We start from the raw sequence: 259700 nt of genomic DNA, 5'->3' as shown, positions 1-259700 counted from the left end.
AGATATTCTACTTTTGTTACCCAAAAAAGGTGGCAAAGCCAGATTAGTAGTAAATTATAGAAAAATAATTACAATTTTGGATCTTGAATCAACTCTAATGCCAACCACTGAGTCTGTGTTTAATACTTGTGTTGTTCAAAGTTTTTCACATTCTTAGACTTGAACTCTGCTTACAGTCAAATTCCCTTGGATGAACAGTAAAAAGAAAAAAATAGTACACAGCACTTATTGTTCCTTGGGCTACTTATAATTTTCATTTCAACCGTTTGGCCTTGCATCATGAAGTATAGTATTTAGCAATCTTATCGACAAAATATTTAAGATATTAAATATAAGTTCCTTTTAGCATTTTTTGATGATTGATGTATTGTATTTAGAAACATTTGAAGAACACATGGTTCTTCATATAGTTTTGGATAGACTCAGTGAGTCAGGTCACTAATAATCCTGAAAAAATGGTAGTGGCCACAAACAAAATTCATTTTTTGGGGCATGTTTTTCAAAACGAGATGACTCGGTACTAATTATGCCTGACTTTAATCATTCCTTTGTCTTCCATACAGAATAAGAATAAGAATCATTTATTCCATTGATCTGTTTACAGAAATAGGACAAGTCATTTTAAAATTACATACATTGTTAGAGCTAAAAATTACATTAACACAAAAGTGTTGTAAAAAGTTCACATGAAATTTAAGTAATGTAGCAATAAATACAGATTCAAGTGGCACAGCTCTTGGGTGTGTGTTATCCCAGGACCATAATAGATATCTCATGCCAGTTAGGTTTTCATCTCAGCCCTTGAATCCACAGGAAAAGAATTATAGTCTGTTTGAATTAAAAGCATTGGCTATAGTTTTTGCCTTTGAGAAGTATTCAATTCAATTCAATTCAATAATATCTTTATTAACACATTCATCAAGAATGGTTACAGAGTCAACAAGTGCAGTAAAAATTGATGTCATCAAGAAGTAGGTAAACTAGTTTAAAACTATTATAAATGCAAAGAGAAAATATCTTTAAAATTTGATATTAACTAACATTTCTGTAAAATAAAATATATATGAGGAGAAAATATATGAATGCATATACATACACATACATGTCTTAAATAATAGCATTAATAGAATTAAAAAACTCATTCAAACTATAAATTGTAGAGTTTATCAACAGGCTGTGCAGTCTTTTCTTCAGAGTTTTAGAGTCACATGTTTTGAAGTTTTTTGGAAGCATGTTAAAGAGTCTTGCACCGCTATAGGAAGGCTTCTTGGTGTAAAGGGTTGTTCTATGCGCTGGAAGGGATATATCATTTGCCCGTCTTGTTGTGTAGCTGTTGACGTCACCAACCCTTGGTAATCTTTCTCTTGAGGCGTGGGTGATTACCTCGATGATGTATATGGACACTACTGTGAGTATCTCAAAAGATTTAAAAGCCTCTCTACAAGATTCTTGTGGCTGTAGTCCTGCCATGATCCGCATAACCCGCTTCTGTAATACCAGGACACGATGAAGGTTGCCGGCAGATGAACTTCCCCACAGAGTTATTCCATATCGAACATGTGATTCGAACAGAGCGTGATATGCGGCTTTCAAAGCGATAGAGGTACCAATGGATTTAATCCTCTTCATTGCAAAGATTGCAGAGCTAAGCCTTGAACACAGTTGGTCGGTGTGATTGCTCCAGGAGAGGCCTTGATCCAGAGTTAGGCCTAAGTGTTTTGTGTTGTCAACTCTCTGAAGATCTGGGGGCTCAGTCAAGCATTCTTTTAATCGTCCAGAAGCGAGATATTTTGTCTTTGCAGCGTTAAAAACTAGGTCGTTATTTGAGCAATATTGTTGTGCCATACTGACTGATATGAAGGTACGAATGTCCAGGTCTTCAATGGCATTGCCTGCCACTCGTTACAAGAACGGTGTCATCAGCAAACATGACTGGGTAGCTTATACTACCCAAATACTTAGGTAGGAATGCAGTAAAAAGAACAAACAGAACCGGGCCCAACACTGAACCCTGGGGAACACCTCTAGTAACAGCCAAGGGCCCATATCTTGCAGTCCTCTCTGTTCCATCCAGGTTTTGTTTTATTTCAACGACCTGTTCTCTTCCCGTTAAGTAACTCTCAAACCACTTGACTGTAGTCCCTCCAAAACCAAGAGATTTAATTTTGTTGATAATTAAACTATGGCCCAAACAGTCAAACGCCTTACTTAAATCAAGGAAAACACTTGTAACTGTGTTCCCTTCCTCCAAGTTGTCAATGATGTGTTCTATTAAATCGGTAAAAGCACTTGTGGTTGATCTTCCAGGGATAAACCCATGTTGTCTATCAGGCAGGAGATTGTTGAGTTTAAGGTGGTTTTGAATTCTGGTTAAAATTATTTTTTCTATGATTTTTGAAATAGTTGGGATTAGGGTTATCGGCCTGAAATTTTGTAGCTCCTTTTTGCTTCCCTGCTTATGAAGGGGATAAACTTTAGATATTTTGAGTTTGCTAGGAAAAATCCCCTGAGACAAAGACTTGTTGATTATATCTGTAATGGGTAAAAATACTTCACCAATGCAAAACTTTAGCAGCTTAGAGCTCACGTCATCGATACCTGAAGAAGATGTTGACTTCAGTGACATTATAGTGTTAAAAACTTCACTGAAGGAAGTGAGTCTCCATTCCATAAGTGAAGTTCCAAGAAAAGAAGTATCACTCATAACAATGGCTCTTGATTGATTGTTTTGCAGTAGAGTTTGCTCGGCTATATTGGAAAAAAAGATATTAAAGTGTTCACACAATTTGTCTGGGTCTTCTTCTACCCTTCCTCCAACATCAATCTGCCATCTTGCCCCTGCACTGTCTTTTCTTGAAATTCTCTCACTATTGATGACATTCCAGATGGCTTTAGATTTATTACTTGACTCAGCAATAAGGCTTTCATTTTCTTCCCGTCTTAGAGTTTTTAGTTTTAGATCATACATTTTTTTCTTGTTAAACGCATCCACTTTGTCTTGCTCACTTCCAGTTTTTTTATATTTGTCAAGCGCCAGGATGAACTCTTTTCTAAGGCTGTTAGTTTCTAGGTTGTGTAGGGCTAGAATTTTTCCTCTATTTTTTTCGGTATGCAAATTTTACGTGGACATGTGATGTCAAGGGCTATTGTCAGGGTATCAATAAAGTTCATGTAAGCCTCGTCTGCTGTGGCTGCCTGATAGACTCTGTCCCATGATTGAAGTGACAGGATGTCCTTGAAGTGCTGGAGGTTGTCAGGATTAAATTGTCTGTGAGTAGTTCTACAAACTTCATTTTTCTTTATTGGGGCGTCAACGTAGCAAAGCTGTCCCATATGATCTGAAAGGCCCGTATTTTCCACTATGACTTTGACTCTGTCAGTGTTAAGATTGGTGCAGACAATGTCAATGGAAGTAGCAGAGGTATTAGTGACTCTTGTAGGAGGCAACAGTATTCTGGTTACATCGAAGGTGGCGAGTGCTTCGCATAATGCTACATTTTCTCTTGATGGAAGCAAGCAATTTACATTGATATCACCAACAATACAAATTCCACTGTTGTCACAAGGAAGTAAGCTGAGGGTATCAGTTAACAGGGCCAAGGCATTGTCAAGAGGAGCACTGGGTGGTCGATATATCCCAAGAATGTATAAACATGATTTCCTGTCGAATGTTATCCTGATTGAAGACATTTCACATACGAGTTCTTCTGAATGGTCAGCAATATTAACACTCTCCACCTCATTAGCCATGTCAGTGTGCTTGTAGATGGCAACACCACCTTTCCTGTGACTCTCTCTGCAAAATGCAGTTACCAGACAGTAGTCCACCAAGCATACATTTTTCAAAGTTAATTCACTTAGTCCATGTTCTGTGAGGACAACTAAATCGGGCTTGTGGATGTGTAAAAAGTGATTTAATCTATCGATTTTATTGCACAGCCAATCTATGTTCTGATGGAAGATTTGAATCTTGTCTTTAAATTTGAATTCAGGAAGATTCTGCATCGAGTTTTGCTTCTTTGAGTTGGGTCTAAAAAAGTCTGGGTTTCTGAAGAGTTTGAATTTTGGAGTGGTGATTTAATTGTTAGTACAGGTTGACGGCATAATTTTGGATCCACCGTGACATTCAGTTTTTTTGACAGGGTTTGGCTGGCTCCCTCAGTAGCAGTTTGATTCAGTTTTTTGGACAGGGTTTGGCTGGCTCCCTCAGTGGCGGTTTGATTCAGTTTTTTGGACAGGGTTTGGCTGGCTCCCTCAGTGGCAGTTTGATTCAGTTTTTTGGACAGGGTTTGGCTGGCTCCCTCAGTGTCGGTTTGATTCAGTTTTTTGGACAGGGTTTGGCTGGCTCCCTCAGTGGCGGTTTGGTTAAGATTATCATATGTAGTCTGGTTGGATAAAACATGAAGCTTGTCGATATTATCATTAAAAAACTCCTCGTAAGTTTCTCCCTCTCTAAGCACCTGTGCAGTAAATGGAGGTGACTTCATTTCCTTGCCATGCGCTTCTGACAGATGAGTTTTTTGTTTGTTCTCTGTAGGTTTGTCTAACTCTATTAAATCATAAAGTGTGTTCACAGGATGCTTTATTTTCTCACTACCTGAGTGGGAATTTTGGGATTTTTTTATTTCAAAGTTTTTTCCACATGACTTTTTTCTTATTTGAATCGGAAAGGTTCCATCTTCATAAGTGTGTATAATGGGAGCTACTAAGTGAGTTGTTGGTTTATCACCATCATCATCAGTTGACTCAATTGCATCATGAGATATCTTGTTGATGTCAAGCGTCTGACACTTAAGTCTGGCTTCCCGATTTTTTGCTGCCTGAAGGGATATACTAAACAGATTCTTTCTTTTGGTTTTATTTTTTGAATCTGTGCTAGATTTTTTCACATGGAAGTGGGTCTTGCCAGAAGAACTGTTCCTGTGACCACTTCGGGGAATGCAAGGTGAAGAGTGTTTTGTAGGCATAATGTTTTCAAAGTTGTTACAACATTGATGGTGAATACCGTCTGACAGTTTCTGAATTGTATCGTGTTTATCTGGAACATAGGTCATTTACATTATAGTAGGGGAGCCCAAGCGGGGATTTTTCGCATTACTAGAGCGCATCAGAAAATTATATGGGGAGAAATGTCGTACCCTGTAATGTACCCCTAGCACATATGAACCTTTAATATAGGGGTCTGCGTTGAGGGCAGACCGTCAGACTAATAAAAAAAATCGATCCTCAGAAAAACTCATGCGCGTCAGATAAATACAAGGTAAGTTAAGTACATGTAGAACAGTGTAGATTTCAATAATCTGACGATTTAAGCGTGGTATAAGGAAATAGGCAAGTCACAAAGGTGTAAAAAAATACGTTACTTCGAAATACTCAAGCGCGATTGAACTTTTTTTTATTTTGAAGGAAATCTTTTAAGGATTACAGAAAAAATATAGTCTGTCGATTTTTATGTGGTGAGGTAGCTAAAACCATAAATAAAGGGTGAAGCGTATAGCCGCTGAGAACTGTATATTTCCCACTCCGCACCTCTCTTTCCTTCTCACTCTTTCTCACAAATCTGTCATGACTTTCGATCACGTCCAAATCGTCAGTCATTTAATTAGGATACTTTTTTGAGTTTACTTAACATTCCCTCTGAATATCTGACATGCTCGAATAACTTTTTTTCTTTTTTTTATCCCTTTTTATGGCCACCATCCACTAATTACTTATCAGATTAATATCGCACGGTTATCAGAAAGACAGCGCGTATACATTATGAATGTCTGACACGCTCAAGTATTTCCATGTGAATGTTTATTTTTACATTTTTGAAAATTTGTCCACGCTTTCCTGTACACTGAAATAAAAAACTTAACTTAAACTTTTTTCGTTTTAAGACTTAATCTTCACAATCTTATAGGCCCCCATGACGCTTTAGTAACCGCAAATTTAGCATCCCGGGCTCCCCTACTATTACATTGTGACAATAGTGCCTTAATATTTCTGTTGAATTATCCAAGGCAGGTTGGAAAAATATCTAAACTGGATGACTTTGATAAACTTATTTTAGTTTACAGTCCGTCATGTCAAAACAAAAAAATGTAGTAGCAGATTGTTTGTCACGACTATTTTAGGAGCACAAGATGTTGTTAAGCTTAGTCCAGAGAGAAATAGCTCAGAATCTCTTTCAGCATTGGTTTTATAAGATACCAGAAGCCTTCAGGAGTAGAGCTCAACACGATGATCCAAAACTAGGGAAGGTCATTAGCCAAAGAAAAAAAACCCCCAAATTACATATTGCAAGATAATATTCTATAGTACCAATTTCCCAACTAACTTCGTCCTAGAGTAGTTTTACCAGAATCTGTTATTCAAGTTTTATCATGAGGCCCCGACAACCACACACTCTGGAATAAATAAAACATTAGATTGAATTTCTAAATTCTTTTGGATCCCTGATCTTAAAGCTTGAATAACAATCATGATGAGACATGTTGTAAATGTCAGCACTTAAAGTAAGCAAACAATACTAAATTAAGTCACCTCTCAGAAATAGCCACCAAACACAGGGAGATGACAAGGACGGGTACGATCGGACTGGGCTGCCTTTTTGTTCCCATGTGAATGTTGGACCCTTGCTGTGACGTAACAGATGGAGAACACGAGGCGGGGTAAATTTTAACATCTCCCACGAGGTTACTAGTTCCTGCTAGTGAGAACTACCCAAAAATTCCTCTGCATCTATATGGAAGTTGTAAATCGGCCTGGACATGATAAGGCAGAAATGATAAGTGGGAGGAGTTGTTCAGGTGCAGTGGATAGGAACGGGTCGGGAAGAGTGCAGGGCGGTGTCCGGTGGCTGTGCCAGCTTGCTGTGGGTGTTCGACCTTGATAAGTTGAATATTAGTTATATGTTAAGTGTTTTGTTAACTTTGGTAATATTTTTTGTGATCATGTGTTGGTTTAATAATAATGTGTGTGTTTTTGGGTAGGTCAGGGGAGGGTGTATAATAGGATGCTATGGGGTTAACTTGAAATAAAATCAAATAAATGAATAAATTTTATTAAATAAATTAGGTGGTGTTGTGTGTATATACCGTGGGTAGCTCCATCTCATCTACATGAAGAACAGCAGTTAGTATATAGAGTGCAATGACTGTTAGGATCCTTAGAGATTTAAATGACCCTCTGCAGATGACCAAGATCTGCCAGCACCCTTATGGCTCACTTTTGAAGGACAAGAATTCGCTGTAAGTTACCTTGAGTCGTTCCTCCCCAGACTACTAGGTCATACATATCTAAGATGGGACTCTACAAGTGAGTAATAGACTGTCTTCACTGCATTTAGATCACCAATGCATTTAATTCTTCTCATAACGCGAATCCTAGTACTTATTTAATTGGCTATATTGCTTATGTGGTCATTCCAGCTAAGATCGGTGTCTATGGTAACATTAAGCAATTTTGATTATATTTCTTCTAATGTTTCTTGTAATGTCAAACTTTTTCTTTTTTCCTACCAACGTTTAAATGAATTGTTTTGATGTTTATAACTAGGTTATTTAGCAAGCAGTATTGAACAGTTTAGTTTTTGTCGTCCTTGGGGTGACTCATCATTAAAGAGAAGTGTAGTGTCATCCGCATAATAGATTTAGTTTTGCAATTTTTAATGAAACCAGAGATGACGTTTGTGTAGAGAATGAATAAAATGGGCCCAAGAACTGACCCTTGTGGCACACCTATCGTTACTGGAAGTAGATTTAATCTATGGGTTAGGTAAGTTTTTGTTTGCTTTTTTCCATTTCTACAATTTGTAAGTGGTTACCAGGGAGCTTTTAACCATTCAGTTACTTTTCCTCTTAATCCAAGAGATTAAGACTATTGGTTTATGGCTAAGGCAGTCAAAGGCCTTCATGTAGTCCAGCAGTAATGCTGATACATATTTTTGGTCTTCCAAATGGTCAATTATATATTCTACAAGATGGATCAATGCACTACTAAATAGACCTACCCTTGATGAATCCATGATGGTTTCTTACAGGAAGCTCATTATTTTTTTAAGTCGGTGATGAGTCTTGTAAGAGCTATCTTTTCAAATACTTAAGAGAAGGTTGATAGCAATGATATTGGGCGATAGTTCTCAATTTTGACTGTGCTGGCTTTTTTGTGCTTATAGTAAATTTTCATAAGTTTTAAAGCTGCAGGGAAGACGCCAGAATCGAAGGATTTGTTGAAAATGTTGACCAGTGGTGAGGCTAACTATGATGCACAATGTTTTACAGCTCTTGCTGGAGCTTCATCAAGGACAGTTGATAATTTTAGTTTAGGAGATTGTATAGTTGTTACCACTTCCTTAAATGTAGTGGGGCTAAAAATTAATAATTTAGACACCTCATCTGAATTTTAATTACAGTAAGTGGGAAGGATTTGATTTTGGTTAGATTTTTGTTTTTCAGCAATGTTGTATCAGTAATTTCTATAAAAAGTTATTGAAATGGTTAGCTATCTTCTTAGGGCCTTATAAAATTCTCCTTGAATTTCAATTTGAAGTGGGCATTTGCTATCATCTTTCTGTTTTTTTTTCTGCATTAATTATAAATTCTCCAGGGCATTCTACCTTTTTTCCGCAGAGGCTATAAACTGGGATGTTCTGCTTCCGTTTTAGGTCTCTTAATTTTAGGTCATATATTTTGTCTTGTTATCCATCATGCTCTGATCCTGTCAATTGATATTTAATGAGTGCATTAAGGAATGAATCTTTTATTTTATATGACTCTTGATCATAAATAACTCTTGGTTTTTGTGAACATAGTTTTAATTTCTTAAGAAAAAAAGCAGGTTTGATCTAGAGTTCTTCTTACAATCAAATTATAAGCTTCTTCAGCATTTTGGTAATGTACACATTAATCAAATTTTCATCAGCAAGTATAGATTTTAAGTAGTGAAGGTTTTGGAGGTTTAAACATCTTTGTTTAGTTGATTCTTTTTTTGGGCTATTTTGTGGATCAATGTTTATCTTACATATACGTCCTGTATGGTCTGACAGCCCCTCTTCAATAATGCTGAACTCTTATATTTTCAGGAATATATGTACATATACAGTCTATTGATGTTTCTGATATGTTAGTAATGCGAGCTGCTGTCTCTATTTGGAAAGAGTCTGTCTAAGTTTATATCTCCAATTATGAGTTGTTTATTCTGTATATTTGTATAATCTAAGATGTTTGAGATTGAGTCTTGTGCCATTTTGATTTGACTTCCAGGGAGGCAGTAGATGCCCAGTAGGTGTAGGAAACTATTTCCTACCTTAATTTTAACTAATGCTGCTTCACAGGTGAGCTCAGAACAAAAACCTAAAATATCAAGTCTCTACATTCATATTTGTATTGTCTCTTGCATAAATGGCAACACCTCCCAGTTTGTGGTTTACTCTACTAAAGTATTAAAGAAATTCTCTACAGTGGTAAAAAAATTACTGCTCTATCTTTTATGGATTTTGTTTCAGAAAGATTTAACCAAAGTCTTACATTTTTACCCATTTTAATTGCTGCTACTGGTCCCGAAGAGGCCTCAATACATACTTGCTCAATTGGTTAACACGCAACAAATCACAGGAATGAAGCTTACACGCTGGTCTCAAGAGTTGCACTAGCACTCTTCCCATATGGAAAAACCCGTAAAACGTGCCAGCATACAGTCCAAAATGGCGGTTGGTGGCTACAAAAACAGTTTCAGATATAATAACATGAAACTCAGAACAATAAATGAAGCGCAACTGTTGCCTGACTTACAGTCAACATTCTATCACAGGTTTTATAACTAGTGATAGTTGTAAAACAATTTGCGACAAAAAACGAAAAGTTAATAACAAGTGTTCAGAAAATTTAACCCTCCGAGTGCCACATACCCACTCCCTTAGTGCCACAGCTTTTTTGGCGCTTTAACAGTTGTCTTTTTAAAAAAAACCATATAAAATACAATTTTGTAATTAAATTGTTCATATTATATATCAGTGTATTCACAAGACAAAAAGGAATAAAAGAAGTATAACAGTATTTTACTTGCCCTCTTGTCTGTTCAGGTATGTAAAAAAGTTTCAAAAATGTCCCTCCAAAGTAAAAAAGTTTCAAATTTTGGAATGTCCTAACATCCACTATTTAAGATTTCACTATGTACACAAAAACACAGTTTCAAAATAGCCATATTATTCCAAATTTAATAAGTTTTACAAATATATATACTTTGTTTATGTTTAAACTAAAAACCAAACTATAACATTTAAAAAATCACAAGTATATACACAATTTTTTCCCCGTTTTTACTCTGAGTCACTGCTTTGTGATGCCTTTATTTTTCTTTCAGTTCTAAGGGGTTTCCAATAATGTTCTAATAAGTGGAAACATTTCCTGTGCACACCTGTATTACAGCCTGTGCACCAAACTCTGCTTCGGTCTTTTTTTTTGCTTTAGCAAACTGTGCACTAGCGTAATTTGACCCTAGCTTGAAAGTTCATTAGGGTCCGGTTCGTACTCTTCACCACTGCCACTTAAAAAATCAAGAAGTGAAATATCTGAAGGTATATCAGGAGCTTCAATGCCACTTGCATCGTTTTCACTAGATATATATTCATGTAAAACATCCCGAATTTCACTAGAATGTTCCAAAGTATCGCGATCCATGTTTGTAAAATCACGCAACACCGCAGTCAGCTGTCAGCAGTACGCAGTTGTAACGTATCGTCAAAATAAAGTATGACGTAGTGCACTGCCTCCACAATTGTGCATTGTCTCGATTATATGTACTATAACAAATCTTCATCTTTCAAATGATACCGAATTTGACTGTTTTGCTGTCATTTTAATATGAATATAATACAAAGCGCTGTTATATAGCCGCGGGCGCGACTTTGGCCATCATAATAGGCATTTATTAGTCGCGGCCACGACGAAAAGCGCTCGGAGGGTTAACAGTGCGAGATTTTCCGTAATATGCATGGAAAGGGTTAAATGTCCAGTTTTCAATGGTGCTGTTATAGGTTAATACCGGATGTATTTGCCACGCACAGAGCTGCTCTACAATTAGCATAAATGTAGCGTGCTTTTTCCCACCATTATCAATTTCAGCAATATCTTCATTTACTAAACTGCAGTCAGAATCTCCTGATTTGTCACATCAGGATGTGGTTGAAAAATTGAATCTGCATCCTTATTGCCATCATTCTCAGAAAAGTTGCACACTGCTAAATGCTTAACTCACAACAACGTGCATCCAAACAAATATAAAATGTCCTTAGCATTATTAAAACTAATTCCTGCCATACCAAGTCAGCCACAATCAAAATAGAAAATAATACAAACTTGCAGTACCAACTTCAATAACGCAATTGTAAAAAACTAGAAGACAGTAATGTTCTGTTTCTAATGTCATCTAATGTAGGATTGCTCTTGTTAAAACGGGCATGCCAATCAGGGGGTTAGCAAAGAGTATTACTTGTTTCATAAAAGCCACATATTTAAGCCATAATTAAGGCGGAATACTCCAACTATTATGAAGAGTCAATAAATAGAGAATGTACCTGGAAAATGTTTCTTTACTAAATATGCCTTCATTTACTATAAATAAAATCGTGTTGTAAACTACATTTTAATATAGGCTAATTATTACCAAGGATATAATGTATGAAAGATGATAGAAAAATAATTATCTGCGTGTGGTTTTTGAAGTAATACTAGAAAGCTAATTTACTCCTTAGGTTGTAATCTGATCAATTCCTAAATGGGTCAAAATATGCTATGTGCCCACAATTCTTGAGCTATTTTCAAAGGAGCTTTTAATGCTAAAACGATTTCATACTTTATTTTACATTAATGATATCTACTCAGAATTAGTCCCACAATAACTATGCTATGTTTAGATTAAAAATATTATGTTTACTTGAAGTGTAGCTACACAGATATTTAAAAGTGCAGGTTATAACAATGCTGAAGGCGTTGCACTGATTGCTAAAGGCACTCAGACCTGGAATGTTGATATTGTTACCTGATAAATAATATTTCGAGGAATGTCTAATGTGTGTGTGTGTGTGTGTGCGTGCGCGCATTCATCAACCCAAACATGATGGAATGGTTAATACAATGAAGACTCTAATTTAAAATGTATAATCATTGGCAAAACCATTCTAGACAATAACTCTTCACATACACAAACAATAAAAAAAAAAAAAAAATAGCAGTCGTGGGACTGCCGATAGAAGTGAAAACGGAACTATTAAGTTGAGAGTAATTAAAACTATATGCAAAAATTATATGAAATGTTTTATGTTTTATTTATTAGTTACATATGATGGGTTAAACAAATCATGAACAAAATATAAATACAAAGTGGTTGAAAAAATAATTAATATACAATTATCTTAATTATACATAGTATTTATATTTACACGAATTTCAATGAATTCAAGTTTGAACATTATTTTCATTATTTACATCATTGTCATCATTAATTTCGACAATACTTAGATTATCTGTTCGTTCAATCATTTCATTGTATTCTAAAAAAGATACAATAGGTTTATGGTAACTGAAATAAGAAATAAAAATGTTTGATTGAAATTTATCTAAATATCGTATAAAAACAGCATCGATAGTCGTTTTATACTTTGTTGTACTGACTTTTCGATCATTAGACATAGTCAAACCTAATGTTTCATTCAAAAATTCAATTAATGATAAATTTTTGTCATCTGCGAAGTTAATATTAAAGTATCCGCTTAATATCAATGTTTAAAAATATATTCGTTGTTTTCATTATTCATTTATCTGTATAAAAATATTAATATGTTTCATACTCACTTTTATACTGAAGTCAATGAATTTAAATTCAATAAATAAACAGTAATCCTTCAATTAAATAATTACAATAATAGTCAAATTAAAAATTTACTTAAATAAACAAAATTCAGTACACACAAGTTGAACTTCCCACGTGGTCAATTTACCTTTACTTATGTATTCTACACTCTAATACTTAATGTACAACGTGTCACATTTACAATTACAGATGTACTGCTACTATAACGTATTGTTGACGTGACTCACAAAATTATACTTATCCAAAAAGCGTCCAACGCGCACATAATAGTCAGAAATAGTCGATGTATTAGTGTATACGTGTACACAGGCTACTGCGCGTGCGCTAGTCTGGCTCTCCATAGCTATAGATATACTATTATCATTAGCATATTACATTGCGTAGATTTAGTATTAGGCGTTTAATATATCATAAATAGCACAAAGTGACTAAAATAGAATAAACAAATTTTCCAAAGATTATTAACGTTTCCATGGAAACCACTTTAGCATGTCAGTGACGCGAACCGAGGATTTTACCCTCTACCAAAACGCTCAACGCGCCTAAAGAAGTTTTCACTTCAAAAATTGTGAAATACATTTGGGCTAAAAGTAAAACAACACACCTTTTATAATTATTCATAGAATCTATTTAAAAACAATGTTTAAAAATCAGAGTAGTAGGTAAAGTTACTGTTTACCATTTGCATATAGGTTTAAATAATTAATAACTGCATACATTTTATGATTAAAATATAGTTGTTTATATTGTTAGGGGTTTTAAGATATGATATAAAAAGCTTAACTATAAAACTGTAACTAAAGAAATTGTCTATAAATCTGTACTAAATTTTAGTGTGGCATTCAAGATCTCAGATTTGCATGACCTTTATCATAACTGTGATGTAACCTTCCCAATTCACACCATATGGAAAGATAGCTAACACAATTTAAATACCTCAAGATTTGAATTGAGTGTTTTTTTGTGAATGCACCGCTGTGTAAACCGGAAAGCTTAAGATAGTAGTTGTTACAAATACAAATATTTCTTTATTTTCAAATACATTAAGTATTGAAATGGCGTCAAATAAAAATCATCACAAACAGTTGTTACAATTTCAAAAATAAGCTTTTCAAATGGCAATGTTCATTGTCTTCTTTCAATAAACTCGTTAAGTGAGTAAAAAGGATTGTTAATTAGCCAGTCAGTAAGAGTAGTCTTCAGTCTTCTCCCGGTGAGGCATCTCAATTCTTCAGGTAGAAGGTTGTGCAGCTTCATGCCCATGTAGGAGGGTTTCTTTTCATATAGGGAGAGATGGTGAACTGGTAGTTGGTAACGAGTACCGTGTCTAGTATTGTAGTCATGTAGGTGTCTATTCTGCGTCAGGGGGTTGTCCAACAGCATACAAGATGACTTCTTTTATGTAGAGGTTTACTATTGGCATAATCTTCAGGGGTTTTGAAGGCTTCTCTACAACTTTCTCTGTAGCCTAGCTCAGCTAAGGTTCTTACGGCCCTCTTTTGTAGAATCAAAACTTTCTGAAGATTACTTGCAGAAGTTCCTCCCCATATCATTAGGCCATACCTGATGTGAGTTTCAAACAAGGAATGGTAGGCAATTTTCGCAGTAGATATGTCGCTTATAGATTTTGTACGTTTGATCATATAAAGGGAGGAATTTAATTTGGAGAGAAGATTGGTCTACATGCTGTGACCAGGTAAATCCCTCATCAACAATGACTCCTAAATATTTAGCTTGGGTGTTTCTTTCCACGTCGGGTATTGTTGGTACTTCATCACATCTTCTCCCAAATGCGACTTGACTAGTTTTGTCTGGATTTTACCACCAAGTCATTTGAGTGGCAGTACTGATAAGCCATGTTCAAGGCTGTGAATGATCTGATATCTAGATTGTCTTTTTGTCCACTCAAGAGCAAGGTGGTATCATCAGCGTACATTGAAACTGTACAAAATTTGTCCAGGTGTTCGGGTATGTCATTTGTAAACAGTATAAATAATACTGGTCCCAAAAACAGACCCCTGGGGCACTCCTCGATTTATAGGTAAAGGTCTTGATCTAGTTATTGCTGTGAATTCCACTTGTTGCTTGTTTTATTTCTACTATTTGTTTTCGGTCTTTAAGATAGCTTTTAAACCACATCTTGGCTGTGCTCCTTAATTCCTAATTTGTCTAATTTGTGTAATATGAGATCATGGCTCAAGCAGTCAAATGCTTTACTCAGGTCTAGGAAGAAACTAAGTAACATGTTTTCCTTCCTCAAGGTTGTCAATTATGTAGTCAGCAAAATCGGTCAGGGCGGTCATGGTTGATTTTCCCTTGATGAAACCATGTTGTCTCTCAGTTAATAAATTAAAACTTCTCACAGTGGTCCAAAAGCCTTCTCAGGACAACTTTTTCTAAGATTTTAGAGAAAGTTGGCAATATTGATATTGGCCTGTAATTGCCAACTTCGGTTTTACTCCCCCTTTTTATGTTTTGGGTAAACTTTTGCAAGTTTTTAGGGCTGATGGAAATTGACCTTGACTCAATGATTTGTTAATAATACTTGTGAGGGGGATTGTTAGTGATTCCTTACAATGTTTAAGTATTTTTGTGGAGATATTGTCGGTGGCTGCAGAAGTTTTTTGTTTGAGATTTTTTTATAATATTTTGTATTTCTATTTGGCTTGCGTGTTGGCAGTTTATGTAAGTCATGGCCGGTGTCCGAGGTTGTGTGTGGGTCTATGGATGGTTTAGGATTGTTTTTCAGCGTTCTCTCAGCGATGCTGGTAAAGAAGTGATTCATATGCTTTGCAATTTTATATAGGGGTTATCTTCTACATGTCCATCAATTTCAAGCTTGAGTGTTTGTTGTATTACATTTTTTTGTCTGTCTTTCATCGTTTATTATCTTCCACAAGGCTTTAGATTTATTTTCTGCTCTATTTATGAAACTGGCTGATGCCTCTTGTCTTAATTTTTTCAGCCTCAAGTCATATTCTTTCTTAGCCTTTGCTAGATTGCGTTTATCTTCTTCATTATTTGTTTTCTCATATACTAAGAAGTTTCTGAAGGAAGGAAGTTTTCTTTTAGCAAGTTTACCTGATGGTCTACAAAATGTTTATTTGTCACCTTCTTTTTCCTTCTAATTTTCTTTAATGGACATGCTTGATTGAGAGCCATGGTAACTATTGACATAAATTTAGTATATGCTTCTTCTGCAGTGTAAGCATTGTGCACTTCATCCCAATTTTCTTGTAGCAGTAAAGCATTTAACATACTAAGGTTATTCTGGGAATAGTTTCGGCTCATTCCACTGTAATAGGTGTTTTCCTGATAAGTCCTTATTTGTGACGTACAAAGTTGTGCAGTATGGTCAGATAGGCCGCTGTGAAATACCTTACTTTCTACGTCTTCAAGTGGTAGATTTGTACAAACACAGTCAATTGAAGACCTTGTATTCGATGTAATCCTAGTAGGAGGTAGATTCAATCTATAAATGTATGTGTGACTGGCCAAAACATTATTAAGTTGTTTGTTTTCGTTGTCAGTCTTTAAGCAGTCAACATTGATGTCACCTAATAACAGAATGGGGTGATTTTCTGCTTTTGTTTTTTCCAACATTTCTGATATTAGACTCAGTGCTTGATGAAGGTTACCAGAAGGAGGTCTATAAATTCCAGTAATGTATAATGGTTTCTTGTTCAATGTTAGCTTAATCATTGCTGTTTCGCAGATTAATTCTTGACAGTATGCTGAAACAGGGGATTGTCTCTGTCAGGTGGAATATGTTTTCGTCAACATATATTGCTGCTCCTCCTTTAGTATGGTTACTTCTACTTAAAGTAGGTGGCAAGTGTGTAGCCAGAAATTTTGATATTTTTTAAAATGTCTTCTTTAAGTCCATGTTCTGTGAGTATTAAGATCCTTGGCTGTACTTCTTCAAGAAGGTGGACTAATCTGTTAGTTTTATTCTTCAGTCCTTGGATATTCTGATGTAGAACAGTGATTTTTTAGGTTAACTTGTTTGCAGGGTGATGGGGATTTACAAAGATCCTGGTTTTGTATTTTTGTTTGAATTTGTGAATTGCCTTTGGATGTTTGCCTAAAAAAATGTTTTTCTGGATGAACTCTATAAAAAGTACTTAGTCTAGGTGGTGAATAGTCATTTGGAAAATGTACCTGCGCTTCAACAACTATCTTATTGCTATTTAGTACTGGGAGAGTCTGGTGTTTTCAGTTTTTGTGACGGGGTTTGTCTGGCTCCCCCAATGTTCATGATGGTCAGGTATCGGGCCGGAACCCTGTGTCACAAGAGTCCTGGTCAGTTTTTGTGACGGGGTTTGTCTGGCTCCCCCACTCTTCTGTTCATGATGGTCAGGTATCGGGCTGGAACCCTGTGTCGCAAGAGAGCTGATCAGTTTTTTGTGACGGGGTTTGTCTGGCTCCCCCACTCATCTGTTCATGATGGTCAGGTATCGGGCACGGAAACCCTGTGTCGCAAGAGAGCTGATCAGTTTTTGTGACGGGGTTTGTCTAGCTCCCCCACTCTTCTGTATAGTCTGGTCAGGCGTAATTAGATCAAATTCCGGTGTTTTGTGGTCTCTCTACACTTTTTTACTTGTAATGAAACACTAAAGTAATTTGATTTTCTAGTTTGTCTTATTGGGTAGTTTTTATACTTTTTAGTTCTGAAACTGGCTTTAATTTAGTAAGACGAGCCTTCTGTGTCTTCCTTATATTTCATTTCTTTGTTCTGGTCTTCTTGTCCCGTTATTGTAATCAGGACATCAGCCTTAAGGGCTGGCAGAGGGGCATAATTATTCATGACATAACTCGCAAGATCTGCCATGGACTGCTCCATATGGTCAAATTTTTCCAGGACAAGAGCTAGATCCAACAAAGAAGCAGGATTAGGATTTGTCGATTGTGAGCTAACAAAGGTTGTTTGGGTTTCCATGTCTTTAAAAGTTTTAAAATTGTAACTATCAGTTTGCTCAGTCATTGTTTTCAATTTTGAGATGATTTTTTCTTGCTCGTCTATTTTATATAGGTAACCAGTGAGCATTTCTGATTGTTTTATGTCGTGTTCCTCAAAAATATTTTGTAAGTCAGATTTATCTTGTTTACATTTAATAAGCTCCTGCTCTACATCCTCCAACTTGTTTAGCAGGATTTCAATTTTCTGTATATGTTTAATTTCTATGGCTGAGAGTTCTTCAACTTTTGCTTCCATTTACTAAGTGAGTTGGCTTCAAGTAGAGAAATTTGACTATTTAGATAGTGGATGTTATTTTTCAGTTCATTATTCTCCTGTAGTAAGATTGTTCCGGCCTCTGCAGCTAGGGTCAGAGATTTTTCTAAGTCCTGATCTTCTAGCTTTTCATGGTCAATCAGTTTAGATTTTACTTCGTCTAGTTTTAAGTCAGTCAGAGAGGGAGGGATAGAGGGAGTTGTGCTTCCAAAACTAACACATTGAGTAAAAACTATTTTCAAGGCCTTGAAAAGAACGGTCTGGAGTGATTGGAGTTGTATTTAAACTTTAAATTTGGATCACTATGTTCTTGATCAAGCTGTTTGGTCTCTTCTACAGGTAATACATTGCCATTTTGCAATTTCAGAATCGGTCCATTTTTTTAAGCTTTTTTCTGGAATGTTTTTGGCATCCTGAGTGGTACCATTTTTTTACATTTTCCTGTACATTTTATTCCTGAAAATCTGACACCTATATCACAATTGCCACAAGGATATTTTGTGGGCATTTTGTACAGCTAAGGTACAGAGTAGAGCAGGAGTACAGCTTAAGCTAGGTCAGTAAGTACACAGCTGCTAGCAGTTGTCAGCAGGTTGCGTAACAAGTGCTGAGCTGGTTGTAATGAGGTCAGCGGCGGTAGTAGGTCAGGTGTGGAATGTGAGATGTCAGAACAGTCAGCACTGCTTCCAGTGGTTACCATATGGTACCAGATTATTCCTACAAATGTTATTTTTAAATTAAACAGAGCTTCTCCTTTGTCAGAAAATAGTGGTGTTTAATATGTAAAATATACATATATTTTTGTATTGTTAAGCTTGGTAATGGTTACTTAAGTGTTCTTTGTTGATGTCATATGCTTAGGATTCTTGCAGTAAGTAAAGTTGTTGTTATTGAACTTGTTTTCTTGATTTTTTAAAATGGAAAATACTCACAGTACTTGACAGTCGTTAGTGTGCACAAGTTAGGTGTTGTTTTGTACTTATACCACTAAAACTATAACTTATTACTGGAGCACTTTTCACTGAGACTGTTGGCTGGCAGCCATGTTGGATGTGTTAGAGTAACATATTTCATTCAATTTGTAATCGTCAAGTTTATTATTATCGAGCAAGATGAAAATTGAAACACAATGATAACAATGTGCAGTCCAAACACGTTTTGAGCTTAGTGATGTGAGCACTGAGTATACTGTGTCCAAATAAATTGTTTTCTACAGTAGTCACGAGCTGTTTGATGTGGCAACCATGTGCAACTCTGGAATGGGCTATTACTCTATGATGGTCAAACAAACAATATTCACAGACAGGGAGGAAATAAAGCAACACATATAAATAAATCTCCATCTCTGTTTATTTATGCCCAATACAAAGTTGTAAGTATCACGTCTTTCTAATAATTAACCATTACCTGCATAGCCTACGCTGTTAAGTCCTCTGCAATATAATATATGTACACCAGACACACACACGCACTCACACAAGCACTCACTATACACACACGCGCACTCAAGAGGACTGAAAAGCTATAAAAATGCTCATCTGGGTTAGTTTAGGTATACAATACAGGGCTTGAGTAGAAAATCATGAAGGCATCCACAGTATATAATAATAATAATAATAAACATTAATGTAAATAAACTTAATTAAATTAAATATTATGACACGATTCATTATTAAAATACGATTGATTACAACTTGCGATAAAAAGGTAATAATTTTCAACTGTACACATATCTTTATATCTAACAAACCTTGTAACCGGTGACAACGCCCACGGTTAAGGCATTTCTCGGTTACTTTTTATAAATAATAAAATTGAAAGATGTAGTTTATAAAATGAAGAGCGAAGGCAGGAAGAGGACTGGGGAATGTACACGAGTGAGCATGAGTTGACGAGTTGAAACACGTCCTTAAGTCCCCTGCCGAAAAACCTACAACAAATTCACCAAAAGATAAGTAAACCAATCAAATATGATATGTATGTACTACCAGAATAGAAAAGAATCCAGACTCAGGTAATAAACCTTGGTGGAAACTGAATATTGAAGACAACATATTTATCTACTTACTAATTACCCCTACTGGCATTAAATTACAATGATGCTACAACATATTTCGCCTTTAGTAAAGGTTTCCTCTGAGCAGATTAGATAAGAGAGTACAAGTTAACAACACAAGATATACCAACTTTTGCACACAAATCACTGGTACACAAACAAAAGGAATACAAATATTCTTACTTTCAAATACATAAAGCATTGAAATGGCGTTAAAGAGTGATAGATATTGTTATAGCTTTTAAGTCTCCTGGGTGTCACAAACAATAGTCAAAATTTTGGTAGTGGAGAAAGCTTTAGAAGGAAACATTCAGTAATAATTATTTGTACCTTGATATTATATCTATAATATTCATGCATTTATGCACAGATTAGTCTTTCATATAGAAAAATAAAAGGGAAGTGTTTGCATTGGTAAAATATTGAATACATTGATATGTAAAAAAAATCATATGATTTGGTAAATCATATGATTGCCAGGTATCCTATATTCAATCATAGTTGAAAGTATACTGTAACTAGGTTAATAGATGGAGCAAATTTTGCAGGTTTTTTGTGGCAAGGATGGAACCCAGGAGATGCTCTAGTTTGGGTGGAAATTTGGAATGTACTTGATGAAGACTTCTGGGCTGTTTGAAGATAGTAATAACAGTTTTTTTTCTTGTGTATAAGGAGAAGCTTTAAGGATATTGAAAACCTTGTCTTAGTATCTTGGGGTTAAAGTGGTCAGGGTGGTTGGTAGTAATGAAAAATTTCTTCTTAGTATTTTTATTTTGCATTGGATTGTACTAGTTGGATTTGGATTCCGTTAAGAGCAAAAGGAACAAAAGTGGTACATTAGGCTGGGGTGGCTGATCTGTAGTATTTGATGTTTTTAGGATCATGTGTGGAGGAGGTGGAGTTATTGCTGCTCATTTTTAATTTTTATATGGATATCATCGGTTTGAATTTCACTTTCCTCAAACTTCATCTAAAAGATCAGATTAGGTCCAACTTTCTGAAGAGGCTTCAAAGGTAAAATCAAGGCATGAAAGTTTAATAAATCGTTAAGGAATATTTTAAAGTTGGGTATATTATAAGTTTAAATCACGAAAATTTTGACAAAGAAGCTTAGCCAGAAAAGTGACCATAGAGATTGTTATGAAAGGAATTCTTTATATAATTTTATCCATACAGGGATCTGAATTTTAGTGATTATGTAGTGTGTGAATGGTATGGGATATTTAAAAAGGATAAGTTAAAGTTCTTAATGAAGGGAGCAGAGGGTGGTGTGAACGAGTTTGAAACAGTTGGAGGTATACCAAAAGTGAATTTTCTGATATTTCCTGAATTTCAAGATCATTCTTCTAAACTATTATATTGGAACAATTAATAAAGAAAAATGTGCACTGTATGAATTCCTAAAAAGTCTGCTAACTGTTCATTTCTTGATCGCAATGATTTTATAAAGTAGATAATGAATAATTTTTGATAAAAACTAACAGAAAACAAGACATGGGTTCTAGCACCTCAGAAACTAAACAACAGTTCAAATGGATGCATTTAAATTAAAACACACACACAAAAAAAAAAAAAAAACATCTTTAATAACTGAAAATCATAGCCACCACATTACATGACCAAAAAGATTTATACTGCTTTTGGAATTGTTACACCCATGGATCACAATTAATGCAGTAGGTTACTGTAAAACTTTGTGAAAGTTGCAAAATTTCACTAAAAACAAGGGGAATGCTCACTTCTGAAGACATGTGCTCAATAATGACATCAGACTTCGCAGTGCTGAGTGACAAAATGGTTTCTTAACATGTTTTATACTTTTATCACTGAGTTATATTTCAATCCACTGGGATGAATATGGTAGCACGTTTTTCATTTTAAAGTTAAAATTCAATATTAAATCCAAGAATCGCATTAATACGTAGTATTATGTACATTTATAATTATGAATACAAGGACCTGCACTTGGTACGTCATTTCATCTGTGCCTCCTACAGACCTCTATTAATCTCCATATATTTCCACTGTTCATTGTCTTTCCAATAAATAAATCTTTTAAATAAGAGAATAACCCATAATTTTCTTTTTTATTACCACAGAAAGTAAGTTAGCATCCTCTTTTGTTGACTTAGCTGATTTATACAGTGAAGACACAAACAGAATAGATCTCACTGAAACCTAGTACTTTATCTGGCATTGTGATGCTGATCAAGAAAAATATATCGTATAGATAAATTTTAAAAATTTCCTCACAGAAAGAAAGAATTAATAATATATAGTTAATGTTATAAACTTTTGTTGCAAAATTGGAATTTGTTGGTTCTATAGTTTGTACCAAACATTGTTCATGTATAAATCAAAAACTAAAATAGCCAAATAATGAAAAATAATATATCTATAATAAATTGTAAAACATGTAATTATTCTTCAGAAAAAAAAAACATATTAACAGTAAAAATAATAGCATATTTATAGCTTAGTCTCTTTTTATAGATATACAACACCCAATGTATCAACTTGGTGATCGGCACCAACTATGCATTAACTTTTATCCTATGATAAAACAAAACATTTTTTGATCCAAAGTACCTGTTTTTATAGTTTGATTCGGAACACACAGATAACAAATTTATTGAAATCGTTATCTGAATTAATGGTTTAATATGTAGTTAACACAAATACAACACATTGACTACATTCTTATAAAAAAAAACAGACTTTGGGTTAAACAAAAATGTGTGTATTTACAAAAGCATACTCTTTTTAGAGTTAAGTGCTACAGCAATATATTTCTCAAATCAGCATATCTTGAACGAAATTTAGATTTTGGGTTAGTTGCTATGGACACACTTATCGAACAAAATTTGAATATACATTTTTTGGTTTACAAAATTTTTGAAAAAATATAAGTTTGCAAATAAAACATAAAACATTGATAGACTCTCACTTTTTGGATTAGTTGGTAGTATGGATAATTTTTTTTAGTTATTTGCAAAGTTTTTGCAAAAATATAAATTTGTAAATAACATTTAAAAAATTGCATGACCCTCAACTTTTTCCTAAACTTATTCTGATAAAAATATGTATAACGTCTTACATTTAAAGCATTTGTTAAGATTAAAATAATGAATCACTAAAAAAGATACGGTGAGCGGAACTACAATACTATGCCACGACAGATACTTAAACATGTCAATTCTAGGGTTAAATTTAGATTAAAAACAATCCCCCTCACTGTTTGAAGTAAACCCCTGATTGAAAGAAAGTTTTACTGAATATACAATTTTCTTGACTGTAAGAATAAATAATAAAAGACCAGCTGATTGTATTGTAAAGATATCTTGATGTTTTCATTTCACATTATAACAAACAAATTTAGGATCAAAATACAAACCGTTGGTGGTAGCAGTTTACGACGCAGGCACCTCGTCCTCGTCTATTGAGTCATCAGCTGTGTTGTTGACACTGGAACTATCTTCAGTGGGGATTGAACCTCGCTTGGACGACGTGAGCCGAGAGCTCAGCCCCATGCCACTCACGCCTCTGCACATGTGATAACAAAACTGTTACATTCTAGCACACACTGCAATCCATACCGATATCATTCTCTTGAAAAATATACAACCCACGTACTAATGGTTCAAAACAGTCAAACATCTGAGAAGTCTCAACTGGACTTGAATTAATATATCAAAACAAAAAGTCAAAACGCTGTGACTCACAAAATTAAAATAAAAACATCCTACTATAAATTCATACTAGGCAACTTTATATATCCCTTATTATTTTTTACCTCAATCACTTTAAGGTTAATCTATGGTATTTTGAATTCAATTTCTTATTGTAATTTTTATTCTTATCAACTAATATTTAAACATAACAAATATTTCGAGCCATTGTAACTGTTCTGGGTCGGTTTTCAAATTCATTATACATGTTGAAATGTTTGGAGTCATTAGAATATAAAACATAAAACTTCAAAACTTCATTCATTAATAATAATTATTGAAATCAAACAATGTACATGTTTAACAAACAAATCATTCTGTATTATGAAGAGATTTTGGAATAAACAAAACAAGCAATTAACATAGTCAACACATCCGCAGAGCTGCAAGCTTAACCCTATTCCTTATTTCTATTATAAAAGAATTAAATCTTTATGTCACAAAATAAACAACATATTGTTAATTTCAAGTTATGATAATACCAATTATTACCTTATTAATTTCATCAGGGTCACAGCTTCAAGCTTCACATTACTCAGTTGATAGTATATTAAAATCTTAAATGATTTTAATTTGCTTAAAATGTACTTCAAACCAACAAATGTACTTCCTTTTTAAATAAGATCATGAAATGAAAGAAAAATAAACATTTGGCAATACAAAGTAAAGTTTTTTTGACGCTTTTTGAAATCTTAAATATATTCCTTTATTATACAATCTTTAGTGAAAATTTGCTGAAGCTATTACCTGTCCTTAATTGAAACCATCTTCTAAATAGTAATTTAAAAAGAAATGTATGTATCAATTTTGTATCAATTGTAGAAGTCAATTTATGATGAAACACACTTTGTTATTAACTTGAAAAGTTTAAATACAAAATTCTATTAAATGCAATTGTATTAAATAAAATTTGAGGATTTTTCAATGATTTCTGGAAATGTTGTATTTCATTATATAACATTATTTGGATTTAGTGATTATCTTGCAGCTCTGTTTAAAAGGGCTTACAAACGCAATCAATGCAGGAATAACTTGCATTTAGTGGCGGATACTGCACTCCATGCTGCGTTCAAAAGCTATACTAACTCCATGCAATGGACTGGCTGTGAGATTCTATAAGTGAACGGGCCTGTTTCTATTTATTATTAGAATTAATCACAAAAAAATAAAACAAATAGAAAATTTCATTAGTAAGTTTACAGAAAACTAACTGGCAAGATGGCTATATTGTCCCGACAACATGAATTATGAATTCGTTAAGAATGGTTACAATAACAGCATTCAACATAGAAACCAACCTCTTCAAGGCAAGTTTTATTTTGACTGGTGAAAAAGCGGATTTTTCGTAATATCTGGAACCAATTAAAATTGTTTCAACCCAGGCCACAGAATCAACACAACCAAATTTCCAGGATGGTGTTAGCACAGCTTTAAAATATTTAGTATTAATAAATAATATGTCAATTATTTAGTCAAGAAAAAATGCTAAAAAATGTCTACCTTAAGAGTGTAATTTATTTTAAACTTGTACAACATTGTAAGACAGATTAGATATGAAAAATGATTTTGTTCAACCCTTTAACCGAGTCCAGGTACGCAGCACCATCCAAGCACTGAGAGTAGTTGTGGGTGATACTACCCAGTGCCGACTATTTTTCCCATAAAACAATAGGCAGAAGCAACTCGCTCTGAACTCCCACACAATTTGAAGCACGTGTGCTGTTCAAATAGTTTTACTAAAATCCGCAAGATAGCAGCACTAACTAGACAGCACTATTTTACACGTTTCCACTTAAATATAGCACTAATTAACAAAATATAACAGCTGTTACCACGTAAACAGCACAGCTAATAACTTAAAAACAAGTAATCTCAAGCACGGCGGTGTTCTCAAACCTAGTACTCCACAACATCTCTCATGTGTGGCGGTTAAAGGGTTAAACTACAAGCCTGAAAAAAGTCTGAAATAAGTTAAAAAATATTTTATTTCACTTTTAATTTGTTCTCAAAAACTAATAGCAGACAACTTTTCATTTTTCTGAAGATTTATTCTGCGACAGATTTAATAATAAATTATTTACTTATATTAGATTACTTATACTTATTTATATTTGTTCACGGGCTTCAAAAAATAATCATTCTTAAATTGTTACAATTGATTTTTTTACTAAAAAATAAGATAATAGTAGGCCACTGTGACTGAGGTGTTAGTCTCACACGCGACAAGCAGGGGGGAGCACTGGGCTTATACCTAATGGCGGGACAACTGATGCGCCGTAGTTTGTTGGCTGTCTGCCTCACCAGCTCCTTGGAGACGACAGGCGGACTTTCTGTCATGTTACTGTTGATAACAGATATCAGCATACAAACACTCACATACCACATCTAACACATCACAAAACCATAATGACTTTCTGTCAGAAGCGAGAAAGGTTCAAAAGTGTGACGCCTTATTAGACACATCCGGATTTAAATTTCAACTATTTACCAATCTCACTATTCCAACTGTGCCAATAACACATTTGGTTTGCATAGTTTACTATTTAGTTGTGAAAAGTTTTAAGACTAATAAAACAAAGATTTAATTACAGAAAACTTTGATGGAATTCTTTTCTGTAAAATATAATCTAACTCGTGTTAACACAATAAGAAGAGTACTCAGACTGCCACTTAACTATTTTTATATTAAAAGTAAAAACAACTATTAGGGAATATTCATTTGACTGTTAAAATTTCTAACAAAAATTTGTTTAATAGGATTCATTTCCTCAAAATGTCAGAGGAAGAGATTATACCTAAAAATTTCTAATTGGAATTCCAATCTTTTAACGCATAAGGTATGAGAAAAGAAAATAACAAATGTTTTATTATTCCAACAGGAAATGACAATTCATCAAAAATTAGTTCGTAGGTAAAATATATTTATTTATTCTTTATAATAATTGTTAGCTTGAGTATCCTAAAATGGAAGGCTTCGAAATTTGTCAATTCTTTTTACTACTGGAAAAATCGGTTGCTATTCTTAAAAAATTCAGCGGATTCTAAGTATTTATACTTACAATAATTATGCTCAAATTTAAATACTGACAACTTTGTAAAACCACTAATCTAAAATAATAATATTTCAACCCTAATTCTATATGTTTTTTTTTTTTTAATATTAAGCTTTTGTAATTTCAATACAAAGATTTTTCACAAAAATTAAATGCAATACAACCTAGTTTGCAGTACTAAAGAGATTCAACTACAATACTAGCAGTTACTTATATTATTTCCAATATAATTCTTTAAGATAGTAGCACACCATCTAAGTCGAAATATGAGAAAAAGGTTAACCTCTGGACCATTTATGAGGAACTAGCAAGACTAATTTAAATTGAATTCTATAAAAGTTTGCTTCAAATAGCTTTATTTGTTAAATATTTGAACTTATACAATAGAACTAACTGAACAAAATGTAACTATATTTACATTTTCCTATCTGTTGTAGTAAATATGAATCACAAATGATAACTTTCATCATTGTTATTAGATTAGCTCATAGTTAATCCCAAGCCTAAATAGTTGGTTAACTCCACTAACCGTAAGTACCAATTTTCACAGAACTTTGATGCCCACATAAACTGACCATTATATTTATTTCAAGAAAACAATTAAACAAGAACTTACAACAGATTAAATATTATTAACATTGATTAGCATGTTTATATGTAGCTTTAACTGCCCACCTGACTTTCTTCTTAAGGTTGTTGTTTTCTCGCTGCAATACATCATTGGATTCAAGAAGGTCCTCCAGATCTCTCTGGATCTTTCTCTTCTGGATTTTCTCTCTTGAGTTTTCCTCCTCGGCCTCATCTAGTTGTCTTTTCAGCACCTTCACTCGGACATTGATCTGTGACACATGCGGTAGGCTTGGTTTATAAACTAAATTTTCACTAATCATAGCTTTGGTTGCTTTAAATATTTTTACCTCAACTCAGACTATGCCTTTGAGATGTTAAATATTGCCCAATTTATCAAAGCAAAAACTAAATCACAAAGAACATGTTAAATAAGGAATTTTCATTGAAAAGTTAGGTAGTTATAGTTTTGTTTATTTACTTATTTTTTACTGTACAAGACCTAATTAATAAATGATGTTCATTAATAAGACAAATTATATTTTGTTTGTTTTGATGAATAAATTTTATTTTATTCTAATAAATATAATTTATTCATTATAACCACGATAGCCCAATCACTAATTGTTTAAATTACTTTACTTTACAAAAATGTATGAATAGTTATTAATTCCATACTTAACACTCTGTAATTCTGTAGCACAATATAACATTATTTTAATGAGCGATTGGTTAATTCTAAAACCAATACCTGGGAATATCTCGATATATAGTGAAATATCTTTCACTCTTCAACTTAAATACAGTGTCACACCTTCACAACTTGATACATGTACTCATCGGCATGTCTCCTTTCACACTTCAAATGTAACTTAACAATGACTCACTTTCTCGACCTGGTCCTTGTACTTGTAGATGATATGCATTCTTTGACCCTCCAAATTTAATAATGTAACTTAACGATGACTCAAATTCTCGACCTGGTCCCTGTACTTGTCGTTGATATGCATTCTTTGACCCTCCAAATGTAACAATGTAACTTAAGGATGACTCACCTTCTCGACCTGGTCCTTGTACTGGTCAGCATGTCTCCTTTCATCCTCCAACTGCATCATCAACTCCTTCAACTTCTTGTCCAGCTTTCGGTTAGACTTCTGTTGGATTAGCCTCTCCCTGGAATCGGATAAATATAATGTTATAAAGTCAGTATTGGCAATGGAAGATTTTATTTAATCTTCATTAAAATATCTTAACATTTAATGAAAATTTTAAATTTTAAAACTCAAATGCTCTTTATTCAAATGTTTTTATTTTATACACACGAATTGTATTGTGATTTTAATACAAATTTACATAATTGTAAGCTCTATTTAACGAAATATTGTGTACAATTACTGAACTGACTGACTAGCTGAGTGCTGTCTACACACATTGTAAACAATTCATCAACATCATCACTCACACAACCAATTATCTTCTTCATTCACAGTTTCCCTAATCATAAAATACAATTAACTGCATAATTTACCTCCCTATTCAAAATATTGTTCAAATCAATTCTTTCATAAATTCCTTTAGAGAAAATTTGTCTTTTCAGATTTCTCAGTTCTACAACAACATTCCCAGATTATTCTTAATTTGGTGGTCACACTGTATAATATAAATTTAGTCACCTTCATTGGTAAAGTTACTTTTTACTCCAAAGTTTTGAAAACCACCCTAGTTAAAATAAATTTAGTCTTTTTGCACTTATACCTTGTGTATTTAGAATTCTGAACTATTATTACATTTGTTCTTATACATGACATTTAAAATATTTTGGCTATTATAGATTTCTTCAATACTTGTAGGACGCATCCCTATTACTTACAACAATTTTCAAACACATGCGGTCGATGGTACAAGTCTGATTCATGTATATATGCCAAACACCAAAAGATGATTATTTAAGAAACTTTCAACTGCCACTTAGACAATTCTCAAACAACATTCAAAATTTGCAATGGACATTGTCCACTACAGCCAATTCTGTACGTATTTCAGAGATTCTATGGGTACTCACTTGGCCTCGGACTCCAGTTGCTCCTCCAGGTTGTTGATCTTGCTCTCCAGTGACAGAATGGTGGCCTTAGTCTTGCTACGTTGGCTTGTCTCCAGCTCATTCAACTTGGCCTTCAGCTCCTTGTTCTGTCTCTCCAACAACATCCGGTTACTTTCCAGCTTCTGTGTCTGCGATCTCTCAGCAGCCAACTCTGTAACATAACACCAGCTGGTCTTCAACAACCTATCAAAAATTGTCAGCTTGGTGAGTTAGTACATTTGCAATCCAAACAGTAGATTATAACTAATGACTGTGAAGTCTATCTCATTAAGGAATTCATAATGTAAAATGGAAGGATTTTGTTGTTGAATCTTTAGACAGCTAGTGCACCACAATAAATGATAAATTTCCCTGTATGTGTTAGAATTTATAACATCGTGTTTTTTAATGTTTTTATGTAACTAAGTATTGTGTGCCATGACAAAACTGACTATACATTTTCTGACTATCTCACTGAAGAATCTTTTGCCATATTTGCTTTATATTAACATTTCAAAATTTATTGGTTCTTATAATATGTTATTTTATGCATTTTCTTTAGTTTTTTTAATACTATTGAATACCTCTATAAAATGTATTTTCTAGTAGTAAGAAAGTTCTTTAACTTTCACAATCAAATGAATGAAAAGGTCTTTAACTTCTACTTATACTGTAATAAAATCATAAAAATGACCTTATCTTACTGATTAATTCTGTGCATTTAATCTAAACAGAATACTGATTTTTTTTTTATCTGCCTGTTTATAAGGCCAAGTTTAGTTAGATTTTACAGAACAGAAGTTAGACCAGCACAACAGTGTACCTACCTGTGGTAAGTTGCTCCAGGGACAGTTGGGTCTTACGCATGCGGTCCATGAGTGCTTCTGTATTGCTCTGCTCAGTGTCCAGATCCTCTTCCAGTGTAGAGATACGAGCCTCCAGTCGTCGTTTCTCGTCAGCCAGCAGTGTCCTGTAAGCAGTCCACATTGTCAAAAAATGTACATCTGTACAAGTGCTACATTATTTTTGGGGTTAACATACAAGAGAAACTAAAAAAAAAAAAAATACCATAAGATTTATTATCAAAACAAATACTGTTTTACCTGGGAAACAAAAACAAAGATTGAACTGAAGGAACTGTTTTTAAAAGCAGACATGTAATGCTTCTATGTTGTAGAGAAGTATAAGGTAATCCAAAATCATATAAAATATGTAGTATTTGGTAAATGTTAAGAAAAAATATATTCATGCAATTCTGTATGTGGCAGAGAACTTTTAGTGACATTTCACAGTTTTACTAGATAATATCTGGTAATTTTGTTTTAAAAAATAAATAAATAATTAGTGCAGATGAAATTATATAAAAAAGTACAAAGAAAATCTTGGTTTATAATAAACATCCATTGAATATAATTAATTATGTGGAAAACAAAACAAAACTGAAGATTCAACTAATATAGCTATATAAAACTGTAAACGAACCCTACTTTCTCATTGTAGATTAGAATATTACAACAAAAGTTGTACTGAACATAGTATTTACAGGTTGAAAAGGTAAAACTAATTTTTAGAATAAAACGTTAGTACACCTACCTATCAATGTAGACTATGTAACACAATTATACTAAAGAATAAAGTTTACTACCCTTAAATCCTGCAAGACTTAAAACAGTACATAACAGAAGCAATACAATTCAAGACAAGAAATGTTCCCGAGAGTGAGGGTGGAGTTAGAATACTGCCTGGATATCTGCAGAGTACCTAATGACGCTCATACTGAGCATTTGTAGTGTATATTTAAGTTTTAGTAATGTACATTAAAACTCTTGTTAATACAATAAGTTAATTAATGAAACGTAAAAAAACTAACTTGGATTATATGCAGAGTGGAAAGCATATTATTTTATATTGTTGTGATATTCCTGCTGGTCAGCTCATTTCTTTTAACTGCTGCAATGCAATTTTGCTTCTGCCAGTATTGTAGCATGAAAACAATAACAAATGGTTTTATACGGTTTTCATCATTACACCACTCTTGGTCTGCAAATAAACTAACCTTATTTTTGCACCATTCTTTTATAATAACCCTATATCATAATGGCAAATATCCAAAATCCTGTTACCATTTCAAACTATCCATAATCAATAGTTAACCACACACTATTGACAGTAAAAAGAGATATTAAATAACAAATATTTTAAAATAGGTATTTTTATATTCTCAAAACAGCAATTAACTGAGCTTAATATTCTTGTGGATTAGTCATAAATTTAAGAGTGAAATATAAACCTGAGACCTTGTACTTTAATTTCCCTGTCTTAAGTGTTTATGACACTCCAACATAAGCTGTCCTTCAAGTATTAATGTAACAAATTAAATGGTGAATATGGAGAATCAAAAAAGCAAAGTGGACTGATGTTGGCCCACAAAGTGAATTTGAGTTAGAATAATTCATTAATTGGATAAGCAATGGCAGAATTTAATAAGATATGATAAGTACCCCTTGTTGGCATTGGAGTTGATTTCCTCTTGTAGCTCGTCACGTTCGGTCTCTGCAGCACGACGACTGCGTTCAGATGATGCCAGCTCCTCTTGTAGCTGCAGCAGCTCGGCTTCCAGTGACTTGAGTCGTCTGTCCGTCTCCTTCATAGTAGCCGCAACCTCGTCACGGGCTGCCCGTGCCTCATCTGCATCCCTCGTCGTGTCTTTCAGCTGGGTCTGTTGGAACACAAGTTAGGTACTTTAATCAGTTTCAAAAACACACACCTAAAATTTTTTCAAATTTAACAATGCAACATACTGGTGATCCTCATAACACACAAAAGAAGATCACAAAATTAGTCAAAGTTACGAAGCTACATAATAAATATTATGTGAAATGCAGTAAATAAAATAAAAACCAATTGTTTTCATCACATATTTTTATGATTTTGTAGATTATAGTATTTTATTAAAGAGAACACTTTTAACAAATCAAGTTTGTATTTATTAGTGCAAATATTTTTTAAAGTAGAAGAGAAAAGATGGACAACCAACAAAAAGACAAAATATGTTTTTCAATTAGAGAAATTAAGGATATTTTTTTGAGGAAGGTTTTGAAGGAAGATCAAGATGCACTGAGAAAACACTACCAAGAATATGCACCTACATAACGCCAATTGGCGTCATTAGCACATTTCATAATTGAAATTACAATATGTGGGTGATGCCAATTAGCCTTCAATGAGCATAACTACATTTTCCATGTGCCTTACTCCTGACAAAGCGTCCAAAGCATCAGCATAAATTCAAAATGTTAAGCTAAAGCCATTTGGTTCTGTAAGGATGTACAGCCCTTTCCCATACTTGTGTTTTTCTGTTTGATGTATTGTTGAAATATAAGACAAACTCGATATAGAAGCGACACACACAGGCTACTACTATAAGACTGATTAAGGTCAGTTATGTGTCCAGGCCAAGTGATAATGGTTTTCAGCAGCAAACGTGTTAATCAGTTTACAACAACACACCTGCAATTTTTTCAGCTGTTTCAGGGCATCATCCTTGAGCTTGTTGTGCATCTCCAGTTGCTGTTCCATGTCCTTGAAGTCGGCCTCCAATTTCTTTCGTGCAGCCAATGCGGTTGCTCGTTGCTTCCGTTCATCTTCCAGTTCCGCCTCAACATCACGCAGTTGTTTCTGCAGTCCACGACGCTTTTCCTCGCATGACTCCTCCTTAGCCTAAAATCATTTAAACACATCTTTCAGAGATCTAATTATCCATTGTTGATTTTAATACATAAATATACAAATTTAAATCTTACATATGATATTACACTCATTAAACATTGTAAACTTAAAGTTGGTAGTTTCAGAAAATTTGTAAAAACCCAAGGGAAAAAACTATCTTAAAAAATTGTTCTCTGAAGCTAACCCTGGAACTGAAAGTTACAATTCCAGTATTTACCACCTAATTTATGGCAAAATGATTCAGATTCAATGGAAATATTTTTAAAAAATGGAAGGCGAGATAATGCTGATTAACTGTCGTTTGGGAAGATACGAGGCAGACTCATGGCGATCTACAAACATATATTTAATACTGACTGCAAGCAAAGAACAAAAATTTTTTAAACTCAAGACTATTCATTAATAATTTTCTACTTCTTATAATTTTTAAATCACAAAATAGAAGACAAAATATGTATTTTGAAATGGGTAATTTGTAAGCTAACGATCAGCCAATAATTAATGACGCTGCAAGTCTCCCCAGATTTTAATGTCGAATCCCATGGATGAAGATTCAGTAGATTCGAGATTTGGCTTCAACACATCACTAGTTATCAAAATGTGAAAAAAAACATATTTTAAACAGAAAATTCCTGTCACAAAATTATAATCCGTGATTTTTGACTATTTCCGTGAAATACTCATTAAAATTTGTAACTTTTCCAAACTTCTGTGACTGGTAGACACCCTGCAAGAATAACTGGACAATTTTTCTGGTCTATAGTGAAATTCTCTGACTTTTCCATGACATTCTCCATTTTGTTAAAATTCCCTGACTATTCCTGGTCTAAACTGATCAGTTGGTGTGCCGGTGTGTCACCATACACTTTCACTGATGGCAAGTGGCCTTGAACTGTCAACTTACCTCACAACCCTCTACCCTCTCTTTCACAAAGGGCTGTTGTCCAATATCCTTGAACTTGATTACAAAAAAATCAGCGTTAAGTGCTTAATTTATTTTTAACTTTTATACTTAGCACCATTTTGCTCAAAATTCCGACATATCCTGCATCTTTCCCGTACATTTAATTTGGAATTGTACGAATTTAAATACAATTCCCGCATGTTGGACATCTTATTTTACTGTCTGCAAAAGAAGCCAAAGTAATTTTAAATTTAAACTGCTGATTAAACTAATAGGTAAATATGAACATTTTTTCCAGAAACAGATTTGGTACATTAGTTTTTATATCTATGACAGTGAAAATGTAATCAAATATATTTTTACATACACTTTATATTAAATAAATACTCATAAGTATCATACAGTAAACTGAACATATTGAATGATTAAACACCATTAACATTGTATACTGTAAATAATAAGTACTAAAAAAGGTTTTTATTGACAAAATTGTGATTTCTTTTAGCTGTCTATATTCCATAATAGCAGATGAAGTACTGAATGTCACTGTTTATTACCTGTACGTCACGTTCAAACTGTGTGCGCAGAGCCTGCATGTTGACCTCCAGTCTCAACTTGGCATCTTCGGTCATCTGCAGCTCATCCTCTAACTCCTCATTCTGAGCCTTCTGTTCTGCTAACTGAGTCTCCAGTATACGCTTGGCCTTCTCCAAATCGTGGACCTACGCATACAACACGTCTCAAAATGTATGACAATACACTATCCAATTATGGTCACATTCAGCTTAATACTTAACACAAATGGAAACTAAAAAATTTTAAAAGTTAAAAAGTTTTAAGATAAACACTTTTAAAACATTGCCAATTTTTAATTATTTTAAAAAATTACCATGAAGCTTGCTTATAAACCAAAAAAGGTGGAACATCAAGCTTGAGATGTAATATTTACAAAGAAATTTAGTTCTTCCAGAAATGTTCACCATCTTCAGTGTAAAAAAACCAGCTCCAAAATCTTCTCTGGTCAATAATGACAACTTATTAGTTCATTCATTGGAAATATTTGGAATAGAAAATTGCAAATAAATAAAATAAACTATACACATTTTTAAATTTTATTTTCATATTAACCCTTCGCCACCCCCCAAAGTACAGGCCATGCTTTGAGGCTACAAAACTGCAATTAGTAAACAAAATTCGAGAAATTTAAAGAAAGGAGTAACAAGATTGTTTATGGATAATATATGACACGTTTTGGTTAATCATTCTTCTTATAAACTGTGATTTTCCACCAGACTTATGCAGATTGATGACAGATTTTGAGTAGTCACATGCAGGTAGTCAAAATCTGTCTTCTCCACTGCAAATCTTAAGCCTTTAGAATCGCTAACCAGACTGTTGTTTTGGAGTAGTTCTTCGCTGCAAATTTCAAGCTCATATAATGGCCATCCAGGCTCTTGACAGAGATTTAGATTAATAACGAGCAGGAAAATTATTCTTCTTTACTGTAAATTCGAGCGCTTCTAATGCCATCCAAGCTTTGAGTAGTAATGATTAAGAAAATCTACATTCATTGCAAATTTAATGTCATTGAAATTTTACTCGAGCTGATTTGGAGTAGGTTTAAGAAGGAGGGATATACTCTTTGCTATGAATTTGAAGCCCATTACTATGTAAATGGAATAATCATCCAGGGCAATGACACGGATTTGGAGTGGTCACGGACTGGAAAATCTTCTTCAAATTTAAAGCTCTTGTAATCATCATCCTACTAGCTAATTTATCATGTTTTTCTTATGTAATGTTTAACACTTAGAGTGCTAATCCCGTAATTTTACGGAACGGCGAAACTTCCGAAGAATGCTAATCCCGTAGTTTTACGTGGTTGTCATTTCAATTGGTATTATATTACATTGTCCGTATTTAAACGGGTTTTGCCTACTCTACAATGTTATTTGGGTTTTTAGTAACACAATTCACCGCTAGAAAGCGTCAGATGTATTGTATGAGCTTAATGACAAAGCAACTTCGGTCGCGTTGTTTACGTGCCGCTAACGTGACGTTCGTTGCAGCCGGCAGTCGATGTCGCAATCATGGCTTCTCGCAGCTTGAACGACGTTGCGATCAGTGATGTATTAGATAAAGATAATTTTATTGGAGTAGATAGTATTTTTGACGATTCTGACATTGATCCTGATTTAATGGAAGAAGATTAGACACATACTTCAGGTAAGAATAAGTAAGTCTATTTATCATATAAACATCAGTCTAAAAGTTTGGTTATGTTATTGTTTTCGTGAATCAAACTATAATTTGTATTATAATAAATTAACTTTATACAACTAATATTTTATTCTTATGAATAAAATAAAAATATATTCATATTTTACATAGTATATTATTATGTTACAGATGCTGAAAACAGTGCTGACAGCGAAAGTGATGCCGACGCATCAATATGACGGCCTAATTTTTTGTCAAAAAACTACAAAACATAAAAACATGATTTGTATTATTCAAAGGACAGTTTATATTTGTAAATGGGTCATTGTAAATAATTGTATGTATGCTTAGTTTAGTAAGTTATATAAAAAAACTGTCTCAAAAAATAATTTTTTTTTCCAAAAATATATGTTTTTAAAAAACATTTTTTATGTGTAGTTTTTAAAAAAACCACAAAAAATCTCACGTTAAAAGAAAGAAGAAAGTAAGCTGAATTAAGGTATGTAAGTATTTTTCTCATACCTTAAATACTTTTTTTTTAATAAATTTTTGAAAACCACCAAAAACGCCCAGCATTCTACAGAGTTACATGTCATTTAGGGCCAGCACTCAAAGTGTTAATAAGATTCTGTTAAAATTTGAATTACTATACAGTAACTACTTTGATCAACAATTAACAATATAAAGTTTTTTGATACCTGTTATAACATCAGCATAGCCGAGAGAGGTTTAAAAGAGAGAAGAAAAAACATTAAATAATTCTTTTAAAATTCACCAGTCTTAAAAATAGCAACAGAGCAGTAAAAAACCATAATTAATGTTCTACACATTAACTCCACAGTATTAGAACAGTTTCTCACAATAAATATTTTTTGAAACAAAACAAGATTAATATCAGGTCAAAAAACAACATAATAAATAGTAAATAAGCGTACACAATATTAAAATGAAGCAAAAACATATCAAGTACTAAAACATCAACTGGACTGATGTACAGCAATTACACCAAAAAAATAAAGATTTTGTAGAAGCTCAATAAAGTGCAACAGAGATAATGTAAGAGAAGAAGCTGTGGAAACAGAGTTAGTGGAGTTGTGCAGGGGCTTACCTGGGCCTAGGGTGCATTACGCATGCAACAGAAAAGACAATTTACCAACTGTCATGTCTACAACAACACTAATAGTGACTGATGGATCAATGCGCAGAGGAATCCCATAAAAAATTTATCACACATTTTCTTATTTCTCACTGTCTGGTCCCTAATAAATTTCAGTTTTTTATTGAAAATCTCCTTATTTTGACCTGATAATCAAAATCTACTTCAAACAAGGTTTATGCTTTCTGGATGTCTGAAAAAGTGTTGACTTAGTGCACACTTTTTAAAACTACATAATATTTGAGTTATTTACATGAATTTTTGTTTAAAATGCACAGTTTGAGAGATACATTTAATTAATTAAACTCTTGAAGATGAAATAGTTGATTTGTGTATAGCGAAGGAATATGCTGAAAAGATAAACCATTCATGGTGATTTCTGGACATCCATCGTTTATGTAAAATGAGCTTGTAGAAGATAAAAATATTGAACTTTTCAAGATTTGTTTACTAATAATAGTTAAACAACAATGCAGTTGGTAAGCCAATGGTTAACTGCAGTCAGCAAAACTGTTTTGTTACTGCAGTTGTCCAATTTTCTAGCAAGTATTGTTTATAACAAAAAAACAGTTGCTGTTTCTTTTCACAAAATTAGTTGCAGGCTATTAATTTATTTAACAACCAATTATTTTATTTTTTTGTACTCTTACTAATATGGAAAATAAAATAATTATTGTGCTACTAAAAATACATATTTTTCATTTACGTTACAATTTACATATGTATACAAAATTTCATTCACAAAATTTGTTTCTCTATTTTACACACAAAAAACTATACACCTCACCTTAAACAATTAATGAGTGAGTAGACAAGGCAGTCACCAAGAGCAGCCTCACAATTTGGTTTGAGGATCATCATTGGCTCAACATTAACAGCAAATAATTTCTTGCATATTTGAATTTAATAGTTTTGTCATTTGAACGGTATTTTCAGCAAAATGATAAATTTCACTATTAAATATTGTATAAAATCTGCCAATACAAAGTGACATTTAAAATTTTCAAATATACACCTCAACTAAACATGTTATTGTCCTGAAAATTGTAATACATAATTTAAATCATCCTCAAAGAAATTGAGTGTCCACAAAGCCAAAACTTCGGAACTACTACATATATACTACTAACTTTAAAAATACATGTTATATCTGATTTTAACCATTAAGATAACAAAATTACAGAGATCTTGCCATTCTGTCCTGAATGAGGAAGGATGACAATTGTCATAGGCTAATACTGACAACTAATGCTTTTACTGGCATGAAAACTAGCGGTTTTCTTATAATATCAAGAAATGTTGTTGCAGTAATGCATAGAGCTATCTGATGTGTCACAGTTTGGCTGCCATAATTCACAGCATATGTAGTAAACACACACTTATCAAAAAGTTACATCATATGAAAAATGCCTTTATTATAGAGGCGAAGTTACGCCTTAAAAGTTCTCTCTGCCACTTAAACTCTAAATTTTTAATAATAAATTCTAAAGTTGAATTAAAACAGTTCACGTTTAACTCTTAATAAGCCTAATTTTTAACTTCTCTTAATTTTTAATACACTTTTATTACTTGACTTAATAAAAACAATATTTCATATTACAGGTGTAAACTGTAAATAAGAATTTCTCAAGTACAAAAGCCATCTCAAAAAGAAGAATATACAGAAGAAAACAGTAACTACAGGTAGAACAACTACTGACTGTACAGGTATAATGTTTTAAAAAACAAAGTTTTGATGTCATAGTCTTCTAACATTTATTGTCATAATATCTCAATGACACATGTTTTAACTGCTCTTAGTGAGATTTGTAATACTGAAGTTTAGTTATATTTTTACTGCAGTACAAATTATTAATTATTATATTACACACTATCAATCAATCAAGATCTTTAATCAATCAAGATCAATCAATCAAGATCAATCAGTACTGTTCCCCTCCCCATATATATAATATTTCTGGTGTTACTTGAATATAAACATAATTCAGTAAAAAGAAAACTAAAAAATATAAATATATAATAATAAACCTCTTAACACTTTTTATAGAATTTATTTGTACAATGTACATTTCGAACTCAACGAATTCATCATCAGGTACTTGTAGGTTAAGGTAATAGTTTTGAAGGAGACAGAAACATCAAAGTGTTCCTTTCATCAATATTAGGTATCACCCACTTTACACTTTAACTACTTGATTAAGTACTATGGAGTACAGTAGTTCCGATTGTGTTAAATAGCTTTGTACAGCAGCTGTACAAGTCCAGTTTTATTGCACTGACATGCATCCAGTTAAAAACAGAGAAGTTCCACCTCATCAAGCACCATACAATTATTTTTGTTAGTCTTACTCTTTCCAACAATATGTCGGTAGTAACAATATTATGACACAATAAATTACTATGTCATTAACAACTTCAATTTTTTTTAATATGCAGGTAAGAGCATCAGAAAAAACTTATTTATCTTATCAAATCATTAAAATATGCCAGATTACACTAAGGGGTGTATGAATGGAGTTAAAATAATGTGTGATAGCATGGAATAAACTTAGTGTGTAGTGTTCAATTACTATCTTTAAATTAATATTAAATTTGTAAGAAACCTAAAAAATTATGATGAGTGTTTAACTTTAATTACAATCTTTAGATTAATAATAAAATTGCAAGAAACCTACAAAATTACAAGGAATCCTGTAACAAAACAAAATTCCAAAATGAATAAATTTAAATATATATGTCGGTCTTTTAAAGGTTGTCTCTAATTAAATAATAATGTAGCAACTATAGAATTTAACTGAGAGTAACAAGATTTTCATTAGATACTTTAGAAGAACCAGTAAACTAACAAAAAAGTCTGTAACTATTTACAAGAATGGTTCTGATCAAAAGTAAGGATTTTTCGTACAATAACAATTCTACATTCTACCACACTACTAGGTGCAAGGAAGCAATCAAAGAAAGCTATCAATTGGAGAAAGTAAATGGAAGTGCTACATTATGGCAGGGAGAAAACATTTCGCTCTTGCTGCTCTCATCACAACCAATTAAATACTTGAGGAATATCAATTAACTACTAAAGAAAATACAGCCAACAGTTATAATCAGGTCATTTGTTCTGTATTCATTCTTAAAATTTGTAAAACCAACAATAAAATTGAACAACTTCCAAAGAAAGGTTTGAAAAAATTGGTTTAGATTCATGTCAAGAGCACTATGTTATATCTTTACCAGCCAGTAAGTGTTTCATCTAGATCAGATTATGTTAGTAATGTTATTACATTTAAAACATAGTTTAAAATTGAAAAGAAATGTGTTATCTGACAGCAAAGATAACATTAACACACAATGAAAACAAACAAAAATTATTTTTACAATATTTGATCTTTTATTGTTTATTAAAATTACAGGGAACTTTATATAAGCCCTTTAGGACCAACTAAAAATATAATGTATTGGTAGTCTGGGGGCTTTAGGTTATAAAAAGCGAACCGTTCACTTTTATTTAGGCAAATTTCAAACCATACCCGATTTATAGTTTTTATTGTATTGTTAAATGTCCTTGAATTTAGTAATGATTCAATCTGAAACATTGTAAGGAAGCAGAACTGCCAATTGGCACCACTCACTTTCACGAAATCTGATAACACTTGTTTCCTGTAGCGATTGTTCATGATCAGATTGCCAGCTGCCTGACGTCATATAATAAATTTCTTTTCCTCACAGTTTAGTGAATTATCATATTATAACTAAATTAAATACACTAGGAATTGCAAAACATTTTCAATATTTATTTTATTACAAAAATAAATAAATAAATATTGTAATTGTTACAACTTACTAGTGGTATTAATTGAAAATATTTCCAATGCACAAGAATCTTCATATTATAACTAAGTTCGACAATGTGAGATACAAGAAAATACGCAGTTGGCAGTGCTTGATTGCCGCAATTGATATCCGACAGTCTTCGTTTATTTTTGCAACCAACTCCCAAATCCAACATAACATTAGATTTAGTTTGTTTACATTATTGTTTAATGTGTTTATATTGAATTATTATGTTTTAGTTATTAAAAGTTATTTAAACAATGATAAACTTGTCTGTCAATTCCTATGTTAACATTCCTTATATTTTCCAAATTTGAATAAAACTAAAATAACAAAAAAATTGTTTGTGGCTAAGGAAAAACATTTCCAAGTAAAGACCACAGTATTTATTTTAACAATTTTATTGTTCCATAATTTATGCAAATAAAAATGTTTTCAATTATTTGAATATCTATATACATGTTGAAGGTAACATTTTACTCATGAATCATTATGATTTTTTTTAAGGCTAATTGGACTTATGCCATCGTAAATATGAAAACCCATGGTCCTAAAAGGGAGAAATGAAATGTTATAAAATAAACCCAAATGGAATGGATGATTCATGAGTACATGAAGGATGATTAGACAGGTTCTGTATCTTAGTTTAATAAAACTATCAGTGTTGCATTAGGAAATAAAAAAGTTTTGAAAAGAAACCATAAACATTTTTATTTTTATGCTCTAACAAATTGTTTATTTCCTAATCATACAAATATTGATCTAAATTAATCACAAGATGGAAGAAACCATAGTAATATAGAAGAAATATAGAATATTTGAATATTCTTATCAATTCTCAGGTGAAAACATTTATAACTGCAAAATAAAGTGATATTGATGAATTACTCCTGAATAACTTGACATTATATTCATTAACAATTGGAGGCACTAATTTAAAAAGTATTATTAGTAATAAAATAATTTAAGAGAAAATACTAAGCAACTGTGTGTAGGTCTACCGCTTGTTTAACTAACATTAACCCACTACAAATCTCTCAATAATTCTGCTGTATCATGAATGTTTCATAACCAATTATACTTACATTCTTGTCTGCAGTTCCCTGGTTGTTTGCCAACTCATCCAGCTCTGCCTGCAATTGCCGCTTGGCTCTCTCAAACTCTTCCACCTTGTCCATCATCTCATCCAGTTCTCGTGTTAGCGACAGTAAACGTGTCTCCTTCTCTCGAGCCTCTCGCTCAGCAGCATCTCGCTCCTGAGCTATCTGCTCTGACACTGCCTGTATACAAATACAATACAGCCACTTTAGTCACAACATCATGATGATGTTTAGCACAGAGATCAGAACCAGTTTCATGTACATAAAATAAAACTGTATTACAAGAAACTGGTTATAATACGTATAAACAATTTGTACAAAAAAGATTACCCCAATCACGAGATTTGGCTTGTTGCTGGATACTAAACACCTCCAGCATTTTAGTCCAAGCCAAACATACCAAGTGAAGCCTCATATAACTCACTTTGAAACCACAAATTACACCGACGTAACAACAAACTTTTGGTTTGCAAATTTGATACAATAATATTTTTTTACACTCTGGTGAAACAATTTAAAATGTTTATATTATGAATATTCAAACTCCTATATAACAAAAATGTAACCTCAAAATAACCTATATCGCACGCTTTCAAAAATAAATAAGAAATTTTTAGAAAATTTGACAATATTCCCTCATTTGCCTCATTTCTAACAAAAGACTGTCTAAAAGATTCTGCTTTTCATATATAAAAGACTTTCTAAAAACATTGTCATAAAACCAAGATGTCTTGTGTTGCTTCTCCATTTTCCTCAGACCACTTGATGCTTGTTCGAATGGATGATATTGCACATTTATAGAGTGAACTGGTTCTTGAATGTTTCCAACTTTTTCCTCTAAGTTGATTTGAAGGTTTTCTTTGGGACTGCCAACAAGTCAAGAATGAACATCACTTATTGCTACATTTTCTTCATCAGCACCACAAAGGGGAGCAAAGCTTTCTTAAGTTCATTCAACTCTCAACTCAGTTTCATTTTGATTTTCATCTAGAACCCTTAAATCCTTTTCAGTAGATTGAACATTTTCTCATATACTTGATGTTTACTTCCTTATATTCTTTTAACAGTGGAAAATCGGACCATATGTTTGTGCATTAGCACAATTGTTTTCGTAGTTACTTTCTCGCAAGCATTCTCCAGATTGAAAACAATATTTTTAAGATGGACCTGCTTAAGATACTGAACAATAATAACTTGTCCTTATATAGAGCAGAATTTGTTAGTAATTTATTTTAATATTCTAAATTTCATTTTGGACTAATGGTGGTAGGATTGCAGTAATGGTGGTAAAACACAATGTTTGAATAGAGCCATAACTTGTTTTTATTTGGTTTCATCAGGGTGTCCAGGTCAATTGACTAATATTAGTAGGTAGGTACTGGGGCCTTCTGAGGCAATTTTTGTTCCTTTATAAGTTTTTGCACTGCTGGTACAAAGTTTTAATAAAACCACTGCAAAGAAAGTTTTTATAATCCGACCACGGCTGATTTGTATATATATATATATATATATATATATATACAAATCAGCCGTGGTCGGATTTTTATACAGGGAGATTTAATTCTTTGAAAACTCTTTTGAAAACACATTATACACCTGGTCTGGACTAAGTTTCAAATCACTGACAACTTTTAGAAATTTTGTTTATAAGGCTTAACTGCTGATTCACCACAAGATAGTTTTTCACCATTAGAAGTAAGCAGACAAATTCTATAACGTTTTTTAAATTTTTCTAACCAAGCTATGCTAGCTTGAAAATCATTTTTCTTTTTTATTTCTTTATAAGCATATCTAGCTTTTACTTGTATCGTCTCTCCCGACAATGGTACATGTTTGTTTCTTTCCTGCACATACCAGGCAAAAAGACACTATTCTACATGTGGATTTTCACGAGTAGAAGTTTCCAGTTTAGTCGAAAGATCGATATTTTCTTTCATAAAGGTTTTAAGTTTTCTTGATATCATGTATTGTTGCCTGTCCCACACTCTCTCGCTATTTCAGTGAATGTTGCACCATTTTCATGTTTATTTATAATCTCATTCTTTTCAATTTCAGTTTGAGATTTGTGTTTTCATTTTTCATTTAACTGCATTTTTATACTGAACTAATAAAAAAGTAATAAAACTGTTTATTCCATTATCAAATAATATTTCAAACCACAAATAAGAAACAGTACAGTATAACCTCACTGTGTCATTATCATTAACTAAAACAGTAAAAAATGTATCAACTTAACACACTACAAATCCATAAATAACGAACAATACAATAAGCAAAAAAATAAAATTATCTCTCAAACTTCCTCTAATATATGTACACTATCCAAAAATGGAAAGTAAAGAATGTAAAGTAAAATTTGTTATACTAGGTTGTATTGTAACTTTCCTGGATTAAAGCCCTCCTTAATCTGAATATTATATATTTATTTATCCAATTCAACAAGGATCACTAATGGGGTCAGTGATATTTTTAATGTTGTTGATGCGACACGATTACATCTTTCTTCTTACCTTTTCTTCGGCTAGCACTTTGTCAAAGTTTCGCTGTTTCTTTTCCAACTCCAGTACTTTAGCCCGCTGAGTCTCCAGGTCGATATTGGAATCTTCTAGCTCTGCCTGCAGCTTTTTCTTGCTCTTGTCCAGTTTGTCATTGGCAGCCTGCAGCTCTTCCACTTGGCGTTGCAGTGTTTCCACATCCTGTAAAGATATCTCATTGTTATTGAATAAATTTCTAACCAAAATTCTTCTTGCATATCTGAAAAATGTGTCATGAGGTGAAATTTACTGTTATAAATTATTTTTAAAAAACAATAAATGTCAAAACTCTCACCTTGAGCAACTTTTTCCTGCTTTCCTCCAGCTGAGCCACATTTTCTGCTTCCTCCTCCGCCTTCTTCTTGGCCTCGGTAACTTGTAGGCTGAGGGCGACAACCTCCACAAGAAATCATTCAATAAGTTACATTTATTACTATACTGATTCTTTCTTAAGCAAATGAATTCACTAATAAGAAATGGTTTCAAAACGAATTGTGAAATAACCTGTTTTAAATCAGTTCAAAAATCTACAGCTACTTTCGCCTTTCAACAAGTTGTGACAAAGCTGAACAATCAAAATTTATTTTTTAGATACAATTTACCACTCACTTGCTTCTCCAAATTCTTTTTAGCCTCTTCTTCCTCCTCAAGTTGCTCTTTGAGCGCTTCTTTTTCACTCTCTACTTGTCGTAGTCGACTACTCAATGCCAGCTTCTGTCTGGTCTCCTCTTCTAACTGGGCTTGTGCCTCACTCAGCTGTGTTTCCATCGTTGCCGCTGATTTGATCGCAGCCGATGCTCGCAGCTCAGCTTCCTCAAGTTGTGCAGTAATTGACTCGGACTCCGCTGACAGTTTGGTAACTCGGTCGGCCAACTCACTGCGTGCTCTTTCCACCTGCATTCAATTACCACAGTTACTTTGAATCAAATCTAGAAATTTTCAAGGCTCAATACAGCAGGATTTTTTAATTTACTAAGAGTATGAACATTTCTTTTAACTTTCAAGAATTAACATATATCTCATTATTAAGGTCAGTTTTATTTTCAATTGATTTTATCATCTCTCAATTCCTCTCACAAGCTTCTTCAATAAAGATTTTTGATCGTGTGATAAACAATGATTGTGTATATAGTTATGACATTATTGTTTGCAAGGCAAGAATTGAATATTTAAAATGGGATTATTTTACTGTAACTACAAATTAATAATTTTAACAGACATATTATTGATCTCAAATGATGAGAAGTGAGCATATGTTCTCATCTTACCTATCTAGGATGACATTGGTATATCATTTGAGACAGCTATAAAAATTAAATAGAAATAAATTCATATTTTAAATACTATTTTTGGTTTCATTTCCTGTGTATTACATCCAACATTTACAAAACTGTACAAATGTCCTCTCTGTATAGCACTAAAACACATATCTTTACAATGATCTAGCTCACCTCGGTAAGTCGGGCTAGCGCCTCACTCTGTGCTGCTTCTGCCTGTTTCCGCCGCCTCTCCAGTTCTGCACGTGCTGCGCCTGCACTGCGCACCTCTGTTGCCAGGTCAGCTGCCTCCGCTTCTAGCGTAGACTTGCTCTTCTCCAATGCTGCCTTGGCCTGTAATATACACAACTTAATAAACAACTGAAAAAAAAAATTATTAAACAATTTGATCTTGTTAAATTTTTAATAGTAAATTATATTATTTTAGATCAATTTCTTTATTTAATGTGTCATTAAAATAAATACTATGATTAAGTTTAATATGCTAAAAATTTAGTGTAATATGCTATGTATAAATTATAAAAATACACTATACAGTACTATAAAGTATAAAGCTCTTCTTTTAGGCACATTTCAAATTTACTTCATATGAAACAATCAAACTATCATATAAAGCTGATAAACTAAAAATCTTTATAAAATTAAAATATGCATATTTTTTTAAGATTAAATCCAAGGCTTAATGAAGAATTTACTATTTTGGTCACAACCATTGCAAAAGCTTTCTATTGAAGCACAGCTACTGAATCATAAAAAGCTCCATAAGTTAACACTGCTAGTTTATTTGTGTTTGTTTTCAAAGCAAAAGTAACTACTTACTTGAATTAAATCATAAGCTGATTTTACCTCGGTCTTCATGGAGCAAGTATGAAGAGAAAGTAAGTTAGTGTAACAAATTCATAGAAATTTGTAATAGGCAAATTTATATTTCATATTTCTTAACATAAAACTGTACTTTGAAAACCAACATAATTATAAAATCAGTGCAATAAGATTTTAGATAAATTTTAGATTTTACAGTGCAATTTTAGATATGCAGTTATTGACTTAATCTGGCAATATATATTTTATTCTGTCTGAGAAGATCTTTTTAGGAAATCACTCATTTTCCTTTTTTTCGTTGTGGTTTTGAATTAAACAACTGTGAAATTTCACTACTGCTTGAGAAAAATGTTCTTAAACCGGCTGTGACATTGAGAATGTAAGAGGTTAGTGCTATGATAAATATAAAAAATATGTACCTTCTATTTACAAAGAAAATTAGAAGTTGCTTAATAACAAAAGTTTATAATAACAATTTTGATATTTGCCAAACTTCGATATTTCAGTTAAAATTATCAGCTATGATCATCAGTTCAACATTGACAATCATCTGAATCAAGTTTTAGACTGCAATGTTTCCTAAGAAATATAAACTTTCTGAAATAAAGCCTATATACAAAAAAAGGTTCAAGTAAAAAAGTTCATTAATTATCATCCAATTGCTCTTTTAAGTAATGTGTCACAGGTGTTTAAGACAGCCATAGGTTTCAGATTAACATATTGTTTTAGAAAATAGCCAACTTTGCAAGGAGCAATTCGGTTTAGAAAAAATTAAAGGTACAGAACTGGCATTGATTTCATTTTTTAAAGAGGTTATGGCTGCCTTGGATGGATTGCAGTCTACAGCGGGTATTTTCTGTGATCGGTCAGAGGTGTTTAACTGTGTCGATCATAACTTGTTATTAAATAAATTGAGCTTTCCAGGAATAAAGGGCAAGACAGTAAAACTTATTAAATCATACTTAAGTGATAGATTTCAAAGAACAATTGTTACAGAAGATTCAGACAATGTAAATCGAAATGGCGAAAGATTTAATTTGGTGTCCTACAAGGCTCCATTCTTAGATCTATCTTTTTATTATAAGTATATATCAATAATTTGTCAGATGACATTAAAAGAAGCTTTACACATTTTGTTGATGATACCAATGTTTTAATTAACAAAAATTCTCTTATAAATTTTGGTTTGTTGATAAAAAACACTTGAGAATTGGTTTCAATAAAATGGCCTTGTCCTGAATCATGGAAAAATAAACACAATTCATTTTAAGGCTAGGAACACCCCCGAAAATGAACTAAGTCTGACTGACTATAATATAGTTGAGACTCATAAGTTCTTGAGAATAAATATTGATAAAAACTTAAACTGGAAGTAGCATATTGATTATTTAACAAAAAAATAAGTATATTTGCAGATTTGCTTTGAATATTTTATCCTATATTTTAAGATCTGTGCATAAAAATCCAGCTTACTACCCTTTAGTGGTTTGGTGTTGAATCTTTATTCAATGTTGAACACATATACTCGTCATAAAAATTTATTCAATCTTCCCCATCATAACCTCACCTTTTATTAAAATAGTCCTATTTATATGAGTATCCAAATTTATAATAAAACTCTAAAGATTAAAAAACAATCTCTCTGAATCAAAATATGAAGAAGTTCTTATTACTGAATAGGCCTACTATAGTATAAGTGGAATGTTGAGTGAAGATATTGGTCAGATCTATCACAATACAATATTTGTATTTTAGTTACGAACATTATTCTTGTGTTTAATGTATAGCTATTTATTAATATGTATTTTTATTTATTTGACATTGCACAAATTTGTAATGAATTTTGCAGCTTATGCATTTTAAATGTAATTATTATTAATATACATTTAGTTATGGCGATTCGCCAATTCTTTTGTAACAATCTTACAAATGTAATGTGAAAATAAATAGTTAAATTAAAGTTCCGAATTAATGGAGAATGCAAACCAATTTGTGTTCTTGTGCTTGAAGATCAACGATGTGTCAAATACTAGCTATTAGTAAGTCATCTGAAATAACTTGACACTTACTCAAATGTATTAAATTTTTTTTAATGTGAAGATGAAAAATAATGCAGAAAAACTTTTGCTTACTGTTTTATTATACATTTGCTATAAAAAAAACCTGTTTTCGTACATCTTACCTAGCTGTACTCTATTCTTGCTTCAACCCCTTTTTTGTACCATAAAAATAAAGGTGAGACATTAAAAGACAGTACTTTTATGAACAAAAAGAGGTAATCTTGTAAATCCATTATGAGCATGTAAAGCACTCGCACAAACAGATTTATTGTGACCACACACAGTCTTCATGGCATTGGAGAAAGACTTGTCGAGTTGTGTGTTTTGCTTCATATTTCAGAGAGTTATTAAATTGTCTTTTGATACTTTCTGTAATTGCATGAAGCTAGCAAGAAGTTGTGTGTTGTTTTTTAAGATTGTGAAAAACTTGCAAGTAGTGTGTTGCTACCTGTGATCACAAGCAGCTATCAATGTGTTTTGTGTTGCTTTCTGTGATTGCATGGAACGAGTTGTGTGATTCTTCCTGTCAGAGGAAATTCATATCTATTTTCCGTTCAACTAAATTCCCTAAACTGGACTATATTCAACTGAATTATATCATAAATTATATTAAGTATTGTTTTACTTTAGTCTAAACCACTGTTAAGGATACGATTTATGTACGGATTTAGTGTTGAATATTGGTGGGAGATGCAGTAATGGTGGAAACATCAAGGTCTTTTCTCTAAGTTTTATTTCTTTACTTATGTGTAATATTTCATTTTAAAGATAACAGAAACAGTAGAACCAGAGAAGCAGGGCCTACATGGTCAGAAGTATTTAAAGCAGTAGAAACACTGATGTCATGGCTTGACAACAATCAAAGTGAGAGCACATCAACCCAGCTAGTTCTTCTTAAACAAATAAGGGATTTAGCTAAAAACAAATAACCCCTTAAACTCTCCATGAATGAACTTCATGACAATCCCCAATTGGCTCTACCAAAGAATAAGGAGGGGGAATGTACAGTCATTTACCCACCTTCTTGAGCTGTTCAAGCTGTTCGTTGACTGTGGTCAATTCTTGCGTGTGCTTGTGTCTCATTTCTGTCAGTTGAACCTCGTGCAGCTGTGTCTCTTCTTCAAGGGTCTTCTTCAGTGTTGCTAACTCCTGCAAACATAAACCAATAACTGTAGATATATGAGGGTTTCTATTAAAATTTACCATAATTTGATGGTTAAAATTATACTCATATTTTATCCACTATGCATTTCATAACTGAATACCAGTATCAGTCATATTAAGCAAGAATCGGTTTTATGAAACTTGCTTTCAAAATATTTAAGTTCATAGTACAATTAAATATTTATTAAAATTTTTAAGTTAAATCCGGAAAAGACATTTCAGCTTAAATATTATCTACAATCCAATTCTCCAAGAACAATATAGAACATTACATAGAGGAGATAGTTTTACTGAAGACATGAGCAATATGACTTTACAAAGATCATTTAAAAATCTCAAATGTCCACTTTATCAGTACACTTGCCGTTTTCTATCCCACACCTATCACTAATATTGATAAATAACCTCAGATGCAAATTACTTAATGTTGGTTAGTAGGTTTCCTAAAGGTAACCCCTACCTGTTCTCTCTTGGTCCGCAGTTCCTGCTGGGCAGCTGTGGTGTCAAGGGAGTCTAGCAGTTCGTTTTTCAGTGCCTCCAACTCTTCATTCAGATCCCGCTTCTGCTTCTCCGCCTTTGCTCTTGCCACCTTTTCTGCCTCTAGGTCCTCCTGTAATTCTGCCAACTGTGATTCCAGCTCTCGCAGAGCCTTCTGCGTGGCTGCCTTCCCTGTAACATTATCAGTTATCAAACTATCACTAACTACATGACAACGTCTCTCAATATACACTAAATAGACTCAATGAATTTTAACTTTTTAATCATAAAAGAACAGAAAATTCCAAACCATTTGAAAAACGTAATTTCCAGATCAACTGGATTTAGTTTATTGCTGCGATCATCATGTGGATTATAGTCTGATACAGATCAGTTGTTTGTGTTTATTTCGTTCAACACTTCTGTAACTGTGATGTATTCTCATTGTTTCGTTACAAACAGGGATTCCTTTGTTTCATTTCAGTGATATACTATTGTGTAAGTGATTGTTTTTTACCATGGAACTGTATTATTTAGATCAGTACGAAATAAGTGCAGTCTTAGATAATATTTAGATGACAAAGTAATGTGTTTATATATGTGTGTAATGTATAAGCTATATATTTTGTACTCAAAACTGTAATGTATTACAAAATTATAAGGTCACAATGTGTCTAGAACTGTGTAATATACTGAAAATGATGTAATACAATTTCTTACCATCAGTATATCTTACTGTCTTAAAATCTTGTTTTTAGACTTTGAACCTTCTACATTTATTTGAAATTATTTATTGTAAAAGTTTGTAATTTTTTACAGGAATTAAAATGGTATTTACATCCACACAATCAATATACAAGGTATCCTGAAAGAAACATCGAGGGCTATGGGTTTAATGTTATTTTCTATGCAAAGAATTCGTTGAAAAATATATTATAGCCTGCACATTGTTGAAAAATCAAAACTTCAAAAATTAACTTTTACAGTCTCATCATAATGTAAATGTAAAATATTTACTTTTTATTACTTTAAGGTTTTTATCTTTATTTTTTAAGCTTTAATATTTGGTAAATACTTGATTTGTTGTTGCAATATATTATGTACATTGACAATATACAAGGCAAGACACAATATAATGATAAATATTTTTAGAGATGAGATTTGGCATAGACTTAATCTTAGTACATGGTGGCCTGAGTTTAAACAAACTAAAATGTTTTTTACATACTCATCTCAAATGCTTAAATCTATTGACTTAAAGCCTAAGAAACTAGTATAATATATTTTTATTAATAAAAACATTTTTCCAATTGAGTTTTATATTGATCAGCAGCAATGTTTATACTATGTTTTCTTATTATTTAATAAAAACATTGTTAGTGCAAAACACAGTTATAAAATTAGATAATTCATTACAGATATAGTTCCAATTTCACTCTGGGATGAAGCAGATATTCTCAAGTTCGATCTTCAACATATAAAGCATATGATGTGATGGCTATTTTATAATAAATCAAGTTGAGAATAATGATGTAATTCATTATTCCAGACAATACCGAATAACAAAGAAATATTTATCAGAATTCACTTCAATACAGTTGTTCATGAACAGTTGGAGAATTGAGATGGCTATTTTACATAATAAAGCTAAAAATATTTTCAATAAAAATTATGAGAAATTTTCAAAACTGTTCAGATTTTTATAAAAAAAGTGAATAGTAATACTTTATCCAAACACAAGGATTTTTTTGCAGATGCATGACAATACTAATGAACTGAAAGAGAATGTTTGTGAGTGGTTCAAAAATTCTAGTGGCAACTGAGTATGCAGAAGGCATAAGAAAGCTGGTCAAGTTCAATTTAAAAGTGAAGTTTAAACGTTTCAATTTAAAGAGTGAATAAATAAAAAAGTAAGCAAGATATTTAAACATGTTATAAAATAAGTTTTCTTCCATAAAATTTCATAAATCTGTTTAAAGAAAGAATTTTTTTTTATTTATAGATTAATACATATACTGAATAACAAAATACCTGGTAAAACAGATGAAAGTCACGGCAAGTGCTGTCAGGAAATGTTCAACAGAATCCAATGCTCAACCTTGGATGTCTGACAACAATTTTTATTGCAGTCTATTTCAGATTTATATATATTGTTTTGAATGGGATCTCAGATTGAAAGAGAATACCGTACGTACTACAATAAAACTTAATTTGATGATTACTACAGTTCACATTTCAGAGGTAACCTGTGTTATGTCTGCCTACCTGCTCCCTCTTCATCAATGCGCATCAGCGACTGTGCCAGCTCCTCTTCTCTCTTACCCAGCTGCAGTTGTAACTCCTCCACCTGCAGTTTCCGCTCGTTCAATTGTTCCTTCAGATCATTCACCTGAAAATACATAATTTGTTTAGGATATTTAGTGCAGTTTACCATCAGACACATACACACACACATATCCTGCATGACCATAATGTAAGTAAAAACAATAAAAGTTAAGAGAAAATCTTTGATAAAAAATTTTTTACAAATATTATGCATGAAAGAACACTGAAATAAATAAACATTAGTTAAGGAAAGAACTCAACTAAAAAAAATCATACACCTTTGTTATTTTGTATTATTCTTTAATAAAATATCAATCATTCTACTATTTTATATGATTTTTATTGCTAAAACAGTTATTAAAATCTTTGATATGACATACATTTTACTTTAATCTTTAATTCACAAAATAATATCAACTAATTATATTAGTATTTGTCAAATATTAACCTAAATGTTTCTTCTCTCTTTCTATAATGTAACAGAATTTGTAATATTGTCTTGATAAAATTTCACACTGATAACATTACAATTTTTTAATTATTATTATGCCTATACAATGTAATTTTGAGTCAATCAAAAATCAATTGATAAGGCTGATTTGTATGACTTAAATCTTTTTTTTCACATTCTGGAACCAACTTGTTATTTAAAAGCCATAATCTTACATATCAGTGTCAATGTTGCTGTTATTATGAATCTGGCCCCAGGCTTACCTCCGTTTCTACTTTCCTCTTATTCCGGTCCATCTCCTGTCGCTGTTGATGGTCCTTCAGTAGCCTCTCCTCAAGCTCTGCTATAGTACTCTCATGTTTGGCCTTGAGCTTGGCCAGGTGCTTAGCCTTCTCCTCCTCCTCGGCCAGTGTCTGTGCCAGGTCCGCTGCCCTTTCCTCCAGCACCTGTCCAGCACAAGTGTGATTATGCACTACTCTCAGTTGCAACTTAAAAGCTGAAAAAGTCTACCCCAAGAATCCATCTTATGTTTATGAACATTAAAGGTGAACCCAATATATGTGTCAAATATGTGCTGTCAGGAAGTTGGATGATTACGTACATAATTTAGATGAGAGGCTAATGACAAGAGTATTAGCAGTGAAGCTAGACAGTGTTTGGTCCTTTGAGGACCAACATTTTTGGCAGAAGTTTGATTATTACTTACTGCAGTACCAAAAATGTATGTTGAGCCATGAAAAGGGATATGCAAAAACCATACCAAAATAGCTGCTTTGAAGGCTTTCTGTCATAACATTAAGGTTTTTGCATCAAAATGTTTACAAATAAATAAAGGTGGATAGAAAAATATTGGTAGCCTTAAAATGTATCGTTAGTTTTATTTATTTATGGTTTTTATAAAACTAAATCTCCAAGTTTTAATATATATTTTATAAAAACCCCCAATAATTTTCTGGGAACAGTTTTATATCTTTACAACCTTATAATAAAAATATATCAAGTTAAGATATGTTGGCCCATAAGTACATGTCAAAAGATGTTGCTTGGCTATCACATCAAATATGTTTCTGATGTTTGCTGTTGATCAGACACATGCAATTGAAACATTATATTTGGTAATAAATGGAGTTCATACTCTAATCTCGGAAGTAGTAAATAGTATTATAACACCATTCTGAAATCCCAACAAAATGTACATTTTTAGCCATGGAATTTTTTTATTAAATTTAGCTTTACAGCATGAATTTTTGAATCAAAATAATTATGGAAAATATCTGAAAATTAAACATTTTCCACTTTAATGAGAACTGTTTTTTATTTGCACCAGATTTCCTATCATTGTGATTATGACTCAAAGAAAATTATAACAAAAAGTTTTATAGTGGCAGTACATTAAATATTAATCTAGAGCAGAAGTTTCTGTTGTTTTCAGAAACTAAAATAAAACCAATGTTCTATAAATAATAACTATATATTTTATTTTATTTCTATTAAACGTATATAAGATATCTCGGAAACAAGCAATTTTTACCCATGTCATATTTTGTTATTTGGACTAGTCATTGGCAGACCTACTACCTCTTGAAATATTATTGACTTACGGGACACTCTGTATCTTAGACAGCATAATCAACTTCCACAAACCTTCTTCTCCTTGATCAGTTTAGAGTTGGTGTCTTCCATCAGAGCACAATCCTCTTCCAGTTTCTTCAGCTTAGCATCGCACTGCACCTTATCCAGCTGTAGTTTCTGCCGGGCAGCCTCTTCTTCCTCCAGCTGCTCTTCCAGGTCCTGGAACAATATTCTCCAATCATTGAATAAGAATGAACAAAGAGCTAAGAATAAAACCATTAGTCTACCAATCATTTTGGTTTTTAAACAATTAAATTTTCAACATAATTTTTGTTGGTGTGTATGCTTTTAAGAGACAGCAATTATATTAACTGTGCAACTGTGCTACCATTTGTTTGTCCATTTCATGAGTAATTTTATTTAATATTTATTGAATGAAAATTATCAAACTTAATTTTAAAAATAATTAAGGATATAACATTGCATTGTAATATTAATATAGGTAACACAAGGTTTCATTCAAATAAGACAAGAAACTGAGGAAAAACCTTTATTTGCACCTAATCCTTAAAGGACATATGCGTTTGTTTCAAAGTGTGACAGGTTATTCAGAAACGGTAGGATTGTATATAAGAGGCCGTGACAAAAGAGGTATACACATTTTTTTATCATCACTATTTAATTTTAAACATTAGAATAGCTAAAACTTTATAGTTTTGTTAATGATCTAAGCCAATGTGAAAGAAACAATGTTTTGAGACTCACATGGTTCACATATACACATCAGTAAGGACATTAGAACGTACCTGGATATTAAGCTGAAGTTTTTTCTTCTCACTGGCCAGGTTGTTAGACCTCTCTTCCTCCTCTTCAATCCTGGCCTCCAGGTCATGCAAGATCTCTTCCAGTTCTTGCTTCCTTGCCGCCAACCTGCCACAGGCATACACCAAGCAATGTTATCAATTCACAAAACATTTGTACTGAGGGATTAACACTAAGTGATCAAATCCGAACTAGCCATCTTGATTCCCACATTTAAGTACAGAAATTTAAAAAATCAGTACAAAATTCCAGCAAGTTAACATGCAATTTCAAAATGTAACATGTGAATGAGTTTGCACCAGGTTCTCAACTTATAATAAATCTAATACTTTATTCATTTTTTATAATGAAATTAATCTGGTAAGGCTGTTTATTTTAATATGAATCCTTATATAGAGCGATTTAATTGGTGGCAATCATATTTTCGCTACATCATTGATTGTATTATTTATATTTTATTAAATAATTTTACTAACAGTATGGGTATCAATTGTTTATAATATTTAGTGTATTCCATAAATAATAAAAATGCAAAACAATCCTGAATATTGATTAAAATTAAATAAGAAAATGATCTTAGATCAGTTTTGTAAAAGAAGGAAAATTAGACTGAAAGTCTTGATAATCTTTACAAAAGTTGGAGGATTTTGAATACATACTTTTTTAAATGGCTGAAATAAAAATGTTTTAATTAACTTGAAATAACCTTTGTTTTAAAAACTTAATAAAGGTTTTTGCTGAAATTTGTAAATTAATGTACACACATTGTTTTTAAAGATGGTGGAGTTTAAATAACTCATTACGATCATATACCAGTTTCAAAAGCACTAATAATAATCATAGGTTTATTTTGTGAGGACGTCTATTCTACAGCAGGACCACAGATGCTAAAATAAAAGATTCTCTTATCAGCTGTTATACAACACATTGGTCATTGATCCAGTCTGAGAAAGTGGAGTAGCTGTGGGTCTTTGTCTTCTCCAGCTTTGAGTAAGATTCATTACCTGGAATTAAATTCTAGAAAAGTTTAAATTTGGTCGAACAGAAAATAAAACTGGAAGGACCAGGCTGGAGATTGTTATTGTCTCCCAATCATGTTACAGAGTGCCCTTTTCCTCCAAAATATTCTTAATTAGATGTTTGAATTTGTCCGTAACATTTAATATTTTGATGAAAAAGGTCAGCAGATTTATTCCTTTTATTATCTCTTTCTATCTCTCATATTTGGGCTTGTCTAATGGCCTGGACAATGTAAAGAATAAAGACCATTAATGTGTTTGAAACAAACAGGATTCATCAACAGACCAAAGCTCACGATGAATAATGCTACTATTTACAACTGAATACATTCAGAACATAGAACTCATAAGAATAAGTGTTGAATCGCAGGGATCTCACCTGGCTCTCATCTCCTCAGCCTCCGCACACAGCTCTACCTCGGCCTGCAACTGTTCCTGCAGCATGTTCTTCTCGTCCACTGCCACCTGCAGGCGCCGCTCATACTCCTCACTGCTCCTCAGTTGCGAGTCCAATTTCTCCCTGACCTGTTTCAGCTCGTCCTCCTTCTGCGTCAGCTTCTCCTCCTGTTTGGTGACTTCCAGCAGTGGTTTCACCTATTGTCACAGATGGATTTACTGACAGATAATATACAAAGGAGCACTTGAATTATTGTTAGCGCTATGTTATGGTGTTTTTAAAGGACCAACCCTACATTCTCTTATTACTCTCTTCCATATCAGATATGATACAAAAATCTATTTCTTTGGTTTACACAGACTGTGTTTAACTAAACTAACATCGTAAGTTTAGCTCCATTTCACCTTCCACTCAGTGCAGCGTCTGAAATCTAACACTGGTACATATTGACTCCTAGAAGCTGGTGTTCACATTTGTCTTAAGTCAGTGACAAATGCGTTTAACACTAACTCAGATTTCAGTGTCAAGATTTCAGGTGCTGCACTAAGTGGAAGATAAAATGGAGAAAAACTCAATATTTGTATTAAATCAACCCTTCCCACCATAGCTATATCATGTGTAACATCTAAGGTTTCTGTTTCAAACTATGTTAAACATTGTTAACACAATTAAATTATTAACTTGAAAAATTGAATTTTATCAGAAATGTTCAACATGACATTAACTGAAAATCTTTGATGATGTAATATTCTATGTAAAAGTATGAATTTTAATATTTTATATAAAAAAGTATATAATATTTTATAGGTTATGGTTAACTAAATAAGATTTTAAATAAGCCAACACATTATGCAAGAGTATGTATGGGTTAAACATATTTAAGTGATATAATGCTTATCAATATTTAACTGTTAATTTACTAAGTACTACAGTGTGTTTCATACATTGACAACTGTAACAACAGTATATGGCCAAGTACACAATTAGATTTTCTTTAAATACTTGAATTGAAATTAAATTTAAATCTTTTAATCTATTTATCTTACTCATATTTTACACTTAATGTTCAAAGTGTATGATTAATTTTTTTTTAATTCATGAGATAAATCGCAATTAATGAAGAAATAAAATACTTACTCAAACAGTTAAGTTTTATAAAATGACAGTAAATATGAATATTTCAAAAAGGAAATGTTTACGAATTGCATATTAATAAAATGTAATGCGTTCAGATAGCAAAACTGACGAGGTAACTTCTGAAACATAAGACCAAACCTTGATATATATTAGGGATTTTTTTAATTAATAAAAATACATTTAAGGGTAAACAATAATAAAAGAGTAATTTTAGCAAATCCTTAAAAGATTTTTTATTATAACAACTATTATCTATCATACAAAATAGGAAAAATACTTTTCATTACTAAAGAAAGAAGTATACTAAACCTGGGGTTTTTGCCGAAAGACATTTGAATGTCTATTTATATTACAGTTCACTAAATACTGTGACATGTTAGATCTTATACAGTTCACAGACATAACGACCGGCCACACAAGTGTCAACTGTGAGTCTACCACTGAGCTAACTACTACTGCAGATGAGAGAAGTGAGACATATCATCTGTGCAAACACTAGAGTAATGAATAAGCCATTAGTGAATGTGTCATGATCCGTCAATTGGCAAACCGTTAATGGCTCAATAACTACCCTCACTGAGGTGGTGCTGAGTGTTGTAAACAAAGATTCCTTCCTTTACAACTTTACAGAGGCCAAGATAAATAATTAAAGATTTATTAATTCCTTTAGTTACAATTAGTAATAAATCATATTGTCAGCTCTTGTACAAAATTGAGTAAAGTACTGATAACATTGTATTAAAAATGGTTTTTATTGCTTACAAACTAATGTTATACATATTCAAACTTATTAATTTATTTGTAAAAGAAATAAAAACTAAACCGTCAAATTAAAGTGAAAAGTATATATATTCAATAATAAAATTTAATAAATTATATTGTACTTCTTTGCTGTTACAAAGAGTTCAAAAGCAACAAACCAAAATGGCTCAACTCTAAAATTAATAAATATATATCTTTCAAATCTCAGTTAAATATTAAAAATAGATTGATACAAATGGAATAGTTTGTTTTATCATAGAAGTATTCTTTGAAATAATGAAATATGAGTTAAACTTGTGTCACATATGCAGGGTATTAGTCTGTTGTATAAATTTGAATATGCGGCATTGCTTACTTTGATACTAAGTACCTTTTGAACAAACAAATATTATCTCTTTTGATTAACATATTTTAAGTGAGAGATGGTCCATAGTAAAACCTTTACTATTCGGTTATTGTTTGTAGTAGTAACGAAATTGAACTTAGTATCAAAATTTTGATCTAAAATTAATTCATATTTTTTCATAATGTGCTCTCACATTTTCTTAGTTATTGGAAAACTTTGTATACCCTCCATTTTGAAAAAAGACATGAAATTTTTATAAAACTTGTTTTAGAAGCAAGTCTTAACCCTTCTCACGCTGTAGAAATATATGTTAGAATGGTGGACTTCTACCAAAACGCCAAATACAGTTATATCCATTGTTATAGATTATGTCTCTTGGAGAGTTTTTTAATTCACAAAAGGCCTTCAAAATGCCCGGTGCATGCTCCGGGCATAAACGACCTTCACTCTGGGGTAGGGGGAGGGGATCACCCTCTGTTTAACTCCAACCACCTGCTTATCAGTTCTACGTCTCCAATAGCCATCTCTTATCTCATGTGTGCTATGCCACTTAGAAAAGATATGTCTATAACATCCCTGTTATTTACTAAGAAATTAAGTGCAAAGCCTCAAGCCTGTTAGTAAACTATATTTCTGAAATCAGCATATCATTCTGGAAAGAAATTCATATATGATTTTTTTCTTTATACTATACATTAACAATTAGGTACAAAACGTAATTCAGGAATGAAAATATTTCAAACATTTCTTAAACCATATAGACTATATTAATGGTGTCACCATAACACATGACTAAATGAATATATTAAATTTTTTCATAATATATTACTAGTTAGGTATAAACAGGAATTTCATAATAATAAAGCTGTACTTATTTTAGTTTTACATACATTTTAAGTAATTGCAAAAATGAAAAAAGAAATACTTTTCTGTGTTATTGAATGAGTGAAATAATGTACATTATACATTTGGAATATTATTTGGGGTTGAAATAAAACTTTTGACATATGTTTAAACAATTTACCTAAATGCTGTACCACTACAGTTGGTTTGCGTACCAGTTCTATGATAATTTGAAAGATTTCCAAAAATGATTAACACATTGAATACGGAGCCCGAGTATAGGTCGGGCTCCGGTACTTAATTCAATACGTTTAGGTTTTCTGTAAAAAATCAGGTTTAGTTGTTTTAGACTATTTCCTATGTTATATTGTTTATATTTATACGTCTTTTTTATGACAAGTAACAGTTGTGCAGCTGTAAAAGTAGTATTTTCAACTATTGCACAACTGCTTAGTTACGTAAACGACTGACGATGCAGTGATGCGATAATTGTTATTTAGAAACAAAGTTCCACTGTTACTGAATAATGTTGGTTTAGTGATGGTTTAGTTTATTTTGATTGGTTTCTTAGTGATAAAAGTTTTATTTTTCTTGACCATTTTGTAAAATGAGTAATCATTTAGACAAAATAATGGTGCACATGATACATGATATGATGTCAGATTCTGAGCATGATTTGGAGGAGGATTATCATATTTTAATGAAAATAAAAGATCATCTGCGATTCAGTTTGAAAGAATCTTGGATCAAATTTATGATCCTGGACCGTAGGGTGAGTTTCTTAACGACAATGATCCTGATCCAGATTTTGAGGTTAGGCCTAATGATCAAGACGTGAATCATGCTGAGTATGATTATGATAGGCCTTCCATTAGTACTAACATGAATACTTTCTTTCTTTTATGTTATTTTATATCAAAAACACATTTATAGAACATTAGGTGGTTTAAAAAACGTTTATACAACATTAGGTGGTTGAAAAATAAAACGTTTATACAAGTTACAATTTTTCAAAATTTGATTTTTTTCCATAATTTTGTTTAATTTATAATTTTGTTTAAATAAATATTTTATCATAAAAAGGCATATTTTCTAAATCTGTGTGTTTTCCTCTTTAATTTGATATATAATGTGTTACGTTAAAACAATGTCTTAATAATTTAACAAAATTTTAAAAATCACAAAAAACGGCCAGTATACTGAGTAAATTCATTGTTATAGGCTTAGGGTTCAATGTGTTAATAAAAGAACATTTCTGTTGGAATAACACAGCTATAACCATAAATTGGAAAAATTTATTTCATAGTAAAACTGGGTTGGTGAATTCAAAAATATGTTATTCTTCAACTACGCTCACCTTAGTGTACAGCCTCCACCACTGCCAGTTGCGCAGCTTAAGATACGCAGAACAGTTTCTCTGGATGATCCGGATGGCGTTGAGTTGCTGCAGACGCTTTTGGTAGTTGCGTCTCGCCAGATACCCACGACAGAAGGCCTATCAGCACACCAATCAATATGTACATTTTGTAAAATTTAAATATCCTTATATTTAGTGTAAATTCTCTAGCATTATTAATTTAACATAGGAATAAAAATGCTTCACTTTTAATACAGGTATATTATTCCTAATATTTGCAACATTCACCTAGGATGAAAATATTTAATATTTATAATTAATCCTAATAAAGACAACAAAAGGGTTTATGCAGGAATTCCAACCCATACAAACAGTTTTTTCTGTCCAGTGTAAAGAAAAAATTACCTCTTTTAAGTTTGAATTGAGTTAGTACTAAATTAACGGCAATAAAACAATTTTACATTCTAATTCACTCCCTATATAAATAAATATCACTCTTTGAAATAAACCGTATGTAGTATCAATAAAAAGTTATAGTCAACATTTATAACAATGATCAATTCTTTTGCTTGTATCAGATTTTTAATATTCCAACATGGTCTCCTTTTATTTTTCATGTTACTTGTAAATTTCTAATTAATAGACTATAAACTACAAAGGAAAATTAAAACATTGTTCAATAATTTCTCACAGTATTCATTGATTTTTATTTAATAAACTCTTATTGCATTGCAACACATTCTTGATTTAGTCATTCCAGGCAACAATCTTAGGTGATTTTATTAAATATTCAAACAACGCCACTTAAAAAACTCTATGTAAATGAACTATGTACAAAATAGTGAAAATGACGCAATATATTGAACAGAATTTATAAGCTTTATTTAGACTTAACATATTATGTTCAGTCACACTACTAATGATGAACCAAGCTTGTCAATACAGTTCACATTTTATTCTAGTTTCCTGTAATATAACATTTACTAAATTGAACATATTTTATCTTCCATACTTAAAGCCATACTCAGTTAAAATTTATTATCTTTACCACAAATTGGTTATGAATGAAAATACACAATACTTAGATTTTAGCTGAAGTAGAAGGGCTGTTCTTAGAACTAAGATGAATTTGTTGCAAATGTGAATAACAAAGGCAACATCAGAAAACGTTGGTTCATAGATAATCAATCAAACTTCTTTCTCAGATGTATAGGACAGTTTTAAACAAAACTGACAATTACCAGCTATTATATCATAGTGTGTGACCTGACGTCTACAATACAAAGAGATTAGAATGAGCATTAACATTTCTTTCATGATATGAATCAGGATATAGACTCCTCAATAACGATACTGTTGTAATAGAAGAAAGCTCACAAGATGAAACATGAGCTGTCAACTGATGATTTCAGTAAACACGAAATCAGTTAACACAGTAAAACTTACATTCAAAGAAAGTCTTTAAAAAATACATCAAATGAGGCCTTTAAATCTGCCTTTGTATGTATATGTATGAACAGTTCCAAATTAATGATAGTTTTTAACACTATCCCTACATCCACTTGATGATTTTCATTTTATTTCTGAAAGCAACTCATCATTCACTCTGCTTTTGCTGCTTTTTATTATGCACCTTTCGATTTTGGTCATTGAAGATTACGAACTTCCTTTACTTCTCAATATTGCCCAGTCATTTTCATTTTGAAATCCTCCACATGCTCAATTTTTTATCACTTGACACAATACAAATTGTAATTACTTAATATGCTCTCTGAACACACCTGAAAGTTGACAATGAGGTCTGTAATCTTGTAATCCCGTTCCTCCTCCAGGTGAGCCAACACTCCTGCACGGAAGAATATCTTTGACTGTCCCACTCGGTAGAGGTTCGGGTCAAGCTCCAGTGCCGCTATCATCTTCTCACAGGCCTTCTTGCCGTCCATGAAACCCTTGGGAATGACGTTTGGTGTCAGCAGCTCATAGCGCTGTCGGAATTCCTACAAGCCAACATTCAACATTAACCCACAAACCACTATAATATATATATATAAAATATAGTTCAATTAACCCTTTGAACCCCAGACCAAAATATTGATAGTGGAAAAAACGTACCAAAATCATTTGACCTAAGAACTACCGAGAATCCCCAGAGCAGAAACAGCTGTTTTGCATACTGTTTGTAAAAAATTAATACTTTTGCTATTTTTTATGCTATTGTCTTGTATTACACACCAAAATGTCCAGAATGAAATTGTATACACAGAAAAAGATTAGTCTGAAGTATAAAAAAATGTTTAACAGCATTAAAATAATTTTTAAAATATATGTATATAGATTTTTAGGCAAAAAAATTGATTTTAAGATTTTTTAATTAAAAAATAAGAAATATTTTTACCATGGGCACCCACATTTTATTTTTCTAAATTTAGTTTTGTGTATGTACAAAAAAAATTATATTGATATCTCTAAAAATAAACTTTTTTTGAATTTTTATATAAAAGTATGCGACTTGTAAAAACCTCTAGGCGTACAACACAAAAATCACTGATATTACCTAAATAAAATAAATTAGTAAATAAATAAATTAAAAAAATTAGTATTTTAATAAAATACATATAAATATGTATTAATACTCATAAAATAAGTATTTTACGATCTCAAATAAATATGTATTAAACGCATATACCATGGCGACGATATTACGTCGCCCGGGGATTCTCGCAACTTCATTGGCGACGATACATCGTCGCCGCGGGGATCTTCGCATATCTTCTCGGCGACGATATTTCGTCGCCTGGGGTTCAAAGGGTTAAGAAATTTCTAATATACCTGCCAAAACTATGTATAGACTGTGTATTAATAACCTGCCATACAATGTAACTTCATCAAGAGCTTGTAGTCTGATCAATTTACCGTTTGTCGGTTTAGGAGTGGTTTGGTGTTTGAAATGTTTCTTGATATATTTTGTCCTTTCATAGGAATTTGATATCTTCATTCTTGAAAATTATTTAGTAACATATAAAAATCCTGATCTCAACAATTTTAGAGAATTAAAAATATAAAAAGTAAGCTTTTCAGTTTTCATTTTTAAAGATGTTAAAATTGATTTTTCACATGTTTTTTTTTCTGAATAGCTGATATCTTGATTGTATAGATGCATATAAATATCATTTCAATTTTTTACATAACAGAAAACACATGTTGGACGTTTTACACCTTGGTATAATTGAATATACTATTCTCGCATTCAAGGCCAAAAATTGGATTGGTCCCACCTTGCAAGCACTAATGGTAAATATTGTAACTGTTCAAAAACATTGGACAACTATATAAGAAGGAATCTGCCAGTATACCAAGAATAATATTTGGTCATAAATTACATACTTCGGACAGTAACTAATTGTAAAATATGACAAATGTCAATTAATAATTTAAAACACATTAAAATATTAACATTTTTTGTCTTAAACATGTTAAATTCCATTACTATTATAAAATAACAATACCAGCATTAGCATTACATAAGCAAATGAACAGATGAATATATTACATTTAATTTTATTTAGTAAATTCCACTACTATGCCTGTCAATTTTGTTGTAAATAAGTAATTATATTATTTGATTTGAATAATCTTTTTGGGAAGAGGAAATCTCTGCCAGATACATAAGGAGTTACTACTACATGTCCTTTGTGGTTTGAGGCATGCTCTGTGGTCAGTATAAGTATGTTTACTATTTATATTTTATAGTGTGTTTTCTTTCAAAGTAAGTTTTCTTAATGCAAATAATATTTAAATATAAATTATACTTGAAACATTTTCATTGTAGTTAATAAAAAAAGTACCCTGAGATGTTCACTGTATTATTTTTGCGAATGATTTCTACAAACAACACAAGATTTTTTTCTTCACCTCAAAATTTGTGTCAAGAGTTATAGCTACAAATACTGTACCTGGAAGGGTATCCTGTTGGGGAAGCCCTGCCTGCAGATCCTGATGCCCTCAAGGACACCGTTACACCGCAGCTGATCCAGCACCAAGGGAGCATCTATCTTGCCTGCTCGCTTCTCGTGGTTGGGGATGATACACCGAACAAAGTTGGGGTTGGTGTTGCGCAACGTCACCATCAGCTTGGCCAACTGCTCCTTGTACAGTTGCGACACGGTGCGGAACATTCCCTTTCTGTCCATAAACATTTATGTTACATAAGCTATCTCTCTTTACAATTAATCTCCAACTTCAAAGCAAACTAAAAATTGGCTTGACTACAGCAAAAGGAGTGAAGTGGCCGTGATCCTATTTATTTTGTAACAAATTCATTCTATCCAGTATTAATATCGTGTGAAAATGCTTTGACCCTTTCTCGCACAGAAGGTTTGAATCAACTGAACGGCTCAATGCACTGTAGAATGCGACTCAGATTGACTTACACAGCTTTATCATCTTCTCTCGGCAAGGGTTGGGTTCTAGCAGTAATATTCTATACTATTATAATTATTTCACTATAAAGACACCACTGTTCTACTACTCTTCTCTGTAATAACGTTTTAATTATTTTTATTTTAGTAAGTTCAATGGAAATCATGGCTATGCTGATTTTTATGCTTTTGATTGATTTTGAAATGAATGCTAATTTTGTTTCACTAATTCTGACAACTCAAAGCTACTTAACCTGAAAACAGTGCCCAACTATGTTCTGCAAACAACCGTGTATTTTGACCTATCATCAACAAAAATTAGTGGATAACAAAATGTGTTCCACAATAACAAGTAACTTCATTTTATTATTTATTGAAAAGTATTTATATTATTAAAGTTGATTAGTAAATAATAAAATGAAGGCAAAAGGTTCATAAATCTAATTTAATGATGAAAACAAAATGAAACATAAATATCCATCCTTTTGACCACTAACAATATTGTTTATTTACAAATTTGATTTACTAGGGTTAAGAAATAAAAAAAAAAATAATTTGGACAGTTAAAAGGTTCTGTTATGCTCTTTTACAGATAAAGTTATTAGGAGCAGAGAGATCACTGACCTTGTTCTGGCGCCAAACTGTGTGTCGCTCATGGCCTGCTGCGCCATGCCCACTATCTCAGCATCTTTCCAGATGTGGCAGACGAATGGGTCCTGACTGGACTGTAGTAAGGACACCACGTTCTCGTTGAGTGGGTCCATGTTCTTCATCAGCCACTTGTTGGCAGAGTAGTCCACCTACAATCATTCACGAGTAAAGGGTTTTTTAAAAATATTTTAATTAGTATCCTTTTTTTGTGTGTTTTTTTTAGATAACAAATTATACACTGCACAATTCTGCATATTTGAAGTAAATTTATCTCATTTATCTCTCTCAAATTGTATTAGTTGAGATTCCAATAAACAACGGAACTCGGATAGTTGGTATTCAGATAATCACTAATAATTAAAGAAGCCTGCAGGATATTTTATTGGGAAGAAATGGTCAGTTAAAGTTGAGATTTTACTTGTGAGAAACACATTAAATGAAAGGGGAGCCACTTAGTCTATTATGGACAGTGATGAACAGAGATAACAAGCTTATTTATGACAGTAAAATTCATTTGGAGAATACCCAATATGGCATTCATAAAATGTTTTAAACATTTTTGTGATCATTAACTGCATGTTCAATCAAGGAGAAAGAAAAGTAACAAGTTAAGAGAAAATCATAAGTATTGAATGAAAAACAACAAAAAACAAATTGTACATAATATTGATTGATTGAAATAACCAATTGTTTATTTTAAATAAAAATCAGTTAATAGGTGAAAAAATACTTAAATTGTCCACTACAAATTTAATAAACTAAATTTATACATACACAATTTTATTATGAGTGCATCAGAACAGAAAACATGAGAATGAGAAAAACTTAACTACGAAAAAGTGGAATATCTTGTGTGTATTTCAACTAAAGTTCACACAAACTGTGCTAAAGATATATATTTCCCCCAAAATATCAATTATGCATACTCTCAGTGCTGTACCCACCTTCCCAGCATAGTGGATGATGGCAAAGTCTGCAACGCCCCGAAAGTCTGTCTTGATGAACTTGGGATGTTCAATATGGGCACTGACCAACTTCTCAACAAACGACTTGTCTGTAGCCTTTGGGAACCAACACTCTTCATCCAGTAGAGCCATCACACCCATCGGCTGGAAACAAAATTTTAATATATACAACCAGATCATCAACAGGAGTAAGTCATCGACTATTTACCAGCCCATCGACATTAACTTAAGCTTTGCATCTAAAACCTTATATCAAATCAAACTAAAATATGGGTCCAGAACAATTCAAGCAGTTTTTAGAAATGCGACATGCAATGATAAGCTTTCAACATCATCAACAAACGAAAATCTAGCCCAAAATAACGAATCAGAAACCAAACAGACTGTAGCTAATGTCCCAAATTTTGACAATTTAGATCCTATAAGAAAATGTTTTTTTCAAACTACAAACATTTAAAAAATTACACCCATATGAAAGAATGTAAGTTCAAATAAAGAATAATGTGCTTAGCCATTACTAAATTCAATTGGGCCTATTAATTTCAACATAGTTTAATCACTTTCTGTACACAAGTTAGGTAATGAACTACCCTATGATTACCTAATCAAACTTCTAACACAACATCAAGAGTCTAAGAAAAATATTCTTGTCTCTCAACACCAGTTTTCCTCCGGACTCAATTCATACTTAGAATCATAGAAAGGTCTGTGTGAGTAACTCTTACAATCTGAAATTTCTGGATTCAAAGATACTATATTGAAAGGTATAGCCTTAACTTTATTAACTTATTCCATGATTATGTCAAGTTTTTTGTTGTTTCCTAATTATCTATTTAAATTCAATATTAAACACAAGTGCACCACACATCGCCTTGACTTGAGAAAGGATCTTAATAAGGAGAAAAGAGTCAGAGCAATACAACACTAACAATGTTGATAAAGTGTGATTAAAAAATAATTTTCCCGAAAACTAAGCATAATTTCTTCCTAACCTTCCTAAAATGATGTGACTTTTAAGTTACTTTAAAGTTCCTTATGTGGAAGTAAGTTAATGACAATCATTGACAAAAATAATCAATAGTTATAAATAACGGTAACCCCTTATCTTTTGTTTTGTGATTGTCATTTCAGCTCAACTACCCCTGCAATTTTCCTATTAAGCTTAACTCAATGGCCTACCGAGGCGTAAGGGTTACATTATTATTCAGACCCCATATTATGTTTAGCATTGACATATTCTGAATATAACCAAGAAGATTGAGAATAAATAAATATAACAGCCGAACTAATCTTCTGCATAAACACTACTTACGTTTCTCTGTATCTATTTAGAGAGTTCAAATTAAGAGCAAACCACAAGAATTAACCATTATAACTTAAGATCCAGCAGTACTACCTTATCGATGAGATCAATGGTGGGCTGCAAGTCCAGTCCAAAGTCGATGAACTTCCACTCGATGCCCTCCCTCTGGTACTCCTCCTGCTCCAGTATGAACATGGTGTGGTTGAACAACTGCTGCAGCTTCTCGTTGGTATAGTTGATGCAGAGCTGTTCAAAGGAGTTCAGCTGCAAACAATCAAGAGGTATTTTAGCTTTGATTCTGCCAATTTCACCCTATTATTTCAAACTGCTATGGGTGTGAATCTAGAATTGGTTAGGGTTAAGCCCTTCATGTACAGATGCAGATATATTGCCTAAAAACTGTTTGTAGCGGATGGTTTGCGGATATATCAACAGAACAAAACTATACCAATCTATTTTTTATGTAAAATTGTATAAAACCTATCAGAAGCAACTAATGAAAATAACAGTTACCATTCCCAAAATGATAGAGAGTGATAATTTTTGTGACTTATGAGTAATTTTCATATATTTCTATAATTTTTCATATATTTCTATCACATTTCATCCAAAAGTAAGTAAAAATATATTTTTAAAATTTCAGCACGGAGGGAACTCTATATAGGGATTTTTAGCAGCGAAGGTGTTAACAAGCAAGTTCTTAATTTTTTTAATAGTTGAAATGTGATGGGATGTACCTAAATTTGTTACTATAGGTGCAATCATTTTCAAAAATTAAAATTAAAACAGTAAATTTTGATATATAAATATTTCACTGATTATATTAATTTTACAATAAATAAATACTAATTTTATACTTCTTAACCCTTTGCACGCCAATGTACCTATATTACGGCCGTCGGCTACTCAACTGAAAATCGCCAACGGCCGTAATATAGGTACGTTACGTTTCTCGCCTGTAATTTTCTTATAGTTCATCTGATTGCCGCGAAATTTTGACTAATCGATAGTCGAGTAGTTGCTTTGAAACCACAAAGTAGTTTATTCCTTTATGGACTGTTTGTTTGGTCGTATTTGAGCTTCGCAGCTGTTGGATTGTTTGGTCGATAGTGTGGTTACGTTCGTGTTGCTGTGCGTTGTTTATGTTTGTAATTCTCTCATTACTTTTGTTGTTAGGGCATTTGTATTATGCACCTTTTATTAGATTCATTGGTACTTTGGGATTGTACCGACCACACCCAGACATGAATCGTTATTTGGCATTAATTTAGCTTCTACTAATCTTAGCGTAGAACAATATTTCATCAATATAAAACAGGAATTGTCTTATCGCAAATCCCTCCCCATCCTCAGACAGCTGACATTTAGCTTCTACTGATTACTAGATTAGCGTAGAACAATATTTCGTCAGTATAAAACAGGAATTGTCTTATCGCAAACCCCTCCCCATCCTCAGACAGAGGTCAAAGTCGAGCGGTCTAGTAGATAACGTGATTGCAGAGTCTCGCCGCCCGTTCGCTTTGTTGTACTTTTGTATTTTACCCCTACATTTCTCCAAACACAAAAATTCAACAAAAACAAACATTACCAAACAAAAACTAAACTCTTTATTGAAAAAAAGACACAAAACTTGTTTTTATTCTTGATCACACTCCGCTACCTAAAATGCGAGTGCCTCCGGCCGAAGGTGCTGCCGAAGCCCGCGCTGATGTCAACGAAAGAAAAACATCCCTCGAGATAGTACCTATCAGTAAAATATAATTCTAGAGGGGCTGATCAGAAATATAAATTGAATTGTAATGGAAAGGCAATTATGTACCGTGCAAAAAAACTTAAATAATCATGTGATGCCGCACGGCCTGCCATAATCGGGATTCTTGAGATAGATAAGATAACAGCGACAACAATACCGATCACAATACCTGGAAATGCTTGTTGATTGATGGAATGTTAGTTCTGTTACTCAAATACGTCGTTTTATAACGTTCTAAGTTAATTGAAAAAGTTTAACCGAATCTGACCTCATTAACAATTGATAATCTTTGTAAGTTTGTAATTAAAGAGTTGTTTTTTCGTTCTATCATGTTTGTTTCTATAAATTTATATTTTTGTGTTCTTCATACTGGTGTGGTTGGTATAATCTCAAAGTACCGATTTATTTTATTATAGTGTCAAATATTGATTTGTGAATGTAGTGTAACATTACATACAACGTCCATACAACTTACAAAAACTGTGCCCGTGTCACATTTAGTGAACAAAATCACAACTGGACTTCTATATAAGGTAGGCTTTTGAAATTTTGTAATTAGGTTAAGGGGTAGATATAGTTTACTGGGATATAACAGGAAATCAGCATAAATGTTTTTTGAAACCATTTATTTGTGCTAAAAAACATTTTTTTGAAAATTTTAATTTTTGTATTTCTAAATGTTTATTTTTTTATAAGTTTAAATTACATTTATGCAACTACAATTTAACAACTGAACAAGGGCATTTTATAAGCAAAAAAGTGGTAAAGAAATCATCAATATCTGTTAAAGAATAAAAAAGTTATGATAGATTTTGTGAAAGCTTGCAAAACTGCTGAAAATGCCCTTGGCGTTTCTGGGTAGTACTTTTGGAAAATAGGCTGGCGTGCAAAGTGTTAAATATAAATCACTATGACATCACCGTTATTACAACAGAAAAACAAATTTCACCATGTATTGTATGAACTGTCAAAACAGGTGCGTGTCAGATTGACAATATAATGTCGATTACCAGTTCCAGGGTTAACCCACTAGAAGTTCTCTCAAAGTTACTTGATCTATTTCAGTTTTTCACTAATTTTACTACAAATTATTTTGTTATAGGAAAATAAGTTTTATAAACTGTTATTTAACTAACGATTAATAACTAGCTGAAGTAAATTCCAAACTATGCACTTGGAACAATACAAGAAAGTAAACAAATGTTGTGCAATAACTGACTTAGTCACAACTGCACGGTGAACCAGATTTCGGCTGTATAACTGTTACGTTATTTCCAATGAGGAATCTAAAAATATTATATAACCTAGTAAAACACATTATTAATGTGGAGTATGATCCTTCCTCTGTGCAAGTATATGAATTTTATCACAATCAGATAATATTTGCGTCTTTAAAAATAATGTACCAGATTTCTGGCACTGCCACTTAGATAAAGGCCAACCCCACACCCTACATCCGGAGCCACTTCTAGAGTTAATGGCCTACCTTCCTTGGAAAAATCATAAATAGTACTAAATAGTTCAAGCAAACATTAACAGAGTCTTTTCTAAACATACTTGGTTATTGAATTCAATGCAACCAATTAAGATTTTTTGGTGGAATAAAAAGAAAAGAATCTGCAAAATTTTTTAGCAATAAAATACTAATGCATTGTGAGAATTACCTCAAATATCTCGAATCCGGCCATGTCAAGGATTCCGATAAAGGAAGCTCCCTGACGTTTAGTGCGATCCAAAGAGCGGTTGATCCGGTTGACCAACCACCGGAACATCCGTTCGTAGCAAGCCTTCGAGATTGCCTCTACAGCAAACTCCACCTGCTCCTTTGTCTGCGCCTTGGTGACAAAGTCCCGCCCGACCTTGATACGAGGCTTGAGGAAGGCCTTGGTCATCTCTGTTATGCTCAGTCCGAGCAGGTGCGCCACCTTCTGTGCGACAGTGTTGTCTGGCAACGTTGCCTGGTCGTTGTTACGTTCCTGCTTGAATTGCATGCTGCCAAACAGCATCACGGCCGACACAATACGGAATATTGCTTGAATAGAGGAATCCAAAATTAATGTTAGATTAATCTCTTTTTATAGAACGAACTAATATTTGATTATTTCTTTTATAGATACTGAGAACATCTCTTAAATATAACAAAAAACTTAAATATTGCTGGTTGTATGTATTGTAAAATCCTTTAAAAAAATAAACCTAACAATTTGATTGTTCGGACATAGAATGTTATTTGATGATTATATTGAAATAGGAGGCTCTACAATTAATAAAATAAAACACATCAATTAGAAACTTGACAAATTTTTAATTACAAATGAGGAAGGCAGTAACTTTTGAAAAATTCTTAGAATGGTAAAGAGCCATTAAATTTAATCAGAACAATCTGTTATGCCAACTGACTTATACGCAGTTAACTTTGATCCAACCTAAGGTTTCAATGTACATGCACTTCTTGGTGCTGTATGTTACAAAGGAGGAGTGAACACTTGAACTACCTGAATAGTCCTCGTTGGTCATCCCCATGATGCTCATGGCCTTGACCGTAGCCTGGAACTCTGCTGAGTCATCTACACCAGGTATTGGCATGCTCTTGTTGCTGAGGAATGGGTAGCTCTTCGCGTCTTCTAGGATAAAGTCCTCTGCAAAGACGTTATATATGAATATTTAATTTAAATTAATAATATGCCTGAGTTTCATGTCTTAAAACAGAATTTTTACCAAACATGTTTTAAACACATCTCTATCAAAACATTTAAAAACAAAGAAGTAATTTAATGGATATTATCTATTACAATAAAATTCGGCCAAAACCTTTTCAAATACAGATTTTTTTCAAATTTGTAAGAACTGTTTTTAAATCTTCAATGTGTCACGAGTAACCAGGTACTCGTTCAATATTTAATTAAGGGGGTTCACGGGTTGAAAAATTTAAAATTTTGATTTTTTTGGATTATTAGTGTAAAAAATTATTTGTTTCTTCCTTAATAAATAAAAAAAACACTCATGTATATACCTAATATACTTTTTTTTCTATTGCATTTTTTAAAACAAGTTGCTACACAACAACTTTGTTCCGATTTGTGCACCAAAAATATCAGTTACAGTACATCATTGTTTAGTGTTGTGTTTTTAACCTTACTCTATGTAGGCTATAAGGCAAAAATGTGCAGCCATATGTTCAGCAGACAGCTGTAGTTTGTTTATGTTGTGCTTTTTATTATATTAGTCAGTTCTGCTACAATATTGTGCACATATTGAATGTTAGTGACATATTTTTCTTTTAGTTCATTAGAATATTACTGTGCTGGTTTTGTGATAGAATAATGACTAAATCCAAAGGTGTATTTAAAAAGGTTAAGTTTAGGGGTAATCAATATACTAAGAAAACTGTTCAAAATATTGATTTGACTAGTGTACGCCTACAACCAACTACATCAACGCTTAGGACTAATACTCCTAATTCCAGCAAGTCTATCCCTACTACAAGTACTAGTGCTTCAACAAAGAAACTTTCACCTGGGTTAGGAAACTATGACAACTATATAAATACTGGCAATGATGGAAATATAATTGTAAGTGTAAATATTTTATCTGTAGCAATTAGTTCTTTTGTAAAATGTAAAAACTGTGATTCCACCGAAAGCATTGTTTATCGAAGAAGATGTTACAAAGAGAAATGGTCTAGCTTGCAAACTACTTGTGAAATGTAAAACATGTTTGTTCACTACTTCTTTTATGACTTTCTAATAGGCCTAGCCCATTAAAACCATATGAGATCAACACCAGAATGGCTTATGGATTGCGTGTAGTAGGAAAAGGGGTAACCGCAGGTCGAATGTTATGCGGTGTTTTGAATTTACCTGAACCTGTTACAGAATTTATTCCAATATATAAATATATATTACCAGCAATAATTCAGGTTAGTCAAGACAGTATGAAGTTAGCAGCTTCAGAAAGCCGTTCAAGAAAACAATGGATGCACAGATTTGGCCATAGCTTGTGATGGGAGTTGGCAAAGAAGAGGACATACGTCATTGAATGGAGTCATAAGTGCTAGTAGCATAGATACTGGAAAAAATTATTGATGTAGAAATACTAACAAAGTTTCTGCTTTTGCCTGCAAGAAAAATAAGAATAAGGCCATGACTGTAAAAAAAAACTTTGTAGGATCCAGTGGCAGCATGGAAGTTGCAGGAGTAAAAAAAATATTTGAACGATCGGTGGAAGATCGAGGAGTGCGTTACCTCACTTACTTGGGTGATGGCGATAGTAAAGGCTTCATGAGTGTTCTTGAATCTAAACCATATGGTGAAGATGTGATCATATCTAAGTGGGAATGTGTTGCTCATGTTCAGAAGCGCTTAGGTACACACGATTGCGAGGTCTGACAAAAACTATGAAAGGCGTTCGACTTGAGGACAATAAATTGCTATATGGTAAGGGTAGACTTTCCAAAATAGAAATAGACACCCTTCAAAATTACTATGGGGAGGCTAATAAGAAGAAACAAAGGAAATCTTGAAAACATGAGGCAGGACATATGGGCCATTTTCTTTCACAAGCTCTCAACAGATGAGGATCCACATCACGGTCTTTGCCCCAAAGGTATAAAGTCCTGGTGCAAATACAACCGTTCTCCAGGTCACCAAGGAAAAGTATTTGCATAAACACGCACTTCCAAAGCCAGTTCTTGATGCTGAAAACCAATCTTTAGGGATCTGTCATCTCCAGATTTATTGAAGAAATGTTTACATGGACTTACTCAGAATCCTAACGAGTCTTTTAATAGTGTCGTTTGGAATAGGATTCCTAAGACAGTTTTTGTAGGATTAGATACTCTCACTTTAGGATGTTCAGGATGCTGTGATCTCGTTCAATGAGGGAAACATTGGAAAATGTAAAGTGTTGGCTAAATTAGGTATAAGTCCAGGCTCCAATATGATATCAACAATGAAAAAACTTGATGCTTTGAGAATTAAGAGGGCAGAAAAAGCGGTGACCGAAGTTACCAAAAAAAAGCTCGACAGGCTCGAAGAGGTGCCAAGTTAAGAGAAGAGGATAGGCTAGAGGATCCTGACAACCCAGAGTATGGAGCAGGGAATGTTCTAAGGGAGTAATATTGTGAAATTTATTAAATTATATACATATATTAATAGTTTTGTGTTTATTCGCGAATTTCCGAAAACCCAATTTTCAAGTACATGTGACCCATTATCTCAGGAACCCTTAAAATCAATTTACTTGAAATTTTAAGCCTATATTATGTACCTATACTGCTTTGTATACTAGCAATTTGAAGCGTTTATAAAAAAATAATTAAGCCTAGTACAATTTTTTTTTGTTACAAATTTTTAGAAAAAAAATTACGAAAAATCTAGAAAATGTAATAAAAAAAAACTATAAAGGCCATATTATTAAAAGTGCTTGGAAAGGTTAGACATGATGTAGTCTCCATACAGTAAAAAAATCAAGCTTGTAACCTACTACTGTTTCTGAGATAACGGGTCATGTTTTTACCTAATTTTAACATTGTTAGTATAGGCACCCGTGAACCCCCTTAATATGTGAAGTAAAAAAGTTGTCATTCTTAACCTTTGAGTTTTGTATATTTCTTGAATTTATTGTTTAATTTAAATCAAAGTTGTGCTTAAAGAAAGCTAATTAGCAAAATTTATATCTGTCACGGCTAACTGCTAATACTGTCATTTTGACTGTTCTATGTAAATTCAGAGTCAACAATCAAACCCATTTTAAATGTGAGCCAACAGATAATTTTGCTAATAAATGTAGTGCTATATCTAGTAAAATACAAACACCAGGACACTGACTCTTCTGCTCAGCCGAGGCACCTGCCAGCAACTGATAGAAGATGTGGAACGTCCTCTCATCCTTGGCTTGTCTGATTGCCCTGGATTTCTCCAGTAGATACGTCTCGATATTAGCTCCAGCAATATATCCACTTGCATCAAAGTTGATTCTGATGAACTTGCCCTGAAAATGGCAACATAGAATTTGAAAACATTTAATCTTGTACAACTTGGATGTTCCATTTCAGAATAATAGTTTGTCCGACCACCTGTGGCACCTGGAGACTCAAACGATGCACTTGCGTGTGCACTCACAATTGTAATGGTCAGACTGCCCTTTCAATTATAGACTGTGTTACTGATGAGTAAATGGACAGTTTATCAATTTTGTATTGTTATTTAATTTTATTTGATAACACGTTATTTTCATACCAAAATAACGGAAATGAAATCAAGTATGACGTATTTATGAAATAGGAAAGCTGAGATTTAAATGTATACAATGATAATTAAACCATCTTACTACTATTTCATAGCTAATGTCAACTAAAATCTATTATTAACAACATACATGATGAGTTTAGACATATTTTCTTAATTTATCATGGGGATAGGATATTTAAAAAATTATAGACATATTATCTAAATACGTTAAAAAAACTGATAAAAAAATTGTCTCTATAAATCACAGTACCAGCAATTTTACAGCAAGTACATAGTAAGGAGTTGGGGCGACCAGCTGTATGTTAGTGGTAACTGTAATCCGATTCATTGGGTCATTGGGCAGAATGTAGTAGTTGTGACTTATGAACAAACAATACTATAATTCTTTGTTAAAGAGGGAAAAGTAGATAAGATAGCTGGCTAACTAACAAAGTTTCACCATAACAAATAATTAATGACATGAAGAAATTATACAATTATATCTGATTTATTCAGGACTAACATCCAAAACAATATTAACAAAAACACCTCAGGACCAAAATTTTTGATTAGTTCCAAATTATTTGAGGCTAAATATTATATAATTATATTAAAATTTTCTATTTTAAACCATTACAAAAACAAAAATGTTACTTACAAATCTTGATGAGTTGTCATTTTTGACAGTCTTTGCATTTCCAAACGCCTCTAAAATCGGATTCGCTTGGAGCAACTGTTGTTCAAGCTCACCCTAAAATTAAACCAATTCACAAACTTAACCAATAATAGCAATAGTTTTCACAATTGGTACAAAAACTGCAGTAAAATTGGTGCAGAAAAACTGCTTAAGAATTATCATCAATATAATATAGTCACAGCCCCATCACCAATGTGGGATAGAAACATGCTTTTTGATCATGCATATTGAGAAACCATTTATTCTTTATTTTTCATCATTTTAATAATAAATGATTTTATATACATCATTTTTTTTGTGAAAAAAATATTTTTTAACGTTAAAATTCCTTTTAAAATAGAACAGAAAACTATATAAAATTGTATTTTTATATTAAGTTTTAAATTATAAGAAAATCACTTATAGCTTTACAATTATCCCCTAACAAATATTTTTTTATTTTATATAAAAAGTTACAATGTGATGATAAATGAAACCTTTAAACAGCCAACAGTTGATCTTTTACTTTTGTTGGTTTCATACGTAAAGAATACGAAGATGAGTGCAACCAAGCGTACTACGGTGAACTACGAGTGCAATCTAAAATGTGACCATACCCAGAGTGACGAGTTAGCGCACACACACTGTACCTACCGCAAAGGTTGGAGGCTGGTGTTAACAAGCATGAAACACAGACATGAGTGTGGTTAGGCGAACAATACAGACAGTTTAGTAACCAACTTACTCTACAAATGCAAATAATTAAACTTAAAATATTCGCTAATCTACCCACTTAAAAATTCATCTTGCCAATCAATAAAGTGTTTTGCAATCATAAACAATATAAACTGACAAAAAAGTTGGTCAAACTTATGATTTCTTTGTTATTTAGCTGTAAGACATCATAAGTAACTATATTCCTAACAGGTATTGTAATGTAAACAATCATTTTAGAAAGTTCATCATAATCACAGTGGCACAATAATGATCATGAATAAATTAGTGTCATGAACTATTCAAACACTTTTCTTGACAAATAAAAAGAAACGATTAGAGCAACTCTTTCAAAAGAAACACAAGTAACTTCACGCCAAGTAAGGTATCTACTGGTATGTGAACATTTGTTGTTTTAATTTCTAACTGTAGCCAATCAACATATAATTATCCTCTTAAAGCCTGTTTTTGCAAAATATTCCTTAAATGGTGAGTAAATGTTTCTTGCATTACTGACAAGAGAGAAGGATGGCAGTGATGTTTTTGCAATGACACTGCAACTCGCCACCAGATAATTAACACAATGGACAATCGATGGGGACTGTGTGACCCAGTTCCACTTGACACAACGAACAGGAGACTTGTACGGTAAGTGAGACAGGGTCACCATCTCACCTTCACAATGACCAAAATGGATCCGATCTAACCAGATTTATTGAAATCATTGACTGCACAATATCCAAAGAAGGACTGCTCATGGCTTCACGATGACAACTTTCATTAATTCACTGTCAACAATAGTTTCATTCCAACTTATGGTATACCTTTAATCCTGAGCAATAACAGGCAAGCCCTCATAGCTGTTAACTCATGTTTCGTAACCAGAATGAGGATTTTTAATTTTATAATCGTAGTACTACTTGGGAGTCATACAAAAAAGAACTTTAGTCAAGACACTGTTTTTCATTGGCTGAAGTTTTATTCAATTAATTCTAAAACATCAGCTACTAATAGTTACAGTTTCAAATACTCAAAGATATAGTTTACACTTTTATTGCTATTTAAATTTGTTCATTCTGTAAGGGATTTTTTTTAGTTTAAATAGTAAAAAAAAACGTTCCTTTAATCTGTTTTAAAAATTTATATTTCTTGTGTACAAATAAGACAGGTTCTGTTTTTGAAAGAGAGGCTCATCTACCTACAGCCTTATTTTTTCGTCCCCATGGAGCCCTGTCCATTCATGGTAACTAGAACCATACTAGTGACATATTATGCTGATTAAAGGGGACATTCAATTGTACCGATTAAAAATACTATGGGCACAAAAAGGATTTGAGCCTGAACTGCCATTATTGCAGACCCTAGTCCGACTCATTAAATCCTGACACAAACTTCCCCAATGCACCTGGCGGTTTACAAATTTAAAGCATTTTCGTTACATGCAAATGCATTGTGCCTATACCATATTTCATTTTAATTTCTAGAATAAATTATATATATATATATATATATATATATATATATATATATATATATATTTAAATAGCATTAAGAAAACCAAACCTTTATTAAAAAAAAAAAAAAACAAGTGAAATGAATACTTTAATTTTAATATTAAAATTTAAAAAGTCTTTATAAGCAATATTTTGTTAGCATTGATGTATTTATGTATATAGCCTATGTTCTAAATGCATTATTGTAAATTTACTACATAATTCTAGCTTTTAAAGTGTGAAATGAATAACCTATGTCACAAAACATTAGTAAATTATTAACCTGAATTTAAATGGAAATGGGGTGACACATAGTTGTAATGAAAGTTAAAGTGTTGACTATTCCCACAGAGATAAAACTAAAACAATATTGTTAGTGGAAGTGATGTTTGGCTGACCTCAAAACTGTGTGGTATATTGTGTGGGTTGGTACCTTTGGACTCAATCCAACCTAAACTATACTGACCTGTCTTGTACATGTGATGTTTGGTCATTCAAATTGTTTTTAAGTCACTAGGAACTGATGATAAAAATTAGAGTACCACAGCAATACGATTACGGATTTATTTATTATATTTATGGACATTACTAATTATTGAATTTAATTCATCCAACCACATTCTAATTGAACAATGAAAAAGACTAGAGCTTAAATATGTGAAAAAATGTTAAAATTAGCAATATGGAATTATAAAAATAACATTATATATATACTAAACAGAATAATTTATTTTATCTAGTAAAATTTGATAACATAAAAACCATTTAAACATAATTAGATAACTACTTAATTATTATGATGTTTTTGTGTAAATCTACCTCACTTTAAAAGAAACTACATGAACTTACTTTACAACTAAGAACAATAATTTATTATTATTATTGCACCTGAATTAAATATCAATTAAAAATATAATTTTATTTACAATGTTCTTTCTAATTAAAACTTGAAAAACAAACATCAAAGCAAATAAAAACCCCGTTTTACTAATAGTATTACGTAGTAGTACTAACAAATGTGCTTTTGAAATGCAAAACATGCATGATAGCAAACAAAGCTATCTTGTATTTGCATGATAAAAACATAAATATTAATAATTGATAATTTGTATATCCATTGTGGTCAGCTGTTTGGAAAATATTGTAAAGAGATAAGAGATAACCAAAGTGATACCTTAAAACTACCATTATGTAATTTCTGAAATTACTCTGAAGTGACTAAGTTGAAATTGTTAAATTAGTAACATACTCTTTAAATTTATGACAATTCTAGAAGTAATATAAGACAAATCTGGAAAACCAGTAGCCTTCTCTCCACATACTAAACAATGAGTTAAATTCTGTTGGTGGTAAAAAGAATTTTATTTTTAGCTCTTACATGACCACCACAATGTCTTTTGTTAAAAAGCAGTTATAGCTAAATTCTATTCGTTACAAAAAATCTTCAGAGATTTATGAAAAAACCTTAACACCACCCACAAGATTAATACGTTGAAACTGAAACAGAATAACAAAGAAAAAGTTGCTGTATTAGCTTCTTTTTTGAGGAGATAAAGTTCCTAATTATGGGTTATTTCATATAAAAACTAAAAATAGGTAAATAATCTAAAATAAACCATAACAGAATTAGTTTCACTATATATTGCATTAATTTACGAAAAGGTTTAAAACTCAAATTAAAAAATTACAGGATTAGCTTGTTTAGTTGAGTTAGCTTAAGGTAACTGAGTAGAATAATACTTACGATAATAAGAGCCGGACTCGGGCCCTGAGTCGGTGCATGCAGCGGACAGAGGAGAGAGAGAGCACAGAACAAACAAAATGCGTCAGACATTTTACACATGAGCCTACCTACCCACTCACCTCCACTGCTTGTTTGTACGAGTATAGGTACTTTTGATTTTATTCGGATAATGCCTACATTTGAGTACAGGCCTAATAGGATTTCATAGGAAATATGTGAATAATACAATATTTGTATAGCAAATCGAGATAAGAAATTAAGAAATTAAAAAATTTTAGACAAACGTTTCCAAATCAACATACGCCTCTTTAGATCTGATAGTTAAGTAGGCATAATGATGTTTTTGTGTAAGCTAAGATATTAAATATTTAAGAACTCAAAATATAAAATATTTTCGTAACTTCCTATTTCTGTTAATTCATAAATGCATTACTGTTTTGGTAAAGTATAATCTAACACGGCACAGGCTTAAGCAACTAATGAAAGCGAACTACCTGAGGCAAGATGCAGTGATATAGCGAGTGGGCAGACGGCCAACTAACACTAGGCTACACTATTGTAGGAGCTTTGTGACCACCACCGGTGCAATATACAAGTACGGTACATACACACGCATAGGCTAACTAACGTCTCACATTTTATTTCCCATCTTTCTTTGGAAAAAAAATATATATATATTTGCTAGAGTGATTCACGACTAGCATACTTTGAACAGTGTTAAGGGATCCGACATTTACTAAACACAAAATGTTACTTTAAAAAATATATTTATCTAATAATTATAATTTTTTACTTAAATATTTGTATACAGTAGCTATTTGTCTTTTTAGAATGCAATCGAGCAATGTTAAAATTTTACAAAAAACTGACAAAATACGAGAATTTGATGAACCGTTAAAACAGCATACAAAGTGAACAATACAGAACACATTTCAGGAAAACAACTGAGAAGATAAATTTGGTTACATGAAAGCAGTGAAAATTTAAAGTATTACAGTAAAAGAAATACACAACTGTTCAATAATTTAAATGTATTGCACAAGGACTTTTAATGTCAAAGATGCCATCCAGATTTCAAACAATTTTTAACAGTATAAAATATTCTTACAATTTAAAAATAACTATCAACTGAGTAAAACTTAATAAAATATATGTATCAATAAAAGTATAATAAATATAAATATAAGTTTTGCTTGAAAAGAATTTAGTTATATTGTTTAAAGAAAAGGTGAATCTTTTTAATTGGTCCAACATTTTTCTGCATTTTATTATTCATGTGTTTTAATAGATAATATTTCATAAGCATAGTGTTCTAGTTTTAATAGTTTGAAGTTTTTAAAGAAGTGATTAAATGTTTGGCAATGGCTAATTTTTTAGTTTGTCCGTATTTATAATATCTTTCGTGTTAAAAACATTTTAATAGTTCTTTTTATGTGACCAATATCAATTTTTGGTCAGGGATTGTAAAATACTTTTTTTTCTTTTTCGGTAATTTTTAAAGTGGTTCTGAGTTTTTTGAAAAAAATATTCTTTAATTTTTTAAAATTAACTGTTAATTAATTTAGTTGAGTATCCACTGAAAACTGCTGCTATACTTTCTAAATAGTTTAATTCTTTCTGATTTCTATCTTTAACTGTAAAATTTGGAGGTTGTGGTAATTTTTAAATTGTTGAACTAACCATTTATATAATAAGTGGAAGAGTTTATAATAAACTATACTATTTGTATATTTCTTTTACTGCAATCGTTGTTTTAATAAGAACCCCTCCTTTAGGCAAGTTTAAGTAATTTATATAGAATTCATGTTTATTTAATCACTAAGAAGACACATTTCTAGCAGTTTGCCTGATCCTAGTAAATAAATATCTAAAATTTGTGTCTCTGTAACACTATTTTAATTTTCATTGCTATATTGGTTCTAAGGAAAGTTTGTACTACAATATTTCAAAGTCTGTCATGTTTTTCCAATTTTAACACTTAGTTAGATTCAAATAATATGTGAATAGGCTTGCAACATTACAATGCTGTATTATAAATCATTTAGAGTTTAAATCTTCCTAAAATGGTACAACTAAATATAATTATTTTTGGGGGGGAGGAGTTCCTATAACTTCTCTCCACAATGACAGTTTCTTATGAATCACATTCAATTCAAAATATTAAAATAAGTTAATACCAAAATTATATTCGTATCTGTAAATTTAAGTGTATCTTAATCAACAACCAAACACATTAACTAAACTAACAAATCTGAAATTTGAATAAAGAAGAAAATTTTTATCAGCCTTTCTTATAAAATTCTGGAAAATAGATTTTTGTCTCTTACTGCCATAAGTACGAGGGCTATCCAGAAAGTAACAGATGTTTTTGAATGGTGCTGTAGTGGGCAGCGCAACAGTCATCATCTTGGTGTCAAAATACTTTGGCGTTCAGTATGCATCTAGCTGTAGTCACACGCAGTCAATACCTCTTTTACTTTCTTCACTGTGATTAATTAAAATATGTGCTGCAATTGAAAATCCTGCCCTTGTGAAATGCGTTCATTGATAAGGTTTTTGTTGGCAATTGAAATCTATCGCCAACTGTGTGAAGTTTATGGAAATGGAATGGAGTGAAAGCACAGTAAGGCACTGGTGTATTGACTTTAAAAATGGCCACAACAATGTTCATGACGATAGTCGTAGCCGTCGGTCTAGCCTAGTGACTGAAGGTTTGATGTTGAAAATCAATGACATAGCTTTCATGAAATTGTTGTAGGGAAAAGCTTGGATACCACAAATTTTGTGCCAGGTGGGTTCCAAAAATGTTTACTGAAGATCACAAAAAACAAGGACTTGCTTCATAGTTAACTTTCCTTGATGAAAACAGCAAACATGGTAATGAACTTCTCGATGGTATCGTTACTGGTGATGAAACATGGGTGAAGCATGTCAATTGTGAAACAAAAATACAGTCTATGGAATGGAGACACACACATTCTAAAAAAAAAACCTGCAAAATGTCTCCAAACTCTTTTTAGCGAGAAATATTACGGCAACTGTTTTTTGGGATGCTAAGATTGTGATTCTGGTTGATTTCCTGGAATGAGGATCAACAGTCAACACAGAAGTACTGTGAAACATTGCAGAAGCAAGCGAAACAAAACAAGTGTAGGGGAAAATTGAGCTCAAAAATTTTGTTTTTTCACGACAACGCACGTCCCCATACAACCAATCATAAACAACAAGTTTTGGATGATTTTGATTGGGAATCCACCTTATAGTCCAGATCTGACACCGAGCGACTACCACCTCCTTCCAGCAATGAAGACCTGGCTTGCAATGCAGTGCTTCGATATTTATGCTGAATTTCACACTGGCATTAATCACTGGTTAAGATCTTAGGTGGCAGATTTCTACAAAGCTGGAATCGAAAAACTTCTGTAATGTTATGATAAATGACTCATTTAAATGGGTGTTACGTTGAAAAATAGCCTAAGAGTGTAGCTTTTAAATGTATATATAAGAAAATATTCCTATTTCAGTTGGTTAATTTTTTATTTCAAAACATCAGTTACTTCCTGAATAGCCCTCCTAAATAATCAAGACTTGAGAAGATATCTCAAAGATGGTCTAAATAAGGTTTTTAATTTATCACATAATGCTGATAGTGGATCACTTTCATTATTAGAGAATAGAATACAAATTTGAAATTTCACAATAAACTATCATTTCATACACAGTAAAAACTGTATTGTAATTGTTTATAATATAAGTATTGCTATAAATATAAAATAAAAGTATAAAACTAATCATCATAAAATGTATTATTTATAAATTCAGTATGGTTTTTTAATTCAAACTACACTTAACCCATTTATTTAGTAATATGCATCTTATTTTAGTGTCTAGGGGCTAACCAACAACCATGCTCTTTAGACAGAAACTCAGAAATTACTGTTTCAGTTTAAGGATTTCACACACACAAAAACACTTCTCAGTTTCATATCATTGTTCAGTACTGTTAAAAAACTAATCAAACAAAACTTAACCAGATCCTAAAGGGAAAACAAACTCAGCAATCATGCAATCTTACAGACATTAATATTTCAAACAAAACTGATTAGAGTTACCAAATATTTTAGTTTAAATTTTATAAATTATTATTAATTTTTAGAACGCAGGCAAAGAAAGTACAAATCTTTTAAATTGAAAAAAAAAACTGTTTGTAAAAGTTACATAACACTTTACAACATATTAAAATATAAACAACATTATTCCTGTATAGTAAAAAAAGTAGCAAACAAGGACAGACATTTTAACGAAAATAAATGACAAAAACGATTACAGACATCAGCTGGCGATCTCCAGGGGAACTCTGTTACTTACATTTTCCCAAGCACTCTCCGTCATCTAATTCAGAAAAATAAAATTAAATGTAATAAATTTTTTCAAAATTATTTAATTAAGTTAAATTTTAAAACGATAGGCTATAAGGACTCATTGTGATATTTCTATAATTTTACATATTCTTATCATTATCTTCATATAGATCACTAAATCATACATCATAAATCATCATTAAATAAGCATAATTTTAATTATTGTCTAAAAAATGTCTAGCTCTAAAATTATATTAAAGAAACCAGTGCAAAAATATACCACATTTTAGTCACTTTAATATTTAAAGCCTTCTTAATTGCGAACCCACTTGGATTTTCATTTCTTGCTTAAATTAGTAGTAGCAACAATCCAACCTTGAGGCAAAGTAAAAAAAGTTTTTAATTATTTAAGAGGTTTTGTTATTTTTATACAGAATATTTGAGGACACAAAATAAAATCCCTTAAAAATTAGTTTGAACAAATGTTTGAGTACAAAACACACACAAACAATAACAAACCAGATTCATAACATAGGCCCCTTCTAGGAATCAGACAGCTAAGCAATTTGTACATATCTTTTACCAGATAACCCACAACAGTTATCAAATTAGCAGCTGCACAGTTCACTAGCTAAAATCATAGGAGCCGCTACATCGTTCGCTGAAATCGGTTCCAGTATTGCCTAGATGACAGAACAATTTTATACCCCTGCCGACTGTGTGATTTTGGTAACCTTGACAACTTGTTATCGCTACACAATGTTCTAGAACAAATGATATATGTGGTTCTCTGAGAATACATGAGTCACCATTCAGTTCACACGTGAGAAATTTAACATTCCAACAAACTTATTGCAGTACTGTTAATAGTATACCTATAAGGGAATTAAAACTAAATTTTCCTGACAGGCAATGCATGACTTTGTCCACAAACAAGAGACGATGAGCAACCAATATATCAACAAATATTCCTGTGGACAAAAACGAAGCTTCAAACCAATAATACAGATCAGTTATATGTAATTGAAATAATGTTCCAAAAGACACTGGAACATTGGTTCATTTATCGCTGATCCATTTAACTGACAGTACCTCTGGATGAAAACAGGCAGTGGACTCATGTATCATATAGTTATTCCACAAACATTTTAACAAGATAGTAAGGAAGGTGCTAATTTTAAACCTTACATTTTTTAAATGATGTATTGATTTGAGCATTAAGAATAATATTGAATCGCAAAAAATAGTAAGAGTAAACAGTAAGATATGAATGTTGATCCACTTCATTTCATAACAGAAAACTAAGCCAACACACTGAAGGATCGTACGTTAAAGTTGGAATCTGCAGTTTTTGCTGCATTTGAAAATATTTAACATGACTAAAACCTAAAATTTCATTCATTCATTCATTAAGCTTGAAATCTTTCTTCCAGCTTATGAACACTTTTACACTGTATAAAAAAAAAAAAAAAAAAAAAAAAAAAAAAAAAAAAAAAAAAAAAAAAAAAAAAAAAAAATTAAAGAATGTCTTATTTTACCAGGCGAAGTTAGGGCTAAGAAGCCCTCTCTAACACTTAACCTGGGGACCAACGGCTTAAAGGTGACTTCCGAACCACCACCAATGGCCGGGCAGGCGGGCCGCTTGCAAGGACAGGATCGCTCAGCGGTCACTTGTCCAAGCAGCCATAGCACTTGTATAGATAACTAAGTAAGCCATTTTGGGAAAAGGAACTGAAAATATAATCCTTGAGCCACATTTACGTTTCATGTAGTTTCTTGCAGTGATCATTCAGCCCTATAAGATATTTTTGTAGTTATGTTGGCCCTAATTGATATTGGAGAGGAGAGTTTAACCATTAATTGTACCTTGGCAATTTAGTCTCCAAAGACCAATCAAAGACATAAAGAAATGTTGAAAAGAACAAACAAACAATGTTACTGATAACAGCTTTCTACAGTTTAGATTTCTTCAGATGACACTCAGTTGTCCTGCAACAAACTCAGTTTTTGATATCTCTGAGAGGAAGGTAATTGCAGACTTGCCTAGCCTCTATAGTTTACAGATAGCTCTTCATTTCCAATGGAAATGAGGTTTCATGATGTCAGAGGTATTCAACATAATGAGTAGGGAAGTAGGAACTACTTGTGTTTACAACACAGGACCCAATTCTTAAATTTTGTATCTTAGGATGATGTCAGTCAAAACCAAATTTTTTGTACATTCATTAAAAATTACAAGATTGTCCATTTATAAATTTTCAGTTTCGTACAGTTTGTTGAAGTTCTCTGTCTCCGAAGAATTTGTTTACGATGTAGTACATATATGAGGTGTGGCTATTAAATAATGAGACTGACGCTGCTGTAGATTAAGGAGGCATGTGTCAACCGCCATTAATCATCAGCCGTTTATTGTGAACCTTTCACTTTAGTACACACCTGCACTTGCTTCTGTAAAAAACACTGTTTAGTAATAGCCTACGTTCACGTTATTGTTGTTTTTTTTGTTTTGCCAGATAAAATTGTTAGTGTAATAGTAGAGCACCAAATTATTGTAAAATTTCACTTTAAACTTGGAAACACTGCTACTGAAACTTTTAATTTATTGGAAGAAGTGTATGGCAGTGAATGAATATCACAAGCATGTGTTTTTTAATGGTTTAAGCACTTTAAAGATGGCAGAGAAGACGTTGAAGATGATTCGTGATTCAACGTCAAAGGATGAAAACGTAGAATAAGTCAGTAATATTATTCGGTCTGACCGTCGATTTAGTATCTGTGTAAGTCCTGTGACCCATTTTATTCTTCGGTTGCTGTGTATATATAAATAAAACAGTTATAAAGCAGTTATAAAACAAAACCAATATAAGTATACTCATAGTAACAGAAAATAAGAAAATATTCATCCACATCTCTGAAACCACTTCGTCATCACCAAATCACTAAATACCTACATTTTAGAGCCAGTAGATTGAAGCCCTGAAGTCAGGGAATGAAACAGTATCTTATTGTGTACCTCTGAGGTAACATGAGTGTCTGTGTAAAATTCAATGTAATTTTATTTATTGGTTCTCAAGATTTCAGTAATTCATACTGAAACATATAAGACCAATATAAAAAAACCTTGAAGTTAGAGAACATAACCTGATTTTAGTGCACATGAATGTTTGTGCAAAATGTCATAGTAATTTTTAAATTTGAAAACATAACCAATACTAAAAGTCAATATAATTAATAAAAGGGAACATGAATTGCTAACATAAATGTCACAGCTCTGTAGTTGCTAAAATGTCAATAGACAATGTACATACTCATAGCTCACAAACCAGTAAGTTTTGGAAAAAAAAACACTAAAGCATTAGTAACAAGGATTGATTGAACCTCTTAGGCTTAAATGTAGCTATGATGATGACGGAAATATATTTTTTCTCACATGAATGTTTATTAAGAAACTAAATTTATTTATGATAAGCACAAACAATTAATACTTCCTGTGTTTAATTGACATGATGGATGGACTGGACTGTTAACAATCCCCAAGTCTTTTGTAACTGACTATCAACCAATGTTCCCTTATCAATAGAGCCCAGCAGAAGAATTGACCTCAATCAGCACATTCTTCCACTCTGGCAGGAAGCAATCCAGATGTGCAATTTAAAGACAAGTCTGGGTCTTTACTGACCAGTTAAGGTTGTATTACGCAAGTGATATGACACTAACTGCATTAATACTATTACCTACGGACACTGTGCGAATGCAAGTTGCACTCATAATACTGTACGACTCAAATCTGGCCTTGCATAACAGTAGTATAATATGAGGAATATGTTTTCACTTTCCACTTAATTTATTACGTTTTTTAGTATTATATGTATTGTAGAACTAATTTATATTCTTTTATACCATATATGAAGTGTTTTGGCAAGATTTTTTAGTATATGTATCCATAGTAAAGTTACCCTTTTATTTCCACAATAATTGCAAACTAGTTTGGACAATGGGTTTTTTACATAAATATCAGAAATACTGGAGTTTAGTTTATACGGTTTACACAGGGTGGCCACTCAAAACCTCTCTTGAAATTCCCGGTTTTCCTGGTCGAACATTTCTGATTATCTAGTCTATTTTCAAACCAAATAGACAACTATAGTACTGTATTTAACCTTTACGCCAAGTGCAACGATGACGTTTTATCGTCACTAGCAATATTTGCAAGAAATGCCACAGGGCTGCGATGCTCTAGCATTTCGTCAATAGCGATATGCGACAAATTCGGTGATGATTTATCGCTATCACCTATTTTAAGCTCCTTAGTTTTTATCTCTGTGTCTTTCGATGTGTTGACATAACATTGTGTATACCTAATAACTTCTTGATTCAAGAAGCTGTCAAATTATGTCTTGATTTTATAAGTTCTTGGAGACGTAAAAATTATTTTTGAAATTTTCCTGGTTCTCAGAAAAATTTCTGGCTTATTCCCAGTTTCCCGTTCGGGTGGTCACCATGTTTACAACTAACCAGCACAGCAGGCTCTTCAGGCCTCAAGACACTTTTCATTTCCAATTCTCAATTTCAACATTCAGATTTAAGATCATTTGTGGTGTTTCAAGCGTTGCTATACCGTTAATCTTGTAATTAGTTTAGTAAAGCCGTAATGTAACTGGAAAATTCCCTGAATTTTTATAAGTATCAAGAGTAATACCAATTTTTAAGAAAGGAGAAAAATCTGAAATTAGTAATTATTGCCCTATATCAGTTGTATGTATCTATATCAAAAATGTATGAGCAGGTTATGTAAAATGGTTTAGTAGATAATTTAAAAATCAATAATTTAATTGATGAGCAGCAGCACGGATTTCTTAAAGGTATCCATCAACACCACCACTTCAGCCCTACTAGAATTTACAGAAATTATACAATTTACATTATGGTACAAGAAGTAATTTGATGTTATATACTGATGCCTCTAACGTAATTGTGACTGCTGAAACTGATCAAAATATGGAAATAGCCTGTAAAGAACAATTAAAAACCATTTAAACCTATTTTTTAAGAAATAGCTTATTTTTAAATGGCTGCAAGACTAATAAAATATTTTCCACAATACAAAGTAAAGATTTTTCAGAAATAATTATTTCAGTTAAACAAACTAAAATTGAAAAAATTAATAGTATAAAACTCTTAGGACTTAACCTTAGTATAGTACTTAACAATAATCTTAGTTGGGATCGTCACATAAGATACTTAGCGAGCAAAATTTCATCAGACATTATACGTCTTGAGGTGAATGTATTTACTGTAAAGCATTGCATTACAGTCAATCTATTACATGCACATACATTATCATTTATCTTATGGATTGGCCATTAATGGTGGAACATCTAAAAAATAATTTAGATAATCTTAATACTTCAAAAAACAGGAATAACATCCATTTTAAATTTAGAAAAGCGAGTATATGTAAAAACAAAAATTTTCTATTTTAGAAATCCCAACAATATATGATTAATAAATACAAAAATTATGTACTTTTAAATGTGTTGACACATTTATATGACACTGTTCTTGTATTTATATATAAACTGATTAAAAAATTTTATTCTTATTTATGTGTAAAATAACTATCAAGTAATAAGAACCAAGTCTATAATTACAAATAAAAGGTTATGATGAGTCTTACTTCAATATGATTACAAATGAAGGAAGTATCATGTATCTTTATGACAAGTTCTTCACTTATTATTTTTTTTACACCAACACGGTTATAGTAAACTTATATTGTTTATTTTATTAGATATACATAAACGATTTTTATTCGCAAGAAACAAATCATAATAACTGCTCTAAGTAGTTTTCATTACTGTTTTTTTAAGTGTTTCAATCATTTATTACTTACTATATGTACAAATAGCAGTGTCAAATATAATAAAATTCGAAGATTAACTGTACAACAAGAGTCCAATTAAATTACCTAATCAATTCAAAACAGTGGTTACTGTTACTGTTGTGAGTTTATCTCGGTGTAAAATATAATTAAAATATACCTCACAGTCCAGATCAATATTTTAATAATATAATGATTTGTGTGTTACAAGATTTTTTATGAAAACGAAATTGTTGTCTTTTATTCAGACTTACAAGTTCTTGTATGAAGGACTTGTGTTCAAATGTTACCTTTTAACATAGGCCAAGTTCAATGCAGAGAAGGGTAATAAAGAAAATCCATTCTAAAAATTCAAGCTGTTGGCACTTGTAACCAAGTAGCATAAAACATTTCACTATAAGAAAGAGTGAGATCACTTTTGAATTTTGAAAGTTTTATTGCATGAAACAACTTCCTTATTAAATTTAGTGATGAATGTGACAATAAATCAAATATTGGTAATTTTGTACTATGACAATAGAAGGAGAAGTTAAGTAAAACACGTTTTTTTCTGAGGAATGATACATGAAATAACAAACATTAAATATTTTAACATTGATTAACCACATTGATGTAGAGTATAAAGAAACGATAAACACATTAAACCGTTATTAATGAATATGTTATTTTTTCTTACTGAATTAAATGTTCTTAAAACTAAATTAAATATTCATAAAATTTTGCAATGTGTATGATATTTATTCTAATAAAGATGTAATTATAAATAAATCATTAAGAAAAAAAATTAAATACGAACATAAATTGATATTTAAAATGGGTTTGTTTTCATTATCCCTGACAAACCAAGAAGGGTTAAGGTGGAAGTGGTCAGAAGTCATACATGACGCCACCAGATCCCATTATTAAAGCACTAGATCAATGTGGTCTGCATTCTTTCACATGTCATCTCTTCCCTTACTGCCCGCTAAACACAGAACACAATATTCTAATTGCTTTCATTAAATTCAAACATTTTATTTTATGTAAAAAAATAAATTATAAAATGAAAACTTTTAAAACTTTATAATATTTGTGAAGTAATAAAAAAACTTTAAATTTAATAAATAAAACAATAATAAAAATCAGAGGAGTTTCCTCTCAACAAATTGTATAACAACATAAAACTTGATGAGTATTAAACAATTAACTTACTGATAATAGACATCTGGCTTTGAACTTTGTTTGTCATAAATCATACACTAATAGCTTCCTGAATCAATGGTCATGGTTATACTATAAAAACAGAACAGAACAAGGTACAACCTAAAATTGTATTAGTGTTATTGTACTAACAAAACAAATTGACTCCACTAATAATGGGGTTGTTTTAAAAAACAATAAATAACTAAATGGTACCAAATTTGGCACAAACTTGTTCCATTTATATAATATAACTGTTTCAACACTAAAGAATTCTGTAATATTTAGTATCCATTAATGTATTACTATAAAATACTGGAATTAATAACTCTTTATAAGTAAAACTTTACTGAGAACATGATTGATTTATAATGTGTTAAACCACTTACTAGTGAAAATTCAATCAAAATTATAAGAATCCTATAGATCTATTGTTTGTTTGTATGGTTAAATATTCTAGCAATAATAGTGAATATTTAATAAAAATAATGAAAACTATTATTAAATTTTTTTACTAACAAAATTTTAAAAAATTTAATTTTTTAAAACTAAACCAGTTAAGCATTTCACAAAGATTCTAAAACAATACTGCATTTTTTATAAAAAATTTCAAGAGAATAAAGGAGTAAATTTAAAAACTTTCTGTATAATTCAACTGTAAAATAAATCAAACATAGTTGAAAAACATACAATATCCACACCACAGGATACCAATACCATTAATAAGAAGTTGCAGATAGAAAATACGCAATACTCATAATAAGGTTTTAAAGATTACAATTGTTCATATTTAATTTAATTAATTTATTACTATCAACACTAAAAAAGATTTGATTTTGAGTAATATTTAATAATCAAAGATATGATGAAGAAATTTAAAGACAATTTACTTTTGACGAATTGTGGCGTATTGATCAGCAATAGTCTGTCAATACAACATTTAACAGGGAAATTGTCCATATGGTCTGTCACTTGATAAATTGCTCTAGTGGTAGATAATAGATACAGCAATACTACAATTTAGGCATTCCAAATCAAAAAATAAGTCAAAAAAGACTACGGAATAGAATTAAAATAAAAAAGCGTAGAACCCATCTGTCTGACCATCCTTGACATTTACGGGTACGTATACCCGGTGAGGCTGCAGGGCACAGGACAGGTGGTGACTGTCGCAACTTTAACCTCAAGCCAATACTCGCTGCCCCACTTGTGCCGTATAAGGCAGGCACTGTAGACCTGACCATGTAGGGATACTGAATGTCCCCGATCCCATCTAGAAAACAGCATCAGCATCGGTTGCTCACTTTATCTATTACCACAGCAGATACCATCATCTGCTAGATCTTCTGTGTTATATGGCCACAATACAACATTCAGCAATTCTATTACCACATTATCAACAGTATCTTAATGTTGTAAAATTGTTCCCCTCAAGTTAACATTAATTTTAAAAATATTTTATATTTTTATCGACCTCATTAATTAGTCATGGATAGCTGATTGTAATGATACTTAGTGAGATAGTAGGACCTTACAGATGTTCAACTAATTTTCATTGAAACCAAGAGATCTGTGAGATATAAACTGTGCTCAATTGACGATGCAACAGAATAATAGAGGGTCACATGTAATCTAGAATTTGTCCCTCTTTTATTGTTGTAAACTTGAAGAAATTAGAAATAATTTAAAAGTAGTAGTCAGCAATAACAACTCCAATATAATTTTTTTTAAGGAAGCCTTTCAAATCTCAAGGTTTTCAACAGGTCAGGTAACTCCACAAAACATTGATTTCCTCTTTTATTTTTATTAATATTAGATTATAAGCAAAGACATTTTAAGTGATTTAAGTATTTTAAAGGAACAAAAAAATAACTTCAAAATTTTTCATTAATCATCCTTTATAATTGTGATTGCCTTATACACAAAAACAACATCTTTATGGTCAAGACTCTGGGGATACTTTTAAAATCATGAACTCTTATGTACTTGTCTACAAATTCCCATTCTATTAAAATACATTATTGATGGTTTAATTCCTTCCACATCATTATATGAATTCCTATTTAAAAAATGGCCTTATTTCATTTTACAAATTAAAAATTGTGTTAGCTTAGTTAAACACTATTTACACATTACTTATTTTTTATCTCCTTTAAATACTGTAGTTCATATTTATTAAAAGCACTTTAACTCTTTTTTATAAATTTTAACCAACCTAACTTATTTCTCATATTGTTTTACTTTGGCAGTAAAACCCCAGATCTTATTTAACCCTATTTCATCAGCAAATTACAAATGAACTCACATGAATGAATTACCACCATATAAGACTTTACCATGGAAGTCATGCAGCAAAAGCACATCAAAACTGATGAAAAAATACATCAGATTGAATCTCCTGCTCACTCACTCATTGGGAACAGAAGGGCAAGTGTCAAGAATGAGTTCCAGAGCTCATAGTCATTCACCACACTGCACCAGCTGTCTTGTTAATTTCACAGCTGACTGCTGCTCCAAACAGCTCAACAGATCAGGTTTTAAATATCTTCTGATAAGTAGTCATGGACACAAACTCTGACCTCATGAATATTGAAGGATTCTGACATTTCTATGCATGACTGGTACTACAGATAACATTGGTTGTTTGTTATTACCAAACATTCATTATCCAATTGATAAAATGAGGTATTTGAGGTAAATTAACACAGTACTCATTAATAAAACCTTTTGGAGATTAATATATAGACCGACTGGAAAAATCAAAACTTTACTTGTCTTTTGTGTAATATTATCAATTAATTGTATTACCAAATGTGTAATGTATCAATATAAAATTATCCTAATGTACAAGGAAAATAGAAACCAACAATATTATTCATCTTCCTATTTACAAATTACAAAATGATGTCTTCAGAGTAAATTTACATTGTTATTTGTAAATCAAACTTTTTATGGGTTATGGGACATTTTCTCAAATTAATTTAAATTGATTTATATTTTGGGCATTATAAAATCTTTGTTTTTAGGCTTATGGAGATAATATTATAAGTAAAATTTGACTTTTGATTTAACCAATCAATGTTTTGACACGTCATAAACTAGAAATCTTAGACGCCAGATATAAAACAACTAATTTATATGAAAATGGGAACACATTACAAAACAACATTTATACATGTGGACCTTGTTCTCTAACTTACGCTTGAGTACATGCCTTGATTTTTTTTTGTTAAACTACAATAACTCAAGACAGATTTATAGATACAATTTTTAAATGGTTATAATGAAATCCTACAGTACAGAATTCAGGTTTAATTACAATCTGTACAGCAAGTGTCACAACATTAACAGAAGTGGGTCCAGATCAGATCAGTTACACTTATCAGAGCTATGGTATTGGAACATACCGGAACCTGCAATTTAAGACTACTCTGTATGACGTCACTGTGATAGACTTTGCACAGGACCTCTTACTGTGGAAAAATCAAGAGAAGTAGAATGTTTTCAGTTTTGTTTCTTAAAAGAATTTTTAATAATATTTTAAAATATACATTTAACAACAAAGTCTTTAGCTATTTCAGTCACCACTTCATTAAGACTGCCTGAACGAACGTGCCAGACAGCAGCTCTGAACAAATTAATTAATGGTGGAAGAACTGAAAATATTTATGAGGAGTTCAGTTCCCAGCTACAGCACACCTTCCATCTCTCCATGACTATTTATGCGATGATTACATCCAACAGCTAATGTATGCTGCCATGTTCTGTGATAAGCACACACAAACATTTATTACCATGGTTGATCACCTACTGTCTCGAGACCTTTTTATATTTCTTTAATCTGGAGGAAAATTTGTTCTGATAAATTGTTGTCAGCTGAACATGCATAAAATGTTTTGTAATGTAACGCGGTTTCAACCATTTTTAAATAGTTAAAAATTAGTTGTTAATATTATTTAAAAATCAAATAGCTTTATTTGTAAAAACAGTATTTTTGAAAAAAAAAAAAAAAATTTTGGGTAAAAATCATATTTTAATAGTTTTCAAATCAATAAATTAAAACCAAATCATAGACAAATTTCTCTAAACATTGAATTTCTATCTAAAATCTGTTAACACTTTTGAAGACATTCAAGGAACAAGTAAATGTGAGCTTTTTTAAAGACAAAAGTTTAACAATATAATAAAAATTATTAAAGCCATATTTTACAAAACCTTAAAAAAATATTATTTAGGATATTATCAAACACCAATCAATTACATACTAAATTATAGCAATCTTGATCCATAATAATAGACCTCGTATGATTTCCTGTTGTAACAGTTTGTGTGCACAGATAAATACAGTAAAAACACAATAGTTGCAGATAATAATGAATTAACTAGTTACAAATGTAAAAGAAAAAGAGAAACAATATTATTTTGTTTTGCAGACATGGAGAAAACAAATACAGCAACAAATAAAAAGAAATTTTGTTTACTGTTTTGTAAAAGACTTTGTTAGTCTCTTTGGTTAAACTTTGATATACTGCTTCCTGGTAGTACAATCATGAATATGTTTCCTTGCTATCATTTCCACAAAGTGTCACACTGTTGCCAAAATAAAACAACTGTCTGTGTAGCTGAGCTATGGCATCAGAATGAGTCATGTCATCTTCCGTTCTTCATTATCAGAATCGATTTCACTGTCCTCTGTACTCTAAATAACAAGTTGCTGATGCAATTTATAGTAGTAGGTTATCTCAACATTGATGACTTGTTATTATATTGTAGCATTATTCTGAATGTCAAGCAAATGATAAAGAAATAACAAATTACACCAGAAATTCAACGAATATTGTTGTTTCTTCAGAAGATTGAACTCTCTTCAGTTAAAGAACTTATCCAGATAAATGAGGTCTGCATAAATAAGGTACATGAATTGTTATTATGACATTATCTCAGCACTATATTAGCAAAATAACATACTTAACAAGGCTCTTAGTGACATTCTCCATCTAAACATTATCTTTTGTGTTAAGGTGGATACAAAAACTCATTAAGCCATCTCTGAATTGGGTGAATATGAGCTTGAACCTTGAACTGGATATTATTTCCTGAAGTGTAATTGATTTATATAAAATTAGGACCATTTCTAATCCCATACTTTTATGATAGTACTGAATAAAGACATTTTACATTAATTATTATAGACAACATTCAAGCAAAAAGCTGAAAGATGTTATTTTCATGGGAAACTGGAGACACCAGTGTTCACTGCTGGTGTTTCGGGAAGTCATGAAGTAATCAGACATAATTTCAAGGTCCATTAACAGGGATAAGATAGTAACTGCATCACTATTTCGATGATAACATATCTGACATTGCTATATATCAAAATACTGTTTCATTATTATGAATTAACCCATAAACGTTTTTTATATTCTTGACTACAAACAATGTTCATATAACAAATAAACATATTAATATTCGTTATTCTTGATACTATCTACTGTGAATATTTTAACGGTCATATACAGAATATTTTAATGATTTTCAAGGGATAAAAATATTCAAATGTTTGTCAAAAAATGTGGAGTAACCATTACCAACAACCTAGGAAAATAATGCTGAAAAGTCTTAAATTAAAATCTCATTCATAATAGGATGAAACAAGATCATTTAAATTAAAATTTTCAATTTGGTAATTTGGAGAATAAAAATGTGTCTTTTTATGTACTAAACAAAATTGTGGTAATAAAATGGTGTATATATTGGTATTGCAAAACCATGCATTATAAATTCTGGAAAATCGCCAATTCAAGGAAATGTATAGCTAAAATTATAGAAATAATAAACCTACAGACTGTTAAACATACTCATATCAGAGCACAAAAAATTGAGAGTTATGCCTAAATGCGTCAACAAAATACAACAAACTTCTGCAGTAAATAACTGACAGTAGTAGATAAAATTACTACTTCCGAGGCACAGAAGAGGTTGGACCAAAAACCACTTTAGATACGGCCTCAACAGTCCAAACACTCTAGACATTAAAAGAATTTAACAGATTGAGGATGCATGTATGACAACCAAACCAAGATCTAAATTTAACAAATTGAGGATGCATGTATGACAACCAAACCAAGATCTAAATTTAAAGTGGTTTGTACTGCAATTACTGACATCTTTACTAAACTTCAAGTTCAACACATTTTATGATGAATTATTTTGTAATACTTTCCAATAATTTTCTATTAATAATTCATTTGTTTACAACTTCTTTAGAAGGACGTTTCATCTTTACTGATGCATAAATATTCATTGTTGAACTATCAACCGTTTCACTAACCAAATAAAGAATACAGAACCTAGTTTACCTTATCAGTGCAAAGTCTCAAGTCACATTAATATTGTAGACTTGTTCACCTACTTCGACTGAGGTAGAAAGCTACTCCATATTTGTTGAAAACAGCGCAAATAAGTGGGAAACCTCCGATGGAGATGTCTGCACTCAGTATGTACAGAGCAGCCTACCTATCATGAAGCTCTACCACGCATAAGGTAACCCCAACCCGTGTGGGCGACCGACGTCTAGTTTAGGAAACCCGATCTTGCCCATACTCGTCACTTGTCTTGTCCAATTTGCCCGTTTGTTTATTGAGATGAAAGTTATCCATAATAAGCCCCCACTCTTAACTGGAACACTGATGTGAATTAATCTACTTCCAGTCAAATCCTTTAATTCCCAAATTTATTCAAAAACTGATTTAGTGATAGAAGTAATAAGTGTTTCAAGCTTCCTCTTAGAGTTTACTTCGGTTAAGTATTTCATTTGTCATAGTCCTGACTCTAAATTTTAAATGTAGGCAGACTAAACCAAAACTTGTTTCCTTTATAAATAATGCACATTTAAATGATAAAATAAAACATAGACCTGTTGACATAATGTAATACTTTTATGAATATAGACTCTACTAAATAGAATATTATGACAGCCATAACTCACTGAGTTTCTTAAATTTCCATAAAACTCAGCCAAGTCTTTATTTTCACTTTTTTCCTAGACTCTATGGCCCAATTGAATTTGTGGGCCAATAATACTGAATTACATTCCTGTATTATGTATTCTGTATTCCTCGATATGAATCTATTCTCAGAGCTGACCCAGTAATTCAGTGTTAGTAATTTATATAACTCAAGAAACAAATCACAAGGGAAACGAGCTATAAAGTGATTTATCCTTTTTAGTAATTTATCACTCTTCATTTTAAATACTTTCTCATTACTTTAGTCACCAAATTATATTTCTACACCTAGAATACTTTGAATAATTAATTGATACAGTAATTATTAACTTAATTAAAAAATGCAACTGTTATCACTTTCTTTTTAATTTGAAAACACTGATTGTCTTATTATTTTGTAAGTCTAAAGGTTTTACAATTTCACAACAGTACCATAAAATTTGGATAGTTTTTAGGCCTAATTACGAAAACATTAGGGCTAAGTTTATACTTTGACAATTGGACAATAAAACTGTTTATTTTACTCTATACATAAGCTTTTAATAAAAGTAAAAAGTATTCAAAAATTAGTTTACTACAAAAAGAGATCAAACGGATAATGAATAAGAAGTTCAAAAAGAAAATCTAGGTGGATAGTACTATACTTCATATTTCCCCTTTCTGCATCCCTTTCATAAAAACAACAAACCCTAACAATTCCCACAGAAACTCTAAAGTAGTCTAGAACCCATCAGCAATTTAAAACTCTATCCGCAGCCAACACTAACAACTAACCATTTGTATTGGCAAGGACTGTGACTAACCGACATGTTCACAATCATACTTCCTTCAGTACTTCATTCATTTTTATAAATATAATTGTTCAAAGTTTATTATGATAATTTAAAAACACTCGCTCAATCAGTGTTTGGGAATTTTCTGTGATCTGTACAAAATTGCATCACATTATTTACTGGTTAATGTTATAAATATATTATAACTTTACTGGTGAACTTAATGCTGCTTCTTAATGTCATTTAAAGTCTCAGAGTAACTAAATAACTTTTTTAATAGTTAGGTGAAACTGTACATGTACATCTACACAGGCCCTACAAACCCACTTTTAAAAACCTACCCGTGATTCTTCTCAAATTCTCAAATTTAAAAATCACGTCATATTGTGCCTTTATACAATAAGGGTTATGATAACTAATAAATGAGACTTTTACAAATTTAAAAAGAAAATAGTAGCCACTAAAAGTTATTCCATGCTGGATGATATTCCAAAGCTAAGTCAGTATGTAGATACACTCTGCCGTAAAATTAAATAAAAATGTACATTTTTATAGTGACGAGGTCATTTATGGTTTTTAATAAAATCATTACAGAAAATAATTTCGACGAAAACAATTTTAATGCTTATCACATGATAAATTCCACACGTTATTGTTCCCTTTCGACACACTTAAGGTTGTTGTAATTATTACTCGCTTTAAAAGAAATCAAAGATTAAGAGTCCAGAGCAGTGAGCTGCCTGCGAAGGGCTGTGTGGTTCCAGAACCAAGAGGTAGGCCACAGCCTTGACATTGGATTGGCCGCGGTCCAACTCACCTAGCTAGCTGTCTATAGCCATTGTTACAACGGCTACAGCTCTATCATTCACCTTTTTACAAATATTGACAAACAAACATAACATAACATAACATACATGACATTACTCAACCTTAGTATTACATTTTTCTACAGAATTAAAATACACTTTGTCCATAGGTAAATAATAGTACATGGTGTAGTGACAAAATACTTTTTTTTAATTACAATTGTTAACTTTTTATTACTATATTACTTGTTTTTAATATTTAAATTTACAATTTTCGAACAATTTTTGCTTGACATACAATAGAAGTTGAATCTGTTGTTATTACGGCTTCAATTCTTTTCTAACCTATTCTGTGGCTTCAAGAGGTTTTTCAGCAAAGTCCACAAACTTTTCCTTAAAGAGTTAGGATTGGTACAGAAAGAATATAAACTAATGTCTAAGGCTTGTTTAAGGCTCTTTAAGGCTTCATTGAAGGCATCTTTCATATGTGGGGCAGAAAATCTAGGCTTTGTGGTAAGAGTGGCGAGGAGAGTGTTATGGACACAAAAAACTAGTCATATACCACTGGTAGGCTTTCTATCGTCAAGAGTCATTCAACAGTCTCAGAGCTTAGTAAACCTTCATGTTACACTTAATTTTTGCCTTGGCTATGGTTCAGAGAGGTTTCAAATAGATAGTGGTCCACCGCAATTCAATGGATCTATGGATCGTCTAAGATGTCTTTGGTGAGAAGTATGTTCAATGACAACAGAACCCAACTTCATAATGTTCATGGTGTTTGTACAACATTGTGTGTGTAAAATTTACGAGATTATATATTTGTGTGTGTAAGATTCAATACACTTAAAACAAAAACTTAAAGAATGAGTTGTAAGCACAATTATACTCAGAGCCTTTCTAATATATGTTTTAAATGGAAAGGCTTTAATAGGTAGCTATAATTAAAAACCAACTTTCTTTCATTTGCTTCTCATTATAAATCAAAATGTTTCTATTTCTTAAAGAATGCTCTGAACTGAAGCCGTTTTTAAGTCCAATCAATCACTTCAACATCAACAATAAAATTATACAATACAAACAACTGCTTTTTCAAAAAATAACTATAATCTAAAAAATCAAAATTTAAATTAATTTCAAAACAAAACAAACGAATTTTAAAATTTTATTCACGACTAAATATTTAAGTGTCCTAGATTTTGTCCTGCAAATATTGTACACTGTTCACTTAAATGAAAATTTACTTCAAATACAACAATTTTGTTAGGAGTAGAAATTAATTATTAAATACTCTACACATTTTTTTTATTTTATGAGGGAGAATCCAAATCCATGGACAGTTCCAGTTACAAGACAAAATTATTCTGCTGGTTCAATTTTAAGAGTCAGTTAGTCACAAGAAGCAGTTAACCGACTTCCATCTGTTTGTATTCTCTGGCTGAAAGCCACAACACTTCTTTAGTAGAGTATATAGTCCGTCGCAAACATTACTTTCAAACCTTTCTTACTTGTTTGTTTTCTTGATCACTTTGTACTCTGATAGGAGTGATATATAATACTTATTTTCACATCTTTATGAATGTTTAAGCTGATTCATCTTTAGCTACATCACTTTTTTGGAAGTGGTCATATCTTATTCCATTAATCTCTTGGAAGTGGTCACATCTTCTTCCATTAATTTCTTGGAAGTGGTCATATCTTCTTCCATTAATCTCTTGGACATGTAATGTACAATGCTTTTGTAAACTATTCATATTGTTTGCTGCACATACTAACTATATTTAGTTTAGTTTCATTTCACCAATATTGTATAATGAAAAATAATAATTATGATCTTTGGATACTGAGATATTTTTAATACACTCTAAGACCACTTGAGATGCCAAATTAGTTGATTAATAAATCCCCTACGGATGCATAATGATGTCTACAAGTTATCATGATTTGATTTTCTTCTAATAGTTTTCTGATACCTAAAACTGCTGGTTCAAATAGTTTGATCTTTAGTATAAATGTTTGATTTGGACCGCCCACTCACTGATTAAATGATATAAAAATTTGTGCCCATACATATCAATTTATGTACAAAACTCTGTGCGCTGACCATGAACCAAAGGAGCAGTCCAATTTTTAACAAATTTGACATGTCAGTAACCTGCTTGCAAATGTTTTAAATGCTTTAAAATGAAATTAAACCACATCTGCATGACAATTATTTTTTAAATTCTTTTCTTAAATAAAAATGCAATTGAAAACGCAGTGATGTCCATAGGATATCCCAACTGGCATTATCTAGAAGTCTTCAGAAGTTAGGACAAGTGTGAAATACTATTTATTGCATACATGAACTGAATCTACTGTTGGTGACTCACCAGTAAGGTCTTATTACTTCTCACAAGACGGAAATAATAGTGTAAGGTGTGTTCAGTGTCTGAGCTGCCCCATGTTTACACAGTAATACCTCCCCCTCCTCCCTCATCATCACTGACATACTCCATATGGTACCAAATACTTCCCACTCCACCTAATAATCTTACTTTACATCCTTTACTATCTGAGCTAACAAGTGATTAACACTTTATATTCTTGTAGCTGCATCTGAAATAATGTCATAAAAATAAAATAATATACTGTTTGAGAAACTAAGGTACATTTGAAGTAGAAGTGAAATTGGTTATGAAACCAAGAAGAATGGACGTGATAATAAGAGGCAGAAAAATATTTAAATGCCAAAAGAGAGAGTAATTGGAAAATGTATAATTAACATGAAACCTAAAATAAGATAATAATCTGATGAACCTTGTAGGACTCTCAACATAACACAAAACAAGAGCTAGAATAAAAAATTGGACACTATTATAAGGCAGGAAATGAAGCACTACCTACAGTACAAGATATTAACCCTGTAACGCTCATAGAGCAATCCTACAGTACACGATATTATCCCTGTAATGCTCATAGAGGAATTCTACAGTACACGATATTAACCCTGTAATGCTCATAAAGCAATCCTACAGTACACGATATTAACCCTGTAAGCTCATAGAGCAATCCTACAGTACACGATATTAACCCTGTAACGCTCATAGCGGAATTCTAGAGTACACGATATTAACCCTGTAATGCTCATAGAGCAATCCTACAGTACATGATATTATCCCTGTAATGCTCATAGAGCAATCCTACAGTACACGATATTAACCCTGTAATGCTCATAGAGGAATCCGATTGCAAAGAATCCGATAGAGGAAAGTTCTTAAAGCAAGACTTTTTACAAACTAACAATTTAGTGTATTTACTGCAGAAATGTATGTACCAAAGTACAAGAAAAACAAAAGACAATTTATTAAGAAATATTACTTTGACGGCAAATACAGGCATACAATACAAAAACAAAGAAATTTACTTGGTACAGTCGACTCTCGATAACTCGAACCTCAATAAGTCAAATTCTTTGATAACTCGAATTTTTTTTCTGTTCCCTTGAAGAAAACCTGCCTAAGTCGAAAAAAAACCATGCGTAACTCGAATTAATTTTGCACCTGAATTTTACCTCAATAACCCAAAGTGATAGAAAAATTACCTCTTTAACTCGAAGTTCAGTAGATATGTCGAAGTCTTTAAATAATTATTACCTCTACAACTCAAACTTTTCAGATCAACCCTCACTAACTAGAAGCTGTGCTGTTTTTACAGCGAACCTGTGTTAGGTCATAGACCTAGCCGAACAGGTCTGGACATGTCGCTGAATTGTCCGACTGTCTGCCAAACGTCAGTGCCGTGTGCAGTCAGTTCCCACGCATTTAGTTAATAGAGTGGCACGTTCTCGTTCCCGGTCTAACCCTGTTTTGCGTTTAGTGAATGTGAGTGACTACAGTACAGCATGAGTGACAACGTGAGCACTAGAAAAGTGAAAACGTTGAATATAGGGGACAAGTTGAAGATAATAAAGTTCTTGGGTGAAGGGAAGAGGAAAAAGATAGACATTGCCGCAGACAATGTACATTACAGTACATACATTAGTTTTGTAAAGGATGTAGGGAATAAAAAACATAGTTTATTTGTACCTCTATAATTCGAATTTTATTTTGTTTACCTCTGTAAGTCGAATTACCTCTGTAATTTTAGTGAAATATTACCTCTATAACTTGAACTATTCTTAAGTCGAACTATACGTAACTCGAAGAAAACAGCCGTTCCCTTGAAATTCGAGTTATCGAGAGTCGACTGTATTTCATGTGTAATGGTTATAATAAATCTCTGACTTATGTATGTTTTACAAATAAAACAAAAACATCTTACTATTTTTAGAATCTAGTACAATAATTTCTCTGTATTTCTTTTTATCCCCGTTTCCTTGAACAAACATAAGACTTAATTACAATTGTGTGAATATCTAGATTAAAGAAAAAACAGGTTTTTAAGTGTTATTTTAGGCTTCAAAATCCTATAATTAGCAAACTATTTTACTGCCTCAAAGGTCAGAAATAAATATAAAAGATTGATAGCATTACACTTATCTTACATCTCTCCAATCACAAATATCTTACTTTAGGTATATCTGATTTCTTTAGTTCAGTTACTTGTTCAACATTAATTCCTCATAAATAACTGCACCTTTGTTGAATACTTTGTATACATCCTTCCCAAAATCAAAGGCTATTATCTTCATCTGTAATCTAATGATTCCTGAACTATAAAGTGGCTTATTTCTGCACTAGAATCCAGACTGACAAACCACTACATGGTGTTAATATTAGATGTTTACCGTGTGAGGTGTGGAGGATCCTTTAGGCTTGCTGGCAGCAACATAGGCAAGGTATTGGATCACCTTCTTGGTATTTTCTGTCTTGCCGGCTCCAGACTCTCCAGTACACAGGATTGATTGGTCTTCACGATCTGCAAACAAAATGTTTACATCAAACACAATAACTTAATTTAAAAAGAAAACATGTTTGTCAATAATCAACATATAAATTGTATTTAATATTACAATATAAAAATAATTCCTGAGTGACATTTTATTGAACTTCCACTTTCATATTTAGTTTACTGAACCCTCCCATAAACTATAAGACATGTAAAATTATATGCATTACAATCGCTGCCATAGTGCAAAAAGATAAAATATTTATTACCTAACGGTAAGCCTTCTGTTTCTGTGCTAATTCTGTAATTAAAGTAGAATTAGACATTTCATATTTTAAACACATATTATCCTGTGCTGGAAACTAAAACTGCCACAATTAATAGGTAAACTGTTGTGTACTTACAACTATATATAAAAAATAGAATGGTTTATATATATATATACATATATATATATATATATATATATATATAAGAATTACAATTGAAGTTTTTTAATTCAGTTACTTTTGTGAATAGAGTCACAAGTATTCGGAAAAATAGATCTACAATCACAATAGCAAACATTTAGTATAGTGTTTATTTGTCTTTTCAGTTGTTAGTTTTTTTGTAAAAAAATTCAATCTCTATTTACAATTTTATCGAGAAAATATACATATACATCAGGAAAGCCCAAAAAGGAAGAGATAATTTTTGTCTATAAATGTTTACCTTTTCTTGATAGTTTCACTTTTAATTTGATTGGTTCGAGTTGATGTAAATACCTAATATCAAACAAGCAATAAGTCTAGTCAGTCAAACAGGAGTGGGATCTTCAGAAATTGCAATACAGTCAGAAACACAAATGATGTGTTAGCAACCAATAAGTCACACTTGGCTCGCAGTAAAACAATATAGCCTCCATAAATCTTAAATCTTATAGCCACCGCAAACAGAACTGTACTTGTGGTATCTTCCCTATTTAAAGTATGAGAGATTGCACAATCCGCTGCTCACATTGAATAGTCCATGACCATGATTATTATGGCCAATAAACTGAACATGTGGTTGCTCGCTGAGTGAATCACTGCCACAGCACTTTGAGGTTGTAGCTGAACAGAACTGGAAAAGTTCCTGCCTTTTGTTTGCTCAAAGAACTGAACTACCAAGTTAGTGTTAAAGATTAATTGTCTTAGCCATTACATGATGTAACTGACTGCTACTGGACAAGTTCAGCATAGTTTGACAATGAGTACAAAATCTCAACTAGAGGAGATACAAGGTCAAGTTCCACATCTACAGAGTTCTGCTATTTGTAACAGCCATTATTTATACATATTCATATAATAAGTCATCTCATACATTGACAATGAGTACAAAATCTCAACTTGAGGAGATACAAGGTCAAGTTCCACAGAGTTCTGCTATTTGTAACATGCCATTTATTTCATACATTTATAAAGTCATCTCATACATTGACAATGAGTACAAAATCTCAACTTGAGGAGATACAAGGTCAAGTTCCACAGAGTTCTGCTATTTGTAACATGCCATTTATTTCATACATTTATAAAGTCATCTCATACATTGACAATGAGTACAAAATCTCAACTTGAGGAGATACAAGGTCAAGTTCCACAGAGTTCTGCTATTTGTAACATGCCATTTATTTCATACATTTATAAAGTCATGTCATACATTGACAATGAGTACAAAATCTCAACTTGAGGAGATACAAGGTCAAGTTCCACAGAGTTCTGCTATTTGTAACATGCCATTTATTTCATACATTTATAAAGTCATCTCATACATTGACAATGAGTACAAAATCTCAACTTGAGGAGATACAAGGTCAAGTTCCACAGAGTTCTGCTATTTGTAACATGCCATTTATTTCATACATTTATAAAGTCATCTCATACATTGACAATGAGTACAAAATCTCAACTTGAGGAGATACAAGGTCAAGTTCCACAGAGTTCTGCTATTTGTAACATGCCATTTATTTCATACATTTATAAAGTCGTCACATAATTTATAACTCACTTAATAGTTTATACAGCAAAAATTACACTCACATAAAAAATCTTCTTAAAAGATTTAATATTGATTTTATGCACAAGCACAATTATTGACATTTTGGGAACTGAAATTGTGCTCTAATATAAACTTTGTAGAACTCTCTAGTAGTATGGAATGCGAAATAAAATGTCTAAGTATGTAAAATATTTAAGCAGTTAAAAGATTTTATTCCTATCGTACTCCGCATACTTTTCATTAATAGCCTTCAGTCTGAATTATAATTAACACAGCAGGTCTGTTCACTGCTGAGACTACTGACAACTATGGACCACCAAGAATCGGAGAGAGCAATGTTCTCCCAGGATAATAGAGTCAGCAGGAGGTTATCTAATTATGCTCAGATTGAGCCACTCCAGACCCAAAGGCTGGCTCTCTCTCTCTCTCCCCTATATGGCTAAGGCTGCATGCTTAAGAGTGTCGTAACGCAACAAATATCTTCATATGGCATTCTGTGCAGAACCGAGTCAAACTCAATTTCCAATTTATATTAATTATACAGTGTTCTGCTTAACCATATTTGTATACTAAACAGAGTTCTTTAGGAATTTAATTACTTCCTTTTTGTGTGATTTATGTCATATTAGTAAAAAATAAAATTTACAACCACAAAATATAGTTTATAACTCATATTTAACTAATTTATTTTCAAGTTATTAATTATAAATTTTAAAAATAGAGTATTTCTTGTTATTCAAAAATTTTACTCCTAATAAAAACATAATTTTAAGTAATAAAAATAAGTTACTTAACAGAAACACATTTCAAAATTTTAAACATTGAGAAGGTTTTTGAGACTGAATTTTTATTTCAGTTCTTTTTTAATTTTCTGATTGATTTTTACATGCTTTACTTTAATAATCACGGTCAGTAAAGTCTCTTCACTGATGTTTACTTTTCTTTCTGTAGTTAAACCACAACAAGCTTAGTTAAACAATCTTAGAACTCTGCATATTTTGAAAATCAGTTCACTAATCACTAATCATTTGTCAGGGAAAACAGGTAGATTATGTAACTGTGAGACACCATGCAGAGAAAGGAATGTATCAATTAGTGATGTAATGTTCTAAAGCTGACCATCTCCTGCAAGGCCTAAGGGATAAAAGACAAATCCCACAGATTTAGAATACATCCTTGTTCCTTTCTATCTTGTAGATTTTACTAACTAGAATAATCAGTGATAACGTTTTGTGTTATAGTATAATATAATTATTCAACTCAAGTACAAGTACTAATTATTAATTAGTAAAAAGGTGTATTCCTTTACTATCATTTTTCATGTTGCTTGTAATATAATCTGAGTTGGTATCAGTGGCAGTTGCAGGGCTCAAGATTTAAAAAATCACTCTCGTATTGAAACTACAAAAAAATCAGTCAAACTTGATTTGGTTTAATGAACTAAACTTAAAAATATGAATAAATTTCTTTCTAAACATTTTATTTTTTGTTGAGATCCAAAATCACTTCTTACAATACAGATAATGGGTAAACATAAACCAAGTTGCTTCTCTGATATTATTATTGGATCCACCAGTTTTGCATTTAAAACTGAAATTTCCTCTTTTTATTGCATATAGTTGCTTAAAGACAGCAAAAATATGCATATTTTTACCTATAAAATTCAGTTTTCTATAAATTATTTTATTCTTAAATCACCATAAAAATGTTCTTAAAACATCATGGTCCGATGATGTTATCCTTGAAAACAAAAGACCTCAAAGAAATAAAATTGAATTATTGGAGTGTTTTAAAATTTAAAAATGCATATCAAAGTGTGTAATAGTTCAACATTAGCACTTAATCATTAACACATTCTAACTTGATCATACATTTATTTTGAGTTTAAATAGATTTTAATAATACTAAACCAAATCATAAAAGTTTTACAAACAATCAATGGAGAAAAGCAGGTAGACTGTTCTGGTTGATAAAGGGGAAGAAAGGAGTGCTATACTCAATTATTCTCCTCTGAGAATTTTTATTATTCATTCTCTGTACAAACACTGACAGACTACTGCTGAATACAATAGGGCCAAAGTGGAGTCAGCAGCATTAGGCAATTGTGCTGAGTCTGTGCTGATCACTGAGCTCTGAAATATGAGGCAACTGTTTTGTCATTCAGACTATGTCAGCAGTTCAGTTAAAAACAATTCTGTCAATGCCTTCATTAGAAAATTTTACTTTATAGTCTTCAACTCATCAACCAATGTCAAGAAAATTTATTCTATTACTATTCAACATCAAGTTCAATAGATCATTGTAGTTGTTATATAACTAATAATTATAAGATGTAAGATTCAAATTGGAAGGATTTGGTTTGAGAATTACTTTGTTTGCTGAAAATAAAGGAGAGATGGAGACAACCCAAGATGATTTATTGACACAGGCACACCCCTCCCTCTTCACTTCACCCAGTTACACTTCATTTATGGGCTTGTTTGCATAGAGGCCACAATACAAACTAAATTATATAACTTTTTCTTTCTGTTACATTGATACATTATATTCTTTCCCAATATATTAAATTACATTTTTTTGACTTGTACCATGAAGTTTGTGTAATTGGTACATTAAGAAAGGGGTGTCTCAGTATGAATTCCTCACATATATCTATTTTTGAAATTTTTAAAGTATATCCAATCCAGTTGGAAATGCCAGTGTTTAAAAAAACTGCTATTCAAATATGATACATCAATGTTTTACGAATTATAAAAATAATATATATATAAAGGCAAATTACTTACTCAGTCACTCCAACCTAACTGATAGCTCAGAAAGTTTAAATTTGGTACACATACGGATCATGACTTAAAAGAAAAACTACAGTATTTTCAAGAAGGTCAAACTTTCGAAGAGGTATTAAAATAGGGTTGTAACAACTAAAACAAGTAACTATATTTCGTTTCACAACTTCTCAATGTCCTAGGGAGATAAAATTTGACACACACGTCTTATGCTCTCAAAAAAAAAGACAAAAAAGATTTTTATGAAGATTAAGCACCTGTAGGGGTTGGGTTGCAACCCTTAGAAGACCTATATTTTGTTTTTCAACTCTCCAATGTGACATGACGAAGTTTGAAACACAAGTGTCTCATGACTTAAATAGAAAATCAAAATAAACGTCATTAAAATCAAACATCTACAGAGGTTGAAATGGGGTTGCAACCCGTACAAGAACTGTATTTTGTTTTTTAATACGCAGATGGCCTCCAATGAAACAAGCAAGCATTTTATGCTCTTGCCATACAAATAAAAGATTTTTCATGAAGAAAACACTGCCCATAGGGGTTGAAATCGGGTTGCAACCCCCTACAAGAACTATATTTTCTGTATTACACAATGAAAATTATGAAATTTGACCTGTTTTATGATCTCAAGAGACAAATAAAAGATTTGTCATGAAGATCAATCACCCATGAAAATTGAAATGGAGTTAAACATCCAGCTGTCAAAAAAGGTGAAATTTGACACATACTTATTATGCTCTCCACAGAATACTGTTACCCGAAATACTTTTAGCCCCAAGTAGATTATAATGGCCAGAAGTAGTAGCTTTGTGACTGAAGCAGATTAGACCTACTTAATATATTATTTGCTTAATCAGGGCAAAATGCAAACATTACTACTATACTGGTAGTCACTTTTTCAACAACATATATTTTATTGATGCGACGACAATGCAAACTTTACTAGAGCACCAGGGATAACTTAGACAGGAAGAAGATACATTTTTACTACAGTAGGCTTCTCAGAACGAGAATGTATACATATTTTAGAAAATTATTTGAAGAAAATTATTATATTAAAAGGAAAACTCCACTATGGAGTGTGTTTAATATAACTGATTCAAACTATAAATTCTTCTTCACACGCTAAACCTGAAATTAAGAGCAGTGGTCATTTTGTTTACCTTTTGAACCTATTAGCAACATATCTGAACACTGAAATAATATGTATCATAAACATGCCTACTTCCGATTCAAAATTAGGACTCCATCATACATCATATATGCTTCCAGTATGATCATACAGATATTATCGAATGTTACAGAAAATTTTGTATTTTCAATGGTAATCATAAAAATTGTTTCACTATCCATCTATATTGCTATGTAAACTAAAATTTTAGTTATTTTAAATTGATCAGAGATCAGAATGTCTTCCAGTGACAATAAATAATTTTCAAGAGTATGTATTATACCATTATAAAGGATATATATGCCTTTGACATACCTGTTAGTCAATATGAAATTATGTGAAAACGACTGATAATTTACTAGCCTTTTCAATTAAATTGCATTACAAATCTTATGAATTCTAATTTAAACAGAACAAAAATATTTAAAATACCAGAAATCGTGTGACTTTCCACACACATAACACGTTTTAAAGTTTTTTTGTTAAAGATATACTAAAAAAGGTGCAAGAAAATATTTGTTTCTAACTTTTGAAGTAAAAAAATGAAATATGGTTTATGTTTGTACATCAAAATTCTTGAAACATTTGGTCTACCACCACATACTTACAGACATGTTTTTATGAAAAATCTACATTTTTTATTAGGATACTGAATTATGTATCTTTTTGTTAGAAATAAGTATCCCGTTTTTACAAGTATTCCGAAATTTGCACATATTTATAAAGAAAAACAAAAATATTTTCTTTTTACATTTCTTTTGTTCATATAACTTTAGCATATTACTGATAAGACAAGGTAATATATTTTGAAAAGATCTAGTGGTAAGACCTTCAGTTGTTAATTTAACATAAAAAGCACAAAGTTAATTTAACTTCCCAGACCACTAATCTAACTTAAGTTCCCAATAGCTCAATTCTATTTGTAACTATAAAGGATTCAATAGAAGAAGCCTGACAGCTCATAATATCTTGAGTCATAAACAGCTGAACCCTGCCACATTAATAACACTTTCACCACCTACAATGTTAGGCAACTACCAGGATAACTCTATAAGGACAGGTCTCCAGCTACATGAACCTGTGTACCCACATATTCCACACTTTTGATTACATCCACAGTTAGAGACCGTACTCACTCACATACAAATTGTCAGGTATATATTATGGCCAGGTAAAATGTAGTTTTAGTGTCTACAACATTACCTGATAAGACAAAAACTTTCAATTCGACTTCTAGTACATTAATATTATTTTAAACAATCTATGGCTAGGTATTGTAAATAAGGAATTACAATGAATGCTTTACATTCAAGCAATATAAAACAATGGTTGTGAGATGTCAGGACTATTTTTATTCTAAAATAACATAGTTAGGATCCAATAACAATGTTAGATATGAAGATTAATGGAATTAAAAGCTCAACAGAGCTGTTGAGAAAGTTTTTCTTGTGGGATATTATACTAAACCAGCTGATGAAAACTTGGGCAAATGAGAAAATGTACGATACAAAAGGTAGGGTTGGATTAGTTCAGCAAGCCAGTGAGGCAGGAGTTTCATCTGCTCCTTTTTTAGGTTCCAACATTATGATGAGCTTTGTCAGAGTACTATACATTGAAACAGTAAAGATGATCAATATTTTTTAATTCGTATATCACTTTAAGTCACCAGGAAAAAAGTTCAATGGTTTCTACGCCATTTAAAAAGAGTCCCATCTGGCTGGTTCCGATTAAACAGAATGAAAGTCAATGCCAAGTTGATAAAGGAAGTTTTAAACTCTGGACCATTATCAAGCTGCCAAGCACTATCTCTCAGAGTTGTGGTCAAGAAAAACCTATTTCATTTCTTATATCACTCCAAGCCACAGACGATATCCACAGAGCAGGCAGGAGAAGCCTGATTAACTCTATTGATTTTCTTTCTTGAAACTATAAAGAATAAAATATAAAACTCTGTTGAGTAATGTCCATTATTATTATACAAACCAGTAATTACTGTGACCAAAATCTAAAATTAATGATCTTAAATTAATATGCTCAACAGACTGTCATCCAGCCCAGAGAAAAATAACATTATTTTTACGTTAATTTTCTGTTGTACTCTCACTACTGATGATGATGATGGTGAGAAGAAAAAGGGGGACACTTGCCTTCCACCTTCCAACTCCAAGTGTGAGTGTTAACAATAAAGATAACAGGAGTGTTTACAGTTACAGGCATTAGACTGGCTGACTCAGTATGATGATACCATATCAATGACTCACTCTCTCTCTTTCCAACTGCTTGTTTCAGTCACACCCTACCACAGTGGAGCCACGTTATAGAAATGTGATGAGCTGCATTATTGTTCACGTTGTACAACTTGTTGCTGTTCCAGGTGTTGAAATGAAACTAGACCAATTTTAAAATCATATCAAAGAAGATGATGGTTACATTAAAAACTAAGTTAATTAATGTGGATGGAGAATGCTATGATTTCATCTTTTGTTACATATGTACTTTGCCAGCTTAACAGGCGAGCACAGAAGCGCTTTATTTCCACAATGGCATGCACTACAGCAATTTGCTGTAGGACTGTATCTCACCCTCATAATATTGTTATATTATAAAGATATTAATATAACAATATTTTTAGTATTATATGGTACCTTAAGTACCATATAATTCATTAAGTACCGTATTCTTCAGTAATATTCATTAGGTATTATTTCATAAATTTTACCCCATCGTCATGCAAAATCGTGCTATCATTTAACTATGCCATGGACACGTTATTAGCAGAGCAGAGCAGATCGCCACGTTAGATAAAGCAAATAAGATTTGAATGTACAGTTATAAATCAAATATTTAAAAGAGATACACTGATACAGCCAGTCCGAGAAACAAATAGCCAGTAACAACATGATAATGGTGAGGTTGGACTGTGTATTGTTGTCTTTATTTGATAAACTAAATCCAAGGTCACAGGTGGTCCAGGCTATTAATGTCAAACGTTGTTCTAGGTCCCCCCTGATGGATTAATACCTCACAACTGGATGACGTGAGGTTGGACTGTGTATTGTTGTCTTTATTTGATAAACTAAATCCAAGGTCACAGGTGGTCCAGGCTATTACTTAGTGTCAAAGGTTGTTCTAGATCCCCCCTGATGGATTAATACCTGACAACTGGATGACGTGAGGTTGGACTGTGTATTGTTGTCTTTATTTGATAAACTAAATCCAAGGTCACAGGTGGTCCAGGCTATTAATTAGTGTCAAAAGTTGTTCTAGGTCCCACCTGATGGATTAATTCCTCAAAACTGGATGACGTGAGGTTGGACTGTGTATTGTTGTCTTTATTTGATAAACTAGCCTATGCTATTTTTACAGCTGTGTAATGCCACTGTGCGCCCATGGGAAGGTCACGCGAAGGAATAGTTGACTGATAACTTCGCCACCTACCCACCCTTCTTTCACGAGAAACAAAATGTCTGTTTATAATATTGTAAAAATTCGGCAATTTACCACAAGTGTATGTGCCCTCGTGCCAATAACTATGATACACCTAGCCAGTACCGCATTTCCCTATAGGCCCACTAGGCCCAGGCCTAGGGCGCAAAATTTTAGGGGGCGCATACATTTTAAAGTACACAAAAGAAAAAAGTCGCCGCGGCGGGTGGCCAAGGTCAACTAGGTCCGGGGTGCGACGTTGACTCATTCATTGGTTCATTGCTTTTATTTATTCAAAACACTCACTCCTATATATATATATATATATATATATATATATATATATATATATATTATTGTAATTATTATCTTTCATCTCTGTAGGCCTAGGGGCGCCGAATTTGTAAATGCGGCCCTGCACCTAGCTAAACTAAGGCTATCACAGATTTGACAAGTGTTAATATTGTTATCAGAAAATGTGTCGTACAAAGTTGACAAACAATACTATAACAATGTTACAAAATTGTTCTCTCTACAAGTAACCTCCAAAAATAATACTAATATATTAATAAAAAGGTTTCAATAAACAGAACAACAAAGCAATTGTCACAAAACATTTCAAATTTGTTAAGCTAATGCCACTTCAAATTCCATTGGACCCTTCGCCCTTGTAAAAGCCTCAAAACAATAAAGAAACAACAAAAAGAGTAAAGAAAACAAATTAAACCTGCCCACTGTCCTGACGATTCATTGATAAACTATTTCACATATTGCAGTGAAAACAAAAGTCAAGGATAATATAGATGCAACACTAATTAATGCAGGATAAAATATAATTAATCGTTCATATTTTTATTGATTTTAAGGACATCTTAAACTGAATCGTTTTATATAACAAATTATTCGTTTTTATTTGTATAATTATACCTATAATTATACTTATATAATTGTTCTTTTATTATGCATACAATAAGTGTAAATTCACTATATCGTGTTTCTTATAGTATAATTGATAACAGCTAAGTAGGAACAAACTTTAAAAAATTCTATAACAATATGAACAACAACATTTAACACCATTATAGTTTTAACCTCAATAATTCTCAGTAAGGAATTGACTTTAATTTATAGTGGTGATATAAAGTTCTGAGCTTCTGATGAAACTGTTTAAAAACTATAGCTTGATCATTTTAAAATCAAACAAACACAACAAACATACAATGACAACAGCAGTGTTACAGACAAAAACTTGTACTGATTATTGGTCTATAGTCTCTAACTAGTTGGTAAATACATGTTTATGTTAATTGTCGCTAACTAGAGGCCATTAGAACTTTTAGAGACACACTTTAACGCCTGGGGAAATTTAAGTTGAGAGTCTAGTCATTGTCTTAACTTTCTGTTCATGTCCTAACATTGGGGGTGTGATCCAATTATAGTATATAATGTATGACTGGCGAAGACATTATTTTTGTCAAATTTCTCCTGCTGTGTAAATTTCCATGGGATTAAGATTACCGAGGTTCAATATAAAATCCAACTTAATGGAAAAAGTTTTGCATTTGATTCTTAAAAACCGAATAGGGGTAGCAGTATACCAATTTGAAACAAGCAAGAAAATGTTTGTCATTATTATTTTTTTGACACACAAACCCCACTTCCAGGCCACTGTTCCCCCCTTGCCATTGATTGTGGTGGACACACTACTACTACTACTACTCGGTTATCCTCTACGGTTGCGAGATATGGGCGGATGCCTTGCGGCAGGAGCGTTACAGGAAGAAGGTCGTGGCGGTGCAGAGGAGAGGAGCTCTCCGGATTTCAACTGCCTATCGTACCGTTTCGGAGCCAGCCGTCCTTGTGATTGCGGGGGTAATTCCCATCGATCTTCTTGCTCTTGAGCGGGGTTCGCACACAATGGATGAGTGGCAAACTCGATGGGAGACGGAGAGTCGAGGACGTTGGTCTTTTAGGCTCATAGGTGATCTGAGGGGATGGACCGAAAGAGAGCATGGGGAGGTAGACTTCTACCTTACCCAGCTTCTCACTGGGCACGGTTGTTTCGGCTTCTACCTTAACAGAATGGGGAAGATCCCGAGTCCGGAATGCCAGTACGGGGATTCGGATGCGGACGATGCCCTGCACACCTTCTTCAAATGTAGAAGGTGGGAAACGGAGAGAAGGGAGCTGGAGGCAGCTATCGGGCATGTTTCGCCGGAGACTCTTATAGAAGAGATGTTGTCCAGTCCCGAATCGTGGAACGCTGTCGCTGCGTTCTGCAAGAGGGTGCTAAGGCAAAAAAGAAGAGAGCAGCTATAAAGCACCAGAATAGCTCATGCTGGTGGATTTTAGAATGAAGTAATGCCCATTGGGCGAACGATGGCACCCTCTTGAAGTAGTTGCAGAGATGCGTTCCCGAGAGGGTTTCCAATGCCTGGACCGGTAGGTTTTTAGTGGGTGAGAGTCCCACACACCAGGGCGAACACCTGTCCCTGACGGTGCATAATGCATTTTCCTATCGTAAAAAAAAAAAAAACTACTACTACTACTACTACTACTACTACTACTACTACTACTACTACTACTACTACCACTGCAGTAAATATAATTGTTGCAAGGAGGTGTTACAACATATACATTATCTACGTCATACCAGTAACATCAAATTATAACAAAACTTTACCTTGTTCTTACCCAAGGGGCTAAGATTTGCTGTTTTAAACTTCAAGAACTCATTGTACATGCCAGAAGTATAAAATGAAGCCCTTTAAGATTTCAGTTAAACAAAATCTTAAGAAAAATTGAATAAATCTTTCTGTAGAAACTTGCTATCTTTATACAAAGTGCCAAAGAGGGTAAAACAAAATTTGGCCAAAAGAGAACCATAAAAAGCAGGTCTTCTGCAGTTTTACATTGCTCATTGCATGGCCATTAAAACAGATTTTATCTAGAGATAACCACTCTATAAATATGTTTCTCAGAAATCCAGGGCATTTAATTAAACCCAATATTTGAGAAGATAAACATCATGGAGAGATCATATTCCACACTGTAGGACAGTTAATGAAGAGCAAGTGTAGGATCCCTGCAGCCTGACAAACATGTTCCATCTTCTAGTGTGTTCAATGTGCACCAAGCTCGCAATAGCTCTAAATGTTGCGGATATCAGAGAGTTGAGACCCTGCCATGTGTGATGCTGTGCTGCCATGTTTAATTTGTCACAACCTGGTAACTACCAGGACCAATCTCTGTCCTATAAACCCAAGTTAATTGTGGTACTGAGTGTAAACTAATCTACTGTACCTTGCAGCATGGAACGGTAAGCTGTGTCTGTGATGGCAAATACGTGTGGAGGGACCTCGTGCCGCTTGATCCCCTTATAGCGCTCCATGATCTTTTCCGTGTAGATGGGTAGCCTCTTGTAGGGGTTGACCACCACACAGAAAAGGCCAGAGTATGTCTGCAACAGTTACACTCGTGTCACAAGCCACATAACAACAATGCATCATCAAAACTTGTGAATGAAAGTCTAACTATTATTCTACTAATACCTTCAAAACCGATAAAAGGACAAATTTCCTTAGAATTCAAATATGGTATCACCCTTCTATAATATTTATTTACAAGCACAAATCAACTTTGATTAAACATCAAGCTCGGTTATTTTAACAAATTTCAATAATAGCAACTAATTTATAATTTGTAGAAGTGAAAGTATTAAACCAATCCCACATTGTACAAACATACAACCCTACTTTTTACTGTAACATAATAAGAAAGTCCTCTAAAAGAAGAAATTGATCATCAACCATACTAGTTTATGTGGAGGTCAACGGAAGAGTATAGTTTTGGGTTCAAAATACTAGAATTGTGTTAGATGAAATTTGTATATACATTTCACAAAAAACTTGCTTTTACAGGGTTGCTACAGGAGTAAAATAATGAAATTCCCTGACTTTTCCCTGATTTCCAGACCAAATTTTTCATTTTTCCCTGACTTTTTTTCGACGCAATCCCCAGAGTTTTTGGCGTTTTTGGGGAGCCGCCTCGGCTGCCTGCTTCATGCGCCGCGTCGTCTGCAGGCTTGGACTCGGCACGGCGGCAGTAAGTTTGTTTGTGTAAAGGGATTTTATATTTTTCCCTGACCAACGTCGAAATTCCCTGACTTTTCCCTGACGAGACCGGATTCCCTGATTTTCCCTGATTTCCAGTCCTGTTTTTTTTCCCTGACTTCCCTGATTTCCCTGACCTGTAGCATCCCTGTTTTACAAGGCTAATTGACTCCCACTTCCCAGACTGTACTACAGTTTAAACTTGCGAAGTTTCTGCATAGTGTATGCATACAATCAATTATCTGATTAAACTGGATATAAAGAAAGTGTATACAACAAATTAATCATCTGTTACTATAACAAGAAATTTACTACTTAGAAGTGGATAAAACAAGTAATGTACTGTATACCAACCAATGGCTATGAACAAATATATTACTGTAATATGGTTGGTGAGAATCATTATTCATTGCGAGTTATGTATTTCTGTGTTCATTATATTTAGAGTAGAGCAGAAATCTAAGTGTTGATTTAAGACATGACTATGACGTCACCACTTAACTGAGCATAACTGTATTGACTGCAATGGCTGGATTTCACTTTTATGACTCCGCTGAAGCCAGCCTGGTCAAACCTGGGCGTGTTAGGGCAAGAATGTGTCTGGTCGAGCAAGGTCAGGAATACCTTCCCTCACTGCCGTCACTCACATTCCTGACCTTTGTGCGGTACATATCGTGATGTTGATACAACATTAACAGACTGTATTATACCCACAAAGAAATGACTAACCGCTGAGGCCAGAGGCCAGTCTGGTCGAGAGGCCAGTCTGGTCGGACGGGGGTGTGTACGGCAAGAATGTGTCTGGTCGAGCAAGGTCAGGGATACCTTCCCTCACTGCCGTCACTCACATTCCTGACCTTTGTGCGGTACATATCGTGATGTTGATACAACATTAACAGACAGTATTATACCCACAAAGAAATGACTAACCGCTGAGGCCAAGGCCAGTCGAGAGGCCAGTCTGGTCGGACGGGGGTGTGTACGGCAAGAATGTGTCTGGTCGAGCAAGGTCAGGGATACCTTCACTCACTGCCGTCACTCACATTCCTGACCTTTGTGCGGTACATGTCGTGATATTGATATAACATTAACAGACAGTATTATACCCACACAGAAATGACTATACCGCTGAGGCCAGTCTGGTCAGACGTGAGTGTGTAGGGCAAGAATGTGTCTGGCCGAGCAAGGTCAGGGATACCTTCACTCACTGCCGTCACTCACATTCCTGGCGTTTGTGCGGTACATGTCGTGATATTGATACAACATAAACACACAGTAAGTATACATGCTGGCTTGTCACATAATAGATCAAAAGTAATTTGTTCACATAATATGATTATAGGTATCGGTTAATGATGCTACGTAGTTTCAGTTTTTATTACCAACTATACAAAGCGACCAATCGTCCTGATTTGTAACCGAACTAGTAACCAAACGATATCCAATGTTGTTACTCGGAATCAAGAGCTAAAAAGAGCGATGATACGCCCAACACACAATATATTTTTAACTACTACCATTTTTGAACCTGTCATTTTAAGAAATAGTTTAACTGATCAGGCTATGATATCGATATTTAATAATTGTTTGGTCACATTAGTCTGACATAAAACAAACCAAAACTTATTTTTTACATTTCTGTGACAAGATGTATCGTGTTACCTCTCAGTACAGAGGCGATAAACAAATACAGGAAGTCGGTTACACTCGAAACGATAACCAGATAACCAGATTGCGTGCCAAGTGATCGTTCTCAACTACAGAACGATAATAACTACCAACGGATGAGGATACACCGCATTGCATAGGTCAAGTTGATCCTATAAATATGTTACATGTGCATAAAATTGTCTCATAACTACGTTTAATATCCAACAGCATTCAATCTTTAATTTGGAACTTATATCGCCAATAAAATTATAACGTATACCTCTATAATATAAAATTGTCTCATAACTACGTTTAATATCCAACAGCATTCAATCTTTAATTTGGAACTTATATCGCCAATAAAATTATAACGTATACCTCTATAATATAAAATTGTCTCATAACTACGTTTAATATCCAACAGCATTCAATCTTTAATTTGGAACTTATATCGCCAATAAAATTATAACGTATAGCCTACCTCTATAATATAAAATTGTCTCATAACTACGTTTAATATCCAACAGCATTCAATCTTTAATTTGGAACTTATATCGCCAATAAAATTATAACGTATAGCCTACCTCTATAATATAAAATTGTCTCATAACTACGTTTAATATCCAACAGCATTCAATCTTTAATTTGGAACTTATATCGCCAATAAAATTATAACGTATACGTCTCATAACTACGTTTAATATCCAACAGCATTCAATCTTTAATAACTAATATCGCCAATAAAATTATAACGTATACCTCTATAATATAAAATTGTCTCATAACTACGTTTAATATCCAACAGCATTCAATCTTTAATTTGGAACTTATATCGCCAATAAAATTATAACGTATACCTCTATAATATAAAATTGTCTCATAACTACGTTTAATATCCAACAGCATTCAATCTTTAATTTGGAACTTATATCGCCAATAAAATTATAACGTATACCTCTATAATATAAAATTGTCTCATAACTACGTTTAATATCCAACAGCATTCAATCTTTAATTTGGAACTTATATCGCCAATAAAATTATAACGTATACCTCTATAATATAAAATTGTCTCATAACTACGTTTAATATCCAACAGCATTCAATCTTTAATTTGGAATTTATATCGCCATTAAAATTATAACGTATAGCCTACCTCTATAATATAAAATTGTCTCATAACTACGTTTAATATCCAACAGCATTCAATCTTTAATTTGGAACTTATATCGCCAATAAAATTATAACGTATAGCCTACCTCTATAATATAAAATTGTCTCATAACTACGTTTAATATCCAACAGCATTCAATCTTTAATTTGGAACTTATATCGCCAATAAAATTATAACGTATACCTCTATAATATAAAATTGTCTCATAACTACGTTTAATATCCAACAGCATTCAATCTTTAATTTGGAAACTTATATCGCCAATAAAATTATAACGTATAGCCTACCTCTATAATATAAAATTGTCTCATAACTACGTTTAATATCCAACAGCATTCAATCTTTAATTTGGAACTTATATCGCCAATAAAATTATAACGTATACCTCTATAATATAAAATTGTCTCATAACTACGTTTAATATCCAACAGCATTCAATCTTTAATTTGGAATTTATATCGCCATTAAAATTATAACGTATAGCCTACCTCTATAATATAAAATTGTCTCATAACTACGTTTAATATCCAACAGCATTCAATCTTTAATTTGGAACTTATATCGCCAATAAAATTATAACGTATACCTCTATAGTATAAAATTGTCTCATAACTACGTTTAATATCCAACAGCATTTAATCTGTAATTGGTAACTTATATCGCCAATAAAATAATAACGTATAGCCTACCTCTATAATATAAAATTGTCTCATAACTACGTTTAATATCGAACAGCATTCAATCTTTAATTTGGAACTTATATCGCCAATAAAATAATAACGTATAGCCTACCTCTATAATATAAAATTGTCTCATAACTACGTTTAATATCCAACAGCATTCAATCTTTAATTTGGAACTTATATTGCCAATAAAATAATAATGTATAGCCTACCTCTATAATACAAAATTGTCTCATAATTTGTACTACCCAATAATACTCTTTTTATTTGGTACTTTGGTTACCAATAAAAGTATGATGTAACCAATGATATTATTTTCATAGCAAATTATTTTAAATTGAAATTAATTTAATTAAAATATCTTTACATGTTGTGCATTTGACAAACGAAGCAATGGAAGCGAAACCAACCATCTAGGCAGCCGGAAGTCCAATGCCGACTTCCGGTTCTGTGATAACTGCCGTCGTCACTCGGAAACTCTAGACCCGACATCCTGAGCGGCCTCGCAGTGACAAGACTTTGTCGGCGACCTGCTTCTGGGAGTCTTGGTCCACGGCGGTAGAGGATTATGTTGACTTGCAACCTGATTATGAACTGTGTACCACCAACCACGAGAACAGTCATCAACAGTTTAAACGTCGGACCATTATATACCAGTAAGGCTGTAAGTCAACTACACATATCTCAGCAGAGTCCAAAATTCGAGGTTATGTAAAATCAACATTGCCTTTACATAAAAAAGGCCCTACATTTAAATCTATATTTATTTCCCCCGTTAGTCATATACATACTTTTATTTCTGTGGTACAACATGCTACATTGTTTGTAATGTGTTGATGCCCGTCGGCGCACAAGTAGGATACCCAGTGTTAGGCGAACATTATATTCGCATGAATATAATGTGCGAATGAGATATGACCTTTTACTACAAGGATCGACTGTTTATTAGCCAATAACGAATGGCAAAGAAGGGTGTCCTACAGATGTATCAGAAATCCGACCACGAAACTCCAATCTTGGTTCTATAGTTAGGCTGTTAGGCAAGCCATCGAAGGAATTATTGCGGACGTGAGTACCACAGAAATCTGACCACGAAACTCCAATCTTGGTTCTATAGTTAGGCTGTTAGGCAAGCCATCGAAGGAATTATTGCGGACGTGAGTACCACAGAAATCTGACCACGAAACTCCAATCTTGGTTCTATAGTTAGGCTGTTAGGCAAGCCATCGAAGGAATTATTGCGGACGTGAGTACCACAGAAATCTGACCACGAAACTCCAATCTTGGTTCTATAGTTAGGCTGTTAGGCAAGCCCTCGAAAGAATTATTGCGGACATGAGTACCACAGAAAACCCGACTTCACAACAATCTTTCTCAAACACTCTCCCTCAAAATCCGACCACTCCTCAACCTTTGTAACAAAGTCATGTGTGCTGCTGGTCAAGGTCCCTCCCTTGATTACATACAAATTGCGTAGACTGATACTTTACCGCGACAGTCACACAGTCACTTTCCTACCAAACCTTTTATTAACCCCTAATCTTGTTTTCTCTAGAGACTCAATTCTATACTATCTCAACAGTTTAGGCTGTGCTCTGTCTCTTCACAGCATTAGTATATTAACCTAAATAGTCAATTACGCTTTATTTAAATGATAACACTTTTAAATAAGGAGTGTTAATGAATACATTCGAAATATTTATGAAACAAATTGATTAAAACATAGTTATTATACAGTTGGGTGTAAATTTCAATAACTAATAACATGTACTGTTACTTTCACATTTTGGCTTTGTATAAATATTGTTATTTACATAGTATAACGCCCATTGAGTAATCCACTAACGATCCACCTAATTAATGGCGTATTGTAACAGAAGTGGATTACGTATATTACCACTAAGAATATACCGAGAAAATAACATACGTGTTCCCTTTTAAAGCGGTAAAACTTTTAACAAATTTGTATTTCTTTTTTACTAATTTTTGTTGTATTGTATTATTAACAATAGCGCCATGAGACTAATTAATGTATCCCAATTATCTATATTGTTAATACAAGATTTTCTATTTTCTATTAATTATCAAACCAATCAGTTTCAAGCTGACAGGCGCAGTATTATAGTAGTACCTTTAGTGACAATTATGAAGTAAAATTATGTAATACGTTTTTTAATCAAAACACCATCATAATGTTTGGCGCTTAATATTATAAATGTGAAAAGTGTCATGCAGTTTTCAGGACCTGAAACTGTACTGATCTGACTTGATTCTCCACTTTAACTTATTCCAAAATTCCTCTATCGGCAAACAAATGAGACGGAAAACCGAATCTGATATCTCAAGAACTACGTAATAACGAAAATCTAACTTCGTATATAATTATGTAGTAAAGCAGTCTTATATTTACTTACTTACTTACTTACTTACTCCCAGGGCCATTTATATCGGAGGTGATATTTAGCCGCACCAACAAAGCTCCTCCATCTTGAACGTCTTATATTTAATAGAGCAAAATTATTTATTTGTTAAAATAAATGTGGACTAAATTTTATTTTCCTCATTTTAAGAATATAGTTTCACAGTTATAGTAGAAATCCTGCCCGCGTTTACTACAAACGGGACACACTTTTAGTTTATTATACTTGACTAGGTTTGTCGCTTGTATCTAACAACATTGATACAGCTTCGACAATCAAAGTAGCTGAATGCTGTATGATCAACCCTGGCGCGCTGCACCGCCAGTGTCAAGAGAGGTGGATGGGTATAAACTGACCATCGGCGCATTTTGTTACGAACAGCACCAATTACAGGACAACGTCACCAGTAGTGATGGGAGAATCGAATACTTTAAAGAATCGAATACAGTGAATTCGAATTCACCCCTATATTCGAATATGTATTCGAATCCTTGTATTCGAATACTTTTGCTCAGCTGAGCGTTTCTAACAGACAGGTCTAGGATTAAGTTTAAATTTTGTTTATAATCTTATTTCCTATTTTCTTTTATTGTTTTATTAAAGTTTGATTCTTTCTTTTTTATTAGACCTGTCTTACTTCTTTCCCGCAATATATTGTTACTGGGTTATTTCATTTGTTTGTCACGAATTCACCACTGTATTCGAATATGTATTCGAATACTTTGGCTTTTGGTGCCTCGTATAAACAAGTCATACCCATGATATACGAACTCCAGAAGAAATATCTTTGTTTACCTGGTACTTCAATTCCATCTGAAAGACTATTTTCCACAGCAGGTCTTGTCACTAATTACAGTATAAATAGACTGAAGCTAGAAAACCTAAATAATATTTTGTTTTTACACAACAATATAAAATAAATATCCATATTTGTCTTTATTGCTTAGAACTGTAACTCTTAAATAATATGTATTTTTATATTTAATAATTATACAATTAATTATACATTTTTTCAAGTATTAAAATTTGTAATTATTTATTCAAATTATGAATCTCCCCTAAATTATTCTTTTCAAAGTCTCCATATATGTATTCATTTTAAACCTCATATGAATACGAATACAGCTCTTGGATATTTTATTTGAATACTATTTGTCAGAATAAACGAATACTCCAGGTTTGAATTCAATTCTTCCAGAGAAATTATATTCATTTCAAAAGTATTCGAATTCATTTTGATGTATTCGAATATGTGAATACTCTGGCTGTATTCGAATACTATTCGATTCTGTATTCGATTCTCCCATCACTAGTCACCCGTCCCCACCGACACCAGACCAGCCTAGGCGTACAGGTCAGAGACTCTGTTATAAAGCAATACTCAAACGTCTAATATTTATATTTTAAATGGTAGACTTGCCGATTCCATTACAGATATCCTTTTATAGCGATTCTCAAGGCATCCATCTGAGATTACCGAGAAAGGAATCAGTTGGAACCGGACTGTCAAGGCCGTAGTTTTCTTTACACTTACTTCTTCCAGCAGGACTCCCAATCTTACAGTACGCAGGACCTCTTTGTTGAGTAATCGTTCCTTCGTCGAAGGAGCCTACATCTACCTCAGATTGCCATACAGGTAGAATCAAGAGTTTATTAGTTACCTGTGGGGGAAGACACGAAGCAAGAGACAAAATCTTTCATTTTCGAGACAACAAAATTACTCCCACAAAAATTAAAACGACAATAACTATTAGAAGGACGTTCTAAACGTAGTACCATAGGTCACCATAGTACCGTATGAATTCAGATCCCACTAAAATAAACAAAAACAATATAAACTTGGAGGACAGACATGTCGCGATTTCTGAAGAAAAGAAAGGAAGAATTTCACAGTTCCTTTGTGCACATAATCTACCTCGGTCTTTAGAAAGGAACTACTTCACTTTCAATGTGAATTAATTATAGTTTTCAGCTAAAGCCAAAATTATTGTTATTATACAGGAAGAATATTTTCATTTTACAATAGAAATTTATTTTTAAATGAGTTTTGTACAACATGTCTGAGTTAACAATTTTAGAGAATAGCATTTCTAAAGCCACGTTTGGGTTATTTAAAACTTCACTAATATTGGTAAATACAGTAGTAAAGTGTAAAGTTCACCGTTGATATAATTTGTATTACCATGCTGCAGTTATTTGTATTTAAATTGACGTCTCCAACATCATGTGGTGTTCAATTTTCAGTGTCGATTCTACAGCATCAAAAATACCATTTAAAAATTAAAATTGAAAACTGTACAATTTTTAGTGGTAGTTTTCAGAAAACTCGACTCAAAATTAAATAAGGGACCATGGTTTATACTGAGGCATTTAAATTTTTTACTACCTCTTGTGGTTTTGTAATTAAGGAATCCTTGAGCGGGATCAGGGTGATAACCCATGAAACGAGGAATTAAATGTCGTACTCTAAAACCAGTGTTGTCCTTCAGGGGGTTTTATTGCATCTGGATTCTATTATACCATTGTGGGCAAACAATAAGCATTGTAATAATCACTGTAATGCCTTATCCAACCTAAGTCAAGTAAATATTAATCTTGATTCAGATGGCAGGAAATTTTAGGCGCAATTAAATACAAATTAAAATTAGTCATACAAGTTTTAAATCTTATTTTCACTTTAAGTGTTAAATAAGAAATTATAGTTTCACAGTTCCCCCTCGTTACTCGACAAACACCACGTCTATCCACAAGTTGTTATCGTTTATGGATAAGTTGTAACTCTACTGCGGATATGCATTATTAATCAGGCCGATTTGGCTTAACATGTATTAACATTGTTCGACACTTTGTAAATCAGAAAACTTTGCTAGCAACAAAACCTTTATTTTAATTTTAAGCAGTTGTGTATGCAATAAGCCTATGACAATTAATACAAAAATTACTATCTATGCAAATCAGTTTTTTTTTATTCACTGTACTATTTTTTTATTTTATTAACACTTATTTCCCTCTTCTATTACGAATTGTCTGTCCCACAAATAGATATTCTAGGTAAGGTGCTGGAACTGAACCTCAGAGGTAGACGGACGCAGACCGGCGACCTTGAGATGGCAAGGTCGAAGGCCTATTTTCAATGGTGGGTTACTGTCAAAATCACACCGCAGCGAGAACGACATTGACAATGTATTGTAGTATAAAATACTGAAGATGACATACCATTCAACATTTTAATTTCTTTACAACAATTAATTTATAAATGAAGCTTATTATTGATATATATGAACTATAAAGTTACTTTACAATACAGACTTTAGTAGTAGATATTTACTACAATATTGATGCAAAGTACGACCATCAATTTTAGGTCAATTCGTTTAGTTCTTTATATATATATACACATTTAAATAATTGTTTGCACAAGTATATTTGTGGTATTTTAATAAAATACCCTATACTTGTATACTTGAGAGTTAATTTGCTTTGCAACAGGTGTTTCCAATTCCACACAATATTTGCACGGTATCCCAACACAAAACGTCCAACAAGGCATTTCTTAGAACACAAATTCAATATTCAAATCTTTTAGAGGTTTTATGTAGAACAACAATACTATGTGAAATCCTTCGTGTTTATTCTATGCCAGTAAACCGTCTACGTGTACAAGAATATATCAAAATCGTGGTGAAATCGGAAAGGGTTTCTCGCGCTTCTGTATTCCGGATTGCTGTTTGTTGCAAATCTTGCCCAGACGCGCCAGAGTACTGCAGCAAGGAGGCGACGCGATTACATCGTGTACGTATACCGGTTCTCTATCAACAGCAGGGGAAGGGGAACACAATGGATCTTAGTGCCCCATTGTTCCTGTATTTTTATCGGCGTTAGCCACGTCGGTGCATTTCACCGTCCCACAGTGCACTTCAGAGAAGTGCGCCAGCTCTACAACAGGGGGTCACATCATTTGGCAACCCCTAGATAATCAAAAATAGCTTACCGCAGTTCATTTAGACCCCGAGCTTACCTGTCAAGGGTTCCTCTACGGGCAGCGTCGTTTCATGATTTTTACATGTATTATAGAATGGGCTCCTACGGTTTCTACATATCTTCGTGAATCGCCCTGTACATTACGAGGATTTAATTCATAACGTGTTCTAAAACATGTGCATTGAAAGTCGTTGAGAGGTAAGTTCACTCAAGGGGTCATTTCCAATAGGTAGTAGTTAGTAGTGTAATCTCTTGGATGATTAACAGCCCGTTTGGTTGTACTGTACTACTCTGCGTGAAGCGTTCAATTGAACCCTGAAAATTAAATCATTTCGAATAAATCTTGACATTTCTTCTGAGGATGGTTTCCCATCTGATCTAGTGGAATTCAGTGGAACTTCAATCGTTTTATGGCTGCTTTAACAGGCGCACAACGAAACAATATGGGTTACCAGAGGAGAGTGTGCATAAAATCAAAGTTATGTAGACTGTTCCTGGAGTTTAGAGAAACAGGCTATTTGGAAACAGGTTTAAAGATTGCAAATGTATGGTAGGTACGCATCTCTATTACAAGTTGCGAGAAAATTATTAACATCTGGCTCACAAAAATCCTGTTTCACTCCTAAAACACACCATATTTCTGTAGCCTGATAACTGAGGATCTCAAAAGTACTACCAAAACCCTTATTCTATATTTGTCCAAACAAAGATTTGTTTGCAGAAAAAAATACAAATAAATTGATTGAGAATCTTTTCGCAACATAAGCGAAACAAAAGGTAATAAGCCAATATCACATAACATTTGAATCTGTTCCCTCTACAAATGCTCCTCCGTATGGACCAGTACTTACCGGGTATATTAACCCACGCATTTCAGCATTATCAAATGATTAGTACTAACTACGGTATTAGCGATAAGCACTTCCAGTAAAATCGTTGTGTATAGAGCCGTGACGTCACCTCCCAGAAGCCGAGTGACATTACGATAACTCTTATCAGTGCTATGATGGGGTAATCGAGGAAGTGGGCACGGCCGCCTCGTCCCGCTACGCGTGCATACTGCGGACATCTACGTGCATTGTATTCTATTAACATTGAAATATATTCTGCCTCAGTAACAATAATAATATCTTTATGGGGATTAATTTATGAAAATTTAGCAACAACAAATACTTTGCTTCACCTTTTCTTAAGAAGTCTTGAGCATAGTTAATTAGCATTTTAAGTTACAGGTCATAAAAAGACATGTAAAAGGGTTCATAAAATTTCGAGAAAATCTTGAATTTGAAGTGGAATCTGTCTGATATTTATGTGCTAAATTGGTCTATCACTATCATCGGAGGTTTTTTTTCAAATCATGGGTAGCAAACTGTTGTTTTAGACAGTAATTTTTACCCTCCCCGCCCCCCTTCATCCTATAAAATATATGAAGAGAGCGATTCCTTCATCACACAGCAGACGCCCCTGGGAGCTATAGACCGATGTCTGCAGAAGGCGGGCTGCCAACAATATGTCTGCTAGAAAAATCGTACTGCAGCTAAGCCAATCTGAGGCGTGAACAGCTGAAGCCATAAGCGCCAAAATTGTCTCGAAGTGAATTGTGTCGTCTGCTCCAAGCGGGAGCATTGTATTCTTCGTTATTCATTGTCGGATCCTTACTTCCCTTTGAGATGAACACCAACAGCTGATCACTGTACTCTCCCTCTGTGTCTTCACGGAGAATCATAAAACTAGACATTTTATCAAGAATTTTGTTTCTTGAATTGATTACCCACTTCTAACGTTGGTTGCCACAATATAAGCTTTCACATCAATTGTGAAAAATCGGCGCTCTCTGTCTTTTCATAGAACATAATTTTTTTTAATCAACCAAAACATTTGGGAAGCTTGTTATTTGTGTGGAAAGGAAAAAGTAATACAGTATTATGTTTCGTCTTTTTGATACTTTTCTAATGATTCCCTTACGAAGAAAGTGGCATATTTTACCCAAGGGGAATAGGTTAGGAATACCAAATTTACGTATTTCCAAGGACTTTAGTGATATTGCGCAGTAGGCTACTTTTCTGTTGACAAGTAAAGATTCAAACTGTTCAAATTGAAATAGCAAATGAGGTGGACGACACTGTGGATCATTAAACTACCTCTTTGTAAAGAGATCCTGCAATAGAGTTAATCGGATTTTTGAGCTTTGAATTGTATTATGAATCCTTCCTGATTGATTAAAATTCCACATAAACCTTAGACAACCTTAGTAATCTCAAAAAATGTAAAACAATGGTCCGACTCCGAATGGTTCGTACCGTACAGCAATCTCAAAAATCTCTCACTTGAATGCAATTCACATTGTCATCCTACGGCCAGAAATAAACTACCCTTTATTGCACATAGCTCTACACTAGCGAATTGTGTTTACTGTTCCAAATAATGAACTTAGTAAGCAGTCCGCCAAATCTAGAAACTACCCTTTACTGCACAGAGCTTTACACTAGCAAATTATATTTACAGGCCCTAGCAATGAACTAGTTAGTAGTCCGCCTAACCAAGAAACTACCCTTTACTGCACAGAGCTTTACACTAGCGAATTATATTTACAGACCCTAGCAATGAACTCAGTGAGCAGTCTATATAGGTTTGGATTGTCGTACGTAATAATCTAAACCTGCCTCGCCTCATACCCATACTTCTCGTGCTTATTCTTCGTAATCTGGTTTAAAATTTGCTCGCCTTCCTTGGCAGTAAAATCTTGTAAAACTTCAGTTATATTACTATTAAAAACACGTACTATTAATTCATGGGATTACCGGATCATTATTTCCGTTATTTAATGTTAAATGGTAATACTTCTTCCGACCGGGTACCGATAAACATTGTACCATCAAATACCGTACGATACTATTTTCGATAGTAATAAGGTATCGTATAACCCTTATATAACCACTAACGCGTTGTGTGAGGCCACCACACCACATCGACCGCTCTACCGGTTCTGATTCTGGTTCCGAACGACAGCGACACTTGGCGGCGGCCCAAGCCCTATAAAAGGCCACATGATTCACCCACCACGCTGGTGAGATGAGGACTACCTCAGGGAGCCATTCTGGGCTCGCGCTTTTTCTTCCTGTGGGACATTGTCTAGTGGACCTTGATCTCAGTCCTGAAATGGACATCAGTCGCAGAGCACTCCGCACTCCTGATAGCGCCGCAGTCGTCACACTGAGGTGCACGTGCCTATACTAATCATAGATCATCCAACTCTTCCATCGTTATATATCAATGGTGGATATTTCTAGATGAAACATAAATAGAAGTGATTATTCAATAGTACAACATCTTGTCAATAACTAGAAAATATGAATAGGCATATTTTTTTAGTATGTCCGTCTACGTCTTGGAATGAACTAATTCATGTCTGTTGCAAGAATGAGATTCCAAAGGCTGAGTTATTACTCCCACGCATCACAGTATCAACCGAAAACCGGACGATCGCGGGTTCGTGACCCGATTATTGAGATCAACTTATCGCGGCATTCCTTCCCGCCAGCGATGCGACTGATGCGAGGCAACAGCAAGTGCCGCCCCCGCCCCCAACACGGGCCTCACAGTTCAACAGCTTCGGCCCAGAACAAATGTATACATAACTTGTGTTTTGGAATAGTGGACACTTATTTATTTTCATGTCAGTCACCAGTTCATTGCGCAAACTGACTTTACTGGCAAAAAGAAAGGAAGAAACACAAACTAACGTGAAGTGAATAAATTTCACACAACGGTAACAACTAGTCTACAATCACTCGATTTTACTACTTCCTTAAGTCTGTGTATGACAGCAATTTTGATCACTTTATTCTATACAGAGAGTTGTATTAATTATTGAATCTTTTAGGCCTCTTCCGCATTGCCATCAGGTACATATTTGCTAACAAAGAATATACAAAATGTAGCAAATGTAATTTTCCCTCAGAACCTGGAAGTTTGATACTGTTAAAGAACTGGTTAAGTCCAATGAATTAGAGTTGTTCATTTTTTAAATATTAAAATTCAAGTTAACAGAATACAGCAAACATAGCACTCCATAATTATTTTCATATAGAAGTGTACCATGCAATTTTTATTTATGTATCTCCTTTATAAATTGTAATAAAAGATACATACTAAATATATAATCAAAGTTTCATACGTTTTTAAAAAAGAACAAAAACTATTACCAGTTTGAACGGAAAAACATGTAATAACATGTGTTGCTGCTGACATTTTAATTTTGCTTTATAATATAATTTCCCTTGTCAGTGATTCGCTGTTGGGAACCACAGAGGCATCGACGCTTATCCGTCACAGAGCGATAAATTGTGATATTAAAATATATGACCCGTCAACAATATTATTTACATACTATTTTCCAATGTCTATAGCCGTTAGGGACGTTTCGTTTTTATTTTACGTTAATATATCTTATATTTACAGTTATTGGACAGAGGCAAGTACAAGACAAAATGTGGAATTCAGTGACTTTCAGCTTTTACTCTTGCATGCAAGCATCCTCGGTCTTTCAAACAGTACTGATACAGACCATGTTCGAATTTTCGGAAGTAGGAATGAGAAAGTAACCAGAAAGTTGCTGGGGGCAACGACTTGAAGCCTCCACTGTTCCACAATACCGTTTCAAGAAAATGTTCTCAGGACATGCAAATGCAGCCTACACGGCGCGGGAGGCCGATATATGTGTGTCTATGTATGACTCACGGCTGGGTCAGTACCCTTGACTCACTCACCTCCCTCCAACAGTTGATGATGTCATCGTTCTCTCAGTCTGTCTTGGCGGGAAATGTTTTAGCATACGCAAAATCAACGTGACACGTAAGGTGAACTGGATTCATATATTTGAAGACGTTGGAAAATTCGCAGAACTTATTATTAATCTGTTATATATGTATTTATTTGCATGCCATCAGGGAAAGGAGAAGAAGTCAACCCCGGGAGCCTCAGCAGCTCAGGACACTGGGGCAACACAGAACGTCGCCATCTGAAGGCAGGCAGACCTTGATGGATGTCAACCCGGGAACAAAGAACAGAGGATGGCATGACAGGACATCACTGAAATCGGTCCCTTCCGCTCTACAGGTCAGTAGGAAATCCAGAGCGTATCCAGATGGGGGCAAGCCCAGGATAAATTAACCCTACCATCCAACATATCGTATTTGAATTCTAAGTCAATGTAATTTTTATGCATTACATGTAGTGCATAATGTGAACATAACTTGACTATAGGGCGCTCCCCCTGTGTCGTAGGATTTCAGGCAATACAAAGAAATCTTGAAGTGTACATGTCTAGGTCAATTGAATATAAAACCCTTCGATGTTTTAAAAATGTTAAAAGATGTACAACACTTCACAAGAGAATAACTTCCGCAAATAGAGATTTTATCGTTTAACATTCATGTTTCCGCTACCTGGGGGTCAAAATTTAAATTCGGAACAAACCTAATTTGTGAGTACGGTAGGGTTGATGCGGAGTTACTTGTAATACCGTCATGTTTTACGCACAAGTAACAATGGTGATTAGTATTCGGGTCGGACTGTCCTAGATGTTCAGGAACTTCGTATTCTAAAAAAACTCTTCTTCACACCTACTACGACATACTACGATAAACAAGTGTCAGAAGTATGTCCGTTGTGCCAGTGAGAACCTTGAAAAATTAATGCCCGTTGACAAATCTTGACTTGAAGATTATTTGAAATAATTATTCTCTTTAGTTACATTTGAATCTGGGAAAAAACGTAAGTAACATTACGCCACAATGTTGCTAGCACCTTCAAATAATACGTGATATGAATTTGTGTAAAGTTCTGTTATGTTATCATTTAAAACACTTTTTTAAATTAATAATTAACAATTGGTGATATTTTTGTTTTGTCTTCTTTTTGCTTATTTCCAGTGATGTATAAAGAATAATATAATCTAATCACATTTTGAAGTTTACTATAGGACTAATGTTTAATTAGAACGCTTAATTATAATTACTCATTAATTACCACACAATCCATTTTCCTCGCCCGCCAAAGACAGTTTTAAAATCTAAAACTCACCAACTACCAAAAAAACTGAGACTCACCTGAAACAAAATGCAAGAAATCAGAATTTTATAATCTCTTTGAAAAACAAAAAACCAACCTAAATGTATAAATGTATTATAAACAACACGTACCGCAAGTAACAGGTCTCATTATTCTACATACACGTTAATAATTCCAACAAACCTAATAATACAACGGCTATTAAGCTAGTATGACGCGTGAACTTGCAGATCAAACATCTTGCTGCAGTTTCAATTTGGTTATTATCTTTAGCTTCGTACCCACTAATGCGGTACAGAGTAAGCTTTTCGAGTTTCCTATTGTTTAGACAGACTACAAGAGATATTCTACTAGTGTTTGCTCGCGTCTCTGAAAACATCTGCAGATATAAAACATAACATAAATTATCACCAGTAACTTTCAAACTAACTACGTCCACTTCCGGTGCAGTGCATGGACACCACAATAAGAGGGTGACGAACGTAGGATTAACGGTAACGAGAGAACACAACAGTTGACGTCAAGTTAAGGTGTACACAAATGTTATCAGTTGACACATCCTCTGTGCGGTTGGAACTGCGGTTGATAGTGGGTCATACACGACCTCATCCTTCCTCCGTCACCCCTCTGTTTTAACTTCAATGATTTTATTTCTGTTCCGCTAATTGCCCGAAACCTTTTTCCAACTAAACTGTGTAATACTCTGTACTGTAATTATTAGCACTATAATAAAATGCACGTATACATTTTCAACTGCATTTAAATCTTGAGTATTGTATTATTTGTCGAAGTAAATTATGTTTTACATTACCTTGGCTTTTGCTTTTTATTTGCCTACACAACAACTCAACAGTTAAAACTTCAAATATAAGGAATTATGATACAATTACAAATAATCCAGGTAATTAAACAACAAGTAAAATTTAAAATTAGTGGAAAAACAACACAAGACAAAATATATATGTATCTGATTATTATAAAAGGCATAGTAGGCCTATAGATACAAAAAATAATGATGTACATAAAACGCAAGATCAATATATATGTATACATTTCAGTAAAAAATAACAAAATATAATAATTGCTACAAACTATCAAACATATAGCTCCCAATAAATGCTCATTTTAAGTTTGCTTTTCTATAAAATTATTCCATTTTTTGTCGTGTCACTTTTCTTGAAAAGGTGCTGTAGGCTATATCTTGTTTATCCACCGGGATCAAGACATTTTAACACACTTTCGTAATTATTTTTGTGCAGTAACATTTGAAATAAAATGAACCAATTATCAACGATAGTAATCCTTATTTGTTGGAATAAAAATCTAAAACAGGAACTGGATATACGTAGAGTACATTATTACGTGGTTACAGTAGTTTATCGACTGAATAGGAGCCGAGATGTCGGATACCAGGCGACCAAGGTTCACACATCACGTCGCGGCGTATCTTATTACAAGACGAGAGAAGCCCGAAAACTCATCTGAAGTGGGCAACCGGCCAGCGGTCTCCCCTAAACTGTAAAAAACACCGGTTACCGCAGATCCGCACTCAGGTAAGTTTCACAGCGCGGTGAGTCATCCGTCACGCCGCCGGTCTACAGCGCCGGGCAGCTGCATTCCTTCTGACCCACCACCGCGCTCTTTAGGGAAACATATTCATAAAAAAACAATTGATCCAAGTCTCAAGATTCAGATTTGAATCAACATACATTATGAACGAAAAATTGGTTAGTCCTTTAAATTACAAATACAGTAAACACACAATTAAACTCTTAAAGAATCATTAATATATACATCGTAAAGCCACATATGCGTCAGCATGGCGACCAATGACGACAACAGACACATAAACCACCACAGTTGACACTGAGGTATGGCGGCGGAGCGAGACGTTATTATTTGTTGTACGTGCCGGGCGTCTGGTATATTGGCGGGAACCATCCGCGGCCTCAGGCCAATTAGTGAGGAATTAGGCCAACAATTGCCGGCCAACGGCCATCTGCATGAGGCGGACTCGTGACAACATCCTACTGACCAACTGTTACAGAAGAATAACAGGTTTAAGGATTATAGTTTACCGCGGGAACGGCATTGATCTACACATGTTTTCTCTTACGCATTCTACAGATTAATTATTGTTAAAAATTATTATCGATTATATTAAGCAGCATCTGACCTGTGTATAGAACTATCCTACCAACGATTTTGTTTCCTATGACAGATGAAACCCGTGGCCACTACGTAAACATAGACGAGAGTAGGTCTCGCTTAAGTAAGCTTTTAGTAATTCTTGTTCAAAAGCTTCATTGGGTATAAAAAAAAATCGCCTATACCAACTGAAGTGACGAAATTTGACAGAACAGTGGCGATTTTGGGCAATCATTGCATTCGTAAAGTATCATTGCATTCTCATCTAGAGCTATTTATTGTCCAGCAAGATAAAAATACTACTACAACTCATTTTAACGATGGTTCCGAAGCACAGATACTGTCGTGATTGGATTGGCTCCTCATGACCCGAGCCCGTACCAACCTGAACATCTATGGCCTTGATGAGTCAGAATTGATCTGGAACAACGAACGCGTGGGTGTACAGTAAACGCGAGAAAATCTTCTCCCAGCCTTATCCCTATATTACTCCAGTCTTTAAAATATTGGGCGTCTAAATCATAGATTACAATAAGACCAATAGATAGGACATCGGGTGCTAGCAGGTGAAGCCACTGCGGAGCGGCTAATACTCAACAATATGGCGGCGCGGGCGTGATTCACCCTACTGAGGAGCGTCGCCTTGCACCCCCGCTCTTCACTTCGCCCTTGTCGAGCTTACTGTTAGTAGTGACCTGCTTGCTATACACTCCGCTCACTAACCATTTTGTACTTCTTTTAAAGGCAATAGCTAAGAAATATTTTAAGTTGAGACTACACAATTTTTCAAAGAAATTCAATGAATCAATACACAAAACCAAACTTAGAAATTACCTCTTGAAAACAGTAACGTTCATGGGGCAATAGTTGGTTCATTAAATTTTAAACTGTTCAAGTTTTTTAATTGTATTGTAGTTTTTGTCTTTTGTTTCGTTTGTCATCATGGTTGGAAATGGTCACCTAAAAACAAATCTATTTCTATATTTTCTTTCTTTTTAGCGCAATTTTAATTGAAAAAGGTCAATAAACTAACATTTATAATATATGACTTAAAACTTCCTCCTCTTCTCAACTGAGTATTACAGATTAGTTACAATTACTTGTAAACGTACAACATTTAAGTAATTTTCCATACTTTATTATAATTAATCTATAAATCTTACTTATTGCCTTACTAATTGTATAATAAATGTTTACAGTCTTAACAAAATATTTTCTTAAACCTTTATACACTTTGTTATAATATGTAAACATAAACTTTAGATATTGTGTTTTGGGGTATTTTGAGCTGAAGGATTATAAGGTTTAAAGTCATGTTTCCCTCATCTAATAATTTACCCGCATATACAAACTTTGCTCATATTATAGTATATATGCAAACAATAAATAGCAAATAAACTCTTAGTTGTAGGCCTACTTGTTTAGAGTATTGACTCAGATTGAATTCCTTCATTAATTACATAACGTATGTGATTTTATTTGAAGTAATTACTGTAAACAATAATAAAGCGTGTTCTACCGCACGGAGCGTTGAGCTCCAAGCGGTCGCGTCACTCGTAAACTAACGTCTCACAAACAATAACTTTCTGGCCAAACCATAAGAGCTAATTAAAAAAGAAAATATGTTCTGAAAACTTCAACTATTCAACAACATTTTCCACAGTTTTTAAACTTGCCTGACCAAAAAAACGGCAAAAGTAGCAGCCGACTAACTTTTTTATGTCAAGTTTTAAAATGTAAACATAATTCTCGACTTTATTTAATTATTTAAATTGCAAAACTAAATTTTTTAAACATTTGAATGATACCAAAGGCATCCATAGCTTATTGACTTCACTCATACACAGTTTCAAAGTATTTTCTTTATTCTAAGTAGGGTAGATCACGAGTTGATTGAAACGGGAGAACTGAATTTTTACACTAATCGGAGCGTAGTTTTGAGTTTCTATCCCACGAAAACATGGCGGACCTGGCTTCACCTGCCCCAATGTTGGCAAGATAGGCATAGCCCATCTATTTGGTCTTATTGTAATCTATGGTCTAAATATTTGGATTATAATCCTATACGTTATCCCCCACAGAAGACGGTTGGCAAATTGTGAGATATTTAGTACACGGACGTGCGCGGGCTGGTCGAGTATTATGAATTGGTGCTTTACCTGTAGCTTTGTTACAAACATTGAGCCAACAACATGACCCAGTAATATTTGGTAAAGCTTCTTTATTTCTAGTTATCAATTCTGTTTTCATCGTATTTTAATTAATACAATATACAATTATGTATTTGTTTATATGATTAATACTATCTAAAAGATACTTCAGTCCCACTAGAACACCTCACAGTGTGATCCTTGGATCAGACTTACTACCAGTTAGTTGTAACTGACGAACCTTATTGAGCGGTCTATGTTCGGATTGCTGTACATTTCCTGTAAGTACTTGTTATCGAGTTGCTTCGAATACTATTACAAGAAGTAAATGACAAAAACTAAGAGTAACAGTCTGTATATGTTTTACTACCAAAGGGGTTGAACGGATGCCGGTTCATCGTGAAGTAAACGAACTAAGCCCCAACCCCCTTCCCTACTGGACAATGTATATTTATCCACGACACATCACTCAGTGAGCACGTCCATTGTAATGTGATCATGAAATGTCCCACACAGTAAAGATGTAACAGCGTGTTTTAGCCCAAGAACACGAAAGTTACCCATAAAACGAAACAATAGTGTCAGATCGTGCCAGATCATTCAAAATTATTAACAGCGAGAGAGGCGTGAATATCTCCCAATATCGTCACCGCTCTGACAAATTCTGGCAGATCGTATCGGTATCGGTGGCATTTTATACCCAATACGTGACTTTTGAATACCTCGTGTGGAGAATCGTAAACCGCTGTAAATTCGTCTCTCCTACACTTCTCGCATATTGATGATACAAGTCATAAGAATCCAGGCCTTGACTAACACTGGGGAGTTGCCAAAGTCTAAACGGGAAGCCAGCAGCTTACACTCAGGTATTGAATTGACATAAAGTTGAATGATCAGTCTTCACGTTATATCAACAGTCAATCATTAATAATTCAATAATTTCGACTATTTCCAAAATAACATTAAAGGGATTGTTGCGTTTAGGAACAAACTGTTTTATTTAATCGTTTAACGTTAAAAATCGAAATACAAAAAAAGAAAAATATATTAAAAAAATATTGCAACAGCTATTTAATCAATAGAATGTAAACGTGGAAAGAATATTACTTCTCTTATAATAATATTTTGTGTATACATTGTAACATTCTAAGTAATGCATTCTCACCATTGCAAATTATCTATCTAATGCCTGACTTCCCAAAAATCGCAATTTAGCGACTCCCAACGAGCCTCGCTGCACGCTGCCGCAGACACCGTCGGACTAGGCGGCCGCCTGTCTCGTCTGGCAATGCGCCAAATTGACTTCCCGCCAAAACTGCCAGGAATCCCGCGTCGCCGCGCACCGCCGCTCATTCTTTTGCAGGCTCGCTTGTACTTGTCAACGTTACCTCTCTATTGAGGGATTTCTATGGGTTTCCTCTCCCGTTTCCTTGGTGTAAATGAAAGAACTTGTGGGATACTGGGAATCGCAAATGAAGCGCATCCAACTCTAGCATGGATATGCTTTCCCTTCTTCAGTACAAGCCTACGATACCATATCTGATATAAACGGACACATTACTAAACCAAGCAATGATACGATTCCAAATATTAGTTAATGCCTAACTTGAAAATGTGAAAAAGTATGTCGATAATTAACTTTTAAGAGTAAACCCCAGCTGAATAATTATCAGCGTGCACCACTTTAATCTTCTGTCAGGAAAATTAGAGTCGAAGACCATAGTTGTTAACAGAATTGACGGCAAATGACTAACAAAAGGAAACGCAAACTTATAAGAAGTCGAATGTTTTATTAATCGTAGAACAAAACGTGATTGTTCGTTGACTTGTTCAGATGTGATTGTTAGTTAATGGTAACATTGGCGAGAGAATACACTGCCGAGACTAGAGCGCCGTTCCGGCCAAGTGATCGCTCAATAACGGGACTGTGTGAGCAGGGAGAAAGCATGATTAGTGAACAACGACAACAGGTGGAAGGAAGGTTGTGGGCGCAAACTGCAACAAAAGTCACGAGTGGATAGACTACCGCAGGGTTCGTTGCTGGGACCCGAGACTCCTGAGTCGACTGTGTGCGTGTTGACGCGGTACTCAGGAATTTCGGTTGTACGGTTGTACTTCGTCCTGCCCTATGGGCTCGCATTCATTAGAGCCCAATTAATTGACATTCCCACACAATACAACACTACTAAAATCTTATATGAAGTAACATGAAAATATTAGTGCTAGAAATAGCTACTGTAAACCTCAAGAAGGCGGCTATTAATAAAAATGTCTTGGAATTCGGTAACAAATTATACAAACAAATCCGCTAGTAACGCAACACGATTTAATTTTACAGTTTTTTTTTCCTTTATGTTCGCCTCCCAACATTGTTTGGCCAACAGATCTAACATGTTAACCAACGTAGTTTTTTGTCGATTTTCGAAATGCGACGCCAGCATTTTAGAGGAGTGTAACGCGGAAGCCAGGCTAGGTGTTGGGTTTTGCGGTCGTCTCCACGGACCCGTCCGGGGACATTCCTCACCAGTCCACAAACTGGGCTCAAGTGAGTGCAATTAGATTTACTAAAAAGGAAACGATAAAATTAGCTTTATAATGAAGAAACCCAGTTTACAAAGATCCATCTTTTCCTTTTACGCTGTACCGTGAAAGCCGGCGATACGCAGTTAACAATCAATAGCTTATGTATACCAAACCGTGTGTCATACTGTATTCGTATACTATTGTTTTTCTTAATTTCCTTCAAATTACACTTTTAACCACCAACGTGAGTTCAACAAATTATGACTCTAAAAATCCTATGGGGACATGAAATGCGGTTGCTTTAGTCTTATAATTATTTGAACAACTGACCAATATCTGAAATTATGTTGACACGTTTTACGATGATTCACCCTTGCTTGCATCACCTGTGTTTGTATTTATGAACCTAGATCTGTCTCTATCCCTGATATTAAAATACGTTTTACTTAGGTAATTGTAGCTGAGAGATTCCAAAAGGTCGAAAATGGCAGTTTGTCATCTTATCTCTACAGTTCGGCTTCACTAGAGGTTGTTCTCTGCCACAAACAGGTAGTCTTTTTTAGTAGTGGTACTGCGGTCTTACGGCGAGATCAGGTTTATATGATCTACACTGATTGATAAATGTTAGAAACAATTTCACCATCGTCTCTTTTTGAGAAAGTTTCCTGCTTTTGTATTTCATTAAGGCCTTATTTGCTGGATACATTTTAGAAAAGGCTTAAGAGTAAGATTTGCTGAGTTATATTCTAATAGTTTCGTTGCAACGTAGTGCAGGTAGTGCTTAAAGTTCCCAATTTTAACCCTCTGCTTTCTTTTTTTAATATAAAAAACAAAAGACCATCTAACCTGAAATGACGTCCAGATTTATGTTGATGTTTATATTAATGATGTGTCTACCAATAGAACGCACCAACCATCCATCAACCGATGAGCTGAAATGCTTCTGAATCACATGCAAGATTATGGTTGACTTATAAAATCTAGGATGGGTTTCTCTGAATGCGTACGCATTGGTGTATATAAAGCAAGGAGGCTCTTATTATGTAAACAGCTATGATTTTCAGCAGCAAAGATTTTTGTGGGATGTTTTAAAGATCTCTAATTCGAAGTCAGCGTAAGTAAGCCACTGTTGTTCGGAATGGGAATAAGATTATACAGATATAGCAATGAAAACTATGCGTGGACCTTCTTTCGTTAAGGGCCTGGGTATGTTTTGAGTCGGTTGAAAAAAACGTGCCAAATTTACTTACACAATAGTTTCTTTGTTTGAAGATCCTACACAATTATTTACTCTTGTATAGAAGTTGAATACTTAAGCAATGCAAACTACTGGATTACAATGAAACAGTTCAATGATTGTTAACAAGCTGAAAACAAATTTTTTAATAGAAAACCCATACATCAAACTACCATGAGTTTACAATTTTCTTTTATTTACAAAAAGCATAAATGAATTTTAACAAAGAAAATATAAACCCTATTAAATAATTAGACTTTTTCCGATAGTGTCAGTAAATACTGACAAAATCAATTTTAAGGAAAGGGCCATTAAAATGATTAGTTACGAAGGGTCAACTATAGCTTTATATATGTAACACGTATTAAATGATAAGTGATTTTGATTATGAACACTCACTACGAATTGACACAAGGTTAACTTTGAGTCCCACAATGTTCCGAAAACTGTGAGACAGCGAACTTGGACATAGGACTGTAACGACCGGCGTACAGACGCGACGGGTGTTTGAGACTATTTTTAAACGAGAGGGAGGAAATGTATGACAATCCTAGCTTGTACTTAGCCGACTCAATGAGCGGACACAAGCACACCATTGAATTACCCACTAAGCCCGATAGGCTGGAGAGCGACTCTGGCTCCAGGACCGTGCCAAATATGCGGCGCGGATCAGCCGATAGTGCAATCCGAGGATCTGCCAACCACAGAAATGCTATTTTAGCGCACTTGTGTCGTTTTTGTGCGACGTTGGCACGGGCACAGTCCACAGTTCACTTTTAAAATGACAGCCCTCCTTTGAGCTCACATTTACCGCAACAGTTGCAATAACATTCTTGATTGCTGATCGTGCGAGTATCACGAACTACATGTCTACAGAGCGTTCACAAATTTTACCGAAAAGTTTCATACCCGTGTTACTTTACACCCAATAAAAACCAGTTGTAAACAGGTATGTACTATTTAGCTTTGTTTAATTTTAAGTTAGTTTCAGTTGTCTTAAGTAGTAAAAACATAACTTGTTAACTGTTTACACTACGTTTTACTTTGCGTGTTAATAACAGAAGCGACAAAACAAAATAGAGATATCAGTTCATTTAGCACCAATTTTAAAAACATTAATATAAAATTGCATGTATAGAAAAATATTGGGTTAGACAAAAAATTATTTCGGGAAAAATGTATGTTATGTCCCGATGAAAAGGATTAGTAACGTCCAACCAAATTATCTTATTTTTATAAATATATATATATATATATATATATATATATATATATATATAAACATAGTCTAGTTTTGCATGATCCTATGAATTGACTAGTTAAATAAGAGCGGTAGAAGCGACTTCTATATTTTTATTTTAAATTATTTTAGTAATTTAAAATAAATGTACCTTAACAACTGAGGCACCAAAGAGTTTGTATTGTTGGAGTGTATTTTGTTTCTTGGCTTTTTTATATAGAGCTCCATGAAATGTGATATCGAAATGTATGTGTTGTTTTACATCCCCGGTTTGATCTTGAGAAATTTAAATTCCAATATTTTTATTTAAAGCATGATTAAAGAAAACGTCTTAAAAGGAAAAAATATGTACCATACGATACACTTTGGAAGAGAAATATTGTTATGTAAAGAACACGGTAGCAAATATTTTCTGTATAAATAAGATATATATTCATAACTACATGTGTCAAGACACCTACACTGCGTGTGTGAGGTAAAAGTCCCAACCAAGTCAGAACTCAGGTATTGTACTAAATGTTCAGCAATGGTTGTGACGCTGAATGAATTCCTTACTCATTGGAATTTCCCTTCAAACTGATTCACTGAGCGACTACCAAGTTCTAGGACATTCCCAGGCAGTGGCGTATTATCTTTAGTGAGTCACACAAATCCCTGAATTCTACTCAATTAAATATACTTTGTACAAAATAACTAACTTGGCTGGGGGCGGTTTTCTAAATGCAGAGTAAACCGAACACAACCACTAAAATCTCCTTTTCATTGACGATACGACGCTGCCAACTCAGAGTGACTTCTCTGTTCATGTGATTCATCCAACTGAATGTCACGGCCCAGAGCCAAGAGAAAACATCAAAGTAGTCTTGCCGTGCGGGAACACACACACACCGTCACCCACTTCCACAACTAATGCAGTAATCATGGCCTGTCTCATTCACCCCATCCATGGCTTTTGTAACGCGAGTTTAACTTAAAATTCAAAATTTCTTACAAGAACTATACATACCTATCATACTTGGAAATAGTTCTTGAAAATATTTTCATTAAGTTGACCTAAATTAGCATTGATTACATAGAATCATCCAACTCCTCGTACACCAGCATACACTACACCAACAGATAAAAAGAATCAAATGTTCATTAGAGAAAGGAAAAAAACTTAATTAATAAAATTAAAATGTTATGAGATATTACAATGGCGTGTTATACCAACTACCATGACTAAACTTAAAAAACTACATTAATTATCATGATTGAGAAAGCTATACGCTGTTATAATTATTAGATCCAGGGACCGAGCTCAGTTGTCGCTCGAAAGAAAGAGTTTATTTTTAATTTTTCTTCTTAAAATGTGCTGAAAATGAAGGTAATATTCTCGTTTTAGGTTTATTATTAAGACATGATAATTCATTAGGTTGTGGTCATAAAACATGTACTAAACCCAACGCCAAAAGATTGGAAATTACGTTTTATGGATTAAATGAATATAACCATAAGTGTCAGGAGGCTCAGTACTTAAGACATTGTGCTACTGAGTCATTTTGGTGTTGCCTAATGTAATTAATTAGTACTTATGTAATCACATGTGTACTGTTTAACTTTCTTGTCTACACATAATAGCTACAACGTACTATAACTATGGGAGAAGGGTTGAATGTTGAGCTTAACTCCACTATTAACATTGAATCAACCCTTCCTCACCATAGCTGCGGTACGTGTACAAAACTCGGCTGTTCCAAAATGATTAGAGATCGTGTCTAAAACATCGTAGTGGACTCAGTTGTGAAACTAGATTACACTAGGCTATATTGTGTAGTCTAGGCATCTCTTATGTCGAGGGTTCTTTACAAAACGATGTAGAGAGTTCGTTTTTAGCTTCTTCGTCACCGACTTCTTTTTCATATCTTATGACGAACATGACACCAGGTTCCAGGATTTAAGTATGTGACAGCGTCAGATTCCAGACGCTGCACTAAGAGAAAAGTAAACTACAGCTTAAGTCAACATTTCGTGTCTTACAGATTTTTAAAACATGACTTTAAATCGTACAAACTACTAATCCCGGTGAGGTCTTACAACAAACAAAACGCGTAACGTTCTGATCTGTAATTACTCTGAAGACAAAAAACTTCTCTCGATCTTGGATCCACTTTCTTCTCCACCGCCCTATACTACACGAGGACATGTTGACGACACGGTTTAGATTCGCTTTTACGCAATCCATTGTATAGAGATTCGTTCTTTTTTGCGTTTAATGTATTATTGCTATAACATTTATATTTCTGTATAATATGTAAATGTATCTTACGAGTACGTTTCAATATGACGAACTCCTCTTACAGAAAATACATTTTTTAAATAAGCTTTACTGGAATTCCGGCAGCGACAGATTCTCTAAAAAGATGTAACAAAATTAGCGAAGTTAGCGCCGTGTCAGTTGGCGAACAGCCCAGTCGTATGGCAGGTGTTTTGTCAAACAGCTGCACAGCGCTTGACACCTGCTGTATGTGCAACTTGTCTTGTGGGATACATGGGTGCGTTAAGTCTTACTGTGCACGTGTGAGTAATTGTTTTGTATATTACACAGCCGATAGTTAAAAATAGATTTTTAGATACACAAACAACGTTCAATATATGTGCTTATTTCAAATTATCAATGTCTGGCAGGTATATTTTCATGTTACGTTGCAGTGGAAACCACTATCTGTTGTAAAGAATAGAAATACATATTTTTTACTTTTAAATAAATGAACATATTTATTAAATAACAGTTAATTATTATCTATATGTGGATTTGAAGCAACATTTAACATCGATGAAGATCATCATCTATGCACTTATTCTTCTTCAACTTAAAAATTGACAAATTGTTTTCTACAAACTGCTACGAAAAATTGATCCGATCGGATAAAAATACTAGTCTAAAACAAAAAATGTATGAAAATGCATATATTGGACTAAATTTAACGAAATGAGTTCTCCGTCATCAGACTCGACAGAAGGCGTATTGTGTCTTGGCAAGGCAACTCAAAATGTGTGACAAGTGCAATACTCCTAAAATGACACAACGAGAAACGTACAGTTTCCGAACTGGAAACACTGTTCGGTGAGAAAAGCTAGCACGGGTGTCCCCAACAGGTTTAATAATAACTCAACGTCGGTTGAAAGTCAACATCATTACAAAATGTCAGAAGATGTCAGGGCGTTGGCAAATCAATTCCGCCGCTAGCGGTTGGAACCCAACCAACTTGCATTGAACGTTTTCAACTGCATATTTCATTTCAACACAAAATGACCTCTAAAAGAATGAGTTTTAAATATTAAAAAGCTTACTAAGACCTAACAGTGTTACAAAAGGTGATCAAGAAAACCTCCTGCTACTGAGTAAAGGGAAATTAGGAAATATATCCTAGGTCAACGGAAGATACGTTTTTTGTAGGTTTTGAAAACACTCTTACTAAGAGAATGTTTTTATTTACTCTTCAACTAAATTCATTTTAACAGCAATAAATACTCTAGTATATTTGCGATGGATTATAAAAAGGAACATTTTTGCACAAATCTAAAGTTATCACCCTAAATAGTTATCGACGTCAAAATTTCAACTAAGCACATTAACAAAGCACCACTCTTATCAATGCATTTAGGAAAAGATAAAGTATGGCTGAACATATTAATGTTCCAAGCACGTTTAAGGTAACATACAAAAGAAATAATGAGTATTTTATAATCCCTCACACTTATATGAAAATTAAGTTTGAGTTTCTATAATGTATTAGGGTATTAGAGAGGCTTATTCCCAATCTTAAAATGCTTACAATGCTGGACATTTTAGCTATAGTTCAGATTTTTAAACGGAAAATTGGAAACACTATTCAGAAAGTATCTCTAAAATATTTAAATACGGAACGCTAAAAACTAAGCTTTCTATTAACTACGAAACATTTTCAAAAAGCCTTTCTATCTGCAACCGTCCAACAATTAGCAGAGGCCGCCTTATTTAGAATAATAAATCTTGTTTTCACTGCGACCCTAGAAACCCTCTATTTAAGACATCATATGAACTGACTTACTCTATAGGCATTTTAAATAGACTATCCTTATTCCATTTCTGTGTTCAAAATGTAATAAAATTCATAGATTCACTTTTAGAGCGCGTTGAGATGCAAGATAGATCTCTTCTAGACATCTGAAACCAATCTATTACCGGTACCCGTATTGTATAGTGTATTATAAAGGAGTACATCTAATAAAATATAGATGAATACTACAGCAGAAAGTTCAACAGAAACATAACTTTCTTCAACAATAAATGTTTCCAACAGAGTCGGCACAATGGTATAACTACACTCCACAGTTACCTGACTCGCGGACTGAACGAACGGCCTTGCAAACCCGACAATCATCTCACCACTTCCAATTCCATTCCACTTTCTTCAGTCCGCCTCACCAGCACTTTCCTCATATCGTTCTACAGTTTCTGTCTCGAACAGTCATATAGCCCATCAGTTCAAGAGCTCTTTGAAATGTGATTACAAAATTTAGAAAGCGACAATAAAAAGAAATGGTGTCATGAAATAAATTATTGCAGTCGAGAGGAAGCAGCGTTTTAATGCCGATTATACTTGGATATAAAATAGAAAATGTTTATGTTTGAAAACCTAAGATACGTTTTATAAAACTTAGGACTGTTGTTATATGAATTTCTAGAACATTTAATTGACTCGAAAACACTTAACAGGTGGATGAGATATTAGTTCTGCTTCTAGCCTGTAACTCATTATAAGCTTGAAACCTAATTTCAAGTAACATTTTAGCTAACAATTTTGTTCGTTCAGATTTGCCAAGTTCAAAGACAAAACTATCCCAGTTTGCAGTTTTGACGATTTTTGAAAATGAAGTATTTAAATGCGTTTCAGAATTCTAAAATTGCTAGACTACATCCAAACAATTACCGCTAAACTTAATAATCAAGACTGGTGCATTATTACGGAAAAAAGCTTTGTTCCTGAAATTCAATATAGTTTTAAATAAATACTCTGGTCTGTTATAAATTTAAACTCATGGTGATCTTAAGATGCAGCCTTATTCGGCGATTGTTGGACACTACCGTATAAGGCTACATGTTGAGATCGCGCCAAGTATTAGATCGCACTGCCGAAAAAGGCCCGTCACGACGAAAACGTCTGATTAATTTCGATACAAACAACCTCGGTGACCTGTTCGGGCGCCAAGTGGCTGGCGGCGCAGCACGGTGAGCGCAAGGTTGGGCATGTTGGGTCAAGTCGCGGCTAATGCAATCTGCCTTTCACCAAACGACCGCCTTATACGGCAGTGTCTAGCACCATATGGCTCATTCATTCCATATGGCCGAGACCGAGATCGCGATGGCAGCGGTTAGCATTCACTGTCTCGAGGAGACGGCTGCGCTATTAGTCATCCATTGGGCGCCGAGAACTCTTTGTATGGTATCTCATTCATGCGGTTTGTGGTATTTGTAGACCAAAGAACTTTCGAGTATCTTCTAAATTAGGTCATGACAAATTGTGATTACGAACATAAATAGCCTGTTCAAAAATTTTTAATAAGCTCAAATTCATATTACGTATATTTACAAATCCAAAAATAAAACCTAAATGCATCTTCTCAAAGATTTAAGTAGCAATAAATTATACTTCACTTTACTGCTGTACTTAATAAAAGGGAACATTACAATTTTGCTGTGATAAATTTTAATATATTATCTGATACGACACGCATAGAATGACATTAATTGGAACTGTACTGTCGTTAAACACCAAAGAAGTGTATTTTATGATTCATTAGACTTTCAAAATAAGTCCTTATGGAATCGGGTCGCGTTTGAATCAAAGGCCACAGTTTATGGGAGGTTTTAAGTAACCATATATTCACGTATTAAAATTATATGAAATACCTACAATATTACAAAGATTTGCTTAACAACCATGAAACCTATAACATCCCTCATCCACCTACCAACCTAATACCTAACTTTAATTTATTTTATTTTCAACCTAGAAAATATAGGTAATAATGTAAATATAATGGAAAATAAAAATGTAAATAGTGAATATGAAAATTTAGTAATTATAGGAGAAATAAATGATTCTCTTTATTTCCTTTATTCAATTAATTACGACTGGAGAAGGAGATAAATGTATTTGTCCACGTAAATATCTCCATTACTGATATTTTTATATCATAAATCTTCACTGCGGCAAATTCATTTTTATTTCTTTATCTCGTATCTCGAGTTATTATCGTATTACAATGTATTACATATTTCTAACACTTAATAGTTTTCATGGACACAGTTGATAAAGGAAAACACTAAATTCGTGGCTTAGTAAGAAAGCAAGTAAATAACTTAATTACACGAGATCTCAAAGAAAATGAATACATATAACGGATCATCTCATACATGTAAGAACAATACAAGAACAATTGAAGACAAGCTTCTCACGCTCAAGTTCCTTATAAGCTAAAAGTGTTTATTGCTTACGAATATTTTGAAGTTTACATTTTAAAACGAATGTTTTTCCCGAGCTAAAAGTATCGATCAGCTTTTAATTTGTTGTATACTTTGACAAAGTATGTAAACGCTTCCAAGACTATTCCCTTTAGCAAAGCAACTGCAACCTTGTCTAAAAGAGCTTATACTTTTAAATTTGAAACATAATTCTTGATAGGTATTTTCTTTTCAATGTAAAAAAGTCGGTGTATTAAAAAACAACTTAACCCAGACAAAGTTATAACACATCTAATTTATAGTTATGTGTGTACCATTTACAAGGAAAACGAAATGTTAAATTAACAAACAAACCAAAAGTTCTCCTTAAAACATTTAGAGCAGGTATTCAAAGAGATGTTCCACTGTATTTATACACTTCCAAAATGCGAAATTAGAAGCTGAATGGGTCAGTACCAACAAAATCTCCTCAAGGTGGAGATGGATACACGTTCACTATCATTTCAAACAGTAGTGGATAATTTCCGCTAGCGTAGAGATTAGTGATTTCAAGTTAGGTTGATAGTTTAGAATTAAAGCAATAAGGCTATTATATTTTTGTTCCTTTGGACCACTACTGACTCACATGCCATATTATGCAAGTATTTATTGTAAAACGATTTGAATATGAACAGTTGATGGTGAACGGGGCAAGGAAATAGGTAGTGCGGACCTGTGTAGTTGTAGTTATAGCTTATCAGCGGGAATACTTGGGTGACAGCTGTGATAACATTCCACTGTGTGAACGTGGCCTCGCATACCAACCTAGACTGTCACCCGCATAACTGAGAAAGAATACAGAAACTAAAGCTTCGTTAATACTACGTAGGTATACAGTTATACCTAGCTACGGATAACATTCCTAGCAGACTTTTTTTTAATATTGTCAGTTACATACAAGGAAACAAAAGGGACAAAGAATAATTTTAGGAGGGGAAAAGAAGGTTAGATTCCTTTCTGATAAAAACAAACTGTTTTTACCAAGTTAGTGTAGTTTATTATTCGTGATCGGACACTCTAAAAGTTTGATCTGTTACGTGATATCTCTTAGGGATGTTTTTCGTTCGTCGCCACCAGTGTGGGGCAGCATCAGATGCGGTCTGCGCATTGGCTTCAGCCCCGTTATAAACCATGACTCCATAAGATAACAGGTCGGGCATTACAATAATCTTAGTACGAGTACTTTCTAATCTTTGAATTTTAATAATACAAAATAGCATTGAAATCTTCATTCCTAACGACAACGGAATTCAAAAGAAAAGGAATATTATGAAGACGGTTGGTACACAAAATACTAAAATCTTCATTCGTGGATTGAGCGCATATAACGTAAAAAGCGTAATTCATTTTTTAGGATCGAATATTTCTCCTATGTCACAGTCATACTACCATGCTCAGATAAAAACCAGTCACCATGTCGAAGATGTATAGCAACCACCATGTATGTACAAATGAGCAGCAATGTTCCACATCGCGTCGCTATCCGTTCGGAACTGGACATCCAAATGTCATCTTCCACTTGTCGTGCCTTTTCTTACACTTCATTCGTACCTGAGCATTCTCAATCCAAAGGGTTTAGGGCCTAGACGCCTCAAACCTTTGTTCGCTATAAACATCATTAATGTTGGTTTCTCCTGTCCGTGTTGTTATTTTTGAAATTCTTGTAACATCGAACCAGTTTTCTTTTTTTTCTATCTGCTGAAGCAATTTGATCATCGCGTACACACGACGTTTCGTGAGGAATTCCAATATTTTGCTGGCACAAGTGTGACTAATTTAACAGCCGGATTGGAATTTATGACTCACGCATATCCGTTTGACATAACGTCCTGCATAGAGTAGAAGAATGACACACTCTGGATTCATTCAATGAAAACTACCTTCGAAAGAGATTAGGGTAGCCGTCCGGTATCTTGCCGGCAAGCCAGGGGTGGTAGGACAGGAGTTAATAATATATAATTTCAGGTCGCGTAGAAATTTCTTCTTACAATAATAATTAGATTAAAATTTAATCCTATGATTAGCCTATATGATAATTACAGAATAGAATTAAGGATATCATATGCGATATGATACAGTAATTCAGATATAGTTATTAATAAATTATTAATAGTTATTAAGAAATATGAGTTGATACCTCATTACTACGCTAGTTGATTAATTGATTTTGTTTTTTACCAATAGTAAAAAAATTATGAAAGAGATTATTATTAATTTTGTTAACGGCCTTTTACTTCCCTCATTCTCAACATAAATGATTCGTTTTGCACATGCATTTTGGCTAGTTGCACAATCAATACACACCACAAAGTAACATTAAGGTACTTTATACAACGTTAAATTTAATTATAATATACTATTACTCTTGTAATCAGGTCTTATTTCATTGTACTACGTGTAAAAGTCCTACAAGAATACCATTCACTTGGAGGGAGTGCTTGAAAGAGGTGTAATGCGGAGTTTATTATTAACGATAATTGTCCCTAACACGGCTAGACCAACAATACACAGAGAAGTGACTCACGACTATCTCAGTCTACCGGACACAACACAACTTTCCACTCACACCACCAGCCTTTCCTAGAACGCCGCATCCGGTTCCGGTTGAGCGAACATTAGTGCTATACCTCGCCTTGTCTCGTCCTGATCGATCACGACAAACCAAAAATACCTGTTGAAGAAGTCAACAGAGTTCTATACCGCACTTCTATTGCGCGTACATGTTGGGACGACACGTGCCGGTATGTTGGTGATTGACTGACAGCAGGCCCATGAACTGCGGGCGGGCGCCAAGGCTAGCTAGCCGCATGTAAGCAGCTGGTAGAATTCGTCATCCCTTGACACGTTCCGTGGAGTTAACGAGACAATGGCATAGTCTAGCCTAGTGGGTACAGACGTTATCGCAATGAGATAACGAGTCGAGCAAGCAGTCGTGGCTGTCCCTTGAATGGGTATCTTGTGTTCGAAAGCAGCAGTCTGCGCCAGCACAGTTGTTCGGTATTCACCTGAGTCTTAGATACCCATTAAAAAAACTTCGTCGCTAAAACTTAATTTATTATACAAGGCTGACAAAACTGAATATCTCGAAATCTGAAAATTCAATTAAAATAATACATCAAAATCGAAAAGACAAACAGATCACAAGATAAGCGGATCAAGCAACGTCGAGCGTGGCTGCTGCTTGGATGGGTGACCGCTGAGCGATCCTGTCCTTGTAAGCAGCGCGCCTGCCCGGCCATTGGTGGTGGTTAGGAAGTCACCTTTAAGCCGTTGGTCCCCCCCAGGTTAAGTGTCAGAGAGGGCTTCTTAGCCCAACTTCGCCTGGTAAAATAAGACATCTTTACTTTACTTTACTTTTACAAACTGATGATGGAGTGTTTAGTGAAAGTTCTCACTATGTTCAAGATTTTGTACCATGCCCGTTCAGAGTTATTCTTTCCTAAACTGAAAATTCACGAAATTCTCATTTAGAATGAGAAAGCGCGCCGAAACATGTTATAAGACTTATGTATTCATATAGAGTAATTTAATTGTTGTGTACTTGACAATTAATTATTCTTTGACAACATTTCAGAACGATTACTGTCCATCAGGTGATTTAATACAGCCGTACAAACTTGTAGAATTAACGAGTTTTTGTTAGTTGGCGTAGCTCGCAGGTCTTCGTCGCGCGATCCCAGAAGATAACAACCAAGGTGAGATTCTAAGATCTCAATTACTGATTAGGAACACGATCATGGTCACTAATAGGGCAACGTGTTATGCAATACAGAACAGAACTGTATCTGATTGCGTCCCGCTGCACCAACGGTGTAACAGTATACTTGGTAAATGAACCATCGCCAGAAGAGATGCAATGGCCGCGGCGCGGCGGTGCAGCCGAGATGAGACAAAGCTTGACCTTCACGGCCTATGACTGTTTCCACAGCGCTCCACTATTCAGAGCGGGGTCAGTGGTGGAGATGCAACGGTTCTCTCCTAAATCTCTCTTTGTGAAAAAAAAAACAACAACAATAAAAGCAAGATTTCTGCGTTGAGCATCTATACATAATGCAAAACTGTTTTAAATGCAAAACTATTTGACAAGCATTTTCGTCCAATGTAAGGAAAGGGAATTTACCATAAGATTAGCGCTTCCTCTTTAGTACTTCGCCGACGTTTTAATTCTCTTTTTCTGCAAGTTTCCAACAGTAAGTTGTCTTTTATCTACAAGGTCTCATCCATAGTCCATACTAGGGGTTCACGAAGAGTTCAATAATTTTCTTTTAATGACCCTCCATCCAATATATACAGTACATTCAAATTACAAACCCCTCCCCCATTCTAGATGTACGGCAATTCATATTACACATAATATATAATTTATTATTGTACTACATCAATTCTATACTGTATTAATTATTTACTAATAAGTTTTTTAACATTGCACCTTCCAAATGCTACACCAAAGAAATATAAAGAACGCCAATTTAAGTCTATACATTTCTGTTACCAATTTCATAACGAGTTAATTCTTGTTAGAATTAAAATACTTTATTTACTCAAAAAAAGCTTATATTTCACATAACTAGCTGTATTGTAATTTTTTAACATAATACAAATGAAACTTAACAACAAGTGACGTTCTCGTAGTTCTGCATTAACGTGGGCTTGTATTTTCGACAATGAAGCTACTCGCCACTATTCATTATGACACTGTATATTAAATCATAATCTTCATTTTCTGTCGTCCAAACATGATTCTCCTTCTGTTTTACTTAGGGTATTCTTTATACATGAACAAGAGAACAAATAGCAATACTTAAAATGCAGTTTCTCATCTTCTTGCAACACTGAATGGTGGGATATATTCATGAAAACTTCTTATTTCTCAAAATAACCACCGTCAATAATGAGTGTTAAACCAGAATAGGCGGATTAACCCAATTTCAAGGACTTGCTGGTATACTGATACGCTTGATTTGTTGGCTGAGTGTCACTGAAGTGTATCACTAAAATATCTCTTCTGCCTGTCTGTCCGTAGGGAATATAGAGAAAAAATGGGGTATAAACTTGAAATTTTGTAAAAAACGTCGTCTACATAGTCAATATCGAGTTTGATGAAGGTGATATCCGTTCATGGTGTGTTCCTATTTCTACTCTTAGCAAAGCATATTACGCGACACGTGGTCAACTGTCATACATTAAACTGAATTTGAGAAAAGATACTGAAATGCCGATAATGCAGTCCAAGAAGTTGTAATACAACGATCAATAGAACATTCTTCAATACCAGTTAACTACGAGAATTTCGATATCAACTCTAAACGATATATTGAGTGCGGGCATGGTTGCTACATACAGCTGCACGCTCGTCTAAGCTCTAGGGCATAATATTAAAATCCTGCTTTTAAATAAACTTTCAATGCTGACAAATTACTATAAAAGAACAGATTTCATAGGTACAACCACGACTATTGAAGAAATTGTTTAAAGGTCTAACGATTATCTTTTTTGTTGTAAGCTTGGCATGTTTAGTGCATTTCACCGTCAAGCTCATTATAAACATATATTAATTTTCTAAGTTCTATTAGCTGTCTTTACAATATTGGTAACAGTACACGACTAACGCGTAGTACCACGAAAAAAAATACTTTGCCATCAGTTCTGGAGATCAGAAAATAAAACCTACCTAAATAAATAAATACTAACGATTTTAATTAAACAGACTGATAAAATTCATTTTTATTGGAAAACACTGGTGGTAAAGAAAAATTGTATTTTATTGACTTACTCCACACTACAGGAGGTCAAGGACGTTGGCTAATTAATGCCATCTATTTAATGGTCATTTCCCCTTATTACATAAAATTTGCCCATTATATCAAAATTAATTCATAAACGTACATAAACACAAAACTAGTTTAAATAAAATCCCGTATTGTTTCAATCGGTATATGAAATGAATTTATTCATTTAGTTCACTTGAAAAGCAATTCTGCGGCACTCGGAATACACCTTACAATAGCAAAGGGTTGTAATACGTAGATTCAACGCTTTACATAACCAACAACAATACCATATCCAGTACCAGTTATACGTGGTGTATGTATTCAGTAGGTTATATTAATTTTAACCGGTCTTTGAAATGCCAAAATCAAGATAAATAGTGTCAATTTGTATTTTATTATGGTGTAGAACGTTACGTTAAGAGATAAGTAGATAGAAATAATCCATTGTGAGAGTTAGCTGTTGACGCAACGAACGGATTATTTCCTTTTTATAAAATTTATTACGATTCGGAATTTATATATGAGCTTAAAATACAAATTGTACGTCTAGTTTCTTTTTAGTGGAGTGCAAAATATGAACGACTTTCACCATAGGCGTATCCAGGGGAGGGGGTTGGGGACCCCCTTAAATTGATATAAATATTCAAGGTATATTCTTGTTAACGTTAAACTGAAAGTATACTCGTAGCCGAATAATGTATCATAGTTCAGTTTTGTTTTAACAATTTAACTATAACAGCTGACATTTTACTATGAACTACACAAGACTCGTGCTTCATAATTTTTCGGAACTACGAGTGCGTCTGCGTCCCGTGGGGGTTAACAAAAATACAATACATACCTCACTTCCCGTGCTTCGTGCTAGAGACAGCGGGCAATGGCCATGAACGCGTACCAGTCAGTCATCTCTTAGAACGGCTAATTTGTAATATTCCTAACGTGGTTCTCGTTGCTTTCGTTTTGGCGCTTGTCTTGTATAAGTGATAAATCTGAGTTTACGAACTAACCCAGTTAATTTATTTTATAATAGGCAAGTCCAGAATAAAAAAGAAAAGAAATATCGTGGTTATTTAAATAATATTTGACTTGAAGTTCGTAGTTTTGTAATGTTTTTATTTTACACACTAGAACATTGTTTGTTTACATAAATTTCAGGAATAATATATATATATATATATATATATATATATATATATAAATAATAATAACAAGATAGAATTAGTGACAGTTTTCTAGGTTGCCCTCGAAGGGTTGCCATCAACAACAATCAAGCCCCTGGCATTGTTATATTTTACTCTAGCAATAAGTTTTACCTTCAAACTTCTTTAATGTATAATAACCATTGCCTCGTTGGTCATTGATATGTAAAATATAATCATTTTGAAGTTTTCGTCATTTTATTTCTTCTTTTTATTAAACAACTTTGAGTATAAAAAATTAATGTTCTCCGAGTCTTTCAATATCTCTTTCATTGAACACTTTATTCCAATCTTCATGTTGCAATCTTTTTCGATGCTTTTCTTAATAAAAGCTATCAGTTTTATTTGTTCAGGTTCAGCGTACCTGAACAAATGTACTTGTTCCTAATATACTGATAAATAAAATGCTAATTTTGCATAAAACATTAACATTAACTAAATGTTGTCTATATCGTGTCTCTTCGTCATATTTCAGGTTGATGCCTGTAATAGTTTGTCTAAAACTGTAACAAAATAATGTCTAATATGTCAATAGAGTCTTGTTATGACATTAAAGTCAGAAAAACACAATTATTTTTTTCGTCGATTTTATATTCGTGCACGTTTATTAACTATGCAATAGTTATTTATTGATCGCCATAACCGGTTTCGTCACACCTTGTGTACGAAAACTCAAAATTATACATGGTAGTTATACTAGGTGAACTAAATAATTTTGCAAATAATTAACATATTTGCAAAAATGCAGGATTTTTTTAAAATATTACATTGCACAAAACCCCACCACGGAACAGGATATTAATCAAATAATTGTTAGTAAATAGTCTTTATAGTATCTCCTGCAGTTTCTTAAGAAAACTTTACACATCTGTGTTATTTACAATACGAACAAAATACAGTTGTTGAACATATCCCTTACATTGAATGTTATATTTATAACTCACGAACCAATACAGCAATCCCTTGTTGTAAAATATTATACACAAACAACTAATTTTAACGAATACATGATCTGATCGAGAGTAGAAGTCTCACAAAGATAAACTCTAGATTTATAAAGTTCGGTTTATTTTTTAAAAAGATATCAAGCCGCGCCACAATAGCCTGGCCACCCAATCTACCCAGCCATTGTAAACCCTACAGATTGCGAGTATTTCTATCGGTCCGGCTCAGATGATTACTCTCATGCAACCCGACATCCACTATATCCGTTTGTAACAACCACGGAAGGAGTACAATAACAGTTACCTGGCGAATATAATTAATAAACCAGATAAATAACCTCCTCTCAATGCACAACAATATATCCATTTCCAAAACTCGGCGTTTTATAGAGTCAAATCAATTGTAAACTATATCTACTTGCACACTTGCATTATTGATTGCTCTATCTCTTGCGTGTTTTTTGGTGTAAAACTACCTGAGCCCCAACCGCAGCCACTATTTGCTACACCATAGAAACCAACAACACTCCATAATGCATGGGATGCAAGAATGTTTTGAATGCAAATGTCAACGAATTAAGCTAAAATATTTGTTATGGTCTGAATTTGAAAACTGGACTGATAACAACTTACAACAAAATATGGTCAATGCGTCCATATGTCTATTCTGTAGGCAATAGTTATAGGTGGTTAACAACCAACCAGCCAATAGCGAGCTATCTGTCACGCTTGGCTGAAAGGTCTAATAAAACATTCACACATCCGGCTCACAACTCATTTTACCCTTGCTGTACTTCAAGTATAGTTCTCTTAAAGAAATTATCTGTAGTAAACACTTAGTGGATCTTATTTTATTGTCACTTATAATTTAAATATTGATTTTACCAGTATAACAATAAAATATTATATTATATTATAGGCCTATATAATATACATATTATATTATTAATATATATATAAAACCTACACGTTATAATGAGTTTCTCTCAAAGGAAACCACTTCATACTCGTTTTTACAATTTTTACATTTAATGATTTGTATTTTATTTGTTATGGTAACTGAATATCACTAATTCAAAAAATGTTTGACTCATAAAATAAATAATGTATTACTTATCTTAAATCCCTTTATGCACTGATGCGATCCAAAACAAACTTACCTGAAAAATAAACAAACGGTCAGAACTTAATTATAATACAAGCATAATTTATGTTATACAATTTCTGTAGTCAATACTCATTAAAAAATCCATCACATATAAAACATACGATTCACTATTTTGTGACAAAAATTTAAACATCTCAAGACGTGGTTGTGCTACACATGTGTTGCGATATTATAGAAACCCTAAACAGAAGTCCATAGTTTTTTTAGAGAATCTTGAAATTAGTGAGCGGAGACGTGGTTGAACAACACGTCATGTGCTGCGATATTATAACAACCCTAAACTAGAAGTCCATAGTTTTTTTAGAGAATCTTGAAATTAGTGAGTGGAGACGTGGTTGAACAACACGTCATGTGCTGCGATATTATAACAACCCTAAACTAGAAGTTCTTAGAGAATCTTGAAATTAGTGAGCGGAGACGTGGTTGAACAACACATGTGCTGCGATATTATAACAACCCTAAACTAGAAGTCTATAGTTTTCAGGAGAATTCTGAAATTAGTAAAAGCGTACACAGCGGAGACGTTACGTGACGCACGTGTGTCAAGTAAATAAAAGACATAGAGGTAAAAGATTGGGTTGGCAAGATTTGGAGTTTGGTTAAGTTGGCAACGTGGGAATATCAAAATACGCAATGCATGGATAATTATAGTACAATGGAATGAAGTAGTCCACACGGTAGCAGCTGCCGTGTTCACGTTTAAACTGACAAGCGCAGGGCAGTTGCAAAGCCTGATGGCTTACAAACGCCAGGGAATATTTAATTATTGTACAGAACTAGATATATCCTCATTATTGGCTAAGAACCATTGGGATGTCTTTGTTTATGTTGAGTCATAAAATAAACATTCAATAATTATTAAAAAGTAGCAACCAAGTGTTCCCACAGTTTTACATTGAATCCAAATTTTGGGGCTTTGGAATTCCCGTCTTGGTTGTTTTCGTAGCCATCTGAAATCCAATGGCAACACCCATCCTGATATCGCCGTGTAGTACACGACCTTATTCATCCAAACTATAGAAGGCTGACCTCAGATGACAATGAAGACGATTCCAACAGGATACGCCATCTTCTCAAACCATCTTTAAGGTCCGTTTTCCTACAGTAGTAGTAGGTAGGTACTTTTAAAGGATTATAGTGGAAAGGATTGAACAGGCGTGAACTATTATGTCAAACTCTTGACCGGTATAAAGCTTTCAATTGTGTACATCATAAAACATTGTTGCAAGTGCACGGTATACGTGGCCTGACTCACTGATATTTCGTCTTATCTGAAAGACAGATTTAGAATTATTACAAGATTAGATTTCAGAGAATCATGTAGAGTACCTTCAGTAAGCTCGTGTTGCTGGCTTTACCCAGCCTCTACATTCTCGAGGTGATTCTGCACTCCTCCGACGCGACGTACGAAGGCCAACAATTTCGAAATAAGAGGTAGAGAAAATAGAATAAAAAACATAAAGTATGTATGTATGTAATGTTGTAATTAATAGTTACACTGTTTATTTTTAATTTGTTGGAACAAATATTAACATATCTGTATCTACATAAATTTTGTGCAGATCCGTGCAACAACACGCAAGCTCCGTGGCGCCGTCGTCTCGCCTATTGTGGCAGCTAATTTAGTGAGCGCGTTATGCGCTGATACAAACACGCAGACGGACACACGGCCACAAATAGAGGAGCTCCTCTATAAATACGGACGCAGAGGCGCGAATAGCCCAGGTCAAAATACTGCTGCGCCCTGCGCCCGCGATCGCGACCGGACTGCACGCCATTCTTCTCTGGTACCGCGACATTCTAGATCTTCACCATTCTCATGTACAGTACGAAAAGTTATATTATGTCTCAAACAGAAAAATACCACTATGAATCTGGTTTTCAACTCCATTATATTGTTACATTTGATATAATTTATTATCGAGTATTTTCTATGCATTACATATGTCTGTTCAAATATAAAATTACCCAACAAGCCCTTTACAGAGCAAAATTTGTAAAACTAACACACTTACAAATTAATACTTCTATATCGTACAAAAGTATTACGAAAACACTAACGCAATAGTCCCTGAACAACTAACGTTTTGCACTTCCTGTATCAACAGATATAACATTAATAGTATATGGATGTAAAAGAAAGACAGATGCCTTATGCGAAACAGCTTACTTCTAAATATGATGTTTAGACAATTGTTGCAAGTGTATGAAACTGAAGATACGATCTAAGTTGTATTTGTACAACTGTATTAGTAAATTGTACCACTGTGAAATATTTCTAATTTATAATTACACGCTACAGTGCCATTGCCATTCGTACTCGCATTCACGCCAACTCTATTAAGGCAAACCCGAAAACCTTCACCTATATATGAACTGATTGAGATATGGAACATATTATTATCCAACCATAAAACATCCGGATACATTTATGTGACATGAGGTTCTCTTATACACGATACTCTCAGTTCGTCCAGTCTGTAGTATTGTTGTTTTGCTACAGAAACATCGAGGATCTGCAGTAAACCAAACCCGTGTCCTTGGTCGGTTAACGAGGAAGTTTGATGCTAATTCGGCCCGTACTTGAGCCGAAAATAGTTTGGCGGTATGGCGAGTGGAATGACTCACACACTCGGACAATCGTTGGCCATTCAGAGGCCCTACACGTACTCAAGGCCCCACGTGGACAACCGCAGAGCGCATCCGTCCGCGCGACACGACACGCAACACACAACACGAACACGTTCATTCTACAACACGTCGTCATGTAACCAATAGCAGTTCCACATACTAATTATTTATTTAGTTAGCATTTTAATTATTATTGGATAAAAATAATTTGTTCTGGCGAAAAATGCCTAAAGAAATTTTGATTGCGTTCTTTGCGCTAGCTAGACACATGTTCACTTATTCAAGCCCACGCCGAGATGCCAATCAATTGATTGGTAGAGAAAATTTATGTTTACTTTTTTATAAATATTCAAAACTTCTTTTGTCAACAAACAGATCCCATTTACGCCTTTTTTTAATATAAACTTCTAGTTGTATAAAGTTGATACATATTCAACTCAGAAATGTGAACTCGCCAACCATACTGGTCACTCAGTAATTCAAAACTTTGAGTGAAACTGACAAAATAGGAGACAATGTTACATCGCAAGAACCACTTGCCTTGTATACACTAACAAAAATGCCGCTTGGGAAAATTAACCGTCATTATTTCTCCGTACATCCAAAGAAACAGAACTACTTAAAATAGAAAATACAGAAAATAGATTTCCTTAAAAAAGCTTTACAGATTAATTTTGATAAATTTATACAATAAATTAGTAAGACAAATTGGAGCGATTACACCGCATAACGTCCTCGCAACGCACCAAGTAACCATGGCCGCGGCAGCATGGCAAGAGCGACACCCGGATCAACGGCCTTGTGTTATTGGCGCGCGGACTAACTTGGGCCTGACGTCATTGTTGACTCACGCGGACCCGGTCTCTGGACTCCCGCAGGACACGGCAGGCCAATGTCGGTCTGGACCAGACCCTTCTCTATCTCAATATCACCATAACGGATAATGTTTTAAGCTCATTCCAAAAACATAGACAATTTCACACAACTTTTTGGATTGCATATATTTTCCACTTTAATTCGACGAATTCGAATATCAAGATTATGAAGAACCTACTTATTACGCATCCAGGCATTTTATATGTATTTAACTGTAATGTCCTCGACAGCTGCTTCCGGCAATGAAGACTATTTTGTAACAAAAACGACGGCCGTATAGGTATAAAAAGTTTTGATCAATTTACCAAAGGTACAATAAAACACAGCTTTCTAACTGCCCCTCATCCTTCAATTTCTCGCCATCCTTCAACAGTTTAAAATTCTTCATGGAATTGGAAAAGCTGTTGCGAAATCAAGAAACATGAAAAAATATATAAAAGTAATATTACTTTACTCCTTTCTAATTTGTAAATATAAACAATTGTCAATGCCCCGTACGATTATGAGGAATGGCCAGTATGTAATATCAAAGAGATTTTATAGATGTACCTACGTATTGAAAAATCCAAAACCTGAGACTTCGCCAACTTGATAATTCATAGAAAGTTTAAAAGTCTATATGAGTCTAGAAGCACATGATGCGCTAGATTTGACAGAAAGGAAGGAGGAAAGACCCAAGAGAAAGCCGGGACTGAGCCGGAGGCTACGAGAGGTGAAGCAAGCCGAGGCCCCGCCGCGTACTGTACCAGTAAAAGGCACAAAGCGGTTGGGACAAACATCTCGGCGACTAATTTGAATATGAAGAGAACGTGAGGACATGGCGTTGGGCTTTCCCTGTAAGGACACGGCCTCCACCGTGCCTACTTACCGTTCAATTAAATCAAATCTTTCTAGGTGACTGAGATCACCTCTTTTTAGTATTTTCAAGTATCCAAAACATTACGTTTGGATAAATAGGTTTACTATAGTCTAACAATTGTGAGAATATTGAAAAAAAAATATTCAAGGCATCAATATATTTTCATTTTACACCCCCCCCCCCACCAATTAAATATTCGAATTGAAGATATGTACATCAGATTGTAACTTATACAATCAGTTTATTTCCAAAAGCACCACCGTCAGATTCAGGAATTTGTCTCCGCTAAAGTCAATTCCCCAATCCAAAGAATAGTCCCAAAATAACTCTGTTCGCCGAGCAGTACCAATCCGCGCTGTCGCAATTCACACAGTAGCAACCAAGAAGAAACGCGAATTCATTCTTTACACAAAAAAGTTAAAGTTGACATTTACCAGCGCTCACGTGATCTGAGCTCTAATTTAGGTTCTATGTCAAGGGATGTTTTTCTTTTTCGCCAGAAGTGAGGGGTCGCCGCCACCGTACTTTGCCGGCATCAGATCACGTCTTAAACATGATTGTTGTGACTCTAACCTCCAAGTAGATGTGGCGCCTCGGCCGCAGCCGCCCTTGACACAGATCCGCTGCCGCTGTGCAGGCTCTGCTGTACAGTGCCATAACCACCCAGTCAAGCTCAATTACCCATAATCCACTGTAATATTTGCTTGTTGTACCAGCTCGACGTCCTTGTGTCTCCACGACCATCGGAGTGTTTTGTGCGGTATGGACACAAAGTACAAGTAAGAGTAAATTCCGTATCCCACGGTTTCCCAAGTTTCTTCCAGTCATGTATTTTATATACATAGTGCCGGTTGGGAAAAAAATCTTTATTCTTCATTTCGGGAACATGCGATTGCCACTCTCTTGTGCGACTCCACAAAGAAAACTGACCTTTACAGGATCACAATATAGCTCCAGAAAACAAATTCGACTGAAATTTGGTATACGAGTATTTCAAACTCTGACTACAACATGGTGGTGAGATGTATTTAATGTTCCAAATGGTTAGAATTTTGAAGTTTGGAAGCTTAAAAAATCAATTTTAGCGTATATAAGTACCAGAGCGTTAATTTAGAGAAGGGAAAATATATCTTAAACACTCATGTACCAGGATCATGGTTAAAGCACCTACCTATCAAGTTTCTAATTAACACTAACTGTGCCCCCACTGTCACTGTTTTCCATGCCACGCTTTTTTTTCTTTAATATTAAGAAGGTAACTGTGTGAAATACCAAATACTAATCACAACTACCTTCCCGTGTCCGATATTTTGACTGTTGGTTACACAAAATAACTACAACTTCGAGATGGAACTAAAAGTTTTACTTGTGGTAGAAAATTTCGTGTTTTGGAGAGCGTTACGATATCAAATCAATTTTAAGATATACCTTTTATATACCTTTTATAAATGTAGCTTATACTTTACAGTTAACAAGGTGCAGGGTTACCTACGTTATTGAATGAATCTTCATAGCCTAAATATATTTATTGTGTAAATACTTAACATTTTTATTTAATGATCTTGTAAGGACAATCAACGCCTGGATTTGTTGTTTTCAACTTAACTAAATATTAGACCAACATATTTTAATAACAATTTTATATTTACATGAACATTCAAATGTGTTTACTTATAAATTTCAATTCTCTACGAGTATTTGGCCTAGTTTAAGGTGGATGCAAAGTTTCTGAACTAATAACCTCTTACCGCTCGCGTAAGAATCGGAAGAAGGGAAAAAGTATTAATGTTTACTAAAGATACGGGTTTCAAATAAAAAAAAAATAAAATAAAATAAAAAAACAGTAAAGCTACAAAAACCTATGTGGCTGAAGAATGCTCACTGAAAGAATGTTCAACTGACGATGAACACAACACATTCTGGCAAACAAATGATTGGGTCACACTGAGCCACACGAGAATAAAATTACAAACGTCAATAGTATGAATTGTCTACATTCAAGTATACTAAATTTAACATCCTTGGGGTTTTGTTGGATTATGTTGTAATGTTGTGACGCAGAATGTGGCCAGAAGGTACATCAAGGATAGCAGACAAACACCTGATATAGTAATTGTCAACAAGGTGATTAGGAAAACCTATAACAAACTTAATGACAGGAGAGGAATATCACGGGAAATGTAGTCAAGTATGCTGAATGCTCATCGTTAGCTATTCCCTGATAGAGGTTTGGACGCTCAGACTTATAAAGATATTTCTTTAACGTTACAGAAAATTAAAAATGCAGTTATACATTAGTATGAGAGATTGTATTAACAATTTACAAGAACGGTAAAACAAGTTTTATTCTTAGATGAACCTTTTAAGAGAACTCGTATATTGTGATATGACAAATTATCAATGGAGTATTGAAGCTCTTGCTAGAAAAATATTCGAAAATATCCCACTGAATATCTTTCCTTCTCTCCCACTGAAGACATTATCATTTCATATCTCTTATTCGTGGGTGTAAGCTAATATCCCAAAACTCTCTAGACTCCTTAGGCGATTCCACCTAATTCCCAGTACTGATCAGTTTTGTCATCGCAAAAGCGAATGTTCTCCGGATCCAGCTGACTCACACGATGTCGGCTGACAACACAGCTGTCTGTACTTGTCTTGTGTAGTGTCAGTGCCGACAAGTAAGATGGCGACGAGATGGTTGTGAAATCCCGCCTGCTCGCCCATCGCTAACAAATTATACTATATAATATAAAAGTAGGCCGCCTTAACCAAGGCAAACTCCTCAGCACCACGAAAGGGCTGAGCGGAGAACACTGTTGAAATGTTTGTATAGGGTTGAAGCATAAAAGATTGCAGAAAATAAGCAGAAAACAATTTATCATATATAAAAAATAAAATAAGAAGATGGATATAATATTTCTGAATCATCAAGAGTCCGTTAATACACTGGGTAATCGATAATATTATCCTCGAAAAACCATTATTTGATCAAAGAGGAAGAATTGTGTTATTTTTAATTTCAAATAACTCATATATTATGTCAACACGAGTCTACGCTTCTTTATAAGTTAACAATGTGTTGGAAGTATAATCGTTCATACAATTTAGTACACATGTAAATTCAGTCCTCATAATTATTGATCCCCTGCATGACTGTTTTCGGTCTAGGTGCGAGGCACGGCACACCCTCTAAGACTGTAATGTCACCTCACAAAAGGCTCGACATGCAGGCGGGTACTGTATATTTTGCACCTCATTCAGCAACTGCTGGATTCTACTTTCATGTGTCTTCAAAACAATAGTCGTGCTCCTCGCTATAACACTAACATTAATGTACATATTGTATCTGACGAAGTCTTATTGCCATTTCCCTTCGTGTTTTATCTTTTTATCTTCGCGTCTCAACAGGCGGAAACTAGCAACAACCGTTTCCTACAATCTTCTACCGTGATGCGAGTTTTTACACGCCATCTTCTTTATTGTTTGCTGGTCGCAGTTAATTTAATTAATGCCGATGGATGATGCAATTAAGTATGTGGGTCATGTCAATATAACCTAGAGAGTTATGTGTTGTTTGAATGTCATCATCATACAAAGGTCTATGCACGAAATGAGCAATTTCCCTTGTCATTTACGTTCTTACTAAATTCTCGTAGTGCGTTAAACACTGGAACAAGTTGAATAAACATTATGTAGCATTCAAATAACAACAATTTTGGGGTTTCCTCAAACATTGAAATGTAAATCATTTTAATTTAAACCCTAAAATTGATGCTTTAATATTAGAGTTGTGAATGAAGACACAATACATATTTTATGAACCACAGAAAATGACGGAAATTGCTAATTTAAATAGCTTGTTTGTCTTTCCTCTATTACCGGGAAATGCCTTTTTCGCCTTTTTTCCGGCAACAAACGGTGTCAGGTTCTCTGTTGTGTAATTAACAAAACAGATCACATGGACAAACCGAAGAAATCGGGGGTGGTGGAATAGCCGACACTCAGGTAATGCATCAGCTGTCATCCCGCTCTAGCCGGCTACAGCGGTCCAGCCGGTTGTCAAGGTCATCTGCATCCGACAACACAGGAACGTCGGACTCGGAACGGCTCTCAGCCTCTCAACTACACTCTCTCCTTCCTTCTACGGTTAATTTGTTTACTGGCGCGCCTTCACTTATTCTCGTCTCCTCCGTCCGGTTTCGTTCCTACTGCATATAACGATAAAACGTATATTTAGTGTTAGCATACTTACAACAAGCTGAGAAATTATTAAGCCTTCAGTCTATCGATAGAAATTATTAAATGTATGTCTATCAATGAGCAAGGAGGGTTATTGAATAATCATCAAGCTCGTTTATAAAAAGAGAGGTTTTAAGTAAACAAGAAGATCCTTTTTTAGATGGCAAGTAAACAATCAAGAACCGCGGTTCTATGATGAGATGTTAAAATAATCAAGAAGCTCTTTTGTAAGGAACTTCGTTCAAACCTGCTTTGTAGGATGAAAGGTTTATTGAAAAGGAAATAAAGCTTCAGCCTGTTAACATATTTTGCTCCACCAATAAGATTTATACAGTTGAAAAAATTGCAATAAGCCAACAAGGGTTTGATGTAGGTTTTATACATGTTGTCTACTAGCCACGAATATAATTATATGCAGTGAGATGTATGGTAATACAATGTAGTGCAATGAATAGCAAATGATGCGACAGTTTATTTAACAAAATGAAGTAATATTTGCACTTGATATTCGGCTTGACATCAGAACTTCAGAAAAGATAACAGTGGAATGATAAATCTGAATTGCTAATAAGAAAACTTGCAACACTCTTCAATTCTATTGCACCATAACTAAGAAGGCCTAATAGTCAACATTCTATCAGCTCACTATATTAAAGATAAATCCTGAAACACGTTGAAAAATTCTTTTTAGTTTATTTTATAATGGTACTATTAATACTTCAATGTTGTAATCGAGTTTCAAATAAAAGCAAATTGCATATATTCGAATATTCATTACGATCAACAAGTTTATCCTTTTTTTGTTCCTAAAAGTTAAAAATATTGAAATTGAGGTTTAGACAAGTAGACTAAGTGACAAAAACTGCTTGTTAAATATAAATAACAATTATTCTATGAAAATATACTGCTAATAAACCTATATATATATATATATATATATATATATATATATATATATATATATATACACACACACACTTTGCTAATAGACCATGTTAACAAATTAAATACAATTTACACTACAGGAACACTATCAAAAATCTCCAGAAAATACGTAATCACATTGCTTAATGGGAGGCTGGCGGCTTGGTGTCCGTGGCAAAGGCCTGATAAGTTTGTCCACAATAGCACATTCTACAAGAAATCTCATATCATGTATCAGTAAGTGTTTCTCTCATTTCAAAATCAATTTATGAACTTTTGGTGGCTTGAAAATGTTATTTACCACCAGTAAATATTCCATACTATGGTCCAAAGTGATATCTACCTACCTAAGAACACCATTCATAGTGAAACAATCTCCCACTTATAATGTCTCAGAGACAAGTGGCAGGTTTACACGAATTTTGAATTCCTCCCCAAAACTACTTCTAGAAAAACTGTTGAATTTAAAATAAAGTACTCTACATAGTAAATATGATTTCACCCACAACAATATAACATAATTTTCTCCAAGTCACCATTACTGCCCAAATTGCTGCAACTAAAAATATTCAACCCCATAGTGTACAGGAAAAAGGCTAAGTGAAATCACATTTTAGAATACGATAGAACTTGTTTCAGTAAGCCTATGTAATGTTAATAGCAACAGAATCATAAAAAGAAATCAAGACATCATCAAGCTGAGAAACACAACGCATCATAAACAGTTGAACAACTAATTGTCAGCTCTAAGTGCAGCGAACAACATGGCCACTAACATAAATAGCCCAGAGTGCCACTCGACAAGCATCATCATTATAGTGACTCAGACTTCTGGGCTCTGTGTTCTGTTGGCATTCTCAATTTTACTTTACAGTACTTAATAAAATATTTAAATAACTTACAAATACAAACTGGCTGAAAATCATTTGAAAAAATCTAAATATTAAAATAATGTACTTTAGTATTGTTTTGAGTTATGAAAAGAACAAACTTCGTAAATGTTATAGTGTTCAAAAGCTTTAATGTTTGGTGGTATGACTTCAGAAGATATTGACGACGACTAAAAACAAAGAAGACATTGTTAATGGTCAATTGTGTTCTATAGCCACCCGTATAGCAAGCTACCATTGCCAGGTGATTAAACAGTTACCAGCTGGTGAAGGTTAGCAAAATCTGATAAAATAGCCTTCAAAGCCAAATTCATTGTTTTGTTATTTTATATGTTTAAAGCTTTGAAACTGACATATTTTTCTTAATTATATAGAGCAGAAGATCAGAAAATAAATATAAATGAGAGGATAAAGATAATTACCATGATAATCTGCTGGAACACTGAACAGTTCTAATCCATAAAAAGGAGAATCACCCTGATAATCTTATCAAACACTGAACAATTGTTATTCATCGAAAGGAGAATCACCATGATAATCTGCCGGAACACTGAACAGTTCTAATCCATAAAAAGGAGAATCACCCTGATAATCTTATCAAACACTGAACAATTGTTATTCATCGAAAGGAGAATCACCATGATAATCTGCCGGAACACTGAACAGTTCTCATCTATAAAAAGGAGAATTGCCCTAATAATCTGCTTAAACTGAACCAGACTTCATTTGTTTCAGTAGGCTAATCATTTTTGTTTATGTCATACTGTACATTTAAAAACAAGGGACTTATCTTCAACTTTGGCTTGATACTATATTATTGTTTAAATACTGTAGTTACATGCTATGCATGTGTAATACAAGTAACAAATTTATATTACTGTTTAATCTTACCTTATTTATAGTTAAATAATATGTATTGTTCTTGTTATCCAGCACTTGTTATTTCATTTATATAATTTGTATTTTCTGTTGCTACTGTTACATAGTCTCTTTCTTGTGTTTTAAACTATTGATTATTATGGTTATTACAATCAATCTTTGACTATCTTGAAAATTTTGTATTGTAGCATGTTATTGAAACAAACTGGGAGATGGTGATACCTCGGGTTAAATAAGTGAGACAATATTAGTTTTGAAATTATATGCAGAAACAATTAATGAATAATCAGCTATCTGGTTAACCTTAGAGAAGAACTTAAACTCTGGACTAATTAAACTAATTAAACGGGGAGGAGAAGTATGGCCTGACTATCAAGTATTGTAATGGAGTTCCAGAAACATCAAGCAGGCAAAGAACTATTACAATCCAAAGCTTTTCAACATATATTCCAAAAATGTGAATGGATTACATACTAAATTGGCTCAACAAAAGCAGTCAATATCTACTTGTGTCTATGACATCATTGTATTATTAGAAACGAACGTAACTAATGATATCAGTGATGCCAAACTCAGTTTAAAAAAAATACGAGAGATCCCCTGAAACCAACTGGCGGAGGAGTCCTTATCGCCATCAACTCAACTATCCCTAGCTCCATGTTAAATCCCTCATTAACTGATAATGGAAACCTTTGTTCAATTAAATTGTCGTTGGTAACCAATAGTCATCGGGGCCACTTAAATACCTTCCCAGCAGGCAGCAGTGAAGTATAAAAATTGTTGTGAAGCCGCACTCAAAATTGAAACCCCAGTGACAATGAAGGAAACAGGATTTTTCCAGACATTGCCATCAGCAACACTACGTTGTTTTTTGTTTCACTAAACAATGGCAAATGTCCGGAAAAATCCTGTTTCCTTCACAATACTTCCATCATCAAAAATAAACTTCAAACAAACAAGTGACAATATTCGAATGGGTGATTTCAATCTCCCTAACACGGACTTGACAACACTCTCTTCAAATCCAACGGATGTTCCATCTAGCCACTATGTGATGTAGCAAAAATACTACAGCTAAATCAAAGTAACAACATAACCAACTATAGAGGAATCATTCTCGATAGTTGACAGCTTTTCTCAGGTATTTACCAAGCTGCTTATCTCTAACGTTTCTGTTGCTCATGACATGTAACAACTAGCACTTGATTAAAATCAACTTGCCTTGCTCTCTCAACACTACTATTTCCAGGCCAGAATATGTACCCCAGCAGATACTCGACTTAAACAAATGCAATGTCGAAGCGGTCCTTTGCTGGCTTCAAAGAGTTGACTACCCAACAATGTGCTCACAATGCAACATTGAAATGCTATTCATGGACTTCTCCCATTGACTCCAGAATATTAAGTCTCAATACCCCGCTCAGGATGAACCGCGGATCCAGTTTTCCACCATGGTTCACTTATGAGTTGGAGCGATTAGTAATTCTGAAGATTCTAGACAAGACATAAAAGTCAACTTTAAACTTCACCGACTATGATCATTTTGGTATGGTTCGAGCATGATGCAAGGGACTAGCAAAGAACTATATTCACTACGTTGAATCCATAATTTCAGCTAACATTAACGATTTCTATTCTCATGTAAACAATCTGAAGAAAAAATCAAATAACACACCACTTCTTGAGTCCAATAATGAAACTGCAAAAGATCCTACTTCCCAATGTACCCTGTTTGTGGAGGAAAAATCCCTCTTCTAGGTGCAAAACCCAAGGATTCCTGATTTGGAAATCAACTTCAGTATATGCATTCCTAGTTGCATGTTCACTCTTACACAGGTTGAGGAACAACTACTATCACTTGATCCCACGAAGAGAGGGGACCAGACAATATACGTCCAAGTGTATTCAAGCACTGTGCTCATGCATTGGTCCCTCAACTGGCAATTTTCTTCAAAGCCTTTAGATAAACTAATGGAATTTTTCCTACCAATCTCAAGAACAGTTACTTGGTACAAATTTTCAATCTGGAAATCGGAGTGATGTTTCAAACTACAAGCCAAGTGCTATAAAACCCACCATGGCTAGTCTTTGAGGCATTTGTTCTAGACGAATTAGCTTTTGCGTTGAAAAGTTTTATTACACCTAAAAAACATGGATTCATTAGTGAAAAGTCAACAGTGACAAATCTAGTTGTTATGGAGGACTACATACTTTCTGCTTTCAGCATGAGAATACAAGTTGACTGCATATACCTTGATTACAAAAGGGTATGATAACAGCGTTTGACCGGGTATGCCATCCCTTGTTGCTTGCTAAACTGCGGGGATACGAAGTGCATGGATATTTATTGTCCTGAATTGAGAGTTACTTGGGGGATCGCACATTAACAGTCCGATTTAATGACACCCTATCACAACCCATTCCTGTTCTATCACATGTTCTGCAGGGCTCACATCTAGCACTGTTCCTGTTTGCGCTCTTTATCAACGATATTGGCACAGCAATATCCTCTCAGTACCTTCTTTTCCCTGACAATGTCAAGATCTTCAGTAGTATTGCCACTACAGATGATTGTATTCAGTTGCAAAATTCGCTTGCTGCCGCCAAGTTGTGTAGTGCTGAAAACTGTATTAGACTCAATGCCAGGAAATGTGCTATCCTCACAGAGCTCAAAGATATTCACGCACGATTATGTCCTATATGATTCCAACTTGGACAGGGATTCCAATCAAAGGCCTTGGTGTTGTGGTGTTGTCATCTTGGAATCTTGCAACACATACATTATGACACCAACAGCTGGGGTTCATCTTCAGATCATCTTGAGGTTTTACTTTACCTTCTACTCAAGCTCTACAAGACACTAGTGTGCCCATTATTGGAGTATGCATATTTTCTGGTGCCCATACATGAGGATACACACTGATCCTTTGGATAGAATTCAGTTGAAGTTGGTGTGACTTGTTGGGAAACGCATGAGCTTACTTTGAAGTACCACTTAATGAACTTTAACTTTTCTTTGGACTTGAGACTCTTGGTCAGCGGAGATTAATTCTTAGCCAGCTGTTCCTCTACAAATTCTTAAATGGACTTACTGATTTCCCGGACATTCTAGACTCCATTTACGTCGAAGTGCCAATAGGAACTCGATCCAGGAGTCTCTTAGCTAAATGATTCCAGCCCACTACTTATGGTCAACACGGATGTATTCCTTGTCTGCTCAACAACCCTAACGAGCTGGGGAGCAGTACTGAGATCTTCAGCCAGTCGATGGGAGCCTACAGGGAATGTCTCAGACACCACTTGAAGCCTTAACTTCTCTTTCCTTTCTCTTTTCCTCCTTGCTAAATTGTTTTAAGAATGAGAGATGCATTCAACACTGTCTTCTTACCTGTTGTTTTTGTTAAATTTATTGTTGTAGTTACCCAATTTATTTATTTATTTATTTCTTTAATTAATTTATTTCACTAATTTTAACCTGTGTTTCCCCCATTAAGTAATTGTTTTTCCCCCATTTGACTAAATTGTAGAAGCTCCACCCCTATATGTTTGTTATTTAAAATATTTTATTTTGTTAATTACTATAAGCACTTTAACTTCTCTTTTGGTTGTTATTGTTACTTTATTGTAAATGCATTTAATTTATTGTTGTTAAGTTTGAACCTGTTTTGTTTCTTAAGTTTATTAACTGCACAATATTGTATCAAGTTTGTGTAATGGGAAACCATTGAAATAAATAAATATTACCCCAGTACATAGTTCAGGGCTATTAAAACATTGTAAAAATTTAAATTTTCATTTTAGAACAGACCTCTGCAATTTCTCATGTAAATGTATGGTCAAGAAATTGATAACAAGTGAACACACAGCTTAGTGAACATGGTAAGAACCCCAAAAGAATGTACAATCCAATTCCTACAACTAATAATGTCTGAATTCACTACTAAATGAAATTCCCATAATGTTCTTAAATCCTAAATTGACTAGCTATCCACTCCCTTCAAAAACCTTATCCTCAAGGGAAAACTCAAGGCCTGCAATGCAGCATGCAGAAAGTAATCAAATGATTTTGAAGCTTGGTCAGTTGTTTGAGGTGAAAGTTTTAAGATGTCTCAACTAATGATGTATTTTGTGCACAGACTGTCTAAGTTGTCAAACAACATTACAGATTAGAGTTGACATTGCTAATTAGACAAAATAGTTTGAAGATACTGAGTCTTAAGTTTCACTGGTCATCTATAAATTATTCTTTACATGATTTCATTTCGGAAGAATAAATCAACTCATACAAAAAGTTTATAGAAAAATTGCTGAAAAAATTTCATGCACCCGATCTCTGAAATCAAAGTGTTTTTTTCTTTGGGAAAACCGAATAAACATTATAATAGAAGCAACCATTTAAATGCAACAGAAGAGGCTCACACTAGGTTCAAAATGTCCCTAGTTAAGATAGAGGCCTAGCCCACTCTAGGTGGGTGGTAGAGTGTTTGTTTATCTCAGTGTCAAGCCACACCTTGTCCCCCCCCATCCTACCCACCCACTCTTCCTTGACACAGCCAACTACCAGAAGACTCTATTTCACCTGGGCCACTTGGCACTGACTTAATTAAAAGACTACTTGACAAGTATGAGAACCACTGCAGTTATCAGCAACAGTTATTGGAACACTCCTTCCTATGGGGATTCCTCTATGTAACTTATCTCAACATACTTACATGTCGTTCTAACTATAAACATTATTTTCTTTAAAAGAAACTTAACTTACAATTCTCCAATAATTTTTTGTTTTGTACACTTATTAATGTGTATAAAATTAAAAATTACTGGAGAATTGTGTATTTATTTTAAAGAAAATAATTTGTTTTCCAATACAAAGAGCTCCTCCTTCAATGAAATATGAACATTTAGCTAACACCTCAGTATTAACTTTCTTCTAAAATTTGTTCTATTAAAACAATGTTATCAAAGTAAATAATTCTAGTCTTAACACAACAAATGTGTATTACATATATGGTGGTTATTGTCTTGTATAATTGTACATTAATCTCAAAAGTTTACATGTAGCATACAATTATTTATAAGATGTTAAAAATACCAAAATAACTTCAATAATAAGAGACAAGAGAAATATGAATTTGCTTAAAACCTCAACTGATTGTATAAGATAAACAAACTCTGATCAAATAGACTACTGTAATTTCAGCATTATTAAAATAGAATGATTTGGGTTCATTAAGATACATATCAATCTCCTATGTTTGAAAAAAAATATTAATCCACGGATATTATAATGCATATTTGTTAACATGCTGTGTACTGTGTATTAAGGTTAATTGTGAATTAAAACTATACTTAATAAACACTTCCTCATAATAAAGTTTTCAAATTAGTTTCTAATTATTGTACTTTTTCAATTTAAAAGCATGAAATTGACAGAATTTTTTTATAAGCTTAGTATCTAAGGTTTTAGCCTACTCCACCACTTACATATCTGAGACCTAATGAAGCAGAAACAGACTTTGTAAAGTAGCTAATATGCTTGTATCATGATGTATCCTACTTTTTTTAAGAACAAAATAAAAATGATTGACTCTTAACAACAAAGATTTGAAATTTCAAACTCAATTAGGGTATTTTGTTAAGAGCACATATTTTCAAATACAAAAAGACATAGGCTTAGAGGCGTGTCTACAAAACAATTACAATCAAAGAGTAATTCAAACAAAAAGCTGGATAAATATCCAATGCTATTAGCCCTTCTATTTTTATAACCAAACCAATATTGGTACACTACTGGTATTCATTCTGTAGATTTATTTCCAAACACAAAAAATAAATGTTAAAATTGAAGAATTTTCTTTGACATCAGTCCCCACCATGAAATTTACTATTTTAAGCATATTTCAAATTGTTCTTGGTTTCCAATTACATTCTAGAGCCCAAATCAGATACACAGACTATACACATTATGATTAAAGATTCCCGTACATCTCTACATGTGGCCACATAATCTGATCTAAGTAGTTACTGAGATCTGAGTACTTTGGGAACTATGGTTAATTAATCCAACTCGGTCACAATAAATCTGCATCATCCTGAAAAATTTGGCGATCTAAGGGAGAAGATTAGAAAAATATGGTTTGGATAGGTATGTACTCCTACTAAAAGAACTGTCAGGAATAGTGGTTTTTTGTTCTCTGGATTTAACTAAATGACCTACACTTTAAGTTAAATTGCAGAATACTTAGATGTTTAAATTAAAATATATAGCAATAGTTTACAGCGTTAATTTCAAATGTCAATGATCTGTACAGTAGTGTGTAAGTATAAAATAGTCCATACAGATTAGTAAAGCAAAATAATTGAGTTTGTAAGGCCATGGAAAAAACAAGTTAAAATGTGCACTTATCATGATTAAATTTTGTTTTAAATATAGCAGGCCTATACACTAATAGGAAGTGGATAGACAGCTGTTTACAATGATATCATTAGAAGAATCTATAGCTTTTTTCTTCTGAAATAAAACATACTTTTGAAACTGATTATTATAAACTTTCTGCCATGCACTGTATCCAAATGCTTAGGTTATCGTATTTGGTTAGGTTATGAGCATGCATATGAAATCAGCAACCAGTTGATCACAGCCATTTATTGCATTATATGCTTGGTCTTTGTTTTATTGTCTTGTAATACTTGTGATTAGAGAGTTATGTTTTGATACCTATCATGAATAGATGGAAGAAAACGATTCTAGTGAAAAAAGAGAAATAAGAGGAGGTGGAAAAGCAGTGGTAGCTCCTGAGTGAGCTTCATAAGTGGTATTTTTATGGTAGGGCCTATCAGTATTTTGTTCTAAGATTAGAAATACTCTAGTCCAGATATATATATATATATATATATATATATATATATATATATATATATATATATATATATATATATTCTAAAAGTACATTAAATTGTTGTAGGCTACATAAAAATTTTTGGTCCTACATTCTGTAGGTAAGGTGCGTTTTGAAATGAAATAACGTAACAGTATTTACATTTTGAAGAACCCCCTAACACACAAAATACAAAGTTGACAAACAAAATATGTTATTATAGCGTATCCCCAATTATTTGTGAGTAAAATTATATCAATATTAGACTATACGGCTTTATTGGTAAACAAGTTATCTGCATAATTTAAACTAAACACTATACATTGCCAAAAACTAGTGTAACACCAAGAAACGATATGAAGTATATTATGCTTGGAGGGTTAAACAGTAGAGCTATTATTATTTCCGATCTCTCTACTTGAATTAGGCCTAACTTCATTTCAAATATTTTTGTAAGCCACTAAAGTCCCACTTCACGTTTTACTCTGAGAATTAAAACACCATAAATTACACCTTCAAAATACACTCTACTGTCCTGTCAGATCCTATTGAATTAAACGGTGGTACAGTAGGCCTAATATCAGACATATTCACTGTATACATGACAGCTCCGATTCACGGAGATGCTCTCCTGACAGTCCTAAGAACTAACTCGAATATATAAAACTCTTGTATGTAAGTCCAAATTTCCCCTTGAGTTAATTTTTGTCACAGGTCATAACCTTATACAACAATATAAAATAACTTTAGTATGTACAGGTTAGGAAAGAGAACATTTCGTTACTTACATAAATCAGTCCAGAATAGTATCTATCCTTGATGTTATGAAGTACAGATGCTTCGTTTAAACATGTAAGATCAGCCATATCCTCCACTTTGTTATACTTGGGAGGGTTCATCTTTTGGATATCATCCTTGGCAACCAAAGTTCTTTTGCCGGTATCAGAGATTTCGACTTCTACCTCGTCGCCCCTTTCGCCTTTGATACCTGCAGCGACGAAGCCGTGCGTTTCGTGCGGTACCCAAACGAGACGTTTTTGGGTCCATTCCGCTTGAGTTGCAGGGTCATTAAAGGTATTCCTATCTACGGAGAGATATTTGAAGTCCGGATCCGACCGGTCACCTGCGGTATCACTATCCGCCATGTTGCAAATTCAATGCAACAGACACAACGTATTACTGCCGGTGAAACACAGGAGTTTACGCTTCTCCGGAACTAAAATTACTCACTAAAACCGTTGGGTTCACTGTAAGCTTTCGACAGTAATGGAAGCACTCATAACACTGACTATATACACTAGTACTAGTACCCCATCAGCTGCGGCATAGCACGACAGACAACGAAGTGATACGAAAGAACTGAGTGAGAAATGAAGACTGAAGGCGGGAGTGTGGTTAGGAATACGGCCGACGCCCGCTCTCTACGCAGTCACGTGACTACCAAAGGTTCTCTGCCAAGCCGCCAGAGAACACCATATGGTGGCCAGGAATGCAACTGAAATGTTTTCAATATTAAATTACTTTACTTGTCACAATTTGAAAATACTATGCAATGTGCACGGTATGTCACAAATAGTGATATGTGTACAGTTCGCAATTTTCCAAATAGTTGAACAACATACCATTTATATGCAATAATCAATCACAGAGAAAATATTTTACGCATAAATGAAGGCTCTAAACAGTTACAAAGAAAATCAGTATGTAAATGGCGACTAAACTGTAATAATGATTGTAGTAAAGATAAATATTGAGATATTTACATTCAGCTGTTCAACTATGTACTTCTGTTGAAGAGTAGTTTTTAACAGTTCGTTTTATACAAATATCAATAATAATAAATTATTATTGTTATAATAATACAATAAAACGTGGTATCTATAATGTGGTCAGAGATGTACCTTCAATGTATAGAAACACTACAAGATATAACCCAAACATTATTGAGAGTTCAATTCGATAAAATTGAAATGATTATTATCAAATCATAATTTATTCACAATTTCTACATACAAACATTGAATGGCATTATCACAGCTTTTTATTAAACTTATTTACAATAAATCATATTAACAATGACTTAATTATTCTTTGAAATCTAACAAGAAATCGTAAAAAGAATACAAAACCTATTCAGTAAGATATCGTTTCAATTCTTTCTTATTATTATCTATTTAGTTGTATGAATGTAGAAACAGTTAAATTTCTTTATTTCGTTAAAATTTAAAATTAAGATACTGTCAATAAAACGTACGTTTAGTTTAGGTTGAATGTGGATCAAAAAGATGCGATGCAAAAAATATTGGTTTGATTGTGTCCAGATCTATGCACAGCTCAGCTGTCAAGAGCGTTCCAAATGTCATAATAATTAGTTTTAATTCTTGTTGTTGACTTAATAAAAATATTATTTATGTTGTGCATAACCGCACTTAATATTCAAGTAACAACAAACTCCTCCTTGATATGACTTTAATAATGTTCTAAATAAAACATGGGTACTTTTAAATAAAACGTTGGTTATTTTATTTATAAACCCTAATAAATCATAGGAATTACTTGTATTAGTTAAGGATTTTTATTACCGCATAGCGAGGACTGCATTTTAATGTTTAAGGGTATAACCAAAGCAGAATATTAAATACTTTCACTAGATCTTAGTTTGTTATATTCTTTAGTATTGAAAGCAGTTGAATGTATGAGTTGATCTTAAAATCTATTTTTAAACATCTATAAACCTCCTTTCTACGAATGGCCTCTTTGTAGCATATCCTCGAACTATTCTATGAAGATTATAAAAAATAATTATATTTCCTACACATTTTCAACTTTCATTACGGAGGTCCGCATGGATGACGGAGTCTTTAGTTACAGCATGTATGGGAACATCTGTGTAGTGTGACCTGTGGAAAATCTGCAGCCGTATCTAGTTTTATCTACAAAAGTTCATAGCATTTTAGAAAGCATGATAATATAATAGTATTAATTTCTTTCAGTATCCACGATACGAGATCAGACACAGTACTCCGCTTTAAAGACAACCAGATTGCGTGTCAAGTAATAGAATACAATTACAATTCTAAATTGTTTAGCTACCACACTCTATATACATTTCATTTCGGTTTCGAAAAGAGTCGAATGACCGAAAGGAACGCATTCTAGTTGTGTATTTTATTCCTTAAAACAAAATGTTTTGACTATTAAATAGTTGAGAATTATATTTATATATATATATATATATATATCCATTTATTTGTAATAAGATTGTATAAAGATTTTGTTTTCAAATATAATTAATATTAATATAAAACAATGCTTGATATCTAAGAAAACGAAAGTCCATTTTTTGTAATTTAAATAAGTAGTATTTTACGAATATAACACAAAAGTTTTAGAAAAATGTAGGCTTTCCTTTCAGTGTTACATTATATTTTAGGTAAAGTTTTTATATAATATTATTATATTGTCATAACGAGTAGTACTATTATGTCAGTTGTTTGGAATGTTCAAATAAATGGTAAAATATTGTACATCGTAATCCCTTACTGCTATTATGGGTCTCCGCTTCGCCACGGCCTACTTCATCACACTGTAGCAGTTGATCAAGTCAGTCATGAACTCAAACCAATCAAAACAACAAAGGATACTCTAACAAAGGAGTTAATATGTTGGCGGGTCATTGGCCTTCAAGCGAAAGACACCCGTTCAGATTATAAAACGGCGTTATGAAAAATCAATTTTATGTAGTTGTACTAATTGAATAAGAATAGTGTAAATCATACGCGGAGATCACAGAATGGTTTACATAGAATCTGTGGAATGTGAACATTATTCCAGGGCAAACAATAACAAAATTGTCATAAATTTAACAGAATTAGTGTTTATTGTCGCGAGACATGGGATTATTGCGACATAAATATTAATCTTCAAGTAATAATATTTTGTATTAAAATATTGATAATTGACCTAAACTAATAATACTGAAATTACGAGTACTTTAAGATATGATTTATAAATTGTTATTGACGATGGCTATTCGAAAGGGTAATAGCATTTCGAACATTTGTCATTAATGTATGTTAGAAACCTAGAACACTACATTCTAGGGCTGGGATGTACCCTCCTTTTTAGGTGTCAAAAATCTTAAGAGAACGTTAATACTTTGTATGTTTAACTTTTAATAAATAAATAAATAAATAAATATATATATATATATATATATATATATATATATATATATTTAGAGTAAATATATTCCAATTTTAGAAATGTTGACAATGTAGTATTGTAGTTTTGTAACATATAACATTGTTGTATATCAAGCCATCGGGGAATTGTCCGTAGCCCTATTATTCTTTCAAGGTATGTTGGTTTAGATATTGAAAAATAATTGCATTTTAATAATTATAAAATTAATTGCAAGAAAAAAATGTCCCCGAAAAAACTTTATTGCTTCATTAATTATTTTAATGTTTTCCAGAGACAATACTATGAGTGCCATAATACACATTTCATAATATTTTACTTAGGATTTCCTCTGTGTTTAACGTTTACTTTTATGTATTTCACGAATTCCAGTTTCCTTTTCTTCTTCAACTCAGCGCGGTTTCTAACATGAACTACCTTATGAGAATCGGAATTTGATTAATCAGATAAGCCGATAAGGAGATAACATAACCTACAATGAAAATGTATGAAGCTGTCCTAAATCCACCACATGGCAGAACAGCTGATTGAGGCCAATGATGACGTGTCACTGAACAGCTGTTGTCCTAACTCAACCTTGTGAATTCTCCCTGAAATCACGATCTCTGGCGCCACCGTTTGAATCTGTCCATATACGGCGCGAGAAAGTCCTTTCGTAGTATTAGTCATCGCGAATTTGCCTATGCACATGTGGCAGATTGTATTTACCACAACCCATATTTGGGTACAGACTTGATAACGCGTTAGATAACCTGTAATAAACATCTGGCAGTCGAACCTTAATTATATCACCGACCTTGTTTGTAACCCCATAATTACTGAAGTTAATAAAATCTGTAAATTTAAACTGCAAAGTACCGCTGTAAAATATACGTGATTATCTTCATAATTTTAAGAAGTTATATAAACAGGTAAGAAAATGTCCATTTTCTGGAAGATTCTATCTTCCAAATGCTATTTTTGGAAGATTCCAAATATAGCAAGGAATAAACCTTAATAGGCTATATTATGTTGGAGTTAAACATGAATTTTTAGTTACTTAAATTAGAGTACCTATTATATATAAAACTATTGGTGACTGCTATAGCAGTTTTATAATGTAAGTGCACAATAATTTCAATCTACTATTTAAATGAAGAAGATGATAAACATAATATACTATTTGTGTAAAACATGTCACTGGTCCTTGATTACATTTTCCACATTTTGTAAGTTGAGAAACTTTTGCTTTAACATATAACAGTGGCCTAATACAGGCAAGCACCACCCATGGCCCAGTACATCCACACTCGTCCAAGATTACAAACCATAGGTGTAATCATTAAAATTTATATTTTCTTGACATCTTGAGTAGGTACAGTTTTTTGCATCCAAAAGTTTTTTTGGTTTTAATTATATTATATTTTTAAGTATATACTTTTTGAGTAAAGTAAAAACTTTTTTCTGATAACCATTAAATACTAAAAACTCTAAACAAAGCATTTAGGTACTCACTAATGATATCTTTAAATGAGATATCTTCCATAATTCTATTACAAAAAGTAAGGTATTAGTATTTTAACATTGTTCTTATGGAGTTAAATTGAAATGACTGCTAGTGCAGATGGCTCTTAAAGGGCTCTTATATGCCTCTTACATAACATTACCAGGACTAGCTTTAGTTGTCTATGCCAACTCTTTGGGTGTTAAGTGAAAATGTGTTGTTATCTCATCTTCAACAAATGAAAGATAACTATCTGATACTTAGAGAGTTTATCTCTTACTATTGCTGTTTTCAACATACTAATTATATTTCAGTTTTAAAAAGAGTTGGCTTAATAGCCAATGCTCTGAATAAACATCTGGCCCAGGATATTTAACTGAATGCCCATATGGCCAGTTTGATCTTGACCCTTGACATTATTCTTCTTACCAGCAGAGATATCAAAGGCAACTCCTAAACAACCAAAATGCCAAATTTTGAGGTGACCAGATAAGGTACTGCTCATTTACATTATTCACTATTAGTTTAATGTTCTTGTACAGCACATTGATCAGAATTGCGTGAATATTAGGATAGATAAGGGATATATAATACCTATCTATGGCTCTACACAGGCAAATAGTAGATTTACACAAAATGGAAAACATAATCTGTACAGAAGAGATAATGTAACAGGAAAACCCATGAGAGACTGAAGCATAGATAGTGAGATAGCAGAAAAAAGCTTAGGCAGCTACAGACAGATAATGCAAAGAGATCAAGACCACAATTTTAAAGAAAAAAAGGACGTTAGGAGCCAACAGAAAGAACGCCACTTCTACACCAAATTTTAGTAAATGGGATGAAGACTAATATGCTGTAAAAAGAACAGAAACTCACTTTTAAAGGAAATAGAACTTGGGAAGATAGAGAGAAGGCCATAAGGAAGAATGACCTAGATATATTGGGATCAGGCTGGAAGACAGACATAAACTGAAACAGATCAAGCACAGGGTTGAACGGAAATAAAAGATGAGAGGTTGACTATTGTGCAGCTACATCTCAGCTTGGACTTCAATGGCTGAGGGAATATGTAAATATCTTGTATGATTGTTTCATGACAATGACAGGTAAGCAATAGGATGTACAGTCTGGCAGGTACATTACTCAAACCACAGACTCTGCCATTCTTGATCCAGTCATTCTGAGCTGAGTTGGAAGCACGTAATGTAGTTGTTTTAATTGATTCTCCTGTTATACAGATGTGTAGTTTTATTTGATTCCTTCAAATAGGAGAATATTGTAGCAGATATTCGTTGAAGGATAAACCAAGTACAGTGCAAAAATAGTGCAGGAAATTCAGAGATGGATAACCTATGAAATGGAAAAAGAATCTTGTTCAATAAGTCAATCAAGTGGTTCAAAAAAAGTTAGTTTCATAAAAAATGAGCTGTATGAACAATTTCTTTCTTAGTTTCAACACCATTCTTTTACACTATTGTATATAAACACCTTATATTCAAAATACTGTGATACTTTTAGCGTTCAAGCCTCAACTTGAAGTATAAATTATTCCACTGGCCAGTGGGTGACTCCATTTTATGAAGAGGGTATTGGAAAGCTCATCCACTACTATGACAATAATGTCTCAATATTTTTAGTGATCACAATTAAAAGTAAACACAAATTCATTTCTAGTATTAAAATTATTTTATAATTCATAACCTATCTTCTTTATGGGTCTATTTAAGATTGATAAAAATCAGTCTGTGGCAAAAGCATTTTTCTGAAAGGAAGCAACCCATATAGTATGTATGTGTAAGAAATAAATGATAAATAAACAAACACAAATGTAGTGAGAATGTAGTATATTTCTGTTGCCATCACAACACAATTGATAACTGTTACTATGTGATTTTTACTGGGAACTTGGGGTTTATATAAGTCACTACTAATGCTATGTTTTATTGAAAACCATTTAGAATTGTGTGTATGAATGTGTGTTTATTAAGTGCAATGAAACATCTGTAATTTAATCTAATCTACCACTAAAAAAAATAGATTAAAAAACTAGTTTGTAAGTTACAAAATGTTACTTGAATGTTCAAAAATAAACAGTAAAATGGTAAAAATGTTTTACATACTAAAAGACATTTGAAACTGGCAGTCCTAAAGTTAACTTTAAAAAGATCATTATTTGATTTAGAAATATTTTATAAAGATATTTTCGAATAGTCAATCTTTAATGAAATATGAATTTAAATTTAGTTTCGTTGGTGCTTTAAACATAGATATTACACTTAATGAGAAACCTTTTTGGTGGAAAAATTATATTAAGACAATAACATGACAGGTTGTATTGTAAGATAGCCTAAGCTGGCAAATAATCAAAAGAAGGAGTGAAAGTGGCTCCAGCTGATAGATGAGTCACCACTGGCCATCAGCTGATCCCAATCTGTATTGTTGAACAGCTGTTCTTTGACCTTGACTTGCTCCAGGTCACTAATAAATTTCTTGTAGTATGACTAGTCCTGAAAAGGGTATGATGAAGTAACTACCAACTGTAATAAAGTTTAATTGAAAATAACTAATAAACATTCAAAAGTAAATAAATTTATCAATATACAAGTAAATAACTTGATCTTTAAGAGTGTTTAATACTCCAGATCAAGAATGAATGTTCTTACGTGTTAATTTCAAATCTGTTACAGGTAATCATAGATTGAATGATGTGTAAAGATATTGAAGAGTGGATAAATTAAAAATCCATATTATCTCATGTTGGCTTCAGTTTAGCCGTGCAAATCTGGATAAAGATTTGTCCTGCAGTTTCACAATAGTAAAATTAGTTTATTTTGTATTAAGCTGATATAAACTAACTCACTCCCTTGACAGAAAGCGTAGTGCACTAGAAACAGAAATTTCCATTGAGCACAGACATGACATTTGGGACACAGGTGAGCATTAAGTTTAAATATCACAAGGCTATTAGATTAAATTGATTTTTTTCTTTAATCTGAAACTGGCCTTAGTTTGCACAAGTTGATTTAGGATCATTAGAATAAGCAAATGGATTTTTTTGAATATTTTAAAAAGAATTTGAACATTTTTTTTGTTTTAATATTTTAATATAAGTATTTTTTTTTTTTTTTTTTTAATTTGAAAACAAGAATTGTGTACTCACATATTTGCAGATGAGGGGTTGAAGTTATACATTTAAAACAGTTCAAACCAAAATCAGTAAAGTTGTTCCTCAATTTGTGCAAGTTAAACCAGATGATTGGATATCATACTTGTTTGCAATGTAAGAGAAAAAAAAACTGAAAACATACATGAAACTTCAAGAAAAATCTTCCAAAGACAAAAGCCCATATGTGTAGTAGCCCATATTTTCATAAATTCACTAACAAAACTCCTCATATCTACTTGATGTACAGGGACTCTGGTACTGCAGAATAGGACTACTTCAGTATTAGCTTGTCTATATGACACCCACTCATGTAATCATCCCTCTGTTTCATAATCTTCTTCCAGATAATTTCCATTCACTTCACTACATTTCAGTAGCCTATGTGTAATACATAATCTCAATGGGGTCCCTTGTATGTGTTTCCATAGTCTAAATGGGAGGCCATCTCTTTAGAGTCCACTATTTACACATTCAGCTAAAAATAATAGATGGGGAAATAGTACAAAAGATGTAACAGATACAAAAAAAGGAATGATGGAATATGGGTTGAAGAGAATGTTTACACAAGATAAGATTGAAAGGGATGAAATATATTGGGAAGGATGAAGAAAGATGTTAGAGAAGAAGATAGATAGAAGATTAATAGATAGTAGATTTACTCTTTTAGTGCCATAAAACAATCAGTGATTGGCTGGATGTTCAACAAAATAAACGTCACAAAATGAAATTGGAAAACCCCAACTGTACTAGCTAGAAACTGGGAAAAAATGAAAAACATAGACAAAAATATTTGGATTCTAACTATATTGGCCAGAATATCTCTACAAAGCCCACTAAAGCTCCAACTTCCAAGTTTAAATTTGGCACACATATGCCTCATGGCTTAAAAGGAAAACCTAAAGCATTTTCATAAAAAATAGGGGGGTTCAAATAGGGTTGAAACCCCTAGAAGAACTGAACTTTTGTTTTTACAACTTCCCATTTGCCTATAAAGATGAAATTTAAAACACACGTGCCTCATCACTTACAGAGAAAAACAAAAGGATTTTCATGATCAACCCCCATGGGGGTTGACATATTGTTGCGACCCTAGAAGAAATATTTTTGTTTTTAACTACCCACTGTCCTAGAGAGATCTAATTTGACACACATGTAGGGTCAGCTACCCTAGAAAAACTGTATTTTTATTTTTAACTTCCAGATGTCCAACTTTGACACATGCTCAACAGAAAAAGATAAGATTTTTCATGAAGATCAATCACCCATATTTATTTAATTGGAGTTGCAACCAATAAAAACTATATATATTTTTTTAAACTTCCTCATGGTCTAAAATTATGAAATTGAAATACACATGGCTTATGATGTCAAAATTAAAGGCAAAGTTCACAGATTGTTCATGAATTTCAACTACCCAAAGGGGCTGAAATAGGTTTTCCTCTGGAATAAATATATTTGATTTTACAACTTCTCACTGTCCTAGCAAAGTTAAATGTAACACACATATGTATTATATCCTCAACAGACTACTGGTGCTGGAAATACCTTAAACCAGAAGTAGATTATAATGGCCAGGAGTAGTTGTTTTTAGACAGAAATAGACTTTATACTCCAATGTATTATAAACGTCCTTAATCAAAGTAACAGTGCAAACGCTACTAATGCACTAGAAGTAAATTCTAATGATCAGAAGTAGTCATTTTCAAACTGAAGGAGACTTTAAAGAGCAAGTTTTCTGATCAGGGCAACAAGGGAAACTTTACTACAGCGCCGGAAATACCTTTGTCTTCTAAGGGCGGCCTATTGCCATGCACTTAAGCCTCAAGGGCCTATTACACACCACAGAAGTATATTATAGGGTCAGTCAGTTTACAATTTCAGCAGTTCTACAAACCGCCAAAAACAAACAATCAAGTCTTCCTGGGGAAATTCAGCACCTTTGTCCAGACTACCAAAGATGGCGTAGCACTCCTTTGATATTACAGGTCAGTCTAAGAGCATGTGTTCAACATTATCTCCTGCTCACACACATCCTACAGAGCAGATGATCCTCTCGGAGAATGCTGAAGATATTTCCTCAGGTGACCATATCCCATAATTAAGAGCAGATGCCACCCTGGGGGAAGGCAATTATTGTAGAACCATTCTGCTCATCCTTACAACCAGATGCAATCTCAATCTTCAGTATGAACTCACTTCGAGACAGCCCTGAAGGATTTACACCTCCAAGTACCACAGAAATGCTGATGACCCGTCATGTTGGACGCTGAGCCCAAGTTGGCCAGGGCATCAGCTCTTTCGTTCCCAGAGACCCCTCAGGACGAGGAACGCAACAAATTGTCACATTGTTGATTCTGCCAATGGAATAAACAACTTAATAGAAATCCCAGAAAAGTTTGGAGTTGAAAAAACAAGATTCCAATGGTCAAAGAGGGAATACCTTAGACTGGAAGTAGATTATTTTAAATGTAAGTATACGCTTTTTTTTACAGAAGAAGACTTTTCAGACCTATGTATTTGTATGTTTTCTTAATAGGGGCAACAACACATACACTACTTACTACACCCCAAAATATTTTGAACTGGAAGTAAATTACAATGACCGGAAGTCACTTTTTGACCCATGTAGATTTTCCAGACCAAAGTATTATATATTTTCTTAATCCGAGCAACAATACAAACATTACTACAGCACCGGAAGTATAGATTCCAATGGCTGGAAGTGGACGCTTTATGACCGAAGAAGACCTTAGACCTAGCATGTATGAATTTTCTTGATCTGGGCAACGCTAACAGTACTACTCTACCAAAAATACTTTAGACCAGAAGTAGATTACTGTGACTGGAATTACATGCTTTTAGACTGTAATAGACTTTTCAGACCGTTCGTATATTTTCTTGATTGTGGGAGCAATCCAAACACAACTTACTATGATGTGTAAACAGAAATGCTTCTTCACATGATAAACCTAAAATAAGAGCCAGTGGCAATTTTGAACCTCTTATGAATGAAAAATAAAATAATACCATAAACACATCTAATTCAAAACCATTATATAAGGTTCCATAATATTACATCATAAGTGCTTTTATTTAGATTACTATGACAGAATTAGTATTCCTCCACTCTGACCTAAAATGTTTCACGTGTTACTGTAATTGTTGAAGGTATTCATTTGAATAATATGAATGTTGCAGAGAAATTTGTGTATTTTATTAGTACTCATAAAAACTTTTTCACTCTCTACACTCAGGACCTCAAAAAGATTGATCTTTAAACTTTAAGTTCAATTATTATGAATTGGATCAGGAGATTTAAATGTCTTCCAGTGATCACTTATTTTCAGGAATGGTTTATTAAATCATTTAAAGTTACATTTCTATGACATACATGTTTATACAATAGGAAGTCGTGTGTAAAGCTGTGGGTCACTACTAGCTGATAAAGAAAGAGACAAATTTGTGCTATAACAAATTAGTAGCTTCGATGTCAGTGATTCTGGTACTTTTCATACTAGTACAGACCAGCAATCCTTAGCACTAAATGGGTTAATAGATCAAGAGAAAGATAGCTTGTTTTGGGAACAGAAAAATTGTAGAAAATGTATGGTGGATAGTTACCATATGATGGAGACTCGTGGAATGATAGGAAACCATGACAATAGTGATTATTTCAGAAATATCAATAAACAAAGAAAATTAATTAATACTTTTTAACCCTTTGAGTGCCACGGCATATTTTCCCAAGTCATACGCATAAATTGCCGGAGCATTTCCTTCTGTTTTGCAAGCGTGTGTGTGGAAAAAACTATATTAAAAAAACTATTCAACCGATTTGAATAATTTTTTTTAGTTTGTGTGTTATAAAACAAGGTATTTTTTCCATATAATGTTATATTTTTATTTTTATTTACAGAAAAAGAATATAGGTTATAACAAAAAACTAAAAAATGAAAAAAAATAAATTTCAAGTTTGAACTAAAATTTTATTTATACAATATTTTTTTAAATTTTTTTTAGCTATACCATATGAAAGAGCATGAAAAACTGAACAAAAATCATGCATAATATGGTGTGTTACAGTAATATTTAACCAGATACTGCAATATATACAAAATACAACAAAAAAGCAATTTTTGTTCATGTTTGTCAAAAGTTTAGAAACAATATTATAACTATCCTATTTCACTCAATGAAGTAAGACGACTGTAAAATACTAATTATATAAAAATATACACAGGCCTACAATATAACCTTACTTCTATAACCTTACTTCACCTAAAATCAATAGTTTGATTGGAACTTGCGTTTTACTTCATCACCAATCCAACAATAAAATATACGTCACTAAACACGAAAAAAGAAGTTTATTAATACATTGTAAGTTGTACTGAACACAATTGCAGAATAGTAATAACAACAGTTTTCAGCATAAACACACGAAACTAGCACAATGTAAACACACAACAAACGAAACTGTGTAGTTAATGGCAACAAGTAGCAGCTGACCAACTATTGCGTCATCTGTTTTTTTTCTGATGGCAAATAACTACAAGGGGGCGGTGAAGAATAAAAATCAATCACAATCGATTGTTTGAAACTTGTAGATTGCCGTGAAATAAGTTATTTGTCAAAACAAAAATGAATTATATGTGATATTAATTAAATACAAATCGTCTACTGGGTAGATGCCGGCAATTTATGCACATTTAACAACATCTACTATGTAGACGCTGCGGCACTCAAAGGGTTAAGATGAGCTATAACTTATCTTTACAACAGTCATCACAAAAGAAACATTTATCTAATTTCAATTTGATTATACTATACATTGTTTTTGTCACACCTATGTTACATTATTCATGTGGTAAGGTGAAAGTAAATAAAACAATATAAGGTTTTAATGTTTATTATTATAAACAGTGTTAACAAACAACAAATTATAAATATAACACTAATAAATACAATAGGGTATTTTAAATAGATATGTAATAATAATATCACTTATATGATGTTTGATCACAAAAATCACACATTTTAATTTTATTGTGTTAATATATTACACAAGAGCTTACAGTTTCTATAGGCACTTGGAAATTACAGTAATATAAATGTTAAAATATAATGTATCTTTATTAATATTTGAAAATAAACTGGGCATACTTGGAATAATTAGTCACATATTAGTTAAAATAATTCTATAATCATCCTATAGCTCTTCCATATTATTTGTATTCTTCCTTAAATTATAAATGCACTATTAACCACTCTAAAATAAATAAAACTTTCTGACATTGAATAATAATGACTATATAAATTAATAACATGTATAGATCACCCTAATCGTTGTAAACATCTCCATCACAAGAGAATCACTTTTTCTACAGTTGGAAAATGTTTATATTTGCTATAAATATAAATAATTATAACACAATTAAATACATATATAAACAACACTCATAATGTTATGCTTTGAGGAATGTTTTAAAACATTTTTGGAATTATTGAATATATTTATAACATCTTGGAAAAAATTATCACTTAAATGCTCTAGACTAAAATAACTGGTGAAGTTCACTTCTTAACCCTAGGTATTATGTTCAAAACGGATCCCATTTTCAGCGATTTACAAACTTTTATATATATTTTTATTGCCACGCCGACAAGATCTAATGTAATTGGACATGGTTACATTTAATTTTCCTCAGAAAATGTAGATTACTATTATGCTAAATAAAATAATAAATAAGAAGTCTAATAGATTTTTTTACGTTAGATAGATAAAAATTACTTTCAAATTTTGCATAATAAATTCTACTTTCAAGCATTATTTTCATAGAATCATAAATTATTTGAAAGAATCCTAAATATACTAAAACTTCCCGATTTTATAAGAAATATAAATAATAATTTGAATACACAGAAGAAATTTACTTATTGTAAAAATAGATTGTATGTAAAGTTTTCCAAACATAAAAAATACAAGAGTAAGTACACACTAATAGTAATTTTTGAGCCAATATACTAGTATTATGTTGTAAAAAATCAACCAAACAAGTATATGGTAAATCACACTTTCTATCAAAAAATAACATTTTTCGGCAATAGTAAATCAATTTCTATTTTTCATAGACGATTAAATTATTTTCATCATCTCCACGGAATCAAACACTTTTTTACTAAAATATTTGAAAGCCATCCTAAAATGAATAGTTATACTGTAAGATTATTTAGTTTTCAAGATTATATATCTTATTACTATGTTGTGTAAGCTATCAAAATACATAAAAGTCACAGGAACAAGTGTGATGGAAATAAAAATGTAAATAGCTTAAACAATATCCTTACCATTTCAAACTGTACTTTATAACATAAAAATGTATTACCTTTATTTTTTATGATAGTATACAATAATAATATAGTTTGTTGTGAAAAATACATATATTATTTTTGGCTCAATAATAACCACGCCATAAAAAAATAAAAGTTTTACTTTGCATTGTTTTTCGCATAATAAATAAATGTTATGAAAAAGTTAATTATAGCTTGTTTCTGGTATTTTACCCTTATAGTGCCATATATATTTTTCAAGTTTTGCTCTACTAGTGCAAAGCATTTATTACAAGTGTGCCAGAGGGGTTTCTATCCCTTTTTGCGATGTGTTGGTACATAATTTGCATCTCTGTTATTTGTGACAAATTTGTAATGAATTTTTTACCTAATTATATATTAATTCTATTGGAATAAAATACTAAAAATAGCCGGACTCAAATTAAAACATTTTGATTACAAAAAAAGTACATGAGTTTTTGGTTTTTTTTATTTGGACTTTCTTATGGTGATAAAAAAATAGTTCAGCTATATTCAATACATTAAATGTAAAGTCCACTAAATTATGGACAAACTGTTAAAATTTAATAATAAAATGTTCACAAATAAAAACATTGTGGTTTTTTTTATAAATCTAACAACTGGCACGATTTTTCTTTAAACAGTTCATAACTTTACACAAAATATAAATTAAGGAAAAATACAGATAAAATTAACAAGCTCGTAAAAAACTAATTGCCAAATTTTTAATGTTTCTTTTCGTGACGTCCGGTTATCCGGATGTTGGGATTTTAGACGAAGTTTTTAGAACATCTGGTAAAAAGGACATTGGCACTTTATGCATAGTTTTTTAGGCGTCCAAATAACAGGACGTTGGCACTAAAAGGGTTAAGGATGTATTAGTAGGCAAAACTACAGTATAACTACCCTTTCTATAAATAGATATCTAAAAAGACTTGGTACCGAACAACAGTAATGGAGAGGAATTTAAAAACAAGAGCGGATTCTTCCTTATCTTTAACAATTGGCAGTTTACCCAAACCATCAGATAAAATATTGTTGTTATATATCAATTGATCAGGAAAATTTAGCTATTCAGTGATTTCTTTTTCAAAGTGATATTATTATAAATAACATTGTCAAATGAAAATATCTTACTGATGTTTTCAGGTGTTAATATACGCTATGACTTGTAAAATATTTTTTATAAAATTCCTGGTTTAGACTTTTACAATAATTCTGTTTACATGAATAGAAAGAAGAAGAATTCAATTTTCCAGGACTGGTGTTGGTTTTTCCAGTTAAAAAAAAAACATGCAATCGTATTGCAAACTTTTAATTGCGTATCTGAAAAATTTGAACTTTAGAAATCCTTCCTTCAATTAATTTTTTTAACAACGAATGCTATAATGCATCCAGGTGGCAGAAATATTAGTATGTTTTATTATGTAATCTCCTTTTTGATTAGTACTGAAATAAGAGAGTACTTTCCATTGAAAAAATAGGTATCACAAAAAAAAAACTTCATTGATCTGTCAAGTATTGATACGATAGATCTAGGATTAAAAATAGATTCTATTTAGGTGTTAGAAAAAATATTAAATAAATTTTATAAATACTGAAAAGCAATACTGCTACTAGTAAAAAATAAATAATCTAAAACCTTTGATCTAAAATCAATAAAGAGTTAATTTATTCTATACTTTGTTCACAATCTGTCACACAATTTAATTGAAATATTTTAATATAAGTTATATCTTAATTTTACATCAATAAAACAATACACTATGACGATATTGTTTAGATCTTTTCAGTATTATAGAAATGTTCTAATAAATAAAATAAGTTCAATATCACAATTTGGTTTTTGTAGACTGTTAAAATCTAAAATGTGTTCTTCACACTTGTAAAAATTGTAGGTACATTATATATATATATATATATATATATATATATATATATATATATATATATATATAGGAGAAAATAAATAGCATTTGGTACAAACACAGCAGTAGTAGTAGTAACAGTAGAGATATGCAAGCTGTTTGAGATACAAAAGCATTGCAATGAGTTCATAAGCAGTTCCGGCAGTTGCAACAAAATGCCACATCTATATCATTATGCGTTGTCATGTTATGTTATGTGAATGAACTTGTTTAATTGTACCATGGCTAAGTTAAAAGACGTACCAATTAATAAGTAATGGTTGAAATAACAGATTTTAAAAACATGTAACATTCAAATATTTTTATTACAACCTTTATTTAGTTTTTTGGGGCTCAATAATACAAACTACATCAAATATGATAATATATTAAAATTATTACCTAATGAAGCTTTTTAAGATAAAAATTAAGTGTTGATAACGCTATAAAACAGGCAAAATATTAAAATACTTGTTTAAACTACAGATTAAAATTATGGATAAAAAATTATAAAACATTGGTAAAGATTAAAAAAATGCTGAATAGAAATAAAACGTCTAGCTTCAACAGAATTTGGAGATAGCAAAAAAGGCAGGAATATATATTTTCTTTTTGATCTCAAATGTACAGTCTCAGCCAGTACCAACCAATCCAGAATCCATTGTAATGAATGCCTGCTATTGATGTGACATTTCCATGTTGAATAATCCACCTCTAGTTCTGACATTTTGATTCGTTGCCACGTTCATGTTGTCATGTTTGGTCGCAATGGCAGACATACATGGAATCTTTTACTTTTTCATTGTCACGATTCCACAACCGTTCCAATTACGGAGCGACACGATGAGGCAGTATCAGTAACAATAACCCACCTCTATCCAATACTAGTGGCAGTAGTAGTGGTGGTGGCTGTAGTGATAGCAGTAGTATTTGGTCTCATTTTAGTTATTGCTATGAAACAGAGACAGTTACTCAACAAGTAACAACTTTGATACTGCCAGTCATTAAATAGATAAATTGGAGGAAATAGATATTTATTCATTATCATTTATCTTCATAGATATACGTTCAAAGCCGAAAATTTGATTAAGCTGAAATGTAACAAATATACACCAAATTTTGTCAAGTTTGTAATCATTTAAACAGTATTAACAAATGTTCTTTTGAAAATAAAGAGAATTAAAAAAAAACTGTCTATTTAAAACATGCTTGTATAGATATTTCTATCAATTGTTTTCTTAAATCTGGTGCTGTTTAATGTTGAATAAAAAAAAATTTCTGGATCTTTATTTTTCTGAATGATTTTTACCTGGTCTTATCACCGACAATTTATTTTAACTTTGTTCTGTGGCACTGTTGCAAATTTTTTTATTATTGTAATTGATTTTTTATTAAAATTCTCTAATTGATTATAATTTAATATATAATTACTAAACATAGATTGCTTTGTTTCTTTTTATCTTTAACCCTACATCGGGCGCTAAACGGAGTTTTCCTCCGTGTATTTTTTATTATTATTAAAAAATAGTAATACTTTTCTGATGTTGGCAGTTGTTTCCCGCAGTGTACTTCACGAGCATCTTTCGGGGAAGCGAAACAATAGCCTCCCGCTTATCTTTGTCAAAATCTGTCAGTATGAGGTCTACTTCCGTGCGAGACTGGACGATTCCTCCGTGAGCGCCCGATGTTGTGTTTGTAGTGCTTGGACGAAATCTCCGTGAGCGCCTTATAGTGTTTAGTTTTTATGGAATAATAATTCGTGTGCGCCTAAATGTGTGACCTGTGATGGTTTCTTTTTAAGTTTTACAATATATTTTATTTGAATTTTGTGAAATGGAGAATGAAGACGAGAGACTTGTCAGTACAGTACCCGTGTGCTAAGGAACATTTCAGTACTGTTTATGGAGTGAACATTGTCGTTATAAGAACCAGAAGGAAAATATTTTGAAACTTTGTGTAGTGTTTAAAAACTAAATTAATTTCCATATATTATTACAGTAGGTTAAACATTTTTACAATTAATTGCATTATTCCTTAAAATAAATCATGTTGTTATTATACAGTAACATTTTTTAAGATTTTGAATTTCTTATTTGGAAAATTCATTACATAAGAGAGTAATTTTTATTTAATTTCTAAAAATGAATATATTATATTGTAATTAAATCAGTATGAATATTTAAACAAATGAAAACAGTTTAAACGACTATGATATCCATTATTCGCTAACCTGGAGGAAACCTCCGTGAGCGCCAGATGGTGTTTCTAATTTTAAGCGCCTGATGGAGGGTTAAAAATTGAACAACAAGAACTTCCACATTTCTGGACAGGATTAGGCACCTGTTATGGGCAAGATGAGTTTCGTTGTACTTAACTTTATCAAAATACTTGATATCAAAAATAGATTATATATGAGATTATTCTTCTGAGTAAATAACATAACAATAATTAGAAGTGAGTATCACCAGTAGCATGCTATGGGTTCTTTGGGTCATCTGGTAGGCACTTGGCAACAGTTGGATTTATAGATCTCCAAATTTCTGCAAGCTGCAAACAATGTATAAATCCAAATTAAACAATTTTCTCCACATCAAAATCTTAAATAGTAAACTTCTGAATCATTTTGGATGGTAAAAGAGGCATAATCTATGGTCACAGAAATACAGTAAAAATAGTAATTAAGGAGCCACCAATGTTCATTAAGACTAAACCACTGTTTTTGATCAATTGAAAATCTAAGATGTACTAAAACGGCCATTGAAAATTAAATACTAATCAATAACTAGTCTATAATTTATAACTGCTTTATTTATACAGAAGAATCGGCATTAAAAATTTATTGTCACGTAGCACTTGTCTAAGTTAAAGGATGGTTTTTCTCACCAAGTGTTCTCATTAACCCATTGGCGTGCTACTTTTTAATGGCTTTTTAACACCTAGGAATTTCTACTTTTCATAGTTTGTCTGGGTTTACGAACAAATTACAATAATTTGAGTTCTATATCAGATTATAATGATAAAATTTCTCCAAATTACACTACAATAAAAAAAAAATCATTATACATACATACAGTATATACCTTACAGGTCCACGTAAATATATAAATAAAATGTTATTGAGAAACAATATTTTTATTATTCATAACGATTTATACACTGAAAGCTAACATGTCACTTTACATCATAATACTGACTAAAGCTGTCACTATAGCCCTCCATAGTCGTCAATACCAACAGCAAACATCAGCTGGCTAAAGAAAAATTAATATTTTATGCAGGTATGCTTACCAGTAAAATTAAGATCATGGTTAAGATTATACAGAGTTCACAGTTTTTGGAACTGCTATCTAGCAGATAACAATACAACTAAATAGTCAATGGAAAGACTGTCTTATCATTGTGATTCTTGTACCACTATTACAAGCTCACATCATAGCATAACTCTCACCATCGAGAATGACAATCACTCTCTTTTCACTTAGTGTCTTAATAATTACAATTTCAGGAGCCACATGAACTACAATGCACTTGTCAATGTTTAGTTTCAGCCCATTGTTGGCTGCCCACTTTGCAATGTTTCCCAAATCAACATTGATTTCAGAAATACCTGGCTAAGGTGTGTTTATAGGACAAGTGCAACTCACAATCATCTGCGTATATGAACTGTGCAGTTCTGCACATAACTGGGAAAATTTTGTACACATCTGTGTACAAAATGAACAAATTAGGCATCTACAACTCCCAAATGGCATACCTCATTGTCAGATTAGAGAAGAAGATGTTATACTTTCCAACTTCTTAATCAACACTCTGTCTTAGATATATTTTAACCCACTCGATCGCTCATTTATATCATCTTTTCCATCAACAATTTGTGTTGCAGTCAGTTGCTGGTGAATAGCCGGCTACTAATGTGCAATATCTTTCCCAATCATTTGCATATAATAGATCACTACATAGGATTACCAAGCCAGTGTATGTACTGTCACTTCTGAACTCAGATAGCTTTTTTAACCCATTGAGGTAGACACACATAGTACACTAGTTACGTGGTGCTTAGCTGGGACCAAACACAGAGTCACATGCTGGTTAAGTGGACAGCATTTGACATAACACTGTTCACGTAGTTCACTGCATTTCCGCTAGATATTGTTGGTATGTCTCTTACTACGTGTTTAGATGCCACACCCAAATAAATAATTTTGTGTTCATGTGGCTAACCTGATTTAAAAATATTTTGTGCCTGTTTCGATGCTGATCATAATTCAAGTGAAAATAATAGTGATGAAAGCTTTAAAAAAATAAAATTCCTCTATAGTAAAAAAAAAATCTTTGCAAAGACTTTTCCAGCACAGAGACAAGTTTTGGCTTTCACAGGGCAACTTTCATCTTTTCTATGCCACTCCTTACATGCCATTTTTGACTCAGGGGTGTAGTGGTGTATCCATGTCTCATCACATGTGTTAACGCCTTCATTGGTTAAAAACTTTATGATAATCTGTTGCCCAATAAACAAAAGGACTTCTTGATGAAGATGGAGCTTGTATTGCCTACTGTTAACTTAATTACATTCAAAACGCACAAACCAATACTTAAAACTTTTATTTTTGTACAAGTTTTAAGTATTGGTTTATATGTTTTAAATCTAATTAAGAAGAGACTTCTTGCTCGATCATGGCTGTACTGATGGCAATGGCGAATTGAACACTAACCACTCTTCATAAACCAAATATCTACTCCATAAAAAGCATTATCTAGTTAGGACCTGCATTCTAAGAAAAATAGCACAATTACCGTTTATATTTGATTTAAACTCGTAATAGTCACTTAATTTAGTTCCACATGATAAATATTTTTATTTTGATAAATAAAAATGGAAATAATTTTTTGGCTTTGGACTAGTACAGGGTTGCTACAGGAGTCCAATAATGAAATTCCCTGACTTTTCCCTGATTTCCAGACCAAATTGTTCATTTTTCCCTGACTTTTTTCGACGCAATCCCCAGGGTTTTTGGCAATTAATGGGTGGAAAAAAGCGGTGTTGAGGCTAACAGGGTGGCAAATATAAAAAAGCAAAAAATAAAGTGAACACAGTTTAATACGTACAAAAAGATTGACTTAAATGATCAGGCTTGGACTCGGCGCGGCGGCAGTAAGTTTATTTGTGTAAAGGGATTTTATATTTTTCCCTGACCAACGTCGAAATTCCCTGACTTTTCCCTGACTTGAGACCGGATTCCCTGACTTTTCCCTGATTTCCAGTCCTGTTTTTTTTTCCCTGACTTCCCTGACCTGTAGCATCCCTGTAGTAATTTATACTTGTATTACAAGCTTAACTTACCAATCAAATTTTTAGTGATCAAGAGATTTAAATATCTGATTAGCAAGGTAAACCTCTGATAAAAACAAAAAAGTGTAGAATGATTACATAACACTCAATTCCTCTATTTCAACTCTCATTCTCATTCAGCTGAAATGTAAAAAGCTTTAACTGAGGCAACATAAAAATGTTATTAGTGGGGCTTATCAACTCAAGAAATTCTGTGCAATACAGTCTAAAAGACCTATAGTTTTGAGACATTAGAAAAACAGAAGAGAAGGAAAGACATAAAAACCTTTCTGAGATTGACACAGATTGATGATGAAAGATGATGACAGGGAATCAGGGTGTGGCTGTTACAGCCACAAAGTCTTTAGTTACCTAATCAGGAGATTATAACCTTTTACAGTAAATAGTCCTTCTGGCTATCTTTCCTTTTCAAGCCAGTCTAACCTTGATGAGAGAAATCTCACACTTCCTACATCAAGCTGACTTTGTATCTGGTTCTTCAGAAGTAGAATGCACTACTCTTTCATCTCCTCATCTCTACCAGCCCAATCACTCCAGCTCAATCTCTGTCAGCAGCAACGACTCTTAGGAAAATAATGATTTATTTCTCCCTCTTTATACAAGCAAGGTAAATGTAATAATGTCTTAGAAATTAAACTGCTACATTATCAAGTTATGTGGCAGCTATTTAGAAAAAATCATATAAAAAATTAATACAAACAAAATGGTCAACAAACTGAAAGAGCCTAGTAAATAATAACTAAAGTATTTAACTCAGTGGCGTCAGCTACAATTTTAACAAATATAAAACTAGTATTGAGAAGGATAAATGATAAATACAAATACATATAGTATAATAAAGAGCAGTATTAGAACAATGTTTTAATCATATTTATAATAATAACCAGACTTTATTACCTAGATTATCAAAACTGATTGATTAGATATTTGCACTATTGCCACACTTCCTTAAGAAATTTCAAACTTTCACGCTACAGTAGCCAGATCTTAAGCTTTTTGCAAAACTTTGCTAAGTTCTGAATAATTTTAAAATGCTGGAATAATTTATTAAAACACTTGGGTCCAGCATACTGAAAGGAATGTCTAAAAATGGAATTAACCTTGGGTAATCTAAACATCTGTTGTCAAGAACTTCTAATGTCATGAGGAATATTTATGTTACCTCTATTGCCACTTCCTAAGATAAGGCTAAAACAGCCCTAACTTCACCTAAAAAAAGGATATTTTTCATATAATTTCTTATATGTGTTCCACAAATTCACTGACATAGAACAGCATACATGAAAACTGGAATACGCATAGATTCAAAATCAAAAGTAACAGACAAATTATTACTGTGCAAAAGATTACTCATTGTAACGTATAAACGACTTGGGATCCCAATAAAAATATTGTTACATTAAACACTTAACACCTTTAATGGACCAAAACTATACAAAAACATTAACTTGCTTATTATGAATTTAGTTTCCAGAATTTGTATTAAGTTGCATTGAAAACCATTTGTTTATCGAGTGATGAAGGGACCTACCTGTGTATGTTCATTGGCCTGAACACTCACTAATGTGTTCAGCACACCAGCCAATACCTCTAGGTGTGCATGCACCAGCTGTGTTTCCATATGTACACAGTGCAGGGAGAACGCGGTTCGCAGTTCCACAGATGCTATCACAGACTCCTGCGCTAGCATGCGTTGTTCCAGCACCTCGACGCTCTCCGCCTGTCAATACATTTTTTAGAGAATTAGATTTCACTATTGAATTATTCTATCATAGCCATGTACAGAACAAGAACACATAGAGAAATAAAATAAATGTATAACTCCAGTACTATGAGAGTATTAAAGCTTTATATGGAACTTTGCCTGAATCACAACAGGGAGAATGATCAATTCCACTCCAGATTTATAACTCTTGTCTCATGAAGTGAATTTAGGCAAGGTCCAATGGTTGGGCCAAGTGACAAGATTGCAAGAGACACAAATAATCTAAGTGACAAGATTGCAAGAGACACAAATAATCTAAGAGCTAACACACATACTGACATTCTTTTGTTTATATACACCATAGTAGGGTTAATACTGAATGTGAACCACATCATCATTATACCACATATAATTCAGATGGTGTTCCAATGACAACTGTCTACTCCTATCATATGATAAACTTAGTGAAAGCTGAATTAATTGTATGTTCTATTCTATCGAGAAAGAAAAAGAATATCTAACTCTATATAAAGAATCAATATTACTGTTGTTATAGGTGTTATACCTATTACAATAGTAAATGTCCAAAATCCTGTTAACCTTTTTATGTTGAAATAATTTGTCCACAATATTTGGGTGGGTATGGAGAGTACTTATATTTTATTTTTTATGTATAAAATTTTATAAAAACAGGTGATGTACTGAACTGAATCGAGATGATTGTTAAAGTAACAAAATTTAGGAAATATCTAAAAAAAATGTTGTTTCTATTATATTTTTAATTATATCTGTCTAAAGTGTTTAGTCTAAATTTGTTTAGAGAAAGTTTTGATGCAATTTATAACATATATTGCAAATAATAAAACTGAATCTTTTTTCCTAAGACCTAAGGCTTTTCAGTGATAGATTTCATACTCATATATAAAGCTGTAAGATCTACAAACTTATTAATGTAAAATTGTTTTATTTATAATCACAAAAAATGTTTCTTAATATTAAATTCTAATCCAAACCATGGTAAACTCACATCACTGCCTCTGAGAACACCCAGCATTTGCCTCTTCTTGAGTGCCAACATCTTTGCGAGCGCTTTCTGGTGATCGCTGGCCACTCCTTTCTCCACTCTCTCACAGAGGTCCTTGTGACCTGCCAACACGTCCACCAGGACATTGAGTCTCTCACAGACCTCGCTCTCCTCGCACTGGGCCAGAGAACTTGCACGCGCCGACATTGTTGTTAATTCTCTGTAACACAGTTATTGTTAATTACTATTAAGTAAGACCAAGGGAATTGGGGAGCCTACACTTGACAGAGTAATTCTCTGTAGGGAAATTATAAAAATTTAGGTATTGTTGTGCTAGATTTCTTATTACAATATTCTGCCTTACAAGTGATAATTATTATAAATTAAAGCACTTTCCAATTCATTTACTCAATTAGTACACATTTTGTATCTGTAAATGATGTTATATTAAAGATTTCTCACATGTAAAGTAATATAAGCTTGAGAAGTGCTGGCATTGACTAAACAGACAATTTCTATTTACTACTACATTTAATATCTCTAGCCATTAAACCATACTGCCCATATTCACTTGTCCAAACTATCCAATATACAATAAAACCTTTCATATCTGGCCTAATGTAGCGATAGGGTAGGACAAAATATTTTTAATTGGAAATGCACTACTAAAGTTGTGGTTCACTTTTTGTAGGCACTAAGTAATTTAAAAAATGTTGAATACCACAATGAAAATGTTTTGCATGAATTTTTATAAAAATGGTTGTGTATGTAAAACGAAACCCAATACAAAAGGTTATTAACAAAAATAAATGTTAGAAAAAGTGTATCATTCAGTAATATTCAATATTTAAAACTCAGATATTAGTGCATTGAAAGTACCTATCCCACCACCACAACACAACCTAGTGCACATTTGGAAGTTGATATCGATCTCATCAAGGTCATTTCTAAAATATATAGTGGAGTAAGTTGCCAAAAAAAAAAAACAAAGCTTCCACATCCCTCTCTTACTCTTGACATGTTAGAAATATGAACAAACAGTTAAAGAAAAAACTTATCTCTTCAAAAAAGCAATATTATAAAACAAAGCAAATAATGTAAACATAACCTCTTGGCAATTAATAAATTCGGAAGTAGGGACAAACCAGACAAAAATTCCAAATTAACTCTAAAAGTTGATGGTACAGTGTGCTCAGATTCTTCACAGGTTTGTAAGATATTTAATGACTATTTTTAAAATGTAATTGACAATACTGTGATACCAAACTTGGAAACATCTCGAGATGTAATGGGGGAGATTTGAGAGACTGGTACACTTCTTAATACACCGAACTTTTCATTTTTCTCTGTTGATGACAAGGAAGTTGAGAAAATCATAAACAAGTTGAACAATTCATATAGTTCTGGATAGGATGGTATTCTTGTGGTGCTCTTGAAAATAGCTAAACTAGTATTACTGAAACCAATTACTTATTTAATAAATGCTTTGTTAATGTCTGGAATTTTCCACACAAACTTAAAATTACAAAACTGAAACCCTTATACAAAAAAGGAGATGAGCGGTCAGCATCAAATTATAGACTAATTGCATTGTTACCTCCAATCTCAAAAATATATGAAAAGGTAGCTTATAACCAACTTGTATACTTCCTTGAAAAAAAAACCAGTTATTTAAAACTTTTGAACATGGATTTCAAAGTGGAAGGTCTGTTATAAGAGCAGCCTCAGACTTTGTTGAATAAATATTGACAGTCTAGATAGAAAATGTTAAGTAGTTGGTTTGTTTATGGATCTGAGTAAGGCATTTGACTCGATATCTCATGAATTATTATTATTAAAATTGAGTAATTTAGGAATAAAAAAGAACCCATTGAACTGAATGAGGTCATACCTTTGCAATAGAAAATAATTTGTGGAAATTCCTCAAATGAAAAAATTACAACATTTCTAACCAATTCTCAATGGAAGAAGTAAAATATGGAGTACCTCAGGGATCTATGTCGGGTCCTTTATTGTTCACTGGCTGCCTAAAAGATTTCCCTCAACTCAGTGAAGACAGTAAATTATGTCTGTATGCTGATGACATTAATTTGAAAATTACAGCCTCATCTATTAAGAAACTAAAAACCAAATCAAATTTGGACATCAATTTATTAAATTACTTTTTTTAATTCTAATAACCTACCCCTAAATGCAGACAATACTAATTTAATTAATTTTCTAACTCGGCAAACTACAAACAAATTTCACCCTGCTCCTATAATCACAATTTGTAATGAAATAATTTAAATTGAAATTGACAGTATTCAATTTTTGGGTTGATAAATAGACAAAAATCTTAATTTGGAACATTCATGTAGAAAAATTACTTTCCAAAATTTCATCAGGTTTATATGCTTTAATTAGACTGAGAAACCTGTGTGAAAAAGAAACATTAAAGGTTATTTATTTTTCGTATATTCACTCAATAATATCTTTTGGAATCTCACTTTACAGTGCTACTGCTGTAAATAATCTAAATTCTATTCTAAAAATGCAGAACAAAGCCATTAGAATCATTTTTAATTTTCATAATAGAACATCCATTAAGGAATACTCTAAAGAAGAAAATATAATGACGGTTTATGTGATGTATATTTTTAAAAGCAAACTTCAGGAACTGGAAATGGTAGGAGATAATCAAAACTATTTCACAAGAAATCGTAATAATGTAGTAATAAGCCCCATACCTTATACATTTTTAAAAAGAAACCAAAGTATATTGGATCAAAATTTTATAACAATCTTCCAATTGAAATTAAGTCAGAGGCTACATTCAATAAATTTAAAATAAAATTGGAAACTTTTCTCATGTCATCATGTCAAAAATGTCATCATTTGTCAGCAGACTAGACATAGGAGGTGCGTGATATCACAAGACCAGATATGACAGATTTTACTGTATAGCAGTTTTGTACTGTATTTCTTTTTCTTTACTTTGTGAATTATGATAATATTTACTTCTGTTATCTGATCAAATGGTTGAACATAGCACAATTTGATGCAATCACAAATTCCAAATTGTAGATTATTGTTATTGCAACACTATTTTGTTACATAAGAGCACTGTAAATAAGTTATTTTAGAATTAAAACGTGTTAGTTTTGTAGTCAGGCTGTTAGTAAGAGTAATGTATGTAGGAGGATTGTTTACTTATTTCAGCATGTCTAAATTTACAAGTACTTTACCAAAGTGTCTGTTATACATATTTTGTTAATATTAGGCTAGTGACGGGAGGATATTGAATACGATGTATTTAAAAACACCCTTGTAATCGAATACTTTATCTGCGCTGAGTATTTCCAAGAAGTCTAGACTTGTCTTACTTCCTTTCTGCAATGTATGGTTTCTTGGTTATTTGGGGTTGCCCATGCCAAAAAGGTGAGAAAATTCTTTGCCTTTTTGTGCCTCCTATAAACATGTCATACCCATGATTTATTAACTTAAAAAAATCTTTGTTTACCAGCTACTTTAATTCCGCCTGAAAGACTCTTTTCTACTGCAGGTCTTATTTTGTTGTAAACTAAAAATTATTATAATTTGCCGATTAACTAGTCCAAGTGTATTTATAAAAAAGCATACCAACAATACTGTGAAACTCACTTAGATATGAGATTGAAGCCTTTCTTCATGTTAAGCCAGGTGTTGTTGCCACCGGTAGCCCACGCTGAGCTGCCTCCAGGCTCTGCAGCAAGCTTATTCAGTTGACTGGCCAACTCACCCATGTCGTCTGCATACCTGCACATTTTCTCAGGTAACATAAGACCTATTAAGGTTTCTTCATGTTAAGCCAGATGTTGTTGCCACCGGTAACCCATGCTGAGCTGCCCACAGGCTCTGCAGCAAGCTTATTCTGTATTATAATTGATTGAAATTCAGCTTCAAAGAGACCAAATGTTCGGTAACTACTCTAACCTAATTTTTAAATCTAGGAGAAACGTCGATATTAAAATAGATTAAGAAATTTTGAAATGTCTTCCTCAAAGTTCAGGGCCTCTAAACAATAAAAGTTTTGTGCCCTTAGATATTAGTCTTCGTAATATTATTAAATGCTTAAAGTGCTATTAACAAGAATGGATGTACTCACGCGTGTGAGCGGGTAGCAAAGTTCTCCGCTATCTGTTTAATGCGAGTGACACCTAGCAGAATTACTTTAATCTGCTCGCGACTGATGGCGAACTCACTGGTGCAATCGGCTGGTACAAGATCCTATAACAGATCAATAGTTAATGAGTGAATGAACTGAAATTGGTATTTTTTTAATTTGGCTTGGAATTGAGTCGAGAAAAGTACAGGTCAAATTCAGCAAGATGTTCAAGCTTCCAAATCCCCCTGAGTTCTCCAGTTTGTGAATTCATCAATTCTGTAAAACGGGTGTTTCATCAACCACTTCTTCAGCTCTCTCTTGAAAGTGATGCTCTCTTCCTGTAGTTTGATTTCTTCAGGCAGGATGTTGAACGGTTTAGCTCTCATGTAAGATGGCTTTTCCGAGTACAGTGCCATTCTGTGTGCTGGTAAATTGAAGTTTGCAGCCCGGCGTGTGTTATATGTATCCAGATCTTTGACTCTTGCCAAGTTGTTACAATGTACATACATTATCACTTGTAGTATATAGAGAGACACTACTGTGATGATGAGCTCAATAAAATCTCTTATCAATCAATTATATACCAGATCAAATTATTTTATTCATAAACTGTACCATAGGCTTAGTAAATCCATGTCATCTTTTAATGTAACTAGTATAACGTATTTTATTAAACCTCCATACTCAGCCCATCTTGTGAAAAAAATAGATTTAAAAACGTTATACACAAATGGCTTTTGGAAAATCCTTTTTATAATGTTTACAAGTTTTTAAATGCTTTATTTGATAAACAGACTTTGAAATTTAATGTATATTAATGTTTATTTTAAACTATGATTTTTAACTTATGTATTTTATTCTGAGTATTTAATTTTATTTTATTGTTAGGTTATTTATGACCCTGTCTATGGCATTATTTGCTTGACTACAATAAAGGATTTGAATTAATATACTTCTATAATCCTAGAATCTATACAATATTTGAAGTACTGTATACTAAATGAAGTACCTTTGCAACTGCAAATTCTGAAGTTGCAAACTCATCAGGCACACGTCTGAACACCTCACGTATCTTGTATTGCAGGTCATCCACCGGTGCAGTGAGAAAGTAGTGCAGTGTTGGGTCGGTGCTGATAGTGGGATGTCGGGCCACAAGAGCGAGCCACCGGCGCAGACTACGGCGCCGTTCCTCAATGAACTGTCCATCCCCTGCCCCCAGCAGTAGGCTGGCACTGGCTGCAATACAAGCAATCTTGTATAAAAAATTCACAATTATTATGATAAAACTGAGATGATTACTGTTGTAAATTTAAACTATTAACTATGCAATTAATTTTTAAAACACAAAATACTCATAACATGTGCGTTATGTTGATGTTCCTCAGTAGAATACTAAGACAAAATGGGTTAACCAATCGGCACCTTATTATGGAATGGCAGAGACAAATAAAAACTACAAGTAAGTAATACTTTTTTACATCTTCATACAAATTTGTATAATATCATTTCTGGTTATACATCTCAGTAAAAGACTCCAATTTGATATCTTTTGGCATGTTGTTAGGTTTTGGTACTTAATATGTTCTTATAAAAATCAATTTGCAAAAGTCAATATTTTTGTAAAGTCTACCAACAAACTCTTTCGAGACCCTTGATTGTTTTGTTCCACAACTAAAGCATGCTTTAGATAGTTGATATGATTTGACATAACTTTATCTGTCAAAAGTAGAATATATGACGATTACGATGCATAAATATTTTGTTATTGGAATGATAAACTGACCATTCTACACTGTGGAAAAATTTCTTTACAGGACTTAAAACACCTCAAGTTTGATTTCATTAAACTATTTTAAATATCAAAGATTGTAGATAAAGAGACTTTCATTCTTATTCATAACAGTACAAAAGAAGAAAATGACTTCTTATTTGTCTCTATTAGAAAACTTTTGCCATTTGCTTGTGCCATTTACTTGTTATGTGTAATTGTTATACATGCTGTAAATGCATTATTTTGAAAAAACAATGTATTTATTGCCTCAAAGCCGGCTGTAACAACTATTAGCAAACAAACCTAATTGATTATTACATACTAGATTAAAATATCTGAGTAGGATTATAATATAAGCCAGAGGGCCCCAATGTGTGTGTCATGGTACCCAGAGATGCTGTCAAGCATTATAAAGAACTACTGCTGTCTTGCAAAAACAATATCTAATGTTAACTGGTAGACCTCACAGTACACTTCTGAGGTAAGCAACAGGCCCTCAAGGCTTAAACCCATTGCAGATCACTGACGAGCTGTGCTCGTCACGCAGCGACCGGGCGTAACGGTGGTCTGCTTTTAAGTTTCCCTCCAAATAGTTCTATTAATGTCTGATAGATTGGGCGATCGTCTTCACTTGTCAACTAAGAGTGTTTAACAACGGTCTACGTTCAGAGTTTTCAAAAGTTTTATAAATATCCTACAGATCGTAGTTGTATGTCGAAGTTGAAAAATCATTCATATGAGTTTACTCTCTGCTTTTTAGCGCTTCTGATTGGTTGTTTTCCTCCGCTGTTATTATAATAATAACTAGTATCGCATTTTATGGTATAATTTGCGTGTCATAATATGAGCTGATTGAAATGGAAATCTTACGATCGTCTGAACTTGATCGATATTTATTAGAGATATTTATTACAATAGTTAATAAACAATATATTGTATTTAATTATTTTGTTTTTAAGAATATAGATGGAGATATTTTTATAAACTGGAATCCAGTTCAACGTAGAAATGAAATGAATATACAATAGCGAGCGATATGATGTGGCGCACCATTACTGTTTGTTCGGCCGCTGACTGTAAATTAATTCGTGCCCGCGCGCCAAAACAATACGATCCGCAAAGTGTATGGTAATAGGCTCCCCCTTAGAAGACGAAGAAGATTGCATTTACATGTCATTAACTCATATGTATACATATAATTAGACACTAATATAACAAAAGCTTACTAACCTCCTACAATCATCCTCTTTGGTGGCAGTTTTGGAATCAGCCTGTATGGAAAACGGTTGAGTAGGACATCATACAGTGCGACAAAATCATTGTATCTACGATTTACAGTTGAATCAAACCGCTGCAATATACACACATCTTGGTTATTATCTATATACAAATTCAAAAAAGCAAAAAGAAAATCATTTTAGGTAAACCAATTAATAGTTTTATAGTGATCAAACACTAAAAGAAGTGGTTTTGAAAAATAAGCAACTACAAAACTCATGACCTTTTTACAGATAAAAGACATGCCAAAAGCCCCAAAACAATAGAGTGTAATGGTATGTCTCCAACTATGTTCCGAGAAACTAAAACACCAAGACTTGTCATGGTAGTAGTTAATATATTCTTACCCAATGCATGTAATTTTAATACAATTATTTCAAGATTTAATTTATTTATATAAACTTATAAAATTTGGATATTTACAAAACTTTAACACAGTTTTTTGATGTTTAATTCAATTTTGGTTTTGGAAAAAATAAAGTTAGTACAATAAATTCTACATAAATAGCAAGATATCAAGCTTTTGGGGCAAGACTGACACAGCTTTCTGTTGAAGCAAAATACGATTTTACACACAGAATCTTTCTTTGTAAATATAATGGAAATAAAATGCGTACATTACAATTATTTGCTCTTAAAATGTTCAACAGTTTTAATGCATATTTTTCTTTGCAGCATTTTGAACTTGATAATTGGCTAAGTACATGTAGAGGTAACACGCAATGTATAGTAAAACAAGTATATGAATAAATAACACAAAGTTGTTGATATCAATAAAGAGAGAAAATTCTAACAGTACAAATTGAGTTATTTTTTAGTACAAAATGTTTGAATGAATTTAGAAAGGAAATAAATAACATATATTTTAGAGAAGTTACACTAACCTAGAGTAGTCAGTTTATTAATGAATCTTGTTGAATGTCTGTATATTAATTTATTATAGCATACAAAATGTAAATGTAACAAAATGTAATCATTTTTTTGACATAAATGTAGTCTAGTTATAGGAGGTAGAGTCAAAAAGTTCCCAGAGTCAATATACAATCAAATTTACAAATATACAACCAGTGCACTCGCCAGTAGGAAATTAGTTTTGCAGCAGTTGGTACTACTTCTGGAGAGAAAATATGTGTTGGTATCGCTCAGTTGCCATTGTTTACTTGTGCTGTGGATCGCCCTACGTTGCAGTGCCAATTTGCTGATGATCCGCCTCACGTTGGCTGCGGTAATTTGCTGAAGATCGCCCTACGTTGACTGCGTCAATTTGTCGCGATATCTGCCCGTCGTAGTTGTGTCAATTTGCTGTGTCGGTTTTTTAGTGTTGTTGACGCCCCATGTAGTTGTGCGCCTTTTTGTTACCAGTCCCACGTTGCTGTACCATTTTGCTCCGGATGGTGTTGGTCGCCATCTTGCTCAAAATCTGCCCAAAGCTAGCTGCGTTCCCTTGGTACTGCTTGAAACTCTGCCACCTTCCAGATAAACAAATTGCTGTCCCAATCCTCTCCCAATCACTACTCAAAATGTGCTCCCTCTCATTGGTGATGTAAATTACTTCGTGTTAGCTAACTCATACTATTCCAACTTAATACCAAATTACTATTAAATTTGAATGTCTGTGGTGTTGTCACCAACAACAAGTCTATGTCTATCTCAGGTTTTTAAATAGGTTGACTAGTGGTTAAAAAATTTAATATCACTCCATTAAAGTTCCTATCACACTTTTTTATAAATGGGATACTCAAAGAAAAGTCAAACCAAGTGACCTTGACGTTAATTTATTCCATATTACACTGTCCATACATATATAATTCCACTCACCTTGCTTTGATAATTTAAGAGTTTAACATAATATCCCATCCTTCATTAAAATTTCAATACACCATATTACAGTTTCCTATTAATTTCACCACTACTATCTCAGGAGAATCCACACAACCTCCTTGCTTCAAGCCTGGAAAGAGAAGACGGAATCTCCGTATAAAACTACACATACCGACTCAAAACAATACTCATCCCCTCTCCCGTTAAAATCAGCGTCTTCACGAATAAATATAATTTGATTCTTTTCTTATAATTGTCGAAATTTATCACGTTTACTATAATTAATCAATTTAAGTCTTTCTATTTTCTTTTTATTATTTTTTCAAAGCTTTTTATTTAAATTTTTAGCAACATGTGCTTTATGACGTCATCAATATACAAGTCATTTATCCCACAATTGGCTTTTCTGCGTAATTCTATTTAGTACTTTTGTAAAACACGAATTTTGGTTATGTTTACTTCATTTTAATTAATCAAATCTTTTTCCGTATAAAGTTTAATATATTTCTTCGTTATTAATTAAATAAATCTCAATTCCGACAACATGTGATTTACTGACGTCACAGTCTGCCGATTCACTGACGTCACAGTCTGCCAATTCCCCGCGAATATTCAAATGTCGTAATTTGACCTGTTACACAACCCCCATATATAAATTGATCACATATTTGTTGTCAATTTATATTTCTCCTCCGAGTAATTAAATCTTTTAAATTTTTGTTCAATTAAACTATTATTTAAATTTCTTGATAATTTTGTTAACACCTGTAAGAGTATTCACTTAAAATAAAGTAAATAATATCAAATAATAATAAATTTTGATATAGTATAATATATTTATGGGCTCAAAGTATAATATATTTTGAGCCCAAAATCAATAGAGTTCTTTCTTGGACTAAGAGGAACCCATGTACTAAGTTGTACTAACTTTCCTATGAAGAGTTATATTTCCTAAGGTGAATCGAAAAACAGTTACAGTTACAGAAGATTCGGTTATTTATTAGATCAGTGTTATTCTGTGTTGTGTACCTTGCTTGAAATGAGATACTCCACATGTTTCATGAACAGCCCTTTCTTCTCTGGTACCACCTCGACCTCAATGGTGTCTGTCCGGAAGAGGTCACAGTAACGCAGGTGAGATGAGGTGCCCAGGTAAACAGTTGGCAAACCTGTCAATCCACAATTTTAATTTATATACATTGTTTAGTATGATATGAGCTACATAAATAATTAAAATACTTTTATGGGAAACACTAATCCGAATAAATAGTGCAATATATAGAAAAGCTTATTTTTTGTTTACATGCTAGGTATCTCCCATACTTCTGGAAAGTCTGGGTTTGCGCCATTTAAATCTACTGAATGGGCTATCAAATGTGAAAGTGCAATAAAAATTGCAAATCTTTCCAAAAAAATAACTTTAGTATTTGTAGCATGATTTTTTCAATGACATTCTAATTTACTGGGTTTATAAAGTAATCACTTAATAAATATAATTGGAAAATAATGAGATGCTTTACGAATATAACTTAGGTATAATGCTGAATTTCACAAAAACAAACAATCTCTATGATCCTTATCATGGTTTCAATTGAATTTAAACCTACTTTAATACTCAATCTTTTATAACTTTTAAAAATGATATGAGAGAGAGAGAGATGCCGTTTTTGTTATTTTTTTTTACGTATTGGTTTATAAATAATGATACCTTAATACAAAACTAGTAAATTTTGTGAAAAACAAATTTATTTTTTCTGATGCATGGTTTTTGGGTTTAAAAATCACAAAAAATAAATTTTAGAAAATAGAAAATGTATTTGATGATAACATACTAAACATAGATATTCAATTGAAACAAGATTGTTTTTTTATTTTGTCATAATCAACTCTTACATAATTGTAGGATACGCATAAAAATATTTTAGCACGAATATCGACTTGGGAAATCACCAAACAGAAAAGGATATTTCAACTGAAAATTTTGAAAATGCATTAATTTGGCTTATTAGAATTGAGAATGCATTGGTATGGTTATTCGTGTCTAGGTACTGTTATCAAATTACCATGTGTTTTCTACGTTGTTCTTTTAAATTCTTGGTAGCTTGTTCATCACCACTGGTTCTTCCACTGAATACTATTGGATATATCATTAAATTTATTACAAAACATTATCCTTCAAGATAAATAATTTTGAAACCTTTCAAATGCCCCTATATTGGAACAGGAATTAATATTATTTGTATTGTGTTTTTATTTCTTTTGATTAGCTTAACATAAGTTCCAAATTTAAACTTAACTATTTATAAGATGTGGTTTTTAAAATAAAAAAATGAGCGCACAGACACTAAATAAAGCAAGCTAGGATGTTCATGTGAAACTTTTGCTTGTTTTTAAACCAACCTTTAGTGAAAATATGTGTAAATACATACTTATATATATTTATGTAAATGCATACATATGTATATTAATATACCATGCATCAACAAAAACTGTAGCAGAGGTAAGTTTAAAAGGAGAGAGACATGCAATGACATGATTCTGCTCTCAGCTTTCCTTGCCTTGTATGTTGTTACTTGTTAATTTGGTTACTCTGTCTCAATTCAGTTATTGTGGCTGATACAATTGGTTGTGAATTATATAAGTTAATATGATAGTGTATTTTATGTAGTAATAGAAATTTTCTAAATGTTTTAAACACCTAGGTTTTCTTCTATAAAACACTTCAACATGGCTGGTGAATTTTGCGATTGCAAACTGTTCAAACTATCACAGAAAAACAACTGTTTGGATACAATGGTTTCTTTAATCCCTCCATGGAATTAGAGATGTACATAACAAACGAAAAGGAATAATAAGAGAACTGGATAGACGGTTAACAGAGAAATGCCCTGATGTTTGTTTAACAGTAATAAATGTTTAGTCAGGGACCAGAACTTTCATTAGAACCAGACAATTAAACAGAAGCGTGGAAAGAAAACTAAGTGAATTGAAAAAAAAATCAAATAAGTGATTAAAGTCCAATAAAACACTGTAAACAATAGTAAGTCTTTGGTTACCACGACATCTCAATATATACAAACTACTGAACCTCTAATAAATATATACAACACAGCAAGGATATATTTAATTATTGCTATATTCTGTAAATATGTGCCTTGGTCAGTCTCAAGCCTGTAAACGAGCTGACAGCTCCGAAACGTAAAGAGTAATTTTTATGTCAGAGAATGTTTGAATGTCACCATTTAGTTATTTGTTACTGAAAAAATAAGTAAACCTTTTAAACCTTAATATGAGACATTTCCAACAATTCTATGAGGTGTAAAAATGTTTGACATTGTTCTTACAGTGGGAGTGTTGGCCATCTTCTCACTACAGCTGACTCTTAACATAAATAATTAACAATCGCTTTATTTACCTTAACTCAAAATCAACTAATAACATGCACACTTGCATTCAGACAGCTTAGAGCGTTACTGTTAGATTGGTGAATAGGCAACTGCCGCTGATGAAACTTACCTGAAAAAAAAAAAAAAACTACCTAGCATACTGAAAGTTTCATGTGATTAAAATTCTTAAAACTGTGACAGTAAATAAAATATCAGTTATAGACTTTCACTGTTAGTAAGCTCATTTAGTAATAATTAGAATACAGAAGACAGGATGTGTTTACAACATTTTAACATCTTCTACAGAGAGTGAGTGATATGTTTAAAACTCTGTAGTTTCAATTCAGTATGTCGCGTAAACTGTGGCTATCATACTAGCTACGTCATATGCTTGCCAGGAAGGAACCACTTTCTGAATCGCAGTGCAATAGTACTTATATACAGCCCAGGTATAAGTTGGAATTCAAGAGGTTAAGCCTTTGCAGGCTGGTGGCAGCAATTAATTTTGGTGAAAGTAAGAGTGTGGTTACATTGTAATAACTTCTTTTGCTTTATAATACAGAAATGGAATTTCAGATATTTAAAATGCATGTTCTTCAACATTGTTACATAAAGTTTAAATTAACAAAACATTCTTTGTACATTAAAAAATTTGCACACAAAACAAATAAAAATAATAAACAAGTAGATTTTTAATAAACCAACAATGTTTTTACACAGAGAAAACAATTCATTTACATATCTAAAAATTCTAACTTAAAACAAAAATATTTCAAAATGCACACCAATATGTGTTTTTTATCTATTATTCTACACGAAATCCAGTCACTATATTATTGTAAAAGATTCATAGTTCAAAAAGTTTTAACTGTTTTCATATATATAAAAGCAAAGTAATACTAGAATTTACATGGTTTACTGTTTCTTCTGTAGTAATTTACTAGAACTTAAAAAAGCCTTGAAGCAATTTTGCATTGCAAAAAACAAAGGTGTAGTGACACTTAACATTTAAGTTCAAGTTTAATAAGCTTTATTTCCAAAAACAAGCATTGTTCACAAATCCATCACTATCATTTGAATTATATTCACAATCATGGAGCATGAGGGGAACTGGGATCGTTTGTCACAGTTCGTCCGGGGCATCCTCCTGGAAAAGAAACCCGATCTGGACCGCGAAGTGGCCCAGATCCCTTGACCGAGCGGCTTGATAAGGAGCGAGCCCCACAGGCTTGAGTCAAATTTAGGCCTAGCCTGAAGTAATGTGATAAACAATCCCAGGTTAGAATCCTAAAGAGTAGAGGAGGTTTTTTAGTGGGTAAACCCGTTTTTAGGGGAGTCCCACACTACAGGCTCACCACCTGCGTGCGTAATTAGCTGGTAATAGTTGAAACAAACAAACAAATTCAACAAAAACAGGTTAGCTTCACTAATGAAAATATGGTTAGTTTTTGCATTTAAAAAATTAGTATGAACATCAAAATGATCTAGTGGAAATACAGTGAAATAAGTGAACAGTTAATTGCAGACCACATAACCAGCACGTGAGCCAGCATTTGGTCCCGACCAAGCAGCCTGTAATACGCTTGTGAGTCTATTCCAAAGAAGAATTTTTGTTTAAAGTTTGTTATTTACAATGGAAGGATTGAAAGGAAAACAGGATTTCGGACATTTTCCAACGATAGCAAATGTCCGAAATCCTGTTATCCTTCCAAAGAAGATCTTCATAAAGATTTCTCTTCAAGAATACAGTAAGGAATAAAGAATATAGTATGATAAAACATATTGAATACCAAATCAATAGTCCCCATTGTATATCTAAACTGGAAACTTGACAAATAGACAGGAAAGAGCCAATACTGTTTGACAAGGTCAGTACTGATATAAAGTGCTACAATCACATACATGATTTGATAATGAGCTATTTCTAACTGACTCAAAATTTGTTGCCTTAAATTGTGCAGTCATAAACTTATCACCTGAAGCTTGGTTGTCGAAAAGCTCCAGAGACAGGTCTCGGCCTTGCTGTGCCCACCCAACCAATGCCAGGGCAGCAAACAGCTGATCTGAGCTGACATGGTCATCCGCTAACTGTAGCAGCTCCCATATCTGTACAGAGCACCACAATTTGACCTTGCCATTTTTTCCAGTCTTCTATTAATTTTTGATGTTCCATGAAATCTAAATATCTGTGCACTAACTTTTGAAATATTGATTATCCTGCCTCTAATATGAAATCCTAAACATATTATCTAAATGGTTAGTAAAATTGACCCACTGAATTACTTTTGAACATGTACAGAAAAAATATTGCTAAAAAATCTTTTAACCTATGAAGTAGTGGGAATATTGACATTAGGCTAAGGAATGCTGTGTTGAACATTAATGTAGTAGTAGTAGTAGTAGTAGTAGTAGTAGTAATAATAATAATAATAATAATACTGAAACCTAAAATTCATATTAATTAATTTAAGGTACATGCATAACTCTTAATATAATGATTCAAAGTTTTATGTACTGTAAAAACACATAATTAATTTTAGTTGATAGCATAAATAGTACATTACTGTGATATTCACTATTAATGGAATCAAATGTTATCTTGCAACTGTAAAAGATTACAACTAAATAAAAGTGTCTATCTTTATCTCTATACTGGGTCAAAACTCAACATGTTAAACAAAAATCTTTGAACTAACCATGTTCAATAGTCTATAGTCTTTATTACATATTCTTTGAGAAATGTACATGTGTCAAAAGTTCTATACAGATTGGTCAAGTTGTGTTGGTTATGTTTTCTCCTCCAGCCCAGGAATTCATCCACAGATTTGAATGGTCTGTTGATAAGTCATCTGGTCAGGGTCGTTTTCAGCTTCTGTTCTTTGAGTGACTTCATGTTGTCTGGTAGAAGGTTGAACAGCTTTTGGTCCATGTACAATGGTTTCTTTTCAAACCACTGGCATGGCGAGTGTTATGTCTATGGATGTTGGTGCCTCGTTGTAGATGTTCCTTGTCAACATGAACTTCTCGGATGTATAAGCCAACTAATGTTAAATCTTTTGGTTGGGGGGAAAAGATTTGCAGCTCTCTCTAGGACCCAGTTCTGAGATTATCCTGATGATTTTTTTCTGAATCAGCAGAATTCTATCAAGGTTTCTTGTTGTGGTCTCTCAACAAACTATGAGGCTGAATCTCGTGTGTGACTCGAACAGAGCGTCGTACGCAACTTTAGTTGTGGCTTCATCACTAATATGCTTGATTCTTTTTAAAACATACAGGCATGAACTTAGTTTATTGGAAAGACTATGATTATTCCATTGTAGGTTGTTGTCAACTATCATTCTAAGAAACTTGGCATGAGTTTCCACTTTATATCTAGAAGTGCTGGAATTCCGAACTTTCTTCTTCCAAATGCAAGCTGTCTTGTCTTATCAGTGTCAACTACTAAATCATTCTCGTTACAATACTGGTAAGCCATGTTCAATGCAATGTATGAGTTGATAGCTATGTTGTTTGAGGATGATTTAGACACCAACCGTGTTGTGTTATCAGTATACATCAGAGGGGAGCAATGCGTGCCTAGGTATTGTGGCATGTCATTCGTCAGGAGGATGAACAGGACTGGCCCCAATACAGAGCCCTGAGTTACTTACTCTCCTCATGATTGGAAGAGGCTTTGATCTTGTTACTTGGGTCATACCATTTTGTGTGTTTGTATCTCAACGATTTGACTTTTTCCGTTCAGATAACTCCTCAATCACGCTTTTGCCTGTCCTTATATTCCAAGTTGTTGAGTTAATAATAATAAGAATCAGTTCATTTGCCAAGCAATCAAAGGCCTTTACTGAAATCCAACATGATACCAGCAACCATGTATCCCTCCTCAAAAGATTTGATGATAAATTCTACCAGTTTGATCTTGGCTGATGCTGTTGACCTCCCTTTGACAAAGCCATGTTGGTCTTCTGTCAGGATGTTGTGGAGTTGGCAGTAGTCCTCACATTTTTCAAGACTACTCTTTCAATCACCTTATAAATGTAGAAATTAATGATATTGGTATATAGTTGCCACCTCAGTATGGGATCCGCTTTCAGCTGGTAGAGGTGGTAATAAAGCTCTGCTACAGTATTTTAGTAGTTTTGCTAATATTTCGTCGAGTCAGGCTGAGATTTTTGACTTAATGCTTTCTATTATAGCCTTATTTCCTTAATTTCTTGTTCGTTAATGAGAGTTAGTTGTGTTAAGTCATGGTTGGAGACAGTCAGGTGTGGTGCAGTTTGTTTTGAGGGTCTTGGTTGTGAGTTGAGAGTATTTTCTGCTATGTTAGTAAAGTAATGGTTGGATATTTTACGTGGTTCAGTGGTTAACTGTCCTATACAGAAAAGAAAATCTTAAAAATACCATATACACTTAAATTAAGTTCAAAAAAGTTTATAAAAAAGTACAAAACTTGTTGATAAAAACTGAAATTTTTATAAAGCAAATTTTGTTTGTAATAATATGTATTATATTCCTAATTAGAAAAAAATAACAAAATTATGAAAATTTGTTGGGTAGTTGTTTTACAACAGCTTTCTTCCTAAAAGCTTATGAATATGCAAAAAAAACCGCCCGACACTTTATGCATATGCCTTGGGAAAAAGCCAGCGGCACTCAAAGGGTTAAAATGATAAATAATAGTTTGTTTTGTGTAAATAATTTGTGGTAATGAATTTTAACTATCTTAAATTCATGCACTACTATGATTTCAAATCGATTTACAACTAAAGATTTCAGATTAAAACAAATTTGAAACACCAATTCTAAACACAATTGGATCAGTTTAAAAACAGTCTTCTGTTATCAAAAGTGGAATTTTTCTAGTTTTAAGTTAAATACCTGATCCAGTTTCTCATCTCTGAGTTTTGACTTCTTGATGAATGATCGGAGAACATCCTTCCTGGAGAACTCTGGTGATACAAGAGAGTTGATCTCTGCTTCAACCTCACGGTACTGTGCAGGAACTGACCCTGTCATACAAAGTATTCCATCTAGGTTAAGTCATCAAACCAGCTCTTTGTTTACGAATAGAGGTATTGTAAAACTTATGACTACAGACTTCAGACCCGTACATAACGAACAAACATGAAAATATTTTGTTAACTATTTGGTTCAGATTTACTATTAGTTGGACATGTTTGGTATACAACTGTTTTTGGTATTTAAATTCAGTACCAGTAACTATCAGACTGACAGCTAATGTTAAACAAAGTTCTAAACTCAAAATAACAGCACGTTAGAAGACAATTTTATATTTTACTTAAAGATGGAATTTAAAATAAACACAAAGTTATCATTCCTTTGAATTTTTGTATCAATGTAAATCCAAAAATTACAAAATATTAAAAATTGGTCAGCCACCAGAGAATAATGTAGATCCTAGCTCCAGGGTTAACTAGATATAACTTAAAAACACTAATTCAGAATTTCTAAAATGCTTATGCTTAATCCATTATAATAATTAAATGAGAAAACTCGGTTGCTACACCGTGCTTAGAGATCATGCGCCAGAAACATGATAGAGCACTCAAATGTGCACCTGATGAGACAATGAGACTGTCATTTCACCTATTTAGAGGTGTCTCTGATGTCAAAACAATGTAAAGGTTCATTTTGTGCTTCTTCATCGCCAAATTTCTTTGGATCTCTTCAGACAAACGTGTGTCCAGATTCCAGGAATAAAGTCTAAGACAGTGTCAGATACCAGACGCTGCAATAAAAGGAGAGTGATTTAGAGCTAAAAACCAACATTCAAATTGAATCAACCCTTTCTACCATAGCTAAGTAAACGTTAAAGTTTCTAAACTTAAGTTTAATTACTGGCTGTCGCAAATGTACAGGCTGAACCATAGTACTGGGTGCCTCATTCTCACATCAAGCACCACTCACCATCCCCCACTAGTAAAACATGGTGCAGTTTGAGCTGGGAAGCAATCACTCGTCACTTGTGCAGTGTAGTTTACTATTCCTTATGCCTTATATAAAGCTCTTTTGCGTTTTAGACTTTAGTTGTGGCTTGAGGCATTAGTGTTCATAATTTTTGTAACTGCTGACTGGCAACACCAACTACTGGACTTCAGTTGAAACTGGGTGGTTCCTAAAAGTCAGATGGTTTGGAGAAAAGTCGATTTCTATATTGAATGTTGTGAACAAGAAGGGAGCACAGCATTTTCCGTTCCAGACTAATGACTGTCAGTTCGTTCGCACTGACTTACTGTGACATCTAGCGGAGATTTTTGGAATGTTTCAGTTGTTCCTAATAGTGTCGCTGTACAGTGTTGCTAGTCCTGTATTGAGGTGGCACCTGGTGATAACTTTTAAAACTATTTTACGGAGGCGGTACACAAGATCCGCTACGCCTCCAAGGTCACCATTTTATAAGGTCACTCCCCCAGAATGACACTAAGAAGCGTAAACTACTCAGGCAGTGGCTATGTGTGCAAACACACCACACGAACTGGACAAAGAAGAAAAGAAACCAGCTATGAATGTTCAACATATGAGGTCGCCCTTTGTATATATTCTTGTTTTGAGCAGTATCACACACTAGCAAAGTTTTAAAACGAGATTATTGCTTTTAACAATCTACAATGTATTTTTATATACATTTAAACTATAATAAACAAGTTTATTAACATTTAAAAGTTATTTTTATTTTACTTTCTAAAGGTCTGTCACTGGTCAGTGAGGCACTCAGTATGGACCGTCATAGTGGCACGGCAAATGCTGTGCGCACTCGTCAACAGGTTAATAATTTATATTTGGCTGAGAAATGTTTACAAACACTGAAGAAAATTCATGCAAAATTCAAAAGTAAATTGAACTTTACCGGATCCATTATGAGAAATAAGGATTATTATGAAAATGGACTATAGATAGATAATGACCATGACAAATAAAAACATTTTCATGGAAACCCAGGATGTAGCGCACAAACAATTTGTTTATTTGAAAAAAATCAAACAATATTGGGATGAGAAGAGTCCTATAGTTTTTACGGACGAATCTGACATTGATTGAAGAAAAGGATGGTCCTGGAGTAGCGGCACCTTTATTCAGTGGCAAGCGGCTTATTTTCCTTCACACAGGGAGAAAATGGGTTTTGTCAAAAGTTGCTAGCAATCCCAAGCGGCAGTATGTGGAGGGCCAGAATACAAACAGAACATTATCACTATAATGTGAACAGCAAGATGTATTTTAAATAGTTGAAATAAAATAATTCCCGATTTTACTTCCCATGCTATTGTCATTCTTGACAAAGTATCCTACAAGAATGTCCACTTTATAAAGCATAAAATCTAAATACTAGAATGGGGAAAGAATACTCCATTTTCATTGTCTATGTTGGAATTGGAATTATATGCTTAGTTAACCTACACAAACTAGATCACGTGCTTTTTAAAATAGATGAAATTGTGAGACAACATGAATTTGATATCCTCAGGCTCTATCCATATCATTTTGAACTAAAAAACCATAGAGCTAATTTGGGCTGATATAAAAAACTGGGATGCAGCTCACAATGTGACTTTCAAAATGCATGATGTTGAATGTCTTGCAAGAAAATTATGTGAAAATGTAGAAAAATCGTAAAAGGAACTTGATAGGAGTTCAAGGCCACTTGAAAGACTTGATAGATTTCTTATAATAGATTTAGGTGCAGACTACAGTGAAGAGGATAACAGCGACTTTCTTACAGATGACAGCAATTTTTCAGAAATGAAAGGGGTGATATGAAGAATTTTATAATGTTATAGCCCAAAATGACACTTTGTTAACCACTGTTTATTGTGGACGGATAAGAAGAGGACAATTTTAATTACGCAATCTGCGCCCACAAGTTCCTGGTGGAATGTCACCAAATTAATTCCGGGCAGTAGTAAGTGTATTACGTTTTCATACCCTTATGAGAGGAATAAGATTTGATGATAATGATACTAGTCGAGAGAGGCAAAAGACTAGACAACTTGCTTCTTTTAGGGATGTTTTTAAGAAGTTTGTTAGACGATCTATTGCAAGTTACTCTCAAGAGGAATACTTTGTAATAGACGAAATGCTGGAAGCCCTAGGAGGCAAATGCAAGTTCAGGCAGTATTTGGAAATAAACCTGATAAATATGGGGTGAAAATGTATGCATTGGTCGACTCTAGGTTCTTTTATACTTTAAATATGGAAATATACTGTGCCATAACTTCTAGGACCATATTAAAAAGATAACGATGAAGCTAGAGTCGTAGAAAGATCAATCAAACCAATCAATGGAAATGGACGGAATCTCACTACCGACAACTAACACGTCAGTTCCACTTGCTAACGACTTACTCGTAAAATCATAACATCACCACTGTTGGGACAATAATAAAAAATAAACCACAACTTTCTGAGATATTAAAAGATGTAAAAACAGGACCTGTTTGCAGGACTATGAATATAACCCCTTTACTGCCAAACCTGTGTTAACATGTGCTAAACCGCTGCTTCGCTACACTACACCTGGCAACCGTAAGATGTTACGCACTGGCCTCAAGTAGTGTTTATTTGAACTAATACAAATCCACAGTAGTGCTTTTAAATTGCTACTACACTCTGACGGTCAACTAAATAAATATCTATCAAAAAAGCAAATGTTATAGTTTTACCTAGATGTTAGAAACAGAATGTCGTTTACTAGTTTTTGAAGTTGCTACTGTATTTTTTTCTATTTTTATTGTAGTTCAGTCGGTATGGCTGAAATTTAAGTGACAAAATATTCAGAATGGTAAGGTTAGGTAGTGGCTACTTCCTGTCAATACCTCAGGTATAACGGGCAATATCTTTATCACCGTGGAAAAAAGGAAGGCTAGCTTTGTTCTAATCAAAGGAGTGAGGGAATACTGAAAGATACAGTACTCCCTCACGTTTGGGCTTGAAAAATTAAGTGAAGACTAGCTCTAGGCCCAAGGGCAAATAGTGATGTTGGTAACAATGGATTGGACAACAGTTGGCCTGTTTATGAAGGACTTGATTTTCTTATTTTCCTTCCTTACACATAGTTAGGTGGGAGATTATTTAACATATATGTGAAAACATATTAATTATTCCTGAAAATGCTGTGCAATCACAGTACTAATTAGAAACATCGGAGACCAGCAGAAAATAACAGAAGTAACAGTGATGTCATAACAATGCCGGATGCTGTCAATGCCAACATATAAATGGAATAGCAAAATCGCAAAGTCGGAAGACATCTGACATATGAGTTGTAAGTGTTAAAGGCTTTATGTAGCGTTAAAAACTGTCCCACATTATGTTTGAATGCCATTGTTTTAGTCTTAAAACATAAATAATGGGCCCAACAGTCAAGCACCCACAAAACACAATATTTTTTGGCAGAGTATGATAAGCGGACCCGGTTTTATATAGCTTATTACAATCACTGATACTTATATATCGAATAACAAAACTACTAATCAATATCAACATATCTGAAATACTAAATTAGTCATGTTTCAAATTAATAGAAATAGTTTAAACAATTACATAGTGTCATAAATAGTAAATGAACCATTACCAATAATCAAACAACTAAGACAGGTGGTAGGAAAAATGGCATTTAAATAATAAAGAAAACATAACAACAAAACAAACATTTTAAAACCGAGAAAGACACAGTAGCCTAAATCATCTTTTAGTGTTATTTTATATAGGCCTAGTTTTGTATAGTTAACTATCTTTTTTTAACAGAAGTTACTTAAATAGAACAAATTGTGTTTAGAATATGAAACTGCATGTACAGTTTGTCCAGATGATTTAGTTATTGTTCAAATTAATTACTATGGGTTTATTATGTTGATGGGTATAATAATTAAATGTCGTTTGATAATAATGATATAAAGAAATCAGGGTTGCTTATCCTACTCTACCCTATTCTTGTAAAGCATCCCTAATTTAACATTTACTGCAGTTATGTACTGCCTACCTTAAACTTGCAAATATAAGGAGTTGCAGCCTATTGTTCATTAATTTTCATTTCGACTTAGCAATACTTACCTAATAATACTCTGATAGGCATACCAAAAATCAATATAAAATATTTGTCTCAGTGAGATATACGTGAATGACAGTACTATTATCACACTTCACTTTGTAAAACTTGATTATTTTAGTAAAAGTTAAAAACGAAGTACGTGCATTCTACTGAATTACTATGATGTAATTCTTCGTAGTTATGAATCATAAGAACGTAACATAAAATAACACTTTTCACGATTGTAAAAAAATTGCACACAAATAAATAAGTTAATTACGTGAGACCTAACCTACATGTCAAATAAAAATACACACCAAACTATTATCCAATTTGCATAAATACAAGTTTGTACATTTAAACATGATGCCTCAGTGTTCTCTGTATTGTGATTGCCTTTTAATATTATTAACTCGTTCCCTGATGCTAGATCAATAAAAAATGTAAGTCACATTGTTACTGAATCCAAATGTTGGTAGATGTGTCAGTGGTACAATACATTCTGTGTTTGTATTTATTCTAGCTAAACTAGTACCTAATAATACTTTGTTTCCAAACAGTATTTATCTACAGGTTTTTATAGACAATTTTAGGAGATATCTGTATTTCGTTGTGTTAAATGTTCCCAGGATCATTATACAAAGGTTTGCAAGTAAACCTTCAACAGTACCCCTTTCTTGCGTTTCGTGGTCTGGTGAGCATTTGGCTAACTACAAAGGTTGTTCCGTGTATAGAGAAATACAAAACTTAAACAATTTCCTACCTTTAGAAAGAAGACTTTTGAAGCCAACCAGAGTCATTCAGGACGAAACAACCCAACTAGTGCTAACCAAACCCAGTCCTTTCAAAATAGTCACTGAAGGAGTAACCTTCGCTCAAGCCGTACAGAATATCACAGAAATTACAGTTTTCCTTTAAGGAAACAAGAATCTAACAGACACTTAGATGAATCTGAAAGTTTATTCAACATAATTTTAAAACATCTGTTGAACACTTTAAAAATATTTGATCTAAACATGCAGAAAAGATTAGTACGTTACCTACTATTGTTTCTCGTCTAAAATGAATATTCTTCCTAACATAGCTTTATCAAATACCAACGGGTTAACTCAGCATGGTCAAGAAGTCAAGTTATTCATCACCCTGCATATTTTAGACCTCTTACTTATTCCAGAAACTATACCAATTATATAATATACCAATCATCTTGACAACACGGCCCATGGAGGTAGTGCCATTTCAGTTAAAGACACAATTAAACATTATGAACTACTCAGATTTAGAGAGAATCACTTTCAAGCTTCCATCATTTTTCTTGAAAATTGGTTAGGTCTTATTAAATTTTCAGCAATTTATTGTCCACCCCTCCCGACGTTTTAAGCAAACAACAATTTGACATGTTTTTCAAATTGAGGAATAAATTTATAACAGGAAGTGATTACAACGCGAAACACCAAGCATGGGGTTCACGATTGGCCACTCCTAGCCAACAATATGTGGTTTGGTTTTCTTCACCAACAATATGTGTGTTTTGCTAACTTTGTGCTAGTATTACTTAAGAGATCACTCACTAAATAAACTATATCCTCACTATTATTATTATTATTATTATTATTATTATCCATTTCCGTACTGTGCTATGCCATGTGGGAGGTTAAATAAATCAAATTGTAGATTTCGCTGCTCTGAGCTCACATATATTCTCATTTAAACAGTGTTTATTCTGAAGTGACGACTCTTCATAGAGTGCGTTATGTTTAGTATTTAATACAATGACGTAACTAACTAGGACTTGCTTTGGAAGAGGGATGAATCTGATTGACGAGCACATCACATCGGTTAATATGAAATAAATTTAAATACATCTAAGTTTATATTAATTAGATGTACCTAATTCAAAGTGAAAAATGTAACTGCTGCGTTTCAGAAAAGTTAGATTGATTTCATACGAATATACGATTTATTTGAGGGCTTTGGGGTCGGTAAAATCTATATTCTCTGTAGTTGCTCCACTGATTTAATATAAACAATGGTTTTAATTTGTACTTTTATTTATACACATTGGAAACTAAATAATTAATTATCACTTTGTGAACATGTATATGCAAGTAGACTGAAAAATGCGGTTGTACGAACAACAACTCGTATGTATATCTGCCACCTGGCCAAAATATAGACAATACTTTTGAACTGAATTGGAAGCCAAAGTGAATCAATCCTATGTTGTTAAAACGGGCGGTCGCTCTCACTCTTAACTCTATTCCTTAAAAGTGCATTTAACTTCTTCTGTGTGTTGAACGTGTTTATTTGTCACAAAGAACGTGAGAACCAACAGCGAGCAAAGTCAACAAAAACCAGAGTTTGTGCAATTTATCTCCAATCGACATATAAGTGAAACTCTTCCATAGAGAGGACAGTCTATTAACCAATTCGAGTAGCCCCTCTCTCAGGCTTTTAGACGGTTTTTAACACAAAATAATATATTTCTGCTTTGCCTTTCAAAGCATATGCAGGGGAACTGCCGGATACCCTTTTTTATTTGGGATTTAACTAAAACCAACAAAAACTTTTAATTATAGTTTTGTTGTAATGTGTAACCGGGACAACTTCTTCATTTCAACTCTTAGTCTTTTTTATCCAACACATCAGACGAACTCTAAATTTTCCTTCACACCTTTTTGTTGCAATATTGAGGTGTTAAAAGTCCAATCATTATTTATACGCTTATTAAATATCAGTCTGGGTTTTGATTAATTTTTTCAAGGGTTACATGATTAGTATATTAAGATTAATGCAAAAAATGTAACTTGGTATTTTGAATATTTTACATACACATCTTGATTTCGAAGTAACTTAGAGAACTGATACTATAATTCCACGTTTCAATTCAACATCTATAATTTTATACATTATTGTACACTTTGTATTCAAATTATAGCCAATAAAAATGAATGTGTATTCTTGTCCTCCTCTGTAGACTAGTAGAGTCTCGGCTCTCTAACCGAGAGATTACGGGTTCGAATCCCGGGAAGGTCCAAAAATGTAATAATAACAAAAACCAGTGCATTTCGAAGCCGGCATAGCTGACGCTGAGGCTTAAATGAGATAAAAAAGAATGTGTATTTAAAAATTATATTCAATGAATGTTGGCATATAACCTGCAATGTCTAAGCAGCTGATTACAGCATTTAAAAGTTTTCCAAATTATTGTTTATATTATGCGCATGTCTGCTTCCGTTTCCCAATTTCCCAGCCATTTTGTTAGTCGTTCTGTCGTCCGCTTGTGTGTTCTTATTAGTTTTGGTAGTTCAGCACCTATTTTAATTTTTTAAGTGATAAAACTGCTGCTTGTAATTCAAAAGTAAACAGGACATTTGACATTTTGTTGATTATACATTTGTTTTTTATTTAATTCACACATTATGCTTTAAATGTGTAATCAAGCAATTTGTTAGGTACGACAAATTAAATTTAAAGCTTAATTTAAAAAATTAGGATTTTTCTCACAGGTTTATTAGATTTTCAAATTTTACTCCATCATAAGTTCGTCAGTCATGCTCTCATTTGTGGTTTTTTAGCATTCTGGTAAGTTTATTACACATAACTTTTAAATAATAGTTTTAATTATAGTAAAACAATAAACTGAATAAACAGCATGTATATCTTCACTCTGGAACAAGTTTTAGCGATGAAGTGGGGGGTGGGGGGAGGTAGATGGTAGGTAACAGATTGGCCTTATATATTTTATTTGTTGATAAGTTTAACCTAGAAAGTACTGCCAATTAACTGATTTTGCTGGTTTATGTTTCTGGTGTAAAATGTTAGCAATAGGTATATAACTGTTATGTTGTCTTGAATGTTACATGTAGGCCTACAATTACATTTCCATAGCCCTGCACTCTTACCAGGTAGAAACTGTAATTTTACAATAGTGCTTACTGAAAGTTTCATCTTTAGATTGTTCCTAACCCCATATCTTGTATCACATTAAAAATTAAAAATTTTAATTCTGTTTCCAACACCTGCTAAGCGATTTTTTAATTACCTAAAATACCTATGGCCTATGTCTGGCACAGTTGATTTTTGCCAGTTGGCTAACTTAATTTTTAAAACACAATGCTGGTCCTAGCAGTGGCTGCAGTTCCATAGCAGGAGCGCAATCAAATAAAATATATAATCAAAATGTTGTTATGTAACGCTTGTAATGCTTGTTTGAGAAAATGAATATATTATTAAATTATCAATATCTAGTATAAAAACTAAAATACATGTTATAATTGTGAACATGTTTTATAAGGTACTGAAATTACATTTTCACTGTTTAAGAGCAACATGTGGCCCCATAATTAGCAAAATGTATAAATGGTTACTGACAAAAATATGAATGTGAAAGATGAAAGCAAGGCGGTATTTAGATGTGAGAATGGCATCCAATTTGCAGATTAGCTGGCTGAATATTTAAATAGAATGGAATTAAAGATGTAAAGAAATGTGTGCTCCGTGAAACAGTAAGAATTAAATTCATTAACAATTAATCTGTTTAACTCATATATGTTTATCTGTAGTATATGTTTCATGATCTAAAACAGTAGGTGGAATAGTTTATAAACAAATCTAGATTTTAGAAGATTTTCATAAAGGTACGGATAAAGTAATTTTTTGAAATTTTCTACAAAAATGTAACCTTTAAAAACATTTATGATATAGCCTAGACAGTACAGTACTGTTTGAAAAATGTTGTTTCTTCGAATGTTTTTAATTCTTAAACCATTAATACCTATTGTCACGAAAAACCAAACATTTTGTACAGAATTATACAAAATCAGTGGTTTTGGATTCATATTTTCAGTATCAATTTATTAACTGGATTTCACAACTTTGCCAAAACTGTAAAATAAGCTTAGGGATCTTTTCATAAAAAATAATTTGAATGTGCACATGTAAATGCTGATCTCAAAAGTGAGAATGATTATATATTCTCTAACTGACAAGAAGTTCTCTAAAGTTGGTCTGTAGAGATGGCTGCAGTAGATTATACTTATTGTATTTAATTATCCATTAACCTAGGTTTTGAATATTTTTTTGTAAATAGCTTGCTTTATAAAATATAATTAAAGTTAATAAATTTAAAACTATTACTTGAATAGCCTTAGATTGAAATCTTGTAATAATTAATCAAAGGATAAAAAATTACTGCTACCGTTGAATGAAAAAAAAAAATTGCATTGGTCAGCAATTAGCCTATACCTACCATCCTAGTCTATAAAATGTTGCTTCACTTCCACTCCCATTGGGTGGGGTACGATAAGCAGACCCGGTTTTTTATATCGAAATCGGCAAACGATATTACTTAATCACAACCATCGATATAATCAATCGATACTGATTAATTATTTTGAACAATTAACTTAAAAAACCTATATCAACAGCTGTAAACACTTTCAAATAATACACTTATGGTAATATTTCAATTTTACATATAAGTAACATTATTATTAAAAATGGCAGTCAATTTTAGAAAGCTACACAACATTGCTTTGAAAGATGATAAGACATGTTTTAGTGGGTTCAACATTTTGGACTCGAACTGAAAAACCCATTATGTGAAATTTGTGGGAAAGAAACAACTGTAACTGTGAGAGGACAACTGCAAGTATGGTCGTCTTCAGTTTTCATAATTTTGCTTATAATTTGTTTGATCACTGTATAAATATTAAATTCATATTTAAATTTAAAACATATGATTGTTATTGAGGACTAAGATACTTTTATATTGATTGATAGTCTAGGATTTGAGATGCGAATATTAGGTATCGATGATTACATTCTTCGATATAAAAAAACCGGGTCCGCTTATCTTACCCTACCCCTCCCATTTAAAAAAACTTGTAGAAACTTCTTTTCAGGTAATCAGTCATCAATAAACAAGAGTAGCTTGAGATAAATTAAATGACCCTCTTGGTTTGTTGTCTTAAATGCAAATGTAGTTTGTTTTGCATTGTATTTCATGTAAACCATTCTTAGAGAAATACTTCTCAGACCAGATTTTTTTATTATAAAAGGTGTTAATTAAGTTATTGCAGTAACAGTGACTATTAGCCTCCACTCTCTCTTACTTGAATAATTTGGTGCTTTTCATGGTCTTATTGATGATCATTTGTAAGCATTAAAAGAAAATATTGATAGCTGAATTGATAGAAACAATATTGATCTTAATACAATTTTACTGGTGATCAGTAAATTGTGGTACGCCTACATAAATGGCAGATTTAATTTTAAACTGTGTTTCAGTTAATCAAAACTGTGTAAACTGTCTCTTTTGCCCTATGTCTAAAATATTGATAGTGAGATATTCTACAGTGATATATCAGCCCATAGAAAATACCCTACACTTGTTTAAGTCAATTGCATCAGTGCGGTTGTATCTGTTACCAATTGACGTATAAGTGGGTATATGGGAATGTCGGTTTTTTAACCATACAGCTTCACAAGTAAGATTTAATCCTCTAAGTAGGACTTATTTTTGTGTAGACTATTTTCCAAATATCCCAATATATTTTCAAATTGAGCGAAAAGTCACTTCAACTTCTTTTTTTAAATACTCAGAAAAAAATCATAGTTTCAGATGGATTTATACCAGATATGTAAGACTCTCCTGTTTATGACTGATGGCACAGACGTTTTATCTTGTGAAAAAACATAGATTGCATAGCTATCGGTACATTTTCCACTGTTATTGTATCATAAAGCTAAAATTGTTGGTGGGTTTGAAATTAATTTGCATCAGTATAATCCCCTATTATAAATACAAATTCAATTTCCATGTGAATGACCATAATTTTGTTTGCTTCCATCTGATTTCAATATAAAGATCACATTGGACACAAGTGATTCATTGTTGTACTGCACTTGGTTTTATTTGTATCATAATACTTAATACTAAAGATTACTATACTAAATATTAAAAAGTATATGCATTTTCTATTTTATAAAAGATACGGTATTTATTTACAATAGCGTGACCATGGAAAATGGACTTTTTTCCTGGGGTTGGGCATTTATAGCCAAGTATTATTATCACAGGTGCATATAAACTGGGGGGAAAGTATATTATTGTATTATATTGATGCCTTTCGGGCATTATTGCGTTCAGGATGGAAAATAATCGACAAAATTTTGTCGAACAACACTTAGAGGGTTACGGAGCAGGGGCATCACGTGATCTGGGATTCGACTTTTGCAAGCTCGAGTTAATTTTTTTTTTCTAAAAGAGCAAGCAGTGCGCAGCACTGCGCAGCGGGCAGGCATCGTTGACAGGATTAACGTACTAGTCAGCATCATTTCAGCCAGAGGTACTGTCAAAAACAGAGTTTTCAGAGGATTTCAAAAAATCGTAACTCCTTTGATTTTTGTTGGCGACGAATTTTTTCTTCACTATTGTTTTCAGGAAAAATTGTAGTTTTCAGGAAAAAAAAAATGAACATTCCTTTCCATGGTCACGTTATTGTAAATTGATACCAAAGATACAAATATTTTAACTTTCACAAGAAACTTACTTTAAATGTTTCTAAAGCTTATAACAAAATAAGATGTATCATGCTGGATATTTTTAAGTTAAAAATATTGCTATATGAAGCCAAAAACTAGTAAATTGATCCCCTGGAAACCAATTGAAATCACAGAATAGTTAGCTTACTTAACTGATCATTGAGACAGTCCATAAGCTAATTCTTGGAATAGTTAGTTTATTTAACTGAACATTGAGACAGTCCATAAACTAAATCTTGGAATAGTTAGCTTATTTAACTGGGCATTAAGACTGTCAATAAGCTACATTTTGGAATAGTTAGCTTATATAACTGACCATTGAGACAGCCCATAAGCTAATTCTTGAAATAGTTAGCTTATTTAACTGGGCATTGAGACAATCCATAAGATAATTCTAGGAATAGTTAGCTTATTTAACTGGGCATTGAGACAGTCCATAAGATAATTCTAGGAATAGTTAGCTTATTTAACTGAGCAATGAGGCAGTCTGTAAGCTTAATCTCAGAATACGGTACTTAGTAGTGTTAGTAGTTAACTACTTAATATTTATCTTATTTAACTGAACATACCATATTATCAATTGTCTCAGCATCTTATTAATCCATCTATTTCTAAATATGTTTTTGAGACAAACTTAAATTAAAAACATATCTGACACTATACTTTATGCCACTGGTTATGATATAGTTGCTGTATATAACTATTATTTGGTGTCTGATGTTTTTTTTTGTCAGAAAGTTTTATTTAAAAAGTATTGTATCATTTGATATTTTTAACCTTATCAGTACTCTCCCATTTTGTCCCCCCACCAAATCTAGCACAGTCGATGATCAATGTCTTTCTCTGAGGCAATTCCTTTATCGATTTAATTAACTAAAAGCTCTGGTTTTTTGCTGATAGAATACAAATTGGCTCTCAGTCCAAGACTATAGCGTGACATTTTTTTCTAGCTAATGTGAACGATTAAATTGTGTGGTGTGTATGATGCCACCAGATGTTAAACTTAAGAGATTTAAAATTTGCATCTTAACTTACTGATAATTTGATCTAGACAAATATTTTAATATTTGAAAATGTGAAAGGTGATTCTGGGAATTAATACTTATATGAGTAAAATTCCAATTGAATCTATTATTCCTAGATCCTGAATACAAAGGTGCTCTGTAGTTCTTATTTTGGATTAGTTGACTTTAGATAGTAATAAAACTAAAAAGATACTACTCATCCTTCACGTAGACATCATGTAAATGTGCAGATTGTTCTTTTAAAATTTAATTAATGAAAATATTGGAAAAAAACAATATAAGTAATAAAACAGTTGAATAATATAAATTAAAACATCCGGAAACATATTGATCTGTCATATTGATTCTATTATAAAACTACCTAGTATAAATTATTAACATTGAAATAGTATTAATTTTAATTAAAATGTTCACTAACTAAAAATGTTATTATATTAAGAGCTTCATTCAAGTAACTTTTATAAAAAATTATTACAAGAAAAGAAAACTATAAATTGCTGGTAGTGAATAGAATTGTTATTATAATGTGTAGTTTATAAGTAGTGTATTTTACAAAGTACTGATGGGGAGTACAGGAAACTCATGTTTATGATCAGTGTTTTGCATTGATGTAATTTTTGTATAAAACATTTGATTAAACTTTCAGAGGCTAAACTTTAATTAGTTGCAAGCTTCAATTTCGGTTCAACTCCATGAATTAATGTTCAATTAACTAGGGCTATGCTTGTATTCTTAATTTACTAAATTTGACTGTTGGTTATATTCAGTGTCAGCATTTAAACCTTAATCTGATATAGTGTGAATGAAATAAATATGTTTTATGTTATTCAATGAACAAGTATAAATAAATTGTGCTTAGGGAATCATTTTATATAACTCCAAAGTAAACTGTATCGGATATACTTACTACTGACAACCTGTGTTAACAGTTCCCCTTTAATTATTAATGTAAGTTGTTTAAACAATATTTAAACATTTATAGCATTTATGTCTTAACAGCAATTTTATTTTAGCCTATATTGTTTTTTATTATCAATTAATTGTGAAGTAGAAGACAGATTAAATGAAAACTTATAAAGTTTCATCCCTCCCTTTGTTTATCAATTGATTGAAACCCAAATTGTACCCAATGTTAATGGTGTTAAAAAGATGTTTTAAAACCTTCACTGCTGGTGTACACTGAATGTTACTGATTACTCGTAATCTAACACAAAGCCATGGCATACCATAGTCAACATGAGTTATTGTCTAGTTTTATCAGATGTAGGGCAAAAACAGTTGCATACTCTGTTGTAGTTTAGTAATTGGCTGAAAGTTAGCAAAGCATATCTCAGGAAGCTGGTGAAATTTCTTTTCTGTAATTCTATAGGAAATCTGAAGAAAAAATTGAAGTCATAGACTACAAGTTTATACATAACAGACTTGAAGTCATACATAACAAACATCAAGTTCAATGATGGTAGCCTATATGTCCTTCCCTGGCGTCTTGCTGAGCTTTAGTGAAGCTTTTCATTCAGAGAAATATGTCAAGTATAAGTTGAGTTTAGACTTGAAAGTTCAAACTTCATTTCTGCATAACTTAATTTTTGATCCTAGATACAGTCAGGATGGTATTTAAATTACTCCCCCCCATGCCATGTAAAGGGTTAATCACACTAACACTTAAAATGTGTTATTTTATTTGTTTGAGTTAAATTTTGTATATATAAAGGCATCTGTCCCACTCATTAAATAAGAGTTGTCTCTAGTAGATGTATATAGAAACTTCTTGCTAGTAAATCCTTTATTATTTACATAAATATGCTGTAAAACTAGTTAAAAATATTCAAAACATATTCTGATCATTTTTCCACAACTTAACTTAACAATTTTCATGGAGTACTTGGTTTTTAACTTGGTCTCTGAGGACCTTTACTGAAGATGCAACCCACCTAGCAACAAACTAATTTTTATACTGCTTGGATTATCTGGGAATTTGAAATATGTTTGCGATGATCATTTTTGTTTCTTGATAAAATTTAATAATACTGGATGTAAGTAAAATGACCTCATTAGTATGGAAATGCTGTAATCACAATATTTTGTTATTTTTATTGTTGCAGCTAAATCAAATGGTTATCCTGTTATGAAAACAAGTTTGTCATATTTAATGAAACATTAAAAAGGCATGTTGTGTGTTATCCTGCAGTATTTATTATTATTATTATTATCACATTCAAGGCAAACATTCAATTCTGCTGTAAGCTAACTACGTAACAGATTGATAATGAATGAATGTTTGACATTTATTCCATCAATGGTTATAAGTGTAATCTTTTTTATACATTATTTTATTTTAAAATTTAAAAGAGAAAAGAATTAAGAAAAGTATCAAAAGTAATATTGTGATATAAGCCAAATGCAAACTGGAAAGCTTATGTAGGCAATCTGTCTGTATGTAAGTCTAGTTGAATCTAATTTCCAACATTGAATTGAATGAAGAAATAATGGAGAAATTAGATCAAGAAGGGGAAAGATAAAAAGGAAATCTTTCCATTAAACAAACTTTTTTAGAATCAGATTCTGTCTAATAACATGAACATTAAGAACAGTTATGTGTCAGAATACATAATAAATACATTATTGTCATTTATTTCTTCATAGAATTCTTGGACAATGTAGACCGGGTGTTCTGTCAGTCACAAATCAAGTGTCCTCTTCAGTGCCTTCCCAGTTAGATATTTGAAATGAGCTGGATGTTGATTGTAGAGTCGTCCTCCCATTGTTGAGGGTTTCTTATTGTGGAGAGCAGTTTGATGTCAGACTGGTGGTATTGAATACACTTTCTGGGTATTGTAGCCATGTAGTAGGGTTGCATTGGGAGTCCAAGCTTATCCACATGTAGTATGAGTTCTTGGATATATACTCCCGTGATAGTCTTTATTTTCAGTAATTTAAAAGCTTGTCTGTAGCTATCCCAGGAATCTAGATTGGTAGAGATCTTACAGCCAATCTTTGTATTTTCAACACTCGGTTCAGGTTTGTTGCCGATGTACTGCCCCACACAATAACTCCTTACATCAAGCGGGTCTCCATAAGAGCGTGGTATGCGATGTTTGCTGTTTCTGTGCTGCTAACACTTTTTATTCTTTTTACTATCTAAGTGGCAGTGTTTAACTTTTTAAAAAGGATGTCAATATGTGGATTCCAGGTAAATTTAGTCCTGGAGTTCAACTAATTTTAGTGGGGAATCTAAAATTAGTCCCAGAAGCTTAGATTCCTCTTCACTATTTATGTTAGACAACGTAGGGACTGTTCCCTTCTTCTTCTTCCAAATGTAATTTGTTTCGTCTTGGAGGGGTTTTCGGCAAAGTCGTTCGAAGAGCAGTAATGGTCATATTTAGCCCTTAAGATCTTCCACTGTTTTACTATGAACCAAGAGGGTGGTGTCGTCTGTAAACATAACTACTAAGCCGAAGTTTTTTACATAGTCAGGCAAGTCATTAGTCAAAAGAGTAAACAAGACAGGGCCAACCACAGATCCCTAAGGGACTTCCCTTGTCATTGGTTGTGGTTTAGACCTGACCGTTTGACTTACTCCACTGGTGTGTGGCACAGCTTTACCAGTTGACTTCGTCCTGTAAGATAACTTTCAAACCAGTGCCTGTTATTCCCAGCCCTTCAAGTTTGTCTAGGATTATCTTATGACCTATGCAGTCAAATGCCTTTGAGTAGGCTGTTGTAAACTTTCTGTCCTCAAGATAATCTATAATAGACTCTACAATATCTGTCATGGCTGTGGTAGTCGACCTCCCCTTGATAAGTCCATGCTGGCTGTTGGTTATAAGGTTTAGTTCCATTATATTAGCTGGAAGTCTCTTTAGTACAATTCTTTCTAGTATTTTTGAAAATGTAGGAATAATTGAAATGGGGTGGTAGTTCTGACCTCAGTTTTATCCCCCTTTTTTTAACTTTGGGCACACTTTGACTTCTTTAAGAGCAGAAGGAAAAATCCCTGTTTTTTGAGACCTGTTTATGATAGTCATTGGTGCCAAACTTCTAACTTCTCAATCGCTAACTTATTTTTCGTTTGTTGGAGAGAAGGTCAGATTTTGTTTTACTGTGGATGGCTTATTAGTAATACTTTACTTTTGATCTATTGTTTATTAGCTTGTAAAGTGTTTTTCAGCTATACTCGCAAAGTATTTATTAAATTCTTCAGGATTTCATTAGGTCTGTTTAGTTCTGTGCCTGCTGTCACTAGTTTCTTAGGCTAAACTTCAATTTTTGTCTCTGTTTGTTGTCCTTTCTTAGTTTATTATCTGCCAAACTGCTCTCGACTTGTTGTCCGGCTGGGTTATTTGTTGGATTGCTTCTACTTGCCTAGCTTGTTTCTGGTTGAGGTCATAATGATTTTGTCCTCAATTTGTCCAGTTAGCTCATACCTATGTAGAGAGCTGAGATAATATTGTTTTAACTCCAATTATCTTCTGTTTGTTAACTTTGGCACTTTGCTTTTAGTTGTTTGCTTAATTTTCTTGACAGGGCATGAAACGTTAAGTTCCATTGTCGGGATGTGCAAGAAAGCACTGTAGGATTTGTTTACTGTCTCTGAAGAATAGGCTCTTCCAGTCATGGTTTGATAGACTGGTTTTCAGCTCCTCTAGTGATTTTTTATTCATTTGTCTTCCTAGTTTTATAAAATGTTATGTTTTGTTCTTTGTAATGTCTATTGTGCAAAATTGGCCTTATGATCTTATATGCCTGTTTCTAGGATAATCACTTTGACATTGTCAGGAGGCAGATTTGTAAAGATGCAGTCAATGGAAGTGGATGAAGTGTGGGTTACTCTAGTAGCTGGGAGTTTTAGGCTTGTGATGTTATGTATAACAAGAGTTTTCCGTCAACTTAGTATTGAATTTGTTATATTTAAGACTATTGATGTTGATTTTGTATGCAAATAATGGTTTTGGTTCAAGCAGTGACGACATAAGTTTTGTTTTTAATGCGAATTTATTTAGAGCTGATCTGAAATTGTTTGCCCATATTATTTGAGGATTGTATGAAACTGTATGGTAATCTTAAAAATGTTATGTTGTTTGTACCAAACTGTTAGATGGTTGTATGGAACAGTGTAGGTTCTTATCAAATTAATTGGGAGGTTATATCTCAGTTTTCTTCTGGGTCCTATAAAATTGTTAAGTGGTCATATCAAATTGTTAGGTGTATTGGATCGAAGACCTGAAGAGTCATATTATAGTATTCTTTTTCTGTCTAAAGTTAAGTATGTAAAGTTGGAAAGCTGTTTTCTTTGGGAGAAAATGCTGAACATAGCTGTAACAGACCAACTTACATAATTATTGTAACATATTAATGTGGAAATATTGTGTTTCAAGGACTAAGTCTGAAGCTATTATGGTAAAATATTGACACACAAAAATAACTGTATTACATAAATTATTTCAATTTATTAATTTCCAAAAGTTTATTATTTAGTAAAATTGTTTGATTGTGTACCATTAATAGACTACATATTATTTATATTTCTGATTCAAAAGCTGAAAATAGTATTAAATTTTAATTCCTTCTAATTCAACATCTGAATTACTATTATGTTTTCCCGATAGGAGCAATTGTCATTTCTCTGTTTTGTGTAGAAAACATTGACATTATTAAATATTATTTTCTTTAACTTGCAATTCACCCAAAACTACCTCTTTATACAATTTTTAGTTAGTTTCATTATTTTTAGTTTGAAAGTATTTATATTTGATTGAGCTCTTACATAGTATACATTAATTTTACAGCATCTAATTTTTTATGTGAGTAATTTGATTGTCAGAAGGTAAGGACCATTTCTTTAACTACAAAATCAGAATATGAAACTTCTGTATTCATTATTTTGAACAGAATTGTGTCATAAATTTACTTACTATATAATTATTCAATGAGCTTTAAAAGTAGCGTATATAAAAACTATTCATCATTATTATACAACTGTATTTGTAAAAGAAAATGTTTCAACCTTTATTTTTGATAAACAAATCTTTTTAATGCTATTAATATTTTATATATATATATATATATATATACACACATTAAATTGTATAAATGGCAATAGCCTTATTTAATTTCAATAAACATTGAATCACAAAAAGTACTTGCTCCGCCGGGAGTCGAACCCGGATCTCTCACTTGCCGGTTGAATGTGCTACCATTACACCACAGAGTGCTCACTTTTTGCGAGTCAATTATTTTGTATATGGCCGTATCTGTCACATATGCGTTTAAATAAGCAAACTAACATATGATCGTTTATATATATATATATATATATATATATATATGTATGTATGTATGTATGTATGTATATATATATATATATATATATATATATTTGTAAACTATTAAATATCTTAATTCGGCATAGGAAGGTTTATTTTTAAACAGAGTCGACTTATGATTTTCAAGTAAGGCTGATATTTTTGTCTTGTATTATGGTTAGTTTTTATCCAAATTTGGAATTATATTTAAATTTCAATATTATGTATTTGATGAATTTATTATGTTCAATCCTAGAAACTAGATTTTATTGATCTGTTTTACTGTATGACCATCCATACATATATTTGTCATTTATTATTTGTATACTTTTTAGAATTTTTTTATTAGAGCGCAGTTTTTTGAGCTTAATAAGGAAATTGTAGCAATTTGAATACTCTGAAAGTTTTGTGATGATGATATATAATATATTTTCAATATCATTTATATGCCTACTAATAATTTAAATTGATGTCTTTTTCATACAAATATAGTTTTGTGGGGAACTCAATTATTTGTGACAGACTTGCCAATTAAACTAAAAATAATAGAGGACCCAATATTGAACCTTTAAGAACTCTAAAGGTACTTAGTTGTTTCAATTGTTATTTAATATTAAGATATTTCTTTTATATATTTAAAGAGGCCAATCTTGTTTTAAAGGTTATTATATCTGTCCTCATGGGCCACAGAGGACAGAATAAAGAGGTTCTAAGTTACTGAAAAAAGTGCTACGTTCATATACAGGACATTAATTTCTATGTACGGTTTTATTTCAGTTCTAGAACCAATGTAAAGCATTGTCTCTAACATCCATCTTAAATAGCCTTTTCAGGCACTGTCAAAAGATCCATAAATGCACATGTTACATTTTTCTTTCGTATCAATAGAGTCAATCACTGATTCCACAAATTCAACATCAGCATCCACTACCGACTTTTCCTTCGTCTATCCGGATTCTACCGTATAATATGTTATTTTATTTAAGAAACTTGGTAAATGTATATGCATGATGCTCTCGAATGGTTTTTTTTTAAAAGAACTAACTAAAGCAATGGATCTATAATTGACAAAATCTTTGGGATTAGACTTGTTTAAATAGGGATTATTTTTGAGATTTAAAAAATGTTAGGAAAATCTACTGAAAAGATGAGTTTATTATATTAAGCAGTGGTTAAGCAAAGTATTGTTGATGTGCTTGTTCTATAATAGGAATTGGGATACCATTCTATTCAAATGAGAATTTATTATTACAAGTTAAAGTTATTATTTCTAAATAAGTTATAGTTATTTGTTTTGGCATAAAAGTGGCTCTACAATTATTGATCATTGGATCATTGATGTATAGTGAACAGATGTTTAATTTCTGGCAGATTTTTTTCTGAGCTTAAAACAGTTTAGGCCTATATAATTCAGTATGTTATTTAATCTATGTGTTTTATCAGATACCTCTTTATTATTTATCTTCCATGTTGTTCTTCACACATTGTGTGCATTTTGAAATTTTTTCTCAGTAATTCTTTTTTTACTTTTTATGTATTTTTTCTTAGACATTTTTTATTTAACTTGCATTTAACGGTCTTTGTTTTTCTGTATTAAAATGCATATCTAGATAGTAAATTTATTTTTAGTGTTTCCTAGTTGAAATACAGATTTTAAGATTAAGTCTTGTCTACTATAAAATAAATAACTAATCAAATATTAGTACTGTAAACATATAAAACGTTCATATTTGAAACAGATTTCAGAATGTTCTAGAATGTTTTATTAAACAAATATTGTTTGTGTTAAATTTTAAGCAGTGCTAAGGTTAATGTTTTAAATTCTCTGAACCCCCTTCAAAATAAACTGTGATAGCATAATATTGATATAATTATTAAATAATTTTGTTCGTTGTGATATGAAAATTCGAAATGACAGATAAGAAGCACAATTTCCCCATAAACTAATGCCATAGATACATTATTGTATAGTACTGTAAATGGTTAAACATGATTTTATTGCAATAAGTGTACTGATTTTAAAGCAAGAATTACCCTGAAGAAATATTTGTACAGTAAATTTATGTTCTCTATTTCTCTATAAACCAATTTTATAAAGTTTTTTTTTGAAAGCCATAAAATAGCAAAATATGTACTTAAATAGCAGTCTTCAATAGTTTAACTCTTCACTTGCTATTCATTGTGCTAATTAGTTTAACTCTTCATTTGGCAGCATATAGACTGAGATTAGGCTCAATCAGGATTATAGATATGGTAGTACAAGTACTAGATAGCAGATTGCTAGATTGTAGATATCAAATTATATTCTGAGATATGTTGTTAGTTCATTACCAATACACCATTACAATAATTTCAAGTTATTCTACCTATTTATTTCATGTCTCAAGTTTGTGTAATCAGTGTACATAACTTAAAATCTGTAGTGTGTGCATGTGTCACAGCCTTCACACATCCGTTAGCCTATTGTAAAAATGTTTCAGTTTCTTTGTATCCATTTCAAGTAAATACATCATTAGCCATTAATATTTTATGTACAATGAACTCTTGCATTTTGTGATATAGATCAACATTATATATTTGCTTGAATATAAAAGTAACCTTGTTTTCTTTTGTGGAGGTTATCAATAAGATAGAGTTCTATCAAGATTTTGGAACAATCTCTTGGAATGCGTTGCTCTTACACACTAATGCAATATTTGTGCTTGTAGGCTTTCACTTATTATTGTTGATAACAGTATTATGATCCAACTTTTATTTATAATTTATTTACAAAATTCTATTGAATACAAAAATTCAATGTTTTTGTCATTACCTATATAATGTACTTGGTGAAAGTAAAAATGTTTTCAATGTATGCTATAGCAAAATGTTTACTGTCACAATGAACATAAGTGACGTTTCCCAGCCAGTTACATGGCGATGGTGCCATTAGTGGGACGATGGGAGGCATATCAATGTCCTCGCAGATTGCCTGATCCATCCATCCTTTTGTCACCCAATTGATACTGCAACTCTGGACAAAGCTTTAACAACTTGGCCTGATTGTGGGATTGTGACCCTATCAGTGAACGGTCCACGCCACCTTCATCTAGATTCGCTCAGGCCACAATGTAAGCATAAGCAGTGTCCTGATTTGTCAGAGGTTTTATTTTAAACAACAATTTGTTTATAATGTATGACTGTAACATACAATTTCTAATAGCGCAAATATTTGATATGCTACAATCATACATGAGTCTTATTTTCATTCCTTTCTAAGTACATATTCCAAAGGGAGATCCCTGGAAGAAACTGATGTAAGGGTAAAGTTCTAAGAGTCAGTGCCAAAAATATTTCAACCACAGATATTGCTATTTTAGATTTTCTGCCCCACCACCACTTGAATGTGTGCTACAATACTGATGTAAGTGTAAAGTTCTAAAAATTAGTGCAGAAAATATTTCAACCACAGATATTGCTATTGGGATCTTCTGCCCCACCACAACTTATGTACTATGATAAGATATGATGATAATGGTACTAACAATTGGTGCTGGAAATAATAAAAATAGTAGATCAGCCTCACTGGATGAATTGTTGTAAAAGTACGACAATAGTGGAAGCCATATTGTCAGTTGTGGGTTTTCTGTCCCACCTCTACTTATGTGTTATAATAAGAAACCGATACAAGGATCAAGTGGTGCTGCTGTTGCTGTAACAAATGGTGGCAAATTTAGTAACAATTTAAAATCACCACATATAATAGTTTATAGTACATGGACAACAATTATTGTAGGAAGCCAACTTGCCTGTTGTGGGTCTTCTGCCCCACCACTACTTATGTGTTATAATAAGAAACCGATACAAGGATCAAGTGGTGCTGCTGTTGCTGTAACAAATGGTGGCAAATTTAGTAACAATTTAAAATCACCACATATAATAGTTTATAGTAAGTACATGGACAACAATTATTGTAGGAAGCCAACTTGCCTGTTGTGGGTCTTCTGACCAACCACCACTTGTGTGCTGTAATGAGAAACCGATATAAAGGTCAAGTGGAGTGGTTTATTCAACAATTGGTGCCGAATGTATTATCAATTATTTTCTCTTCAAGACAGTTTGTAGTACAGGATCGACACTGGTATACAGGCTTATTGTCAGTTTTCTGAACCACCAGCACTTTCCGTATTATAATGAGGAATTAATACAAGGGTACATTTGGGTACAAATGATACTGAAAAGATTAACAGTCAGTGAAATTTGATAATTTTTAAGAAAGAAAATATTGTAAAATAGTACAAACAGCAATGTGCTACTGTACTGCCACTATCGGAACTTGTCAACCAAAGATAATATTTTCCAACCAAAGATACACGATAATGTCCATAACGTAAGCTTTTAGAACAATGAAGATCAAGTGAACTATTAATCACACATCCATGAGATGACCAGTAGACGTTCATTGCCATTACTCCCTGACTCCTTCGCACAAAGCACGGAGAGAGTGCCAGTAAAAGAGACGTTTTATAAACTCCCTACGGTCTACGAGTTGTAGATAGACTTGTTTTTCTGTAAAAAAAATCAGGCACAAGTCATGTGATATATACCGCCTATCTGCTGTTATAGTTGCAATATCAAATAAAACTGGACTGTGTTAAATAGTTCGACTATGAGTATAAACAAAGATTAAATACTCGTTCTTGTATCAATGGAGGGAGGTGTTATAACTGCCAAACCCCCATCTAAATACGCCATTGACAGCAAGAAAATTAAAAATTCATTACAACAAATTCTATTGCAAGAAAATTAAATTTGTTTATTGCATAATTTTTTTTGTTAAAATTACGTATATATCCAGCAGGTCATAACGATAGAGTTATTGCATGGACGGACAGCTCATTAACCTTTTTAATCTAAAATCTATAGAGTTCTTTCTTGGACCAAGATGAGACTATGTACCAAGTTTCAAATGTGTTCAATACGTCTATCAGAGTTATAGCACATAAGGACATACAGACGGACAGACAGCCCTTTTACCTTTTGATTCCAAAATTGATAGAGTTCTTTCTTGGACCAAGATGAGACTATGTACCTAGTTTCAAATGTGGTCTATCAGAGTTATAGCACAGTTCCAAAATTGATCTACTAAGATGAGATCCAAGAGTCTATCAGAGTTATTGCACATGAGGACATACCGGACTGCCGCTTTACCTTTTGTTTCCAAAATCGATAGAGTTCTTTCACCAAGATGAGACTATGTACCTAGTTTCAAATGTGTTCAATATGTCTATCAGAGTTATAGCACATAAGGACATACAGACGGACTGCCGCTTTTACCTTTTGTTTCCAAAATCGATAGAGTTCTTTCTTGGACCAAGATGAGACTATGTACCTAGTTTCAAATGTGTTCAATATATCTATTAGAGTTATAGCACATAAGGACATACAGACGGACAGACAGCCCTTTTACCTTTTGATTCCAAAATTGATAGAGTTCTTTCTTGGACCAAGAGAAACCTAATTATCAAGTACAGGTATAGAATGTCTTGGACTTTTCTGTCAAACGTTATCGCACAGACGGACAGACAACGATATGATTTTCAAGGTCCTGTAGGGTCATTAATAAATGACAGTAAATTATTTTTTTTACTTTTATACTAACGTTTCAATACGTTTCCATCATGTTTATCGTATATATGAGTATATTACATTAAAACATGAATGGATTTTCTCAGTTTATTTTTCTTCCGAGACATAAAAATTTGATTCCTTTTCTAGAGTTTTAGATATGCTCTTAAATCGGTTTAATTTAATAAAATATCAAAAACTTTGTGTGATGACCATTATTTTAAATTGGTAATTTGTCATGTTTTAGTATCAAATTTAAGTATAAGAGACTAATAATATGCATGCTGAATCACAACAGTGTAAACTTGGACAGTTTAAGAACATTAAAACACGAACAGGTATAATGAAACTCCAAAGACCGATGGTTATGTAGCTTATTATTATGTAGCATATTATTATTTTGACCTGAAGAAAGTTTATCTAAAAAAAATTAGAATACATTAGTTTTCCTTAATTGCTAGAAAAGAGAAGTTATTAAAACAATGCAGATTGTTTTCATTGGATTTAGTTTTAAAGTAATTAATTCATTATTAGTTTCATCATTGTTAAAATAAAAGAAGTGTCCGAGGTTAGCGATTTAATGAAAATGAATGGAAATTACCTGGTCGCCTCATTTGTTTACTGGCATAATTCATTTAACCCTCATTGTACAGTTATCCTGCTTGTTAGCAGCTACTAATTGGCTTAACATCTTTGGGTCTTTAGGATAATCTCTAAGTAATAATATTACTAACATTGTTAATTTTTATTTATAAATTGGAATAAAATAGAAATCGAAATAATAGTTATTGTTATTGTGTTAACAAAATGTATTGAATCTTACTCAACAAAGTTGCTAACAGCCAGTAGTAATTTTACAAATGTAAGTATTATACTCTTTAAAATGGCTGATAGTAGTTCAATATTAAGTATAAGAAATATATACTGTATATTTCTATATGCTGTACGAATGGTACATTCAATCCATATCACAAGGACATTAATTTTCAACATAATTTGGTTTTTGTTTAAATAATGCAATTTGAATGATTTCCAAAAAAATGAATCGTTCAAAACCTTATGGTGTGTTCTGAGGAATTAATCTGTTGCAGTGTTGGAATCAGATCTTTTGCAGATAATACGTGATTTTCTTTTCTATTACACGTTTTAGCTAAATAACAGTCCAGATAACGGGTTTTAAGAAAAGAAGGCAAGGGGATTGTTTTTTTGTTGTATCTAGGGATTAATCTTTTCTGAATATTTTGTCAATTGCAAATCGATTACATTACGTATTTAAAAGTTAGGCGCGTGTTTCTTGTATCATACTGTAATCATTAGGAACATATTGGGGTTTATAAGTAGTAAAGTAGACCAATGGAAGTGTACATGATTTTATGAGTAAGAAACCCCCTTTTAGAGTTTTAAATGATTTAGATGTTAATGTTTCATCATAATTTGCAGTATGATGTTCATCTTCTTTCCTCTCGATGTGAAAGTTACCGATAGTCACGTGTCAAGTCGATGTATTCAATACAAAATGCAATGTTGCCAGGACATAAGAAATTACAAACCTGTTACCTGGTAGATGGAAGTGTCAGGTATAACCCGACCCTTCCCCAACCCGCAACCCCCTACCCCAACTCCTAACTCAAACCTGTCCTTATGGAATCGACCAGTGGTGTGGTGCAGGCACTTTCTGGCATCCTGCCAACATGTGGTGGAGGGGGGTGACAGGGATAACGCCGTCACTAAACAATGAGCAAGAGTGAGGGAGATTCCGCTGCCGCTAATGTTCCATTAGCCTTGGCATTGCAGCTGGTTTTAATCCTGTCAAATGCAAGACTGTGTCCGTGATATTTTTCCCTAATCGACTACTTGTTTAATTCTGACCTTTAAAAAACGTACAATGTTTTAACTTACACGATTATTAATGTAAACGTGAGCTAATTTGTATTGTATAAGCAGACAACATGATTGTGCGTAAAACCGGTAAGGTAATTTTCTCTAAGAAAGAAATCGATCGTCAGCGGCGTTAATTTTGGTGGGTGTAGAAATGGAATGGTAGCGAATGGGTCAAACATACCAATTTTACTGAGATCACATTTTACTTAATCTGACACACTTAAAACCAACCTTCAAACACAAATAATAGTTATATTAGCATTAGACTAGTGAATAGAGACTGAGTTGTCATTTTCCATGGTTTTAAGTGTGCCAAGCTAATAAATTGAGTTCTAAGGAAACCGTTGTTCGATACCCTTTTGATACCCTCCCATTTCGACGTCCACAAAAACTATCGCGGTTGACAAAGGGAACATCACTATAGATTTTACGAAAAACTAGGTTGCGTGTTTATACAATGCAAATTGCTGTCTGCTATAGGACTATAAATATCATTCAACTACTTAAACGTTGAAAATACAATTGTCATTACTAATTGTAAATTACTAGGAATCGATACCGCCATATTCTACGGACTGTTATAAGTTACAGTACTATTTACAACTTGTTCTCACTTCTTTTAATCTGTTGGTTATGTAGGACTTATGTAGGACAAATCGTACGAATAACCTGATCTCTATGAAAATCCTTTATGCATTTTCGATAAAGCTCTTCAACTAAAATAATTTTTAGTATATTTAAAATAACTAATCCATATAGTAGAAATATATATATATATCTGTTTACCCTTCTGAGTAATTTTCAAGAATCACGACTGTTAACAAAGTGACGGAACTGTAAATGTAAAGGACGCGCCCAAATTAGAATTAATACACTACAGTGAAGTTTAGTATCGATGCTTGTTTGTCTTGAGGGGAAATTCCCCTTTCCTCCCCGCATCACTCCTGACAACCCCCCCCCCTACCACCTGAGAAGGCCAAGGTCGCTTCAACTCCTCGTATCTCTCCAAAGTCTCAACACTTGACATCAGCTGACTCGACGACTTTCCCTTCTTATTGATGGCGCATTTTATCGTTGCTAAAATGGTATTTATCAGTATTGACATGGAAAAGCGCGTGACATTTATACTTTTTTTCATTACAGTTAACGTCCTACTGAATAGTAATAAACCCATGGATGAAGCAAGAGCAAACAGAATTAATCGTCCCACAAAGCCACATTGTTAAGCCGTCCAGTGGTAGACAAAATAACATTAGCGTGTCTGTGACATCATTACGGTCCGTGTTAATTACAACATATCGACCAGTAATCGGGCGTAGGGGGCGAACCTGGGAGTTGTACTGGGGCGCAAGCGCGTCGCCCGCATTCACCTACATGTAATAACAGAACTGCAGGGCACTATATCAGCGGCTCCAAGTCCCGCAAAAAATATACAGAAAGGACCAAAATGTAATTTTCTTGGCAGAAAAGAGAACAGATAGCAAACGTATAACTATTCACGAGAAATTAAATATTTAGTCGAGTATACGGCGCTTTTTAACAAATAATAAAAACAAAATAAAAAAGTAAATAGTCGTCATTATTGTATTTTACTGAAGATAGCTTTAGCCGTCTGCCTACCCTGTGTGATGTCATTACGGTCCGTGCTGATATCGAACATTATTCAATAACTATGTTGTAATTATTCCATTATTCTAGATGGGATAATTGGAAATTATCTCAGTAGATAATATTTTTATTTACAAATAAAATCTTTTTAGTAAAGTAAAATATCTACCGTTACCCACTATCAGTGTATCTATCAGCTTCCCAGCTTAAAGCATCTCACTTTGATGAGAAATAATTGGGATACATTCATTGTAACGTACATTATGAAAGAAGAGTTGCTGGGTTTCACTTTTATTATTTATTGATTGTAAATAAAAGTCCTAAGCTAAAAATACCGGGGCTGGAATTTTGCAGTTGAAGTGCTCACACGGTGTGCGTAAAAAACACCATCCCCCCTAGAAATACTACAGTTTGAAAAGTGGAGTTCTGTATTTTTTGCTTGACTAAATAGTAAGTGAGCATTCCCCTTCTGGTCAATGTATCACGAAGAATCTATAGACCTAGCTAGCGAGAATACAGCTAGACTGGAAGGTTGGGACCGGGTAAGTCGCGGGGCATGAATAGACTAGCTAGCGAGAACCCATCTACACTGGAAGATTGGAAATGGATTGGTTGCGGAGCAACTAAATGCATAGCTAGCGAGAACATGGCTAGACTGGAATTTTGGGATCGGATAAGTCGCGGGGCATGAATAGACTAGCTAGAGAGAACCCATCTACACTGGAAGGTTGGAACTGGATTGGTTGCGGAGCAACTGAATGCATAGCTAGCGAGAACATGGCTAGACTGGAAGTTTGGGATCGGATTAATCGCGGAGCGTCTATAGGCCCAGCTAGCGAGAACCCATCTACACTGGAAGGTTGGAACTGAATTGGTTGCGGAGCAACTGAATGCATGCTAGTAGCTGGAAGTTTGGGATCAGAACATGGCTAGATCTGGAGAGGTTTATCGGATTAATCGCGGAGCGTCTATAGGCCCAGCTAGCCAGAACCCATCTACACTGGAAGGTTGGAACTGGATTGGTTGCGGAGCAACTGAATGCATAGCTAGCGAGAACATGGCTAGACTGGAAGTTTGGGATCGGATTAATCGCGGAGCGTCTATAGGCCCAGCTAGCGAGAACCCATCTACACTGGAAGGTTCTCTACAACTGGATCTGCAACTGGATTGGTTGCGGAGCAACTGAAGGCCTAACTAGTGAGAACACGTCTAGACTGTGACAGTATTGGTCGCGGAGTATATGGCTAGTATTATATCACCATTGATCCTGATCACTCTATCCGTTGTACCAATATATAATTGTGGTTTTTGGTGATTGTGTAGAGGTGGGTACCAATTTCATATTACATGATGCCTCAGATTACATTATAGATGAGACGACATTTACCAACTGTGTCGCTCTGCTATAATTATCTATCCTGTCACATACTGGGAGGGAATGGCGTCGACCAGTGGATTGGTCATTCAAGGCGGCAAACCAATTACTTGACGTTCAGGGTTTGTCAAGCTGGAAACGTCAAAAACACAAACAACCCAGGGTTTGTGTTCTAGCTGGAGGAGAGTTAAAAACTAGGAAACATGAATGTGTTTATATTATGTTGTCCATACATACCTCTTGCTTCTGGAGCCTTGTATAGGTTTCTAATACAACGTTGTATCGTAAATATATGGATTTTGGCATCGCAGGCAGGATTCCGCAAATTTTACAAAAAAAAAAACTGGAATCACTATAGCTTAGAAATCCATGGAAACCATCGGTTTTCTTGTTTTGTTAATAACACTTTTTAATAAATAGTGCATGTTTATGAAGCTCCTTATACTTGTAAAAAGTCTTCATCATCATTACACTCTTCCTTTATTGATACTTACCTTAAATTGTCGGTGTCTTATAGTTGATAATGTCTATCACTACAACCTGTAGAGTGTTGATCTCGTGCATGGTGTGGTGGGCATTCTTTGTTGGTTTATCTCAATAAATAGGCAGATTTGGGAAAAGTTGATTAAATCCTCTTCTGGGTTACTTTTGTTCCGAGACCCATCTGTGTTATGTAATCCAAAATACACGTGAAAATGTCTATACGTTTTTTAAAATACCTAAAAAGGATAAGGGTTCTCTTTGTCACAATCGGTTGTCAAGGGATGCTTTAGCTTTTGAACAATTTCGGCAGTTTTCTCAATAACGTGATGTAATTTGGCGAAATTAGCCACAAATTCGTATTTAGGAGGTCAAATAAATCTTGCGGTCAATTCGTCGATTCCTCTTCTTTTGGCTTGTTTTCAATTGTGTACACATTTAATTAGTTCATGTAGCCTCGCAGTAGCCATTAACGAGGACGTGTATTCGAGTTAAATGTTTGCATCTGAAGTATTCTATTGAAGCCAGGAGAAGCCATTGTTCGTACAGAGCACCGTTTATGGTCCGACTAGCCCGCTTATAGCTCTCTGTACAATAGTGGAGCTATCTTCATTCTTTTACTTTGTTACCCCCAGGCTGCCACTGTTCTATTCTTCATGATCCTGCATTCAGCTCAAGCATTCTCAATTGTCTCCTCCTTTTATACTCGGTCTAATTACGAGCTACAATTATGGAATTGAAGTGCAGTTTAAATGATTATCGGTGTAGAAGTCAGCACGACCGTCTTCAGGGAGATAAGCGGACGGATTAATCACTTTAATAATGCTACTAGTGAGACGCAATATTTGTAATCATTATTTATTTTATAACCGTTTACTTAAACAAACTAGTATATGAATTGTTTAAAAGGCTGGTGGATGAATTGTTTAACAAGCCAGTGTATTAATTGTTTTAAGGAAAAATAACTCGTTTCATAAATAACGATTCATAAGATTAGTTACAGGCTGTAATATCTGTAAGCTATTGTACTTATATACGACTGATTTGTTGCGACCTCTAATAAGCTCTCAAGCTGTAAATGGTTAGCTTACAATACTGACATAGTTGTACTTATATAGCACGACTGTTTTGTTACGAGTTCTAACTGTGAATGATCAGCTTAAAATACCGACATCTCAGTATTTATATGACTATTGAATAGATATAAGATGAGTTAGTTAGAATGTAAGTACTTCCTGGTAGATTTTACGAGTAAAATTTCAAACAATGGACATAACTTCCATTTTCCGTGTTACCGTTAAAACTAATCACACAGTTTGTTCGATATCTCGTATAATATTTCAAATTATTGGACCAATCATGGATCCATTGGTATTATCTTTTATTTTTAACTAGGCAAGTGTTTATACATCAAAATGTGCAACTCAAACTGAGTGGGAATTTAAGAGCAATAATCACATGACCAACCTACAACAAAAATAGTGCATTTTTATAGAATTTTAGGTTTGTTTGATCCCGAGGAAACAATATTCTAAAATATCCGTACAAAGTTAAGAGACACTGTAGAGATGATGAAAATGAAAGCAGAGAGATGTTTTAACTTTTCTTGTTGTGTACTGCATCGCTGGTTCTCGCCGATTAAAATGTTTGTTTCCCATCGCCTGTCTCCTTACCGCAACTTTTTCGTCTTGGCATTGGGCCTTGGCCTTGACCGGTAAACCCATTAACCCATTTAATTTTGGACAATATATCGTATTTTGACTGCATTCTATGTATAGAGTGTTCACAAAAGGGTGTCACGAACTTCTGTGGGTGATAATACTTCATTTAAAACAACACATGTCATATAGTCATAGTACGTTTAGCCGCTAGCCGCCATGTTGTATATTGTCATAAAAAGCTATTATCTCTAACACTAGTTCAGCTAAAGAAACCAAATTTTGCACATAAGTTTAAATAGATAAGCGGAAACAATCGTATTATTTTCTTTCACATAAACAAAATGGCGTCTGTTGAAAATATTTAAAGTCAAATAGCAAAAACCCCGTATAGTTATAAAACATGAACATGATACCAACTTTTAGTCATTTTTATACCAATTCCAACGGTACCTTTTGCAAAGAAATCCATAAAATCAAGCAACACGCTTGTTGGGATCAGCTATTACAAAATAATCCATTCATTCTTAAAATAAAACGAACGTTTTTATTCTAATAATTGTAGAGTTGGTAAACTTGTAAGGTTTTACGAACATCTGTGTAACAATGTATAAATATGTACAAATATCATGTTACATGTGTATATATTATATAAAATATAGGCTATAGTTAGGTGATCAATCATCCAATCAACCATCCGACTAGTAGAATAAAATTTCTCTTCAAACGATCATACAAAACAGGTTTTTATTATTTATTTGACGAAAACCACAAGGAAAGTGTAACATATATGGTATTTTTTAAATTAGTAAAAACTTTACTTTATTTTAATTATAATAAATGGGTCGTTGCATTGAAAAATTTGATTTGAACACTACACCCCGTACTTGCTGGTCTTAAAAGTTCTTCATTTTAATATTTAAAAACTGAAATCAATTTCGTGTATGTTTCATGTAAAAAAGTCACAATATAGATACTAATAAGAGAACTGTGGCAGTTTGAAGATTTTGACCTAAAACAGTTTTTTGGGTGTAGCAAGTAAACGGCGCAACCAATAGTTAACTTAACCACTTTTATGCCACATTTAACTAACCACATAGTTAATATGCCACATTTTTCACTCTTTAGCACATTTCCAATTTTTTAATGTTTCAAATTTAGGTTATTTTAAACATGAAATGTTTTAAAACCTAAAAATTTTCAAATAGCAAGGTATGACTTACAGTACAACTATCAGCTCTGTTACAAACTAATTGTTTTAAATTTTAAGTTTGCATTTATCTTGGGTGGTTAAGGAATGGCGTAAAAAATAGTAACATTCATGACTTTCATAATTTTCCTCATCGAATTCTTGTGGCATCAAGATAGCCCAAAACACCTATTCATATTTCTTTCGCTTCTCTCGTTATATAAAACTATACTAAACGATTGGTATTTTAAAGGTTATACTTACCTGAGGAATTGTTATTTGAGCAACTGGGTTTGAAAGGATAGGGATCAATATTGCGGGTATAAGCATCCTTCCTCCCCTTTCCCGTTTATATCCTTACTCACTTTCATTTGACGTCATGAGTCAGGCGCTGTTTTACCTAAATGTAATGCTCATGGTATTCCAAGAATTAAAATCTATCTTTATATTTCTCTTGCGTACAATGGTTGAATTTATGTTAACAAGGTTAGTAATGAGCGTGTATTTTGTTGTATACTTTCCTGTACCAATGCCAAGTGACGTTGATCTTGTAGATTACACATTTGTGGAATCTTAACTTAGAACTTATTGACTATTATATCAGACAATAGAAAATGAAATTTGTTTTAAGAAGCATAGTGTAAAGATGAAATCTCTTCAGTTTTTAAACAATTAGTAGAATAACTTAGTAAAAGGGGCAAACTTAAGTGTTGATTGGTTAATAATCTATTATATTTTACATGGGCATAGCATATCTGTTATTTATGTAATCGTTATTAATTTATAGTTACATTTATTGTTATATGTTGTTATAGATTTATTTATTGTTACTTCTGATAAAAAATATGTGGAGTCACCTGATGATGAAACCTTCGGTTTTGAAAGGCCTCGCCCGAAAAATAAATAAATTGGAAATATATTGTATTCTTTACATTTATTAGTATTTAAAAGATTTTTTCAATTGCTCCAAGAATCTTCTAAGGTTAAATATGTTAGATATGTTAATTTGTATTGTAATATTTATATTGTTAATACATTTAATGAAAAGTACGTTACCACTTGCTTAAACAATATACAGGTAGTTCCTCATTTCACACACACACAATTCTAGTGATTTTTCTGAAATCTGAAAAGTATGTGAAATATTAATTAGTTGAAACTCTATAATTGCTTTTTATCGATTATTAATTGTTTCTGTTTTACGCGAAAATAAACTGCCCTTATTTTACTTTTAAACGGTTTAAAACTTATATAATATAATTAAAATGATTAATGATTAATTAAATGATTTAAACTCATCCAAGTATTTTGTATATACATGTCACACACCAGTTACAAGTAAAATTTAAGTTTACAAAGTCCATATTATATCTTGACTGTTAGTGATGTAAACATAAAATTTATTATGCATCTATCATAGTTAAGCGATGCTCCTGTACACGCCCCGTGCAATGCATTTAGAGCTTTGCATTGATAACTTTTTTTGAATAACCTTGATTGATTGATTGATATTACAGCACGGGTATTGTAATGAGGACCATTACATGATAAATGGAAATAGATCCAGTGAGCTTTGTATAAGAACGCAGCTTTATTTATCATCCAATTTATAGAGAGAGTTCTTCTTTTCATTTATTGTGGGAGAGTGGTTGAAATAAGATGGTAGCGAAAGGTTTAAGAATACCAAATGATACATTTTCTTTGTAGACCATGTTTTTTGTTTGTTACAATGAAACTATCGGCCAACGTCATAACCTGATTGACAGTTGCTATTTACACGAATTTCAGTATCATATTGTTGGCTGACGCAGATATAACCATCTACGTGTCTCAAGGTTGGTTTTAAGGATGCCAAGTTAAACAATACACGATATGTGACAAAATTAACCATTTCGCACTTTAAATCCCTTTGCTAATCTACCATTCCGAGTTCTACCAAAATGAACACAGCGTTTGTACAATTGATTCCTACTTACTTGTAATTCGTCATCGATTTCATAATAAACTAGGTTTTGTTCTTGAACAAAGTAAACTGGCTCCCTTGTACTGGAGGATTAATATTCATACGGTAATTAAAAATCTACAAATTATTGTTGTACTTGCAACCAATAATCTCGGGTTATTACCTGATGAAATAGAAACTCGACTTGCAGTGACTCAGCTCGAGTTTTATCTGTATTACAGAGTTTATTGCTGTGGTGTACGTGAGTGGTGGAGCACATGCTTACCCTTGACCCGCACTATGATTTGAATAGTTTATTGTTTATTACCTTACCCCTAGAAATGCAGGTGTGCGTGTACTACAACATTTCTCAATATTTACACAAAATTTTCAATCTATCTATTTACATATTATTATTTTAAGATGTATATATTTTGTAAACCTATTTCAACCATATTCAATTTTAATACGGTATTTTATTTCTGCTCACAGCAGTTATATATACAAAACCATATATTTATGCTACATTAAGGCTGTATTTGTTGCATACTAAAATCCTGTGTTAGTGACGAAATTAATTTTCTCGCCAGTTGAGGTTGTTGACAAAATTATATACCATACCAAGAGCAATAGTTATAACATATGTGTCTCTAAATAGTGTATACATTTGGTATTAAAATCTTAACTTTTTTACAGGTAAGTGGAGCTCGTCTAAGTATGTTTGGTGGTAAGTAATTGTTCTACGATTTGGTTTGTCATACCCTCAAAACAGTTCAAAAGCAGCACAGATATTGCTCACTCGTATACTTGTTTAACCACACTTGTAAAAAGTGTGAGGTTAGTAAATAAACTTTCCATTTACAGTTAATGAAACGACACCGTTAACTGAACTGGTTTGTTTCATTCTTCTAATTTAAATGCCACTCTAGATCTGATATTACTATTTTGAACTATAGCATACATGCTCTAAAAAATTATAACAACTAAAAATGGTAAATTAAATACCAATAACGAACTTTGTTATTACAACCTTCTGAAGACACACACCCCGTAACCAGGAGGGCCCTGCGTCGATATATTCATAAATATCGGATTAGTTATTTTTTAGTTTGAATGGCTGCCATATTGGACCGAAGTGGTGTACCAATCTGATCAATGAATGCAGTATTATAGAGAGATATTTATAAGATTTCTCTCTAGATTTCAACTTCTTTGAGTATTTTGTGACAGAATAATTGTTACCACCCTCCGTGATATGTAACATAATTATTATTTCATCCATTTAAACATTAACGGAGGTTTATGTTTGTAATTTCTTTCTTGGTGGAGTAAAAGATATTTAACATTTTACTGTTCTATTAGAACCAGTCTACATACATTTAAACAAACAGTATTCTCAATTACATGTAAATAATAGACATCCTCAATTTCAGAAATAAAATTAATATTTGTTATTAAATTTATATGGAATTATAAAAATTAAGAATTGCACATTTTCTTCTGAGCATACTAGGTAAATTACCGCAAAGAAATATAAGCCGCCAAGACACGTTATGTGCAAATAAACTAATAAATATTGAAATCTTGTCAAAAAAATGCGTGGGAAAGAATTCAAAATGCAACATTTTAAACACAAAGCTCAAATAATTTAAAGTGAAGCTTAAGAAACATGGTATAATAACTGCAAATTAATTTTAAGTGACAAGTGAGTTTAATAGTTTTTCTCCATAGTTGCTGTGTCGAACCCTTTTTTTGTGGGAAAAGCGCCCGAGAGGACTAATTGACAACATCAGATCAAACCAGATCTTGAAATAAAAACCTGTGAAGAATTAAATGCATGCATTGAACATTATTCTAAAATAAATTAGAAAACAAATTGTAAAAAACCTGTTGTGATCAATTTCTCTCTTCGTAACATGAAAAAGAAAGCCGACCGATTGTGATAGTGGATGAAGCTTTAGCGAAACATGACATGGAACGATCACATCGATAGTGTCTGCTCAAAGGTCGCCTCAGGCATACGTGTCTTACGTAATTTGGCAAAATTTACATTTATAATAGCTTATGGCTGATATTGTGGGACGGCTATTATAGATACATGTTTAATAGAGAATTATAACGGAAAATAAAGCTGGCAATATCTTTTTAAATTATATTAATAAGAGTATAGTAGTAGCCTTGAGGGAGCTTGGA

At 33.1% G+C, this 259700-nt stretch overlaps 2 protein-coding genes across 7 annotated transcripts; both read right to left on the bottom strand.

Annotated features, from left to right (window-relative positions):
* Nucleotides 1–19420: 19420 nt before the first annotated feature.
* LOC124353977 (myosin heavy chain, non-muscle) lies at nt 19421–180668 on the bottom strand. 6 transcript variants are annotated; one of them, XM_046804071.1, is made up of 37 exons: nt 180065–180668; nt 119400–119556; nt 106594–106724; nt 86190–86213; nt 81822–81845; nt 77853–77945; nt 76793–76955; nt 73460–73603; nt 72629–72996; nt 69305–69475; nt 67888–68052; nt 66917–67092; nt 65828–66056; nt 63656–63871; nt 61875–62012; nt 57412–57626; nt 55998–56121; nt 55264–55410; nt 53883–54065; nt 53109–53232; nt 50827–51035; nt 50223–50351; nt 46495–46653; nt 45653–45937; nt 45339–45440; nt 45020–45205; nt 42495–42689; nt 34763–34927; nt 33083–33292; nt 32074–32291; nt 30400–30542; nt 29555–29744; nt 28548–28665; nt 27601–27764; nt 26124–26213; nt 23539–23687; nt 19421–20018 (listed from the first exon to the last, which is right to left on the bottom strand). In XM_046804071.1, the coding sequence occupies exons 1-36, from the start codon at nt 180419–180421 to the stop codon at nt 23555–23557; spliced, it is 6045 nt and encodes a 2014-aa protein (XP_046660027.1). In that variant the 5' UTR covers nt 180422–180668; the 3' UTR covers nt 19421–20018; nt 23539–23554. The 6 variants fall into 6 exon arrangements, with proteins under 6 accessions (XP_046660027.1, XP_046660030.1, XP_046660032.1 ...); XM_046804074.1 differs by lacking the exon at nt 26124–26213 and adding an exon at nt 25171–25224; XM_046804076.1 differs by lacking the exon at nt 26124–26213.
* Nucleotides 180669–198774: 18106 nt separating this feature from the next.
* LOC124353976 (sorting nexin-8-like) lies at nt 198775–227196 on the bottom strand. The gene is made up of 11 exons (XM_046804069.1): nt 226916–227196; nt 221726–221856; nt 218827–218956; nt 214494–214633; nt 211596–211716; nt 209604–209830; nt 208595–208716; nt 208111–208245; nt 204472–204688; nt 203271–203459; nt 198775–198936 (listed from the first exon to the last, which is right to left on the bottom strand). Exons 1-11 carry the CDS (start codon nt 226935–226937, stop codon nt 198865–198867), a joined length of 1506 nt encoding a protein of 501 aa, XP_046660025.1. The 5' UTR covers nt 226938–227196; the 3' UTR covers nt 198775–198864.
* Between the last annotated feature and the right edge of the window lie 32504 nt (nt 227197–259700).

Source organism: Homalodisca vitripennis, chromosome 2 (assembly GCF_021130785.1).
Source record: "Homalodisca vitripennis isolate AUS2020 chromosome 2, UT_GWSS_2.1, whole genome shotgun sequence".
Lineage (NCBI taxonomy): Eukaryota > Metazoa > Arthropoda > Insecta > Hemiptera > Cicadellidae > Homalodisca > Homalodisca vitripennis.
This window is presented reverse-complemented; position numbering and strand designations above follow the sequence as displayed.

Coding starts and splice junctions, on each gene's coding strand:
- LOC124353977 (XM_046804071.1), bottom strand. CDS start 180,421: ATGGCGGATAGTGATACCGCAGGTGACCGGTCGGATCCGGACTTCAAA. Junction 51,036..53,108: donor CATTGATGAAGAGGGAGCAG/GTAGGCAGACAT, acceptor ATAATGTTACAG/GGAAGGCAGCCACGCAGAAG. Junction 46,654..50,222: donor AGCTTGAACAGCTCAAGAAG/GTGGGTAAATGA, acceptor TGTATATTACAG/GCCAAGGCAGCATTGGAGAA.
- LOC124353976 (XM_046804069.1), bottom strand. CDS start 226,937: ATGCCTATCAGAGTATTATTAG. Junction 218,957..221,725: donor GAGATGAGAAACTGGATCAG/GTATTTAACTTA, acceptor TGCTCTGTACAG/ATATGGGAGCTGCTACAGTT. Junction 209,831..211,595: donor AAAGAGGATGATTGTAGGAG/GTTAGTAAGCTT, acceptor CTTGTATTGCAG/CCAGTGCCAGCCTACTGCTG.